At 40.2% G+C, this 271,038-nt stretch overlaps 3 protein-coding genes across 6 annotated transcripts; 2 read left to right on the top strand and 1 right to left on the bottom strand.

The window, feature by feature from the left end:
• Positions 1–79,639: 79,639 nt before the first annotated feature.
• LOC308393254 (rho GTPase-activating protein 6-like) lies at positions 79,640–223,221 on the bottom strand. Of its 3 annotated transcripts, none has more exons than XM_080876891.1 (14): positions 222,381–223,221; positions 100,121–100,280; positions 96,274–96,345; positions 93,635–93,783; positions 93,369–93,497; positions 93,077–93,272; positions 91,982–92,037; positions 90,369–90,519; positions 90,127–90,275; positions 87,296–87,475; positions 85,032–85,123; positions 84,707–84,936; positions 84,476–84,547; positions 79,640–82,972 (listed from the first exon to the last, which is right to left on the bottom strand). In XM_080876891.1, the coding sequence occupies exons 1-14, from the start codon at positions 222,846–222,848 to the stop codon at positions 82,428–82,430; spliced, it is 2,649 nt and encodes an 882-aa protein (XP_080733017.1). In that variant the 5' UTR covers positions 222,849–223,221; the 3' UTR covers positions 79,640–82,427. The 3 variants fall into 3 exon arrangements, with proteins under 3 accessions (XP_080733017.1, XP_080733019.1, XP_080733018.1); XM_080876893.1 differs by lacking the exon at positions 222,381–223,221 and adding an exon at positions 132,923–133,289; XM_080876892.1 differs by lacking the exon at positions 84,476–84,547.
• On the top strand, positions 178,956–183,010 carry LOC308393255 (uncharacterized protein). 2 transcript variants are annotated; one of them, XM_080876894.1, is made up of 5 exons: positions 178,956–181,295; positions 181,870–181,994; positions 182,270–182,369; positions 182,475–182,584; positions 182,817–183,010. In XM_080876894.1, the coding sequence occupies exons 1-5, from the start codon at positions 181,214–181,216 to the stop codon at positions 183,003–183,005; spliced, it is 606 nt and encodes a 201-aa protein (XP_080733020.1). In that variant the 5' UTR covers positions 178,956–181,213; the 3' UTR covers positions 183,006–183,010. The 2 variants fall into 2 exon arrangements, 1 of the variants encoding a protein (XP_080733020.1); XR_013970948.1 differs by lacking the exons at positions 178,956–181,295; positions 182,270–182,369 and having other exon boundaries at positions 181,380–181,994.
• Positions 223,222–228,353: 5,132 nt separating the features above from the next.
• LOC308393503 (MSL complex subunit 3-like) lies at positions 228,354–239,914 on the top strand. Its single transcript, XM_080877310.1, has 14 exons — positions 228,354–228,594; positions 230,382–230,464; positions 230,575–230,670; positions 230,870–230,964; positions 231,049–231,146; positions 231,369–231,497; positions 231,729–231,886; positions 233,569–233,727; positions 233,831–234,066; positions 234,154–234,243; positions 235,670–235,779; positions 235,955–236,054; positions 236,140–236,224; positions 239,009–239,914. Exons 1-14 carry the CDS (start codon positions 228,496–228,498, stop codon positions 239,106–239,108), a joined length of 1,638 nt encoding a protein of 545 aa, XP_080733436.1. The 5' UTR covers positions 228,354–228,495; the 3' UTR covers positions 239,109–239,914.
• Positions 239,915–271,038: the final 31,124 nt, after the last annotated feature.

Here is a 271,038-nt window from a genome sequence, read left to right as displayed (position 1 = left end):
ACACTTCAACTGTGAGAGACAGAATGTGAAAAAAAAAATATCCATGAATCCACATGGTAGGATTTGTAAAGAATTTATTCGTAAATTAGGGTGGAAAATAAGTATTTGGTCAATAACAAAAATACAACTCAATACTTTGTAACATAACCTTTGTTGGCAATAACAGAGGTCAAACGTTTACTATAGGTCTTTACCAGGTTTGCACACACAGTAGCTGGTATTTTGGCCCATTCCTCCATGCAGATCTTCTCAAGAGCAGTGATGTTTTGGGGCTGTCGCCGAGCAACACGGACTTTCAACTCCCGCCACAGATTTTCTATGGGGTTGAGGTCTGGAGGCTGGCTAGGCCACTCCAGGACTTTCAAATGCTTCTTACGGAGCCACTCCTTTGTTGCCCGGGCGGTGTGTTTTGGATCATTGTCATGTTGGAAGACCCAGCCTCGTTTCGTCTTCAAAGTTCTCACTGATGGAAGGAGGTTTTGGCTCAAAATCTCACGATACATGGCCCCATTCATTCTGTCCTTAACACGGATCAGTCGTCCTGTCCCCTTGGCAGAAAAACAGCCCCATAGCATGATGTTTCCACCCCCATGCTTCACAGTAGGTATGGTGTTCTTGGGATGCAACTCAGTATTCTTCTTCCTCCAAACACGACGAGTTGAGTTTATACCAAAAAGTTCTACTTTGGTTTCATCTGACCACATGACATTCTCCCAATCCTCTGCTGTATCATCCATGTGCTCTGTGGCAAACTTCAGACGGGCCTGGACATGCACTGGCTTCAGCAGTGGAACACGTCTGGCACTGCGGGATTTGATTCCCTGCCGTTGTAGTGTGTTACTGATGGTGACCTTTGTTACTTTGGTCCCAGCTCTCTGCAGGTCATTCACCAGGTCCCCCGTGTGGTTCTGGGATCTTTGCTCACCGTTCTCATGATCATTTTGACCCCACGGGATGAGATCTTGCGTGGAGCCCAGATCGAGGGAGATTATCAGTGGTCTTGTATGTCTTCCATTTTCTGATGATTGCTCCCACAGTTGATTTTTTCACACCAAGCTGCTTGCCTATTGTAGATTCACTCTTCCCAGTCTGGTGCAGGTCTACAATACTTTTCCTGGTGTCCTTCGAAAGCTCTTTGGTCTTGGCCATGGCGGAGTTTGGAGTCTGACTGTTTGAGGCTGTGGACAGGTGTCTTTTATACAGATGATGAGTTCAAACAGGTGCCATTCATACAGGTAACGAGTGGGGGACAGAAAAGCTTCTTACAGAAGACGTTACAGGTCTGTGAGAGCCAGAGATTTTCCTTGTTTGAGGTGACCAAATACTTATTTTCCACCCTGATTTACGAATAAATTCTTTACAAATCCTACCATGTGGATTCATGGATTTTTTTTTCACATTCTGTCTCTCACAGTTGAAGTGTACCTCTGGTGCAAATTACTGACCTCTGTCATCATTTTAAGTGGGGGAACTTGCACAATCGGTGGCTGACTAAATACTTTTTTGCCCCACTGTATGTGTTAGAGGATGTTCAGATGGTGAAGGTTTTATTCCAAGAAAATATCCTCCACGCCATGACATCACCACCACCAGCCTGAACCACTGACATAAGGTGGCTCCACACTTTCATGTTATGCATGCCAGACTCTGACCATACCATCTGAGAGTCATCAGACCAGGGTTCTAACCATCTATATTCCAAATTTAGTGAGACAGTGTGACTTGTAGCCTCTTTTTTCTGTTCTTCACTGACATGTGGCTCCTGGTGTGCTCTTCTGCTTAAAGGTATGATATCTTGTGAACCATTTACAGATGCTCTTCTGCATACCTGGGTTGTAACAAGTTACTGTTGCCTTCTTATCACCTCAATGCAGTCTGGCCATTCTCCCCTGACCTTTGGCATCAAGACGGCATTTTCCCCAGAGAAGTGCTGCTCATTGGATAGTGTCTCTTTTTCAGACCATTCTCTGTAAACCCTAGAGATTTTGGTTGTGTGGAAAAAGTCCAGAAGATCAACATTTTCTGAAATACACTTATAAAATGTGTTCAATGTGCAGCCCATTGTGTTGGATTGTCAATGCAACCCTCTTCTCCCATTCTTCACACACTGATAGCAGCACCGCAGGAGAAATGCCAGCACAGGCATCCAGTATCCGTACACAGCAAAATCTCCAGTGTTACATTAACAGTAGAGAGTGTCTATATGGGTCCACACTTCTGAGTGTTAAATACAACACTGTTGAGTGTTAAATTAACACTTTTGACAGTGTTATATGTTTAAAAGTAACCTAGTCAGTTTTGAAGATTAACAATGGCTAACACTGAGCAGTGCTGATTTTCTAACACTGGAATATTCCTAACATTTTGAGTTATTTTCCAGTGTTAGAAAATCAGCACTGGGAACGTGAGCATTAGCCGGCTCTTGGGCGGTCGCTGTCACGCACAACCAAGTTTGTTTCTCTGTTCAGCCATTGTTAATCTTCAAAACTGACTAGGTTACTTTTAAACATATAACACTGTCAAAAGTGTTAATTTAACACTCAACAGTGTTGTATTTAACACTCAGAGGTGTGGACCCATATAGACACTCTCTAGTGTTAATTTAACACTGGAGATTTTGCTGTGTAGTTTCAGGTGCTGCACATCTCGTATCTTCACACCATAGACAATTGTCTTCAGATGACCCCAAAGATAAAAGTCTAAGGGGGTCAGATCGGGAGACCTTGGGGGGCATTCTACTGGCCCACGATGACCAATCCACTTTCCAGGAAACTGTTCATTTAAGAATGCTCGGACCTGGCACCCATAATGTGGTGGTGCACCATCTTGCTGGAAAAACTCAGGGAACGTGCCAGCTTCAGTGCACAAAGAGGGAAACACATCATCATGTAGCAATTTCAAATATCCAGTGGCCTTGAGGTTTCCATTGATGAAGAATGGACCCACTATCGTTGTACCCCATATACCACACCAAACTAGAGATGGCACGATACCACTTTTTTATGTCCGATACCGATATCATAAATTTGGATATCTGCCGATACTGATGTGAATCCGATATAGTGTGTTTTTTAATCAATAAAAATGTTTTTTTAATATCTTGCTGCTTTTTGTATAAGTTCATACTCAAGTTACAAAAAAACAAACACTAAAGCTATTCTGTTATACCTGTATGTAAAAATATTTCATAGTTCAGCAATACTGATCAATCTAATAAACTTAAACCTACTCCATCCTCCCTATTCTGGTATTTTAAAGAGTAAGCAACCTAACTAATAGTGTTCTAAAACTCCCAGCAAAAAAAAATTAAAAATAGGGAACCCCCCACCCTCCACCTCATGATGCTTAATCGACGTAATCAACTTTAATTTGATGCAGTGTGGGGAAAAAAATGCACAGAACTCAATTATTTTTCAAGAATAATTAAATAGATTCAGCATCTTTCTTCAACAGAATTGCAGACTGCACAGATGGAAAAAGTACAATAGCTTACCTAGGGTATATTAGACTTAATAGTTACTATATACAGTAATGGACTTCTATACATTTTTTATCAGATTAAAACTTTGGGTGTAAGATGCGGATAATTATTTATTAAAAGCTACACAATTTAAATGAGAATAAGAAAGAAAAGTATGTCTTTGTGCCCCCTTTTCCCTGTTAATGCCCTATCGGCCCCCCTGGCTAAACTTTGCTAGATCCGCCCCTGCACAGTTAAGATCCTGGTGTAAAAAGTAATATTAAATAAATTCTAACAACAGCTTATCAAGCTTAAACGTGCTGCTGTTGTTCAGCCGCTGGTTTCCTCTTTCTGGTGCGAAGTGGGCCAAAAACAAAGAAGAGAGACGGGAGTCGCGACAGAAAAGCCGATCAGCTGATCATTGATCAGTTTCATGATTGAAGTAGCAGCAGGAGAGGCAGGGAGAGAGAAGAGGCAGTTGCTCCATATATCGGTTGTTAAGCTTAAAGCGGGAATGCTTTACAAACATTCAGAGATGGACTTACACACTTGCTTTATTTTTCTCGGGGATATCTTTGTCGGAGATGAAATTCCGGGTTGGTAGCGAAGCTCCAAATGCTTAACCAGACCACTGACAGGTCTCGCACGCCACAGCCGCTCTATCACGTGACGCATACTGTTCCGACGTGCTAAAGTTATAAGGCGAGTTACAGCGTGTCGCAAGTTTTGTGAGGTGCTTTTTTGATATTTAACGGATCGGATTACATTGTTTATTTCTCTCCAGTAGTTTAGGTCAGTATCGGACCAATACCAATACGTAATATCGGATCGGTCCATCTCTACACCAAACCATGACTTTTGTTGTTCCAACAGTCTTGGAGGGATCCATCCAATGTGGATTAGTGTCAGACCAATAGCGGTGGTTTTGTTTGTTAACTTCACCATTCACATAAAAGTTTGCCTCATCACTGAACAAAATCTTCTGCGTGAACTGAGGGTCCTGTTCAAATTTTTGTTTTGCCCATTCTGCAAATTCCGTGCGCCGATCTGGGTCATCCTCGTTGAGATGCGGCAGTAGCTGCACTTTGTAAGGGTGCCATTTGTGAGTAGCTAATATCCGCAGAAGGGATGTTCGACTAATGCCACTCTCCAGTGACATGTGGCGAGTGCTACGCTTTGGGCGCTTGCTGAATGAAGCTAGGACAGCCACTGATGTTTCTTCATTAGTGACATTTTTCTTGCGTCCACATTTTGGCAAATCCAACACTGAACCAGTTTCACGAAACTTAGCAAGCAGTTTGCTAACTGTAGCATGGGAGATGGGTGGTCTCGTAGGGTGTCTTGCATTGAAATCTGCTGCAATGACCCGGTTACCGCCAGATATCAACACAATTTCGATCCGCTCCTCACGTGTTAACCTCTTCAACATGTCAATGGCTGTGAACAAAGAGAAACTTGTAAATAACTCGTGAAAGAATAAAGTTATGTTGAAACCAAGCACACCATTGTTTTTCTTGTGCCATTACCAATAAGTTTGATGTGTCACATGGCCCTCTTCCTATTGAAAAAACAAAAGTTGTATCCAAGATGGCCGACTTCTAAATGGCCACCATGGTCACCACCCATCTTGAGGAGTTTGCCCCCTCACATATACTAACGTGCCACAAACAGGGCTTTAATATCAGCAACCACTCCCACCAACCATTGTTATTACGGTGTATCCATATAAATGGCCCACCCTGTACTCAGACCAGCCCAACTAGGCCCAAAAATCCTTCCACTTTCAAAGTCCCTTAAACCAGCTTTTCTTTCCCTTTCTGATGGTCAGTTTGAACTTAAACAGTTGCTGATCAAACATTGGTGCTGACGAGCAGTTGAACAGGTCTTCCTAAAAATGTGTGCTCAGTCTACATACTATACTTACATACCCATATGTCACTGCATGTACATGAATGTACCCATTCACTCAAAATAGCAAGAGTACATATGGACATATGTGATTTGAGAAACAAGAAGAATACTGAATGTTGCACATTTACAACATGAATCAGCAGATAGCACAGAATCAGAGGTGAGTCTGCACTCACGTCTATTTGTGTACGTGAACTGGATGAACTCAAGCCTGACATACAACAATATTTTGATTCCCCGCTGTTTGTGTGTTCTGAACAAAAAAAGAATGAGACAACCGAGGTCAGGCTGAGTAACAAACTCTGAACCATGAGCAGTTGTGAACATCTCCTTTCAAGCAGCTAGAGCTCAAGGTCATTCTGTCACCACTGGAACATCATCTGGGCTAATGCAAACATGCCCCTATGCACAGAGAAGCGTGCAAGCATAAATGCCCCAAAAGCCTGCACACGAATGTGCACCCGTATTGCACACGGGCAAACGGGGATAAACATAGACATGTGCACATAAGTGTACTCGCACACATGCATACATATGGGTGTCAGGCAGCATCATCATTAGCTGTCAGCGGACCCAGTGTGGCCTCAAACTGTCACTGAAGGACTCCCGTCCCCAATGCTTGCCTTCAACCCATTGCAGTACCAGCTGGCACGCTATGACATCACATAATTTCACCAAAAAAAGACTAAGACAAGAAATGTCTGTATCTTTAAAACAATAATAATAACAATAATAAAGGTCAAAATTTTTTATTTTGAACAAAAGATTGACAGCGTTTTAGGAGTTTAGCCACAAAACTAAAAAACGAAACCACTGGTTTGGTTCATAGCCTCCAACGGTCTTGTCTTTGTTCAGCATTTCAGTTCAACAGTTTGAATAAATAAGAGCTGCTTATTACCAGCAGGCTACCACAACTTCATTATTTGTTACAGCTGGCTGTGCTGCATGCATTGTGCCTGGGCAAAAAAAGAAAATCTGTCTTGGCATATAAGACAAAATCATTTTAGCTCAAAGTCAAAAAGCTTCGGCTTTACCGGAGCTTTCGCCTGCACCTCGTATCATCAGCAAATGGAAGTCATTTCAATTTATAATGCTAGTCACAGAATAAAGGCCTGTATAAAAAAAAAAAAGAAGTCAGGGAGCTTCATAATATAAGCATCATTTTCACATCAGTAAATTTTAAATGATACCCAGCACCACTGATGCTAAGGCGTATTTCTCTGACCTGCCTAAAGGCTCAATCCAGCATTAATACTCTGTCAAACGTAATAAAGTTGGACAGTTTTTTGACCAGGCTCTCATAAACCGAGACACTGAAAACTGTGTGGAAGACCTCCATAAAACGGGGCTATCTTTAAGCCATTTGTTATTGATTCATGAATCAGCTTAAGGGTCAGTAACATCCTGCTCTTTTTTTAAGTAGCAAAGAGCAAAAAAGATCAGATCATTCTGCCTTTCTTTTTTATATTCCTATTACTAATACCAATCCAGTTTTATTAGATCAAGATGCAACTTGGGAAGGTTTAAAGAGGAAAAAGCATCAGCTGCACATAATAGGTCACTGGATATTCTGCACCACTTGGTGAGCATTAGCCGGCTCTCGGGCGGTCGCTGTCACGCACAACCAAGTTTGTTTCTCTGTTCAGGCATCGCTGCATTATCTATTAAAATTCTCACACGGGGGCAAGAGTACCGCAGAGTGTGTCTGCCATCTTGAATGAGGGTGTGATGAGGGTGTGATGAGGCATAAAAATTCTCTTCACTCCTCCTTCCTTTCAGCCCAGGCTACAAACGAAATCCAGTTTAAGATATTTGCCATTTGTGGCCGAGAGGAAGGTCGGCGTGTTTTCCCTTTATTGTCCTGTCAAGCACAGCTGAATACCACGGAGCTTTTCAAACTAAAATCCTAATTATGTCCCCGTGTAACCCTCTAATTAGTACATTAACACATCCGTCGATAATGCTCTACTTGCATGTCGCACCCATTCAGCTCACCATTCGTCCTTGCCTCATTGTATAACTCATGAACCGCACATTCTACAGTAAATGACGGTCTTTACAAACTTGGATGATAAAGTACAGCAAATGTCAGTGCCTCATAAGCACTGAGAGTACAGCTGGTAAATTGCTAGTGTTGATAACATTTTATACATTTTTTATGCTACCATAGATGACATGAGACAGTAGCAATTACATGTTTATAACCCTGGTACATTTTAATATATGCTATATTTTGTATTTGTTGGTGATTATCAAATGTGATATTTATGAAAAAGATTTCAACAGTCAAATACTGTTGTTCAATAAAAGCCCCTGGCAATTCAGATCAACACTCAGGGTCCAACATAACTGATGAAACAGCCCTAATTGCCTTTTAAGCATAGACTGTATATAAAAGATAGACAGACCACCTACCGGTTTTGGACTCCACATTTATCTCAGTGGCATCCAGATGGGGCCAGAAATTACCACATCTGGAGGTAGTACTAAGAAGTAAATAATAAACCAAGGCTAAGCTTTACCACCATTGCCGTCTAGAAGATGTGCAGCACCTGAAACTACGGATACTGGATGCCTGTGCTGACATTTCTCCTGTGGTGTTGCTATCAGTGTGTGAAGAGTGGGAGAAGAGGGTTGCATTGACAATCCAACACAATGGGCAGCACACCGAACACATTTTATAAGTGGTCAGAAACTTGTAAATAACTCATGAAAGAATAAAGTTACGTTGAAACCAAGCACACCATTGTTTTTCTTGTGACATTACCAATAAGTTTGATGTGTCACATGGCCCTCTTCCTATTGAAAAAACAAAAGTTGTATCCAAGATGGCCGACTTCTAAATGGCCACCATGGTCACCACCTATCTTGAGGAGTTTGCACCCTCACATATACTAATGTGCCACAAACAGGGCTCTAATATCACCAACCACTCCCATTTTATTACGGTGTATCCATATAAATGGCCCACCCTGTAGATCAAGCACTGAGCAATGTAATTAAATAAAACTATCAACAGCTGCAGGAATAACATGCATATGATTCGAAAAAGAGTCATTTCATGAGTATATTTACTTTAGGTACATTTACTAAATATTAAATATATTGGATTATACAACCTGTGAACTATTAGGATAGCCTTTTTCCATCTTGCAAAAGGAATATCCATCACAAGATTATGGAGCTCTACTTTTCACAGAAATCTGTCAAAGAAAGAAGCCGAAACGCGTTGGTCAATTATTAAAGTTGTTCATCTTCCCTTAAGTGTTGCTGGTGTTCCTGCATTGTGAATTTTCCCACTGGGTCCACAGTAAAAATAAATAAATAAATAAAAAAACAATTAACAAAAATGTTCAGTTTAGTAATTACCGGGGCGCTACCAGAACTTTTTTCTGTAATTTTACACATTTATTTATTCATGCTAACAGATTTATTTCATTTTCCACAGCAGCATTTCTTGGATATGTGGAAAAACTCAGAAATGCTGTTAAAGCTGCACTTCTTTTTTCTTATATTAAGATATCTCAGGAATTTAAAAGTGTAGTTAAATATCTTCACAGTGACAGAAAGGGTGGTTTCAGTGGTTTGGCCCACTTACGATGGGTTGCATGTGGCCCCTGATGTAAAATGAGTTTGACATTATCAATCTAACAGATGGTTTTGATTGGTTACTACTTCCATGAGATGTGATCATGTGACTGACTGGTGATTTCAGATGGAACCACTGTGTATATTATTGTCTACTTATAAATTCTTTAAAACAAGTATTGTATTACTTGGATGGAAATTATGAAGTATGCTGTAAAGGGTTATTAAATGCTGCAAACTGCATCTGTTAAGTTTTATAAAAACATTTGTAACTTTACAGAAACTACCCAGACAAAGTTCATAGATGCATTAATTAGGAAACCTCAACTGGAATAAAAACTACTTGGAGTAAAGTTAAAGAAAACTGCAAAAAAAATAATAAAAACATGATGGACAGATTGAAAGTGTAACTGCATATCATGTAAGATGACTCTCTCCAGACTGGCCAATGATTCAATCAGCCAACTATGACATCACACCAGCTGGAGCACTGATACCGACTGTGAGAACAGAAGTGCACACCTTACTTTGGGTTAAAAATAAAGAAATAAAAAATTGCAGCTCCCATCATTTGAAGACCTAACAGAGGTCATAGGAAATTCTATGTGGAGATGATTGAGGAGCAAGTTGTCATTTTAAAGTCAAAGGCTTCTTTAGCTGAGCATTCCCACTGTGAAAAAAATGGACTTTTTCACAGGTGTGCCGAATGACTGCGTGAAGCATGAATAAGTTATAAGTGAAAGTCAGGCTCTCCAACCTCCCTTTGCTCTTGTACCCTGCAGTGCAATGCTGCTCTGTGATTACATGTGTGTGTGTGTTCATGTGTGTGTGGTAGTTAATGTAATGCAATAGTTAATGTACTATAGTCCACCCAACAGTGAGAAAATACTCTGATTTATGGGACTGCCATCGCCTGTGACAGGAAGAGCACACATTTGCGCGCGCACACACATCGGGAACAACTCACTTTGCTCATACCGCATAAAAAAGTACACATCTTCTATGGCAATAAAAAGAATCCAAGATGCTAGCTGGGGATGCAGATGACTATGAAATAGAGTCAGTGAGAGGAATCGAAAGCTGGAACATTAATCAAAGAGCATGCATTTTGTATGAAGGAAGGTGGGGGGGCCTTAAACAATGTGATGGCAGCATGGCAGTATGAGACAGTGATTAATTATGAATGGAATAAATGATGCTCTCAGTTGGATCATTATTAATGAATTATTAATTAAGTCGTCTGGGCTTTAATAAATCCTAAATATATTTTTGACAATGTTTACAGCTTCAAGGCACGATATGTGATCAAAATGTAAACACACAAGTTTGTTCTGCCTTTTAAAATTTAAAGAGAAGTATACAACATTTGTTAATCGTGTTTGCTTGTGAATAAATTTTGAATTGGTATTAAAGTGGAACTGACATGATGGTGGGGGGTTCAAATAATGAGGTGATGCTCGTGAGCCTAAAGCTTAAAGTTCAGCCTTCAGGCTGCTCTAAATACTCCCTGTCTGGTGCAAAGACACCACTTGCTCCCCAAACCTTCTTTTTGAGGCTCAACCAATCAGAAAGTTACCCTAAAGCGAGAGGAGCTAATGTTTGCTTGTTTCAGATGTCCAATGGTTGACAGCGAGGGCCAGAATAAGATAAATAAGAGAGATTTTGAACAGTTAATTCTCCAAAGTTGCTCCAGCAGAGTGCAACAATAACAATATGGAGTTCCAATAAAGAGAGATGGATTTTACTTTATTTGTGTTGCCATTTCATCTCTCGGTCTTTTGATGAATGATGATTGGTGCAATAGCAAGGCATTGTAAACTGCTGCAGGTACTTATTTACTCTATTACTCGTGGAAATTCAGACACATATGTGCACATTATGCCCCACCTTCTACTGCCAAAAGGAAAGTAACCAAACATATTTTGTTGCAAATGAGTAATATATAATCTTCTACTGCTGCTTTAAGGGGGAATCACAGTTGATCATCTGCCTAATGGATAAGGAATTGCAGAATTATCAGAGACTATAGCCTATTCCAGTTCTGTGTTTGAGGGATTCGCTTAGACACATAAGGAATATTTCGATTTTTTTAGATTGTAAAAGTAAATCAATGAACCAAAAACCTGTCCACATAAAATAGGAACGTGACTTTGGTCCCTTTGCTTTTCAGCTGTTTATGGGGAAGCTGGACAGAGACAGACCCACCTATTTAAGTCACTTCGAATGCATTATTCAGACAGGGAGATAAACGGGAGGTTTTTGTTTGCGCATGCAGGTGCATCCCAGGGGACGATGCTTCTTAAAGCGAATGACATTTGCTTCCAACATGGTTGCCTGCCCTCTCTACGTGTCTTGTTTCTCTATCGTGCTGGAGCTGTCCCCTCAGGCTGGGCCAACACCTTGTCTCTATTCTTCTAACATCAGCAGAGATAAATAGTGCCAGCCACAGACACGCAGGGCCAATCTCACGAACTCACACCAGCACATACACACTGACCTCAGAGGTTTAATCAATAAACCACCCGCAGCACTTTTCCAAAGCTTACAGAGAGACACTGTGGGACTACTTATGTGTGTGTGTGTGTGTGTGTGTTTTGTTGCCACTATCCAAAAAACTCACCCAAACATGCCAATCTATAAGCCAATAGCAGCACTGCATCCCTTGGAATGCACAGTTTTGTATATCTCAGTTCATGTTATCTGTTTGCACAAAAGAAATCCATTCTCAGCTGTGACGCTAAAAGAAAGTGTTTTTTTCAAGTGTTTGACTCTTGCTTGGAAGAAGCATCACCTCCCATTAATACAAATCGACTTATAGATTGAGTACCTCACAAAAATTAAATTCAGTTTTGTAGCACCAAATCACAACAAAAGTCATCTCAAGGTGGTTCATATTGCAAAGTAAGGACAATAATACAGAAAACTACGACGGTCAGACGATCCCCGTGAGCAAGCACTTGGTGACAGGGGCAAGAAAAAAAACTTTTAACAGGAAGAAACCTCTTTCAGAACAAGGGTCGGGGAGGGGCTCCATCTGTTGTGATTGGTTGGGTGGTGAGGGGAATGGAGTCATTCAAAGCTGAATTTGTTCATCCCTGTTTATTGTCTTGTTCCTGAGAACCAGGACATGTTTCCATTATTGGTTGGAGATCATTATGTAGGATTGTTGACAAAAGTTGTGGTTTGTGTCTTGCGATCACTGGTAGCCCCTCCCAGTAGCCACTGATGTAAGTGGGCCCATCAAATTTTTCATCCCATGGTGGTGCCAACTTTTTTGTTTGTGGCTCTTGATTGTTGGTAGAAAACACCTAATTGTGACACAGATTTTTTTAAAAGTGAGAACTTTACATATCAATCTGCTTTCTTTAATTGTTGTCCAACTAGGTTTGGGGTCTGTAGCTTATCCCAGCTGAGATTATGTGAAGAGCTGGGTACACTTTGGACAGGAAAAAGGAAACCATTAAAATATTCAATTACACCTTGGACAGGTATATTGGATAAGCAGTCACGAGGCTAACACACAGAACAAGCCTTCACATTCAAAATCACACCTTTGGGCAATTTCGATTAATCACTAACTGCATGTCTCTGGACTGTGGAAGGAAGGTGGAGGACCCAGAGAAAAGGTTGCAGCCAAGACCTTCTTACTGTCAGGCAACACTCAAAGGTCTATTACGAGCTTAAATACGGGCTAGTATTTCCACAAGATCAGTGGCAATTTCTGGGGATATAAAAAGTGTTATTTTGTTCTGTTTATTGTCTTGTCTTTTTTTTTTTTTTTTTTTTTTTGGATATTTGAATCAGGGAGGTCATTTTCTTAAAAAAACAAAAAAAAGTATTTTCTTTATTTTAACATTATATGCTAACAGGTAGGGATGGGTATCGTTTAGGTTTTATCCGATACCGGTGCCAAATCGGTACTTTTGAAACGGTGCCGGTGCTTAAACGGTGCTCAAACCGGTGCTTAAAGAATGGAGAACACAAAATTGGTCCAAAAACCTCTCATGTTCAGCTGGTTTTTTGTAAAAAGATAACAATGTTAGCCTTTTCTTCAGCTGTGGGGCATATATGGTATCACTCTTGGCTGGAAGCAGTGCTTAAACAATGGAAAAAACACAAACTTTGTCCAAAAACCTCTCATGTTTAGCTGTTTCCCTCTTTTTCTTTGGTCATTTTAGCCTTTTTGGCCAGGGTGAAGGGAGTATCTGCCATCAAACAAGAAGACAGCCGCATGTAGCTATGATGATGTTTGCTAGTTCACCTTACATGCATTAATGTAATAACGTGGTTAGCCTACTCAACGTAAATTGCACCCGAACAACATTAAGCTACTCACGCAGAGAAGAACGGCTGCTGCTGCCATCATCATCCGTCATCACTACATCACTACACTGGCAGGGCTAGGGGCCAGGACTCTCCTCTTTGGGTTTTTGGGGGATGTTGCTAACTCCGGGTCCGATAACAGGCAACCCACCCGCAGTAGATGTGCTCGGTGTGAGGTCTCGCAGCAAGCTATCAAATACGGCGCATTTCTCGGCTTTTTAAAAAAACGCTATGCGTCGCCAGGTGTTTCATCGGATTTGAGGTGTTACCTCCTTTGACAGTATCACAGTATCAGCTTAAAGCACTTGTTGCAGGCTGCTGAGTTTGCATATTTTGCTGTGAAGTACAGCCAGACTTTTGACCGCTTTGCCTTGGGCATTTTAATCTGTAGCTCTGCTCTAAAAGAACGTACGTACCTGGACCCGCCTACTATCCTCGGAAACGTAAAATGATTGGCTAGAAGTGTATAGAATAGAATAGAATAGAATTCAACTTTATTGTCATTGCACATGCACAGGTACAGGGCAACGAAATGCAGTTTGCATCCATCCAGAAGTGCTTTAGTGATATAGATATATTACAATATATATTAGCAATAATATAGATATGTGAGTATATTACAGAAATGGGTCTATTATGGTATGTTATAATGTACACGGTATGAAGTATGTTGTGAATATTCTATAACTATAAGTATGTACAGGCTGTAGTGAGTACAAGCTATGTACAGGATATGAATATAAATATGAAAAACTATACAGAATATGAAATAAATAACTTTACAGAATCTGGGATATACAGCTATACAGAAATGGGAACTATGCAAGTTGTAAACAGTTGTAGGATTAAAAATTATCGAATGTACAGAATGATTATTTACACAGAGCTATACAGTAGTGCAGTTAAGATAAGTGAGGGTGTAGATAGTTTCTACAGAGGCTATATAAAGTGCTAGTGGTTGTGAGTGGTGGTTCAGTCCATGTTATTATTGTGTTTGAGGGTACAGTTGTCCATTGTGGGTGTGTGTATGTTCAGTCCATGAGTTTAACGTGGGTCAGATGTCAGGAGGCAGAGTTCAGGAGTCTGACAGCTGTGGGGAAGAAGCTGTTCCGGTACCTGGTGGTCTTAGTCCGGAGGCTCCTGTGGCGCCTCCCAGAGGGCAGGAGGGTGAAGAGTCCATGTGATGGGTGACTGGGGTCTTTGATGATTTTCCCAGCCCTTTTCAGACACCGCTTCCTGTAGATGTCTTTTATGGCAGGAAGTGGTGCTCCGGCGATGCGCTGGGCAGTTTTCACGACCCTCTGCAACGCCTTCCGGTCCGAGGCAGAGCAGTTCCCGTACCAGACTGTTATACAGTTGGTCAGGATGCTCTCGATGGTGCAGCGATAGAAGTTCACCAGGATGTCTGAGGACAGGTGGTTCTTCCTCAGAGTCCTCAAGAAGAAGAGGCGCTGGTGAGCCTTCTTGACCAGCTTGGAGCAGTTGGTCGTCCAGGTGAGATCCTCGGAGATGTGGACTCCCAGGAACTTGAAGCTGCTCACACGCTCCACAGCCGTCCCCTTAATGTGGATGGGTGGATGTGGGTCAGCATTCCTCCTGTAGTCCACGATGAGCTCCTTGGTCTTCTCGGTGTTAAGCAGCAGGTTGTTTCTGTCGCACCACTCAGCCAGACGATCCACCTCAGGTATCACAGCTCAGGAAAAAAAAGCACCGAAATAAAGCACCGAAATGTGCGCTGCTTTTCGGTCTGGTTACTACCGTTTATGTCAGAACCGGTGCCATCATGGCACCGGACACCGGTACCCATCCCTACTAACAGGTCAAAATCACAATATCAGTTAAAAGGGTCGATATCAGCAGATACCAATATTACGCTGATATCTAGGCATCTTTTTAATCACTTGCAAGGCACCAAATCACAACAACGGTACCCTCAAGATGTTTTATATTGTAAGGTGAAGACCCTACATATCGATAGGACCCACTAAAATACAGTTCTAAATATTACTTATAAACCTCACTGAATTTATTTCAGGAAAACATGCACCATAATTCTTTTTGCATTCATGTATGCCATGCTAATGAATGCAAATCATAATAAGGTGAATTAATATCCAAGAAATTCTCAGCACTGTGTGACACGGATGAACCTGTAAAGACGAAATTAGGCTGCATAGGGAGTACTACTTGACACAGCTCCTTTTTGGAGCAAAGAACACTGGTGTCACAAACTGGTCCCACATCAGCATCCAGCAGAGAAAGACACCCCCACATAAAAAAAAGACCATCCTGATAATTTGCGGGCATTGGTAGTTTAAACAGTGTTAAAATGTGTTTGTTTTCAAGGGTGTAAAGATGCACAAATGCATTACAGTGTATTAGCCAATACAATACAATTTGAGAGACCTTTCCAGTGCAGGGAAGGGATGTTGAACTAGAGCAAACTTTTTCTTTCGTTCTGCTGCATTTTTCCAACATAGCTTGGCTCCTACATGACTGTGATACTGTTGACTAGTCACATTCCTATTCTGGTTTTCCCCTAATGCAGACCAAACAAAATGAAATCTGAGTCGCAAGTCTCTGGAATGGGTTTTGTGTTTGGACAGTGTAATCCTTTGTTATTCTTACATTATTGGTTGTCGTATTGACAATGAATTGGCGGGTACACCACAATGTTCAGATTGCACTGTGACAGTAATCTCCATCCACCCACGGGTTATTCTTCATTCATAGTAATGAATTTATAGTAATGAGTAATGAATAATTTAAATAAATATTTAAATATATTTAAATATTTGTTTTCACTGAGAAATATATACACTGGCTCTCTCACTATTTTACTTACAAATCAGAACTCTACAGTTGAATACTGGCTCTCCTAAAAGTTGGGGGACCTTTTAACCAAAATCCACAATGTGATATCAGGATACAGTGATAATACTGCCTGTTTCTGACCATATTTTTCTTTAATGTTCAGCTGCTCTTTTTAGGCTCGGAGAATGGCTACTTCTGCACCCCTCTGCAAGTTTATGAATTCTCCATGAGGACACATCGACCCCCTTCTACTTGTAGTCCAGACACCGACTCCGAGCTTCAGCTGATCAAAGAGCCAATTAATGCTGGCAGCAGTATGCGCACAGTGTTGCAGTGCTAATCAATGGCATACTAAACTGCACAGGCACAAAGACTTGGTAAACTAGACAAGACAAACAGTGTCAGGTACTGCTGGAGTTACCTTCTGTTGGTATTTACATGGTCTCTTTTATTTTATTTTATTCTCATTTTATTTAAAATGAAGGGGGAAAAGGCTACCACAGAGGTTTTTGGACTGCTGGTTCCATACATGCACTTTTCATGTCCTGGTGAACATTGAAATTATAGTTTATTTTGATAATACTTCAGCATAATTGCGAGATGAATAATAATAATAATAATAATAATAAATTTTATTTATGAGCGCCTTTCAAGTCACCCAAGGACACTTTACAATAGGATAAAACACCTAGTAAAACAATGGCAGAATAAGAACAATAAAATAAAAGCACAAGATAAAATGAACAAACAGTGGATTCACAGTGGATATGCAGATTTGAACAGATGAGTTTTGAGTTGGGATTTAAACTGGGGGAGAGAACCAATATTTCTTATTTCAGGGGGCAGAGAGTTCCACAGCCTGGGAGCAGAGCAGCTGAAAGCTCTGCTTCCCATGGTGGTGAGGCGGAAGGAAGGTACAGTAAGCTGGATAGAAGAAGAAGAACGAAGTGAACGGGCAGAACAAGTGGTGGTTAACAGGTCAGAAAGGTAAGAAGGAGCGAGGTTATGAATGGCCTTGAAGGTGAGCAGAAGAAGTTTGAAAATTATCTGGAATTTCACAGGGAGCCACTGAAGTTCCTGAAGAACAGGGGTGATGTGCTGGTAGGAGGGGGTTCTGGTGATAATGCGAGCAGCAGAGTTCTGAACCAGTTGAAGCTTATGGAGGGATTTTTGGGGGTGACCATGCAGAAGAGAATTGCAGTAGTCAATACGGGAGGTAACAAGACTATGTACAAGAATGGACGTAGACTGGGTGGAAAGAGAAGGAAGCAATCTGTTAATGTTACGTAGATGGAAGTAGGCAGAACGGGTGAGATTATTGATGTGAGATTTATAGGAAAGTGAACTGTCTAGGATGACACCAAGGCGCTTAACCTGAGGAGAACTGAAAACTGGAGTTGTGGAATGCACAGTGATGTTTCAGAATCACTGACAAGAAGCCAGAATTGCTTCTAGAAAGAGTTTTTGTTTGTCAGGCTGTCCACTGTGACTGTCTTGTCTGGACGCAGGCAAGTACTACAAACAAAATGGACAAGAAATCATATCAGAATGGGTGCAGGGACAGTGTTACTTGAGGAAAGCTAAGACTATTGTAATTATGTGAAAGCAATACAGAATACCTGAGAGCCTGACTGCAATATATTGCAGTACATGTGTTGAATTCTCACCTGGTGCCTGTTTGTTATGTTTTTATTAGCAGAAAAAGCACAAAGTGATGCACAGAACTATGCAATAAAGCTTACGCCTGAGAGACTGGCCAAGAACACAAGTAAATATACAAATACATGATTAAAAATTCATTTTCTTAGCTAGGAGTGGCTCCTGGTGTGGTCTTCTGCTACTGTAGCACCTGAGATGCTCTTCTGCATACCTTGGTTGCACAAAATAGTTATTTGAGTTACTGTTACCTTCCATGCATTAGCTCAAAGTAGTCTGACCATTCTCCTCTGAACTCTGCCATGAACAAGTCATTTTTACTGAATGTGTCTGTCTTTTTTGGTCTGTTATCTGTAAACCCTAGATGTAGCTGTGCTGGAAAATCCCAGTAGTTTTAGAAATACTCCGACCAGTGTGTTTGGCAGCATGAACCAAAAGTTCAAAGTCATTCAGATCGCCCTTTTTACCGATTCTGGTACTCGGAATGAACTTCAGCAGGTTGGCTTGACCATGTCCACATTCTTAAATGGACTGGGTTTCTGCCGTGTGACTGGCTGATTAGAACGAATATGCTCACTGTGAACTTGATGCCATGTTTTCCACCCTGTTGCATCCATAAACTGTACTGGTGCAACATACAGACAAGCCTGCAAATGATCTCACAGCAAGCCGTATTTTTTGATAATTACATTAAAAATACAACAGCGACAACAACAGCAGAACCACAGTGGTCAGGTCTGGTATAGTGACATGAATGGGATGAAGTGAAACAGAGAAGACAGTGGTTGACTACAGCTAGTACCCCAGTTTTTAAGCATTACCTGTTTTGCAGATGGATCCAACAAATGCTTTGTGAAGATCTCTTTTTTCAACTTTTTTCAGTAAATGTAACCAAGCAGTAAATCTAAACCCAACCAAACAACAAGTTAAACTGAAACTAAATGGTACATAAAAATCAATGCAAATTACAGTGTGAAACATAAAGTTCCCAAACAGGATACGAACCCTGGTTTCCAGGTTAACAATTGTTTAAAGTCGCTTTCTGTGGATGTTCTCAAAGAGATAATGCTATCTATAGAAGGTTCCTAGCTTATTTAACAATAGTAAAACTTTATGATTCATCCTCTCTCAATACATCTTGTATTTGAGCCAGCCATTACATGAGAATAGCAAACACAGCCAAAGCTGCAGGCAAGCAAAAGCTGTTAAACAGTGACGGAACAGAACAGGACACTTGACTGTAATTCGCAGTCCATCTCATTACTAAGTGTCTTTGGCTCGTCTTAGCTTTGTCGTTATGCAGATAAACATTCAAGTGTCATGTTTGGTCACCCGTAGAACAAACCAATCCTTTCATCCTGTCCCGTATCCTCAGGGTGAATAAAGGGGGCCACTACAAATAAAAAGCTTCTACTTGCATTTAACCTCCCTCCTAATTCTCCTCAAACTCAAGCCTCTGTCTTCTCTCTTTATTCAAACTGATCTTCTTGAGCTTTAGTGTAAGACAAGGAGGTGGCTATGAGCCAGTATTCTGCTGTTGGGGAGCTGAAACATGAATGCCAAGATGGATGGGATTTTATAGCTGGAATGTGGGGGGTTTGGCTGGGCATGAAAAGATTGGACACACTGGCAGTCGCTGATGCCAAGGCCTTCTAGCATGAGACCCTGCTGGGTTCCAAATATGGCAAAGAGTGTGTCAAAATTAAACTTCAAAAGGAGAAATATTTTAGAGAGTTTCATGCCACATTAAAGTAATATTCAATTGTTTATTTTATATTTTCATAGTAAAAAAAAATCTGTTTCTGACAGAAAAACCAGAAACTGTAGCGGAATATAGCAATAATGAATAGCTAGCATTAACAGACTGTTACAACCTCCAGAAAACATATATACAAGAGCTAAATATCACCCATTGGTTCATAGATTCAAGCTTTTAAACCTCAACTTTAGCATTATGACTGGTCTCATATTGTTTTGTGTTCTTTTGCATTGATTTTTTGTGTGTGTGTTTTGCAGCCCAAAATGAAACGTGTAGAAAGGTTAGCAACCAGGAAAGTTATCAGGTAACGCTATAAGGTTTTGATTGCAAGCACTGGACAAATCATGGGACACAAATGTATATTCCCTGACAGGCTGTGAGTGGTTGCTGGCTGATGCTGACTGAAATTCGTTGCAAAGAGAGATTGGCTGCTAGCAGTTTACTGTTCTTGCCCACAGTTTGTATATCTGCAAATACAAACTTTACACTCCAAGCACTTGCAAAACTTGAAAGAGTGCAACATAAACTACAGCCAAATTATTTCAATATTTTTAACCAGTGCAATTGCATGGAGGCTTTTGGTGTAGCATTGCATAACTCTTTGACATCAATTCCATGCTAGCGACTGCCAGCAATCTCTAGAAACCAACTACAGAACACATTCTTCCCTATTACCCAGCATTTACCAATGGGTATCTGATAGGCCTCTTCTTCTTCTATCCAGCTTACTGTACCTTCCTTCCACCTCACCACCATGGGAAGCAGAGCTTTCAGCTGCTCTGCTCCCAGGCTGTGGAACTCTCTGCCCCCCGAAATAAGAAATATTGGTTCTCTCCCCCAGTTTAAATCCCAACTCAAAACTCATCTGTTCAAATCTGCATATTCACTGTGAATCCACTGTTTGTTAATTTTATCTTGTGCTTTTATTTTATTGTTCTTATTCTGCTATTATTTTACTAAGTGTTTTATCCTATTGTAAAGCGTCCTTGGGTGACTTGAAAGGCGCTCATAAATAAAATTTATTATTATTATTATTATAAGCACTGTTTGAACAGGCCTTTAGCGCTCAGTTTCACAGCAGCTGCCAGAATCTGTAGTAACCACTCGCAACCAGTCAAAGAATACACTTTATTCTCTCATTATTCTCTCACTGGTTCTTGCTAGATGCTCGCTAGCTGGCCTCTAAGTCTGTGTGACTAAAGTCTTAGAGAAACAGAATTCTAGGGGTTCATTCACCACTCACCACTCACAGCTGTGTTTTACAGAAAGTCATATCCCTTACTGCATAATTTCATAAACAATGTTCTAAAAGGCATTGATACCAAAAGCATGGTTTAGTTCAGTGATTCAAATTAGGGGAGGTGCAACATTAGCTACTAGCTAAATTCACAAGCTTTGGCATTTACTTGTCAGTCAAAACACAAAGACACCAATCAATACTAATTTAAACTTTCAGCCTTAATCGAAATGGGTGACTAATAAAAAAATTTCACTACTAGTCCAGTTGTCATGAAGGTGGAAATTAGCAATATGGAGAGACCTCTTACACTTTCAGAATTACCCGGAAGTGTCCAAATGAAGAACTGCACTTTTTCATCTTTGGTTTCATTTTACCTATGGCAAAAACGCAAATGCCTCTACTTTTTAATTCACTCACTTGCCATCTTGGGTTTTCTCCCAATACTTGTACACTTCACTGTGACAAGCCAGGAAAGTCACACGTTTGCTCCAGGTTTGTGTCACGTATCCAAACTTAACTCATACGGTTTCACCTCATTTTACTTCAGCGCTACTAACTCCAGGTATGCAACTGTCACATCCTGCTGCATTCACCAGCACCTCCCTCTCCCCATGTCAGCACTGATAAGGGAATTGAGTGCATGGCATCTATAATGGGGGAGGGAGATAGTAGGAATGTTATGAAATACAACTACTTCCACAACCAAAGCAGTAATAGCCACAGAACGCTGTTGGCTCAGTTAGAAATGAACAATGACACATTTCATCCTTCTTGAAGTAAAAGGTCAATACACTAGCAGAACTCACAAAAATCTCATCTACAGAAGATGAGCAGCATTGGAGCCTTCTGACTGAATAAAATATGCAATTCTTCAAGAACAGAGAGTATAGCTGCTCTTGTGGGGAATCATCTCAGCAATTCTAATGTTTGTGATTGTCAAAGAATGTCTATAAGAAAGGTTTCAGCCTTTCAGTTTACTACTATAGCTCAGAAGATGTTTAGATTATGTAAAACACCCAAAAGACATAATTCTTGAGAATATAACTGAATTGCTAATGTCGTTTTTGGACCACAGTTAAAACAGATTCCATTTATCTCGCAATGTAGTAAACTGTAGATACACTTTGCTCAATCGCCCACAGAGAAATCCTACTAACTGAATACATTTTACATCATTATTTAATGTTAACATCTCTGTGTGTTTGTATGCCGGTCTTTAAAAAAAGGCAGTCATACCCTCAAACCCTAACCCTAACCCCAGTGCCAACAACTCAGCCCCAATGCCTAAACCAGGCAATAACAAATACAACCAAAAGATTAGCATAGGTAAACACACATTCACTACAGTTTTCTCTGTTTAGCATTCAGCTTAGCAAAGCTGTCTATAATTCATAGCTGTGTATGGGCACTGTTTGTATTATTCATTATCAATTTTCTGTTGCACCTTCCTACAGACACATTGCATTGCGGTGACACATCAGAGGCTGTTTAATGCTGAAGTCTACACAAATTTATGTAGACCTGAGGGAAGCTGAACTACTTATCAGTTTCAAGTTGAACTGTACTTTTTAATCTTTGCAGAAGGGTGACTACGTGTGATGCACATCGGGGTGGGAGAACGCATTACAGAAGAATCTGCTTGAAGAAAGGTTCGCATTCCAAGGAACTAACTGTTCAAGCACAATAGAACACATAACTGCTTTTGCATTGCAATCATGGCTTACATTATTTAGCATTAGCAACATTTAGCGCCTAGAAGACCCATTGGCTTGACTTGTCTATCTAAATAATTCCTTGAAAAGCAAAGACTTTCATTCATTCGGTGCTATATGTACTCTGATGGGCTTTTTTTTTTTTTAACAAAAGCAGAAGCTACATTTTAACTTGTAATACCCAGAGTCCAAGAGAGACTAACGAAGCCTACAAACTAAGCCTATTACAATGACTAGCAGGAGATTTAGCATTATAATACATACAGGGAATCCAGTTCAAATGTGGAACATTGTTTTCCATTATAATTGAGTCCAAACAAGCAATTTGTCCACTGGCTCTTATACATGGAGAAAAGGGACTAAATTGGCTGATATTATGACATAAACAAAGGCCTCTTTGGGTAAATGCAGGGTACAGCTAATAAGCTAATAATAAAATATGGTCTTTATCAACTTTCATCAAATTTTTTTGTTGTATAGGATTACACAAGTTAATAATCCACTTAAATCCCTAATTAGCAGTTATCTTTTATTCAAATAATTCTGTAACAGGTACATTTTTATTAAGTTTGGTTTTTTTGTGTTCTCATACTTGCCTTTTATTCTTGTCTAAATAAGTGCAATACTCGCAGTAAATCAGTGCTACACTAAAGCATGTCAAGTTCACAGGCAATACAAAGCTACTCAAACAGGCACAAACCAAAGTGGAACCAAAAAAATCAAAAATGCCACTTTAAAACAATAACATCAGCATGCACGTGCATTCAACTGCCACGCTTAGACCACATGGAGGAATCAAGCCCCCAACACCACCACCCCACCTCCGCCCCCCACCCCATTTTGACCCACTCCACCCCTCTGATGTATGACATCCTATTGTGAATGTGCTATGAGGTAAAAAAATAAAAAGAAAAAATAAAAAGAAAGAAAGAAAGAAAAAGACCCTAAACCTATTGCCTCTAAAGGATTGGTCCTGGAGAAAGTGAATTAAGCAACAAAAGAGGCACTTACGTTCAAGAGCCTCACATGGTCGTCCGACAGTAAAGAAGAGAAGCGGGCAGTGATTCCAGCCTGAGACAACAATAGTGAGTAACCTTGAAGAGAGAGAGATGGAGAGAAAGTGAGGGTGGTGTTGGTAGTGGTGGGGGGGAGGAGAGACAGTGAGTTAGAGAGATGGGAAAGAAATGTGAGAAAGAGAGGAGACAGATTGATGCGTCCACACACCGTGGCATAGATGCAAATCAAAACACTTTGGATCTTTTCTTGCATCTCCCCTCCTCTCCTCCTCCCGTTCAGTTTTGCCCCCCCACCCCCACCACCAACCCGTGCCTTCGGGTTCCACATGTGTTCAGGCTCAGGCAAGCGTGAAGCGAGCTGAGGAAATCAGCGCTGCAAGTGCTTTGTCCAGCGGTTGGGAAACTCATGCTTCCATTACGTGGAACATTGAGCTTTCTGGCTGCCTTCTGTGGGTCTGATCCGCAGCAGATGGATGGAGAGGCAGGAGATGATATCCAGCATCTTGGCCCTTCTATCACACCTTTCCTGGAAGCTTGCCCTAAACATAAGATTTTATTTATTTATTTTTTAAAACCTGCATGTCCTCTGGAAAATGCAGATAAATCTCTTTCAGTGGCACGTGTCCAGTTTCCCCTACAACTCTGTTTCTGATCATACTGCACTTTTTTTTTCATCCTCTTTAAAGAGATGATGCAAACTGCTTCAATTTTTAGAACTGTCTGCAGTTTTCTACAGCTTTGAGTTGCTTTTAACTTTTAACAGTTTCCACCCGGGGGAACGACAGCAGAGCGCAGCAGGATCAGCAGTTGTTTTGCAACTGAAAAAATACAGATAAACTATGAGCACTGGAGTCTTTAAAAGTAATATCAACAGTTGGTTGATTGCTAGTTTTAAAATTTGATGTGTACCCCTGTCAGAGAAAAAAGTATTTGATGAATTTAACTTTAATAGGAAGGACAGGATCATGACAACAGGATCCAGGTATGGTATTGTTCTAATCCATTAATATGTTTTTAAATCCAGCTTCAGTAGTTTCATTCTAATTGCCTTCAAATAAATGGCTTCCACTTACATTTGCAGGCATATTCTACTTTTATTCTACTTTGTTTATCAGCACTCGGCTCATTTCAAATGAAGTTGGGTTACCATGGAAACACACCTCTTACTGGCAGCACAACTCTCTGTATCATTGATTGTAACATGTCATTTTTTAACTGCAGATCTTCAGTCAAAGCTGTGTTAAATTGTATATGGATATTGAGTATATAATGCATAGTATGGAATTTTGGATGCAAAGTAAGCCATTTTTCATTATATTATCATGTATACACTAAAAAATAAGACGGTTGAAATAAATAGTAAAAAATGCGCTGGGTCTTGGAATCTGTCACAGACTGAATAATGGAAGGGCGTAGCCTCCATAAACTCATTAACAGATTTTGAACTTTGCATTTTTTTAAACTCAACATTGTTATTTTGGCTATTTGCATTATGCCAGAAGTGACCCTACTTTAATGAGCAAGTGCTAAGCTATCAGCTAATGCCAGTAAGCTTGGTTAGCAAGGTGAATTAACAGTGGGTGCAGCACACATGTAGTTATTCATGCTAGGTGACCCATGACAACATTCAAGAGTTTAACTTACTAAAGTGGAAGTACGAAGCATGATATTTATCAGGTGAATCCAAAAGTCACAAACACCATGGAGAGAACAATCTCAGGGTGGAGTCCTGTTGGCTGAGTTGAGGTCTGGTAATATCAAATCACTTACAATGATGAGTAGCCAAAAAAACCCAACTAAAATTAACCCTGTGTACAACTTTGGCTTCATTTTGTAGCCAAGGAGTTTGTACCTTGTATGTATGTTATAGTAATGACCTTTGTTAGTAATACTTTTGTTAAGATTAGCAAACAAAGTTATCCATATTTGTGCAGGGAGTGCAGAATTATTAGGCAAGTTGTATTTTTCAGGAATAATTGTATTATTGAACACCAACCATGTTCTCAATGAACCCAAAAAACTCATTAATATCAAAGCTGAATGTTTTTGGAAGTAGTTTTTAGTTTGTTTTTAGTTTTAGCTATTTTAGGGGGATATCTGTGTGTGCAGGTGACTATTACTGTGCATAATTATTAGGCAACTTAACAAAAAACAAATATATACCCATTTCAATTATTTATTTTTACCCGTGAAACCAATATAACATCTCCACATTCACAAATATACATTTCTGACATTCAAAAACAAAACAAAAACAAATCAGTGACCAATATAGCCACCTTTCTATGCAAGGACACTCAAAAGCCTGCCATCCATGAATTCTGTCAGTGTTTTGATCTGTTCACCATCAACATTGCGTGCAGCAGCAACCACAGCCTCCCAGACACTGTTCAGAGAGGTGTACTGTTTTCCCTCCTTGTAAATCTCACATTTGACGATGGACCACAGGTTCTCAATGGGGTTCAGATCAGGTGAACAAGGTGGCCATGACATCTAACAACAGAAAGCTGTTATTTTACAGTGTTCCTAGACCCAGCAGTCTTAGCTAATTATAGGCCAATCTCCAACCTTCCTTTCATATCAAAAATCCTTGAAAGAGTAGTTGTCAAACAGCTAACAGATCATCTGCAGAGGAATGGTTTATTTGAAGAGTTTCAGTCAGGTTTCAGAGCTCATCACAGCACAAAAACAGCTTTAGTGAAGGTTACAAATGATCTTCTTATGGCCTCTGATAGTGGACTCATCTCTGTGCTTGTCCTGCTAGACCTTAGTGCAGCATTCGATACTGTCGACCATAATCTCCTATTAGAGCGATTAGAACATGCTGTAGGTATTACAGGTACTGCACTGCAGTGGTTTGTATCATATCTATCTAATAGACTCCAGTTTGTGCATGTAAATGGAGAGTCCTCTTCACACACTGAGGTTAATTATGGAGTTCCACAGGGTTCAGTGCTAGGACCAATTCTGTTTACATTATACATGCTTCCCTTAGGCAGTATCATTAGAAGACATAGCATACATTTTCACTGCTATGCAGATGACACCCAGCTCTATCTGTCCATGAAGCCAGATAACACACACCAATTAGTTAAACTGCAGGAATGTCTTAAAGACATAAAGACCTGGATGGCCGCTAACTTTCTGCTTCTTAATTCAGATAAAACTGAGGTTAATGTACTCGACCCTGAAAAGCCTAGAAATATGGTATCTAACCAGATTCTTACTCTGGATGGCATTACCTTGGTCTCCAGTGAGGAACCTTGGAGTCATTTTTGACCAGGACATGTCCTTCAATGCACATATTAAACAAATATGTAAGACTGCGTTCTTCCATTTGCGCAACATCTCTAAAATTAGAAATATCCTGTCTCAGAGTGACGCTGAAAAACTAGTTCATGCATTTATTACTTGCAGGCTGGACTACTGTAATTCATTATTATCAGGATGTCCAAAAAACTCACTGAAAAGCCTTCAGCTAATCCAAAATGCTGCAGCAAGAGTCCTGACAGGGACTAGAAAGAGAGAGCATATTTCTCCTGTTTTGGCTTCCCTTCATTGGCTTCCTGTTAAATCCAGAATTGAATTCAAAATCCTGCTCCTCACATACAAGGTCTTAAATAATCAGGCCCCATCTTATCTTAATGACCTTGTAGTACCATATCACCCTATTAGAGCACTTCGCTCTCGCTCTGCAGGCCTACTTGTTGTTCCTAGAGTATTTAAAAGTAGAATGGGAGGGAGAGCCTTCAGTTTTCAGGCCCCTCTTCTGTGGAACCAGCTTCCAGTTTGGATTCGGGAGACAGACACTATCTCTACTTTTAAGATTAGGCTTAAAACTTTCCTTTTTGCTAAAACATATAGTTAGGGCTGGACCAGGTGACCCTGAATCCTCCCTTAGTTATGCTGCAATAGACATAGGCTGCCGGGGGATTCCCATGATGCATTGAGTTTTTCCTTTCCAGTCACCTTTCTCACTCACTATGTATTAACAGACCTCTCTGCATTGAATCATATCTGTTATTAACCTCTGTCTCTCTTCCACAGCATGTCTTTTATCCTGTCTTCCTTCTCTCACCCCAACCGGTCGCAGCAGATGGCCACCCCTCCCTGAGCCTGGTTCTGCCGGAGGTTTCTTCCTGTTAAAAGGGAGTTTTTCCTTCCCACTGTTTCCAAACTGCTTGCTCATAGGGGGTCATATGATTGTTGGGTTTTTTTCTCTGTATCTATGAAGCGCCTTGAGGCGACTTATGTTGTGATTTGGCGCTATATAAATAAAATTGAATTGAATTGAATTGAATTGAATTCCTACAGAGAACTGTAAAAATATTACAGTACTGTTTAGTATAGATTATAAGCTGTAAAGTATAGCTTTACTTCATCATGATTTCTTAGTTTGTTTGGGTTTTTTTATGTATAATTTTCACAGTTAAATGTTTCAGATCATCAAATTTAGATATTAGACAAAGATAACCTGAGTAAATACAAAATCTCATTTTTAAATTATGATTTAATTTTTTAAGAGAAGCCTTTCTAAAACTACTTTGGTCTATTTGAACAGGTAACTGCCCACCCTGATTAGCCCCACTTTTAGAAAGTTTGATTTTACTAGCTACACCCCAGCCTGCTGAATCAAGAAATTGCCTAAATCACTAAAGAGATGTAAACTGACGAGGAACAAAGCAAAATAAACACAAATACTTATCTTAAATTTGACAAAAACATCTTGCTACACAACACTATTGGGAAAATATTGTGGACTGAAAAGACAAAAAACTTTTTGGATGGTTTGAGTCAAACTAACACAGCATTTCATTTAAAAAATATATACCAACAGTCAAACACGGTGGTGGTAGTGTTATGTTCTGGGACTGCTTTGCTGCTTCAAGACCTAGACAACTTGTCATGATTAATTGACCCATTTCCTGAAGCTCAAGCACATTTAGGTTATGCAGCAGGACAATGATCTGAAACACACCACCTCTAAACAGCTCAAAAAACAAAGAAAATGAAGGATTTGTAGTGGCCAAATTAAAGTCTGGACTTAAATCTAAATAAGATGCATTACCTTAAACAGGCTGTTCAAACGCGAAAAGCCTCCAACGTGGATGAATCAAAACAATTCTGCAAAGAAGAGTGGCCCAAATTTCCTCCACTGCAGTGTGAAAGACTCTTTGCTACTTATTAATAGTCAAATGCTTGATTACAGTTTTTGTGGCCAAATGTGTCAAAACCAATTAGATGTAGCAGGCACACAGGGCGAGTTAGGTTTGGATAACTTTTTACATTAAGAAATTAAATCATCATTTTAAAGCTGTATTTTTTATTTCCTTATATTAACTTTGTCAAATATTTACATTTGTTTGATGATCTGAAACAAGTGTGACAAATAGGCAAAAAAGAAACAAGTAAAAGGGCGTAATATCTAGGTAATATTAAGCTAATACTTAATATTAGCTAGAAAAATAATACAGTATCTTTCTAGTTAACATTCATATCAACATCAACATTTACAGGATTCAAAAGAACGATATACCACGTGCAACATTTCATGCATTTTGCAGCAATTTGTTGTATGTAATTTTGTAGGTTTTTGTCCAAGGCTTTATCCAAAGTAAGACGACAAAATAAATGAAGCCATAATATTTGAAGCATCTTTGAAAATGAATGAAATTTAATGTTTGTTTTGGGGGGGGTTTCCTGAGTCGGATTATAAAATAGCAGTTGTTCTGAAAGGGTTTCTGGCCATGTTTGCATGACTGACAGGTGTCTGAGGCTATCACACTCAGCTGTGTTGTTTATACCACCTCAGCTTCACTTAGTGTCTGGATTATTTTGGTAGCCACAGCAAAGGCAGTGACAACAGATGAACCCAAATCCAAACCCCAACACATCTGAAGCTAAAAACTGTCAAAACTTCAAAACACTCCACTCTTTGGCTTTTCTGGCACACACTCAATAACATGTTTGTGATGACAAGAAATGTAAGGTTTAAACATCGAGCTGAAGGCTCAGTATGGGTGTACACCGGGGCAGTATTATGAAAGAAAACACAGTTTCTTACAGTCATTATACACTCAGAAAAAAAATGTCTCTGGAATGACATATGGCGAAATTATAGAGATTAATTTTACCCATGCATTGAGTAAAGACAGTCATTTGAACTCTCCCATCTGACAGTGGGTAGGATTTAAATGACCTAAGCTCTTCCAGTGGCCCTTAATAACATGATCAGCAGCTAAGTCAAGCTCCACAAGGGAGTGTAAGTCCTGCAGATGATGACAGACTTGCCTAATCATCGTCTGTTTCAGTATTATGAAAAAACAACAACAACAGATTAACATGAACATTAATAATATGCTTTTGAGTGACTATTTCATGCTCCATAAAGATTACAGAGGACGTGAAGCAGATTTTTATGTCTGTATCTTCTCTCTCTTATGTCTCATGGACACGTAGGGAGATAATTTTGCGATGCTCTATCTTGCGAGGCAAGTGGAAGGATAATCTTCCACCCAAGAGATGTTCTTTAATTTTTATGTGTATTACCTTACTCATAATACGAGCAGCAGTGTTTTGTTGTGTGTGTGTGTGTGTGTGTGTGTGTGTGTGTGTGTGTGTGTGTGTGTGTGTGTGTGTGTGTGTGTGTGTGTGTATCTTAATAGAACAACTCTCTTGCTGCACATTTCTTTGCAAAGCTATTTTGGTGCACTTTAAACAACGTTACAGTACTGATCATTGAGGGAATAATAGACACTGTAGGGCTCCCGTGAGATTCAAATACATTTCAAAGCTGTTTAGCTGTTGTGTTTGGATGTGGTGCAGCTGTATTAATGTTTCCCCTGAGCTTAAAGTTCATTGATAATATGTTCCACACTCTGGCACTTTTTTTAGTGCTTTCATCCTTTCTTTTCTGCAGTGGAACAAATTATGAAAGAACTGTTTTGTCTTACTTTTCATCACTTCAACAAAAATGTTAGCCGACCATTCAACAGCCAGATGTTGTACTTTTTAGTAGTGCTGTGTGATACTGCAAATTCTGGTATCAATCCTATATCAGGTAAATACAGGGCCAGTATTGTCGATGCTGATTCTGATATTTTCAGTCTATAAAGGCAGCTTATGTTGGGGAGATCACTGTGAGATGAATCATCATCAATTTGCACATTCTGAACACATTTTAATGCCCACTAAGTCACTGATTTTTAATTGCCATAATAATTAGTTAATAACAACAAAACTGACCTGGAATGTAAATGTGTCTGTCTCTAAAGCACTTTGGGTCAACTTCTAAATAAATAAAAGAAATGTGACAGTCAACACAAAAAGGTTCAGTTATTTTTCATAGCACATGCTTGAGGTATAGCTTTACATTTTCTAAAAATATATAATTCAAAGTGGCCTATAAACCTAACTTAAAACAAAATATCGATCCTATCAAGCTAGTATCATCCCAATAACAATACCAATGATGGTATCCATACTGTCAATATTTGGATTGACCCACCCAGTTCTACTTTAAAGCCTCTGTTAGTTAGATAAGGTTAGAAGTAGTAGGGGGGAAATACATGCAGCCTGTATTTTATAAGACAGTGCAAAGAGCAGACATTAATGTGGGAAAAACACAAAGAAACTGACCTTCAGTACATGGACCGCCTGCTTAACCAGGTTAGCTATAGTAGACAAATCGGGCATTCAATGTCTTCATGGTGAACACGGAAGCCTAACGGTTTAATATTATTAACATCTTGTAACTATGATGTAGTATTTATTTTTTTACAGTCTAATAATAGCGCCATAGTTCTGGCATTTAAGTTTCAAAACTCATACAAGTGGCTTACAGCTTCTTAACACCAAAATTGTTGATGATTAAATAATAGGGGATTTTTAGTCGCCTGTTTTATGTTACAAAAATACCCAAAGCTTGACTTTTTTCACTGATTTAACCAAAAAACATTTTAATATAAAATAAATTTTGATTTTGAGATGGGGGCAAATGCAGAAATGTTACTTCATTTCCAAGGTTTTAACCCTCACTCCTGAGACACTCTATTTGGTCAGCCTGCTGCCCCAAAGGCTTCTCTCTGCATTCAGTGAAAGTGATGAAATACAACTTAAACACACCTCATTAAAATGAAATGCATTAAGCTGGAATAATTCCGTAAAGTAGAAACAGATTTGGCTCTAAAAAGCCATTTAATAGATAATATATCACCAGCTCAGGATCTTCAAGCATCACGTTTAGCTTAATTCAATACTGTTAGAGCCAAAAGATGCCAGCAATCACTAAATCGCATCTTGATCTTTGCCATCGATCTCCATGGATCTATTTTCTTCCGTTGCTCAAAATCAGGGTCATGGGAGGGTTGGAGCCTCTCCTTGGACCAGTTGTCAGTCTGTTGCAGGGCTAAATCTCTCTAAAAAATTAATGAAATAAAAAAAAAGCAGAAAAGGAGTTTCTGGGATGCAGCGCCTACCAAAAACCTGAATGGAGACCAGATTAGTGAGGAGCTGCTTAAAGAGCCTACACATACAGTGTGAAAAGTACTGATCAAATAAATGTATGTGAGCTAGTATTAGTGCTGAAACAGAAAGAACATGATATATAATTCCCTTTGCTGATACCAGTATGATACAACCCCCCCCCCACACACACACACACCAGAAAAATACGAAAGTACCAAAATGGCATTCACTGTATTGCATTGCTGGAAGCATACAGGGGTGTGTCCGGAGGGGGGCACCGGGTGGCACTGGTCCTTCCAAAATGTTTATGCAATATAAAACTATTTTTATATTGTTCTGCAATGCTGCTTTATGTGCATCCTATTAGGACACATGAGCCAGAAACTGTGCCCAATGTTTTATATGCACCTGGAAGAAGAAAAAATATGTGTTGCCAGATTTAGTTGACCTAGTGTGGAAATGAGTTATAAAAACAGTTGGAACAGAAGCATCATCACACTGGGTGCCGCCAGCTACGAGGTGAGGGGAAGCTTGAAAGGACCCTGCAATGTAACTGAAGTTTAATTATAATGTGTTAGGTGCTAATTTCAAGTTACTCAAGTTTTACAGCTCAGTCCTCGGCTGCCTAAAGTTACTAGCCCACCTTCATCCAGCTGTAGCTTGGCTTATAACCTCCACAGCACATCAAAGAGGATAATTAATTGGATCAATATGTTCCAAAGTGAGCTGATGTGAGGAATTTACTTCAGTTTCAGTGACACATGTACATCCAGATGTGTGCCGTATATGGGCTGGATGTGAAACAAACAGGTCAGGGCTGCTTATAAATTGGCGTGAGGAGCTTTCCTTCCGCTCAGTCTATGCAGCCAGGAGGTCAGTTCAATACCAGAAGGGAGTCACTAACACACGTGCACCATCTGTTGACCCACTTAGCCCATCTGTACAGCAGAAATGGCACACACACACACAAAGGTACATTGCTGGCATTAGAAAGCGACAACAGGTAACAGGTCACTGCTCCATCTTTATCTCAGAAGTGAGACAGCCTTTTGTGGTGTCATCAAAAAGTTGCTCACATTTACGGGGGGGGGGGAATCAAGCTGGCCACCATGCACTGAGATGTTTTATTTCCTGTTTGTTCTGTTTTTAAACTGGTTTTGGGATTCAATTCAACTCAGTTTTTCTTTATATTGTAAGATGAAGACCCGGCAACAATAGAGAGAACACCCAAACAATCAATCAAAGGACCCCTTTTGAGCATGCACTTGGCAACAGCGGGAAGGAAAAACTCCCTTTTACCAGGAAAAACCTTCTGTTTTTTCATCTGCTTAATCTTGGAGTAATTTGCCAGTTATTTGGACCTGTGGATGATTAAGTGTAAACTTACAGCATCAAAAAATGTGAATAGATTTTATTTTCTACAATTCTATAATTCCTTACAGCAAAAGCAAACAATTCTGTCAGCATAACAAAGTCAAATAAACAGGACATACATTCCTCTTTTTCCCTTCAGGGCATGATGAAATTATACCAATTATTTACTGTTGCTGCATACATAGATGCAGGGTTCTAAGCCATACTGTACTCTCTGAGTCATTTCATAAATATTCCACATAATGTCTTGACTGAAACAGTGACAACAAGGTTTGTTTTCCTATTTGGGGATTGAGAGCATGGCTGACTGGAGAGCCATCAGAGCATCGTACTCAGGAGGGGGGTTGCTCGTTTCAACAAAGGGAAGTCTAAGTGGAAATTAAATATTTGTTAACACATTTTTCCTGTAGAATTGTCAGAACAAAGACAGGGATGTTTTACATAATATGCTCTACCAGGCAGATGGGTCCATAATCAACAACAACTACCCACTTCCTCGCTCAGTCCCACGAGAACTTTCCTTATATAACGCAGAGGAATCAGAGGAGTCAAAGGGTATGATAGCTGAGGGAAGATAGAAAGTGCAGACAGTGCAATGTCTGGAGGGAGGAATCACTGTAAGCATATTATCATATTAAAGGACAAATGAGTCAAATTTGATGATATTTAAGAGACTGGGTTGCTTCTAGCCCATGTACAAAACATTCATGACCTATTTGCGTGTAAAAGTACAATCTGGCTGCGCTTTCTTTTTTTTTCCATGCTGAAAGCTTTATTTCCTTTTTTATGATATCACAATTTGGAGGCTTTTCTAAGCAGAATCAATTGAATATTTTTGGTAACTTTAGTGTATAAGTACTCACTGCATTACATAAAATCTTAACATTAAAAAATATTTGTATCACAGTACTGTGCAAAAGGCTAGAGCCACCCATTATTTCTGTATATTTTGTTAGAAAAATGGGCAATATAAGCAGCAATTTATTGAAACATGTACAAACATAGATGTAAATATAGCATATAAGGTAAAAACAGGGCTTCTACAACTGCCAAGCCAGGGCTGCTGGTGTTACATTGTGCGTTTCTATATCCAAGCAGTGGTTTTGGGATCATTGTCATGCTGAAAAATGAAGAAATTCCCAATCAGACACTTTCCAGGCATTCGGGATTTGAAACTTTTGCACACTGCTGTATATTACATTTTTATATCTTTTAGAATTATTGACATGGTCATGGCAATAACTAGTTGTGTAGTGATGTGTCTAAAATGAACTGCAGAAAAAAATTAAACCGCAGTAAGAGCTGGAGTCACAGGTTTCATTCTGTCATTATGGCTTCTTCAGTCTGTTAGACAAGCCACTTGTATATAGAAAACTGCACTTGTATGATTGTGTGTGTGATCAAATGAATGAGACTTATTAGTAGTAAGAAGCACTTTTCTACTTCCAACTGTTTACCATTCAGTACTGGGGGAAATAACACCCTCTGAAATCTTGGCAGCTGTCAAAGGTAGCCCATGTTAGTTAGCAGTAAACAAACTTTTAAAATAAGAGTGGTGACGCTAGTTTACCAGTAAAATGGTGTTAGGTTCCAAAAGTAAAAACAACAACAATAGAATTTTCTTAAAAATGCCAAAAAATTAATTGCCGCATATAGTAGGCATTGTTTGGAATACATTGCTCAAGGGTAAGTTAATACTATGGTCTCCTACTGATATAAAGGAAATAATAGAATTTAATAAATGCTTTTGTTAAACACACTTGCTAGCATTAGCTGCTAACTTTGCACTCCACACTTCTATCTAAATTTGATCACTTCCACATAAAAAAACACATTAAAAAAACACATTAAGGTCATGGCCAACATGCAGAAGGTGAAGCTTTAAAAATAGAATTAGCTGTGTACTTCTACTTTCAGTGGATTGAAATGGTGAAGTACAGAGTCATTCAATAGGCTGTTTATTTTCATCCGCTTTCTCTTCTCAGGTTATGAAAGACTGGAACTTATCCCAGTTTACAATGGGCACCAAATCCCTAAATAACTGGCTAAAATAATCAAGCTAACCCTTTGGCTTGGTTGTGTTGTGGTCATGGTATTTTCCCAAATCTGTGAACTAACTTTGGTCGATATGTGTTGGCCATGTCATTCACAGGATTCATGACTGTGTGAGTTTGCACTGACTGTTGCCAATTACGCCAAGCAGATGGACTAGATATGATTGAGGGAATCCTCGGCTGCATGGAAACAGGGGTTATATTGTGTCCCGACCTCTCCATGTCCTGTCTGTTTTTGGCATCGCTCCTCTCTCTCCTCATTTTTCCTTCCCACCAATGTAATGCAACTCCACAACAGAAGCTGGCATTTCCATTCTGCCTCTGCGTGCCCAGTCTTCTGTGGCTTTTTCTACTGGCCATATTACTGGATATGCACATGCCGCTTCCCTAAGCCGTCATGACCTCTGGCAATGCCTGGGGGCATTAGAACATGTGCAGTCGGGGGGAAGGGGTGAGCATGTCTTCGTCGAAACATCTTCCATGCCAGCTTCTTCTTGCTGACTCCCTCGACCCCTTGGCTCGCCTTTAATTATCCTATACATGCTGTGCTAACAGCAGGCCACGAGACTCAGCTGTGAGAAGCAAACAAGCATGCTGACCTGGAAAAAGCATGCCTTTACACTTACGGGCCCGGAGGGTTTAAAGGCCACTATATAGGAGAGCGCGCCGGGCAGAGCTGAAAGCATTGGCAATGTCGCTCCCATCAGCCCTTGCTGTGTTTGTTTGCCATGAGCTGCTGTTTTGAAACTCGTGTGCATGTCTTAGACGCTTGCTTTCACATGAAAATTGGAGCTGTGCTGCGGTTTCGCCAAAGACTTTGCTTTTCTCAACTAAATCCTGATATTACAGCAGTAAGTGAAGGACTCAGAGGACACATAAAGACCTTTGAGCATCCTCTTGGCTCTCATTCTCATTAGATAAGGGACTGAATGCTTGCAACACTCCATTTTACAAGGGGCTATTTCCTATGGCTTCCTCCTCCAAGCGTGCGTAGTAATTTAATTAAGCCAACTGACTTTTCTAAAGGGCAACTGCTAAAACCAACACAATTAATAAAATGGGTGACTCCTCTGCTCTTTGTTGCTCTTTGTTCCCCTCGCCTCATTTGAGTGGCTCAGCACAATCCCCTCGCGGCCCCCCAACTTGATTTGCATTTAGAAAAGTCAAATCTGGCCTTTCTCCTGTAATTATTCATAAACTTTAGGTACACGGTAAATAGCACACAAAGAGCTCAGCGAGCAGAGTTCTGAGAAAACTTCTCTTTCAGAAGTTTGTATAAGTGAAAGCCACATAAGAGTCTTAACATGAGAAGAAAAATAATGGAGCTTCACGGGCACGGAGAAATCATTTCTAGGTGCTCTTTCACGCAAAAGCACGCCGTGCTACACTGTGATCACAATGTTATTTGGGCTTTTTTTTTTTGTTCGTGTGTCATTGGGAGTCTACTTATTCTTTCCAAATGTCAGCATTTAACCGATGATGCCGCTTCCAAAACGTTGGCTCCTCTTTGGGATTTCTCTCTAAAGCTGAGGGTTATTAGCAGGCTGGCTGTGGCTTGTAAGATGGCTCCGGGGTCCCATAGGACAGTTCAAAGTGTAACGAGGTTAATTAGCAGGAATCATGACCTAGACTAAAGAAAATTTTTTATAATGTATATTATAACAATGGTGGGTAATTTAGAACCTTTTAATTGGAGACTTTAGACAAAGAACTCCATAAGTCAGACAGTATACTTTTATCAATCTGTTCCAAGTACAGGCTTGAAAAGAAAGGACATTTCAAGGCCATCGCCAATACCTCTTGGGGGATACACACTACTGAAGGGAATTTATATTTTTGTGAGGTGTCTTTTTAGTTGTACCATAAAGAAAACCTCATATAAAACTTGTATCTATTCAAAATGCAAGGGAAGCAAGCCAATTATACAATTTGAAAAAACAAAATACCAAAAACCACACACATACACACAAATATTTAGCCATGAAAATGAATAGTCTGTTGCTTGGTTTCCAACAGACAAGTTATTAAATCCAGCAGGCCTGGAGGGTATTATCACTGTCTACCACTAAAACTGCCAACTGTGTGACAAAGTTGGAGCAAATACCTTAGATGCAGATTTGCAAGGAGATAGCCCATATGGAAAATATATATATAAATCTTATAACGTTTGTATCTGTCTTGTGTGAAACTTGTATGAAAAGCATACAAGAGTGAAAACAGATATAAGATCCCTTGAAAAATTATATAAATTAAACTTGTATGTTTTGGATACTTACTAAAACAATATATGAGAGTAATGAGAAAGTGGCCACTTTCATGAGTAAATCATATAAGCCTTATATGATTCACTATATGAAGTAGGCCACATCTTATGCGAGTTTTTACTATTTCTTTTCCATATGGGAGAGCAGGGAATCTAATCCTCTTGTCATTAAGATCACATGTGGATCAAATTAAGCGTGATGAAAAAGATGTTCATTCATAACATTTTTATGGTTCATTGTTTTCATATTTAAACATTATTTAACTCAAATTCAGGTTGGCTAATAACATACATATGCTAGCTTAATGACTAGCTTAAAGAAAAGGGGGGAGAAGCAACATAATATAAAGATGAATAACTAAATGCTGCTAGTCTAGACTTAACTGTGGGGAGAAACTGTCACGATCTGGCTGGGGCAGACCGTATGTGTTGCAGAGGAGGACTCAAACGCAGACCAAAACGTAGTGTGGATAAACAAAACAAGCCGTTTATTGAGGCTAGCAACGAGGGTAAAAATAATCGGGCATCGGTGAAAACTAAACAATAACCTAAACTGGGTGAACTAATAACAAAACATGAAAAACCTTAACCATAGTGAACTGACATGGGTACCTGGAGATGAGACATGGATGAGCAGACGACCTGACAACAAATGACTGAAAGCACACGGACTAAATACACACAGGATGATGAGGGAAGTGGGAACACATGGGGAAACAGCTGGCACACATGAACATAATGACTTCACAGTGGGAGAGTAAAATAGGGCAGGGATAGCTCAGTAGGTAGAGTGGTTGCCCCATGATCGGAAGGTCGGGGGTTCGATTCCCCTTAACAGCTACCCTGAGGTACCCCTGAGCAAGGTACCGTCCCTACACACTGCTCCCCGGGCGCCCAATGGCTGCCCACTGCTTCACTGAGTGAATGGGTTAAATGCAGAGAGCAATTTCCCCACGGGGCTCAATAATGTACACACTTTCTTCTTCTTCTAAAACTGAACATGATGAACACCAGACCTCTTCACAATAAAACAGGAAACATAATGAGACAGACATGACAACCCGAACTTGACAACGTAAGACACAGACATGAAACGCATGAAGAGCAGGGGAGACTTAACATGGGTTGGAAACACAAGGGGAAACTAATAAGCAAATGAACATAGGACGCCTAATGAGCTTAACATACTACAAACATCAAGATGAACTAAAACTCAAAACACTGGGTCCTAAGACCCAGGATCGTGACAGAAACACTTGAATGATGTAATTTCTTCTTACTTTTTTGTTTGTTTGCTTGACATTTTCTATTTGCTAACTTAGTAAGAAGAGTAGCCTGGTGTGTTGAGCTTTGCTAGCCATGATTTGACCGACCATGACTGAAAATCAGTGGCTGGGAGTCAGACTTGAAAGGACCTGTTAAGCTCACCATTCTCATCCTTACGAATGGCACTGAATGATAAAAGTGACATCACATCCACTGGAGAAGACTGCAAATCTAGTGCTTAAATGTAGTACTCATTTGCTATCAAGCTAAAAAAATGTAAAAGCTAGCTTTAACAGTATTAACAGTCATAACTTTGTCTTTTGCATTATTAAACATGGTCTTTGCCATTTCTGGGGTAACCCTTTATAAGGCTATTGATTTTGGTGTCAGTTTGTAACCAATAATGAAGAACAATGCTGTTTAGAGTGGCCCTCCTATGAATTTTTGCCTAGGACCACTAACAGACTCTAGGATAGCCCTTGCTATTGGAAGGGTCAGTAAGTATTTGTGTAGGATTCTCAGTCATTCAGGTCAAGGTTGTCTTAAGAACTTGAAAAAAGAAGGCAACTGCACATCTTTAGTCAGTAAGTGCCAGACAGAAATTGTAAAACCTTAACTGGGCTACTAGGTTAATCTTTATGCATCACAAGTCTATGGTTGTTTAATTATTTCCCATTTATGTTGAATAAAAGACAATTGTTTAGCTCAAGGTCTCAAATGTACATCCTATATATCCATGCACATTTCCTTGGAAATCTGCAGTTCTAATCAAAATCCTTAGACAGTCAGATAAATCTTATAAATCCACAAGGGTTAATAAAAATCTGGGCTGCTCATTTATGCAGCATAATTTAACTAAAGGTCTCCACCCACACACATACCGTCCATCCGCGGCTCAAGGATACACTGGTCATGCAGCCAACGTGTGAAGGTCAGTGTCTGGAGGACGTTCCCCACAGCAGCAAAGAGAAAAGGTTTTAAGGTCAAATGCGAAGAGAATATCACTGATGTTTTCATATGTTTGTGTGGGCGGTAGTTCATGTAAATTGTGTTTCATTTGTGTTTGGTCCTAGTTTTTTTCTTTACTATCCCCCTGCTTTTTCTGCTTCATGACTTCCCATGGAACATGTTGAGAGGATCATTGGTCTCCAAACCTCTCAGTATACCGACATCTGTTTTCCGTTTGTCTTGAGTGTCCTCAATTACAAATCTCATTACTTGATTTTAACGTACAGCACACATGTTATGTTGTAGCGCAACATGGGGAGGTTACTCATGTACACTGACTTTTTTTCTTTTCAGTTCCTTTTTTAAAATTTCTTGACGTTTTCTTTAAAAAGCAGAATATTTATGTTATTTTTATTCCGTCTGCTCCCTTTTAGCAACAGAAAATCTTTTCAATATGACATATCAAATAACAGCTCCTTTGCTTTGTGAGCTGCACTAAACAGCCGATCCCTTGTTCCTCTATCCAAGATCCATAAAGGTGTTGTGTTCTCTGATAAAATGAAATAGCATTTCTATTTTTTGATTCACCATCTGCTTCTAAATTCCCAAATGCGATCATGTTGAGAGCTTTTCAAATAAGGCAAAACCACAGTCCTCACTTCTCTTTATATATATTTCATGTTCTCTGATTCTCGTACTGTATTTCTACATATGTAGAAGTCTATATTTCTACTTTTGCCAAAAACGCCCTCTGAACAATGCAGCCTCTGGCTCTTAGAAAGCATTAAGGTATGTCAGATGAATCGGAAAAAAATCAGGCATTGAAAGGGAATGAAAAGCTTTCAAAAGCCACATGAAATCTTAAAGACTTTTCAAACCTTTCCTTTTTTTTCTTTTCATTTGGAGAGCAGCTCAAACACCGAACAATCTTAAAGGTTTCGCTCAGTGGGTATACAGCACTTTGCTGTTTATAGTTTGTTTGACTTGTTTTCCCACCAGGTGAGAACTGCGAGACAGTCAACAGGGCCGAACCCAGAAGTGTCAACACAAGCAATAGCTGAATGAAAGAAGCTTGGTTGTGTTTTTGTCACTGAGAGCGTGAAACCACCAAATGTGCATGCTTTTGTAAATAAATGATAATATGTAGTGCGCTCTGTCACATTGTTGCACTGGAGAAACACCTTTTTTTTTCCTTTTAAAACCACTTCTTAAAGTATATCGAGGACTGAACGAATGTGTAAAACCTGCACAAGTAGAAGCATTTCACTGTGATATCATTACACATTATATATTACAGACAAAGTGGGCGAAAACTAGACGAGATTGTTTGTACCTTTACCCTAACTCCTGCCCAGCACTCCAACATTAGAAGGACATTTCAGAGTGCTAAGCGGACAAAAGTATACATACACCCCATATGTATATGTGGTTAAATGCACCTTATCAAGTAGCAGCTATCTATTGCAGCAATATCAGCAAGCTTCTGGCTAGATATTTGACCTCTCTTTTTGACATAAATGGTAGACTTCATTTAAATTAGGTAAATTGGTCTGTTCCAAGAAACCAACCAAAATTAAAAAGATGGAAGAGGCTTGTGGAAAAAGCCCACATCTGAAACAGAGAAAAACTTTACTGTGTTGACTGTTACAGACAAAGATCAAACAACTGCCACACGGGATGTTGTGATCAAGACCCTCCAGGAACAAAGCAGCCACCCTACTTCAGAGCAACATGTGGAGTCTTCTACCCAAGCCACAGAAGCTTCATACAGACCTGAAGTCTGACAAAGAGGCTAACTTTGAGGTCCAATGCAGTAAACAACAAGAGCAGATCGAGCAGCTCCAGCAGAAGCTCCTTGAAGCTCAGTCACAACTGCAGCAAAACACAGAAAGTCTACTCTGAAATCAATGAGTTTATAGCCCAGTTCTGCTCCAACAAGGTCCGTCATGATTTCAAGGTAGAGGAACTGGATCCAGAGGGGAAAATAGCCAAAGCTTTGTACCTTAAAGTCATGCAGGAGCAGAGCGAATAAAGTACCACCATTGTAAATCTACTACAAAACAGAGGAACTGTGGGGTCTTTGCAGGAGTCTCTGCAAGGAAAGCAAGACATCAAGGAAGTCAAGCAAGACAAATAGGATTTAGAGCTGGAAATTTTGATGGCTCTCAAGGAGTTTCTACAAGAAATCTAAGAGAAAGAAGACATCTTTACATACAAGCTGGATAAACTCAGTACCCAAGCTAAGTCATGTTTGAGAAGAACTCCAAGAAGAAGAAGCGGAACTGCCTGTTTTGACTATTCACCTCACTCTAACATACCGAGTCATTCAAGGATTCAAAGTGTTTATTGTCATGTGTACAAAAAAATTGCATTTCTCTGTGCAATGATATTCTTCCTTTGCTGTCCATACACAAATGCCAAGTTAGGTAGGGTTGAAGGAACAAGATAAATAAGGATAAAAATAAGGATAGTACAAAATAAGTAAATGAAGACAAGTGAAGTATAGTGTTGTCAATGTAAAAGGATGTTCAAAGGAGCTTAATGTGCAAAATGAACTTAGTGTGCAGATTGTCCTGATGTGCAAATTGCAGTTGAGGTAGGTCAGCTGTTCAGGAGTCTGATAGCAGTGGGGAAGAAGGAGTTGTTGAGTCTAGATGTTCTGGATTTCACACTTCTAAACCTTCGTCTCTTGGAAGACAAGATGAGCCTGGTACATGAACGGATCCAGGGCGGATGAACTGGGAAGTCATCTTCACAGTATCAACAAAACATCAAATAATTTTTTTTCTTTTTAAAAAAAACAGGTCAGTCCCTTCATATACAGTATTTCATCTAATTGGTGTATAACTAGCAGTGTTGGCATCAGTTCTCAAAAAACCATTGTATTACACAATACTTGTTCTTTTTTTTTAAGTAATAAATTACATTACTTAGTTACTTTTCAAGGAAAGTAATTCATTACACTCCACATTACATTGCATTTGTTACTCCACAAAATGATCTGAAACACATCATCACATAAATATTTGTTAACAATATAAACCCTGGGCTACAATTCCACATACCAACACAGTTCCCCGAGATAGAAAAGTGACTCCAGACAGGACCCATCCCAAATCTACCAGAGGCTCCGCAACAGATCCATTTACCAGGTTCAGATTAGCATGCACTTGCATGGTGGAATGGATCTGGAACGCATCAGGACCAGATACAATTCACATCTGGTTACTTCCCAGTTCATCCGGTCTGGATCCCTTTTGGATCCGTTCACGTACCAGGCTCATCTTCAAAGAGACTATTTTACCCTGCACTTGGATCGACTCTTTAGAACCTATCCTATCAACTGTCTGTTGGTTATATAAGAACATTGATAATCATCCCACCCACCTCACAAAAAGAATCCAAATCTGTGGGAAACATTGAGAACTTTGTTTGATGCAAACAAACTGCTTCACCTTCTGTTTGCCATCATGATCACTGATCCATCTGTTTGTCTGGTTTTTAGGAAAGTTTACACATGTCCAACAAAAAAAAGGTCTGACACTAGAAAGTCCTCCATCTGAATCTATTTTGTTCAAGTAAAGCAACAGTAAGGTCATCTTCCTGCACAGGGACATTAGCACGTCCTGTATCTGCTGCAGGTTGAAGGCTTTAGGATGTCGTCAGTGACACTTTGGGAAACATGACTCTTACTGTAATCACAAAATGCTAGCCTGACTCCTTCCAGTGATGCATAAATCATATTACTTAATTTGCTTATTTAATAATTTTCTTCAAGTTCTGCTTGAGGACATTATGTTGCTTGGTGGAAAAACTTCAGCCTGATTCCACTTTGTAGTTTTTCAGAACTCCAGCCCGTGAAGCTGACACACTGGTCTCAATCAAAATGATTACCGTTATTACTTTTTTTTTAACGCAGTCAGTTTATATGTCGGTTTGATCACAGCATTACTCTGTGGCTTCATATGGTTTTAAACATTATAACTTACAAATGAGGGATGTTGTGGATTCATCAAGTTGATTTTTTTCCATATTTTTCCCCTTTTGATTTATCTCCCTCCAACATCTTCATAAAGCGTGGTTGAGGATTGCAGCCAGGGAGGAAATCTATAGTAAGAGCAGAGAGAAAGAAAAACTAAATTCCTCTCAATACCATATAACACACACAATAATATGTAAGTAATGTGTCCTCTATATGCACACATATGTGTGTGTGGGTGTGTATTCCTTTTGATGAAGCTGGCGAGTATTTCAATGTGAAAACAAGTAAAAAGTAAACACATACTAGAAAAATGTGGTGAAGTTGTTAATGATTCTGTATCGCTTTGAATTATTCTTTGGTTATTCTTCATTTTCTTCCAATTTGGGATTACTTTGAATATGACTGTGTTTTGGATAAAGCAAGTGTCTTGTAGTGGAAAGAGACAAATTATGAGGGACATTTCTAAAGGGAAAAAAATCCCAACAACCTTAAAGTGCACTTGAAAAGCTCACACAAGAAGGCTAACCTAGCTTACCTTGAGAAGGTAAGGGAGCACACTCAACCCTCATCCCTAGAAAACAGAAGCTAACCCCAGGCAAGGCAGCGTGATGCCAACAGGACGGGGATATCTACATAACTGTGTGAGTCAATTGCCTTCAAAAAGTTTATCAATTCACTTGAACCAAAATTACGAACACCCGGTGCTGCAAGAGTTAATAGTCTCATTGGGGCCAAGATATACATTTTATAGTTGCCTGGTATCAATGGTTGTTCATCTGCCTTTATTTATTTATTTATTTATTTATTTATTTATTTATTTAAAGAACCCATAGGTGGGAATGTGAGTTGTCTGTCTCTGCGTGTTAGCACTGCGACAGACAGGCGACCTGTCCAGGGTGCAGAGTATGGTAGCTGGAATAGCAACATACCCAAGGATAAGCAGAAGAGCATGACTGATATGATGAAACTGGGATTTTGTTACACTTAATTATTGCAAACACAACTAAAACTATAACTGAAACTAATCAAAACTAAACTGAAACTAAGGATTTTCAAAAAAATAAAAACTAAACTAAACTAGCAAACAATTGGTAAAAACTAATTAAAACTGATACAAAATTGAAAATCTGAAGTCAAAACTAAATAAAAATAAAAACTAATGAAAATTGCAAAACTATTAAAACCCTGGTAATTATTTTAATGCTTTGTGGTTCACACTGCTGTGTACAGTCTTTAAATGGCAGAGCTGTTAATCTTTTAGCAGCTGAAATGATCATTTCTGACCTAGTCCAAACATTCAGAGGACATTTGAAAGCAAACAATATCCATTTAACTTAAAATTGTGTTGCTTTCTTTCTTTAGTAACTGTCAAATGGTCCACTCTTGGTACCTGTGAACTTTATCGTTCTGCTCTTTGGTCAGGTTGGTACAGCTGTAAATGAGCCTGGCAAAAGCAGAAATTGTTGCAAAAAAAAGAGAAGCGCCCTGTCCTAAATGAGCTCAAAATGTTCAGTCAGATGTTAAATTTGTGATATGTCACTGTGGATGTCAACTTCCAAATTGCACGCAGCCATCCTGTCCATTGTTGCTATAAAATATTAACATGTGTAGCTTTGTGACAAAACAAATTTCCCACGTGTGGGACTAATAAAGGTTATCTTATCTTATCTTATCTTATCTTAAAGCTCAATTTGGTCTTTATTTCCGCTTGATACAGCTAACACGTGCTCTAATCTTACGAGTGTTTCAAATATGCACACATTTTGGTTGACAATTGGGGTTCTAACACAACACGTTAGTAACTTTTTAATTCAATTTTATTTCAAAATACCTAAAACATCTCTTTAAATATGGATGGCAGGTCAGTCAAGGGGCAAATTTTGCAAGCCTGTCCTAAAAGCGTTGAATTTAATGAGCTTATATTTTGTTGTCCCTGATATGTAAATGTATTTGGCAGATGGTGCTCCGTGAACTCGTTTCTCCAGACATTACTGGTAACACGCAACATTACCACAAGCTGTTTTCATTGCTGATACAGAGGAAACACCGACACAAGGACATGTTTTCATGTGCACGCCACAAAGAAAAGGTGGCCTATTTGACGTGGAACTTGTGTTCAGATGCCCTTGTGAAGAAGCAAAACATGTGTTGAATTACCCAGCACAGTATCGTACCTCTGCTCCTCCTAAGCATGTGGACCCACAACACTAAGCCATTTGGTTAAAAAACAGTCTCTGAAAGACGAATGACAAACAAATTATGAAAAGACTTGAAGGCAAGATCTTTCAGTGAAGCCATCTATCAGTGATCAGACCAGACACTGATGTTCATGAGGATATAATCCTTTTGTGGCTGATCCAAAAATGGCATTGAGATCTGTGGTTCTTTTGGGCAAGAACACACGCACACAGAGATACACACCACCTTAGTCACTTTTTCCACTCTATTTCCAGGAGCCTGTGGCTGTCTTAAGCAGCTTTCTGGCAAGTCTAACGCCAAACGGTCCTCGTGTGCTCCAACTTTCCAAAAGTAATCTTCTGTCTGTACATGTAGAGTCCTAAACATGAGGAAAAATTTCACAAAATTTAACATGTCTGTTCTTTGCAGCAGTATCACTGATATAACTCTTAAACATCATGATTTCAGTGAAGATTTTTAACAGCAAATTTGGTTGCGATACCATAAATACACAGGTCGGCATGACTATCAGTAAGAACAAAAAAGATGTAAAAAGACATGCCTGCTCCTCATGGGACGCAAAGTTTGCTTGTCTGAAAATTAGTTTAGCCACACTAGGATGGACTAGCTGGATGGACTGCTATGAGATGTGGAACAGTCAAAATCAAAAGGATAAAGTAAAATACTTTGGTGCTAAGAACTAGCGGAAGTACCCATTAAAGATAAATAAGTAAATCTAGTCATTGTGAACGTGTTTGCAATCTAAAGTTAGCATTAAATGTTAATCGACTGAAATTGGTTCCTAAAGCTCCCTAGACACCAAGTGGTTCCCTAGTAGGGATGGGTATCGTTTAGGTTTTATCCGATACCAGTGCCAAATCGGTACTCTTGAAACGGTGCCGGTGCTTAAACGGTGCTTTTTAGCAGTCTCTTTTTTTCCTGCAAAATGATAAGCACCGTCCAGCCCCACGCACGGGGCGATCCGCGCTAACTCGCTAATGGAGATTTACCACACCCGCAATAGATGTGCTCGGTGTGAGGTCTTGCAGCAAGCTATCAAATACGGTGCATTTCTCGGTTTTTAAAAACAAGGCTATGCGTCGCCAGGTGTTTCATTAGATTCGAGGTGTTACCTCCTTTGCACAGTATCACCTTAACCCTCTGGGGTTGATGGACGCGCCGGCGCATCAAAATCATATGACCAATTTAAGATAACACAGCTACAAGATGCAGCGATTCAGAGTCTCCATTTCAACTTGGGTCGAAAGTGCGGAGTTTTTGAATTGTGTCGATGGGCCATGTAAAACCAGAGTTATGATAAAATATAATTTGTGTGCCTTCTTATTTGATGCAGCACACTTGATTGTTCTGTAAATAGATTTAAATTACTATATAAAAAACGCCTGAGGCCTTGGCTTCATTTTTAGGTAAATAGTACCACATAACTTTTGTAGAAATGTACAATTTCTACTTGCATTTCAAATTAAGAAAATGCTTCGTTAAATATGTTTGTGGGTTTTATAGTAAAAAATATAAATTTTTTCTACTGGGATTTTGAATTTTTTGTCTGGATTTTGATCACTTGTGCTAATATAGTATGCCAAATTTCAGATATTTGAGGTTGTGCTGAAAATAATGATACCAAACAAGGCAAGATAAACAGTTTTTAAAGGTGAAATATAGAGGTAAAATCAAAGTAGTCAAAAACGGCCAATTATACCCTGGACCCCAGAGGGTTAAAGCACTTGTTGCAGGCTGCTGAGTTTGCATCTTTTGCTGTGAAGTAAAGCCAGACTTTTGACCGCTTTGCCTTGGGCATTTTTAATCTGTAGCTCTGCTCTAACAGAACGTACGTACCTGGGCCCGCCTACTATCCTTGGAAAGGTAAAATGATTGGCTAGAATTCAAAGTGTATGACATCTCAGGAACAAAACAAAGCACCGAAATGTGCGCTGCTTTTCGGTCTGGTTACTACCGTTTATGTCAGAACCGGTGCCATTATCGGTACCCATCCCTATTCCCTAGTAACCTCCAGTTGCTAGGAAAAAGTTGTTCTGCGACTGGTTACTGGCAATTGTTGATGCTAGTCAGAGGGCGTGTCCAAATTCATAGGCTGCATTTGTAGGCCGATTATGTCATAGCAACGCGACAAAGGCTGTCCTAATTCATAGACTCCTTCAAATGCAGCTGACAAATGTGTCCTCCGATTCCCCAGATTTTAAGGATGGGTCGGGTGTGTCCTTCATGACCCACCAAACCCCAGAATTCATAGCGCAGCAAAAATGATGCTGATTTGTCTGCTAGCAAACTACTGACCAAGCATTAGTGGAACTTTGAATAGTGCAACATAAACCAGAAAGAGAGTCTGTTCACAAAGTAAAAGCTACAAGTAATGCTCAAGTTGTGGTAAGGCCCAACTTTTACTTTGAAGGCAAATGTTCATCGTTTCCAGTTTTACTGCAAAGGATTTGAGTCTCTCTTCCCCTCGAGGTTACCAACTATCATGTTTCTTGCTTGTGACAAATGCGTGATTAATCGTTTCATGCTGCCAGATAACAGATGGCATTAATTATTCATAACTATCGTGTATTTGCAACACGAAACAAGATTGGTCAAGACCTAATGGTAAATCATCATTAACATTTCTACAACAAAGTTGGGAGAAGTGTCACACACAGTCCTCCTTTAAGCAACCAAAGACAAAAATATTTTCATCCTTCTCCTTTTTATTTATTTTTTAATTTTTTTACTTTACATTGCTTTTATCAGTATTGTGTGTATGATGGCTGTTCACCTTAAAATTAGCCCTACACTGTTCAGTTATACTGTATGTGTTTGTGTTTCTTAGCAAATACAAACGTAGCCTAGTAACAATGCAAATACAATTAAAATCCTGTTCATACGTGATGATAATTTATCAGACTTGAGCCTTTAAGTCTTTTGAGAATTTTGATTATCATTAATAGAACTAAAATGTTTTTGTGAGCAGAGCAAACAACAGATTTGTTTAGATTCACCAATTAATTAATTTGGGTATTGTTGTAATGTAACTCTGGTAGCAAAGAAAGATTGTGTGACAGGCACATGTTATGTGTTTGAAGCACTGCATTGTGAAATGTTTAAAATAGCAATATAGCTTAAAGCTAAAAATCCTGCAACTGCAACTTTATTGTGACGTGTGCAATGTCCAGATGGGACCAACAGATGACCTTACTTGCTGATTTGTTGAGTGAGTGTGTTCATGATATTAGCTAGAAGCAATGCCAGGTCTTAGTTTAAAAAAAAACAAAAAAAAAACATTTGCTATTATTATGTATAAATTTGCCTGTAAGAGCTGATGAATTCATAACTCATTAATTGAAAGTGTCAGAACGCCATTCCAGATTGTTCCAGCCTACTTCAACTCCCTTACATACTGTCACCTGATTAAGATGTGATATATTATTAAGCATGCAGGAAAATATGCTATCCATGTCCACAATGTGTTTGCCCTGTGCTGGAAAACATTTACAGTAGTTGTGTCCAGGGTGGGTTTCCCAGCATGTGACATTTTGTTAAGTACAAGCTTGAAACAATGCAGAAAAGAAGCTATTTTACAGGAAAATACACATTCTGTGGAGTCCAAAAGACTCTTTCTGAGTCATTGTGCTGACTCTAAACAGAGAATGACACAGCACACTGTCCTGGTTTTAAAAAAAAACGTGTGTTGGACACAAATTGATAACAGATGTAGTTTGAAATTGGTGTTTTTTAGCCTCTAGACCTCAACCAAGTGATATATTTGGATTTCCATCAGCAACTGACAGACTAAATGCTTGACATATTCACAGTAACAGCACTATACTACCATGGTCATGGTGAAAACAATGAAGCAGTTGCTCCCTCTCAGGGAAATGGAAAGAACCGTATGCTGATGCAGTCATTTCTGACGTGGTGAAAGGCCACAGCTGTGGGCGGACACGCCCTGCACAAACCACATGCTGGATATTTCCACTCACTGAGGACATCAGGAATTTAACTGGACTACTGCAGGCAAAACTGAGAAAGTAGGCCAATAATCACAAAACATTAGCACAGATGATTAAAATGGGTAAAATTGACTTTTTTATGGAAAAAGAAAATCATCTAAAGCCTTTTGGGTTCTTTTTAGAAAACTTGGTAATGAAACAGCAGGACAACATGTTCAAATCAACCCTGGTATTGCTGTCAATCGTAATCCAAGTTATAGAATAATGTCCTCGTATATATGGCAAGAAGTATTTTGAAAGTTCATGGAAATAAAACCTATGTGACCCTCCATCAGCTTTAAAGATCCAATTATTTCCCCTTAAACTGTACAGTTCAGGTTAGTTTGCAGGTAATATTTTATCTTTAACCTCTAACCTATCTGAGGTTAGCACTTTATTTTAGATATTAATGGTATTTAGTTCTTTAAACCGAAACCTCTTCCCCTTGTTTTCCCTTGTTAAAAGCCTTTCCAGTTTAACTTACTAACCTAAACCCTAACCCACATGGAAACCTGATGGACGCTTCTCATTTTAAAAGAAAGCACAAGTTGTGTGAGCCTAGATGCTTCTTTAAAAGCTAAAAGGTACGATCAAGCCAGTGGATGTGTTTGATGATGACAACATAACTCCTATACCTGTATACACAGTAGATTGATTTTGCTTCTATACTTGAAATATAGAGAACTCCTTCTGCTCACTCTGTTTTTTTCTTACTGACAAATAGAGCTGTCCACAAAAGTTGTAATTCATTTGGTGCTGTGCATAGTGCTTTACTGTCAAGCCATTAATTCTGAGACTTTTGTAACATTGCTGTCAAAAAAACAATACCCTAACCATTAGTCTTCTACCACTGAAATTTGCTGGTTTCATTTATTCCTTACAAATTCAGTTTTTCTGCAGGCCCATGGATCAAAAACAACCTGATTTGTAACTGCAGAGTTTCATATTCACATTGGCTGACCTTGTCCTTGTGAATCTGCTGCCAAAGGCTTTTGTCATCTACTGTCCTTGCTCTTTCTCTTTAAGCCAAATATAGGAGACATCTATCACAATACCTGTGCTGAAGAAGAATATTTAGGGGAAAAGTGCAACTAAAAATCTTTGTGCAAAGCTTTCTCTGTTTTCCAAATGACTTTGTCTTACATGACTTATTCTGAAGTGCAGGAAGAATTGCATGAACCTCTTGACATCAACCAGGTTAACCACTGAGGCATAGAGTTAACAAAGGTTGCATTTTCACCACATCCTAAACCAATCATAGTTTTAGAAACCAAAAAGTTGATTCTGTTCATCTGGACGTAGCGTTTTCAGCGGGAGCAACGTTTCATCATCATCCAAGTGGCTTCTTCAGTGTCAGGCTACGTCCACACTAGCCCTGATAGATTTGAAAACAGCGTATGCGTCTGAAAACACTCTGCGTCCACACTAGCGTTTTCAGTCGCTTTCACAGAGTTGTGCATCCACATTGAAACGGCCGAAAACGCTTACGTTCCAGTACTGCGCAAGCGTGAAACACAAGACGATTCGACCTGTGTCATTTCTGTCTGTCGTTTATTTACTTTCCAGCTCTTTGAGACGTTGCGGCAAAATGTCGAGGAAAAGCACCAAGTTTTTTAAATGGACTAACAATGAGGTGGAGTTGTTGCTGCGAGTAACACAAAAGTACAAAGTTGCAAAAGAGAGTGAGAGTTAAAGAATTTGAATTAAAGTTATCGCATATGCGGGCGGTTACATATAATTTAAATGTTTCAAATGCAGTAAGTATACACGTTTTTCATATAACTATAGTCTATAACTTAATCATTTTCTGTAGCCCACATAATTAAACACTTTAGTTACATAAAACGTGAATTTTGATGTTATGTGCTGTATAGCCTGTCTAATAAATAAGTATGTAGCCCAATAAGAATAAAATCCAGAAAGCTACACAACATGGGGCTGTTCATTTACAAACACAAGTGTAACTTAAGTTTCACTTTTTTTGTTAGAAAAAAATCAAATTGTTACATGCTTAATTTATACAAAATGTCAGAAATCTGCAATGACATGAACAAAAAGTTTAACCTAATTTTTCATGATTTGTTGGGTTAACCCTCTGAGGTTTTTAGTCTTTTACCCTCTTCCTTTGAGCTTAAGGATATTTCCAGACTGCTTCCCAAAATGTTTGGTCTGAGAGTTGCTCCAAAGGACAGACCTAAATCAAATCTCTTTTTCAAAAAATTGCCATCACTAGAAGAGCAACAACATCAAAATATTCCCTGCATATTCTAGCTTTTAGCGCTCACCCAGTTTCAAAGTCTGTTTGGCTTGACAATAAACTTTTCTGTACACTACTGAGACTATGTATGCTGGAGTCATTGAAGTTCTGCCAGACAGAGGCATCCTGTTTCTACCATGTAAGCCAACATTAACTGCTGAATTGTCACAGGCTGTAAACCTTGTGACACGCTCACCTACACAGTCTTGATTTTGATTTGCTATATAAACCTAATTTGGCTCGGAATATAAGCACTTGTTTCTGTAATTCTTGATCCAGTTTCTAATTAGAAAGTCGGGGACCACAAAAGTGCTTATGGTTCATCCTGCAGGTCTGGAATATCTATACCATGTAAGTATGATGACGATAAAACTAGTAGCTGGAACAGCTGTAGCTGTGCAACAATTTTAAATCAAATCAAATCAATTTATTTATATAGCACTTTTCACAGGATAAAAACCATAAAGTGTTTCACAGTAATATAAAAACAGAAATACATAAAATACATTAATAATCAAACATACAGCAAATTTAACAAAAAAAATCTAAATAAAAGCCAATCTAAATAAATGACTGTTAAGCTGCTTTTAAAAGAATAAATACAATCAAGGCAACATAATGATGGAGGGAGAGCATTCCACAACCTGGGGGCCACCGCTCTAAAAGATCTATCTCCTCTGGTCTTAAAACGAGTTCGTGGGACTACCAACAGCCTTTGATTAGATGATCTCAGGCTGCGAGAGGGAGCGTGGGGTTCTAAAAGATCAGAAATGTAGGCAGGGGCATCACAATTCAAAGTTTTTAAAGTCAGTACCAAGATTTTAAAATGAATTCTGAAATGTACTGGAAGCCAGTGTAATGAACGTAACACTGGTGTAATGTGCTCTCTTTTTCGTCTCTTAGTTAAGAGCCCTGCAGCAGCATTCTGGACTAACTGGAGACGGTCAAGATTCCTTTTGCTCAAACAAAGAAAAACACCGTTACAATAATCTAAGCGAGGTGAAATAAAAGCATGAATAACCATTTCTAACTCAGATTTAGATAGCAAAGTTCACAGTTTGGAGATGTTTCTTAGCTGAAAAAGGCAATTCCTAATTAACTGGCGAGATTGTTGTTCTAGGGACATTTTAACTCAAAATAACACAAAAACGGATCGTATAAGAGATCATATCCCAAAGTTGGAAACCCCATGGTTAGACAGGCCATGACCAAAAAGCTCTGCACTAGATTACGAGCCTTTCTGGCTTCTATGCCTTTACAGCTAAGTAATTCATGAGGAATCCTTTTCTTCTCTTCAGTAAGCAAGTGGTGGTGGGGGGAAGGCATTTGAAGAAAAAGAAAATTAAAAGGATACGTGGAGGACGGAGGAGATGGAGGAGAGAAGATGGAAAAAGCAGGGAACAGACGACAAACAGCTCGGCAATGAAACATTAATATGCCCACTGTGTAATGGCACGGGCAACTCTGCGCTTCTCTGTCATACTCATTTTCTCTCGTAAAAAATTGAACCATGCTTCCCTCTGCGTATTAATCAGTTACATACAGGAGGTTTTTTTTACTGCAGGCATTTACATTTTTGTGCAATTTCCTCATACTTCATAAACACTAGGCCGGCTGGCTGCGGGACAATAAAAATGTCCCCCCCCCACCAAAGTAAAGCAAAAGCAGGCACTCCCCCTGGAAACCAGCAGTGAATTTAGCATTCATGTGCCAGAATGTTTAATGTTTTGTGGCACTTGATATTTCTTGATATGTTCGGCGCAGCGAGTGGGAGGAATTGGCAGTTGTGAATGAGGAAGACACTGGAGGATGGTGTCGAGTAGCAGAAATAGAGGCGCAAAGCTAAGATAAGCACGAGCCATGCAGTTATTTGACAAGTGCGGCTAACTGGGCTTTGTTACCTCTGTCTCTTTATGCTCACTAGCATTATAACATGGTTATTTCTGAACACGGTGCGGCCTGAGAACAACAGAATGTGTCAAAGTAGGAGAACAGTACCAAAAAAAGTGGACAATTTGCAAAAATTTGCAGCTGTAGAAAGCCTGATGAAGACACTGGAAGGCATTTTAAGAGAAGACAAGGGAAGTGAGACGGTGTAGCAGAGAAGCGTAGCACCACATAAAAAAGGAGCACAAGTGACAGCCAGGTTCTTATATCTTGTAATTATAGCCCATGCCATCACTTCTCCTCTCTTCACCTGTCCTCTCATCCCTTGTTTTATCCCCCCCCCCCAACCTCTCACTTCCTCTCAGCAATCACTGCCACACTCCAGACACGCATTTCCTCTCCTCCCGCCCTGTCATCTGTCATTTTCATACCGCTTCTTATTACTCCTTTGTGCCCCGACCTGGACAGACACAGGCGTTTGCATTTGTGCTCACCCGTGGGAAAGGCTGGCCTGTTAGCTCACCCAGCGGGGCAAGTCCATCACAGCATTGCATGAGAACTGCTGTTTTGTCACACACAACTGCTCTAGCAAGGCGAATATTGAAATAAATTCAAGCTAAAAGGGCAGCATGCCAGGACATCTGTAGTTTAAATGAGAGTGGTGCTTTTTTTTTTAAATCAAATACAAAATACAGAAATTGGTAGACAAAAGTGTTTTCATATGGAATTAGGATAAAAAACAAAGGTTTAGCTTTATATATTTTATGGTATTTTAAGTTTATGTATTCCTAAGCAACCCTTGTCCAGTCTTTGTATACCTCTTAATTTTTGGCAAATTCTGCACATACACATACTGTCACGATCCTGGGTCTTTGACCCAGCGTTTTAAGTTTTAGGTAATGTTTGATGTTTATGGTTTATTTTCAAGTTCATTAGATTACCTAAGCTCATTTGTCTATTTTGATTCCTCTTGTATTTTCTTCCCCTGTATTTACGTTTCCCTCACCCTCCCAGGCTGTTTTGACTGCATGTCTTATGTTATCAAGTTTGTATTGTCATGTCTTCTTCACATGTTTCCTGTTTTATTTTGGAAGAGTCTGGTGTTCTTTGTTCATTGTAGTTAGTGTTACTCTCCCCTGTATTGTCATTATGTTTCATTCTAGTCAGCTGTGTTCTCATGTGTCTCCACTTCCCCTGATCACCTCATGTGTGTATTTAAGTCCTCAGTCTTCCTTTGTTCGTCGTCAGGTCGTCTGTTTTTCTCGCCATGGGCAGAGTCACAGCCATTGCCATAGTTAGCTTTCATAGTTTGTTCAGAGTTTAGGTTTCTGTTTAGTTATTACTCTTCTGCTGCCCTCATTCTCGTTTGTTTCTTTCGTGATCATCAGCCATAATAAAAGGCTCGCTTTTGTTTAAGTTCATTCCGTATCCTCACTTGTGTTCGCACCTGGGTCCACCACACACATCTCCGCACGGTCTGTCTCCACAAACCATGACACATACATACACTTAGCTAAAGTTAATGTAAACTGCTTCAACAGTCCTGTAGCCCTACATTCATAAAGACTGACATTTTTAAAAAGTAATAATTTTTTGAACCTGTTTAACTGATTTGATTTGGAGAGGCTGTACTTATGAACATATATGTTAAAGGCTAGGTCACTGACAATGTCTATCATTTTAGTAGTGTCATTTTATCGAAAAAATGTTTCCGTATTTGTTCTCTGCCATTGCTGCTATCTCCGTTTCTCTGAGGATTGGACACTTCAGTGTGAAACACTGTGAGTGGCACAGCACCCCTCTCAATTACCTACGGTGAATATGTGGTTAAACACCACATTGAACTCCCACTGTGGACTAATATCGTGCCCACAGGAGGCAAAGTCAAGCTGGCATTCCCTTGATGGAAAAAGAGATGACTGACTGGCCAGTCAGATGAGGCTGACTGTGATTAGCCATGGGTTTGACTGTGTTTGCAGTCGTTTAGCGTGTAAATGTATTATACGATTATGATGCAATGTTTACCGTCTTTAGTATGTTAGTATAGAGCGCAAGTATAATGGTTATCAAAAAATGTAAAAGTGATGTTGATGTAATGGTGTAAATCTCACCCCCAATCGGTCACGGCAGAAGACTCTCCCTCCCTCAGGATGGTTCTGACCGAGGTTTCTTCCTGTTAGAGTTTTTTTCTTCCCACTGTTGCCAAAGCAACAACAGACAAAGCTGATTTATATCTCCATTCACATCCTAGAAGATGGGCAACATCCAGACAACAACTTCTAAGTGGTAAATCAATATTTCACAAAGTCTCCTTTGCAGCACCCTGGGCTGCATAGGTCCTTCACCAAACAATAGGTTCCTGACCTGCATTATTCATCCCTCAAGCATTCACTCCCCTCTTACTCAAACACAAAGCTCGCAGGGGATTCAACTTTCCCGAACTAAACTTCCGATAAGAACCCCTTTAAAAACATCAGCCTCTCCGCCCTTAAATCTCGGAGGTACTTTGAGTCGCTTCATACCATCCCTAATAATGCTAACCACGTTGAATAATGCATTGCTGACTCATATCTCACAGCTGGGCCAAGATAGAATCCTCTCGGTTTGACAGAATGTCAATGAGTAAAGCAAACAAAACTGATTGGGAATTTTTATAATATGGGGTTGTTTAAATTACCTGCTGCTTTAAATGGAAAAGACCTGGGACCAAATATACCCAGGTTGCTTTACAATAATATAAAAATCACACAAACGTAGTGGTGCATCTATATTTAGAAGTATTCCAATCCCCATTAAATCTAACTTTGAATGTCCAATAAGCATAACACAGTTATTACAAAATGCTCCAAATACTGGCAGCAGATTTTTAATGAACTTGACATTTAATGCTTCATGGCTTTTAGTAAGTTTCCCCTAATGTCTTTTCATAACGTGTAATTAGGCACGGACTTTAAATAATGTGTGTGTGCAAAGGTTTCTAACACAGGAGATGAGGATCGCTCAGTCTCAATCAGTGTATTATCTCTGCCGCAGACCATTACTGAGGCCCGCTACTTAATAGCCCTGAAATTAGATGTGAGGCTGATTGCACATTGATTATAAGTGAATGAGGGCAGCGGGTGTCAATTGCAACATTCAAAAGGACTTTAAAGAGCACGAAGAAAAGTCACCAGGGGAGAGTTTTGTCATTGAACAGATGTATTTCACACTTTGAAATCTGGCAATCGAATGTATCTGATATCACCACTGAAAAATTTAAAGTTTAGAATTACAATATGTTACATTAATCTAGTGAACCAGTTTGCACTGAGATACCCAAAGGTGTATATGCATGGATACATGCAGCATGACATATTTCTACATCATGTATTTTTTTAATGCATTTTCACTTCATGAAGATAAAAGAAGAGCCTACAGTGCTGTGCTAAAGTTTGAAAACTTATTATTTTTGTTTTCAGTTTAAAACTTAAAAAAAAAAAAACATTTTGACCCATTGACCAAAAAACATGCGACACTGATTGGCTTTTTCAATCTTCGCTCACATAGATTTGCGAGACAACCTGAGACACTTTAGAGGTCATCTGAAATTAACACCTTGGTAAATGTAAAATTCAGTGTAAAATACAGCTAGTACAAGGCACGTTGGATTGTAGGTTAAAGACCTCATAATATTACATAGAGATCCCCAATGACCAATCACTCGGCAAAAGTGGGAACGAAACGAAACCGGGAACCTTCTGATTACAAGGCGAACTGCCAACTCTTGAGCCATGATCGCCCTAAATAACAATAATAATAATAATCATTTGATGTAAAAACAGTTTATAAGAATCATTTTATATATTTTTCCATAGCATTACATTTGAATTTAACAGTTCAATCTTTCAAATAACGGACAGATATTTGTGAAATGATGATGCATTTGTGAATGTATTCTAACAATCTAAATATGCATATGTACAAACAAATACATTTAAAAAACAAGAAAATCATGTTTTATTACATTTACAGTGATTTTACGTTAATTTACATTTGAAATGTAAAATCACAGTCTATTTATGTGAATTTAATGATATTCTAGAAGAACAGTACAAAACTGTAAAATACACAGTAAAATACTTTTATATTACTTTTTTTTTCATAGTGATGTCTTTTAACAGGAAGTTAAAATTTGCTCTGGTGATCTCACTCTTGTTGTGCACATGCATTTCGTTTTGCTCCCCAGTTGCTATGAAAATTGTTCAGTTTGAGTCTGTCTTAGAAACCAGTAAATATCGAAGTGAACACTGGCTATTTTATAATTCGATGACATTTGGTTGAGAATCTATTTGGTCATGAAATGGTTTTGATCTGACAGCTTTCAGTGTAATCAGTGTAAGTGTATAGTACATGTAACATGTATTTCCGTCTTGTGTGTTTCGTCCAAATGGGCTTGGACGAGCCTCTGACCTGTCACTGTGTTTATAAATGAATAATATAAGCTGTGGAGTGATCTTAACATGCTGGCTGATTAGCTCAGTGGGATAAGCTGTAGCTTAAGAGTTGACTGTAGTTTATTTTTGACTTCCCTCGTCTCACCACCGGCCAGAATTTTTTTGTTTTTTTTGTTTGTTGGTTCTGGCTGATAAATGATTAATAGGCAGAAATTCTTGTACGAAAACTTCCCTTTGCTAAAAAGTCAAAGAAGAATGCAAAACGGATGTTAAGGATGGATGAAAAAAAAAAGGTGGGGTAATGTCACCTAGGGCTGCTCGATTATGGCAAAAATGACAATCACGATTATTTTCACTGAAATTGAGATCTCGATTATTTGACGATATTTATTTAACCCTTTAAGACCTACCATAGAACCAAGCCCGCCAGAGCTTATATTATTTTTTTTACATGTTGTAGTGCCATTTTTGGGAGCATTTCAAGTTGCTATACATCAATACAACTGTTATAGCCCATATTTTAATAATATGTCTGCATTAAGTCCATAGTAACAACATTAATTGCAAAAAGTGCAATAAACTACAAAACAATTGAAAATCGTTTTTGTTTTTGTTTTTTACATATATTTCTACTTTAGAAATAGAGGTTTATCCCTCAAAACTTTAAATACAAAAAAGTTGCAAAAAATAGTTTACAACAACAAGAAATTTATTTTGAGTGTCTTCATAGTTTTATTTTGGAGATACAGCAATTCTTATATACTGCAGGAAAAACAAAAAAACAATCCTATGATGCAAATTTGCAAAGAAAACAGCATGTGCATCAAAATAAACTATTTCCAGCAGTGCAGTTCGAATTCTAAGCATCCCAGAAACTATTCAGAAAAGTCAAACATGACTTATAAAAACACCAGTATAGGCTTTTAAGGCCTACAAGTAAAAACTACATTTTCCGCGAGTATGGCGTCACTTCCGGTTTCGGGCAGGAAATGGCGGAAATGCGATAGTTCGCGCTGACGTCTGTTTCAATGTGGGAAGTGTTACGAACAGCTGATCGGATCGGCAAAGCGTGTTTCTGGAATATTATGTTTTTGTTCCTGCAAGCGCTTTTTATGCAATTTTTGCAAAGCTTTATGTGGAAGGAAACCGTGACCAAGGACAAGCTGATGGCATAAGATGTAAGTACAACTCCTCCGGTTTCATATGCAAAAAAAAAAATATTGCGCTAGCTTACATGTCTGTGAAGGTTCTCAGTCATCCAGGTCATCGTAGTCAAAGGAGCCTGCAAAGAAAAGCGTCTGGACTTCTTTAAGTTGCTTGAAGACGGAAAGGAAGGCTCTTGGCTCTTTCAAAGGAAGAGTACCCAGCCACTGGTACAGATATGTAGACGACACCTGGGTCAAAATCAAGACACAAGAAGTGGAATCCTTCACTGCGCACATTAACGCTGTGGATAAAAACATCAAGTTCACCAGGGAAGACACAAAGGACGACTGTTTGCGTTTCCTGGACTGCGCTGTGCACATTAAGGAGGATGGCAACCTCAACATTGAAGTTTACCGGAAGCCCACACACACGGACCAGTACCTCCTCTTTGACTCCCATCATCCTCTGGAACACAAACTTGGAGTAATTAGGACCCTACACCACCGGGCAGAACATGTTCCCTCTAAGCCTGAAGGAAAAAAGAAGGAACACACACATGTAAAGGAAGCACTCAAAACGTGCGGCTATCCTAAATGGGCGTTCTTAAAGTCAGCAAAGAGGCACAGAAAAGAAGACCAGACACCAGCGAGGGAGGATAAGAAGGACAGACGCAACAACATTGTCATCCCCTATGTAGCTGGTGTATCAGAGAAACTCAGGAGAGTTTTCTCCAAGCATGACATCCCGGTGCATTTCAGACCCAGCAACACGCTCAGACAAAAACTGGTTCACCCGAAAGACAAAACGCCAAAACACAAACTTAACAATGTGGTGTATGCTGTACAGTGCAGCGAGGAATGCTCAGACCTCTACATTGTAGAGACCAAACAGCCACTTCACAAGCGCATGGCACAACACAGAAGAGCCACCTCCACAGGACAAGACTCAGCAGTCCATCTGCATCTTAAGGATAAAGGACACTCTTTCGAGGATGCCAATGTTCACATTTTGGACAGAGAGGACAGATGGTTTGAAAGAGGAGTGAAAGAAGCCATCTATGGCCACTGTGAGCGACCATCTTTGAACAGAGGCGGTGGTTTACGACACCAACTCTCTGCCATCTATAATCCAGTTTTGAGATCCCTTCCCAGACGCCTTAATGCCCACTCACATCCTGGGCCATCTGACCTCAGGAATTCGCATGATAAGGTGGGGCCAGGTTTCACAATGAACTCACCCAAAACTCTGGCTAATTGGGACCCACACCCAGTTACACACCTTGGCTCAGGCGATTAGAGGATCATCAGGGGGTCCTTTTGTCCCTCTGTGGGGGGTTACTCCCACTAGGTTTATATCTGGGACTCTCCACCATTTGACCTTAGAACTGAAGAAGCTTCTCGGATGAGAGGTGAAACGTCTTCAAACAACTTAAAGAAGTCCAGACGCTTTTCTTGGCAAGCTCCTTTGGCTAGCTTACATGGTTCAGGTTCTACAGGGATTTAAAAATAGTTACACAAAACGGAGCGTGCTGCTCTGACCGGCTTTAAAGGGTTAACAATAACAATGTATTGAATAATGACTTTAAAAAATAATATAAAATAGTGTGCAAATACTGATAACAGTGCAAATGTTTGCAATATAAGAAATAAATGAAAAATGTAAACATCTATGTTTAGTGAACTTTGCAGTGTTGCTCTGTGGTGCAGCTACGACACCGTAGCAAAGTTTACACACTATGTCTACTTGATCCACGTCTGACTCCCCCGAACCCATAATGTTTCCACACCACTGAATTTTTTTTTTTTTTTTACCTCTCCTCTCCAAATAACTTCTGCTTAGCTTTCCGAGCTTCCCTCGGGTCCTCTTAATTGTTGTGATGCGTGTTCGAAATGCAGAGAGGTGCGCTTGATTTACCACACGGAGCAGCGCGAGAATAAAGCATGAGGGAGGGGCTAATAATCGGCTGAGTCATTTTTAATGATCGTTGAAAGCCCAGATCGTAATCGTGATTAAAATTCGATTAATTGAGCAGCCCTAACGTCACCTTAGCTTTTATTTTGAAACTTTTTTTCAACCAAGACTGAATCTCCAGAAAGGACAGTTGGGTTTCTTTTTCCTTTAATTCAATTTGCAGTTCTCTCTCTGGTCTCCTTTGTTTTCATAGGGAGGCAATCTGGGGTTCTGGTGCATAGCCTACTGTATCAAAGAAGGCAAAAAAAACCTCTGAGAACTCTCCACTGGCTTTATTTAGTTTTAAGCAGTTTCCCAGGCTTTTATGTGGCTGTCTTCCTTTTCTGTGGTGGTTTCCATAATATACATAGCATATGATTTTCTGATGACTTGTAATTTTCCCCATTTGGCATAGTGTCTGAAGCAAAAGTTTGTGACAGGCTAACCTGTACCTGACCCACACGGCCTGTTTTATACACAACAGTCAAAATTGAGAGAAGCGTCTTTCCTGAACTGTTAACTTTTGACAATCTGAGCCAGTCAAAAGGCTGTCAAAGTGGACAGCTGGTATCATACTTGTAGTTCTAGTTGCTGAAGATTACTCTCTAGAAGTCTGGCTGTATAATTGGGCTTGTTGTCATGCTGCAGAATCAATTCAATTTAATGCCTCCTGATGGTATTGCATAATAACAATTTAAACCTATGAAGTGCCTATATATAAGAGAGAGAGAGAGAGAGAGAGAGGATCACTCAGGTAAAATAACTACATCTTTCCAATGATGTCATTCTAATTGCAAACCCACTTGTTTTTTCCTCCGTGTGCAGCTGTTAGACACAGAAGGGATTGTTTGCCAACACACAACATTCATTTTTCATGAGTATTTGTGTTGTTTCAGCAGTGATGCAACTGATGAAACTAATTTCATACAAATTTTTCTGTTGATTATTTATTTTTGCTTCTGATCATTTATATTTATTTGCCAGTAATACAGTTTCTTGCAAAGTGTTTTCATTGCTACTTTTACTAAAAGGATGGTTCTAAAATATAATCATCCACCACTCATCATTATAAGCTTTTTGGCCATTGATCTGAGGACTAGCATAGATGCACTAGCAGTGTTGGGAAGGTTATTCTAAAATGTATTCTACTACAGATTACAGAATACATGCTCCAAAATGTATTCTGTAACGTATTCCGTTACGTTACTCAATGACAGTAACGTATTCTAAATACTTTGGATTACTTAATATATTATCATGCTTTTTACAACAACGTGAATGTACTATTGCTGTGTGATTTATTACTATTACTGAAGGTCCGCGACTCAGAACTGTACTAAAGGGACCTCTGATTAATACGGCGGGGTCCCTGTCGGCTTGTAGCCGAAAACTAGCTTTACTTTGTTGTGTGGGTCAACTTTTCTTGCGAGAGACAGAGAGAGGCGTCGAAAGGCTGCTCCAACGGAACTTATTGTTTTCGGAGGAAAACACGAGTCTTAATAGCTTACTTACAACTGGTCTCGTCAGGCACTCTTCTTGGCTGCAGTGGTTATTATTATATTTACATGCTTCCAGCTCCCGTTTTTGCTCGATGACAACTCGTACCTTTCCACTCCCCTTTTTCTCCCTCCTCGCTCACATACACATAACAGCAGTCCATTGGCTTCAAAACAAGCTTTGTGTCCATTCTCCCTGCAACTCGGACTACACTGCCCATAATTCTTTAGAGCTACAGGGAGTGCAGAATTATTAGGCAAATGACTATTTTGTCCACATCATCCTCTTCATGCATGTTGTCTTACTCCAAGCTGTATAGGCTCGAAAGCCTACTACCAATTAAGCATACAACTCTGTAATGAGAAGGGGTGTGGTCTAATGACATCAACACCCTATATCAGGTGTGCATAATTATTAGGCAACTTCCTTTCCTTTGGCAAAATGGGTCAAAAGAAGGACTTGACAGGCTCAGAAAAGTCAAAAATAGTGAGATATCTTGCAGAGGGATGCAGCAGTCTCAAAACTGCAAAGCTTCTGAAGCGTGATCATCGAACAATCAAGCGTTTCATTCAAAATAGTCAACAGGGTCGCAAGAAGCGTGTGGAAAAACCAAGGCGCAAAATAACTGCCCATGAACTGAGAAAAGTCAAGCGTGCAGCTGCCAAGATGCCACTTGCCACCAGTTTGGCCATATTTCAGAGCTGCAACATCACTGGAGTGCCCAAAAGCACAAGGTGTGCAATACTCAGAGACATGGCCAAGGTAAGAAAGGCTGAAAGACGACCACCACTGAACAAGACACACAAGCTGAAACGTCAAGACTGGGCCAAGAAATATCTCAAGACTGGTTTCCTAAGGTTTTATGGACTGATGAAATGAGAGTGAGTCTTGATGGGCCAGATGGATGGGCCCGTGGCTGGATTGGTAAAGGGCAGAGAGCTCCAGTCCGACTCAGACGCCAGCAAGGTGGAGGTGGAGTACTGGTTTGGGCTGGTATCATCAAAGATGAGCTTGTGGGGCCTTTTCGGGTTGAGGATGGAGTCAAGCTCAACTCCCAGTCCTACTGCCAGTTTCTGGAAGACACCTTCTTCAAGCAGTGGTACAGGAAGAAGTCTGCATCCTTCAAGAAAAACGTGATTTTCATGCAGGACAATGCTCCATCACACGCGTCCAAGTACTCCACAGCGTGGCTGGCAAGAAAGGGTATAAAAGAAGAAAAACTAATGACATGGCCACCTTGTTCACCTGATCTGGACCCCATTGAGAACCTGTGGTCCATCATCAAATGTGAGATTTACAAGGAGGGAAAACAGTACACCTCTCTGAACAGTGTCTGGGAGGCTGTGGTTGCTGCTGCACGCAATGTTGATGGTGAACAGATCAAAACACTGACAGAATCCATGGATGGCAGGCTTTTGAGTGTCCTTGCAAAGAAAGGTGGCTATATTGGTCGCTGATTTGTTTTTGTTTTGTTTTTGAATGTCAGAAATGTATATTTGTGAATGTGGAGATGTTATATTGGTTTCACTGGTAAAAATAAATAATTGAAATGAGTATATATTTGTTTTTTGTTAAGTTGCCTAATAATTATGCACAGTAATAGTCACCTGCACACACAGATATCCCCCTAAAATAGCTAAAACTAAAAACAAACTAAAAACTACTTCCAAAAACATTCAGCTTTGATATTAATGAGTTTTTTGGGTTCATTGAGAACATGGTTGTTGTTCAATAATAAAATTATTCCTCAAAAATACAACTTGCCTAATTATTCTGCACTCCCTGTATGCTTGTAGCATTCTGCCTGTTAGCTTAGCACACAACAACAACAACGAAAAGGCGCTCTCTCACCCAGGAAACACACAGTCGCAGAGAGAGAGAGAGCGTCGCCCTGTAACCATGGCAACCGTAACGCTGCCGCCTGGAACAAGCTGTCAAACAAGACCCAAACAGTCCTGACCCGCGACAATATGAAACAGGAAAGTACCGCAGTGTAATCCATTTATTTCAACAAAGTAACTGTATTCTGAATACCACCTTGTTAAACGGTAACTGTAACGGAATACAGGTACTCATATTTTGTATTTTAAATACATAACGGCGGTACATGTATTCCTTTACTCCCCAACACTGTGCACTAGGATAGATGCTGTACTTGCTATACAAAGTATGACATTACTTTTTCTCAGTGTAGAAATAATACTTGAATTTTAGTTTTAGGATCACTTTCTGCAGCCAGGATTAAATAAAGCATTCACGCATCTTCACAGGATGTACTGTCAGCCCAATTCTGAGGCTGTTCTGCACTTTTGACTACAGCTCAACTTTGATTTTTGGCCTTTGACTGACTTTCACATGGCTGATGACACAGGTAAACATAACATAGACAGATGCTAGAGAAAGATTTTAATACTACCAAGATAAACAGCTGCAAGGCCATTTTTCGTGTTACAAAGAGACCAGGAGTTTTACCCTTTAGTACCTTTCTGGTGATAATGGAGAGACCTTACATAAAAATTCCAATTAGTTAGAACAACACTCAGACATTTCCCAGGTTTAAATCTTTACTACGTCTGTGTGGGTTCCCTGCGTGTACTCGAGCTTCCTCCCACACTCCAAAAGCATGTGTGATAGCTGGTGATTCTAAATTGACTGTAGGTGTGTATGTGAGCATGGATGTAAGTCTGGTGGCCTGTCCATGGTCTACCCTACCTCTTGCCCTATTACTGCTACCATAGGCTTCAGCCCCAACAGCCCTGAATTGGATAAATGGAAGAAAATCAATGGATGAAATGGAATCAATTACTGACACACTATAGTGACTTATTCGCCTTACAATGCAAAGGTCAGAACACAATGGTAACTTACAGGAATATGTGAGCTTAACAGCTTTCCCAAATGAACTCACAACTGAACTGAGTCACGTGTCCTCAAGCCCATCATACAGTAAAGCATTTAAGCCAGAACGCTGGGCCATGTAATTCACTATATCAAGTCTGCAACAAAATTAAAGCTGAGGCAACACACCACTGCAACAGCAACACTTCTGAAATAATTCATTTTCTGGTTCCTCTATCTGTTGCCTGGAGCTACGGATAGCTACTCATGAGAAATAAAGCCCCTCTGCTGCCAAATAACCAAAGCAAAACCAAGAGAGAGCAGTTATACTGCTACTCCCACCAATCTAGTTCCTCTCAGTGGCCTATGACTGCATCCTGCTTTAAAAGCCATCAGGTGAAGGAGAGGTGAAGTAACTTCAGAAGAGGCCACATCAGAGGATGGGGCCCGAATCAAAGTCAAACAGTCACCTAAGATGATGAGTCAGAAAGTAACTACAGACAGTATCTTTTCACTATCACTGCTCTGCAGACAGCACAGTGCAAAGGAGGAATCAGCAAAAACCAGCTGACAGCCATGCTTAGAGGGCTCATCTGTGAAAAGTGCAAATGGATGTTAGCTCATTGAGATTCTGGAGATTGGCAGATGTTTTTTAAGGACACCAACATTTTCAGAGCTGCCTGAAAGAGGAGAAGTAAAATGCAAGAGTGGATTTACATTTATTTGGTCTCGCTATAAATACCATTACTCCAAGGAAGGTCTGCTTGCTAACATCAGCATTCAACATCATACTGCTGCACCTTGTTGCCTTCAAGTGGGAAATTCACTGTGACGTTAATGAGTTGCTTAAATTAAATAAAGAAATAAAGAAATTTAAGCTTATTTTGGGACATGTACAGTTGAATTTTTGCTGACTTCAAACATCTTACAAACATCCACTCATTAGCCAGAACCAGGAATCCTTTCAGAGTTCAAATTTAATCTTACAGCTGTTAACTACCACACATTTACACTGAGCTAACTTTGCAGCATCTACAGTAAATCCTCAATATGTAATTTATAATTGAAATGATCTCAGAGGTCAGAGGAGAATGGCCAGACTGCTTCCCGCTGATGATAATATTAACTCAAATTACCACTCGTTGCAACCAAGGCATGCAGAAGAGCACCTCTGAATGCACAACAACCTCGCAGCAGATGGGCCACAGTAGCAATAGACCACACTAGGTGTAGCTAAGAACAGGAAAAGGGGGTGACAATTCACACAGGCTACACAAAAATAGACAACAGAAGATTAGAACTGATCTGATCAGTCTTAGATTTCTGCTGTGACATTCAGTTCGTTGAGTTTTTCAATACTTATTAAAGATGACATGAAACACTATATGTACCAGGAACCGAGAACCATTAGATAACTGCACAGAAATGCCAACAATCTGCTCCTTCCTCTGACCACTTGATTGGGGATCTAACCATGACTCTGACCTACCAGATGTTTTGCTGTATGCTGGATTAGAAGTGGCATTGCTCTCCCTCCACAAACTCTATCCCAAGACTCTGGAATGATCCATCAACAGCAAGAACTCTAACTTTGGCTAATGGTAGTTTATTAGTGTCTAAAATTGGACAGACAATTTTGAAAAGTTGAATGAAAATGCCTATTTTTTAAAAGTCACTAATTTTAAGTTGACATTCAAATCCATAGTTGATGTTTGGCTAATAAAAGTATTTGAACCTAAACATGTGCTAGTTAGCTAGCAAACTAATGACTAGTTTGCTAGCTAGCGGTAGTTGGCAGATAATACTGAGGTCATGTACCGGAGTTTCTCATCTCCTTCTCATCAACAGGGCTTTGAATATTTTTAAAAAGACATTTAATGAATTAATGCAGAACCTAACATGGATGACAAATAAAACTTAAGCTTGACTAAAAGTGAGAAATGCCCATGTCCTTTAATGCCATGGAGATACAGGTATCACTGTCAGCAGTCTTACTAGTGTTTGAGGAGATTAGTGTAATTGTCAGGTGAGTACAAGTGGTTTCAGAGTCTAAGTGGGTAAATTTAATGAGTCTAAGATAAGCTACAGAAACACAGAGTAGAGACATTAGAATATATATATGTAGTGCTAGTTTATAACACACCTTGGAACAATGCAACAGACTTCATGTAAAAGATAATTCATTTATATATAAATTATGTATTTTGATTGCATGATTGCATTTTACCTGCTGTATAAAAACATGGGATTATCTAACAATGTGTGTGTGATTTTGTGTCCTCTGTTGATTTGTTGTTGGGTTTTTTCCCCTCAGCGATATTCGTGAGACACTGAAGGTGCAAATCTGCTCAGATGTCTTGCCACAGAGAGAGCCTTGTCAGGTTTTCCAACACCTTTATGCTGAGCCAAGGTGACTGCTGTCCCAGGCTTTGGCTCTTGCAATGTTGGACGGATGGAGAAAGATTTGCACCTGCGGACTGCTCCAGACACAATGTCCTTTCTAAAGGTGCAGTTCATGTCCACTTTTCGTGATGTGTTGACCTTTCAGTATTGGTGTTTGTAGTCTTCTTGACCGTACTGTTTTTTTGTTTTGTTTTTTACATTCTATCGATATAATCATAATAATAATTAGTTAATATAAAAATAAGACCTGAAATGTCACCATCCCTGTCTCTAAAGGACTTTGGATCACCTTCTATTGTTTAAATGTGCTAAAGGCTAAAGACAACAGTCAACACAAAAATGTTCTGACTTTTTCATAGTGCATGTTTAATGTTATTAATTCCATTTCCAAGTTTTTTTTTAACACAATTCAGTGTGCTGCACACTAAACTTAGAGGATAGAAACAAAGTATCGATCCTATTAAGCTAGTGTCATTCCGATATGAATACGAGCATTGGTATCAATATTGTATTGATTTGAATTGATCCACCCACCTCTGCACGGAGGATGCTCAGCTGTTTTTCCATCACAGGTGCTCACAGAACAGCAGAGATGGTTTGTTATGACCTGGATTCATTCATTGACATCTTCATTGTCGCTCTTTATCAGTCTCTTTTTTTACTTTTACAATGTGCCACAGGTCATACTCTTGCTGGATATGTGTGTGTGTGACTTTTTGTCCAGAGGTGTGTTATTACGCGGATACAAGCGGCAGAAATGAGCTTCCTCCGAAGGGTGGCTGGCCTCTCCCTTAGAGATAGGGTGAGAAGTTCGGCCATCCGGGAGGGGCTCAGAGTAGAGCAGCTGCTGCTCCACATCGAAAGGAGCCAGCTGAGGTGGTTCGGGCATCTGACAAGGATGCCCCCTGGGCGCCTCCTGGGTGAGGTGTTCCAGGCATGTCCCACCGGGAGGAGGCCCCGGGGCAGACCCAGGACACGCTGGAGAGATTATATCTCTCGGCTGGCCTGGGAACGCCTTGGTATTCCCCCGGATAAGCTGGAGGAGGTGGCTGGGGAGAGGGAGGTCTGGGCCTCTTTGCTTAGGCTGCTGCCCCCGCGACCCGGCCCCGGACAAAGCGGATGAAAATGGATGGATGAAGGTGTGTTATTAAGTAGCAATTACAGATACTGAGACAGCATAACCTTCAATCTTCTGCAGACATCTCCCCATGCCCCCTACTTCCAGCCAGTAACTCTTTTTTTTTTTTTACTTCTGTAACCATGACAATCTCCCACACCACCACCAAATCTGAGTTAGTGTGCAAAAGTCAGTAAGTCCCATATGTGGCATTGTGGCCAGGGCTGTCACACAGGCAGTCTCCACAAACAACCAGTGATTCATTATTCAGTGCTGGCAGTACTGCTTCACTGTGTGCTGTCCATAGTTCATTTGTTTCAGGGATGGCATGCTGTATGCTTTTTGAATGACAGGATAAGATGCAGGGATGGTTGTGCTACATGGTTCTCCCTAAACAAACCCTGATAGCTCCAGGTAAAGTCATCATGGCCATCTTGGCATCAGTGTAACCTTTTCTTTATGATTAGTGGCCGGACTAGACATTTGCCACAACCTTCTCCGTGGCACACATTAACAGCTTGTGATTTGACACAGTGCTGATTTGGACCTGTGTGTGCCACGTCACTCACACTTTTACTCTAATCAGTGCTTTTTAAGTCACTCATCTCAAACTCTTCATCACGCTCAACATCTGAGCCCTCCTCCATTAAGCATCAACACTCAGACTCTCCATCCAGACAGAGGCTGTGGTGATGAAGAAATGACATCTTCAGCTAGCTTGCCATAACAGTGATCGTGACAAAGATCATTAATGAACTGTGTGTGGTCGGTCATAGTGCCTTGGCTGATGTATTATTTAACAGTTCCTGCCTCTTCCTGCTGATGTTCTTCTGACTGTGTACTCATGCTGATCCTTTCTGTAGTTCCCTGCTGCTCCTCCAGACTCATGTCTGTCTCTGTCATGCTGCTACCATCCAGGTGCATACATGCGAGCCTGACCTATGAAAATATACAAAATATGTAAGGCAAAATCTATCCCAGCCTTTCTTTTTCCCTATTATCTTCTTCACTGTCGCTCTGTTCAAGTTACACGTCTACAATCAAGTTAGCATTGTGATTTTCAACATGAAAAATTTCCCATGTAACTTTCATGTAATGAAATTTGGTATACATTTTGTTTATACCAAGCAGATGTACTGCATTTTACATTCATCCATCCATTCTCTTCTGCTTATCCTTGTCAGGGTCGCAGGGGGGTGGAGCCTATCCCAGCTGTCTTAGGGCGAGAGGCAGGGTACACTCTGTCAGGCCGCCAGTATGTCGTAGGGCTAACACATAGAGACAGACAACCATTCACACTCACATTCGAGCTCTATCGGTAATTTAGAGTTACCAATGAACCTAACCTCATTGACTGCATGTCTTTGGATGGTGGAGTCTTTGGACTATTACTGTGTTTCCATACAGATGCTACATGAACCAAACTGCTTTTCAGTAGCAATTTTGGGCTGACAAAACTTCTCACACTGTTGAATAAGATGTCGTTCTTGAAGCTTGTCACTGAGAAGCGGCACTTTTCTTTCACCTAAAATGTGGTTGGTAATAAGAAATACAAATACAGCGAAGTCTTAGGACTTTAACTCAACATCCATTTGCTAGATCTCTTCTGAGCTTTTAATCAAAAAAAGAAAAAACTGTCAGGTGAGCAAATTTCATCCAAAGTTCAGTGATTTAAAAAAAAAAAAACTGCACCATTAAGATTGATTTTTACATAATTTTGTCAAACTGTTTTCAAGGTCTAAATTTAGAATTCATGCTCCGGAGCTATAAAACCAGTAAAGTTGGAAATAGTAAGATGACATAAGCTTTGTCACCGTATATCAACAATGACCCGATTTAATCTGGAATCAAGTAATGCATATTTCATGACAAGGTTTCTCTTTTTAATCATGTTATATCCCCGTACCGTATGAGGTGCGCACATAGTTTAGAATTGGCTGTGCAGTAATGTCAAATATTTGAATTGCTGTGCGACAGACATTCCTAGTTTATATTAACGCTGCGGCGTAGGCATCATAGCGTGACTCAGAACTGGCATTGTGCAGTCTGTGACCAAGACCTTGCTGTGTGTGATATGCAATTAACCTGAAGGATTGCTGTGAGCGTGCAGTGTGAGACAGACAGCTGCCTAAGCTGTCTTACATTATTTACTTTTCCATTACTAACCATCACTTTTGAGTAATTGGTGAAAATTCAAATTTATAACATGTATATTTAACAGTCAGCGTGGATAAGCATCACCACTTTATATTCTAATCTGTTTTAAAGTTCTCCCATCGGCTTGTTTATTTCACCCGCTTTCCTTTGGCTTTTTGGCCCGCTGCTTTTCTGTTACCGCACATCCGTAGTGTCTTTTCTTTCTACTTAATTGAACCGACGGCTCATTGATTGCAGCTGTGCCTCTGAGTGACCTGTAAACACGCATTTGTTCGCTGCCGGTGTGTTTGCCATTGATTTTGAAGTTTTTGCAGTATATGTTCCAAGGCTGTTCTCAGAGTCTCTTTTTGTACTTTTATTCTGAGGGCAGGTAACATTCAGTTTCTAGCCTTCCACTCAGACAGTATTTTCGAAAACAAACAAGTCAAGTGCTTTCCAGCTGAGAAAACAAAGATTTATTTTTCTCTGTGTGTGAGTGTGTGCGTGCACAAATGATGCTTTGAAAGTCATGCTGTCTAACAAAAAATCTAAAAAATATATTATATTTATTTTGAAGGATCCAGCACACCTCTTGTTTTGCAATCAGATAAGCTTGGGCCCATCAACCCAGTAACCTTGCTATGATCTTTGTTAGCTGATATAATTCTTAGTTTTTTTAGTATCCGATTGTTAAGTCTGGCATTTCCAGGTCCAAAGTTTTCCTGGGGGTCTGAAATACAAACAAACACCAAGGCACCACTGAGAGGTAAAAATAGTCCAAATTTTTCCAGCTCCAATAAAATGATCAGTGCGGCCATTCTCATAGGGGTAGCAATAAAGTTTAACATCCAGGAATCCATGAAGAAGAGGATTTATGAGCTTTAGCGGAGTCAGAAAATACTCACAAATTTCTATCTAAAGATGATGTACCATGTTCTGACTGAAGGGTTTCCAAAAAATACAGCCTTGTTATTTCTTTGGACATAAGACATTTGGAGGGTTTGTGAAGTTGGGCTAGCTGACATATAGCAATGTGCTAACTACAACGCTATGGTTAGGCTAATATAAACGAATTAGTACAGGGAAGATGGAGGATAAGGATTCAGTTTTTTCCTCAATAAAAGTTATTGTTGAGGGTTCCCAATCGACAGACATCAATGGACATCCTATGGCACAAAGGACATGCCCAAAATAGACCAAACTCCAACCAAGGGAACATCTGAAATGAGCCCATCCACACACACGTCCAACACAGGGTTAGTTATTATTATGTCAATGCTTGGTTTGGATTACTCACTGTGAAAAAGTCCAAATCCTAAGCGTAATATCAACATGAAATCTTTGACGTCCTGGGAGTGATTCTTTTCTGAAATCTTCAAATATTCATCTCCAGGTTAATGTGAGGCCATTGGTTGTAGTGCAGACAGTGAGTTTTTAAAAACTTAGCTTAAAGACATCTTGCACGAGAATAGCACTAGTAAAAAGCCAGAGAGGCCTTGAGTGACCACTGGTTACTTTTAGAGGAATGTGTTTCCTCTGCATATTCCTGTAGCAGGATTTTAGTTTGTCTCCCTTTCAACAGGTGCTGGCAACTGGATTTCAAAGCCACAAACCCAAATCCTGTCCCTGTAATTTACTTGCGAACAATATATTTTTGGAAAACCCACAATCTTTATGTCTGCATTTACTTAGACTACCTTAATGTGTTGGTTTAATGTAGACAATTAAACTGACAAATAATAGACAAAAACCTCAAATCGATAAAATTTCATACATACTCTATTTTAGTGTGAACATATTTTCAGCACTGCTGTGCCTTCCACATTCCTGATTCAGATTAGTGTATGTATGATGGTTGGTTGCACAGCAGCCTCCCATGACATGGCTACAGTAGTCAAGTCACACTCATGAATGCACATTGCTACAAATAAACCATGTCTAGCGCATGAGCCCAGAATCACACTGGAAAACCTTGTGCAAAGCGTATTTATGGCGGACAAAAAATTACACAAATGATGTTGTGCTTTATTCTTCAAGCAGCTGTGACATTTTCTGTGTTTTGTTGTTTTCACGGTTCTTTTGACTCATCTGCGCTCTCGGTACAGAGCAAACAGCCATTTGAATGTTGCCATCCATAGATCATATCTCGTGGCTCTAGGAGCTGCTCTCCATCTGTGGCAGCAACTTTTCACTGTTTTTTGCACACAGAGTTCACCCAGGGACTCTTCACTTTTCAGAAAATTAATTATAATGTTCTAACTTGGTTTTGCTGCAACCAAACAAACTGATACTCATGTCAACCAGTGAGGGTATGTGTCTGGTTCCAGCACGACAACAAGATTAGGTTACAAAGTTTTGTAACATTTGGTTGAAAATCAGTCTGCAGGCAAAAAACAAATTCATGGGTTTGTGTAAAGATGCAGGAATTTAAATCGCTACATTAGGTTTGCACAATTATGTATTTAACTGTTTTGAGAAAATCCTTTGAAATCATTAAAGCTAGTAATGAATTTAACACAGTAAGTGTTGTCTTTGAAGTCAAGACCTCTGTGCCACACCTTCATTACCTTTATTATCACCAGCACAGGCACCATATTTTACATTAAGTTTTTTTTCTGGTACCCTGACCACTGTGCCACTCAAAATAACACGTTAAATTACGTCTTTGTTAGGGAAAGATATCAGGTGATGGACCAGCTGATAGCCTTCTACACATCCAATTGGCAAATCTAATACAAGACATGCTATTTAAGCCGCTTTAGCCTTTCTGCAGTTGTTGTGGACTGCAAGCCACTTTGCAACCCACTTTTCATGCTGTGTCTTTGTCACAGACTGTAAGCAAGGAGTCCTGCTGCTGTTTTCTCTGCCTCTGGTTCTCTGTTATATGTATATAATATATTTGATTTGAGATATTTCACTTGCATTTTAATCAAAATTATTACTTCATGTTTATAAGGTAAGGAATTTTTTTGTGTACTTATGACCATTTTTTAAGTATCATGTCTTCACCAAAAAAACAAGATTGCATCCTTGGTTCAACAGAACTGACAGGATAATGATTCTAAGATGGTCTTTGAAGTTTCTAGTTCTTAGAGCATTTCAGCATGTTAGTGTTTTGGCTTTTAACATTTCATTGCGCGATCTTGAACGCATTTGTAACTTTCTCTTGAACCACAGTGTGTGAAGGAAAGACAGATTTTGACTTGACAAGACAGTGAAGTTTCTATGTAAGTATCTAATGCCCTAAAAACCTAAACTTGTATTTCATTAGGCTTATTTCAGTATTTGGAACTTTGTGCATCTGAGAGAATGAAGATGAGCATGGTGTTAGTTCACATAGGCCACAAAGTGGATCAGCCAGTCTTCATTCAAGCCTATATAGACCGAAGGTTGTTTAGCTATTTCCCTTGTAGACATCCAACTAGTAAATCTCATATGAGGCTATTCAAGTCACCATTTATCCTCCTTGCATTTGCTGTTTATCTGTAAGCCACTTTACAATCCACCTCCACCTCTATCTTACCCTTTTATGTCTCTGTAGACAGGAGTTTGGTCAAATAACAGTGGGTTAAATAAGGTCAGGCATCCTGTTTTGTACATTTTCTAACATTTCTATCTGCAGGCCATTTTTTTTGGACCTTGTGAAGCGGCACATGAGAATGGACCGACTGTGCCTGCTAATTAGGACCTTGTGGGTACAAATTCCTTTCAGGATTTCCATGTGTCTATGCGTGTGTTGCTTACTTTACATCATGTATTTCTGCAAACATAGGCAAAAGAAATGTAGTTCTTAAACTGTTGCGTTCCAAAAAAAAGTGACCTCCCTTGCACGGCCTTTGGAAACATGACAAAACAAAGCGAAATGCACATTTTTGTTTGGGGCACGCATGAATCCCCTGCAAGAGTGGGGCTGAACCCTTGTACTGGCGATTACAAGTGTCTCTGTGTGGATGAGTTCATGCATACCTATTTGTGCATGTGTACTTTTCTGGCAAATTGTTTTTTAGCTTGGCCAACTGGAGAACGTTACTCGGGGCCAAGTCATTAGCTGCTGAAATAAAGCAGCTTTGTTTTGTTGTCATGCTCCACAAAATTCTATTTAAAATCCGGCTCCCTTCCAGAAACTGACAATAAGGGGACAAAAGGGAAACAGAAAGAAGCACACTAGGAGTACAGTATCTGAGACAAACTGCTTCTGGGCTCCTTAAGTGATTGCAATTAATCACAGGCTCCTTGAGCAGAACATGACTTTCTCATTCAAAGCATCACAAGGACGCAGTCCACAACAAAAGCTCTCAGTTGTGTTGTGAACAACTGGGGTGCTGGAATGAGGGTGCAGTTTCTCTGATAAATAGCAGGAGAGCTAAGCAGAAAAAATGTAGCTGACAAAATGAAGAATGCAACAAAGAAAAAGGTTCTCAGATTGCTGCTGTTGTTGGGGACTTAAAAGTGAATATCTGAATGTGAACTGAGATCCAATTACTTTCCAAAGTTTCCAGACTCTGTCAGAGTTGATCAGAACTTCTGATAATCTGCGAGAAAGTAAAATAGAGTCAAGGATCAATGAAAAGTGGGCACTGCAGATCTTTGGATGAATCACTAATGAGACGGTGACTTATTTTCATTATTTCTTGAGTCTGTCTCCATTTCAAATGCTGGCTCGTGGCCACCTGTCGGTTACAGGCATTCTCCAAGTCTGTGTCCCCTTGCACACTTAGTTAAACACCTAGATGCTCATCCATTACTTCTTTCAATGAGTCTAATGTTCTTCTATCAGTTAATCTGACTTCTCTGTGGGTGTGTTAGGTGATTTAATATTCTATCAGGCAGGGGAGAGGAAAACTCTCCCTTCTCTACTTTCTCTTTCCATCACACATCTATTCTCACATTTTTTTTGCCTTTTACTTTGCAATTTGTGACAAGGTATAAATGGTCACCACCTGCGACTAGCTTGAATCCTGTTATTCTTACTTGAGGTTTTCATGATATGCAATGAAGGAAAAGCAGACCACATAACCCGAAAAAAAGATGTTTTATCTATTTGAGGCTCTTGACTGATCTCTAGTGGCAATATTGGGAAACTACATCAACCACTTGCACACACTTGCTCATTTTTTGACTAAGAAAATAAAAGCAGAAAAAAAATCTGTTAATGGTATTTTGGGCAGTGATGGAATACAAAAAAACAACAAAAAGCCTCAGTTTGAAGTTTCAGAAGTTCCCATGCGGGGCAGTGAAATCATTTTCCCATGCTTGATGTTTTTGGTGATTCGTGGGACAAAGCTACCGAAAGCCACAGAATTTCAAATGAATGCTGAGCCAAAAACACTTGAATCTGATCGCTTATTGTCATATTTACACCAGGATTTCAACAGAGCGCCCGGGTGTCTTGCCACAGACTTCGACTGGCTCCATTATACTCTGTGCGTTTTGAGAGATGACTCACTTCATTGCTCTGCAGACCACCACCTCTCTTGACGCAGCACTTCACTCACAGGCATGTATTTTTTTTCTAAGTGTAATAAGTTTTTGAAGGTGAGACTGTGAAAGTGCCCGCGTGCGCCTCAGTCTGACATTTACAGTCGAGTGACTCAGAGTTTTTTCTTCTTTTTTTTTTCTTTTGTTTGTTCTTGCATCTAAAACAAGAAGCACAGATGTCAAATGAGAGCTGTGTGTGACAGCTTTCTCTCAGACTTCCTGGCTCATGTTCATTTTGTTAATGTTCTGCTGGCTGGTTGAGGAGTTTACATGGCTCCCTCTCCACCTTTTATCTTTCAGCACCTAACAATCTACACCGCCTGCTGCTTTGACCTCCTCCATAATCATGTTCTTTGTGCATGTATTTTTTTTTTTAAACTCAGATTCCCAACATTAAAATTTTCTTCTCACTTTTACAAAGTAAATTAAATTTCACTTCATAAAGTTTTAAATTTCTCCAAATTAAGAAGACACGCAATAAAAAATTTTTAACGTAAGCTTCCATTTATCTTTCATGAAAGCAAACCTGATTACTAAGTGCACTTTGCGTTAATAGAGTCATAATGGAGTTCAGCTAATCTTTGAATGGACCACTGTAAATTACACTGTAATCCACACATTACCAAGAAGTACTTAACTATGCCTTAAAAATGGTGTTAGGTACCCTTTCTATAGAAAATATAACCATATGGCTGCAATTATGCAGTATCTGCTGGATAATGAGGAAAAGAAAATAAGAGATTCAAATCAAAGACTCAAAACACTCAGTGAACTTCTCTTAATTGCAACCTAGAAAGCTAAAAAATAATGATTTCTATTTGTTCTGCCAACTGAAGATAATTGGCAGCTGTTTCAATGACTGAAAATCACCAACACTCACTTTAATGGGGAAAAATGAAGAACAGCATCATTAACACAGACTGCTAACTTTCTCTCAATAGCCAGGTCCACATTTGCATGTGAGTCCACAGATGAAATGAAACAGTGAAATAATGCTCTAAGTAAGTCAATAAGACTTTGAACACTGTGAACATTCAAGAAAGATATGATCGTATTATCTGGCACACACCAAACTTAAAAACACTGAGCAGAAAAGAGCATTAATCTAATAAATCATGAAACTATTGTAGATTTGGATACTTTTATTCAGTGCCACATTGTACACCGTGTACCAAAGAATAGTGATAGACTATTGCTGTCTCCAGTCAACCAAAGTAAGTTACCCTATAGGCCTACTTGCGATTTACTAAAGACATTGAAACATTTAACAGTGACTACTGCCTGTTCTGACCATAGATAACACTGCATTATTTTACAGTAGGGAAACCAAATTTATCATGGCTACTGGAGATCTTTTGTCCAGACTGCTAAACACAATTTTGCAGAATGAAAGGATGCCTGAGGAATGGAGAAGTGTGCTGGTGCCTATTTCCAAGAACAAGGGTGAAAAGGAAAGCTGTAGTAACCACAGAGGGACAAAGCTGATAATTCAATGAACAGTGGGGTGAAGAAGAAGAGAGTGCAGAGAACATATGAGTGGGTGAACACAAGCGTCAGGGTGATTTGTGAGAAAAGGCTGGCAGCAAGAGTGAAAGGGAAGGTTAACAAAATGGTGCCTTCTAGTGGTCAACCTCTGCAGCATCAACACTCATAACATGGTTGAAGCATGTCTCTGCTGCCTTTTATTTTTTCTTTGATTTAAATTTTTTCATTTACTGGCCATTTTAAATGCTTATACAGCTATAGAAAATAGTATGTTGGGCATTATTAATATATCTGTAAAGCTCGCATTTTTGTGTGCAATTGGTTGTTAGAATAGAATAGAATAATCCTTTAATTGTCCCACAAGGGGGAATTTGGTTGTATCAGCAGCAAAAAAAACACACATATACAAACAGAATGTTATAGTTTCTACAAAAAATTAAGTAAAATAAAAACAATATAACATAAAACAACACTTATTATGATTAGCTTTGTATTGACTCAAGAGTCGGCAGTTCGTCTTGTAATCGGAAGGTTGCTGGTTCGAGCCCCGGCTCGGACAGTCTCGGTCGTTGTGTCCTTGGGCAAGACACTTCACCCACTGCCTACTGGTGGTGGTCAGAGGGCCCGGTGGGGCCAGTGTCCAGCAGCCTCGCCTCTGTCAGTGCGCCTCTGTCAGGGTGGCTGTGACTGCAATGTATCTTGCCATCACCAGTGTGTGAATGTGTGTGTGAATGGGTGGATGACTGAATGTGTAAAGCGCTTTGGGGTCCTTTGGGACTAGTAAAGCGCTATACAAATACAGGCCATTTACCACCTTTTCCATAAAATATTACACTGTGTGCGTATATCTGTGTAAAAGACTAGATTGTAAAATACTATTAAAAAAATACTGTTCCATGATAGAAGCAAGCAACTGAACAACACTATCGTGGATAACAACATGCTACACCACAGCATGCTATATAATAGAAATGCACAGCAGTTGTAAACTTTGTCATATTTAATTCCATTGTAGCATACTGATGAGGACTCGCAGTACAAAAAGCAAATACCAGACATTCCATTACAACTTGGACCCAGTAAACCCCACCAAAATATAAAAACAGAACACAACAGCACAACGTTTCTTGGAGTTACAACGTGACATCGACAAGACAAACATCTCGATCTGGGGAAAGCCAAGACCATGGTGGTTACTGAAGAACTGCCTCTTTTCTGAATAAAACTTGTTATATTGTATTTTGATATTACAACACTCAAGAGAAAATAAAATAATACAGAAGATTCACAATGAACCTTAAGCACTGCATGGAGAAACAGCTTTAAAAAGCAAGACCTATGGCACATTTATTTCCTGACATAGATTTGCATGTTTTCACAAAAGTATAATCACAAGCTTTGATTTTAAACTGAGTACAGATGGACAGATGGATTCCCATGGATATTGTGAAGTGTAAGAGCAGCAACAGGCTAACGTACAGAGTCTATCAACAGATGGCGCCATAGGCCTTTCCACAATCCGTGCATTTCTTGCACGTGTGAGAGGCTTGTTCCCATTGACTTGTCAATGTTTAAGAAAATAAAATGTGATGATGATTCATAGTCCATCTTCCTATTTAATGCTGAAGTGGCTCCATATAAGCAAATATTACACCTTAAGATGAGAAAATGTGAAATATTTGCCAGCAAATACCCACTTGACTACGACATTTGAGAAGAGTTGGGCAGGTTGGCTGTGGGTGTAGATTATTATAAAAACAGATATTCACAAAGTTGCCTTCAACCTTAATTAGCAACAGCAGTGCCACACAGAAGTGAGAAAACATCACATGAAAGCTTTTTTTCCCCAGCATAACACTTGGATCACAAAAGCATCATAATTTCTTTTTAGGATTCCTGGAAAAACACATCATTGCTAGTAGACGGGAAATTAGTTTATACCTAGCTGGGATATCCAGCTTGCACCAATGACTTTTTGATCATGTTATGATCTAAGCAACACTTTCAGCAGAAATTCAAATCAAATAATACAATAAATTTTAAGTTTTAAGAAAATTTTGGAGAATAAAAAGACAACATCTGCTCTGTAAAACATTTGTAATGATGGCAAATTTCAACACTTCCAGATTCAACCTTCTGATTCTACATGACTAAGAAATTCTCAGAAAGCTCTGACTGACGTGCACAGTTTTTGTATCAGTGAGAAATGTAATAAATATCCACAAAAAGGTTTAAATGTTCATTAATACATAATTCTAATTTAGCAGTTTTAGGAATGGAAATATGACAACGAATTCCTGTTTCAGTACCGTAGACTTTTATGAAAGCTTCTGAAATATATGCACAAGTTTCATTTTAATGGCCAACAGGGGGCGATAGTGCTGGATTCAAAATAATTTAAAACTGTATGGAAGTCAGTGGGGAAAACACCCTTCGGCTCATTTGATCTGTGGGCTCGGTAAACACTTTTCTAGTTTATGGGCTCATTTGCTAGTTTCAAGTCATTCTTAATGAAACACGATGCCCAGTTTATTAATTATGGTACTTACTAGAGTCAGCCAGTGAGAATGCCCTGTCCCTTTTCTGATGACCTGTCAGTAACGATAACACCTCAGTGAGCGTGTGGTTTCCCTCAGTTTCAGTCAGATCCAATCTTTATTCATAATGTCCAGTTTTGGCAAAAATGCTAACCTGGAGGATTTCAGAGCTAGTGGTTACTTCCATCTATTATTTACAGTTTATGCTTTGTGCTAAAATATGAAATTCTTGATAAAAATGCCAGTAACTTAACTCTTGAGTCTTACAAAAATTAACCAAATGGATGGAATCAACACAACTGAAAAACAATGATCCTTTAGTTTAAAAAGAGAGAGAGATACTTTGGCACATTGTTTCTGCAGTGCAGCAGGTGGCGAGAGCACAAGCAAACTTACAGCAGATTGCTTCATAATTAGGTTTAAGCGTCTTACTGCAAGTGAAGCATTTTACATTCAATATCAAAGACAGAAACAGCAGTCTGACAAACACCAACATCTGGACTGTCGATTAAGGGGCTGGCTTACATTTAGGTAGATACTTTTAGGCAAATTATACACTTTACATATAATATTTAAGCACGTATGTCAACAATTTGTGTATTCATGTACATATATATACAGTCAAAGGTAATCTGACATCAAAAAGCAACTCAACATTTGATCTTTTCAGAAAGATGCCGCTGAATTACATCATTAGTATACACACAACAAGTCTGTAATTAGCAGCAGTTACTAACGCGTACATCTTAGTGTGTGGTGACCAATGTAAAAATGATGAAATTAAAATGTAAAAAACTTAAAAAATGTTTTCCTAATATTCTCCATTGAGATATGAAGACTGATGTCGCTCAAAAATAGAAAATCTGAAAATATTCTGAACGGATTTTTTGAGGTATTTCGGGTAGGCATTTTTAAAAAATGCTCCTAACTAAATGTTGACATAATATATGGGCCAGGAAATTGAGCAACTTTTTTAACATCCGAACAGATCAACAAATACTAGTGGCTCCTGGATGTAAAAGTCTGTTGGAGGCAGCAGCTGCACACGTAAACAACAACGCCACGGCGCTAAGTTGCAGGACAGCACATGATGTTCATAGAAAGCAGGAAATCAGTGAGTGAATGGATGAGAGGGCAGCAGAAATAAAAAGGGAAAGGATAGGGATAAGGAGTGATTGTCATTGGAGGGGTTTGATCTTGTCTTTGATTGGCCAGAAGAGGCTGAGACAGAGTACATTGTCTGAAATCACACCAGAGTTTCTGGCAGTGTGTCAGCATTGTCCGAGGATAGCAGTTGCCATATCTGCCACCGGTCCCTCTGCCACTCCTGCCACTCTGGACTCTGTGCGACCACTGGGACTTCTGTTGTTGAAGCCGAGTTGCTCTGTCCTGCGCTCGACCTCCCGTGTGGCTGCTGAGCCGTCGCAAGCTGAGGGGTACTTTGTGAGCTAGCCAGTCGATGGTGCGCATTATAAGGGGGAGGAGAGCGTCCATCAAGGGGGCCGCCTTCTCCGGTGTTTACTCCGGCTTGAGGTCTGAGGGTCGAGTTAACTCCATGTCCCCTTTGCGAAGTCACAGAAGGGTTGATGTTTAGCTGCAGGCGTGGTCGCCCCTTGTCCGCATGAGGGTTGGTGCACACTCTGGTGACCGGTGGGTGGAGTCTGCACTCGGAGATGTCAGGCGTTGTCTGAGTCCGTTGTACTGCTGTCTGATGCCTGCTATCACTATGGAGTCCATCTAGACCTTCCTGTGAGCTGCGGGAGCTTCCTTCTGACATGTTGCTATGGGAACCTAAGAAGACAGCATCACTTCATCAGTAAGATTGTCAACGAATATTGAGGGAGACACACATCTCCATTTAGTGACTGATATAAAATTGTACAAAGAAATGTAAGAAAGGCTTTTATTAATAATTAATTTTTATGTTATTGATAATAAACCAAATACTAATTTACTACATAAATCACTAGAATTCTCAGTCATCTTATTATAATCATCATCTGTATATGTATGAATATACATATACATACACATTTATGTACATATGTCTGCATGTGTCCTATCTCCTCCTTAATCTTAACAAAACCACATATACACACATACAGTAAGTAATAACATCTATAAGGTTCTAAAAGCCTTTATTATTTAGTATTATTCTCATATGCGGCATCCCCCTGCAAATGCAATGTTATGTTCACGATTTGCAGTTTTTTCATGTGCCACATTCAGTGTACGTTACCCATTCGTAACTTAACGTGTATCCATGATGAGTCATCAGTAAATACAGAACAAAGCCTTAAAAGCACTGGTTTTGGGGGTTTTGTGATGAAACATGGTTGTGAAAGTACAGCCTTATGCAAAAACGTTTCTGGTTTCTGTAGCTTATTTTAAGTTTATCACAACTGAATCGGGGGATGGGGAGTATAATGTGTCATACTTTGAAAACCATGCCCACTGAAAGAGAAAAAGCCACTCAGCCCTATAACTAGGGGCTGACATGCTAAAAAAATGCCTTTACTTTACTGAATTTTAGGTGTTAAAAAAGTTGCTGCCTTTACCTAAGGTACTTGCCAACACGGTCAAAAGCTAAACGTCAGCTAAACCTATAAAAACATAGTAACTTGAAAATGACAACTGAATATTTGACCTATTATTATTAAATATCAAAAAGTATATAAAGTGTAGAATTCAAAAATTAGAGTCCCCAGTTTTGCCGTTCTTCCTGCTTCCGGCATCTTATGACTTTTAGGTATTGTTTTTGTTTTTGGCTAGCACATGAGGTATCTTTAACCTAAACAAGTCAATAGAAAGCTATGACTACTCTTCCTCTTCCAGTCTGGGTAAAACTTAATGCCACCACCTTTCTTTCTCTATTAAAGCTAAAAATGTATCAAGGTACATGTAGTTTGTGGATGTAGGTTGCTACGCAAGCATCCAAGGATTAGCTAACTCCAAATTTGGCTAGTTTGGGTACAGTACAGTGATAAACCCAGTGTTTCAAAATGCCAGCCCACAAACGAATAGGTATCATCACAGAGACTCTAGCAATCCTTTTATACAGTCAATGGTTAATTAGCTTTTAACCAGGATCGTATATGCTGCCTGGCTACACAGATAAAACAAACGGTCTGCAAAAAGTGGCCAATTTAATAATATAGAATGTGCTACGTGCTTCAGATCTGTTCCTGTCATGGTTAATAACTAACACCATGTCTCAAGCGCATAGCGCTCTGGCTCATTAGCCACTTGAAACAAAATTTGCAGCGGGCATGGACTGACTTGAAAATTGTTTACCTGTATATGTTTGATTCTTGAGTGCCGATTTCAGAGTACTGTGCCATGTGCCCCAAATGTTAGCATGTTCTTCTGAAAAAGGCACAAGAGAGGTCAAATTCCTGCCACTTCTGAGTTATACAGAACATTTATTATGAGACATGTTGCTGATACCCAAGAAGAAAGGCCAAAGTGTGATAACACGTGCTAATCACCTATCTCTGTAAATACCAGACATTGTGCATCTCTCACCTTTATAACCCCAAGTGACAGCTCCGCTCTGCCCCACTAGAGAGTACTGTTCTGGGACGCGGTAGAGCTGCTCACTGGCCGGGCTCCCTGGTTCCCCTCTGCGCTCACTCAGGACCGGGGAGTTGTTATCATAAGGGGACACTTCACCACTCGACGCCTTGTTGGAGTCGCTGGACGAATGCCGCTCGCTCAGGACGAAGGGCTCCTCTGGCTGTAACAGGTCCGGACTCCTGCGGGAGGAAAAAAATAATTAAAATGGGTTCAAATAGTCGGAGATTGAAGGAAAGGGAAACACAAGACTAAGCGCTCTATAGGTGTAACTCACTGAGATGCTTTTCTCCTCAGAAGGTAGTCGACCACATCTGGATCGGTCTCCAAAAGGCTCATTAAAACTTCGTTTTGCAGATCAGGAGGAACCTACATAAAACAACGTAAGCAAAATAACTGAATACTTAACATCCACCCACCGATGCTGCATTTATCTTCTAAAGAATGGTCAGATCCTTGTAGTCCTTTCTACTGCAAGGATATCAAAATGTACTGGATTTCTAGTAATGAAAACTTTATTTTTCCCTTTTCCTTGCCTCAGTATGATGGGAAGAAACAATAATAAGTTAATGATGTGCCTTGTTACCTTCATTTCCAGTGGACTTCTTAATCTGATCTTCTAATTAGCTGATTTTTATGCTTATCAGACATGCGGATTAAGATGAAGAGCACCGTCCAAAAACCTAATGTCTGCAAATGACTCCCATCCTGAAATGCTTTGAAAGTAAATGTCGCTCACTAACAAATTCAGACATAAGCAGGTTACAAAACAACTTGCAGATGTCATTCATAGAACTTGAGCTGCCTACAAATCTGTTTTTACTCTCTAAGACGCGCAAGTCAGTCCCAATTCACTTTATGCGATTAATGGCTCTTCATTGGCTTACTGCAGGAATGTAAGCCTCCGTGGCAGATTACGAAACATTAGAGTTTCAAAGTTGCGGACCTGAAATGACCCAAACTGTTTTCCCGTTTGAGGGACAGAAAAGAACAAAAGCAACTGATGAGGCAGTAATCTGTGTAATACTGTGACCTCTTCTGACAGCAAATAAAAGATTTAATGCATGAATGTTCGGCTTTTATTTTGGAAAAACAGGTTCAAGTATCTGGATGAAAACTTTAAGATGTTTTTGATTCGTCTACATATTTGTTTTTTTGCTTTTTTGTTTTTCTAAATTTTTACTTTATCTCATCTTTTCCTTCTCGTCTGTCTCATTACCAAAGGCCAAATTCCATTTTCATCAGCACACAAGACACAACAGAGAAGATTTTCATCCTATCCTGTGCTAGGGCCTTGAGCCACCCCCTCTCTTCTAATGGCCACCACCTTTTTTTTTTTCAACCAGCATGAACTCCCTAGTCGTCAGTAGTCTTCAGGAAGAGTTCTCCAGGCTTTTTGAAGGACATTCAAAGCTCTTCTTTAGATGTTGACTGCCTTTTATGTGATCTCCCCCAAAAGAAATTAGGCACTTGGTGGATCTGTGGTGCCTGATTGGGCATTTAAGAGGGGTTGTGGTCCAGGGTGGCTTGGGCCTCTTCATCATGTGGTGGGGGCTCTGCCAGGGTTTGGGTGGTTCTCCAGGGTCTGTGGCCCCATCTTCGGCTTGTGCTGAGGGAGCCAGCCTCCGGCGGGGTTGGCTGCTTGCTGCCTCTGGTCCCCTGACACCTCCATCCCACCCCAGAGCTTCGTCTGGGGCCTCCCTCTTCTCTAGGCTGGGGTGGATGCATTGTTGTTGTCGGGACGTGTGGCCCTGGATCTTCAGTTCACTTGTGTGCCGTGGACAGCTGGGGCCTCCTGGGTCTTTCCCTATATGCCTCTGCCTCTAAGTCGGGTAGCATTATTGCAGTCTCTCACCCTCATTTTTCAAGCATGGTCTGTGACAAACACTCACACACAGACACTCACAGCCTCTTTCTCTATCTCACGCACATACACACACACAGCAAAATTGTATATTTGTTTGTGTACCCCCCTCTGTTTTGCCTTTTTGGTGCTGTGTATCATATGATTGTGCCTTTAAACAGAAGCAGCAGTTGGACACCCTGTTTACTTCACCCTCAACTTTTTCTCGCCCTTTTCTTTTTCTATTTCTCTGCTTTTTTCTCTTATCTTTCACTAGTCTGGCTTTTATCCTCTGTCTGCTCTAGAATAACATCCACAGGACCTACAGAGCAGGCAACCATACACCGTATGGTTGGTGAGCAGTAGAGCTGGGTTTGAGTCTGACCCGTGGCCCTTTGCTGCATGTCTTCCCCTCTCTCTCTCCCCGCTTTTCCTGTCTATCTACATTATCTGTAGCCAATAAAGGCTAAAAGACCAAAAAAATAAATTTTTTGAGAAAATTGTCAAGTACAAGGGCTGAACTGAAAATGCGTGGAAAAAGCAGCCGAAGTCCAAATGAAACTCAGGGAACTATTGCTCAAGACCACTTAAAAAAATGACAACAAAGATTGGCGGCTTGGAAGCAAAATAAAAAGAAATGGAGGGTTGCTCAAGACTTTTGCACAGTATTTTATTTTTAGAAATCTTCAGCGACTGACCATGAAGAGTGCTTGGTAGCTGGCGATCATCTTTTCCAGCACGGCGATGACGGCCGTGCTCTCCTCAGCCCTGGCTGAGCTCTGGACAGTGAACTCCTTGTCTGTGCTCTTCTGCTTGTGGAGGAGGTTGGGACCAAAGATGGTGGCAAGGTTTAAAGCTGTCATCTTGTTCCCTGTGATCTGGGACACAAATGTACCAACCTATTAATAATGGCTCACTCAGTAATTCCTCAGGCTCAGTCTTTTACTATTAATTTAAATGAACTGCAACTGTATGGTAGGCCAAACTAATGAAAAAAAAACATTTTTTTCAATACAATTCAGTTATATTATATTTATATAGTGCCAAATCACAGTAACAGTTGCCTATGCGCTGTATACTGTAAGGTAAAGACCCGACAACAACAGAGAGAAACTCCAACTATCAAACAAGCCCCTTTGAACAAACACTTGGCGACAGTGGGAATGAAAAACTCCCTTTTACCAGGAAGAAACTTCCAGCAGAACCCGTCTTTTTTTTAATAATAAATTTTAAATACGATTTCATGAACTAGAGACATTTTTGTTTTTCAAAGGGTGAGAAATAACAGAAAAATTCGGAATGCCTATTTATTAGAGTAACAACTTAATGGACAGCATCAAAGTTTACATAGAAGATTAATGATTAGTTGTACTCAATACAACACGGAAGACTCGGAATGGTGTTGAGGTGAGGTCGAGGGGTTGAGTTATGTGCTACTTTAACAACAGTCGCCATGCGTGCATGCCATGTGTTTCCTTTGTGTTCCCCCTTGTGTTCTTGTCTCCTGCCCGTTTTTCCGGTCTATTGGGTTTTTCTCTGGGTCCCCACCACTACTGTGCTGGCGTTTGGCTATGTATCTACTTCAAGTAGACGTAAAAGCTGCGCGCCATTCAAATGCTAAACAAACCAGTTTATATCATCAAACACTCACATATCAAAAGTGCTGACAAACCCAAGTTTTAGCTAGAATATTTCAGTAGATGGGTCTGTGTGTTTGCATATGTGTGTGTTTTACCTGGTGTATTAATGCAGGTATGATTACAATATTTGTGATATTTAATTTCCATCCATTTTCCATTTGTTTTGAAATTCAAAGAGAAAAACAATTTTTAACAGATAAAGGGCAAAGGCCGCATCACAGACACCAGGGACAATTTTCTCATTTCTCTTCCATATTAGGAGATTTTTTTTTTTTAATAATTCCAAAAGAACTGCAGAAATTATCTTCTGTAATAACACAGACTTGGGAGTTCTTCCTCCCACTTTCTCCTCCCTCTCACATTACCATCTCTCATCCATTCCTTTGGAAAATCTCCCTTCCAACTTCTGTGCTGTGTTTCTTATCAACCCCCACCCCTCTGCTTTTTGTCACTTTAAGCTGAAGATAGATGAAAAGTAGCATCATGGGGGTTTCTGAACACGAAGCGCAGGCGAGCACGACAGCTGTCTCTGGCTTTCTCTGGGTTGTGTAATAGTGCATGTACTTTTGGACAATCGACATCTAAAATTAAAAGTCATTTAAAGCTTTGACAGCTTTTTAAAAAACAAATTTTCCTTTTTTTCCTTTTTTTTAAAATATTTCTTGTTGAGTTTCCTCCCTTTTCCACTCCCAGTCCCAGCACAGAGACGAGAACCACAAAGCAGCCAAGGAGTGCTGATATTTTCCTAGATGAGCTTGAAGCAATCCGACTTCCTGTCAGAGTTGCGGACAGAGATACTAGAGCCACGAAGGAGGAATCATACGCATCGATGTTTGGGTTCATTCTCTTGTGTATATAGACACACAGAGACAACAAAACAAAAATCCATCTGTGCGAACGTGTGTGCCAAAAAAGCACTTTTTCACACGTAAACACAGCAACAAACATTCTCCTGCAAAAGATAATGAAAGTATGCATCACCAGAGACAATAAACTTTCTTTCTCAGTGCACATACACAGATGTCTTCAGAAGTTTCCATACAATCATTATGGACATGAATGTCATGGTAATTTGGGGCTTTTAATGATTTCTTTGAACTGTTCTTTTTCCAGGAGGGATTGTTATACATATATCTTGGATTTTCTCTAATCCACACAGGGTCAAAGGTATACATACAGGATCAAATTCACCCCCCCACTAATATTTTGTAAAATGTCTTTTAGCAAGTTGCACTTCAACCAGGTGCTTTTGGTGACCATCAACACGTTTCTAGCACAATTCTCCCAAGGCCTCATCCCAGTATGAAATGTCCAAAACACCTGGCATAGGAGGTGTCCAGGAGGCATCCCAGTCAGATGCTTAACCACTTCAACTCCTTTTGACACGGTGGCGCATCGGTTCTACTTTTTTGCTTTTTCTGTGAAATTTTGTACCGAAACTATTTTGTACCGAAAGTTCACAAAAAGTGTAATAGGGTAAAATTATTTGATGACCTTTTTTCTCCCAACAATCAAGTCTGAACAGACGTACGTACACTGCAACTTTACTGGCCAAGTGTGCTGGAGAAAGATGCTGAAATTTTTACTTTTGCAGACTTCCTCAACTTGGAGTAGTTGGCCCAGTCCAGTCCCCAGCCTAAATTGCAAAATTTGAGCAAATGCAACGGTTGACACTATCCCCGGATGTTATAATCACTACTAAGCTATTTAGTAATCTTACATCAGTGTTTTTGTAGTGCTTGTGCTGTTTCTGGAACATATGTACAGAATCCACCCACGCAAACTGCTTCCTATGACTTCTTTGGTAATTTCTTCCCAATAAGGTGGAACCAAAATGCCATTAAACCGTCCACAGGCTCTACATTTGGATGTTTCAGCCTGTTGCTCACCTCCTGCCCGTCTTTATCTTGCTGGTCATGGGCATGATCAGCCACAGTGGACAGGAACTCCAGCAGGCGGTGAAGTGTGTCACTATTGCATGCTGGGAGAAGGTAGATCAGCAGCTGAACGACACTCTGCTGCTCATATGAGTCCAACACTGCAGTGCGCAAGGAAAAAAAGGTGTCAACGGGAGGTTAGGAATGAGGAGACAACAGAAGGGAAAGTGGGAGGGGTGCGAAAAGACACTTACATGTGGTGTTAATAAAGGCCGTGTAGAGCTCCTTGGTTAGGAGAGGGTCCGGCAAATCCCTTAGGAACTCCTTCAGCAGAGCAGATACATCGTGAACACTGTACTCCTCGTCTAGCTGCACATCAATGCCACGATCAAACTCTTCTCGCAGCTGAAGGACAACCAAAAACAACAGGCCGAGGGGAAAGAAAGGAAAAGGGGCACTCAGAGACATCCTCTGCACACAACAATGGACATTATTTCTAGGTAGTGCACACACCCACAGAAACTCACTTCCTTCTGGTCCTCCAAGGGACCTGCTCAACTCTCAGCTCAAACTCGTTTTACCAGTACAGATTAAAATCTCTTCCATCTGACCTTTGGATGACTTCTTCAAAATTACAAAGCCTATTTTGTTGCCATGACAATGGGTTGTCTGCACGTTCACTAATGTGGTCGTTTTTACACGAAATATACAGCAAATTAAATTAATAAATCCTTTTGTCTTTTACAGTCTGCTAAAATGTGATTGGTCAATAGCACTCAAACTATAGACAGACTACAAATAGAAATTGAAACACTTCCTACACTAAAAAACCTGTGCATTGCTTAAAGACCCTATAGGTAATGGCAACATACTTTATTTTTTAAAAAGCATATATTTTTTTTCTTTTTTTGTTAGCTGGTCTCCATAACAATGATACCGTCAATTTGAAAAACTCTGATAAAAAAAAAAATTATTGTATCACGCGATGAGCCATCATTAGCCATCACGTGACTTGCAGAACAGGTTGCAAAGTGCAACTTAGCTGATGTACAAACTAGCTAATTGTGCTCTAGAGCGTCGAACATCTGCTCATTGTACCTTAAGCTTAACATTTAGCAAAAATTCTTACGACAAAGCTAGCATTTGTTTCATCTCAGTCACCACACCTCTGCTATGATGGAGACCTGAAAGTCACAGATGTTTTCTCAGAGGCTGTCAGTGAATGAGTAACCTCCCCTCCCTAAGTGCCTTTAGTTTTCTGTAACCGCTACAAGTGCAACTACATGCCAACAAAACACGCAACAGATTATATAAAAAATTATACCACCCACACTGATTGCTCCATTTCGTTTAACCCCGATTTATTCATTCTTTCACTGTGTGTTCATTCGAGTCAAAGGTAACGGATAATGAGCGGTGTAGGAGTTTGTAGAATAACTTCATATTTGCTTGAATAATGAGAATAAACTCTGCTGGATCACTGTATTTGTATACTGTGAGGCTGGAAAATTCAGTAGATCAAGCTTTGCTAGCTTAAATAGCACATTTTAGTGCAATGTGCTGGTTTTAACACGTTCTATTCTTGGCAACAACATTTTGTTTGTTGGTGTTGACTCTTGTGAAAGGAAAGAGAAGTGTGAAGAACATTTCACACCAGAAACTTTCACTTTCTACAAAACAGGCCTCTGATTTATTGTTGGGCTTTTTAGCATGGCGCTTTGCATCTTGTTTGTGGATGTCATAAAATGATACTTTCAAATAAAGGACAATGGGTTACTGATGAGTATAAAACAACCCAATTAAGGCCCTGTGAGAGATGTTATACCACATGAAGGAATATATTTTACTACATGGACAGAATACTGACCTGTCGGACTCTCTTCTTGGAGCTTCCAACTCTAAAGATCCCCACAGTGTGCAAACCTGAAGAATTAAAAGTGCAGATATAAGAGAAATCAGACACGGCTTGGTAAATGTAGAGTCCCAATTCTGAAGAGGCAGGGACACAGAAAACGTATCAAATGTTTAAACTGAGACATTTTACTGTTTTATGAAAAATATCAGCCCATTTTGAATTTGATGCAGCAACACGTCTCAAAAAAGTTGGAATAGTTGCAAGAAAAGGCTGGAAAAGTAACGCTTTTTCAGCTAATTAGGTTAATTGGCAACAGGCCAGTAACATCATTGGGTGTAAAAAGAGAGAGTTTCTTAGTCTGCATCTATAAATTCTGGAAAGATTAATGTTGCTCAATGTGAAATTGTTAAGACTTAGAATTTGTACAAAACTCTGCATGTAAAAGAACAAGGAAAATTTACTGGATGCTGGATGCCCCTGAACCTTGTGCCCTCAGGTGATACTGCATTAAAAAAACTGTATTATTCTGTGTTGGAGTGCATGAGCTCAGGAACACTTGCAGAAATGCTTATACAGGTTTTAAATCAACACATGCTCCCATTCAGATAACATCTTTTTCAAGGAAGCCCTATTCATAATAAATTCATAATTCAGGAAGAGGATCCATATGCTGTATTTATTACAACAGCATGGCGTCAAAGTAGAAGTGTCTGGATGCTGAACTTGCCTGCCTGAAGTCCAGCTGAAAACATTTAGGGTATCGTAAAACAAAACATACGACAAAGAAGAACCAAGTTTGAACCAGCAACTGGTCTCCTCAGTTCCCAGACATTTACAGACTGTTGTTAAAAGAACAGGTAATGCTACACAGTGGAAAACATGGTCCGGTCCCTACTTTTTTAAGGCATGTTTCTGCCATCCAAGTCAAATTGATGTTGCTTGTTTTCCCCTAAATAGTACATTTTCTCAGTTTAAACATTAAATATGTATGTTCTATCGTGGTTAAAATATGGGTTTATGAGATTTCCTGCGTTCTTTTTTTATTTACATTTCAAACAGGATCCTGATTTTTGGGGGGTTTGTTTAAGCGATTAAGCAGCTGCTCACCATATTTTTCGATGTGCTGACAGCAACTATCGACGACACGTGGCACCTGACGGTAAATGGGATTCAGGCTCAGCCTTTTGTCCCTGTGCTTCTCTTTTTTACTCGGCGTTTCAGCTGGCAGAGAGAGCTGCAGCGCCTCAAGCAAGCGGGACTGGTTGTCGTCTAGGTCTGTGATGGAGTCCACTGACATGCCTCCCTAGAGGATAATCAACAAACCCGGCTGAATAGAAAAAAAAAACCTCCACTTGATCTGTGCGGGCGGCTCAGGCTATGATGAATTTCAATGCCTCACCCTCCTCCGCGCTCGTGGGGCAGCTTCAGGGGTGTTGGGCGATGTTGACTCATTAGCCGTTTCTGATGTGGAACTTAGCGACGAGTTACTGCTGGATAACTCCTTGTTGGACGGCCGCTTGGTGGCAAACTGCAGGACACATGATTTAGGAATTCAGTCTATTCTCTGGAGTGCAAATACATTTGTCCCAAATGTTCCCAAGATTGAAGATGGGAATTACAAGACTGAACACACAGAAGGAGAGCCATACAGACGAGCTGACGGACCTGTAAAATGGACGATACGAGGTCTGAGGAGTCTTTGTGCTCCTCCCGCTGTGGAGGGTCCTGACGAAAAGAATCCTGTCGCTGCCTTTGAGCTCTGTCGTTGGCGATGACCTGGGACAGGGGTATACTAAAGGCCTGGGGTATGAATTCTGTGAAAAAGAGCCAAAAGATGTTGGAGGACGAGAGAGGGAAAAACAGGAAAGAAAACAAAAAAAAAGGTTAGGGTAACTGAACTAATATTAGCTCCATGAAGAAATGGGAAAAAGAAGCTCCTTACCAACATCCAAAAATAGCTCTTCAGCATAAACAGTTAACAGCTTTATCACTTCTGCTGCAGCCTGCCTTTTACACACATGCAATGGAGGCATCTCAAACCACATTAACTATATCAGTAAAACTTTTACGGCACTACTAAAGAACTACATCTGTTTTCCAAAATAAGACATCACAGAAAGTCAACCGACGTAAATCCGGCTACAACAGCCCACTAATTCTAGGGGCCTTTGACAGAAATAACACAACTTTGATGACGCTCACCCACGACGAGGTTAACTTCAGTTGGTGCGCAGCTTTGACACATACTCGATATGAATAATGGTTACTTGTTATTCCTTTGCTCCATTTACCCTAGTCTTACATAAGCCCAGAATTCAGTGATGGTACAACTGCAAAATAGCAACCCTGCATTCACGTGCTCCTCTGATGGTCCAGTTGTAACGCTGCCTCTCGGAATATGTCGTTTGCTGTGACGGATTGTGCCGTTTCTGCAAGCAGAGCTGGCACAGAGAAATGCTTGGTGGTCATGCCGACAGTCAGCATCCGATGAGTCAGGCTAGATTTTCGCTTTAACGTTTTTAAAGTTTAAAACAGTCATCAGCTTCTCATGTACTTCTGATGGATGCACACATGCGAGGGCCCAATTACGTGCAGTGCTGCCTTCAGAGAGGAATTATGTCATACTGGGCTATTGCAGGCTATATATTCCATTTACACACAATCCTAAGGGCTGAGCCAACAGCTGAGGGGGGGAGGAAGAAAAAAAACTTGTCCAGCTGTGCGGTGTGTGTGTGTGAGAGAGAGCCGGAGTGAAGAAAAGAGGCAAAGGAAGACAGAGGAGAGGGAAAGCAAAATGTAGTCCACAACCACAAGTGAAAGGCTGTGGTTTATGAACAACACTGTGGCACAAAGAGTTTGCTCTACAGTCGCTTAAATATCCAACACATACACAAGCACACGTGCTTATATCCAGTCTCTAAACCCCATAACATAGACATGATGAGCAGCTAAACCATGTTCATCAAGCCATGTCAGATCTTTATAAATCTTCCATTTTCAGACCTTTGGCGTCTCAGGAACACACACTTGATTTTCAGCACTTGGTTTTTCACGTCACCAGTGACAACTGGTCTAAGTTCATGCAGGAGTCATCTCACAGCTTCAGGAAGTAGTAAATGCTCAACTCATCACAATACAGCAAGACATAGTTGAGACCAATTAGTGTGTCTTTTCCTTAGAATGACAAGTTGCTGGATGTTGTCTGAGGTAAAACATCCGCTTTTAACAAAAGAGACTGTAGCAGCTATTAATCCATTTGCAAATGCAGTTTTGGCTGGTGTTTGACCATCACATGTCTACAGATCAGATTACTGCAGCAGCATCACCAGAGACACAATTTTCTTTTTCCCCCTCTGTTTCTCTCTTGCAGAGAGGACTTAGAATCCTTTTGTGCTTGAAACCATGCATAAATCAAGCCTTCTGGGCTCAGTTCAAAGCTAAGCCCACCATGCACCACCACCATGATAACAACCGGACTTATAACGCTATATTACTTATAACATCTGACAGACGTTATAAGCAATAAGCGTTGATCGAAGCATGTGCATTATTTACATGCCAACCTAACACTCACTCTCGAAAACCTGGAAAAAATGTACATTTTTGTGTTTTGGCTGCTGTTTTGCATCTTTTAACTATGCACTGCCATGCTGGCTTTAGCAGTTACGAGTAAATTTATTGTGTTTTTTGTTTCTGATTTAAAAAGCTTTATAAACTCAGGTGTGTTTTTCATTCAGGAGGTTGACTCCAAATGCCACCCCATAGACTCCTAGGTTAAAATGTCCAAATTTACAGTGGAAATAAACATGTTTTCTTGCTGCTAGTCACCCTAGTCATTACTAATTAGCTAGTAATTAGCTTTGTTCATATATCACCTTAACAGTAGCACTTTTCCTTATCATTAAGTGTTCTCACACCTTCTGTAACAAGATCCCATTTTCATTTTACAGTTCACTTCGCTCTCCACTTTATTGTCTTAGACTATGTTTTTTGCTCTTCCTGCCAAATATGCAGGGTTTGCTTAGCGCAGCACAGTGGCTGATCCTCAGAGCCAGTCCCCTTACAAGGAGTCGCTCCACTAAAGCTAAATATAAACTGTAGAAGTCCAGTAAACAGAAACTGTTTTTGTAACCTCCCTGTTCACCTGCCCGAGGGGTGGAGACCACAGACTGGACCCCTATGTCTCACTAGTTGGGTGGAGGGAGGGAGGGGGGATGGAGACAGTCGTGACAACACCTGAAGGCAAAGAGACGCAGAGGGAAATGGCAAAATATCAGAGTGGGTGTTAAAAGAAGTTGGCGTACCTTTGTCTTTGTTTTTCTCTTTTGCGAGCGAGTCCAACTTCCTTCTCAGCGACTTTTTCCTCTTCTGTCCATCTGCACATGGGGGGAAAAAGGGCCAAAATAAATCACCTGAAACAAACGATTCCCATATCTGCTCTTTCTTATCTGGATTATTATATTTAATAAGCTTATGTCAGGAATGCAGACATGAATTAACTTCTGTGGTGGGGGAGGGAGGTGAGGTATCCATGCACTCAAATCCATTTAATGGAGCTGTCAGACAGGGTCAGCAACAGTAGTAGTCAGCACAGGAAAAAATGACTGTGAAAACACATTAAATCACTTATAGTTTTTATCTAAATTACCAAGTATATGTAAGGCTTTTCTTACCTCAGACAGCAGTACATGTCACAGCACCATATATGGGCGCATATACACATTCTTAGCCTGGTTTATCTTAATAAAAAACCTTTTCTGCATTAAGAGCACAGCATTGCCCCCATTCACTGCATTTACTTTCATAGTGATCTTTAGAGAAGCAGCTGATGGGCTTTAACTTAACAAAAACAAAAAAAATCTCCATCCTAAAAAGGACATCAATGTCCACATGTGAGCTTTCCATCGAGGTATTTCACCGCAATTCTTTGAAAAGAGGAAGCCGTTTTGTCGGCCGTCAACATGATGAATGGCTCCTGAATTTGTTGACTGATGATCAGGAAACTGTGGAAGCTGCGCCACGTGAGACTTGAAAGTCTTGGGATCTTCATCTTGTGGCGAGGAATGTCAGTTTTGTGGAAACCTCAGCAACTTTTAATGTTATCGTTCTGTCACTCTGCTATAAAAACGCAGTCCTTTTAACACGTGAGATCTTTCTGGGCTAATTCGCGGAGCCTCGATCTGCTGGTGTAGCAACCTCGGTTTGAACCGCAGATGTTCCCTTACAGCTGTGTCAAATGAGTCACTTGGAGGGGGGATGAGGGAACTGCATCCAGTGCACATAATGTGCTTGATGGTGGTGCTGGCAGCTTATGTCAGGTTTCTGATCCATTTAACCTGGCCTGAAACTTTAAGCGCAGCAGAAGCACAAAGTCTGGGAGAAAAGTAGGTGAAAACAGTGAGGGGCGTGAGACACCGCGAGAAAGAAAGCAGATGTTGTGATTGAAAGCGGGGGCAGCAAGAGTGAGAAGGGAGAGGAAGACAGAGGAAATGGTTTGGATTTTTGACAGATGATTTCCAAAAGCCTTGCGGAAATCCCCCCGAAAACGGCACACTCCTCTCCTCAGCTCGCAACCAGTTGTGAAGTCGTACGATGAACCTTTGCTGCCTTTTTCTCATCCCATCCCTCCTTGTCTTCCCAGCTTCTGTCCTCCTTTAATCCTCTCCTTGTTCTCGAAGAAACCCTAGAAACACGAGCCCTGCCTCTCGGATAAATATCAGACACAAAACGCACGTTATAGCGGAGCCGAAACAGCGATCGGGCGCGCACACAAAATCTCACACAGTTGAAATATTTCTCTTGCTTCCACATGGCGGCCGTCAGGGGCTCTGGAATTCATAAGCAACGCAGACAAGTACGTATTAAATCATGCTGGGGAGAGGTTTAACCTTCAGCTGGAATGCAAGCCCCGGATAATCCACTCACTGCACTATAGTGCTGCTATGGCACCCACTCAACTGATATAGTGCACAATGCTACCCTCACTGTGCCCCTTTGTGCACCTTAGCTTGTAGCAGAAACAGAATCAAAATTCAGATGTCATATGATATTGTGAGTTTTAGCTGTTATTTTTATTGATTATTACCTTGCAAGACTAAAGTAACTGTAAAGAACAGCAGAATGCAAAAAAAAAAAGTGCTAGCTGCCCCAAAAAGAGTCAACTAAGAAATGTGGGGATTGGTCAATTTTAACATGTGTCTTTTGCATGAGTTAATATGCAAGCTGATGAAACTGAAAGACGAATGACTTCTTAATTGGGTAATCGTGGTGCCCGTGATACTAAAAAAAGTTGATAAAGCAGGGTTGAATTTAGGGACTCGCTACTTTGTGGTTTGTAAGACCTTCCGTATACGTGAGTAACACGACTACTTTAAAAACATTAACAGACCAACTGTTAAAAGACATTGCCCAATCTTTCAAGGCGAGCCTTGACGAATTAGTGGGTGAGGTCATGAAAGCTGCGTTCATGTTATGCAGCCATGTGAAAAATAACATTCAGTGTTGTGAAAAACTAAGCCCAACCCATGATCCAGTAGCTTGTAGAACCAACTTCAGCAGCAATAACTTGAATTAATCATTTTTTGTACATTATCAGCATCCCACATTGCTGTGGAAGAATCTTGGATCACTCCTGGCAAAAGACTCTGCTGTAGATTTGGGATCATTGACCTGTTGAATGATTCAATTTCAGTCGAGCTTTAGCCTTCGGACACATGGCCTTTAGAATATGCAGAGAAGTTCATGGTGAGCATAATGACTGCAAGGTGCTCAGAACCTGTGGCTGCAATAGGCAACATAAGATGAATTTGCTTTGATATTCACTCCTGGGAAGATCGTGGCATTATATTAACACATGCTTGAATGCTAAAACTGCTTAAACGTCTGCTTTTATAGAGGGCTTGATGATGATCAGTTAAGCCAGGGGTGTCCAACTCCAGGCCTCGAGGGCCAGTGGGTTTTAGATGTGTCCTTGATCCAACACAGCTGATTTAAAGGCTAAATTACCTCCTCAACATGTCTTGAAGTTCACCAGAAACCTGGTAATGAACTAATCATTTGAATCAGGTGTGTTGACCCAGGGTGATATCTAAAACCTGCAGGACACCAGCCCTTGAGGCCTGGAGTTGGACACCCTTGAGTTAAGAAAATGCATCTAATTAGCAGCACCTGGATGCCACTTCTCCACTTAATTTCTATGGAAACAGTAAAGGTGTACCTAGTTTTAACAGGACTGCATATCTGCGTATTTCTGAACTCCAGACTGATCAACTTCAGGACTACAGAGCTAAAATTACATCACTGACAAGTCCACTTTTAAAAATTCAGTAAGGGTTTACATTTATTAAAATTTGCAAACTTATCTTCCTAAATTGGGTGGGATTATATTTGTTTTCTCTGATATCTAAAAAATGATGCATGTGGACATTTTTAGGCTGGGCGAGGCCAGTGGAAAACCACCAACTCCAGCAGTCTCACTGCAGTCTCACTGCAGTGCTCTGTCTGTGTTCGGAAAATGAGAAAATTTGACAAATTAATCCAAGTTTAGCAAAAGCTTAATTATCTGGTTTACAAGAGCAAAACACGGAACAATAAGGTCAACTATATCACTCTTGTGCACACCCTAAGACTTTTTAAATAGCATTTACAGTGGCTGCACTTGGCCTCTGCCACAGCGGAAAGGGAGTTTCATGTCGTTATGAGGACGGGAGGTCAACAGATACCAAGGCGAACAGGAAGCAACCAATCCCTATGTGAAATAAGGCTTATATCTTTCGTGTGTTGTCACAACTTCTCCAAACATAGACCATACACGACTTCCCTTCAATACACTTGAGGGATGTGGTCAGGGACTTGAGCATTGGCTGTACTTTATGGAACAATTAAAGATATCTGGACAAGCTTGCACTAGAAAACCCAGGTCAAGCATATCAGTTTGTACCGCATGTAACACAGAAGAGTCCTGGAGGCAATAATACATGCATTTGGTTTGGTAACAGTCATATAACTGTCAGGTTCTCAAAACCCTGATGTTATCCAAAGGACTTTGTGAGCTCTGAATGGATTGGATATACTGATTTAAACATAAAAATGATGTGACGCTGTTTAACTCAAGTCTACAGTATGCATTAAAAAGAACAAAACAATCCCCACCTTTTGGCATGGTTATCTGACATCCCAAGTCATAGTCCTGGTGTAAACGGGAGAAGGCCACTTCCTGTAGCCGGGCCCTCTCCAGCTCTGACAGGCTTTGGATGGCAACTGGCATCAGACGCACGCTCCGCCCCGACAGGCTGCTCCAGGTGAAATCCCCCTGGGAAGAACAAGTGAGACAAAACTTATACCAAAAGGAATATTAACAGTATGGGAACATGGAACCATTTCATGTCATTTTACATTGCATTGCTGATTTTTATCGGTTTTCATATAAAGATGCACCAATTTTCAATTTTTATGTTGCAAGTCCAGGTCAGAGAAGTTACGACATAAGTTATCATATGGTTAGGATTAGGGCTGCGGTTGGGGGTTAAATGCCATCCTGTCAGTATCTATGTGTATCGAATATGGTTCCTCGTCAGGTAACTCGATTGTTGATTGAACCCTCCAGTGACAATCCTGTTCTTAACTTTATTCACTTTCCATATAGTATGTTTTCATATGATAGGAGATACAAGTGAATCAAGCAGTCAGCTCAGTGGCTGCATGCCTTTTCTCCTGTCTTCCTCTCCTCTTTCCTATTAAAAGGGAGTTTTTCCTTCCACCTGTCTTCGAGCGCTTGCTCAAAAGAGGTTGCCCGATTGTTGAAGTTTTCTCTGTATTACTATAGGCTCTTTACCCTACAATATAAAGCACAGATTGTTTTGGTGATTTGGTGCTATATAAATAAAATTGCATCATTAAAATATCTTCTATAATTTTGGTGCGCTCCATGTCTGCTTCCACCTCACTAATCTTGCCAACTAACGCTCACTTCACCGGGTTTTCCTCTCCTGCTTTACAAAGCACACTTTAGCAATGCAAAACAGAGCTGTTCTTCTTTGATGTGGTCAGCCAACTTGTGATGAAGTCGGGCTCACAGACGCAAAGAGCCAGGCAGCAGCAAGCTGCAGAAAAGAAGCAGAGGTGTGAGGTGTGGACTAATTTGTAGATTTACAGAAGGTTTTAATCTATTCGAGGAGAAGGACCTCTAAAACCTTTTTACTTGGGTAAAATGTCTTGATCCCTGATTGCGTATGGAAATAATTAAGTCTTATGGGACTTAGTTTATTTAGCACCAAATGTTTAAAAACTAATGAATGTGAAGCTGATTAAACCTACTGTACTGCTGATGTAGCCTACAAAGACGAATAAAGACACCACGTGCTTTGGAAGACACTCCTCTATTCTAGTTCTAAGGAGCAATTGGGGACATCTTAAGCTGGCCCTATACTGATGGATCTACAATATGTGCCCTGGATTCAAAATGAGCATATTTACCTTCCAGGTTGGGCTTTATCTGCGATCAGGATGAAACTGAACTGATGTAAAACGTAATTAAATACTGGAGATTCTGAGACAGCATTGGTTTTGAACGTTTCAGCCACCTGAATATCAATTCATGCATTCCTCTGTGTCAATTTACCTAATGTCTTAACCAGACTGAGGGCTTAACAGTGTGCAATGTGTCTGCATTTATGCAAGAATGAGCATTTTCTTTTTCTTATTAGATCCCTGTTTAAATTTTCATCTGATTGATGTTTACCCATGGTATGTAGAAGAAAAATGAGACACCATGAAGACTTAACTTTTCATATTTGGGCCTCTATCAACAATATTTTCCTGAAGCCATTCAACCCTCCCTGCTGTCAGCTCGCTTGTTATTTGACCCCAGTCAGTGCAGTGAGGCAACAGAGCCATCATTCAGCCATGGAAGGAAAACATGATGTGGATACAGGCAACCTGGAGAGCCAAATGACTTTGTGTGCGAGTGAGCGAGTGAAGCGAGTTGCATGTTGCCCCCCTTTCAGAAAGCATTTTATCCAGCACAGCTGTTCTGCATATTTTTTGTCAGTGCACGCCTGTGTACCGCCATTCCTTATCGCTGACTGAGGAAACCCTTTTTCAGCCCGCTTCACTTCAGAGGGCACACACATACAACAAAAGAAAAGACAAGCTGTTGGAACGATGTTATAAAAAAAAGTAAAGAAAAAAAAAAGAGGTCTGTCCTCGGTCGAGCTGGTTCTGCTCAGCGGGATCTCTGAACAAGACGGATGAGCTTCGGCTCTTAAGTGTCGAAAACTGTGGAATGCTGACAGAAGAGCCGAGGGAGGGAGACCAAGTCCTGCTATCACTGCTGGACTCTGGTTTATACCTTTGAATGAATGACACACAGGCAGTCAGCTCACTGTTACCAAAGTGCCTTGTACAATTCAACTCTTAAATAAGATAATATGTTGTGTATGTGCATTTATAGTAGTAAAAGTACATTATAGGGCTGTATTATCTGCCAATATTAGCGCTATTAGCCAATTCATCGGTATCACGTTTATAATAGGCGATTAGTAAAAAAGAGACAAAAGAAACACCCTTCAGCTTTGTTTTGAGAAAGTCTCTCTAAATTTGTATTTAATATTCGTTGTAGAAAATTAAAATTTTAACTTTAAAACACACACTGGGTTTAGGGAGTTTTGGTCTTCAAACCATGACAGTAGATGTAGTGATCCTAATCAAGAGAATATGTCAGTGAAAGAGGTTTTATTCTTTGCAGAATATGAATTCCACACTGACCACATTTGACCATATTATTTCCTATTAAGCTGAACATGCCAGCACGCCAAAATACGCTCAGAAAATAGCAAAGTTACACAATAGTGTTGTTCAATAGTGTTGCACACAGGACAGGACAATCTGTCTAACACTTTGCTCAAAGAATTCAAGATTGCAGAAGACATGCTTACTTCAGCATAATACGCTAATACTTGTAAGAGTGTAAACGAGTAAGTAAATAACTATAAATAACAAATATAAATCTGTTTGTTTAATGTGTCCAAAAGAAAAAAAAACATAGTAAATGTGCGTTGAATTTTCTTACCATCTACATCATTAAAAAAACTTTCTTTTTAACCATAATTCCAACTTGATGCTCTTGCTCATGGTTGGCCACTCTTCTGGCCAACAATGATTGAATATGTCCCAACCAAAACTGGTGCACCAGCATCAATTCTATCTATTTACACTGCATGTTTCTTTAAATTAATAGTAACTTTAAATTATTTTAGTATTTTCCATGCTTAAATAACATTGAGGTAAAGGAATACCAATTCCTTGGTGATGATATTCATCCATCTGATATCCATCTGTAGAATAGTAAGTCCATTCAGGGCACAAAAATCCAAGAAAAAAAAGCTCAATGTTTACGTCAGTTATTACCCCTCCCCGTTGTGCACCAAAGTCTGCTAATTATGGGAAAAAAAATCAGCGGCTGGACACGTGTTGGCAATTTGCCTGAGTTACAGCAGTCAGTCTGAGTCAGACCACAATTGTTTGGAGACAGGTGCCAATCACCCTTTAGTCTAGCATGAGCAGCTTTAGCCTGTGCACAGCTGATGCAAGCCACTTTGCAAGCCACCTCTTACCCCAGCTCCTTCTGTCATGCTGGCTTGTATTGTAAAGCCTCCAATTGGCTGTTTGCTGGAATGGCTGGGCAGATATAATCAGATAATTTAAAGTTTAACGGGTGCTATTTACTACTTTTTTGTTGTTGTTGTTTCAGCAGAAATGACTGAATATATTATGTGAAGGAAGAAGAAAGACAAGGATTAGTATGAGACCAAGCATCAAGAGATTTTTAAGTGTGCAGGCCTTAGTTTAACGCTTCTGTTAAGGACTGGATTCAGCAAATGCTATGCTATCAGTGTTACTGCTGCTTTGTGCTCCCATCTGACAGATTTTACCCTGGAAAGATTAATGACTCTGCTGACTGGGCCAGCACTATGCAGTTAGATGACTAATACCATTTGGACATACACTGAACTGCAGCATGTGGTTTCTGTTCTATTTTAGACAATGGGACAAATGGCGCAAAACCTCAGGCAATAGACTATGTCAGTTTCCTTGGCAACACATACATACAGAACTCAAAAGAGCCAGGAAGTGAGAGAAATATTACTATGGTAACGCACCTGGAAGATACACACACGCATGCACACACTCAGGCACTGGAACACTTGTTGCTATGATGCACTGCATAAATCATTAGATGCCATGACCATGGTGAAACAGTTATGATAACCCTGCAAATGTGCACTCACAATGTGATGTTAATTAAATGCATCATGAAAGTTATGCAGAATGTGTAAAGGTAGGTTTAGTGGCACATAACATAAAGACTGGGGTTATAATAATTGATGCTCTACTGGATTGTTTTTGCATTACTGGATCATTTTGGTCATTATATATTCCTATAATTTACTAAATAATACACAACATGACTTGCTCTTTGCTCTGTCTAGTACCACAACCAAACATCACTTGGACCAGACCACAGGTACTTTTGGTGACTCATTCTAGTTTTTTTGGGGGGGTTTTTTGGGAGGGGGGGGGGGTTCAAAGAAAATATGTCTCACAGAATTCTGTCATCTGTGATCGATTTACTACAGGACAGGTAATAAGAATTGTGTGTGTCCCTGGATACATGCATGAGTGCATGCAGAATCTGAGCACTGCAACTCCACCTACAATACCACAGAGGCATCAGTGTGACCATTCTTGGCCTCAAGCAAGTGGCATTACAAAAACTGCTGTAGCTTTCTTTTTTTTTCATTGGTTTCCCATTGACTTGTGACCGTGTGTCATCAATGAAATGTATGCATACACATGTCCACAAGGGTTACTGACAGTGTCCTTAGTATAAGAGGCTGAATGTTAAGGACTGAGTGTCTCTCTACATACCCTTGTTCATATTTCAGTTGTGTGGTTTTATTTATTTTATCATGCTAAGTCTTTTTGGATTCAACACACAACTGACAGACAAATAAAGCACGATATTTAAAAACTCACTCATTTCTAAGGATGGGGGGGGGGGGGGGGGGGGGGGGAGTGTTTAATAAATTAAAACACTCTGGGAATGAGAGGGCTCATCTCATGAATCACCATGCTGAGAGCAAAGATTTAGCCTAGCAAACTTACATTAACCTCCTAGGACCTGGCGTCCACATATGTGGACATCACATTTTGGGTTGCCTAGACCAAAATACTAAATTTTGCTCTACAAGGGCCTGATATCCACTTATGAGAACATTATACTACCACTGTCCTATCAAAATTTAAAGCGAATGTCCTCATATGTGGATCTCATTTTTCTCAGAAACAAAATCAGGTAAAAATAAAAAATCGAGTATTTCTTTGTTTCTACATTCATCAGGTCCCAATCAGCCCAAATAGCAAAGAGACATTAAAAATGCATCCCAAGAAAGAGTTCGGATCTTAGGAGGTTAAATTGGTTCAACTGAAAAACCATCCAGCACTGGACATACTTAGCTTGCGCTGAATTAGGAAGTAACTTTGGATAACATCTCAGTCACACAAGTAAAAATAGGACATTAACTTCCTTGCGTCAAAATAAATAAAAGTCGATGGTTGCCTGGTGATTGTATTTTTTTCCCACATTCTGCGACTGGCTACAGCTTGTGGTGACTGAATGGTTGCCCAGAGTTTAAGGATGTTGCTCACCCACTTTTGATCCGAAGGTGATTGCACAGGTCACCTGAAAGAAGCCAACTTTTCTGCAAATAGTTGGAGTCTGACTTGGAATGACTGCAATCACTATCAAAAATGTCAAAGCTTTGTAGATAATTGCTGCCTAATTGCCAACAGATTGCCAACATGTTGCCATCAGTCTGAATGAGTCCTTGTCAACTAGCACAAGTGAAGAGACTCAACTCGGCTGGTTGCCGGCTGGTTGTATTCCGGTTATATTCATGTAGAACATGAAGGTTGCTGAGTGCAAATGTAATAGTTAATTTTGAATTTCTGTTAAATGTGATTTTGGTCAATGTAAACAGCAAGAGACATGTGATTTTTGAAAATGTATTACATTTCATTGCTGTACTATCAAAAGCAGATTGCATGTAGTTACTATCTTGGTCCCATCCAATCGCAGACTGATATCAGACTGACTTATTGCAATATTTATGGCAAAATAAATGAATTTAAAAAAACTAAAGTGAGATAACTGTATATTATTAGACAAAACATATACTGATACACTTTGAAGACATAATTTGCAGCTAAAAAAAGGTGATGATTTGCAGTATATGCTATATAATAATATTACATTGTGGGGTGCCTAGTGATTCTCACCTTTGCTCATTTAAACATAATTCTAATAACAACACAGTAGTCTAGAGTATAAAAGGTGGATGTAGCTCCACGGGTTGCAAAATACCAATAGAAATCTATAGAAAGGTTTTCTGATTTGACCTCTAGAAACACTGCAGAGTTTATGGTGTTAGTCACTTATTTTCGGTCATACTGAACAAAGATTAAATCAGCTTTCTAAATCTTGGTCATGCTATGTGTCAGAAAGGAGGGTTATCAGGGGTTTGCTGATTGCAGATGTCGCATCTACTTTTTGAAACATCATCAAGTTGGCAAGGCCGAAAATGCTCATCTCAAGGCTTCAAAACAGCACTTCAGAAACCAGTTAGTGACGTCACGGTAGCCATGTCCATTTGAGTGCGAAGGTCTTTGTGAACATCCGTGGACCAACTGTTCAACAATCACTCTCTCTAATACACAACACCAACACACACACATCTCAAATGTACAAACTATCCTGGACATTTGTGCAGGTTTGTATAAACTGCTATGGTGGAATAAGTGCAGTAATATCCCTTGAAGGCACCAAAGGCCTGTGAGATCACTTAGAGCGAATATAAACACGATAAAGGAACATTCCACAAATGTTCACATCGTGGGCTACTTCAATTTGTTTTCTTTTGCCTCGGTGTTAGTGGCTGGCTTTAAATGACCCTTAAGCAGAGTTTCTGTGCCACAACACCGAACTAGAGGAATGCATGAGTATTTTTCAACAGTCTGATGGTTTATAAGCCTACAGATTGGCTTCAAGCATTGTATTACATTACTTTTGCTGACCTGAATCCCGAAGTTCACATCTGCAGACAATTACCAGACAGCCCAGCTTGTGGATGCCGTTAGTGTGTTTGCGGACATTTTTGCATGTGTACTCATCACACACGGATAATTAAGGGGTTTTTCCACCTGTTTTGGATTGCTTGTGATTTCACCTGAGGGAAAATACCTACTGAATTATTATCACTACACAGTTTACATAGTGCATGGCAAAGGAATTTAGTAGTAGCAGGCTAATCAGCAGTTTTAAAACATTAGATTATAAGCCTCCAGTATGGGGGCTCATGCCGATGGAGTATTATAGTGATAAAAACAGCAAGTTATGGCAGTAAATGCAATTATCATACCATGTAGTCTAGTCCAACGACAGGGTCAGCTGCTGCGATTAGGACATAACTGTCTATATGTAGTTGGAAAAGAACGCAGAAGGTTTGAAAAACAGGTTTTTAAACATGTCAATGAAATTCGGGCTGGGCAATAAGACAATAAAAAGTCTTTTTTTTTTTCATTTCATATGTATTATGAAATAAGCTCGCCTGATTTTTTTGTATATTTCTTGTAAACAATTTCAATTTATTTATCTTATTAGTTTGGCATTAACCAGACTGAAGTTTTCCATTCTGTTTGGGTTCTTCTGTAAAACTTGAAGCTTTTGACTTCTTAAAATTAAGATTTTTATTATGTTGTTTATTTAAAATTCGTTTGTATAATGCATTTATCATGTTGAACTGCTGACTAAAAAAACAAAACACTTTGAATCGAAATTTACCTTAAAGCTTCACTTAGAGGTAAAAAGTAACCTTTAAACTTGAGAGAACTAGTAATTTGACTAACAGTGTGATCTGTATTGAGACTGACTTATATGAGTGATGGGTTTATATTAGCTATTGGGTAATGTGTTGGTATTGGTATTTATAATGGCCATGAGTAGGGATGGGTACCGGTGTCCGGTGCCATGATGGCACCGGTTCTGACATAAACGGTAGTAACCAGACCGAAAAGCAGCGCACATTTCGGTGCTTTATTTCGGTGCTTTTTCCTCCTGAGCTGTGATACACTTTAGATTCTAGCCAATCATTTTACGTTTCCGAGGATAGTAGGCGGGGCCAGGTACGTACGTTCTGTTAGAGCAGAGCTACAGATTAAAAATGTCCAAGGCGAAGCGGTCAAAAGTCTGGCTGTACTTCATAGCAAAATATGCAAACTCAGCAGCCTGCAACAAGTGCTTTAAGCTGATACTGTGATACTGTAAAAGGAGGTAACACCTCAAATCCGATGAAACACCTGGCGACGCATAGCGTTTTTTTTAAAAGCCCAGAAATGCGCCGTATTTGATAGCTTGCTGCGAGACCTCACACCGAACACATCTACTGCGGGTGGGTTGCCTGTTATGCAACATCCCCCAAAAACACGAAGAGGAGAGTCCTGGCCCCTAGCCCTGCCAGTGTAGCAGAAATGATGAGGATGATGATGCAGCAGCAGCAGCCGTTCTTCTCTGCGTGAGTAGCTTAATGTTGTTCGTGTAATTTACGTTGAGTAGGCTAACCACGTTATTACATTAATGCATGTAAGGTGAACTAGCAAACATCATCATAGCTACATGCGGCTGTCTTCTTGTTTGATGGCAGATACTCCCTTCACCCTGGCTAAAAAGGCTAAAATGACCAAAGAAAAAGTGGAAAACAGTTAAACATGAGAGGTTTAGGACAAAGTTTGTGTGTTTTCCATTGTTTAAGCACTGCTTCCAGCCAAGAGTGATACCATATATGCCCCATAGCTGCAGAAAAGGCTAACATTGTTATCTTTTTACAAAAAACAGCTGAACATGAGAGGTTTTTGGACCAATTTTGTGTTCTCCATTCTTTAAGCACCGGTTTGAGCACCGTTTGAGCACCGGCACCGTTTCAAAAGTACCGATTTGGCACCGGTATCGGATAAAACCTAAACGATACCCATCCCTAGCCATGAGTAACAAACACATGTAATGACATTTACATTTTTGGAGTAAATGGGTACATAAATACACATAACAAATGTTAGAGAAATCTCTTCCATATTTTATGTGTCTGGAAGAAAAAGTAAATATTGGCAAACAGATCAGCATATTGGATTTTTAAACTTTTAAATGACCAGATATTGGTATCTAAAAAAAAATCCCACATCATTACATCGACTGATGATTAAACATCATCTAAAATTAAAAGTTCAACAGAGTAAATTGTTCAAAACTGATCTGTCTGTGAAGGTTCTCAGTCATCCAGGTCATCGTAGTCAAAGGAGCTTGCAAAGAAAAGCGTCTGGACTTCTTTAAGTTGCTTGAAGACGTTTCACCTCTCATCCGAGAAGCTTCTTCAGTTCTAAGGTCAAATGGTGGAGAGTCCCAGATATAAACCTAGTGGGAGTGACCCCCCACAGAGGGACAAAAGGACTCCTTGATGATCCTCTAATCGCCTGAGCCAAGGTGGGAAACTGGGCGTTTTGAGATCCCTTCCCAGACGCCTTAACGCCCACTCACATCCTGGGCCATCTGACCTCAGGAATTCGCATGATAAGGTGGGGCCAGGTTTCACAATGAACACACCCGAAACTCTGGCTGATTGGGACCCACGCCCAGTTTCCCACCTTGGCTCAGGCGATTAGAGGATCATCAAGGGGTCCTTTTGTCCCTCTGTGGGGGGTCACTCCCACTAGGTTTATATCTGGGACTCTCCACCATTTGACCTTAGAACTGAAGAAGCTTCTCGGATGAGAGGTGAAACGTCTTCAAGCAACTTAAAGAAGTCCAGACGCTTTTCTTTGCAAGCTCCTTTGACTTCAAAACTGATTATTAACATTTGTTGCAGAAAAGTTCAGATTTTATCATCATTGGGTTTATTGGGTTCTGGCGATAGTTGCAAAGTGTTCCTAATAAAGACAATATGTAAGGGAAAGATTTATCATCCACGTTGCATGTATTTGACCATATTGTTTCTTATTAAGTTGAACTTAATAAGACATGTAATAGATTCTAGTAAAATGCAAGTCCATCAAACCAAAAGAGAACAAAATACACATACTAGCAAAGTTACACAACAGTGTTGTTCTTTTAAAGCACTCACATGACAATCTGTCCAACACTTCCCCCTCAGAGATTTCTTTCTAAAAGGATCCAAAATGGAAAACTTGGCTCAGTTTACCTTTCAAAACAGTTTTTGTGTTGACTTTCAACGTTTAATGCACTTGGTATCATGGAAGAACTACACAACACACTCTAGTCCAAAAACGCACAGCTTGAGTTAGTTTACGAACCCTTTTTTCAGTTTAATATGCACTTTAAGGAATTATTCTGGTATTTATGTTTCATATGATATAGGAATCACAGTGTTTTTAAAATAATAACATCCACTGCCAAAAAACAAGCAAGAGCCATAAACTATAGTTTTAATGGTTATCGACATTTTTCTAGCTGTGAGTTGCCACCACACATTAGCAAAAAAATAACAGATTTTGAAAGTGGTTCAAAAGCACTTACATGGGTATCAGCTTTCACTTCATATTGTTTTTTCTGGTCTGCCTTTGCATTTAATGAGGCCTTGCTGGCTCAGCCACAAGAATGAGCAACTTGGAGTGCATGCTCCAAATATTGCCACCAATCACTGGCAAGCACATCTAAAGCCTCGAATGAACTTCAAACATTTTAAAGACAGATTAATATGAAAGGCCTGCAGTAGTAATGAGGCCTGACCTTCAAGACTTAGGTTCTTGCATAATGGTTACATAATCTGCAAAGGAAATCAGGTATTGTATCAACACCACGGTTGATAGTAGAACGAGAAGTTGAGGTAATGTGTGTGTTTATATGAGTGTCTATGCGGTACTCGCTTGTAGAAATGTAGGAAATGTCATTTATGTTTTTGTCCAAATGGACATCCAGCACTACTTTCAAACTAATGTTTTTTATGGAACGTGTTTTTATGCCTGCCCCTTGCTTTCCCCCCCAATACCTTAGATTTTCTCTGACAAATACGGAGGAAAAACTGGTAGATGAGTGGTTTAAGAAAAAAGAAAATGAAAAAAGTGATAGAGGGCCTTCTGTCAAGTTGCATTTTTGGTCAAGAGGCCACTAAAATAGGGAAATGCTGTTCTGTCAACCTGACTTTTAACTTCATCCTTATGCTAATTCTAACATGATTTGCTAGCTAGCTAGCCACCATGTAGCCTTTCGTGGCATTATCCATTTCTTGTAGACTGCATTTTGAAATCTCACCCTTAGCATTTCAGCCACCGCCACGTTGCTGTTTTGTAGAGAAAAAAAATAATATGGCCCTTAGCTAAGGGTGGAGTTTTTATTCATGATTAATGGTAGTAAGCAAGCTACATTCATTATAACTGTTAATCCATAGTAAGCTATACTACAAATCAAAAAAAGTAAAGCCATACTTTTGGAAGGGCTGTATCGCACAACAAGAAATATTCGTCCGGTGCCTCAAAAACTGGGCAGGTCCAGTTCAGAGACTATAATTAGCAGAACCCACACTAAAAATGATGATTGAAATCTCAATCAAGGTTTTATGAAGAGGGAAACTGTCCATAGAAGTCAAAAAACTTTTCTGTAAACGTGAGCATTTTAGCACAGCTTTAAGAACCAATTTCATGTGTTTTTCCCACTTTCACATCGCACTCATTTTATAGTCTCACAGTTTATTGCTTGTGTTAAACTATTCATTGTTTTTCATCTAAAGTTGTCTTTTAACAATCGGAGCTTAAACTTCTTGCCAACACAAATGCCTTAAAAATGGCGTTCTGCAATTCCAAATTCATGGTTCATGTTGAGTTATTGCACTGAGACAAAACCCTGGGTCAAAATAGCAATGATGTACTATGTATGTGTCCATGTACACCCAAAGAATCAAAACTTTATCTCCCTGTACATTAATCAGTACACTACATTATTTAATGAAGTGCAATGTTTTGGGTGTTCAGGTGCACCACAGCTATCACTGGCAGACTAGATTATATAAGCAATATTATACTCCCATAGTATTAAATTCTGTTTTTGTACTTGCAGAAATTAAAGTACTTTAGCGAATTCACCCTTTCCCTGAATTCATGTTAAAATTACAATTGCCAGTTATATGACATACGCTTCATGCTTATTTTGTCATTATGGTAAAACTCTTTTTTGCTGTAATGTCGCCTTTTCTATCTCTATAGATGAGACCTGTGCAAAGTGAAATAGCGTTTTTAATAGAATAATTAATATGTTTTATTTATTAAGCCTTTGTTCTGCATGCAATGTCTTAAATCATAGCATACACCATGATCGTTTTTGATAGCAGATTGGTAGCAGCTGTTCTTCAAATGCTAAGAGTAGGTCTTCAACTCTGCTTTGCCTTGCAAACAATTAATTTGTTTGCAGTGTGTGTTGGGAAATCTTCAAATTGCTTGGGACGGTCAAGGAGCCAGACGATAAACAATGGAAAATTTGACTCTTTCCCTTTCTCCATCCTACTTTATCTCCTTTCTTCACTTTCTCTTCCATATCCAAGGTCATATTTTGAGTAAGCAAGTTCAACATCATTATTTTTGCCCCTCTTTTGCTGTAACGTTTCCACTGTGATGCTCTGACTAAAGTCTAAAAATCCTCTTAGTAGGTCTGCAATAAAAATTAAGCAATTTGAGTAAATGAAAAGCTGTTCTTTATTCTTTTTACCCAGGAGATTGCCTGCCAGGTAACTTTTCTGTGTCAGTGTCACCCTGTCTTCACTGTCAGCATTTTGTCTTCTTAGCTGCACACACAGACACACACGCACAGATGCAAATGGAACCTTAGCCGAGGAATGTGTGTAATCCCAACTGTATATGAGTCGGTAAATTCTCCTTCACTCTCTTTAACCAATCTAGCCGGCTGAGCTAATAAAGCTGGTTAATCATTACTAATCCAGTGTGGAGAGTTGAGCATTACAGTGATTGCTCTCTGTGTGTGTGTGTGTGTGTGTGTGTGTGTGTGTGTGTGTGTGTGCGTGCGTGCACTGAGGGGTAAGGATCATGTGTCTTTTAGCATAAATAAGCGGAAGAAATGCATCGCCCGCTGCATTTCAGATGAGACAAAGTGATTAGAGCCTAATGGCAGCAGAGATGGTCAGAGCAATCAGTACTCGGTCCTTTGCGTGCATGCAGGCGCGTTTGCGAGTTCCACCAGGACTTTATGCGTTCTACTGAGTGATGTGAAACTCAAATTAAGGTCACAACTCAGCGGTAACCTCATCACTGCCAAACAGACCAGTCCAGGCTTTCAGCGACTAAAAGATGATGATTGCGGTCACCAGACACTTACAGTGTGAATTAGGGAGTAGGACAATTTGCAAAAATAAAGCTTTTCATGTTCATTTGAATGATACTGGTATATTATAATTTCCCATCAATCAGTGTTTATTCAGATTAGGGCTGGGCCATATTATACCGTTCATGGTAATACCGGTATAATGTTAGGCAACGATAGGAAAATGAAATATCGCGATAGAATGGGAGTAAAACGCGCATGCGCAGTGCCTTTGTTTTCATACGCACGTGGCCGATTGTTGAGTGAAACAGATGAACCAGAATTGGTTTGTAAAAATGGTGCAACTTCAGTGATGTGGAACTGGTTTGGTGTTTGTCTGTCAGATACACGACAAAGCACATTTTTATTGCAGAACATGCAAGCGGCCGTTGTTATCCGGTTGTTCAGTCTGACGTCACTAGCCGTGTCTGGGTCTAAACTCCGCTGCAGGTCCATATATCAAACGATCACTATGGCATTACTGAGAGTTGAAAAACTGTCTAAAGTCTTTCATCTTTAATAAAATGATCAGCGTTCTGCTCTACCAGGTGTAACAATTGAGTTTAACATCCAGGCATCCATGAAAACGGAATTTATGACATTTAACGGAGTTAGAAGTTAGCAGGGAGTTAGCTCGCTAGCTTCTATCTAAATACAATATAGCATTTCCTGACTGTGGGGTTTTGGAAACAAATTAAAACGTACAGCTCTGCTATCACTTCCAGCATAAATGAAGACAGAAAACTAAACAGCAGTGACGTTTGTAGGGTTACTGAAGTTGGGCTAGCTGGTATATAATGATGTGCTACGTGACCGCTAGCGACACAGCTATGTTAGCATAATATAAACAAGCTAACTTTTTTTCCACTCGATAAAAGTTAATGTGAGTGTTCTCGGTGGTCAGGAACAAATGTAATCGCATGGCAGGATGCTGTAAAAGGACCAAACTTCAGCCAGGAGAACAACTGAGATAATCCATCCACAATACGAGGTTAGTCATTCATATACTGCTGCATGGGCTGGGCTGTAGTTACATCGTAAGGTTTTAAAAACTGAGCTTAAATAAATGATTAGCGGTAATAAAAGCCGAGGGAGGTCAACAGTGATCACTGACTGTTTTAGGAGCTTTTTGAGATCAAATAGAAGAAAATACATAACATTAAACATGTTAACAACACAAAAGCCATATTAAACGCAGACTACTTTAGACCCGGAAGTAGGATTCGTCGCGTCATCACTGAACAACCGGATTGTCGTATTTGTCGGACTAAGATGCTCTTAAATCTGGGAGTAATCTGGGTCCTAAACTCTGTATCCTTCAGGTCAAACAGCACTGCAGCATTAATGAGAGTTAAAAACTGTCTAAATTCTTTCATCTTTAATAAAACGATCAGCATTGCTGCTTTACTAGGTGTAACTATGAAGTTTAACTTCCAGGCATCCATGAAAACAAAAGTTATTACATTTAGTTAGAAGTTAGCAGGAAGCTAGCGGAAGTTAGCTCGCTAGTTTCGCTAGTTACCTAAGCATGATATTGCATCTTCTGACTGAGAAATTTCTGAAAAAATTCAAACGTCCAGCTCTGTTATCACTTCCAACATAAATGAAGACAGGAAACTAAACAGCAGTGACGTTTGTAAGGTTACTGAAGTTGGGCTAGCTGGTATATAATGATGTGCTACGTGATCGCTAGCGATACAGCTATGTTAGCATAACATAAACAGTGAAGCTGGAGGACGAACACTAACACTTTTCCACTTATAAAAGTTAACGTGAAGGTTCCTCATGGTTAGAGACAAATGCAATCGCATGGCAGGATGCTGTAAACGGACCAAACTTCAGTCAGGAGAACAACTGAGATAATCCATCCACAATACGAGGTTAGTTATTAACTCATTCACTGCCATTGACGTCTATAGCCGTCAATGGCAGTGAATGAGTCAATGGGTTTAACTCATTCACTGCCAATGGCTGGCAGTGAATGAGTTAATATACTGCAACAACATGGGAATAGAGCAGCTGCCAGAGAATTCAACATTAATGAATCAATGGTACAGAAGTGGAGGAAGCAAGAAGATTGAGTTTAATAAAGTTTGATTTATCTGACTGCTTTGTTTCGCTTAATGTGCCTTATAATCCCTTGCACCTTATGGTCCGAAAAATGCGTACTGCACACTGCAGTTTAATGTTGCAAAGCACCTCTTTTTAACTTCAGTGGATATTATACATGGTTATGCTCAGGATATGTCAGCCCATTTCTACTGGAAATGCCTTTTGGTTAAACTTTCAGCAAGGAATTTGCATTTGCACTGTTACATTTTTATAAAGCTTTAATGTACATAAAAACCAGCTTCCTGTTTAAGTGAAAATAAATGGAAGGTTGTCTTTTTGTGCTAGTAATGTTGTGGAGTTGTATTTTGTCTCGCATAAATTATATCGTCAGTTATATCGTTATCGCAAATTTTCAAATATATATCGTGATAAATATTTTTGGCCATATCGCCCTGCTCTAATTCAGATTAATAATTTACAGTTTGTACCATCCTCTAAAGACACCTTCACCAAACACAGTCACAAGTCTATTAACAAGACCATGATCGCTCACTGGCTTCCTAGATCTGCTCATATCATATCATTCATGCATCTAGCATTTTCACAATGTTTTTTTAATAACTCAAACACACAGGATGGAGACTTAAACGATGGAGATCAAAAATGGGCCATCAACCCAGGCAGGTTCTGCTGTTTTAATGGGGTTTACACCTTGGACAAGAAGTTACAGATTGTGCCCGTATGTGCCTCTATAATTAGCTACTAAATAGAATGATTTTATCCTGATTGATAACTTGGTAAACATATAAAATCCTGAAAGTTTCCAGAAAGTTAGAAAAGACCTATACAATTAGCTTTTGGTTTTATTGGACCAACGTTCCAAAATCTCAAAGATATTCACAAAACTGTCATAAAACACAAGTAAATGAGATTTACACTGGATATAAACTTTTTGAAGCACTTTAATACAAAGGTTAATACATTTTCATAATATTTTTTTAATTAGAATCAAATGAAATAACCAATTAAATAAAATCCCATTAGTGGCATCCCGAGTGTTTTCCTGTTATAGTTTCATGTGTTTCTCAGTATCTTGTTTTTTAACTTTCTAATTCAAGGTTATCAAAAAAATCATGAACTTTAGCAGTGTGGGCTGCACGGTGGCCCTGAGAGGTCAAACACACTGCAACTTGTGAAAATAATCTGCAAGCTCATAAATATGTATATCACAATAATTAACGGGGGTTAGAACAGCTGCGAAAGTGACAAGCTGACGGTAAACAGCTAATAGGGAACACATGCACATACAATATGGGTAATGACCTCATGACCTGTTTCCTCCTGTGTAAGGACATAAAGTTTTATGTTTTGAACTTTAACCCTGCCCAGTGTTTGGATCCTGTCTCCTTACAAATCAAAGAATACTGTTCCAACTATGTTTTTTTTAATATTTTGCTAGTAGGTTTACATCTCAGTTTTGTGGTTACCCACATTATTATAAGCCTGGTCTCACAGGAAAATGTTTAATCACACAGTCACAAATTGTCCTCTGTTTTCATGAGAATTACTTGTCATCACCCTTAAAATTTTAATAAATACCTTTACAATGTGTCCATGGATGGTACGATGGATTCTTGCCCAGGAATAGAAGTTAAAAGAGCTTTCATGAGACTGAGCTGGTATTTCTGAAACTGTGTTCGGTTGTCCAAAAGTCAGACCCTCTTTGCATATCTCATTTCTATTTATGTCAGCTAATTGCAGTTAAGATAATAACATATGAAGTTATTAAAGAGTTTCTGAATGTGAGTTTGTGCCATTTATCTGTCAATCAAAGCGGTTGCGTAAGTGGCCCCATGGGCATTAGGTTCCCATCGAACTCTGCAATCTAAGCGTTCTACGATGCCAGCACCGTGAGAATTGGCTCCCTCACACACACACACAAACCACTCCCAGAGAAACACTGTGTCATTCCATCAATCCTGGAATGTACTATAAAAAAGAAATCTGAGATTAGAACTGGCATCTGTGCCAAAACGACATAATGTGCCAGGGCCTCAGATGTGAAGTAGGACTCTAGTATTCCCACTATAATTTTTTTGCTACTTCCACTAATGGTTACTCAGGTTTCATCCTCACCTTCTAGGCTGCCAAGGCTTCAATAAAATATCTCGGGAACAAACAAAAATGAATGTGTAGCACCCACAACCAGACAACGATGTCCCCTTTCTTCCCGCAGACGACGACGACTGCGCTCAAAAAATGAGAAGCTTCTCCTTCATGCAGAAAGCCTTATGAGTTTCCCAGAAGCTTTAAGGCATGTGCCAAAGCACAGAATAAATTGTACAAAGAATTTCTGGCAATTAATTTCTAATTCCAAGCTGTTTTTGTCATTAATCTGTCATTTCTGGAACAGATGTTGTCTTTAGGACCATTTCTAATTTTTTTTCCCAAGAGCCCGCCATTTTTTTCTCTGCTCGTCTAATTTCACAACAAGCTTGATTTCACCGACCGCACTTCTCGAAGTTTTCATTTGAAGAGTGGTTTTGCAACCATGGCCCTCACCCCCTCCTTGCCCAAGAAGATTTCCTAATTGAATTCTTCCAGGCAAATAAACATTTGCACGTTGGATCCGTTGGTCTTTTGGGTTTTTTTTTTTTAAGGAAGCTGGGGTTACGGCTGCCATTTAAGATGACTGTCTTCTCCCGGAACCATTTCAAAAGCACAGTGTTCAGCTTCCATCTGAATGCCCTTTGCTCTCGTATTTCAGCGTTTTTCCGTGCATGTAAGCAATATTATTATATGTTGATCCTATTACAAAAACGGCTTGTTTATTTTTCACACCAGTGGCGAGAACGTGACCCAACCACACACACAAAAAAGAAAGTACAGAACATTCTCTTGGGTTTTCCCTCTTGATGTTTCTTCCACCGTAACCATTTAACACAGTGGGATCAGAATAAAGTCTCCACTAAGGCTCTTTATTTTCCACATGGGTGCCACGTTAATCCCGCGAGGTAGTTAAAGAGCAGGGATTATACATGCTGCTCAGCTCCTCAGAATCCGGATGATGCTGGCGAAGAAGATGGCAGACTTAAAACAGACCTGCGGTCACTTTATGAGGCACATGCAAGCATTTAGACACAGTGTAATTGTGCACGCAGCCTCTACGAGGAGGAAAAAGACCCTAAAAAAGTGTGTTCTGCTTGGGGTTATTTTAAACAATACGTACTTGACGCGTAACAACTGCAGTGAAACATGCAACGGTAAAAATAGTCTTGCGATTTCCTGTGACTCATTCATTACGCCTGACCAAAACTGTGCTTTTTTCCCCAGTTTGTTTCCTTTCTATTTTTACCACGTGTGACAGTGTGAACAAATTGTTTATCTTTATCTTTGATTTAAATGTCTTAAGTGCTTCTTTTTTTAAACGCTTTAGGGCTCTTTCCAAGAAAGAGTCGGTTCAGTCTGGACTGCCTTTGCAGTCACACCGATGGAGATTGAAAGCATTCAACAACTGGAGTTAAATGTACAACCGGGCTGAGACAAAGCAGGTTTCAGCACCGAAGGCTACTAATGGCTCAACCGCTAGTGAGCGTTTACATTCTTGTAACTGCATACCATGGCTTTAAATACAGCCAAGATATATGTATATGTTGCATTTTGCTTTCATGTATTTTCTTTTCTTTCAGTCTCAAGTGTGCGTGCACTTCAACACATACATGGAGAAGCAGACAAGGCACAGTGGAATCACTTTAGTCAAGTTACCAAGGAAGACAAGGAAAGCATGATTGATGGATCTTTTTACTTATTTTCAATCTAAGCCCCTGCTGAGACTGCTGACAACTACTGATCATGGGCAAAAAATGAATATTCCCCAGGCGGCTGCAAATGTTTCCTAGAGAATACTGGCAGTCACTGTGAAATTAATTGCTAAAGCATTTAAGAAAGTCTGTGATAGCATATCATACAATCACACACTAGGGAAAAATGTGTTCCCCAACCTGTTGACATGTGGTTACTGGAGGTTACTTATAGTTACAAGGTGCAACTGTTTTCAAAGAAGAAGACAGTGCTACTCTGCAAACCTCTTTGCTGTTTCTCCAAAAGTTGATTCTGTTCATCTGGACGTAGCGTCTTTGCTGTTTCTTTGGATTACCATGGTCACCTACAACTTCTATACTAAACAAACATTTTTCTGCCATTTACTAAGGAAATACACTTTATCTACAGCAGCTGGAGGTTTCCTTGGGGCTGCCTTTAGGCCTATGTGACCGAGGTCTTGTTTGACTGCCGTTTGCAGGTAATTCAAAGCTGCAAACAGCAAATTTATCAACTTAAAATGTAAAATACATCCAAAATTCTGCTAATCTTTGCTGTTTGCCTCCTTCATGCTATGTTAGCCCTCCTTCTAGTAACCAGCACTACTGCTGATGAGCAGCATAACAAATGCAACTGTTTGAGGCAGCACTGGATCTATTTCCAATCCAATTATTAGAACAGCCCTGCAGATAATCAGTTATCCAGAAACCAGTCATTCAGTATAGCTATCCCACTAGGGGCCTTGTTATATAATATGATAGGATGATGCTTTCTAAATGGTGTCATTTCATCCTAAATAAAATTGGGAGCCAGTTTCTTTTCATATGCAGGGAAGAATCAGGGGAACTAATCTAACAATCATTAATACAAAAGTTTACATTTTTAGATTACATATAAGTTACCTGAAATGACAATACAGTCTTGATTGACGCATGTGTTGCCTCGTGTTATTACTTCCTCTTTTGCTATACCCTCAGCTCCCAGGGGATGTGTGTTAGGGATGAATAATAGTGGCTGAGAAAAAGCTTCAGTCAGATACATTATATAATGATATGCTATCCAGATGGAGCTGTTAATGCCTGGTGAAAACAGTGATGTTTAATGATGGTTCACCTACAGAGTGACTTCAGAAATACATCAGAGTAATGGAGTTTATTTTCAGTTCATCATCAAGCCGTGGACTAAATCATTATCATGCCTCTGGTAAAACGAGTACTAACTGACGTTGGATATCCTCGCTTACTTTCTTTGAAGTCTTCAATAGCCATCATCTATCCCTGATGTTTGAGATGTCTGTGATCTTATGTTCCCTTTATGTACTCGTTTATTGTTTAGCTTCTTTGAGCTTTTATATCTTTTACCTTCTGGCCTGCATTTGTCTTTTATATTTGGTGTTACTGTACAGCACTTTGGTCAGCCGTGTTGTTTTTAAAAGTACTTTCTAAATAAAGTGCTATGGCATGGTATGGTAACAGCACCAGAAAGCCAAATTCAATGTGAAAACAGATGGCTGGAAAGAAAAAAAAAAATTCCACTTACAGTGCAAAAGACGTGAAAGTTACCTCCAAGTCTGCTTGAGCATTTATTAGCTATGACTGACTAATATCTGATCTCATTTTGATCGACAAGTAAGCCAAAGAGGACAGAGGACAGAACTCCTTAAAACTAACAAAATCAACACTTAAAGCCCATCAGCCTTGTTTCACTCCAGGAAGTTTTAACCAAGTGTAACTTCCTGGAGACCCAGCGCCACTCCCGTCAATGCCCGGCGATGCTTTGTTCTCTCGGCACAGTGGATGTGACAGTGCATGTGTTTACGTGTGCACGTGTAACACGGGTCATCTCTGGGTCAGCTGGTCTATTATTGATTTCCCAGCGGAAAGAGAATGAACAGCAGTGTTTCGGCGCTGCTGTCCTGCTCTCCAAAGCAGCCGACCTTCAGCTCTCTATAAAATGTGTACAAGCATGTGCCAGTGAACAACGCTATGAAGTGTTAATAATGACGAGGTGCTGAACAATTTAAACAGAGACTGATAAGTGGTAATGGGGTGTTTAACGAACACACTAAACTACTTATCGCCTTCCCGCCTTGACAGCACGCAGTGCTTTGTGAGCACTTTGACGTGTGCAACAGATAAGGGGCTGTGTGAAAATTATTTTTAGGGAATTTAGAGCTGCTTTTTGACTTGCACCTTGACTAAATTATAGGTCTCAATGTTACAACATGAGAACAAAGAAAAAAGTGCCTTTATATAGTTCAGCTCTCTCGCATTTTAAAGTTACGTGGCCCAGAAGTGGTGATTACCAGAATCAACAAGATAAGCAGTGGTACTTTATGTTTACCGGGCAGTTCAGCTGTTTTCTATATTTGAACCAAGAGTTCTTGGGTTGTGCAGCTATACATGGTGGCTGGGGAAACGGAGGTCTGGGTATCTCTGCTTAGACTGCTGCCCCTGTGATACAGACTTGGATGGATGGATGGATTGATAGGAATTCTGTCTGGGCCACATTAGTCAAAACAGGATTGTAAGAGAGAGCAGCAATCTCTCAGACCAGAGCTGTTATGGTTACTGTAACTGAGTAATGTGGTCTTCAAGGCATATGTGTTTAACTTTTTGTAAACTAACTAATTTAGGTGAATGGACTGACGGATTTTTTGTTGGTAAAACCATCATTTTTACACACTCCTGAATTTACCCCCATGAAACATTTCATGGTTAGGGCTGGTGCCAAGGATCTAGTCATTATTCAATGTGGACCCAGGTGTGGCAACACCTTTTTTTTTAATCTCCCACCGTTTTCATAAAAGCTGCCATTTAAAAGAAAAATAAATATAACTGGCAAGAAACAGACAGTTTGAAGTTAGTTTGAAGAATGCCACATGCAAGAGCCAACTCTCTGTCAGCGCAGTGTTTCTTTTCTTTTCCCGGCCGCGAAATGGCAATTTTATTTGTCTAAAGCGCCGCTGCATCGCCTTCAGGGACAACACGGGGTAAATAAACAAAGGCTGTGCTTTCAATAAAACCGTCTTGAAGAGAAGTTTTCTCCAGCTTTCAGATGGTTTCAAAATGTGTGGAAATTAATTATTTGCACAAGGATTTTCAGATCCAACAAGTGATGCCACGCTGAGTGAATGATTGAAGATGCAGTCATGCGTAAGTCACCGTGTAAACACTCCAAAAGAGCTACTTCTGCGCTAATCCATCAATCAGCACGTGTAAGTCTCCGCTCACCTGCTTGGATGGCGTCATTTCATTTTTGTGGCAAAGGAAGCTTTTGAATGAAACTAAAGAATTTACGCTGTACACATGACATGTTCTACAGTTGGGAAGCAAAATGTCCATTAATCCTCATTTATATCCACAAGTTGATAAATGAGATAAAAAAAAATCAGCCACGCATTTGCTCATGTCACCAGAGCTTGTTTGCTGAAATCAAATTCCAATTATGTTCCCGGTGTGAAAAGCAAGAGGAAGGAAAGAAAAGCAGGCATATTAATAGAGAGTAATGGGCTGAAAGATAAATAGTGAATGTGCCACGACGGAACGGACGTGTGCGTGTGTTCGACCGTGCACTGCCACAACAGACTTGTTGATCCACGCATTCCAGTGGCAGCCTTGAGAGCAGCTAATCCTGTCTCACTAAAAAAGCCCCTTGAGCTCCTGGGTCGCACTTCTAACCAGTCTGCACACAAGCTGAAAGCATGGACACGCACATGGCAAGGGTTCGTCCTGTGCATGCATACCAAGCGACACATGGATGCCCACACCCCACGCAAGCATGCGCCAAATGTGCGTTATTAACGTCACAAAAATCTGTGTGTTATTCTTGGCACCATCTTGGCAGATGAAGATGATTTCCTTTAGGGAGAATCTCTGAGATGTCACCAGATTTCCACCTCTCGATTTGATGCTATCAGTCCATCTGACTCAGCATCTGACTGATGACAAAGCTGGTGATGATCAATTGAATGTGCACATGATGGCAGGTCACGTAGACTCACACACTGGTAATATGACAGGCAGCTTTCACCACACGACAGACTGAGAATGAGGCAGCTTACTGTACGTAAAGCTAGGCTGCTTTTCACCTTGAAGCTACTTGTTCACACTCGTTTATAGTAAGATCTTGATGAGCTGTCTTTAAAACAGCCCTTTGCAGCTGCTGCGTATTCTGTACTGTGTTACTATGCAACTGATTGTAATGTACAGATATAGCAAGACATTATCTTGTTTATCCTATCTTGCTTTGACGCTTTAGCAATAGCACATACTATTGAGTTTTTTCATTCTGATGGAAGGTGAATGACTGACTAGTTCCCTCTCATCTAGATTGCCATTATTATCATAAATACATACAATTTTTCCAACCTTGCATTGAACAGAAAAGCAAAAGAATCACCACCTAGTTATAGGTCCCAGTTTTACCTTTTTACATCACCAAGAATGAGGCATTTTGGGTACCACAGTTCTAAATCAGACCTACCTTTGGATTGTGGAGCACCCACAATTTCGTGTTCATGTACAATGACAATAAAGGGCTATTCTATTCTTAGTCTCAAAAACTTAAGGCATTGTTAGCAGTGCAAAGAAAAAGGTTTGCTTGTTTTGTGCACAGCACCTGCCGCTTTTTTTTATAAAGATATAGTCAACACTCTGTTTTTACTACCTTGTACTTGGTAAATTAACACAATTTCCAAAATGTCCAAGATTGTTGCTGGTTACATTTTATAGGCTCTTAATGCCTCTAATAGAGTTGGTCAATGTACTTCAGCTGTTTTTATCTGAACTGTGGCTGACTGTGAATATTGCTGGCTGCAGAGTTCATAGCCGTGGGGGACCTGGCACTATATGGTCGATGTTAAGCATCATCTGGAAGCCATCACCTTCGGTTCCTACAAAATTTGTAAGCCAACTATCTATCCTGGAGCCCATGCTAGGCAAGGTTCAGTCATACAGGCCTAGAGATTGGGTGGTGACACCCTTGGCCACCTCCAGTCACTAGGGAAAAATGTGTATTCCCCAACTGGTTGATGAATGGTTGCTGAAGGATGATGGCTGTTGCTTGATAAAAAAGGTCAAAAAGAGAATGCTGCACTAAACACCTCCCAGCAGTTACTTTGGCCTTCAGCAGATCGGTGCAGTTCCTGGTAGTTTGCATGGAAGATTCCAACTTGTGCAAGCAATGGCAAATTATTGGTCGAGTGGTGGTGAAACTTGAAAAAGCTGTGGCACTAAACAGAAAAGTGCTCTGCAAATAGTTGGCAAGTGTTTGCAGACAAGTTGTTATCTTCAATATAAATTACAGCACCGCGCATAAACTAGGGAAAATATATTTTTTCTGTAGCCACTGACTGGTCTACAGGTCTCAAAGACTGAAATCTTTGAAATTGATTGCTAAAGCTCCAAAGCAAATACCAGCAACCACTTGCCAACCCTAGTGACCTGTGGTTACCAAGGGGTCGCCAATTGATCTCTAGATTTCAGTGATTGGGGCGTAAGCTTCACATACATCCGCAGATATATCAGCAATCTTTGGTTGCTGGACCACTTGGAAATTATTTTTCACAATGCCACAAATAACATGGTACACTTAGTAATGCTGGAAAAATGTAAAGAAAGGAAATAGTTGCTGTTGTAGGGACTTATTTGTGTCCTGAAAGAGAACGTGGAGCACAAAAACCTCAGTGAACAACTGTACTGAGGTAGTTAAGACTCAGCTAGACTAAATGTGACATCAGGACTTTGGCTCTCATCAGTAAATGTGATGCTGAGTCGGATGCCCATCATGTGAATGATAATTTGATCTTTTTAATTAATGAACTATGTGACTCATGGAATTTTCTTTTATCTAATCTAAGACTTCCCCTGTGAGGTCATGTTGTATACAGCATGGAACCGATTGGTACATGAGCATTTTTGTAGGAGAAAAGCAGATGTACCTTGTTAAAGGAAAAACACCCACAGACACACTTTCCCCCCATGCCCTTTAACCTTCAGCAACACACTGAAGCAGCAAAACAAGACTTCATGCTCGATAGAATGACTCAACAGTAGCCTTAGTTTTACCTTTATTACTTATTGACTTTAAATTGTATTTTTAACCCCATGTAAGCAGTAAGGGTCACTTTTTTCCATGTAACCTCAAGTCTGCAAGCATTTACTTTTCTCATCAGATTGCTATGCGACACAAATTCACTATTATTGATGCTAGAAAGTGCAAAGCAAGGAGACTTAACAGCTTTTTGGCAGAGCCAACTCCTTTAGGTTATCCAGAGAGCAACAGCTGTCTGAGGTGTTGAAAACATAAGTAGGGATTTCTCAGTGGGGCAGCACAATCTGTTAATATTTAGAATTCAGCTCTGCTTTGTGTGTATGAAAACATCTCAAAACTTGAAACCCAGGATAAGTTCTCCCTTGATTCCAGCTCATTACGCCATCTCGTAGCAACATACTGCTGGGATTCTTTAAAATTCCCAAACTATGATGTAATGCTTCTTCACTTTCACACAGCAACACGATGACGGACAACATACACTGGCGGATTTGTGCGCAAACAACCAGGAAACGTGCCTAACCTTTACTGGAGCCTACTGGCCAAGTCCCTTAGGTCGGGCTGAACAAAGACACACCTCTGGATCAGCTAATGAAAAAGGCAAGCAGGAGTGGTAAATCAAACTCCTTAAAACATCTAGAGCACATATTTTATCCAGCTTCAGAGACAGACTCCTGCCTCTCCGAGCACATCTGCCTCCAAACATTGGATCAGATCTCGCCAGAACTTTCTCCTCTGTGTTTCCTCCACTCTGCTTTCCTCCGCTCAGCCTTCGACGTCTCCATAAAAAGACAAGACTTTTAGTGGAGGGCGGACTTCTCTTTCGCTGTTGATAATAAAACAAGTGCCTTTCCCTGATGGGTCTAGGAAGAAAAACGAGGGACTGACAGTGTTGTCATGACGAGCCAAAAGTGACAGCAATGGAACGCACAGAGGCCATTTTTTTCTTTTTTCTTTTTTGCCTTTGTGGGTTTTCTTTTTCCTGCCACGCTGCAACTGTTCTACACTTGCCATATCCGTGCAAAAGTCCCACAAGGTGCCATGCTATTGAGCATGTGCAGTGTCAACTCATGACTTACTTTACAAGAGGTCAACAAGACCTTCACATAGCTTTGATTGGCAAACTATTGCTTCAAAAGTGCAAATTTAGCCAACGACTCAGTGCATTCTTACCAAGTGCACTCCCGTGAACAAAACCTCCACTCCCGCTAAGTTTTCCGTCTGGATTGGGGTGTGCTTTGGAAAACTTGTGATCAAAGTAAATAGACACACTCTGCTGATGAGTAAGGAGCTGCACGGATAGTTGATGCCATTCGTCCAAACACCCAATCTGCAAAAAAGCCTCTTTATTTTGCAATTGACCTTTTGCAATTGGCATTGTTAAAAGCTTGTGCCTCCCAAGGCTATTTGTACTGGGAGTGGCAGTGGCAGCGGACTAAAGCAAACAAACTTTCCAAGATAGAACAAGGTCACACATCGGCAGGTAAGAAGAGTGCTATAAAAATGTTTGCTCCCAGCATTTCTAAATTAGAGGAGGAGAGGTGGAGGGAGGAGGTGAAAGAAGAATTTCAAGTTCCTGAAAACAATGGCACGCAGGAAAATGAGGAGAGGAGCTGAATACAAAAGAAGAGGGAGGATGTCTAAGCAGTCTGAGGCTGACAAGTATTTCTGGGTGGTTTGAGGAAGATGTAGCGTTTTGTTTTTTTTTATTTGATCAGTGACACAAAGAGTTTAAGACTAAAAAGCTAATGCAGGAGTCTCATCAATCATTTAATCAATGCTTCCTTTGAGTTGTGCTCTGTCTGCCCTTGTACTTCTCAGTGTAACTCAAGAGCTGCTACCTTAAAGTATAGTTAATTAAAATAAAACAAGACTTCCTGGATCTTTCTTCACTATATCAAGACTTCTGACTCTAAAAATACCCCCTCATCTGAATTGTGGCCTTCTTAAAGAGGAAAACTTGTAATCGCTTGCTAACACTTGCAAATACAAAAAAAGATTCAAGACAAAGACAATCATTATTGGACTACTGGCAAACTATTGGCGCTACAACTGGCTGTTGTCCAAGATTAGCTCACTCAAACTCGTGTTCTGACACTTCCTTGTTCCTTCACTTCTCCGTTGCTACGATATGACATCCAGACAACGTAGTGCTTCATGGTGCACATGACCCACAGCTAAACTCACAAGTCATTAACAAAGTTTAATCAGTTAAACCCACCAGTCCTGTAGCTTGTCATGGAATATTGAACTGATAGGGCCAAACCCAACAGAAGTAGGTTAAATAAACCAAAACAGACACTAATCTTCTGATGTGGCACACACGACTTGATTGTCCTGTTTGAGCCTATGTGTTCAATCACTGTGGTTGCTAAATAAATGACTGAACTAGTCTAGTGGACTGAACAAACATTTTGGCTCCAAAAGCTGATTCAGTGACCACTGATTCTTTTATTCAACTTGTTCAACGACATTTAAGAGTGTGAGACAAGAAATAACCAGTTAATTATATTAACTGTTGGATAGAATAGCATTAGACTGTTAGATCTCACTTACTTTAATCTACTAAAATGTCCTCGAGTTAGGGGACCACCATAATATGCACTGTAAAAACAATTGTAACATACAAGTATTTTACTGTGTATTTTACAGTTTTGTACTGTTTTTCTAGAATATCATTAAATTCACATAAATAGACTGATTTTACATTTCAAATGTAAATTAACGTAAAATCACTGTAAATGTAATAAAACATAATTTTCTTGTTTTTTACATGTATTTGTCTGTACATATGCATATTTATATTGTTAAAATACATTCACAAATGTATCATAATTTCACAAATATTTGTCCGTTATTTGAAAGATTGAACTGTTAAACTCAAATGTAATGCTATGGAAAAATACATAAAATGATTCTTATAAACTTTTTTTACATCAAATAATTATTGTTGTTGTTGTTGTTTAGGGCAATCGTGGCTCAGGAGTTGGCAGTTTTGCCTTGTAATCAGAAAGTTGCCGGTTCCAGCCCTGGCTCGGACACTCTCGGTAGTTGTGTCCTTAAGCAAGACACTTCACCTACCACCTACTGGTGATGGCCAGAGGGGAATTATAAAGTGGAATTGTTAAGCGCTTTGAGGGTCTCAAAAAGCGCGATATGAATGCAATCCATTATTATTTAAACCAACCGTTAACTGTATATTTCTGTACATTTAAGTATTATTATTCATATTGCTGCATTCATTGACCTTGTTTATAGGTAATTTCATTGTTTAATCACATTAAAATGTTCCTAATTTAATGTTTAAAAGCACTTGAGAAAAGCAAAATCCCATGTAAAATTAGGGCAACAAACTGTATTGTCATTACTGAAAATAACCGTATTTTCATGAGAAAGTTATTTTCTGTTATTTCTGTTCTGGTATTATTTTGGCGCCCCAGCTGCCGGAATATTACTGTTTTTTTAGGATTTTGTTTTTACGGTGTGGCTGTTGAGTTTAAGGTCAAGATGGTAATTTGTCCAGTGTTTCTTTTAATGAACTAGGTTAAAAAAATATCAACAACCTCTACCAATTTCAGTTTTACATAATTTTAATGTTATATAATGACTAGTCTAACTCACTTAGACAAAATAGCATAACTAACTCACAAAATAGCATAACTAACTCACAAAATAGCATAATCATAGACTGTTAGCATTGTTGACATGTATCTTAATGTTCCTGCTTCTGTTAATATAATTCCAAATAGTACACTTTGTAAAATATAAATGTAATGTAAATCTAAAATGTATACCTCCTAGTAGGGATGCCACTTGAAATAATATCAACAATACTTTTAACTGCTGAAACACATCCCTACAACTGTTCTAGGTGATTATTAATGCCAAAGAAGGACACTGGAAAAACGACATGGGGAAGATGGCAAAAGTGACAGCTGATATTGTTTTTATGAAATCAACTATGTTTTGTAGGTTAAAATATTTGCAACATTACATGCATGCTTAAACTAGCGTAAAATAACTAATGCTATAACTTCTAACTTTCTGATATCGTGACATGCCTATTAGTGTAGTATGTGAATTCCTATACTTCACACTAGTTAGAAATAAAGATGCATTTTAAACCTGAAACGTTATGCTAGCTGCCGCATTGTGCTACCATTTATAACTTGTTGACCGTCTGACCAAACATCAATCTTCGACAGTTAAGAAGACAATTTAAAATGCATTCCTGACCAAAAAAAATGGTGCTCTTAGCTCATTAGCTAGCATCAGTAGCGTCATGTGGGGTTTATGTTTCTCTTCCTACTGGCTGAAAATTGGTTGGAAGCCCCTTCCTTTACAAACCACAGCGAAACTGGCGACCTCTGCAGGTGTGAAGTATAACACTTCACAAATAAAAAGTCAAGTAATTGTAACACAATACAAATAGCTTAGCAAGCACTGACTGAGAACTTAAGAAAGCCTGGTTATTTTTTTTTAACAATTACAACATCAATATTTAATATACATTCATGTTTATCCTGTTATCCGGACTAAAAAATGTTAAGCGATAAGATGGGATCTAGCAGTTTAGTAGTAACACCTAAAAGACAACTAGCAGGGCCGGAAGGAAAGTTAGACGCAGTGCTGTCTTAAAGATAGAAAGCTTTTATGCAGCTCAGCTGTGTATTTAAGCAGCTCAGCTGTGTATTTTTCCTTTTTCAGTGCTGATAAACCATTACATCAAGAGTGATTTGTTCCTCTTAACATTTTTAGAGTCTTTGTGGGTGATGAATCTTGCCTATGTTGACTAAAAGGGTTGCCTGTGTATCATTGTTATAATCCTCATAATACCACGTAAAACCTGTAATCTACATCTACAAAACAATTTCCTCCCATCTATCTAGTCTGGCATGAACAAAAAAAATAACAGATTTGTTTATCAGCAGCATGTAAGAAGCAGCTTGAAGAGGCATAATGCCCCCATTAATACAAGTTCAATTTCATCTGGAATTACTTCTTTGTCATATCATATCATACCAAGCGTTTACGATTTATGAGCCGACAGTGCACATCCTGGCTGAACACTCACTTGTATTTGGTTGTGATACACTGTCAGGATGTAATTCTTATGCCTTTACCGGCTGCTTTTTGTAATACAGCAATGTCCAAGTTTCCGAATGAAAGACTTAAAATGTTAACAATCAATACATCCTGTCTGAATGAATTTCACTTCAACTTCTTGTGCCCAACTCCGAAACTTGCTTATTTTTGCTTTTATTAAGTGTAGAACATCTAGAGAAACTATGCCAGATGTGTCCATACAGCCTCAGTGAACCCACATACTCATGCACAAGCTGAAGTGAAAAATAAAAATAAAAGAACTGCAACAATGTCGAGGCAAAAGACGAAGCTATGTTTACAAGAAACTCTGACATTCCAGTGCCACTTAGCATATGTAGTCTTTACCGGACAAACATTTCCTTCAGTGGTGGCTTTTAATTAATGAGAAACTATCATCTACTCTTCTGAGTCAAGGCTTACTGATTACATAGTGCCCCTAACGGTCAAAACCGACAAGAAAACAGGTTAATATGTAGGATTTACATGATTAAGCGCCATTTATTTAAAAAAAAATGACACGAAACTTAACTGCTTAAGAATTATCTTTGGGTTTGGGACAACCAACGGGTTGTAACTACCTTTGGAAAATGGTAATGTGCAAGGTTACCATACTAAGTCTAAACACTGAATAAATTTGTATTTCTAAACATAAGCCACAATCTTTAAGTTGCCTTATGGATTTAATAACCTTACTAGCTAGCATTATTAACTTTTCTTACTTGATACCACTTTAGCTTAATGTGATAACTGTCTTAAGTTTACTGTTTGAGTCTAAGTAAAGAAGACTCAGGAGAAACACTCTGCTATATTATGAGTGTTATGTTGTGACGAGCTTCCCTGTGCTCAACATCAAAAATCAAAAAGACATCAAATCTATAGGATAAACATTTCTTCACTTCCTCTTGCTCTGCCTTTGATCTCCTCCCAGTTGTACTCAACTGGAAAACGTCCACAGGGTGGCATTCAGTCGGAATGCAACTTCAATAGGAATGCCACTTACTGAGCTCTTCACCCTGACCCTAAGGGTGGTAGGAAAGTCATGTTAGATGCTTGTACTGTGGATCACATTCTTTTGGGCACTACTATTGTTTTTTTGTTTTTATCCAAACAAGAACTTAAGCCATCAATATGACTTTAAAGATGCTGTCCCCTTATTGTGGCTTTACAATTATTAAAAGCTGTTTGTGTTGCTCCAATCAGAGCAGTCATTCTGAGGGCTTTCGGTATGATTTTCAGCCATTTATTATTGGGCTCACAGATGCAGACCACAATTTCAATAAACAAATACAAATCCAGTTACATCAGATTTCATTTCTCTAGACAGACGGCAGCCACTTTAACTATCTGGTCACTGCACCAAAGCCTCATTGGCCTCTGCTGGGTGAATTTTAGGCACGTAACTGTGGGCCATGTGTTGATGGCATTCACACCACACGGGCCTGCTACAAAGCACCGATCCAGACCACAGCGCGATGGCCAGCCGAGCCAAAGAAAATTGTATTGTTTTCCAATCAGCGCTCTGAGCGTTATGAGGGCTTCTAGCCACAGAAACACTGCTCATAAACGAGCAGGCGGACCGCTGGAGCAGTCAGCGGAGGATTCCTCACCACTTGAGATGAGACAGGGCAGCAGATGGCAGGAGAAAGGGTGGCTGAGGAATCGGTGTCTACAGCAAAAACCGATCCAGTTAAAATGAACCTGTTCTGCAAAGCAACCCAAGTGGCTGCTTCACCAGACCTTCTGGCGATCTTCAGAATTCAGAAATCTGTCAAACACACGTCAAACACAAACTGAGGAACAAAAAAAACAACAAAAAAACCGCTGATGGAAACATTTTTGAAGGTGCAGTTCTCACAGCAGCCCACACCGCTCCACACGGCCTTGACCCATATCTGTGTGTTTTGCCTTCATTTGGGCCACGGCTCTTCGAGGTGTAGAATGTCAAACACAACACCTGTGGCTCTCCACAGCGAGCTGGCAACAGGTTTCTGTCTTTCTGACTTGCTTTTCAAAAACCAGGAAGCATGTGTGGTCTTGTGTGCGTGTGTGCATATGTACGCGCTCTGCGCACCACATGCCACTTAAAAAAGTTCCATCACAGGAAGTTTTTTCTCTCTCTTTTTCTTTTTTTTCTTTGGCATGTTGAGGCCCCTTTGCTCTGCTTAGGTTCAGATTTCTGATTCACACCGACTGAGTGACGTTTATGAGGTGAAAGCTCTAAAAGCTGGTGCAGAATTGGGCTTTAATTTGGCTTTGAGTGGCTGCTGATAAAATAACGGTAATTCTCCGTGGCACTCTTTTTTAATGCATGATCTCAGATATGAGGAAAGAGAGAGAGGCTTCATATCGATACACAACTGCATCGTGCAGGAAATGAACATCTTTATCAGGCATGCGCGCAGAAACTACAAGATGTAAGCCCTCGAGTCTCAGTGCACGCTCCAGTCGCTGTCATTAATCCACGGCTAATAAACCTGAGGGGGGGTACTTACAAGATAGGAATTCTGCCTGTCGAAGAACACGGAGTCTCCCATCGTCCCGAATAATTATCCACATATAGTAAATAATGCAGCTTCAGTAAATGATATCCCAAGTCTCCCCCTCCAAAAAAGAAAAGTGTCTGTGCGCGTCAGGAAATGTGTCCGCAGGTCACTTGTGCGCTCTGCTTCTTCTCACATTAAAAGACAGCGAAAGATGTTGGAAGTTTGGAGACTGCGAGTCACAACAGAACCCCTTTTAAGAATTTCCACAGCAGTGAAAAGCGCGTGTCAGGAAACGCTCTGTGCCAGAAGGGACACCATAGCGCGTAACGCGTAACGGATCCATACTGCGCGCCCCGCAAACTGTTGTGAAGACAGATGCTGAACCAGAGCGAAGAGAAGCGAGACAGCGAGCAGAGACCTACATCAAGCTGGCAACGCTACTAACTGATACTTCCGGCGTAGTTTTTCAAACTAAGACTTAACCCTGGCCTACGGATACTGTATTACCAGAAACAAACTAAACAAACTGCAGTTCATTTGTTGACTGGAGAAACGTGTTTCTATGTTAATCCCTGTCTTAAAGCGAAGTAAACCTACACAGCTTTTTTATGTTTTTATCTTTTGTGTTAAGCACATTGAGTTTGCCCATAATGTTATGTGCTATATAAATAAATCATAACTCCAAATCAAAGGGGGAAAAAAACACAATAACTACACAGGCAAGCTTATACTATACCAGTACATTGACTTTTAACTCATGAGAACCATATATGTGCTTTTATTTTGATCACAAAGTCGCCTCTTTCCGGTCTATTCAGCGTTTTTCTGGGTACTCGATGCTTAAAGCCGGAGAGAGAAAAGCAAAGGATGGGCGGGGCTCTGAAGAAGGAGGACCAGCAGTGCAAAAGCTTTTGATTATCAACAGCAGGGTAGAACAAATGTTTTCATGTCAGTGACCCACAAATGGAGCTCCACAGTTTATAAGATTTGACTGAAGAAACCCCATACTGGGAGGGTTTTCTTTGTGGATAGCTCATAATATGGAGCTATACGTGCTGTTGCAATCAGGCTGGCAGAATACTCCCCAGCAAAACTTCACTGTTTTTTGATAAAAGTTGAATCATAACAAATAATAATAATAATTAAAAAAAAAAAATCTCCTGACAGCAGATTCATTTCTGCCATCCTCACTGGAAAATTAAAACAAACAAAACAAATCAACTTGTTGGTCAAGCTAAAAACAAACTCCTTTAAGGAAAGTTGGCATGTCAAAGATGCAACATTTCTTCCAGCATTGACAAATAGCTCGCTGTAAGCCTAATTACTAAAAGAAATAAATCACAGAGGCGAGAGTGTAACAGATGAACCGCAGAGCTGAAACTGTGATCGAGTGCTTCCATTGTAACACTTGGTAGTAATTTTTGTTTATGAGCTTTCCCCTTTGCAAATATGCTTTCAAGAGAGACCATGAAAGGCAAGTGCCCCTACGCCCTGCCACCAAACCCCCTCTCCACCCTCCCCGCTGGTGTATTTCAAATAAGTTTGTGAAATACTTAATGTGGAACCAGCGTTGAGCAATCTGTGTCAAAACTACTCCACTTGCATCCTGTAGTATCTGCTGTTATTGTTCCATCAATTCACTTGGTAGACATGTTTAACCAACTCAGTCTACTTTATTAACATTTGTCAGGCCTCTTTGAATCCTCCTGTTTACATGCGTCAGTGTGTAACCCGTTGCTTCCTGTCAGCTTACTTGTAAAATGATGTTACAGGAATACTGCCTCAGACTCTGCATGAACGATAGATGTAGCCACCATGACGTCATCCATTGTTTATAAAGTCCTGTTGTGAAGCACTGGTGTGAGCATTTTGTCCATTGCCAGACTTAGTTTTTGGAAGCCAGATGTGTTTAGGGGAAAATTCTCACTGTTAAATTACAGGAAAGTTATGTCAAGAGTACTGTTTTATTCGGAAAACACAATTTGCAGTATAATAGTGGCAGCTGTTTGATTGCCCTGGTTCTGTTGTAGTATTTCTGCAGCAATATCCACAAATAGCTTACTACTGTAAAATGTAACAGCATATCCTCACCAAGGGTCAACCTCAGATGTGGAAGAGTTACATTATTACGCTCAAGTGGCAACAGTTGCAGTTCCTCTAATGGCCACTTGGGGCTGGTTCCAAAAAGGAGTCAGTCCCCAAAGACTCCCACGTCAAAACGTCCAACTTTACAGCAGTAAAGAGCACAAAACGTATTTTGACATTAAACTGGATTTCTGCACTTTGTGTGTGCACTGTTTGTGCATTTGGAGTATTTTTAGCTGATCATTATAACTAATATGATGGCTTTCTTTGTGCTACAGATCATCCCAGAAGACTGTGCTTCAGTTTTGGTAAATTAAATTCTAGGATTTTATTATACTAAAATTGAACCCATAAGTATTTTGAGTGCAGATCGCTAACCCTGCTAGACAGCGTTAGCTGCTAACTTGGAACTCCAACCGTTCATCTGTCACGGTTTGCCGGGGCAAGCCGTGTGGAATTATTTAGGACCAGGACGCGGCAGCTCTGGTGCAGGTGAGTATTTATTAACGAAGGAAATACAAACAACAAAGGCACTGGGAACATGAAACTTGAACCTAAACTGGGTAAAACTAACAAAACAAACCAGAAACGAAGATGCAGGGAGGTCCAGAGAAATACACATGGAGAGATGCAGGGAGACCGAGGGGAAACAACACAGGCGAACCAGCAACCACTATGACTGAAGACACAACTTAAATACACTCAGAGAACACAGGGAGATTACACACAGGTGGGGAACACAGCTGGGAGTGATTAATGTGACGAGACTAGGGAGGCAAACTGAAAACACTCACATAAGACGCAGACCTTCACAATAAAACAGGAACTTACACATGAAAGGACACAAACTAAGAAACGCGGACTAGATACAGGAACACACGGGCAGAACAGAGTAAACACTAAACAGAGGAAGAACAGAACCAAAATCGCAAGAAGAGAAAACACAAAACGCTGGGTCAAAAGGACCCAGGATCATGACATCATCAGTATAAGGTAACTGCTAGCTTCCAAAAACCAAAATGACAGCATCCAAAACATTAGCATTGCAGCTTCAAAATAGTCCAAAAACAACTTTATGGCTGCCTTTACCATATCTAAGTCCAATTTACTGTATATGGCTGTCATCCATTCACTGTGAATTTAGGCTGGTGTGTTTTTTTTAAACCACAGCAGTCTATCAGCTTTGATGCAGTTTCAGATTAAACCATTAAAAAATGGAATCTAGCCACTAGAAATGATGCTGGCTGGATGTTAACACTGTTCTCGTCACACATACACTGGAAAGTCCCTCATACATCCTTATCAGAGTCCAAATGAGAAAAATATTAAACCATCAAAAGGTTTAAATCAGTGATTTGTAATAAACGTTCATATTCCCATGAGTCTTTGCACTCACTAATGAAAAAGTATTGTAATCTACCATAGCTATATCCAATAGTGTGCTATTTATATTCATTTTTCCCTCAGTGGCATCAGCACTTACAGCATTAAATTGTCTTAAAACCCTGAAAATTAGTGTATGGAATGTCTGTATTTTTATAGTATTTTTACAATGTAGCTGAAAACTAAAAAGAAAAACAAAGTAACGCAAAATGAAAAAGTCCTTGAAACAATAAATGAAAAAAGTTAACATGCTTGGAAAGGTAATAAAAACACAGTCTTGGAAGCCACAGACGTCTAAGACTCCCTCTCTGCTGGCCATGTAAAGAATGCACAATAAAAGCACTTCTGCACTGGCTTTGCTTTTTAAACCCAACAGCTAACTCCATCTTTTATATACAGTCTATCAAGGCTAGTAATAGATATCAAAGTAAGTAAAGCGAAACAAAAAGAGCACAGTGTGGTTTTATCAAAGCGCTCATAAACAAACCCTTAGCAAGAGTTAATAAAACATATTTGCGCTGCTCTGTAGGTGTTATTGAGAAATATCTGTTTTCTAATCTTATATACAGAACGTGTGAACGGGTTGGTAGGAAAAATGAGAAACTGGATTCCTCTCTTATCAGATAGTACCTTTTAAAGAATGCCGAGGAGTTCATAGGAGCACTCACTTTAAAATCAGCAGATAACAGATTCCTTAACTCCCGAAGACTGACTCAGCCTTAAAGCAGGTGCTGTGGTGTACAATATACTTTGTATCTCACACAAGAATCATCAAGACACTGCACTGATATAAAGTTACCAGCTAAAAAAACACATGCTCTTGCAGACAATAGACTCCTGCTTATCAGATCTTCTCCACAAGGTTTTGAATGAGATGTGTTTATTGTTTACGACAAGTTAATCATCTTTGGATTAAATGAAATCAGCAGTGTGGTTTTTCATTCACATATTTGCACTTTTTTTTAATGAACTTTATTTGTGCGTGTAGCTGATGAAATTTCACCTTATGATTTGTGCTGTGTGTCTTTTTTTGTGACGTGTCCTGAGTCAGAGTTGCAGAGTCGCTGAAGCCTATCCTGGCATGCATAACGCAGGTAGATGCACATTTCTATCTGTAAAATCTCTTGTGTTTGGAATGTTGACGAGCACCAAGAACACAAAAGGAGCGCCATAAGTGAATGACTTTTTGATAGGCAAATGTTCTAATTCAAACGTTTGGTCAGGTTTTAGTCATTTAAACTGCAGCTGTAAGTACTCCTGGCAGGAGACTTGCTTACCAAAAATGATTAAACAAGTGACTCAGTGTTTAAAAAAAAAAAAAGGTGTTTTGTTTTGCAAATAAAAGCTCCGACTGCCCCTTTAAGGTTGCTAAAATTAACACTGGATGCTCTCCCTCACTGATAAATCTGTAATACAAATATTTCAAAAGTTGCTATAAACCAAAGGAGAAGTCCCATAACATTAGCACCACAGTTCCTTTAACGGCTACTTGAGGGCAGCTGCAAAAGTGAGTCAATCAGGAGCTTATGTCTTCTTCTATAATAACGTTACAGGGGAGATTTTTTTTTTCTTTTAAATGGCCAGTTTGACAGTGCAGATAGTTTGTGTGGTCAGCAAACTGGACTTTTCAGCCATAGCATTTCATGCAACTGTGGGACAAATAATATGGCCTATTATTGTTCTTGGTGTTAGTATTTCATTAGTCTGTTATTTAGTGTCTTCATAGCTTAGCAGTTTAAAGATTTGCCAACGCATGAAAGGTTGTGGTTTTGTCACGAACGGCATCTGATGCAACAATCTGACAAATCAACTATGTGGCATTATCAGGTGTAGCTGAGAGAATCTGCTAGTAGTTAGCACTATTTAGCTTGACATATAGCAGCTATTGAAGCGGCTTGCTAACAAAGATAGATAGCAATAGTTGCTAAATCCACACTCCACCTTCTCGATGAAAATACTGCAATTTCTTGCTCAAATAAATGAATAAATCATGTTACAGCTTAAAAGTGTAGCAGTTGTTATGGCCGTGTTTACATTGTTTAGATACAGTCTATGGTCAAACTCTGCCCACGTATTTTTATGTTCATAAATCATCATATCCCCTTTTTTGTTAGTTTAATCTTTATGTAACTTAAGTACACCTAACCTAAACTAGTTAAATTGCTAGTTTATATATATATATATATATATATATATTTAGCATTACTACTAAGAATTAGTAACATTGTTGCCTTCTGTCTCTTTTATTTTATTTGTCCATTTTCTTTTGCTTATCCATTTCAGGGTTACTTAAGGTCACAGGGCAAGAGGCGGGGTACACCCTGAACAGGTTACCAGTCTGTCACGCATACACAAAGACAACAATTTACGCACACATTCACACCTTTCGTGAATTTAGAGTCATTTAGAATGATTACTTAGGCCAATAGTGTGGGAGGAACTCCAAACAGAAAGGCCTTTGATTTGCAAGAAGGCCCTGGTGTATATGTGTGGGTGTGTGTTTAATGTCTTCATCCAGAATGTGTCAGAAAACCCACGCAGGAAGAAAATAAAATTGAATATTTATAAAATATCAGACTAGATTCTTGATAATAATGTACACGATTAAAGGAGGGGCAAAGATTTACAGGTGAACTATACGATCTAACACATTTTAACGAAGGGAAGTTCAGTCTTTAGCACCACAGTTGTGTTTAATGGCCCTGAAGGAGGAGCCTATTATCTCGTAAAATGTTATTTCAGTGGTCCTGTGGCTCACACACAAAAATGCACTGAGCCTGTGATAGATGCTAAAGGAGAGGCAGTGCAAAGGGGAAGAAGAAAAGCGAGGAGAGCAGAAATAGACGGACATTAATGTATGTATGCACAGTGTGAGTTGGTGGGGCTCAGTTTACTGCTGCATGTTAGAACAAGATTAAATTGTTCACGAAGGACACTGTAGAGCAAAGCCTGACTCTACACGTCCCCCCTGAGCCGACCATCGCTCCTCGTATCATCATTAAACTGTTAAAAGGATGCTGAAAATGAGGCTGCAGGTGATTATATATCACCTTCAAAGCACGCTCCAGATTTTCCACTGTTGAATTTGGCTCGGTGTGTTTTTGTTGATGTGTAATGTCTCAGCGATTAAAAGTCGATCTCGAGAAGAAACGGCTTGAAATTTTGGGGTGAGAGAACAGACGGCGAGGATTATTTTCAGTGATTTATACTTATGTTGTGATTTTGTATGCCTATTCTCAAGCAAATTAAACACCAAAACAGTAAAAAAAAAAAAAAAAAACAACCCAAAAAACATTGAATGCAATATGCAATTGAATATTTTACAGAGAGAACATGAGGCCGGACTATAATTCCAGTTCTATATGGTTTATGGCTTTGCAAACTGCAAAAGTTCATGTTTACATTGTTTATTTCAGGAGGAGCAGAGCCCTCCCTCCAAAAGCCTGAATGCCTGAGTTGTGAAATCACTCCATTAAGTGGAAAGTGTTCTGTTAAAGTGCTTTAAGACGATCCAGTATAAGAGAGAGAAAATCCTGTGAGGCCTCGATCTGTTTAATAAACACTCACAAAATAGATGTCACACGATAGAGGCATTTGCATCGCCTCATTCTGTGGATGCTGGGTAAAAACAGGTTTAAAAGCAGAGGATATTTCATGCACGTTATGTATATAAACTGAAGCAAATGAGGAAGGACCTTCAGCCTGCATTCTTTGATTGATCTGCATAAACTGAATGGACTTCAGCTATAAATACAATATCAACTGATTAAAATTTAGTCACAAATAAATATGCCTCTGTGAAGTCTAATAATTTAAATGAATCAAGCCAAAATAATAAAAAAAACATGGTTTTTAACAGATCAGGTGTGTGTTAACATGATGTCACAATCTTCCCAAGAGTGGACATCCCGCCAAATTCAGCCAAAGGTCAGACTGTGTAATGCAAAATTTTAAAAACCCCAACAGCTCAGATATCTCAGACTTCTCAGGCCTCAGTTAGCATGTTAGGTGTGGAAGTTCATGATAATGTCGTAATGTACTAGACCAAAGTTAATGTTTGGCACTTATTAAATTCACAACTGGCAAATACCAGACACAACTCTCAAGCACGGTGGTGGAAGTATGATGATTTGGGCTTGTTTTGTAGCCACAGGACTTGAGCAACTTGCAGTCACTGAGTCTTCCATGACCTCCTCTGTATACCAAAGTATTCTACAGTCAAAATGTGAGGCCTTCTGCCCAACAGCTATAACTTGGCTGATATTGGGTCATGCAACAGGCCAATGAATGAAGGTGCTGGAATGCTAAGATTGGCCCTCAAGAGAGCTACACATAAACCAGGGATTTCCAACTCCAGGCCAGCGCCCTGCAGGTTTTAGATGTGTCCTTGATCCAACACAGCTGATTTAAATGGTTAAATTACCTCCTCAACATGTCTTGAAGTTCTCCAGAAGCCTAAGGCTGTTAGGGAATTAATCATTTGATTCAGGTGTGTTGACCCAGGGTGATATCGAAAACCTGCAGGACAGCGATATATATATATATATATATATATATATATATATATATATATATATATATATATATATATATATATATATATATATACTTAGAATTGTACAAGATCAACAGGACCCTAAGAGCCTTCATCAGGAACTCAATGGGGATGTGGCGTACAACACTGGAGGCCAACTCCAAGCCCATAGCACAAGTCACCATCAAGTGCGGGATCTACCAAGGAGATACTCTGTCCCCACTGCTGTTCTGCATAGGCCTGAACCCCCTCAGAGAGATCAGTAACAAGACTGGCTACGGATACCGACTACGGAATGGAGCAGTTGTCAGCCACCTCCTGTACATGGATGACATCAAGCTGTATGCCAAGAGTGAACGAGACATCGATTCACTGATCCACACTACCAGGCTATACAGCAATGACATTGGAATGTCGTTCGGACTGGAGAAGTGTAGTCGAATGGTAACAAAGAGAGGGAAGGTAGTCAGAACTGAGGGGATTGAACTACCAGAAGGCAACATTGCAGACATAGAGGACAGTTACAAGTACCTGGGGATCCCGCAGGTGAATGGGAACCATGAAGAGGCCGCTAGAAAAACTGCAACCACCAAGTACCTGCAGAGGGTCAGGCAAGTCCTGAGGAGTCAGCTGAATGGTAAGAACAAGATCCGGGCCATCAACACGTACGCCCTGCCCGTGATCAGGTACCCTGCTGGGGTAATAGGCTGGCCAAAGGAGGAGATAGAAGCCACTGACATAAAGACAAGAAAGCTCCTTACCATGCATGGAGGGTTTCACCCCAAGTTCAGCACCCTGAGGCTGTACGCTAAGCGGAAGGAAGGGGGCCAGGGACTGGTGAGTGTCAGCACCACAGTCCAGGATGAGACAATGAACATCCAAGAATACATTGGGAAGATGGCCCCAACTGACCGAGTGCTCAGTGAATACCTCAGGCAGCAGAAACCCAAGAAAGAGGAGGGAGACGAGGAACCATCATGGAAGGACAGGCCCCTGCAGGGTATGTACCACCGGCAGATAGAGGAGGTGGCTGATATCCAGAAATCCTACCAGTGGCTGGACAAAGCTGGACTGAAAGACAGCACAAAGGCACTAATCATGGCAGCACAAGAACAATCTCTGAGTACAAGATCCATAGAGGCTGGGGTCTATCACACCAGGCTGTGTAATAGTGATGGGTCGTTCGCGAACGAAATGGCTCTTAGAGCCGGCTCCTTATCGCGAGCCGTCACGTGGGTTATTTTTTTTTTTCTTTCTCTCAGCCTCTCTCTCTCTCGCACTTTTTTTCCGTTTCACTCTGCACGCGAGCCTTGTGCTTTACGCTGGGCAGAGGGGGGAGGGGCGGTAGTTACACTCAGTAGCACAGGAACAGAGCCAGAGAGAGAGAAAGAGAGGCAGGGACAACAACATTAGAAAGGTATAGTAATCATCCACAACTATTTTCGGTTGCAGATGATAAAGGATTGAGAAAGTTTATTCATGCAGGTCCATATGACAGAGAATATGCATGTTCTTTTAGTTTTCATATTATAATTTATATTTAATTGTGTTGTGGTTTGCAGTGTTTTGTGTTCTTTTCACTTTAAATTTGTGAAAGGAAAAAGCTGAAAATTTAAATAGTTAAAAGTTGAAATGTGAATAGTTGATTTTTGTATTATATGATTTATTTATTACATTTTATGTGGAGTGAATAAATAAAAGTATATTTACGGTGGCCCCTAGAGACAAAGCACATACAAACTTCAAATCACGTACGAACTCTGAAGCATGTACAAACTCCAAAACACGTAAAAACACGTACAAACTCAGAAGCACATAAAAACTCAAAACACGTACAAAAGACAACAGAAGTGCTCCAGGATGCTGGGCGCAGTGTTGAGCCTTTGTTATCTTGTGGCTACACAAGCCAGCAAGTACCAACGACCGGATTTGGTGTGTGGTAATCAGAATCAGAATCAGAAAGGGGTTTATTGCCAAATGTTGAGCAGGTTTACAACATTAGGAAATTGCTGCGGTGCTTCAGTGCAAACATAGTGTCATAAATAGCACTTAAATAGACATGAAAAAATAAAAGTAGGGATAAGAATTAAAAGTGCTACGTAGAAAATAACAGGTAATAACAGGTAAATGAACTTTTTTTTAAATTATTTGAATATATATATATGAGTGCTTGTGTATAAATACACAAACAAATACACACATGCTTTCAATTGTGTAATTTAAGTGATCTAGTAGCTCTGCTTTGGAAGTTCAGTTAATGCTAGAAATGTGTTTTGGAGTTTGTACGTGTTTTGTCTCTAGGGGCCACCGCATATATTTATATATAAACATATATAAATAAAACCACTTGTTTTTACGTTAGTAATTCCTTTTGTGCATAATTTTATATTATTGTTAATAATAAATTATTAAAGCAACAAAACAACCTGAAGAGCCGGTTCGGAGCCGAAAGAGCTGGCTCTTTTTAGTGAGCCGAACCGAAAGAGCCAGATCTCTAAAAAGAGCCGGAAATCCCATCACTACTGTGTAAAGATGCCCCAGAGACAATCCAGCACATAACAGCAGGGTGCAAGATGCTAGCAGGCAAGGCATACATGGAACGCCATAACCAAGTGGCCGGCATAGTGTACAGGAACATCTGTGCCGAGTATAACCTGGAAGTCCCAAGGTCAAAATGGGAGATGCTAGGGCTGGGCGATATGACCCAAAATTCATATCTCGATATTTTTTAGCTGGATGGCGATATAAGATATATATCTCGATTTTTTTTTTTTTAAAGCCATAAGTTAAGAACAAAAAGAGAGTTCTTAGTCACACTGTGTCCCAGATGTCACACGGGCACTTTTATTTACATACAGCGTAGATGTACATGAAGAAATTACTCAAAAATAAATTATCAGCATTTATTAAATAATCATGGTCCATAAATAAAAGAAAACAATGTTGTTTTTGTGCATAACAAAAAGCTCACAATTGTGCAGTCAAAATGTAAACTAATAGACGCTGAGCATAATAACAAAGAGACAGATTTCACAGCTGCACCACGTCTCTGAACAGGTGCCATTTGTGGTCCTTATACACACACAGTACGTATCACTCCGCGAGGCTCCTCCTCGGTAGCCGTAATCCTCCGACAATCCATCAAGCGGTGCAGCTCCGTAGCTTAGCAAAGTCATATTAAAACATTTTTTGACAGATTGCTGAGCGCTGTGTACCACATAAAATCGGTTCGCGGTCAGTAAGCACAACCAGAATTAATACATAAGGCGCACTGTCGATTTTTGAGAAAATGATAGGATTTTAGGCCGTGCAGCCCCTCCGGGCTGCATGTCGTTAGCGCGGTTAGCTCGCTAACATGTTGACGCCGTCCAGCCCCACGCACGGTAACTCGCTAACGGAGATTTTCCGCTTTCATCTTGTCATTGCCTGCAGGTGAAGCTATGGGGGAGGCGGAGTTGTGTTCAGTGAAGGAGAGGCGAGGCCGAGTAACGTTGCGTAGAGACAAAAGTGGACGAAAGAGAGGCAAACCTGCGGCTCCACAAGTATAATTATAACATAACATAGACTATATCAATATAAACGATATTGTCACATCTTATATCTCGTATGAAAATATATCGATATTTTTAAAAAACTCGATATATCGCCCAGCCCTAGGAGATGCCCCCAAGGGTGGTGGAGAATGACCGAGCTAAGATCCTGTGGGACTTCCAGATACAGACGGACAAAATGGTGGTGGCTAACCAACCGGACATAGTGGTGGTAGACAAACAGAAGAAGACGGCCATAGTGATCGATGTAGCGGTTCCAAATGACAGCAATATCAGGAAGAAGGAACACGAGAAGCTGGAGAAATACCAAGGGCTCAGAGAAGAGCTCGAGAGGATGTGGAGGGTGAAGGTAACGGTGGTCCCCGTGGTAATCGGAGCACTAGGTGCGGTGACTCCCAAGCTAGGCGAGTGGCTCCAGCAGATCCCGGGAATAACATCGAAGATCTCTGTCCAGAAGAGCGCAGTCCTGGGAACAGCTAAGATACTGCGCAGGACCCTCAAGCTCCCAGGCCTCTGGTAGAGGACCCGAGCTTGAAGGCTAAACCGCCCGCAGGGGCGTGCTGGGTGTTTTTTTTTTATTTTTTATATATATGTTAACAAACTCTATTTATTTCCATATTTCTTAAATTTATCTTTAGTTTTCTTCTCTTTTCATTTTTTACATGTATTATGTTATTAGTTTGCAAATATATGTGTCAGTTACACATCATGCAACACCAGCTGTGTCATTTAAGGTGATTTACTTTACTAAAAGCTCAATTAAGTTCACTTTTATTTATATAACATCAAATCACAACAACAGTTTCCTCAAGGGGCTTTACATTGTAGGGTAAAGACCCTGCAATGATACAAAAAGACAAAAGAAAACACCAACAATCAAATGATTCTCTTTGAGCAAGCACTTTGGCGACAGTGGAAAGGAAAAACTCCCCTTTACCAGGAAGAAACCTCCAGCAAAACCAGGCTAAGGGACCGGCAGCCATTTTCCACGGCTGTTAGAGTGAGTACAAAAGAAAGTTTGAGAAAAACATTTAGCTGAAAATAAAATACAAACATGACTTTAGGAAAAGAAATCAACTAAAATAATACTGCATACTTACAAATCTAGCTAAAATATATACAGGAAATGAAAAAAGTTATCGACTACAACAGCACAAGAAAAAAAAACGTGAAAAACTCAGTCCACAATCACCACTTTGATTGTTAATTACATGTTGTTCTTAAGGTTTTTTCTCTCTTTCTTTCAGATGCTGATCTTTCACCTTTAGTTTCAGCTGCAAGGATGAAGGTGTGAGAGAGAAAGGGGAGCGGGTGGGGGTAAAAACCTGGGCACACATAAACGAATTTACAGCAGGAGTTGCACAAAGAGGCTCCAGGGGATGACTTCAGAACTGGGGAATGTGTGTGTGTGTGAGACAGAAAGAGAAAAAGACAGCACCGTGGATCCCTTCACTCAGGAGGTAAATAGAGAAATCACTTACAAACAAAAACGACTTACAAATTATATCTTGTCAAGGGTTTTCAGACCACATTTAAACTCTAGAGACGATCTTCATCCGGCAGTGAAAAAAAACACACCAAAAAGTTGTTTTTAAGGGGAATTGATCACTCAACATAGACCAAAACCACACACACACACACACACACACTTGCACACACAAAGTGACGACAGCATGGGTCTGGATTCAATCTAGAGGCCTCTATCAACAGACCAACCCACTTGTCCTAAATCACCATACTCTGTCCTGAGGGCCAATGAGGGGGAGAAAGGAGGGATGTAAAGTATTCTGAGTACTAGCTGTGCATTGCTTTAGCTTTCATCTCCATACCACCTCCATCAGAGCATGCTCAAAGCTACTGGGAGGACAGGACTGTTGTTCCGTGGAAATGTTTGTCCTGACAGGATACATTCAAAATTAGATAATACACACTCCCAGAATATTTCTAGCCAGTGCGGAAGATGTAATTCCTGGGGGGTTTATGGCAATTGCGCAATTTATGCGCAATTTATTTAAAATGAGTTGCAATAATGAATCCAGGCTGCCTTTTTAAGAGAATATTCTACCATTATCTCTCATGAGGAATATATCAATCAACATAGTGCCAGAGCTGCTTGTGCAATCATCACAAAATTTAATCCACTGGTTTGTGTTTGTGACGCTTGTTTGTCTGCATAAGCACAAGAAAACAGCTGGAACACATTAAAAAATGAAAATAAACTTAAACAAGAAAATGCAAACACATAAATAGATTTGTTTAACCTAAAGTTAACAGATTTTATGGAGACAGACTTTCACCTGTGGTGTCCTAGCAATGGAAATCTCCAAACTTGGACAAGTTGTAGTGACCTGAAAATGGTGTCAATGAGAAAAAAGACATAACACAAAGTTTTTTTTGATGGCAGGATATTCACATGAAACCACAGTTTGAGCTTCACTAGTTTTATGGTTCCGTATTATTTTTGCAATTTACTTTCGTTTGCGCTGATTCATTATGTTTCAGCACCAAACTACTTGGTAAGTTTCAAGAAAAGATCAGGATTTGGTTTTAAATGCAACACAAACACCCTGTTTGAATGCTCATTTTCTAGTGGGCATTAATATTATGCCACTTGCACTATCCCTTAGCCTTCTAGTAGATTAATTTATGGTGTTGTGGAGGTATGTAAGAGATCTCAATTTTCCCCTCCAACTTTAATCACTGCTTTACACAACTGAACATAGAAAACGCCTAAACCTTCACCCCCTCACTTCCCTTCACCCTGGGAGACAGTGGAGCCACCTGGTGGTCTGCCACAGTGTCAATTTTAAAAACCTAGGTCACAATTATTGCACAAGATTTCTGGAAAACTTGACTGATAGTCAAAGTCATCGATGAACTTATGGTGTATCTATTGAAATGACCTGCGACATGATTTCCTCCATTGGCTTGTTCTCGAGCTATCATATTCATAAAGTTGGGTGTCCAGCAGTGTCCCAACAATACCCCATTAGCATTTCAGCACTGAGAGGTTAAAAGGACGAAGGGCTGAAGAGACAAATTTTCCACGTTTTTAACAATTTGCCATTAGACTGGACTGAGTGGAATAGTGGTGATCCTTTAAATTCAGTCCACTTATTTAATTCAGTTATTTCTTATATAGTTCCGGTTCACAATAGTGAACCCAACAGCCTCAGAGATATAACACTACCTCAGTTGCTCCATATCTGCAAGTACTTGGCAACAGTGGGGGAGGAAAAACTCTCCTTTAACATGAAGAAACCTCTGGCAGAACAAGCGCATTTGAAGATTGAAAGGCATGTGGACATTTGAAGGGCCTTAATTGAGGTGTATGTTCGTCTACTTTGGACTAGAGATGGACTGATCCGATATTACGTATCGGTATCGGTCCGATACTGACCTAAATTACTGGATCGGATATCGGAGAAAAATAAAAAATGTAATCCGACCCGTTAAATATCACGAAAGCACCTCACAAAACTTGCAACACGCCGTAACTCGCCTCAGAACGTTAGCACGTCGGAGCAGTATGCATCACGTGATAGAGCGGCTGTGGCATGCGGGACCTGTCGATGGTCTGGATAGCATTTGGAGCTTCGCTAGCAACCCGGCATTTCATCTCCGACAAAGTTATCCCGAGAGAAGTAAAGCAAGTGTGTAAGTCCATCTCTGAATGTTTGTAAAGCATTCCTGCGTTAAGCTTAACAAACGATATATGGAGCGACTGCCTCTTCTTGCTGCTACTTCAATCATGAAACTGCTTAATGATCAGCTGATCGGCTTTTCTGTCGCGACTCCGTCTCTCTTGTTTATTTTTGGCCCACTTTGCACCAGAAAGAGGAAACCAGTGGATAAACAACAGCAGCACGTTTAAGCTTGATAAGCTGTTGTTAGAATTTATTTATTATTACTTTCTACTCGAGGATCTTTTTTCTATGCAGCTGACGGCTGGTAACTGTGCAGGGGCAGATCTAACAAAGTTTAGCCAGGGGGGGCCGATAGGGCATGAACAGGGAAAAGGGGGCACAAAGACATATTTTTCTTTTTTTTTTCTCATTTAAAATGCCTAGCTTTTAATAAATAATTATCTGACACCCAAAGTTTTAATTTGATGTAAAATATATAGAAGTCCATTACTGTATATAGTGACTATTAAGTCTAATATACCCTAGTAAGTTATAGTACTTTTTCCTTTGGGAAGGTACCATCTGTGCAGTCTGCAATTTTGTTGAAGAAAGATGTTGAATCTATTTAATATTTCTTGAAAAATAATTGATTTCTGTGCATTTTTTTTCACACTGCATCAAATTAAGGTTGATTACGTCGATTAAGCATCATGAGGTGGCGCGTGAGGGGTGGTTCCCCATTTTTTATTTATTTATTTTTGTTGTTGCTGGGAGTTGGAACCCTATTAGTTAGGTTGCTTAATATTTACGCTAAGTACTCTTTAAAATACCAGAATAGGGAGGATGGTGTAGGTCTAAGTTTATTAGATTGATCAGTATTGCTGAACTATGAAATTTTTTTTTTTTGCATACAGGTATAACAGAATAGCTTTAGTGTAGTTGTTGTTTTAAACTTGAGTATGAACTTTATATAAAATGCAGCAAGATATTTAAAAAAAAAAAGTTTTGTTGATTAAAAACACTATATCGGATTCATATCGGTATCGGCAGATATCCAAATTTATGATATCGGTATCAGTATCGGACATAAAAAAGTGGTATTGTGCCATCTCTACTTTGGACTAGCTTGACTGGCAGGCAGCAAAACAGAGATGTAAGGCAGAGGGATACAACTGGCACTGTTTCTTCAAAGGCACATACCTGAACTATTTTGGTGTTAATATCCCTGAGCCTGGTTCTACTGTAGGTTTCTTCCTGTTAAAGGAGAGTTTTTCCTTCCCACTGTCGCCAAAGTGCTTGCTCAAAAGGGGTCATATGATGGTTGGGGTTTTCTGTGTTTCCTTTGTATTATTGTAGGGTCTTTACATCATAAAGCACCTTCAGGCAACTGTTGTTGTGAGTTGGTGCTATATAAATAAAACTGAATTGAATTAAAAGTATGCTATACTTAGTGTAATACAGGGACAATACAAAGGTTAGATAGTGATTTCACTTACAGGTTTTTTTGCCCATTAAACACTCTTCAAATTGAAAAAAAACCCCCACCATAATATAATGAAAACTTCTTTGTAAATTATTATTAGACTGTCAACGAAACAATATCATCTGGGTGGAAACATAAGACAAGCAATCTACTGTGTACATAAATTAGGTCTGAGTAATCTCACATCATTTGTTTTGGTAGCTACTGATGACTGATTGATTTAAATTAAGTGGTGGGTTCAGATTTAGCTTTTGCACACATTCCAAGCCTCTGTATTCTTTCTTAATGCTGTTTGACTCATAGTTCCTCTTATTACACCAAGCTCTCCAAACACAGGCTCTCACTATCACATGTCAGCATTCCCTCCTTGAAACAGATGCTTTTGGGTTGTTGTTGTTTTTTACTGGGACATTTCCAGTTGTTGGTTTGATGCACACCACATGAATAATTATCCAAACATGCCGGGGATTGCACATGTGTCGACATCTACATGTTAATCTTCTTTATTAGAAAACAGATTAAAAATATCCAAACAATTACAGATGGCCAGTGTGTTTTTGGTCTTGCTCCAGTTAAAATGTTCTCTTTTGCAAACCAGCCATTGTTGATTCTGTCAGCAAGTAAATGGCCTGAGTGGGTTACTACATGCGTATCAGCCTCAGAAATTTTGATTTAAGGCCAGCGCTTGACCTCTAATAGTGCCATTCACAAAAGATTTAAGTAGGAGAAGCAAACATATGTTCATTTGTGATTATCATACACTTTAAGTTTGGCTTTAAGCAAATAAAACTCCTGCAAAACCTTTTTACATCTTGATATCAAAGCATGCTTACATATCAGAGTGCGCACACACTGATTTCAGCACAGGTTTCTATTTTTTGAATGTGTGCATGGCATGTGCTGTTCAAGTCATATGCATTCCTCTAAGCCTGGGTGTTGTAATTGCCCAGCTTTCAGTGGCGTCACCACACTGACAAAATAAATCCGTTTTTCTTCTTGGTGAAGTATGTTCTCTGTCTCAGTCTGTCAGCACATCTCTATACATGTTTATCTGTGTCTGTCTCTCTCTTGATGTGACCTTCCAACCTTCCATCCATCTGTCCAGCTTTCTACCTGCTGCTCTGTCAGCGTGTTTGTGTCACTTGGTTGACAGCTTGCTCTCTGTGCATCTATAAGTAATACTGGTTAGGTTGTCTATATGCGAGTCAGGTGCTTTAAAGGCATACATACATTATTTTTTGTTATCTTTGAATCTTCAAATTCATTCATCAGGGATCAATGCCAAAAATAGCTGAAATCACCTTAGAAAAATGATCAAGCTAGAACTATGACAGAAGTCCAGTAGATATAAAACAGTGTCAGGGACAGAGCCCAGTTTCATAGCAAATCATGAAGCAGTCACAAAAAAGCAATATATATTTGTTTGCAGTCACATTTTTATTAGTCTGTTTCTTGTAAGCAGTACCTATTTTGTCCAGATAAAGTGGGTATATTTCAGCATGGCAACCAAGAAAAGAGCTACAAAATGTATTTTTGTAAAACTAACACTTCAGTTTTAATGTCTCATCCTAATCAACCTTGATTTAGGTGAACTGGCTGACTGATGATCTGCAGTGAAAGTAGGGAGAAGTTTGAAGAAAGACTGGAGAAGTTGAGGTATGCATGGGAGAGAAGAGGAATCAGGCATGATTTGTGACAGAATGATAGGCTAAAGGGAGCAACCAAAAGTAGAAGACCCTAATCAAGTCATGCCCCCCTGCCCCCAACAAGGTAGCTTTTATAACCTTGCCTAACCAGGTAGTTAGGTGGACGAGGTGGTACCGAACCAAGAAACATGTTTTTCATTAGTAAATATTAAAAAATGGCTTAAACGAAGTGTGAAAATCTAGGATATGTATGAGCGGCGAAATGATTTGCTCCACCACCACCTACTCAAACATCAAAACAATGCTTTGTTCATCCTTTAAAAGTCACGTACATGGACACTAATCAGTACATATGAAAGGGAACAGATGAAAAATAGTGTTAAGAGGCACAAATAATGGTGGGAAATTGATGTTGGGAAAATACCATAAATATTGTGTCCAGAGACAAATAATTTGATTAGGGCCTTGGTACTGAAGATAATAATATTAATCATAAATCATAGGAGTGTATTTAAAATAGATAGTCAGTGTGCATTTAATTTTCAGACACTTAAAGAAAAGGTGGATGGTTTTGAGTACACATATATACAATTTTTTCTTGTGTATCTAACTGTGCAGTTTATGAGTTCTCTGTAATAGCAGGGTACATTGCAGAGATGCTGCATGCAGTTCCAGTACTTTGAACTTCATTTTCCCCAGATTAAATTAAACTGGCCCACATTTATAGCTGACAGGCTAACTTTTCCCTTTAAACATCTTAGACTTAAATTCAGAAAATAACTCATATGGCCTCCAATCATCGTCGCTTCTTGAACGAAATTAACCGCTGCAGGCAGAAGTAAAGAAAAACAAAAAACTGCATGTGTTCTTAGTACTTTACCACCACACTCAAAATGTGTCATAAAGCAGTGCAACTATTAAAAAAACCCAGATCAGTTAACAAATGTAAAACAGCCCCACAGGAACGTTTGTGGTGGTTTACTCGGCGTAATGAGCTTTTGTAATGATTTGTTGTTCATCGTGAATCATGAATCACTCACAGATTAAGTACAGAGAATTTCAGATGCTGCAACTCAATGTGAGGTTTCAGATTTATTGGCTGGTCAACGTATAAAAACTATTTTCATGTCCTGGTGATCACTGAAATTAAATTTCAATAATACTTCAAAATAAATGACCAAGAGTGCTGCTAAGTGGTGGTGAAATTTCTTACGGATTATGGAAGGCTTATGGATTTCATTTCTGTCAGAATCTCATCTGAGGGTTGTCTTAGTACTACCGGCATCTGCATTGTCTGAACCAGCAGTGGCCATGTCGACATGATTTAATGTTGTTTTTGGCTCTGCTCTCACTCCTCTGAGTGTCACATTCTTTAGATGAAAACACTCTTCCATTCAGTTCACCTTTCAGTGTTACGCGGGTTCATGGAACTCAATCAGGATTTCAGTCGACCTTGTAAGATTGTGTAGCAATGTAAGATTTGAGGACATATTCCTAATTTTCATCCATAGTCCCTGTGCAAGGAGTAAAAAACAGAGTCATACTACATATGTACACTGTCAAAAAAAATAAAAGGAACACTTTGAAAACAAATCCAGTGTTGGAGAGTAACGGAGTACATGTACCGCCGTTACGTATTTAAAATACAAAATATGAGTATCTGTACTCCATTACAGTTACCGTTTAAAAAGATGTTATTTAGAATACAGTTACTTTGTTGAAATAAATGGATTACACTGCGGTTTTTTCCTGTTTCATATGTTAGGCTATGCTCGCTCTATTTTTGGTAATTCCACGCCGGTGGAAACCCAAACAAAACACACATTAAGAGGCTCAAATGCCCGTGTCTCAATCTCGCGTCTCATAATGACGTGAAAAAGTTTTTTTTACAATGATTTAATATGAAGGCAATAGCAGAGTGTTACAGGCATCGCCCTAAAGCAGGGGTGTCAAACTCAAATACAGAGTGGGCCAAAATTCAAAACTGGAACAAAGTCGCGGGCTAACGTTAATATTTATTGAAATATATTTATTCCTCCAGATATAAGAATGAATCTTTTCTTATGGATTCAAACACGTTTTGCTGAAAAACTATATGAAAAACTGTAAAAATATGGAACAAGCAAAGCTTAATACTAAACAATATATATATTAGCTAGTGATGGGATTTCCGGCTCTTTTTAGAGATCCGGCTCTTTCGGTTCGGCTCACTAAAAAGAGCCGGCTCTTTCGGCTCCGAACCGGCTCTTCAGGTTGTTTTGTTGCTTTAATTAATTTATTATTAACAATAATATAAAATTATGCACAAAAGGAATTACTAACATAAAAACAAGTGGTTTTATTTATATATGTTTATATATAAATATATGCGGTGGCCCCTAGAGACAAAACACGTACAAACTCCAAAACACATTTCTAGCATTAACTGAACTTCCAAAGCAGAGCTACTAGATCACTTAAATTACACAATTGAAAGCATGTGTGTATTTGTTTGTGTATTTATACACAGGCACTCATATATATATTCAAATAATTTAAAAAAAAAGTTCATTTACCTGTTATTACCTGTTATTTTCTACGTAGCACTTTTAATTCTTATCCCTACTTTTATTTTTTCATGTCTATTTAAGTGCTATTTATGACACTATATTTGCACTGAAGCACCGCAGCAATTTCCTAATGTTGTAAACCTGCTCAACATTTGGCAATAAACCCCTTTCTGATTCTGATTCTGATTACCACACACCAAATCCGGTCGTTGGTACTTGCTGGCTTGTGTAGCCACAAGATAACAAAGGCTCAACACTGCGCCCAGCATCCTGGAGCACTTCTGTTGTCTTTTGTACGTGTTTTGAGTTTTTATGTGCTTCTGAATTTTTATATGCTTCTGAGTTTTTACGTGCTTCGGAGTTTGTACGTGTTTTGGAGTTTTTACGTGTTTTGGAGTTTGTACGTGTTTTTACGTGTTTTGGAGTTTGTACATGCTTCAGAGTTCGTACGTGATTTGAAGTTTGTATGTGCTTTGTCTCTAGGGGCCATCGTAAATATACTTTTATTTATTCACTCCACATAAAATGTAATAAATAAATCATCTAATACAAAAATCAACTATTCACATTTCAACTTTTAACTATTTACATTTTCAGCTTTTTCCTTTCACAAATTTAAAGTGAAAAGAACACAAAACACTGCAAACCACAACACAATTAAATATAAATTATAATATGAAAACTAAAAGAACATGCATATTCTCTGTCATATGGACCTGCATGAATAAACTTTCTCAATCCTTTATCCTCTGCAACCGAAAATAGTTGTGGATGATTACTATACCTTTCTAATGTTGTTGTCCCTGCCTCTCTTTCTCTCTCTCTGGCTCTGTTCCTGTGCTACTGAGTGTAACTACCGCCCCTCCCCCCTCTGCCCAGCGTAAAGCACAAGGCTCGCGTGCAGAGTGAAACGGAAAAAAAGTGCGAGAGAGAGAGAGAGGCTGAGAGAAAGAAAAAAAAAAACCCCCACGTGATGGCTCGCGATAAGGAGCCGGCTCGCGTCGTTCACGTCAAAGAGCCGGCTCTAAGAGCCATTTCGTTCGCGAACGACCCATCACTAATATTAGCTGTATAATACCAGTAGGCCAGCTCTAATAGTAATTTGGTATGGCTTCGTGGGCCAAATGTAATTAGGCTGCGGGCCAAATTTGGCCCACGGGCCAGAGTTTGACACCTATGCCCTAAAGAATGTAGCCTCATGGGTAGGGATGGGTACCGGTGTCCGGTGCCATTGTGGAACCGGTTCTGACATAAACGGTAGTAACCAGACCGAAAAGCAGCGCACAATTCGGTGCTTTTTTTCCCTGAGAAATCTAGCCAATCACTTCCTTTCCCAGGATAGTAGGCGGGCCCAGGTATGTACGGTTTTTTCTTTAGAGCGGAGCTAAAATGCCGAAGGCGAAGCGCTCGAGAGTGTGGCTGTATTTCACAGCAAAAGATATAAACTCAGCAGCCTGCAACAAGTACTTAAAGGTAATAATGTGCAAAGGAGGTAACACCTCAAATCTAATGAAACACATGGTGTCGCATAGCGTTTTTTTAAAAGCCGAGAAATGCACCGCATTTGATAACTTGCAGCAAGACAGCACACCTAGCACATCTGCTGCGGTGCCTGTTCTCGGAGTTAGCAACATCCAAGAACCCGAAGAGGAGAGTCCGGCCCCTAGCCCTGCCGCCAGTGTAGCGGAAATGATAACTGATGATGATGATGGCAGCAGCACCCATTCTTCTCTGGGTGAGTATCTTAATGTTGTTCGTGTGTAATTTAAGTTGAGTAGGCTAACCACGTTATTACATTAATGCATGTAAGGTGAACTAGCAAACACCGTCGTAGTTACATGCGGCTGTCTTCTTGTTTGATGGCAGATACTCCCTTCATCCTGGCCAAAAAGGCTAAAATGACGAAAGAAAAAGTGGACGAAATTCACAGGGCAGTGACAAAATTTATAGTCAAAGATCTCCATCCATTTTCAACGGTGGAGTCACCATCATTCAGGTGAAAAATGTTGTATTACTCTGACATAAAAAATAGACTGCATAATACTGTAAAGGTTAATATGTTCATAGCTGCTTAGCTTTGTAAGTCTTCTCTAAATATTATAAGTAAACTATATTTGAATAAAAGGTGAGCTATATGTTTCTTTTTTGTTTTGTTATTTTTCTTCAATTCAGGGAGATGTCCTCTGCCCTTAATCCGAGGTATCAGCCCCCATCCAGGGATGATCTATCCAACACACTTATACCTGCTTGGTATTGTGTGGAGAAAAGCAACCTTGTAGGAGCCATAATTGAATGTATTGAATTCTGATGATCACTGGGTTTTTATTTGCTTGGTTGTTATGGGAGTCACGTGGGTGCTAGCGGTGACATAAATGGGTGTTGTCAGTCTGTCATTCACTGGTTTTGATTTTGACAGAGAGGAGGTCTGGGTAGCCGTAGTTTTTGTTGACCGCTGCACAACATGTTTCGCTTCGTTATATTAGAGCCTGTGACGTTGTAAGAGTCTGAATCAGGAGCCGATGATACTACTCTGTAAAAATCGCAAAGCACTTTAATAAACAAGCAAACAATTCCACCTCTCGCATTATTGCGTAAAGTTGACAGCGCGTCAGGCAAATAGGCAGGCTTCATCCCCGGCCTCTAGCGACTGTGGAAGTCGCTACATCTTTAGTCAACAAAAAACGGCATTCTGGAGAAGCAAGCCGCAAGCAGGATCAAAAGAAATCAGATCAAGGAACCTGAAAGACGCCAAGTAAGTGCAGCGCATCTGAATGAGTGAGCCCAGCAGCACCGACACACCTGACGCAATTCTGAGGAGCGCAGGTAAGAATACCTGTGCATGTCTGGTTGTGGAAAAGGAAGCCACATTGCATTAGCGCTGAGATGTTCAAGAGGAGACACTGAATGGAATGAATGTTGGTTAAATGTGCAACGTTTTTGGCTGCGCCCTTGGAATGATGTCTGCGCTGCGTCTTATTAATTATGCTGCTTGGATGACGTTCAAATGGACAATTAAAGTGCCGTTACGTTGAAAGGATTTTATGGTCAAAGTCTATTGTGGCTTCCAGTGGATATATTTTAATGGATGATCACTGAAGATTAAAATAAATAAATAAAAAAAAATCATGAGTCAAGCAGGTGGTGATGATTGTTCCTCTAATCATTTGGGAGAAAAGAGAGAAAGAAAAATGACTGGAAAGGCATTGTTGAATAAAATCGAAAAATTACAAAATGAATGCAAAATTTATGTCAATAAAATGAAAGGACTAATACAAAAAATGAAAGCGCTCATGCAACACAATGAAAATCTTTCTCAAATTAAGCAGTATTTGGTGGATTTAAAGGCACTGTGTGAAAAGGCTTCAAGTTCACATGTTGAGGTGTCGTCTTTGGTGCCAGAGGAGGAAGTAATAAAACAAGAGGAATGGTTTTCAAGTATCATGAAATACACCAATGTGTTTTTAAATGAAATTCAGAACTGGATAAATCAAAGAGAACAAAATCCTGCTGTTCGTCCAAAGCAAATCAATTTAATGGAAAACAATGTTGCATCAAATACTGAGACAGAAGTGGAGGATGATATCAAGCCAAGTGATAGTGTTTCAAATGTTGAAAGCGACAAAACTTCTTCATCAGGATCTTCAACTTCATCTGTTCGTATGAAAGCTGAGGCAGAGTTGGCAGCTTTAATGATAAAGCAGAAATTATTGGATGAGAAACATGTACTGGAAGAAGAGGAGGAACGTCTTCGTAAAAGAAAGGAAAGGCTAAAATTGGACACTGAAATTGCTGAAAAAATGGCTACAATAAATGTCCTTAAAGCTCAAAGTATAACAAGCAAAAAAGGATCTTTAAAAGTTTCAGATGGAATGAATTCATACATTTTCCATGAAAGATCTAAACAAACCCTTAATGTTGATGCATTGGAATTTATACCTCACATTTCTGCAAAACAAAATTCATTGACTAATGCTGAAACTCAAAACAGGAGAAAAGATAAAACCCAGGAATGTGTCATGCAACAAGCCGTGCTGACTGAATCTTCTCAAAATAAGCATCCTCGACAATATTCAGTTATTCCTTCAAACCCATCTGATGCAAATGGACAAAATGACTGTTATACAAATGGTATGGTGGAACCGGAACCACAAAATGATGTTATTGGAATAATGACTAAACAAAATGAAATAACAACACTCTTAATCCAACAACAAAGCCTCTTCTCTTTACCAAAGAGAGAAATACCTCATTTTGATGGAGATCCACTTCAATATTATTCATTTATTAAAGCATTTGAGAATGCAGTTGAGTGCAATACGAAAAATAACAGCGATCGTTTATATTTTTTGGAACAGTACACAAGAGGCCATGCAAAGGAATTGGTGAGAAGCGGTCAACAAATGAACTCAGATCATGGTTATCGCAAGGCAAAATCACTGTTAAAGGAGCACTATGGTGATGAACAGAAGGTCGCAGCTGCATATCTGGACAAGGCACTTTCATGGCCATTAATTAAAACAGAGGAAGTAAAAGCTCTTCAGAACTACAGTTTGTTCCTCAGGGGATGCTGTAATGCAATGGAGGAGGTGCAGCATCTGAGTGATTTGGACATGCCTTCTAATATGGTGAACATTATTAAAAAATTGCCGTATAAATTTAGGGACAAATGGAGAAGCCATGTTTGTGACCTGCAAGAAAGGCATAAAAGAAGAGCCAAATTTATGGATATTGCAGACTTTTTGGAGAAGCAAATAAGAATATTAACTGATCCTGTATTCGGTAATATACAAGATTCTCCGCTTTCTTTACCAACAAAAGGAATGAGTAAAGCCAAGTATCAAGGCAGACCTGGAAATAAAGGAACAAGCTTTGCCACCACTATGCAAGTTGTGGAGAGTACACCTAAGCCTGCGGAAATGGAAATGAAAAATAATCAGGTTGGAAGGAACGTCTGTATTTGTTGTGGAGGAAGACACATGTTGGACGTCTGTGCACAGTTGGGAAAAATGGCTCATGAGAAGAAGATAACCTTCTTAAAGGAAAATGGCATCTGTTTTGGCTGCTTGTGTATAGGACACATCAGTAAAGACTGCCGTAAGAGGATTTCCTGTTCAAAATGCAGCCGGAAACATCCCACCATCCTGCACAAAGAAAGTTCACCTTCTGAAAAGACTGACAGGAACATGCAACCGCATGTGAACACACTGGTGTCGAGTGGTCTTACAGGGGCTGGAGACCAGGACTGTAAACTGCCCATTGTGCCTGTCCAAGTAAAGTCAAAGAAAGGAAGCAACATTATTACAACATATGCTTTTTTGGACCAAGGGAGCACAGCAGTTTTCTGCACTGAGAGTCTGATGCGCAGACTTCACCTTGAGGGAAGGAAAGGAAACATCCTCCTCAGAACCATGGGCCAGGAAAGAATTGTGAGCAGCAACACTTTATCAGGACTGGAGGTTGCCGCTCTTTGTGGTGACGAATTTCTGGAACTGCCAAAAGTGTACACACAGGAGTCCATGCCTGTACATAAAGGAAATATTACAACACCAGGAGATATTGAAGGATGGGCACATTTAAAACACATAACCTTGCCTCAAATAAATGCAGGAATCGAACTTCTGATTGGAACGAACATTCCCAAAGCCTTGGAACCTCTGGAAGTGGTGTGTAGTGTTGATGGAGGACCGTATGCCGTAAGGACAAGGCTTGGCTGGACCATCAATGGACCACTTTCAGGAAACTGTGAAGCTACAGGTGATCAGAAGCATCCACAAGTTACAGTCAACAGAATTTCTGTTGTCACGCTGGAGGAGCTTTGGCAGCAACAGTTCAAGAATGACTTTCCTGAGAGCAAAGTTGATGAGCAGGTTGGATTGTCAAGAGAGGATCAGAGATTTCTGGAAATAGTGACTAACTCTGCCAAATATGTGGGTGGTCATATCCAGATAGCATTACCTTTTCGGAATGCCAGTATCAGTATGCCAAACAATAAGAAAGTTGTTCAACAACGTCTGCGCTTTCTACAAAAGAGATTTGAGAGAGACACAGTGTTTCATACTGAGTACAAAGTCTTCATGAATGAGCTTCTGGCTAAAGGTTATGCTGAAAAGGTCCCGGAAGAGGAGATGAATCGCAATGATGGCAAGCTGTGGTATATACCACACCATGGTGTTTACCATCCGACCAAGAAGAAACTCAGAGTTGTGTTTGACTGTGGAATGAGTTATCAGGGAACATCTTTAAACTCCCAACTCTTACAAGGACCTGATCTTACAAGCTCTTTAATAGGAGTGATCACAAGATTCAGGAAGGAGCCAGTTGTAGTTATGGGAGATATTGAATCCATGTTCCATCAAGTCATGATTCCAGCTGAAGATAAAGATCTATTGAGATTTCTCTGGTGGCCTAAAGGTGATCTGGAACAACCAACATCTGAATACAGGATGAATGTACATCTCTTCGGGGCAACTTCGTCACCAAGTTGTGCCAACTTTGCACTCAGAAAGTGTGCGGATGACTTCGGACATCTCTACAGTGAGGAAGCTGTGAAGAAGTTGTTGCACTGTTTTTATGTGGACGATTGTCTTGTGTCCGTTGAAACTGATGAGGAAGCAGTGTTAATGTACCACGAGTTGGTTTCTTTGTGTGCCAAAGGAGGATTTCTGCTCAAAAAGTGGATCACCAACAAGCCTGCAGTGCTGGAATCAATTCCTGAAAGTCATAGAGCCACAGGAATGAAAGAGTTGAACATGGAATTGGATTCCTCAATGATCAAGCGAGTTTTGGGCGTGGAGTGGTGTATAAAATCAGACTCTTTTAAGTTCAAGATTGTGCTCAAGGACAGACCGCTCACCAGAAGAGGAATCCTTTCAATTGTCAGTTCTATCTATGATCCTCTTGGAATGCTAAGTCCTGTGGTCTTAACTGCTAAGAAAATCCTAAGAGATCTATGCCAGGAAGGAATCGGCTGGGACGATAACGTACCAGAGCTGTTTTCCAAAAGATGGTTAACATGGCTCCAGCAGCTCCAGCTATTGAGCAAGTTTGAAGTGAGTCGTTGTCTGAAACCTGATGGATTTGGAGAAATCACGAGTGCTCAGTTGCACCATTTCTGTGATGCCAGTGAGGATGGGTATGGAACAGTGACCTACCTGCTGATTGAAAACATCTGTTCAGAACGACACTGTGCGTTTGTTATGGGAAAGGCTCGTGTTGCTCCTCTTAAATCCTTTACCATCCCGAGGATGGAGCTCATTGCAGCAACCATGGCCAGTCGATTGGATGTACTCTGGAGGAAAGAGCTGCAGATGGAACTTCTGGATTCTGTGTTTTGGACAGATAGTGCTTCTGTTCTTAAATACATCAGGAGTGAAACTTCAAGATTCAAGGTTTTTGTGGCCAACCGAGTTTCACAAATCTTAAGAGTTTCATCTTCCTCGCAATGGAGATATGTGGACACTGCCAGTAATCCAGCAGATATGGCCTCAAGAGGAGTGAAAGTCGATGTTTTTATGAAGAATACAAAATGGTTGTCTGGGCCTCAGTATCTTCTACAATCTAGGAGTGAATGGCCTGTCTACCCAGATGACATCAGTCTGCTTGCATCTGATGATCCTGAGGTAAAAACAGTTGCCACAGTGAGTGTTGAACAAGCTGGAGAAAATTCTGTTACTCGCTTGTTTAAACATTTTTCTACCTGGAGGTTCACATCACGGAGGAACCTGGGAGCGACTGATAAGACTGGTTCGCAAAGTACTTAATTCCATAATGAAAGTACAAAACCTGGATGAAGAAGGTCTTCATACTGTACTTTGTGAGGTTGAAGCCATCATTAACAGCCGCCCAATTACCAAAGCCTCAATGGATCCTAACGACCTGGAAGCTTTGACCCCTAATCATCTTCTTCTGTTAAAGACCTCACCGATATTACCACCAGGAGTATTCCATTCCACTGATATGTACACACACAGAAGATGGAAACAAGTCCAATACATGTCTGACTTGTTTTGGAAAAGATGGGTGAAGGAATACCTACTACAGCAACAGGAACGTCAGCGATGGATTGGAGTAAAAAGGAACCTCATCGTGGGAGATCTGGTTCTTATCATGGACAGTTCGGCACCTCGAAACTCTTGGCCAATGGGACGTGTGATAAAGACTTTTCCTGACCGAAGAGGATTCGTTCGTCAAGTTCGGATTAAAACTCAGACTAGTTGCCTGGATCGACCTATTACCAAACTGTGTCTACTGCTGGAGGCAGATCACAGTCAAAGACTTCTGGGTCCAATTATCAGACTTGGATTGTATTTGGACATAAAATGTCTCTCATTTTTTTTCTTTAAAGATAGACTTTAAGATTACCTATAGGATTCCTGCGGGTAATATTGAAATACAGTAAATGCTTGACTTTTCTCTGCATGTTTTATGTCTCCTACTTGGTTAATTATGGGTAATTATTAGAAGGGATCCTAATAATTAGGGGCTGGTGTGTAGGAGCCATAATTGAATGTATTGAATTCTGATGATCACTGGGTTTTTATTTGCTTGGTTGTTATGGGAGTCACGTGGGTGCTAGCGGTGACATAAATGGGTGTTGTCAGTCTGTCATTCACTGGTTTTGATTTTGACAGAGAGGAGGGCTGGGTAGCCGTAGTTTTTGTTGACCGCTGCACAACATGTTTCGCTTCGTTATATTAGAGCCTGTGACGTTGTAAGAGTCTGAATCAGGAGCCGATGATACTACTCTGTAAAAATCGCAAAGCACTTTAATAAACAAGCAAACAATTCCACCTCTCGCATTATTGCGTAAAGTTGACAGCGCGTCAGGCAAATAGGCAGGCTTCATCCCCGGCCTCTAGCAACTGTGGAAGTCGCTACAAACCTCATCCAGAATTTGGCACAGGTTAACAAGGTCGCTATCACCTGTGATGGATGGACCAGTATTGCTCAGGACCATTTCCTCACAGTGACTGTTCACTACATCTACAAAGGCAAAATGAAGCAGAATGTGCTCAGCACTGAAGCAGTTTATGAGTCACAAACAGGTCCAGTTGTCGCTAAAGAAATATCAAGCGTTGTGGAGCAATTTCACTTGGGAGGGAAAATAATTGCTGCCACTGTAGATAATGCCTGCAACATGGATGTTGCTTTGAAAAAATTGGACTTTTTAAAAGTGGGATGCTTTGCTCATACCCTCAACCTGGCCGCACAAAAGGTGTATGACATTCCTGCAGTTTCCAGCTGGTGTGCCAAAATCCGTTCAGTTGTGGTGTGGCTCAAACGTTCATCCTTGAGCAAAACTGTGCTCAGAGAAAAGCAGCGAATCCTGAGTAAGTAGCACATGCAGTTACATATCAAGAAGTATTGTTATTCATATTACCTTTTTTATAGTAATTTAAAATATGTTTGTGTCTATCTGTGCTTTAGATTTGCCAGAGCATAATGTAATTCTTGACGTTAAGACGCGCTGGAATTCTCTCTTCCTAATGGTGGAGAGATTTATGGAGCAGTTTGATGCAATCCAGGTAGCTGCTCTGGATCAACGGCTGAGGAAGCCTATGGAGAAGGACAAGTAAGTGAATGACATGAGCATCACTTGCAAGAGCTAAATAACGTCATTTACCTTTAACATTGTGAAAATTTTTCAACAGACTAGAAAGGTTCACGCACACTGATTTAATCAAGGCAGAGGAGTTTATTAAGTGCATGCAAGTCCTGTACACGTCAACCATGTGTGTCTCAAGTGACAAGTCACCCACATGCAGCCAAATCATCCCCATCCTGGCCAAGCTGGAGGCACATTTCAGCCGATGTGATGAAGACAGTGTTTTCACCTCTTCAATAAAAGAGAAAGTCTGGGGTAGTCTGCAGAAAAGATATCAGGTATTTGCAGACAATGTCAATGCGCATGGAAAATAGGGTTACCTTTTTTCAGTATCAGCTCCTATGTTATATCTTGTTTTACTTAAAGGATGAAAGCCTTCAGAAATTTCTGAAGGAGGCCACGATGATGGACCCACGTTTTAAAGGCAGGCTAGATGGTGAGGCAGCTACTGACATCTGGGACAGGTTGGAGAAGGCAGCAGTTGCAAATGCCACAGTAGCAGTTGCGCAGGTATTTTCATTGTGTGTGTACAATCTTGTCCTTTTGCATCATGATGTAGTTTCTATGTTGAAGGAATGCTCTTTTACTATCTGTGTGTCCATAGCCTCCCACTGAGGACCCCAAAGCACACAGCGAGGTGGATGATGCTGACATGGACAAGCCAGAAAAATATGTAATTTCAGATTTTTTCTAACACAACCACTACATTCTAAAAGTGATCTTTATTTATTTTGCAAACCTCACACATCTTTTTTTGTTGTTTTTCAGCTAAGTAAGGTCCAAAAGTCACCCTTAGAAAAGCTGTTTGAGGATGAAGACAGAGAGCTTCAACAGGCTGCTTCTCAAGCGGGTAGAGTCCCCTCAATCACAGAGCAGGTACATAAGGAGCTTCAAATATACAAAAGACTGCCAGGAATTACCTCTGGACAAGACCCTGTGGCCTGGTGGTGGAGTAAGAGGGATACACTCCCCAATTTATCTGCCCTATCAGAAAAATACTTGTGTGTCCCAGCCTCATCAACGCCTTCTGAAAGAGTTTTCTCTTGTGCTGGGCATGCCATCAGCCAAGAGCGATGCCGTATAGCTCCAGAAAAGGCTAATATGATTATCTTCTTGCAAAAAAACTGCTAAACATCACAGGTTTCATGACAAAGTTTGTTTTCAATTGTTTAAGCACTGGTTCCAAAGACGTTATGTTTTATTGACAGAAAGGGCTAACTTTGTTATAATTTTGCTTAAAAAAATTACTGGGGAAAATAAAAACACAAGAGGTTTTTGGACGAAGTTTGTGTTCTTTATTCTTTAAGCACCGGTTCGAGCACCGTTTAAGCACCGGCACCGTTTCAAAAGTACCGTTTTGGCACCGGTATCGGATAAAACCTAAACGATACCCATCCCTACTCATGGGCAGTGCAGTAGTGATGGGATTTCCGGCTCTTTTTAGAGATCCGGCTCTTTCGGCTCGGCTCACTAAAAAGAGCCGGCTCTTTCGGCTCCGAACCGGCTCTTCAGGTTGTTTTGTTGCTTTAATTAATTTATTATTCACAATAATATAAAATTATGCACAAAAGGAATTACTAACGTAAAAAAGTGGTTTTATTTATATATGTTTATATATAAATATATGCGGTGGCCCCTAGAGACATAACACATACAAACTCCAAAACACATTTCTAGCATGAACTGAACTTCCAAAGCAGAGCTACTAGATCACTTAACCCTTTAAGACCTACCATAGAACCAAGTCCGCCAGAGCTTATATTATATTTTTACATGCTGTGGAGCCATTTTTGGGAGCATTTCAAGTTGCTATACATCAATACAACCATTATAGCCCAGATTTTAATAATATGTATTCATTAAGTGCATAGTAATTACATAAATTGCAAAAAAGTGCAATAAACTACAAAAAAATTGAAAATCGTTTTTGATTTTTTAACATATATTTGTAGTTAGAGAAATTTAAGAGGCTTATCCCTCAAAACTGTAAATACAAAAAAGTTGCACAAAATAGTTTCCCACCACAGGAAATTTATTTTGAGTGTCTTCATAGTTTTATTTTTGAAATACACCAATTTTTATACACTGCAGGAAAAACGAAAATAAATATTATACTGCAAATTTGCAAAAAAGCAGCATATGCATCAAAATAAACTATTTCCAGCAGTGCAATGTGAGTCCTAAGCATCCCAGAAACGACACAGAAAGTCATAAAGTCAAAGATAACTTTTAAAAAGAGCAGTATAGGCCCTGAGGCCCTGATGGCAAAAAAGACTACATTTCCGCGAAAATGACGTCACTTCCGGTTTCGGGCAGGTAATGGCGGAAATGCAAAAGTTCGCGCTGACGTCTATTCCAACGTAGGAAGTGTTATGAACAGCTGATCGGACCGGCAAAGCGTGTTTCTGGAATATTATGTTTTTGTTCCTGCAAGCGCTTTTTATGCAGTTTTTGCAAAGCTTTATGTGGAAGGAAACCGTGACCTAGGACAAGCTGATGGCATATGATGTAAGTACAACTCCTCCGGTTTCATATGCAAAAAAAATTTTTGCGCTAGCTTACGTGGTTGCAGTGCTACTGGGATTTAAAAATAGTTACGCAAAACAGAGCGTTCCCGCTCCGATCGGCTGTAAAGGGTTAAATTACACAATTGAAAGCATGTGTGTATTGTTTGTGTATTTATACACAGGCACTCAAATATATTCAAATAATTTAAAAAAAAGTTCATCTACCTGTTACTATCACACACCAAATCCGGTCGTTGGTACTTGCTGGCTTGTGTAGCCACAAGATAACAAAAGCTCAACACTGCGCCCAGCATCCTGAAGCACTTCTGTTGTCTTTTGTAAGTGTTTTGAGTTTTTATGTGCTTCTGAGTTTTTACGTGCTTCGGAGTTTGTACGTGTTTTTACGTGTTTTGGAGTTTTTACGTGTTTTGGAGTTTGTACGTGTTTTGGAGTTTGTATGTGCTTTGTCTCTAGGGACCACTGTAAATATACTTTTATTTATTCACGCCACATAAAATGTAATAAATAAATCATATAATACAAAAATCAACTATTCACATTTCAACTTTTACTAGTTAAATTTTCAGCTGTTTCCTTTTACAAATTTAAAGTGAAAACAACACAAAACACTGCAAAACACAATTAAATATAAATTATAATATGAAAACAAAAAGAACATGCACATTCTCTGTCATATGGGCCCGCATGAATCCGCACTTTCTGAATCCTTTATCATCTGCAACCGAAAATAGTTGTGGATGATTACTATACCTTTCTAATGTGAAGTTGTTGTCCCTGGCTCTCTTTCTCTCTCTCTCCCTCTTGCTCTGTTCCTGTGCTACTGAGTGTAACTATCGCCCCTGCCCCCTCTGCCCAGCGTAAAGCACAAGGCTCGCGTGCAGAGTGAAGCGGAAAAAAAGTGCGAGACAGAGGCTGAGAGAAAGGAAAAAAAAAAAAAAAACCCACGAGCCGTCACGGCTCGCGATAAGGAGCCGGCTCTCGTCGTTCACGTCAAAGAGCCGGCTCTAAGAGCCATTTCGTTCGCGAACGACCCATCACTACAGTGCAGTCCGTGCTGCAGGGAGAATGGACTGCCATACCTGTTATGTGTCTGTGAGCGAGGGAGGGAGAAAAAAGAGAGTGGAAAAGTACGAGTTGTCACTAGAGCTGGGCGATATAAGATTTTTTCATATCACGATATGTTTTTTTCATTTCAGGCGATAACGATATCTATCACGATATAAGCCAAATAACTATATTTGTAAGATTTAAATGTGCCGTTGCTCACAAGTAAAATGTGAAATAATCAGCAGCTTGTTTTTATTTAAATATTTATTTCCCATAATAAGTTCAACAGGGTAGATGTACTTAAGGAACATGAGACTTTTTCAGATAAATAAAGGCAAATATTGCAAAATACACAAAAGGCAGCCGCTAAAGCGTTTAAGTTTCAAAATAGAACAAACGAAACAGACGACTAAATTGTCAATTCCACTTAGAAACAAAATATTAATTCTAAAAAAAAATCTTAGTTTGTTTTACAGAAGAACAGACAAAATTGACTAACTTTTGTCAATATCAAATAAACTGAGAACTAAAAGGAAATTCTCAATCTCTCCTTGTTGTATAGCTTAGCTTTTCAAACAGTTTTAACAGTTACTTTAGTCTGACAAAAGCCGAATGACGAATTAGCGCTTCCAGTCAGAGACTGAGGCTACGTCCACACGTACACGGGTATTTTTGAAAACGGAGATTTTCCGTTTTCGTTTTAAAAAATAATCCCGTCCACACGTAAAGGCAGAAATGAAGGAAAACGCTGCTATGAACATGCCAAAGCAGCAGGTGGCGCTAGATTCCTAACCGTGCAGAAATGTTGGCCAATCAGAAGTCTAGAAGCCTCGGTGGGAAAAAGTAAACAAAGCTGGGGCATAGAAGCAGAACCGAGTGGTATGTGTGGAGGGACAGTAACTGTGTGTATATGTAAGCATTTAAACACTGCAGAGAGTAGAATTAACAGTAACAGTATTGTAGAAATTCATTTCACCGAAACAATAACGTGGCGCACAGTGTGACGTCAAAAAATGCGCACACCTTTGACGCTGCGTTTTCTCCGTTTTTCTAGTCCACACGTAAATGCAAAAACGGAGTTTTCAAAAATATCCACCCTGGCCGGAGTTTTTAAAAATCTTCGTTTTCAGTGACCAAAAACGCCGTTTACGTGTGGACGAAAGGTGCAAACGCATAGAAAAATCTGCGTTTTCAAAAATACCCGGGTACGTGTGGACGTAGCGCATGCACCAGTTTATTGTATTTCCAGACTTGCTTTCGGCACAATTTACAGTGCACGCTACTCTGTTTTTTGTCAGACTTGAAATAGCCAAAATACCTTCACACTACGGAACTTCTATGGCTCTTCCGTTTGACAATCTCTCCGGCATTGGAACCATCATCTGTTTTCTCTTCGGTAACCTTCGGTCACGCTCGGTTGATTTTTCTAGTCGGCACACTAATTTCCTCCATTACCCGGGCGGTACGGTGGCTGGCTGCTTCCCAAACAAATACACATGTGCGGCTTGGCACTTGTGCTGTACGTAACAAGTCACGTGACGTGACGCTGCGGCTGTGATTGGTTCGGCTCTGCGCTACTTAATTTGGAATGGCTGTTTTTTTTGGGGTTTTTTTTGTTTTTTTAAGAGGACAAGAGCGGCGAGGTCTATCGCGATAGGTTAATTTTTCTATCGAGAAAAAGTTATATCGCGATACATATCATTATCGTTCTATCGCCCAGCTCTAGTTGTCACCGAGCAGAAACGGGAGCTGGAAGCATTTGATAACCACTGCAGCCAAAAAGAGTGCCTGACGAGCCCAGTTGTAGGTAAGCTATTAAGACTCGACTGTACACTGTGTTCGTGTTTTCCTCTGAAACAATAAGTTCCGTTGGAGCAGCCTTTCAACGCCTCTCTCTGTCTCTCGCTAGTAAAGTTGACCCAGACAACAAAGTAAAGCTAGTTTTCAGCTACAAGCCCGACACGAACCCGACGTATTAGCCAGAGGTCCCTTTACTACAGTTCGGAGCCGCGGACCTGTTTTATATATACTGAATAGTTTTCTATACGAGATCACTGCAAAAAGTGCAGCCTTACCTAATGTCCACCCTACTGTTACTCATTTTATATTAAGATTTAAAAATCTAGTTGCTACTGGTATGGCGAGTAGCTTTCAGCAATAGTAATAAATCACACAGCAATAGGACATTCATTAGTTGTAAAAAACCATCATAATATATTAGGTAATCCAAAGTATTCAGAATACATTACTCTCATTGAGTAACATATTCTGTAATACGTTACAGAATACATTTTGGGGCATGTATTCTGTAATCTGTAGTGGAATACATTTTAAAAGTAACCTTCCCAACACTGAACAAATCAAATGTGAATGGGAAGAAATCATGCTGGATATCTGCACCAATATGTACTGGGAAAAGATTTCACACTGATGGAAATGATTCAACCTACAGAGGGTGAAAAACGATGTGGTACGCTAGTCCAGTTTGCTAAAATTTCATTGCAGCAACACGAAATGGTGCTTGTTTGCATGTCTGACAACGTCTGCTGCCACCAGTGACACTGACCCCAGCTGAATGTAAAACTAGTGAAAAAACAGTCAGAAAAGATGAGGAGGGCCTTTACCTGTAAAACCATTCCTGTTTTGGAGTTGTGTCAGTGTTGCCTCTCTAGTGGAATTGTTGTTAATTTCATTAACACCAAAGCAGCTGAAACTGATTAACAACCTCTTCTGTTATTTAACTGTCAGATCAGTGTCCCTGATGTTTAACTGACTTATTTTATTTCATTTACCCTAAACCACTGTTCCTTAATAAAGATGTACAGTAGAGTTACTCTTACTGCAGTGAGTCATTTCAATATTAACTTCCCATTGCACAGGAAAGAGAAGCAAAGTAGGTCATAGGATATGATGGATATTTTTACTTATAAAAAATAAACATTATTACTGATCAATTCTGATGTGCATTATGTAGTTGAGGTTTGCAGGGAAGAAGGGAAAACATAATGAAACAGAGTGAGATGTCCACACAAGTTACCTACACAATCTGTTTAGAAGTATGACTCAAATGATTAGCCAGTGCGCTGCACTTTCTACGCTGTTGTTTTACATTGGAGTTATTATTATTTCAGTTTTTCTGATTTTATGTTAACCGGCAGCGGTCACGCAGTGCTCAAATCCGTGACAAAAACACAACCTGTTTGTTCAAGTGCAGAGTATAATCCTTCTCTGTATCATAAAGGCTGCTATCTCACAAACAGATACTTTGTCTTTCAGCTCCTCCACCTTAATTCGCACGTGCACACACGCACGCACGCGGACGCCAGCAGACACGCTGTCCTCCACCTCCCACGCCTCCTTAATGTTTTTTGCCACAACAGTTGCCATGGTGTCTCGGCTCGCCCGCTGCGCTGGACAATAACAGGGACGTGTGTGTTTCTGTGATATCGTCTATACGCATGTGTCAGCATATAATAGGACGCGCTAATGTTGTCTAATAGTGCAGCTTATACCCAATAATGTGCTGTGATTCTTCACAAGGTAATTGTATTTGAATACATTTCTGTAAATTTGTGCTGTGTGATGTATTTGGTGGCTGCAGGAAAGTCAGAAATAGCCTGCACTTGTTGCCATAGCGCCACAGTAGAAGCGTCTGGGTCATTATGGGACGCTGGGAGAGTGACATGACATCAGCATGCTCACATGGGCTGAGATTGGAGATACAAAGTCACAGGGTTGGCGGTGGTTCTTAACCACACATGTGAGCGATGAACACTACGATATCACATATTTTCTCTTTTTTGGGTGTTCGAAAGACTTTCCCACAAATTCAAACATTCTTCTTTTATAGAAGCTGACAGTACGTGAAGAAAACAGCAGCCCCACGCGTGCTATAATACGTCAAGAGAGCCACCATAGCAAAACCTTACTTTGTCTTCTTGCCGCTTGTCGCTGACACAGTTCTGTCTGACGTGGGAGGTTCGGACCGGCTCTTGACTAACAACCGTTAAGGAGATTTTCTCCGGCAAGCGAATATCCAGAGACGCTCGAGAGGAGGGTTTGGAATAGCTTGAATAGTAGAATAAAATGTTCACTGACTGATGTGACGCAAGTGTGTTTGTTCAAGCCTCTTCCAGCAGAAGGATAGCTTCACTCTCTGCACATTTATCCAAACACATCGGATGGGCCCTTGTGTGTATTTGTGCACCAGCTTTTGTGTGTATGACTCTGCCATCATGGATATCTGAGATCTGTTAGAGCTGAAACACTGGATGTTTGGACAGCGTTTGAACTCGTTTTATATGAATTCACACAAACAAACCTGTCCTGATGCTTTAAAGTATTCTCAAGTCTTCTTGAGTCTCCTCAAATCCCCTGTCATTCCAAAGATCTAAACATTCTTGTAATTGTGTGGTCTTGAGCAACAGTCCTTAGGTTTTATGAAGGTCTTTCAAAGTTTTTCTTTGGACTTCGGCAGCTTTTATACTCATTTTCAGTCCAGTCCTTATACCTGACAATTTTCAGAGGAATGTTCCTTTGTCTGTTACGCCACCGGACACTAATCCATGTGTCATTCAAGGATAAAAAATGTACTTACTTAAGGGATAAAAGTTTTGAATCTATACAATGGGCAGGTTCCTACTTAGTACTTTTCTACTTGTGCACTCAACTGACTTTATACAACTTGTCTCATTTACATGGTTGCATCAAACAGCAACTTGGAGTTCAGCATTTTCACCAAGGATACTTTGGCATGCAGACTGGAAGAACCAAGGATCGTACCTCCAACCTCATAATTAGTAGCTGCCATGCTCTACCTCTTGAGCCAAGGCCACTTATACATTGCAGATAACTAGGCAAAGTCTAAGTGACTAAGCAATCTCTTGCAAAAGCATGTTGAATTTACAAAAAATAAGCCATAAAAGAGTATTTCTGCACCAACAAGGTGTTCCAAAACAGCTATTAACTGAAAATTAACAAAATTTCTCTAAACAGTTTCTTTGTCTGACACCTTGCACTCCAAATCTGCAAGTAGAGAGCCATTTCAGCCATCAAAACACAATGAAATCAAATTAAACAGTTTTGTATTTCTTATAATGACTTAGCAGTATACCCTGGGTGTTGGTGGGGTTAACATCCAATCTGATCCTTGCCTGCAAATGTATTTGCTTAATGTTTCCATTTGGTTTTTGAATTACTAATCATACAAGCACCAGGTGCAGAAGCACGGACACAGACAAAAAAGGAGCTGAATGGCTGTTACTAACATACTGTACCTGGCTCCCGTTGCCTGTATTGTTCTGCTTATTTTCACCACTATGATAATCAGCTCAGTCTGGTCACTGCCGCACTTTCCCATGCAAATCAATTTGTCTCATAAATTTGAAGGTATCAGGTGTTTGTTTATGCCAGAATAGGCCAAAGCCTTCTGTGAAGGAGCTAAAACAAGGAGGTATCTTAGAGACTGTTGAGATGAGAAATACTTCCCTCCCTCCTCCCTGGAGTCATATCTCTTTCTCTGTCACGCCTACCATCTTCTTTCTTTGTGTTTAAAGTCATCCATCTCTCTTCTGTGTGCTGTGTTTGCAGTACACCCTGGCCCACATCTTCCGACAGCAGCTTCTTTCATTTGAAGAATGGAAAACAACAGGTAGCATGAAGCAGAGCAATGCCACAAATGCAATTAAAGCCACAAGAAGACAAATTTCTCCAGCTTAATCGAGTCTGCTGCGATGATAAAAGTAGAAGCTGCAGATTTCTCCCTTTGGTTAGGCCTCCTGTGGACTTTGAACTCAGTTTTACTCTTATGTTAATAACAAATTAGCACAAGTGACACTGCTTTAGCATACCCGTCAATTGTGTTTATGAGAGTGTGTGCATTTGCATGTATTTGGATTCTTTGCATTTTTCCAATATTCCCTTTTTACAACTATGTGTGCATTCCTACACTTGCAGGATTGCAGGATCAAAGAACATGCTGATATGACCTGTACAGTATATATTTGCATAGCTGGATACACAGAACATAGACGTGTGTGATCAGAGCAGCATGGAAGTCACCTGGCCTGAAGCATATCAAACGGTTACCAAAGTCAGAGCGAGCGGCCTCAATTCTTCTCAGTTCATGGTATAAATATTTAGCCTGCTGTATAAACACAGCAGCGTTTGAGAAATGTGCTGTTCACAAATGAAAGCAATGCTTTTATCCTTTTACTGATAATATGGGTGAAAGACAAAACTGTTGATTCAACATGTGCAGCTATCTTTACAATATAGTAATAATAATGGATTGCATTTATATAGCGCTTTTCGAGACGCTCAAAGCGCTTTACAATTTCACTATTCATTCACTCTCACATTCACACACTGAATGGAAGCAAGCTGCCCAGGGGCAGACTGATAGAAGCGAGGCTGCCATATCGCACCAACGGCCCCTCTGGCCATCACCAGTAGGCGGTAGGTGAAGTGTCTTGCCCAAGGACACAACAGATAGTGCTGGGGATCAGACGGGTTTCCCAACCCCCTGAACCACGGTTTCCCCACAAACCACGGTTGCCCCACAAATAATGCACAATAAATGCATCTTTTTAATATGGGAATGGCTGGTATCAAGGTAGGTTGCAAAGTGGCGTGCAGATGTTGCAACATTTGCAGGCAGGCTGCAGCAGTGTATATAATATGTCTAAGGTGTTTATATAAGACAGATCTCAATCAAATGCATAGAAGAGTGTTAACTGAACCATTTAGCAAATGTAACTCAAACATGGATATTTTTCAGGCAATATTTTCAGTTAAAGATCAACATACAGTATGCCTCTAAAGTGTATTTACAGCAGTAGGAATCAAATCTCTAAAGCACATCGGGATAAACATATCAGGCTATCACTGGGTTTGGTCTTTCATGGGATTCATTAACAATAATAAAAATGCAGATTATCACCAGTCTCATCCATCAGCAAGTTGACCTTCCAGTCATCCTCCCAATAACAGGCAATTTAAAGTCTCAGCATTTTCTTCACATTATTCTGGCAGCACATTGGTATGCTCCACTTGTAAATTGTTCAGCTGCTTTAACAATTTGTCCAGTAAGAATGCTTCCAATAGAACTTGTCTACAATGACTTTAAACATTTACTTTGTCTGATTTGGATTTCACCACTGAAACATCTAAATATGGAAGAGCAGAATAAACTTGGGATTTTTTAGGCACATACACCCAAAGACACATGGAGGTTTTATGTTCTGAGAAGGTTAATTTCCTAGACAGTTACTGATATGCGGTTTACCCTGAGCTTCAGCAGGCAGTGACTGTGTGTATGTGTGTTTAGGTGGAGGACGAAGAAAAGTATAAGGAAGACAGGAGGTGGGGTTTGACAGATCCATCTCCCATGTCTTTTTCTCTCTCTGGAATGCAGCTGGAATCTAAGCTAGACTCCCTGGTTGGCTCCACCCACACTCCCACCACCTTGTATCATTGTACACACAGAAACATGCTGGGTTTGCGCTAGCTATAACTTCTGTTGTGTCACTTTAGCCGTAAAATAAGAAATTGAATGTTCCAATCTTTCCAGTTGATGTGGAGCTTAAAGCACGCTCCTTTCCTCCTCCTTTGTGTGTGTGCAAACTGGAAACAGAGCACTTGCCTGACACTGACTGGAAAGTATGTTTGCCAGGTTGTTAGCCAAACTTTAGCTTTTGGTGGACAGATTTCAGTAATTTAGGTAAAACATCAGTGATGACACATGATATTTTGACTATATTACTTAGATGAAAAAAACAGAAACAATTTTCATGGTATTGGTGCTTATTTCATTTACACACAACCAATTTATCATGTACGTATGAAATATTGCTAATAAGCCTTCATACCTGAGGCATATACTCTCTAGCAGAGATGGAGATAGCCATGACTTAACCTGTTGGTCTGTTGGCTATGTGGCTGTTTATATATTGGTGTTTTGCAATCTTGAGCCAAAAATTACCTTAGTTGTCTAAGACATTTAACACATCAAAATCAACATTAATACTAATTGTTGGTAAAGTTGCTTATGTTGTACTAACCCAATATGTCCATGGCATGCCACAAAGACTAACACTGAGCAGTGCTGATTTTCTAACACTGGAAAATAACTCAAAATGTTAGAAATATTCCAGTGTTAGAAAATCAGCACTGCTCAGTGTTAGTCTTTGTTAATCTTCAAAACTGACTAGGTTACTTTTAAACATATAACACTGTCAAAAGTGTTAATTTAACACTCAACAGTGTTGTATTTAACACTCAGAGGTGTGGACCCATATAGACACTCTCTAGTGTTAATTTAACACTGGAGATTTTGCTGTGAATCATTATCATATGATTTAGGGGGTTTTTTTCCAAGTAAAGAGAGCACGGGTACAGTTATATGTTAACAACTGGAATAGAAATCATAACCTTGTGCTTGTGCTGTAGTTTGCCGGAAATATAAATATGCGCTTCCTTATGCCTATGCATAGCATTACATTAGATATGAAGGACATTAAAGGTAAATTGCATTTTTCACTTCACATCTCTATTCCTACTTTGATTGTATTTGTTAGTTCGTTCATCTTCCTCTTGTCTGATTTTTCCATTGCTGAGAAGCTGCACTGACTGCGTCAGAGCCTTTGAACATATAAACTATCGCTTAATGCTTACGTTAAAAAATGACGCTTTCTTTGTTCTCACTCCTACAGCCAGGGTCAGCGGCGGTGTTTACATCACTGAGTTGTTGCTGTGGCAACAGACAGAACAGTCAGAAAGGAGAGAGTCTGCAGAGTTGGAGTTTGAAGTCCTTGAAAAGTAAAATGGAAACAAGCAAAAGAGGAACAGAATCTGCACGGTAATTAGTTCTGTGTGCATATTTCTTCTAAGATGCTTTCATATCCTCTTTGAAAGTCCGCTGGCAAATGCTGATGCTCAGATGTTATAGCAAATGATTTAAAGACAGCATAATGTGGTAGAAATGTGAAATATGTGTCACATTTTGTAAGTAAAAAGCATGAGCTGTAGTTCTAAAACAGTGACTGTAAATAAAAGATGGAAATCACCAACTGGTTTGTGGTTTGTACTGTTTTGCCTTAAGCTTCACCTTTTTCCTATATCTTGTTTTTTTTTTTTTAGAAACACAAGTCACCTTATAGGTCAAGTTATTTTGGTTAACAAGGAATTTATGGATGCTTCGCACAGCAAATTAACACTAGCATAAGCAAGTAAAATTAGTCACATGTCAAGTCATGCTATCTGTCACATGATTGCTTTGCAATTTTTTTCCAAAAGGCACGAGCTCCAATAACATGTCTGAGAGGTCCGGTAGGGTGAAATTACTCGTCTAACAGACAGCTAGCAACTATGGCAATTTAGTTTAGCATCGACCTAGCTTTCAGGCAAAGCAGGTAGGCTTTTTAATATTGGGCATTTTAACATAATACTCTGTGGGAGTGCCTCACTTGGGGAGACAGTCAAAGTTAAAAGTCCAGTTCAGCTTTGGCTTCATTTTGGATCCCTACCAAAACAAACCAGATGAGAGGCAAACATTCTAAACAAATCTGCCACTTAACTGTATATAAACACTTTGGTTTGACCAATAGTTCTACATGGTAATACATCTAAAAAAAACACCTAAACGATTGGATTAGAGTTGTTTTTCTTAATAAATTGCAGTAAACAATGTCTTATTGTCCTTTTCATTGGGAATGCATCTGTGAATTAAGTAAATAAAATGTAAAGAAGCTAACATAGAGACAGACATCAACCTATAAAAAGCTGAAAATATAGAAAGTATAGAGAAGATGGACATGTGGACATGACTTAAACTTGCATTCTAACTAGTAGCCAGCAGAGGCAACACATGTGGTTGCAAAAAGATATCCGGTTATATAAAAAAAAGTCAATAGGAAACAGCTCACGGGTCCCTAGCTCTATGACCTCACATCATCTGCTTTAATGTCTTATTAAAAACAACATGATATTATAAGTTGCTAATGAATGATTATGCAGTATCCCTAATTTTCAGTCAGATCTGCTGCTTAATCTTGATGTCCAGCTTTAAAATGCTGAGATAGAGAAAAAAAGTTCAACTTGAGGTTTCAAATTAAGAGTTTTGTAACCAGCTGGTGACATCATGTTGGCTATGTCCATCTTTTTTATACAGCCTGTGGTTTAGTCTCCTGTGGCTCAATATAAAATCTAAATTCTGTAAATACAGGCTATCAACCAAATCTAAACATTCAGCTATCTTAGAGCCAGCATACCCCACATTTTCTTTACAATAGCTGAGTGTCTACATGTTTAACAGAAATCAAAATGGAAAGATTTACTAACTTCATGAAGCCAAAAAGCATACAGAGAACCTTTAAAGAACACGCAGTGAAGCACACACTGCACGTCTGAACACACACTGTATGACTGCAGTAAGTCATTTTAGAGCCTATTAAATCTCCATTAACACACAGCCTCCCTGCTAGCCAGAGCTAATCCGACACAGGTGTGTGTGTGTTTGTGGTAGGTTTTTTTTTTGGTTTTGTTTTGTTTTTTTGTTTTTACCTCATGTCTTCTTTCCCCCTATTTTCTCTTGGCATGTCTATTATTTTCCTACTTAGTTTCTCTCCATCTCTCACTCTCTAGACATTTCTCAATTTCATATCGGTAATTTAGCAAAAGTCCTCTTTTTCAGCATTCTCGCTTAAAGCTGGCAGCTTGACAACAGCAAACCCTCCTCCAATTAGGTCAAATTAAGGCAAATTGCAGCTCTCAGTGGGAAACCAAGCTGACACACCTCACACTCTTATTAAGCACAGTCATCTCTTCATGCTCAGCTCTAGAGTTTAGCTCTTTGAAATAATTTGTCTGCCTTTGTTTTGAGGCCTCCAAAAGTAAACCCTGCATGCTAATTGACATCTGACCTGCTACTTGAGGTCCCTCCATTAGCTTTTTCTTCTTCAGCCTTTAAGTTTCACTTTAATTATTTTGCAGTGAGAGACAAAAATAGATGCAAGGTTTGCTATTGCTATTGCTTTCGATTGTGTTCTTTACACTTTTGCTAAGTTTTCATCACTTGTCAGTCTTCTGTCTCGTCTTCTGCTTTTTAAAAAAAAATAAAAATTTCTGCTACGGGGAAAGTAAAAATGCAAGAAAGACCAAACAGCAGCCTGCAGGACTGAAAAATGCCAAGCCAAAGAGGTAGTGCCAAAAACTGCAGTTTTTGGAGTGGCCACTTGTGGCATTACAAAAGGCAATATTAAATTCTATTGACAGTTTTCAACTTGCTGTACAATACATAATTTAAAAAATAAATAAAACAAAATTCATCCACTTGGATACTGTTAAAATGTAAAGTAGATTAACAAATGTGCAACATGGACAGCCGTAGCCCATAACTGTCTGCTAGGCCTGAAGTCGCTGAACTGGACGTGGCCACCAGGTAAAAGTTTGTGAAATATGTCCGATACAAGTTGAGTGAACCTCATCAAATGAAGCTGTCCGATAACAACGCTATGGAGGTGTGTTGTTGAGGATTGTGTCAGTAATTGCCACTGGTTAGCCTCTGTTAGCTGCTGTTAGCCACCGCTAACAGAAACGAAAGCATTCTTTTAAGTGACTCTGACGTTGTCACACTCGGACACTTAGCGAATAAATTTTCATTCAATTTGTGAATGTAATCAAACTGTCTCTGAGAGGAAAAGTGTGTGGGTTTTTTGTTTTTTTTTTAGGAAACTTGAGTCTTACCTGGCATAATGTTAGCTTATAACTAACTATCATTGTTTAGCCAGCTAAAGCCAGTTAGTTGTTGGAAGGGTTGCATGTCTTATCTGCTGAAAATCAGTAATAACAATATCAGAAAATAAATAATCTATAAGCTAAGCTATTAAATAAGTTATTATATTACTAAAACTAATATAATCAACATTTTAGCTATATTTAGAGATTTTGAATGTTTACACTGCAAAAAACGATTTTCAAGAAAGTAAAAAAAACCTTGTTTATGGACATTTTTTCTTATTTTTTGCCTAAAAAGAAAATATATTCTTAACAAGCAAGTTTTGGACAAGAAAATAAAGCTTATTCTAGGAAAATATGTCTAACTTTTCCTTAAAAGGATATTTCAGCTCATCTTGAGCTTTATTTACCAGTTACAAGGCATGACAATGGTTTGGTTGAATTTCCAGAATAAAAATAAGATTATTTTTCTCATTTCAAGAGTAAGGGCATTTAAACAGCTGCTCAGTTTAAGAAATGTATTTATTGACACTAAAGTTTAATATAATTGCTGTCAAGTTTGACACAATATGCAGTATATGAACAAAGGCAGGAACTAAAAGCACATGGTAAACATGAAATACAGGCCCATTTGAAAAACAGAAACAGCACAACTCATTCACTTTAGGCCATGTCAAACAGAATAATAGATCAGCATCAGTATATCTATACTATGGCAATGCTAAAATCGCATTCAACTGTCAGAATTTATAGGAAAACAACAACTTAATTTTAAAAATTGTCACAAAACTGTCCAAAACAATAACCTGAAAATACAGTTCATGCATGTAAAGCAGTGTACCTTTTATAAAACATATGTTGAGCTCACGTGTAGTCCAATTACATCACCCAGGTAATATTTCATGACCGCACATGTCATATCTTTGTGTGTGAAACTGTAATATGGAATGGAATCTCATATCATATCATTGTTGGCTGGCTTTCCACCACTGAATCAGTCCTGTATGCCCACATGTTACTCAGATTTCTGTTCACTGCTGATGAGGGTTCCCTCCTAGAACTGCAATTGAGATTGGTTGATTAATTGACTAGTTGCGGATAAGGAAATTAAATACAAGGTACACTGATAATTTCTAAAAAATTTTAATGTCAGAAATATACTGCATTTTATAATTTACTCTAAAATATGCATGTTTTCAAGCTGAGTTTAATAAATGGATATTCATTTAATGCTCATTGCTATTTGGCAGCTTAACTGTAGTTTAAAAGCCTTGAAAAATCCTCAAAAACCTAAAATGGGAAAGCTAAACTAAAGAACACAGGAAACATGGAAAATGTTGCAAAAACCTTACAACCTTGAACAAGGAACATAAGACATGAAAACATCAGGGAGGGAACACAGATGATAACACAGGAGAGAATACAGACGATCCGACAAAGAACACACTAAATATACACACACAAAAGGAAACGAGGAATTGGCAGACAGGCACGAAACACAGCTGACACTAATCAGATGAGAAGAGACCAGGAGGAAGCAAAACAGAATACACCGATGCAGGGCAGGGACTATCAAAGTAAAACAGGAATAAACACGAATATCGAACCAGGGACAATACACTGAAGACAAGGGAGGTACAGAGAACACCTAAACACTGGAAATAATTAACAAATAACTAGGAAACTAACTGACACAATGAATATTAATAAACACAAACAACCAAGGAGACTGCGGACCATGACAATCGGTTTATTTAAAACAAAAGTTTAAAAAAATACAAAATGTTGTTTTCTCTAGTAGAAGAAATTAAACACTATCAGAATATTCTTTATAAATAGATAGCATTGTTGTGGATTATAAGGAATAAGCATTAACATATCTACTGTTAAGCTGTAAAAACAAGTAGACATCTAACATGAATATTTTATATGATTATTTTCAAAGATATTAAAGTATATAGTCAGTCTCACCTTACAGATTTTTGTGTCCTAATCGATCCGCTGCATCGTCCATTGGCAAGGTGGTCGGAGTGTGTTCGAAGAATGTGATACCAAAATTAGCTGTAAACACGATATTCTTTGACACATCCATCTATGCCACAATCTTCACGGAAATCTGGACTATGGCTATGTGCAGAATTAATATGACTCAGTAGGGATTTGAGGGTCAGACCCACAAAAACGATGTAGATAACACAGCGCCAAATCATTTTGTTTTACTGGTCTGTGAACTACTTTTCCCATAAAGTCAAGATAACCAGGATTATTCCATTATGGGGTAGGAATGGCTATCCTAATTCAGTGCCTTATAACAGCTGTAGTAAGTAACAGCACCCACACGTCAGTATTTACAGAACATAATCTAACTAAATAGTCAAATATTTAAATATATATCATTTTATAGGTATAAAAGAGCGAACTAAACCATTTCCGTACACAACCCCATACTCCTGAGTTGGTACAGCCCACCTTCCCGCCTCTAGCTCCGTGCCTAAGCGGTTGGATTGCAGGATTTTGGGGTCTGGGTGTAGATGCGATACAGTTGGTACAGTGTGAAGAAATTAAGGCACGCTATGGAAAAACTGGACGAAATAACAATTGCCAACCTGAAAGGTATGTGACTGTTTTGTTTTTTCTATGTTTTGTGTTCTGGTATGTTGAATGTTAAGTCGCTAGCATGGCAGGCTATACCCGGTTGTTAGCTTAGCTTAGCTGTGCGGTTAGCTTAGTTGCATTAGCATTTTTAAATATGCTAGTGCAGAAAGTTATGAAAGAATTCATGTCCAGTTATTAGTTTCAGTGTCTGTGAATTTATTCAACAAGTGTGCAAAGTGCCATAAGTTAATGCCAGTTTTACAGAAATTGTGGGAGTTTCAAATTTCTATTAGTGAAGTTATTTCATTATATACTTTAGCCCAGGAAGCAAAAAAAAAAAATACATTTATATGTATACATGCATTTAATTGATGTATCACAAATATATTACTTTTACCAGTCAATAGGAGGAAGGTAATTTAGAACCTGTGGAGCAGTGAGGAGGGAGAATAATGGAATAGAGTCATGGTTTTAAATGGTAAATATTAAATTATGTTTCCTATGTATCCTGTCTGTTACCCAAGCAAAGCTGTCAGCTGGCTTGCACATGAGGATAATGCAATGTAGTGATAATTGGAAACTCGTATTGCAGAAGCAAATGTTGGAGAAGACCTGCTCTCATCACTTTCACGAGATGACATCAAAGATCTGTTTCCTGGTCCTGAACATTGCCTCAGGCGTCGGGCTCTATGGCTTGCAGTGCACAAATGTGAAGAAGTAAGTTCTGTCCTATCGCTGTGTGACAAAACTGAGAACACACCAGCTTGTTTTATGCAGTTTCAAATAATTCCACCAATACTCACTTAACAGATAGACAGTAGAATCTTCTTTAGTTTTGATTTAAATCAAGTGGCCTACACATTTATTAAATATACATATTTTTTATTGTTCAACACTTTACTGATATTTTGTTGTACTATCTTTCATATTTAGAGACCTAAAGTTCTTGTGCAATTTTATGTGAAATTAGCCCTATGTACACTGTATTTTAGAACAAGACTGCTGCTGAAAAAACGCTAACAACTACTGGAGATGGTGACTTCTTCAGAGAGGAACCCAGCACTTACCTCCATCCAAAAACTTTGGATGGAGGTAATGCTACAGTATCTTGATTTGTCTACATTTATGCTTTGCAGATTACATTATTTGCAATGTTTAATGGTGTTGCCCTGTCTTATTTTTCTTTTTTCAAACCAGTGGAACATGCAGCAGCTGTGTTCAGAGCCCTTCCCATGCTTTTCCCTTCCAGCACAGTACCACCTAAGAAGCTGGGCATCTGTAGTGAGGCTTTTTTCCATGTCCTAAAGGTAAGGCTGCAATATTCTATGTGTATATATTGTTGAATTTTGCAGTTACTCATGTTTTCATTTTATATATTTTACTGTGGAGTCAGTCAAATATTCTTAAAGTTCAGATCCCCATAACATGTTGATGTTAATAAAACCTACAAAAAAAGTTGATCTATTTTAAACTGTAATGCAACTCAAAAATTGTGTTTCTTACAGTCTTGTTCTAATACTCTTTTTTTCTGTCATGTAGACTTCAGAAGACCCTGAAGGCTACCTGCGTCAGCGACCCCTGGCTTGTCCAGTTCTGCTTGTCTCTGAAGGCAACTGCATGATAGCTGTTGGAACCACACCGGTGAGCACTTTTGACCGGAAGGATCTTAATGAGGGACTGCTCTATCTGATGGCATATTACTATGCCCTCCACCTCACATATCCATAGTGCATTTCCACACTGCTGTCTGTCTTGCAAACTGAAATACTCAAAGACTCCATCCATGACCGAGATTCAACCCCCTCTTACAAGAAGGCGCTTGGTGAGTGGAAGTCATTCATTGAGTGAGTCTCCCAGATGACAGACTCCATCTGCCTTGTTTATCAGACTCAGTGTTAGTCAGTGAGGTTGTTTTTTTTTCTATAGAAAAGTTGTTCAAATGTAAAACACTTGTTTGTTTGTGTGGTCGTTAAACTTGTTCTTCTAAAATGTTATGTAATATAGGATTTGAAATAGTGATTGTTTTAAGCTTCAGCAAAATTTATTTTTGATACCAGCCATGAGTGTGTTATACTGTTATTATTCGTTTTAAGAGTATCTGGAATATGCACTTCTTATATTGGCCATGTTACACAGTACCCTGCTGAAATGTATAATTTTAGGCATGATTCTCCTGGAACAGACCTCAGTGAGTTACTGACCCATTGCTGTGTCAATAAAAGCGCAAAATCTAAGAGTGCTTTTGCTGTCTTAATTTAAGATGAATTCCCTTATTTTTAGTAGCTTTTTGAAGAGATGGTGTCTTATTCTCAGGAATTTTTGCTGATTATTGTTCTCAGAGTCGAAACATAATTCTTATAGTTAGCTCAATCAAGAAAGAAACAATTCAGTTTTAAGAAAATTTGTCCTATAGTAAGGTGTTTTTTTTAATGTGAAAAATCTAAATTAAGGTGTAGAATCTTAAAGTAAGCAAATAATTCTTGAAAACAGCTTGTTCAAGAAAGCATAATACTCATTTTAGGTGCAGATTTTCTAAATATCAAAGTGTCTTTTACTTATAATAAGTCACATTTTCTTCAAATAAGCATACATTTTAGACAATTTTGTCTAGTTAAAAGGCATATGGCAGTTAGATTAATTTGCTAGTTTTAAGAATTCTAGTCAAGCAACTTTTGCTTACCCCATTGGCAGATTTTTTTGCTCAAAACAAGAAAAATTTGTCAGATTTAAGAATATTTGGCTTGTTTCAAGTATAGCTGTTTTTGCAGTGTAGCAGATTTCCTCGTTCTTTTAGAATTCTCATAAATCTGGAAATCTTTTTAATAGAATCCTGTTGGGCTACAGAGGGTTAATTATTTTAGCATGCTAGCTATGTTAGCTAGCATTAGCTTATAACTGAGCATTCCAGCTTCTTTCAAAAGAAGGTAGAGTACACTGGTCACACTGGCCAAAAATAATAAAAATGATTTGAAAATGAGTCAAGAATTTAGAGGGTGATGCCTTGTGGCTACATACAACTTTTTATATTGGCGATTGCTAGTAGGGCTTTTCTAAAGACTGTTCAGAGTAGATAAAGGACTATTTAAATAGGAAAAGTCAGCAAAGTGCAGGGTTAAGCTTCATTTTACAAAAATGAAGTTTTCCTATGATTTTTTCTTCTTCTTTTTTTTGTAAAAGCAAACGTGTTTTTATCATTCCAATCCAAAAGGTAGGTCAACAATTTTTGAATCTTCTGGGACTACTGGACCTCAAAAACTAATATCCCATATATGAGCATGCACACGCACACTCAGATACACACACCAAAATGTTCTGGGAAGGTGCGCTGCAGGAGAGAATAGGATCTCTGCTTGGAAGTGACGCTGTTCCCTACTAAAGCAGTACAAACACACATTGTTATGTTTGTGTGTGTGTGGATGTGTGTGGATAATGTGTGTGCTGGTGACAGTACAAACAACTCCATTCGGCTGCAGTTACCTTATGAGCATACTAAGCTAGTGTGTAATAAGAACAACACATACCCACATTTACCAGAAGATTTTATTGCTCAGATAGCTTTAACAGCAGGGGACGTGATTGTATCAGTGCTCTGCAGCCCACAACCAATCAAGAAAACATCATCTATATAAATAAGGCTTAAATGTTTGAGGGCTGTAAAACATTCTTATGGAGTTAACATGTTTCGGGAACTCAGATCAAATCGCTGGATTTTTCCTCCTTGTCCAGTGCATTTATTAAAGGTTTTATTTGGCCCCAGTGCTGTGAAATACACTCTGCCTGCAGCCGTTATCAGCTATTGTCATGTATTTATAAGATACTTATGACACAGAAATGCTGAAGAGACAGATGTGTGCAGCTGTGACTGGCCACAACACAGCCCACCCACATTTTTACAGTGATTCATCTTGTGTGTGTGTGTGTGTCCATGTTTGCATGTGAGACAGTCAGGAGACAGCTCAGTGTTCCCCAAGTTTGTCCACAAACCAAAAGGGTTATTAGAAGCTTGCTGGTGCCCTCTGCTGGCTAAAAAAATTTCTACATTTAATTTAAACATGGCCGCATTTTACTGAATTACATTAGATGATAATGGCATTTCTATATCCTCAGAAAGGCAGGTTCAGGGCTTAAAAATATTGCCCTAATGATATTGGTTAAACCCCCAGTCTTCAGCTGATGCTGTTTTTTCTGATGTCATGAATTTTTAATTGAGTTTACATGTTGTGTGTTATCCATCACTCCCATGTGTGTCTGTTTCTTTCTTCGTTCCTGTTTTTTGAATCGCCATTGTTTCCTATCATGCATAGATTGAAACACTCAACTCTACTTAGTTCCTTGCTTTTACACCCCCTGCCTGTTGCTTGTGTTTACATATCGGGCCCTCTTTCCTAACAAACCATGACAGGAAATTTCTTGTTTTAAAGCTCAAGCTCTAGCTAAGTCTTTTTTTAACTGACTAAATTTATTAATATTTGTTTTAGTAATGAGTAATAAGGAACTCAGGGGTCTCTCATTAACTGGAGGTGGAGACGTGTTGATAGAAAATCTACGGCACAGAACAAGTTTAAATGCACTGGTTCAGTGTTGGTATCATGCAGCTGCTACTCATAGATCCTCCAGAATTACTCCAACTGTGTGCAATGAACTTGCGGTCTTGTTGCCTTTGAAATGGTGGCTTAAAAGATGGGAACCACTTGAAGTCTGTCTTCAAAGCAACTTTGGTGCGTCAAGATGGTGCTAAAATAGCCAGAAGATGGCGCAGTGGCTGACAGTCGCATGGCAAGCAAAATGTTGCTGGTTTGATTCCAGCCAGTTGTGTCAGGAAGGGAATCTGGCATAAAACCGTCGAATCAAAACCAGTGGTTCTACCTGTTGTAGCGACCCCTTGTCCCAAGGGAGTAGCTGAATTACAGAATTACATAGGTGCTTGGCAATCTTGCTTTCATATAATCAGATTACAACCAGATGGCTTCTACTCATCAGCACAGACTGACTAAGACTGACTGAAACATAAATTAATAAATGATTATTTGCAAACCTTCACAAGTCTATCTGAGAGCAATTACAGTCACTTCAGGTCGGACTGCAATTGTGTAGATACAGGTTGCAGAGAAATTTCAGTGGCTGCAACTACTTGCAATTGGTTGCTGACTGCGAAAAACTTCCATGCAATCACCAATCACTCGTTACAAGGAGGCTGCTGCCCTGGTTTAACTGTAGCGTGACTGAGCCATCACAACATGATTTTTATCTCCGCACGTTTTTCTCTTTCTTGGCTTTTTGTGGAAACCTGCACTAAGAGAAAGTTTGACTTTCAGTAGGTAACAAAAATAGAGATGATTCAGGTTTGTGGGATTGTACATTTCTACCTGTACTTGCACCCCAACAAGCCATATGTATGGTGGCCTGGAGAGGTCAAACGCACTGCAACTCAAGAAAACACCAGCAAATAGAAAATTGCTGTAAAAACACACAAAACACAACAGAAGTTGAATAAAACACAATGGAAAGAGAAAAAACTAAAGTGTTTTTGCTGAGAAGACAATGCGATGGAACTGCTCCGGAAACAATGAGCTGACAGTAACAATAGCAACTCATGACTAGCTAATAGCAAACACGTATCTACATTATGTATCTACAGTATTATATGTCTCATGCGATTAAAACACACATTAGAATTCTTTTTTTTTCTATTCTTTTTCATCTCCGTGCAGTTCTTCACATGTTTTGGTTTCCGTCACTTCCTCAGCTGGTCCGTCACATTATTGTTTCTCCAGAAACACTTCTGCTGAATTTTCTGTGATTTTATTTTTATTTTCTACTTCTATGGTTTTTATTTAACTTTCATTGTTTTTTGTGTGCTGATTCTGTGTTTTTCTATTTGTTGGTGTTTTATTAAGTTGGAGTCTATTTGACTTTGCTGTTGTTTTTTTGTTTTGTTTTTTAATAAAAAGGAATATGAAATATATTACAACTCCAATAGTGTGTACGTGTGTGAGAACACAATATCCACAAACAGAAGTTTGTGCTATAGACCAGCAGTGTCAAACATATGGCTCTGGAGGCCAGAAAACAGCCTGAAGGATCCAGCCAAATTTTCACTGTGGTTTGTCCTTAAGTGTGGACCACATGGAGTGAGTCTATAATATAAATAGTGTTTCAATTGCTTTAATCTGTCACAGCTCAGACACTTTTAACTTTTAGTGAGCATTTTTTAGGAGTTCAATGTCTTTTCAGTGTTTATATGAGTAGACTTTAACATAAGCAAGCACTGAAAAAATTTGTCTGGGTACCATGTGTGTGGGTTAGGGGTGAACGGCTTGTGTTTTAATAACAAAAGTGCCCACTAGATGGCATTTTGATGCAGATTCTCAGTCAGCATTGCCATTACATTACCTTTCTGATAAACTAACTTACAATATTAGTTTCCTCGCCAGAAACTCTGCATTATAAAGTCTGAGTTTAAGAATATCCACACCGTTGTTTAACTGGAGATATATGCTGCGCCTCGACCCATTCCTCTGCTGAGCTGTTTTTCTATTTATAGCCGCAGAGCTCCGGCTGCCTCGTTCTGTTTTGCTTCCCTACTGTTTGACAGATTTGTGGCTTGATGGGGTGAAGGGGGTCATCTGGTTTAAATCACTTTGCTTTTCAGGCACTGCAACCATTGATTTGCACCCTTGGATGATAAGGAGTTGCGTAGAGGTTGATCAGCTGGGCAGGAAAAAAAGGGTTCAGCCTATAATAGATCTGTTAGTAAGATGATCTGTGGGTGTCACTTGAGTATTTGCCTCAATGTGACTTCATTTCTAGTGCTTACACCCTACTGACCTATTGGCCCCAAAAAGAAACTTGCAGCAGATGTATGCAGCAAACTCAGTGCTCAGTTCATCAGCAGCATGGATATTTCTCATCTGTATTTTATGCATGAAAAAAAAAAGAATGAGTAAATGTTTATGCTATGCTTAGTGACACAAGTGAGGGACAAATCAACATTGCTTGAGAGAAAGTCCCTAAGACGTTCCCAATTGAATTAAGTGTTCAGCCAATTGTTGAGTGTACTCCCAGCAGATAACCGAGGTGGCCAAGAGATGTGCGGAAAGCAGGGAGACGATAAGCTGCTGGAAAGAAGATGGCTGACTGTGTAGTGAGCAGTGTTTTGTGACGATAGCCAACACTGTGGGAAAATCACAAAAGGAAAACACCCAGAGATTAGTTTTAGGGGTTTTTTTTTCCCATCATTGACTTGTAAAACATAAGTAAACAATACAATGTGCATGTCACAGTTTTAGGTTCAGACCAAAAGCCAAACAGTTCTTAAATGAATCACAAAAACAATTAGAAATATGCCCTTACTATCAGGGGTTTACTGGTTATGGCTGAAAGGAGGGTGATATTTTTTTCTTCTTTTGTTATTTGGGAACTGGAAAGTGCACATCAGATTTTATAAGCAAAGGCAGATGTCACAATAGAGGCTTTTTTTTTTTATTAGCTCATGATATCATCGAAGTCCTTCTAGAGGCAACTCATCAGCAATGAAGGAACGTGTAAATGAGTGGGAAGCGAGCCACAATTTTCAGTTTCAGTAGGAGATAAAAGCTGGCACAGTCTCATTTCTCCATGTTGGTTTTGTTCCTACATTGTCATAACGGTGTTGGTCCAGGATCAGTATTGCAGGTGACCAATCGTCTGAGCATTTACTTAGCATTAGGCAAGAAGGTAGCAAATGCTATAAAAAATATCACTTGCAAACCAACATGATTTGAATCAGAATATAGTTTTGTATGAACAAAGCTATGACATCATTGCAAAATGACTGGTCAGTTTCAGTGTTTATACACGGCCAACATTAATTATAATGATGCAGGAACAACACCAACACGGGGATATCAGATACAATAAAAAGCTGCAAATGTGCAATCTGATATCTGATAGCCCGGTGTTGGTGTCAGGGTGGGGTCAGGGTTAGGACAGGGTTCTGGTTAAGCCTGAATTATACTCAGCAGCAGACATGGACATGGTCAACTAGAGACCCAATGGCCAAGTAGTCATTCCTGTTATACTTCTTTGAAGTCTGCTTGAAATCTGGTATCTGGGTGCAAATTCTCTGCTGACTAGTCATAGCTACAAAAACAGGCAGTTATGTGGACATCTATGCGAACCCTCACACTTCCAAATTTACATCACAAGAGGACTCGCAGATGCATAAAATCTACTTTAGGGTTAGGGTGTGCTGTATGATGGAATGTGTGGGTCCACATTGAAAATCCATAGCAATGAAGAAATGACGTGCTAACTCACCTAATGGATATAATAAGACACAAAAGAGTTTTTTAAAAAAGCATCCTAATACATGTTTTTTCTAAGACAGCAAATTAAATGCCAGCGACCACACACAGTGGAAACAGTGTACACGTGTCAGTTCAAAAAACATGATTTGCTAATTGTTTCCCTTTTTGACTTGGAGGCAATGCCAGGAGGTCTGCCTCTGTTAGCATTTTAGAATTATCCCATACATTTCTATCCAGGTTTCTTTGAGTGCTTTGTCTACTCATGTCAATGTCATTACCAGCTTTGATGCTGTAACCAAGCAACATCACCCACACATCTTTAGACTCAACACTGCACTTTCTCTGGTTCCTCTGGTAGACTGAATGTATCATAGTGACGATACAGTAGGCAAAGAACAGAGTGAGACATACAGAGATTCCTCAATTTGTTGGTAAGATATATCCTTTCAGATTAATAGAGCGAAATGGTCCAAAAGACAAATGTAGGTGCTTATTTTGCACATCTATGCGAATGAGTGCATGCAAGATTTAATATGCAGTTAGTACAGTGGGGCAAAAAAGTATTTAGTCAGCCACCGATTGTGCAAGTTCCCCCACTTAAAATGATGACAGAGGTCAGTAATTTGCACCAGAGGTACACTTCAACTGTGAGAGACAGAATGTGAAAAAAAAATCCATGAATTCACATGGTAGGATTTGTAAAGAATTTATTCATAAATTAGGGTGGAAAATAAGTATTTGGTCACCTCAAACAAGGAAAATCTCTGGCTCTCACAGACCTGTAACGTCTTCTGTAAGAAGCTTTTCTGTCCCCCACTCGTTACCTGTATGAATGGCACCTTTTTGAACTCATCATCTGTATAAAAGACACCTGTCCACAGCCTCAAACAGTCAGATTCCAAACTCCGCCATGGCCAAGACCAAAGAGCTTTCGAAGGACACCAGGAAAAGTATTGTAGACCTGCACCAGACTGGGAAGAGTGAATCTACAATAGGCAAGCAGCTTGGTGTGAAAAAATCAACTGTGGGAGCAATCATCAGAAAATGGAAGACATACAAGACCACTGATAATCTCCCTCGATCTGGGGCTCCACGCAAGATCTCATCCCGTGGGGTCAAAATGATCATGAGAACGGTGAGCAAAGATCCCAGAACCACACGGGGGGACCTGGTGAATGACCTGCAGAGAGCTGGGACCAAAGTAACAAAGGTCACCATCAGTAACACACTACAACGGCAGGGAATCAAATCCCGCAGTGCCAGACGTGTTCCGCTGCTGAAGCCAGTGCATGTCCAGGCCCGTCTGAAGTTTGCCAGAGAGCACATGGATGATACAGCAGAGGATTGGGAGAATGTCATGTGGTCAGATGAAACCAAAGTAGAACTTTTTGGTATAAACTCAGCTCGTCGTGTTTGGAGGAAGAAGAATACTGAGTTGCATCCCAAGAAGGCCATACCTACTGTGAAGCATGGGGGTGGAAACATCATGCTATGGGGCTGTTTTTCTGCCAAGGGGACAGGACGACTGATCCGTGTTAAGGACAGAATGAATGGGGCCATGTATCGTGAGATTTTGAGCCAAAACTTCCTTCCATCAGTGAGAACTTTGAAGACGAAACGAGGCTGGGTCTTCCAACATGACAATGATCCAAAACACACCGCCCGGGCAACAAAGGAGTGGCTCCGTAAGAAGCATTTGAAAGTCCTGGAGTGGCCTAGCCAGTCTCCAGACCTCAACCCCATAGAAAATCTGTGGCGGGAGTTGAAAGTCCGTGTTGCTCGGCGACAGCCCCAAAACATCACTGCTCTCGAGAAGATCTGCATGGAGGAATGGGCCAAAATACCAGCTACTGTGTGTGCAAACCTGGTAAAGACCTATAGTAAACGTTTGACCTCTGTTATTGCCAACAAAGGTTATGTTACAAAGTATTGAGTTGTATTTTTGTTATTGACCAAATACTTATTTTCCACCCTGATTTACGAATAAATTCTTTACAAATCCTACCATGTGGATTCATGGATTTTTTTTTCACATTCTGTCTCTCACAGTTGAAGTGTACCTCTGGTGCAAATTACTGACCTCTGTCATCATTTTAGGTGGGGGAACTTGCACAATCGGTGGCTGACTAAATACTTTTTTGCCCCACTGTATATGTAAAAACAAAGTTTCACAGAAACTTTAAATGTAAACATTTGAATGTAATGTCTCCCAGAAAAGATGTTGAGCAACTACTGAATTAAGTGAACTTTCATTTGTTTTGACCCTGGTGGTACAGCTAGATTCAAAGTTACAAGGGGATCAGGAAGAGTGAGTCATCCTCTGGGAACCATAAAAGTCAGCACAGTCATTTATGGCAGCTAGCTTTTGACACAGATGAGTCAGCAAAGGTAGACACAAACTTGACAGAGAACTGCAAACGAAATGTGCAGATATCTGAAAAATGACACTGAATCTTTATGTCAGAGAACAAATTGCTGCATGGCGTCACTCTAGTACTTGGAAAGGTGAAACTGGACCTATCCAACAAACTCAGGCTGCCATCCCAGATTGGTTCTCAAAACTAAACTCAAACTGGTGTGATCTCATCTTTGTTTCCTTCAGTGGCTCCATGTAGCTTAGGTTGCAGATTGGAAAGCAGAGGGGTTTGTAGGCATGTCCATAAAAGTGAGTCAATAAAACAAAGAATGGATGGGAGTGAGCTTCTCTGAAGAAAAATAAAACCAGGGAAAAAGAGAGAGAGAGAAAGTGAAGAGCAGTAGAGAGGAAGTCGGGGGTCACTCAGTCAGCCGCCAGCCCTATTTCAGTAGGAGCCCCGGGGCCTCGGCATGAAGCTCTGACCTGGAATTCCAAATAAATAATTCCCTAAACCTCCCCACTGAGAGAGACTCACGCACACAAGCACACACACACACACACGTACGAGAACGGGGTACACCCAGCAAAATTCACATTTTCTCTAAATCCACGGCTTATTTAAACTACTTTAACAAGTATTTGATTTATTTGATATGGGGAAACTGGATAAGGCTACAAGGTAAAATATGTACACGAACACACATGCGCACACACGCGAATACATAAAAATGCACACAATCACAAGTACTAATTCTCAAAGCTTAGCCCTCGGAGCAGCCTGAATCCTCCATGAGTGTGAGTGAGAACAGAAGTTAATCTGGACTAAACACGGCACCAAAACGATTTTATTCTGTAATAAATAGACATGAAAAATGATGCACGCAGCTGCTGTACAAACATAAGAGTTGTAACAAAGACAAATTCTACTGAAAATACTTGTGAGGCTATAAGCAAGATGCCCTCCGTACAACTCAAGCTTCAAATCAAGTCTCGTTCCTGTTTTTTTTTTTTAAAGCAAAACAAAGCAGCAGAGCTTGATCAAATTTAAAATTTTAAAAATGGATTTTATTCCTTTGGGCTCATTTTTCAGCAGTAGGACAGGAAATGAACTTGGAGTGTCCTTTTGATATGCTTTATGAGGATGATGCACACATAGAAGACAGATATTTAGGCTATATGCAGACAGATGACATGACAGAAAAACACAGTCTGCTAAGCTTTACTAAACTCAATCTGTAACTGGAAATGTTTTATATCAAAGACAACTCTAGAAAAAATGTGTACCCTTGTGAAATATATGGGGTTTATGCTTTCTTAGCCTCCTCTATATTGTACCACAGGTACTGGACTTTGATTATTGTCTCATATTGCATACTCTTAAACTTGCTATTTTGAAGTGGATTACGCTAATGAATATCATAGTTTCATACAGTATCATGTGTCCAGATGCTGTACTGGACACAACAGTGGAGAAAAATGAGCGTGGAACTCTGTAAACTCGTCTTCCAGAATGATCACCACTTTGTTTGGTGGTTGCTAGCTTTCCTCTGTGTAATCAGTCTCCAGCCAGTAGAAGAAGTGCACTGTCACTACCCGATCCGTACCGGAAACCCGATCGGTACCCCGCATGCGCGAAAGGTTTCTACTTCCGGTCGTAGCGTTTTACGATAGTTATGGGTCAGAGTATCTGTTAAGATGTTAAGAATAACAAGTATATCTTAAAATGTTTGCAATAATGAAGCATTTCAGTACAATGTAGACAAAAACGAAAAATAAAAAGAAAGTTACGGATCAGGACTCTCCGATCCTTACTGCGCATGTGTAAAGTCTGACCGTACAAATCGGGTCTACCCGATCCGTACCGCGCATGTGCAGATGTTTTCTTCTTCTTCTGTTCGTTTAATGGCAGTTTACTCCCCAGTGTACGAGGATACCGCCACCTGCTGACCGAGCAAATAAACCCTATTATAAACTGAATTAGCGTCATTACAAACGTGTGTTAAATTTGATTTAGCAATAGTCGAGTGTGTTTATGCTTGTCTGTGAGGAGAGGATTGTTGGAATAGTGATGATGATGTGCGCTATCACTGTCAATTGTCAGTAAACACTTAAACACTCCTGACCCAGTATGAACCTTCCAGATCCCTCAGGTCATCTGGATCCGGTCTTTTATCAGTTCCCAGAGTCAGAACCAGACACGGAGAAGCTGCATTCAGCTTTTATGCTCCTTATATCTGGAACAAACTCCCAGAAAGCCTCAGATCAGCTGAAACACTCAGTTCATTTAAATCCAGGTTGAAGACTCACCTGTTCTCAGCTGCATTTGAATAAAGCACCAAATCCACACTTTTAAGCTTAAATTTCAAAACTTACATTTAACTACTGATTTTATCTACTGTTCTGATTTTATCTGTTTTGATTTTATATACTGTTTTGTTTGTTTGTTTGTTTGTTAATTAGTTAGTTAGTTTATTTGCTTGTTTTAATCAATTTTAAATCATGCTTTTTATTTGTTCTTGTTTCTAATGTCTCTGTAAAGCACTTTGAATCACCTTGTTGTTGAATTGTGCTATACAAATAAACTTGCCTTGCCTTGCCTTGCCTTAATCTGGCTGATGAATCTACACGTGAGATATTACAAAGTCTGCATTATTAACTCTGTAATTAGGCGCCATTCTTCTTATTTTACGGCGCTGTTGCTCAATCGGGGGACACTCTCTGTTGAGGAGAAAAGCATGAATTTCTTTGTATACGGATTATCCATTGTTTAAATGTCCCGGGCAGTCGAAAAGGAGGCAGAGCTGTTGAGAAATGCTAGGAGCTAACTGGGCGCTAACCGTATCATTCAAATATATTGAATGTCGCACTGTTGGCAAAGAGAGGAAGTGACGTAGGATTTGCGCATGCGGGGTACCGATCGGGTTTCCGGTACGGATCGGGTAGTGACATGCACCTTATCAGGACATAGCTAATGCTAAGCTAATACTAGCTAGCTAACAGCAATCCGGTCGTTAAGTGATGACGTGACGAATACTTCCGGGCCTAAAGTAGTCTGCATTTAATATGGCTTTTGTGTTGTTAACATGTTTAATGTTTTGTATTTTCTTCTATTAAATCTCAAAAAGCTCCTAAAATAGTCAGTGATCACTGTTGACCTCCCTCGGCTTTTATTACCGCTAATCATTTATTTAAGCTCAGTTTTTAAAACTTTAGGATTAGGGATGGGTACCGGTGTCCTGACATAAACGGTAGTAACCAGACCGAAAAGCAGCGCACATTTCGGTGCTTTATTTCGGTGCTTTTTTTTCCTGAGCTGTGATACACTTCTAGCCAATCATTTTACGTTTCCGAGGATAGTAGGCGGGGCCAGGTACGTACGTTCTTTTAGAGCAGAGCTACAGATTAAAATGTCCAAGGCGAAGCGGTCAAAAGTCTGGCTGTACTTCACAGCAAAATATGCAAACTCAGCAGCAACAAGTGCTTTAAGCTGATACTGTGATACTGTCAAAGGAGGTAACTCCTCAAATCCGATGAAACACCTGGCGACGCATAGCGGTTTTTTTTAAAGCCCAGAAATGCGCCGTATTTGATAGCTTGCTGCGAGACCTCACACCGAGCACATCTACTGCGGGTGGGTTGCCTGTTATGCAACATCCCCCAAAAACACGAAGAGTAGAGTCCTGGCCCAAAGCCCTGCCAGTGTAGCAGAAATGATGAGGATGATGATGCAGCATCAGCCGTTCTTCTCTGCGTGAGTAGCTTAATGTTGTTCGTGTGTAATTTACGTTGAGTAGGCTAACCACGTTATTACATTAATGCATGTAAGGTGAACTAGCAAACATCATCATATCTACATGCGGCTGTCTTCTTGTTTGATGGCAGATACTCCCTTCACCCTGGCCAAAAAGGCTAAAATGACCAAAGAAAAAGTGGGAAACAGTTAAACATGAGAGGTTTTTGGACAAAGTTTGTGTTTTTTCCATTGTTTAAGCACTGCTTCCAGCCAAGAGTGATACCATATATGCCCCATAGCTGCAGAAAAGGCTAACATTGTTATCTTTTTACAAAAAACAGCTGAACATGAGAGGTTTTTGGACCAATTTTGTGTTCTCCATTCTTTAAGCACCAGTTTGAGCACCGTTTGAGCACCGGCACCGTTTCAAAAGTACCGATTTGGCACCGGTATCGGATAAAACCTAAACGATACCCATCCCTACTTAGGATGTAACTACAGCCCAGCCCATGCAGCAGTGTATGAATGACTAACCCCATATTGTGGATGGATTATCTCAGTTGTTCTCCTGGCTGAAGTTGGTCCTTTAACAGCATCCTGCCATGCGATTACATTTGTTCCTGACCACCGAGAACACTCACGTTAACTTTTATCGAGTGGAAAAAGAGTTAGCTTGTTTATATTATGCTAACATAGCTGTGTCGCTAGCGGTCACGTAGCACATCATTATATACTAGCTAGCCAAACTTCAGTAACCCTACAAACGTCACTGCTGTTTAGTTTTCTGTCTTCATTTATGTTGGAAGTGATAACAGAGCTGTACGTTTTAATTTGTTTCCAAAACCCCGCAGTCAGGACATGCTATATTGTATTTAGATAGAAGCTAGCGAGCTAACTTCCTGCTAACTTCTAACTCCGTTAAATGTCATAAATTCCGTTTTCACGGATGCCTGGATGTTAAACTCAATTGTTACACCTGGTAGAGCAGAACGCTAATCATTTTATTAAAGATGAAAGACTTTAGACAGTTTTTCAACTCTCAGTAATACCATGATCGTTTGATATATGGACCTGCAGCGGAGTTTAGGCCCAGTGACGTCAGACTTAATGACCAGATAGATTCTTTTATTGGTTCAGTGTTTATGTTAAACTGACACTTTATTATAGCAGACCTTAATGCCAATGAGTGCATGCATGAGGCCAGAGGGGCCGATGGCGCGATATGGCAGCCTCGCTTCTGTCAGTCTGCCCCAGGGCAGCTGTGGCTACAACTGTAGCTTGCCTCCACCAGTGTGTGAATGTGAGAGTGAATGAATAGTGGCATTGTAAAGTATGAGGTGCCGTAAGGGACATTATTACTGAAATGCTCTCACACACACTACTGAAATTTTAGCTCTCACACACACTACTGAAACGCTCTCACACACATTTCTGAAACGCTCTCACACACACTACTGAAATTTTAGCTCTCACACACACTACTGAAACGCTCTCACACACACAACTAAAACGCTCTCACACACACTAATGAAATTTTAGCTCTCACACACACAAGTGAAACGCTCTCACACACACTACTGAAATTTTAGCTCTCACACACACTACTGAAACGCTCTCACACACACTACTGAAACGCTCTCACACACACTACTGAAACGCTCTCACACACACCACTGAAACCAGAGGCATTTCCGCTGAACAGGAAGTTGTTTCCTGACAAGGAAACTGATGGAAAAAGTGGTATATTTCAAAACACTACAAGGATGTCTACTCAGCAACCTGCTAGTACAGCAGTCCCCAACCTTTTTTGCGCCACGTAAACGATATAAAAATAAAAAAACGATAAATACCATGAAAACCATAAATAGAAATGTGTTCGAATTTTTGTGGAGGAATAAAACCCATTACATAGAAAGATCTCAGCTTGTGAAGGGATACAATAAAGGTGGTATCAAAACTCCAGAATTAGAATTTATGGTTGGCACCCTTAGAATTAAATGGTTAAAATCTTGTCTGTCACAGCCAGACTCTACTTAGCTCCACATCCCATGATTCTTGTTTAATAAAATAGTATACAGGATTAGACTTTATTTTGAAATGTGATTTTGCGGCAAATAAAATCCCCATAAAGATATCAAACTTTCCAAAACAGACGTTGCATTTTTGGGAAAATGAGATTTACCCACAACTTCTCCCCATAATTCAACCTTATGGAATAATAGGGTAATAACACTTAATCAAAAATCAATTTTCAAGAGTGACTGGTTTGAACAAAAATATTATATTCACAACAGATTTGTTGGATGATAACGGTGTCATTCTAAGTTACACAGACTTTTCAGAAAAATATTGTCTAAACTGTTCTCAAAGAGAATATAACAAATTTTGTGAACTGGTCCCACTGCCTCTGCTTCATTTGATTAAAATTTTTATGATATACAATAATTTCTCATCAGTGCTCCCAAATTTATTGCTAGGGCAATGTCAGCTGTTTGATAAAAATGCAATAAGAAATTTGTTAGTAGTTTCTTCAAAGACAAAATATTTCATAGTTACAACAGAATGGTTACATGGCATGGTTCTAATTTAGTTATTTCATATACACTGGATAAAGCATACTAAAAATTTATGAAATAGCCTATTCTACCTAAAGTTAAAGAAACACACTTTAAACAAAACTAATACTGTGGAGGAATTTCTAAAAAAAGAGATTTGGCTTTGAGGTGGATCAGTGTTCTTTTTGTACTGATGAAAATGAAACCCTAGAACATCTTTTTTTTTCTATGCCCTATCACACAATGTATTTGGTGCAACTTAAAAAATTGGATTTCCCTAAATATTAATGATGTGCCACTGTTTGAATTACATCATAATTTTTTTTTATATGGATCATCTAGCATTGGATGTCTCAGACATTATTAACATTATTTTGAGTAAATATCATATCCATTGTGCTAAATGGAGGAACGCTAAGCCTTCTCTCCCTGGTTTTATTGATGATTTTAAGATATTTTTTTCTTTACTAAAAAAGACAAAAAGCACATATGCCAAAAAAATAGCCAGGATAATGCACGTCTCGCGCTATTCTAAATTTTGACTTATGCTGAGGCTAATATATTGTTAAGTAATGCAGCTGTCTCACTAAGGTCCAGAATCAATTTGTTCCACGATTCGATTCAATTCAATTCGATTTGATTATGGGGAATTTTGACAGTCAGAAGTATTATAATTCAGATCAGTACATTTACATATTTTTGTATTTAAAAAAAAAAAAAAGGAAGCTGACACACGCAAGACTTTGTCAAAGGTGTGAGCATCACAGCATGTCACGGCGGGGTGCGCCGGTGTGTTTTTGAAACAGGACCCAAAAGCAGATGTGGACGAGGTGTTGCAGGTTTAAACAGAAAGCGATCCTTTATTTGGATGATTGCAGGAGTAAACCAGGAAACCAAAGTAAACTGACAAGACACTAAGAAACAAAATACTAAACGGTACTGAGACCAAAACTATAACTATGACTGAGGTGGAAATAAACAGGCTAAGACTATGACTAATGTGGAAATAACAGACGAAAACTAGACCTATGACTGAGGTGAGGTAAACAGACGAACCGACAATGGCATGCAGAAAACAAAGGGCTTAAATACATACAAGAGGTGATCAGGGGAAGTAGAGACACATGAGGGGAACAGCTGACTAACATAAACCTAATGACAGGACCAGGAGAGGAAAGCTAAATACAATAAACAAAGAACACATGACACTGTCAGAATAAAACAGGAAACACTAAAACTAGACATGACAGCACAAACTAACAGACCTAATACATAATGAATAAATACAAGAACCCAAAACATAGAAAACCAGAGGAACAATAAACAAAAGCTGCCCAAACTAAAGACAGAGAGGAAATGACACAAAACTAATCACATAACAAAATGAGACAAATACAAACATGAACTCAGAGCGCTGGGTCAGAGACCCAGCCTGTGACAGAGCCTCCCCCTCAAGGGCGGATTCCAGACGCCCGAAAACAACCAGAAAACAAACACAAAAACAACCCCACCAAGGGCGGGCGGCGGGGGTCCAGGACGGAGGGCCCGAAACAAAACCACAAAAACAAAATGTCCACCAAAAGCACAGGAGCGCAGGGAACAGTTCATAACTCCTCAGGGGCCGACCCGGAGGGTGACGGTCCAGAAATTCATAGTTCATGTGATCAGGGGGCCGGCCCGGAGGCCGACGGCACAGGAGGTCATGGTCAAACAGTTCAGGTGGCCGACCTGGACGACAGCAGCACAAGAGTTCACAAGGTTCAGGTGGTCGACCAGGAGGCCAACGATCCAGTAGTCCATAGTTCACGAGCTCAGGGGGCCGACCCGGAGGTCGACAGCATAGCAGGTCAGAGTGCAACAGTTCAGGCGGCCGACCCCGACGGCAACGACGGCCAGCTGACGGCCCAGAAAGCGGCCGGCGATTCCGAGGGGCAAAACGTGGCTTGGGCGGCGGCAACACAGCCGCAGGACCAGGCGAGGCCGACACAGAAGCAGAGGCTGAAGCCGGACCAGGTGAAGCACAGGCTGAAGCCGGACGAGGCGAAGCAGGAGCTGAGGCTGAAGCCGGACCAGGTGAAGCACAGGCTGAGGCCGGACGAGGCGAAGCAGGAGCTGAGGCTGAAGCCGGACGAGGCGAAGCACAGGCTGAAGCCGGACGAGGCGAGGCTGAAGACGCTGAGGCCGGACCAGGCGAGGCTGAAGACGCTGAGGCCGGACCAGGCGAGGCTGAAGACGCTGAGGCCGGACCAGGTGAAGCAGAAGCCGAAGCCGGACCAGGCGAAGCAGGAACAGAGGCCGAAGCTGGACCAGGCGGAGGCAAAGCAGGAACAGAAGCCGATGCTGGGGCTGGACCAGGCGAAGCCGAAGCAGAGGCAGAAGCTGAGGCTGAAGCTGGTCCAGGCGAAGCAAAAACTGGAGCTGGTCCAGGCGAAGCACAAACTGGAGCTGGTCCAGGCGAAGCACAAACTGGAGCTGGTCCAGGCGAAGCAGAAGCAGAGGCCGGACCAGGCGAAGCAGAAGCCGGACCAGGCGAAGATGAAGACTCTGACACAGCCGGACCAGGCGAAGACGAAGACACGGAGGCTGCAGCAGACGAAGCACAGGCTGGGGCTGCAGCAGACGAAGCACAGGCTGGAGCTGCAGCAGACGAAGCACAGGCTGAAGCAGGACCAGGCGAAGCAGAAGCCGAGGCTGAGACTGGTCCAGGCGAAGCAGAAGCAGAGGCTGAAGCTGGACCGGGCGAAGCACAGACCGGAGCTGGTCCTGGCGTAGCAGAGGCAGAACCAGGTGACAGTGAGGCAGCCACAGGTGGTGGCCGGACGGGCTCCTCAGGCCCCCCAGCCGACATGGCAGGAGGCTGCGGAAGTTGCAGCAACACACAGTCTATATTGGGTGAAATGAGTTTATATGTGTTCTCAGACTGAGGTGTGGCAGAACCAGGCGAGGCGTCATCCTCAGGCTGAGGCGTAGAAGCAGCAAGCAGTAGTGCAGCAGGTGGTGGTCCTGCAGGTGGCGGCACGGGAGCCGCAGGAGGTGGCGCTGCAGCCACAGGTGGTGAAGCAGAAGGTGGCTGAACGGGCTCCTCAGGCCCTCCAGCTGACGTGGGGTGAGGCTGAACGGGCTCCTCGGGCCCTCCAGCTGACGCGGCGTGAGGCTGGTGCGGTTCTCCTGAACCCCCAGCTGACGTGGCACGAGGCTGGACGGGCTCCTCGGGCCCCCCAGCTGACGAGGCATGAGGCTGGTGTGGTTCTCCTGAACCCCCAGCTGACGAGGATGGTGGCCGGATGGGCTCCTCGGGCCCTCCAGCTGACGAGGTGTGAAACTGGACGGGCTCCTCGGGCCCTCCAGCTGACGAGGCATGAGGCTGAACGGGCTCCCCGGGCCCTCCAGCAGACGAGACATGAAGCTGGCTGGGTTCTCCCGAACCTCCAGCAGACGAAACATGAAGCTGGCTGGGTTCTTCCGAACCTCCAGCAGATGACACATGAAGCTGGCTGGGTTCTCCCGAACCTCCAGCAGACGAGACATGAAGCTGGCTGGGTTCTCCCGAACCTCCAGCAGACGAAGCATGAAGCTGGCTGGGTTCTCCTGAACCTCCAGCAGACGAGACGCGAGGCCGGACGGGCTCCCCGGGCCCTCCAGCTGACACTGAAATAGGCTGCACAAGCTGCACCTCCGTCTCCGGCTCCAAACCGGCCTGGATAGCAGTCCCACAGCAGCGTAGCTGAGCCTGATGGCTAGCATTTCCAGTGAAAACAGTCTCATCATAGCCGGGCTCATGACCCGGAAAGGCAGTGTCCGTTCCAATAATCCCCGGAGAAAAAACATGAGCCAAGATATAGTCACTCACTTGTGTTCTTGGTGTGGAGCGTCGGTGGCGCGCACGCCGCTTTTTCTTGGAAGTGGAAGACGGCGGTGCACTAGGTGGAAGTCCCTGGTAACTCCGAGGTCCCCCGAGAGCCAGTCGAGTTCCACGGAAAGAGTGCTCGTGCTCTGGAATGAGCCATGGCTTCCATCGGAGCTCCTCCTCCAATAGAGCGCTGAATATTGACTGACGTTCGTCGTAGTCCAAATCTATGGCGTCCAGCGCTTCCTCGCACTGGACCGTGGCAAGAGTGTGGCAAGACTGTGACGAGGGTGTGGAAACTGATGAGCTGAGAGGTGGTGACGCTGTGGCGAGTGTCAGCGAACCGACACGAACCGTCTCAGGCTCGCAAGGCAGCGGCAGTGATTCCTGTTCGCGGTTTTGATGCTGCTGCGGTGGAAAAACTGTGCGAACAAAATCCTGCACATCCTCCGACAATCCCGCCGCGTAAGCAGGATATGCAGACAAAATCTGTTTTAGCTGAACTCTGGTTGACTCCTTCTCATTCTCCTGTCTGCACGCGGAGTAGCAAATCCACTGTCCGCGGAGAATGGTCACCTGAGTGTTGAACTCCCAAAAATCCTCACAGATGTCCGCTGGGTCCATACTGGTCGGTTCGTACTGTCACGGCGGGGTGCGCCGGTGTGTTTTTGAAACAGGACCCAAAAGCAGATGTGGACGAGGTGTTGCAGGTTTAAACAGAAAGTGATCCTTTATTTGGATGATTGCAGGAGTAAACCAGGAAACCAAAGTAAACTGACAAGACACTAAGAAACAAAATACTAAACGGTACTGAGACCAAAACCTAAACTATAACTATGACTGAGGTGGAAATAAACAGGCTAAGACTATGACTAATGTGGAAATAACAGACGAAAACTAGACCTATGACTGAGGTGAGGTAAACAGACGAACCGACAATGGCATGCAGAAAACAAAGGGCTTAAATACATACAAGAGGTGATCAGGGGAAGTAGAGACACATGAGGGGAACAGCTGACTAACATAAACCTAATGACAGGACCAGGAGAGGAAAGCTAAATACAATAAACAAAGAACACATGACACTGTCAGAATAAAACAGGAAACACTAAAACTAGACATGACAGCACAAACTAACAGACCTAATACATAATGAATAAATACAAGAACCCAAAACATAGAAAACCAGAGGAACAATAAACAAAAGCTGCCCAAACTAAAGACAGAGAGGAAATGACACAAAACTAATCACATAACAAAATGAGACAAATACAAACATGAACTCAGAGCGCTGGGTCAGAGACCCAGCCTGTGACACAGCAGATGCCTTTGTGTCAAAGTAGCTGAAGATAAAACACATAAAAACATGAAGGTGGTTTTCCTGGCCTGGGATTTTATAAAAAATATTCTGCAGTACATCAAAAACGAAAGAAAACCATTAATCAACATATGAACGTTACCTCTGACGTTACAGTGGTTTTATTAGAGACACGGCTAACGTTTTGCATTTTGCATAATTTTAAAAAGTTTAAATTTGTTCAGTATTGAACGGCAGAAATTAGGTTTTCTTTTCGGAAGTATGTAAAATGAAAAAAAAAAAAAAACAGCGGCCGACTGCGCTGTAAACAACAGTAGACTTGTGCCTAACAAGCAAGCGAATAATGCAGAAAACAAATTTTTAGACGGGAAACTGTTCTTGAAGTACAGAGAGAGAGAAAGAGAGAGAGAGGGCTGTGCATTGCGTGCGATTTTATCGTGGTGGAAGCAAAACAGTGAGGGAATTCATGACGTTGATGATGTTTATGTGAAGCGCAGTTTGGATCTTCTTTTGCTGCTGGTTCAGTCAATATTGTTTGGAGAGAGATAAAACTAACAGCTTTAGAATCGGCGCAAAAACGGCGTGAAAACAAAGCGCGGACCTGCCGACAGATCAGAGTCAGCGAGCTGTCGGCTTTCAGCCTCGACCGTGTCCGTGTTGTCGGGTGAGAAAGGCGACATCTCACTGATTCTGATCCGCGGGTCCGCGCTGTGTGTTTACGTGTACCTGCTCTCATTTACTGTCTTAGCTGTTTGGTGGTTGTTGAAATTTTGTGAGGTTTCACCAGAGATTCTGGCATTTCGGGCAAAATAAATTTATATTAAAAAATCGATTCAGGATTTTAATGAATCGATTTCACGTTATCCAAGCCAGAATCAATTTTAATCAATAAATCGATTATAAAAACCCACCCCTAACTAACACGTTGCTGAGTAGACGTCTGTGTAGTGGTTTGTTTGAAATCTAACACTTTTTCCTTCAGTTTCCTTGTCAAGAATTAACTTCCTGTTTAACTGAAATGCCTTCGTGTTCAACTGAAACGCCTTCCTGTTCAACTGAAATGCCTTCCTGTTTAACTGAAACGCCTTCCTGTTCAACTGAAATGCCTTCCTGTTTAACTGAAATGCCTTCCTGTTTAACTGAAATGCCTTCCTGTTTAACTGAAATGCCTTCCTGTTCAACTGAAATGCCTTCCTGTTTAACTGAAACACCTTCCTGTTCAACTGAAATGCCTTCCTGTTTAACTGAAATGCCTTCCTGTTCAACTGAAATGCCTTCCTGTTTAACTGAAACGCCTTCCTGTTCAACTGAAATGCCTTCCTGTTTAACTGAAATGCCTTCCTGTTTAACTGAAACGCCTTCCTGTTTAACTGAAACACCTTCCTGTTCAACTGAAATGCCTTCCTGTTTAACTGAAATGCCTTCCTGTTTAACTGAAATGCCTTCCTGTTCAACTGAAATGCCTTCCTGTTTAACTGAAACGCCTTCCTGTTCAACTGAAATGCCTTCCTGTTTAACTGAAATGCCTTCCTGTTTAACTGAAATGCCTTCCTGTTCAACTGAAATGCCTTCCTGTTTAACTGAAACGCCTTCCTGTTTAACTGAAATGTCTTGGTTTTTCAGTTGTGTGTGTGAGAGCGTTTCAGTAGTGTGTGTGAGAGCGTTTCAGTTGTGTGTGTGAGAGCTAAAATTTCAGTAGTGTGTGTGAGAGCGTTTCAGTTGTGTGTGTGAGAGCTAAAATTTCAGTAGTGTGTGTGAGAGCGTTTCAGTTTTGTGTGTGAGAGCGTTTCAGTAGTGTGTATGAGAGCGTTTCAGTAGTGTGCGTGAGAGCGTTTCAGTAGTGTGCGTGAGAGCGTTTCAGTAGTGTGCGTGAGAGCGTTTCAGTAGTGTGCGTGAGAGCGTTTCAGTAGTGTGTATGAGAGCGTTTCAGTTGTGTGTGTGAGAGCGTTTCAGTATGTCCCTTACGGCACCTCATAGCAAAGCGCTTTGGGTGCCTTGAAAAGTGCTATATAAATCCAATCCATTATTATTATTATTATTAATATTCTCAACATCCAGCAGATAGCGGAACTAGCGATTTAAAACAACGCTATCCTTTAAATATTCATGTGAAATAATCATTCAATTTCATAACGCTATATATATTTTTTAAGTAATGGACATAGAAGCTTGCTGTAAATTTTAAAATACATGGCTTAATATAAACTTTTACGTACAAAAATTACAATGTTCAGTGCTCAATGTGCCCCTCTCCGTTTGCACACCATATGTCCATATGATAATCAGACTCGTCCCATACTTTTGCCAGCACGCTATGGAGTCACTGCAGCCACACCCATTGTTATGTTACTTACTACCAGCCTGGAATTCACATTTGCGTTTTGATCACTACTGGTGGATAGCTGCAGAAATACGCACTTTCACATCAGATGTTTCTTTTTGATATGCCCTTGATTTGATACTCCGAACCAAGCACATTGGTTTTTAACCATTTTTTTGTTGAATGTTCCTTAGCACTGCTTAGTAACTGTCGCTCTAGCCAATCCTCCAAATATTTACATGATAACAATGACCAGTTAACAATGATCTTTTGTACACAGTCTCTGGAGTCACAGACTGTCCTTGAACATGGTACAGGTTTAGTTAGGTGGGTTTTTAGTGGTTGGTAATTCGATTCACTACAATTTAGTGCTGTCAGCGTTAATCTCGTTAAAATGACGTTAACGCCATAACTGCATTAACGGGGCAAATCTCCGTTAGCTAGTTGGGGCTGCACAGAGTCAAAGCTTTAGCTCTGTTAGGTCATTAACGAGTTAGCGCCGTGCAGCCCCACGCATGGGGTAATCCGCGGTTATGGCGTTAACGTCATTTTAACGAGATTAATGCTGACAGCACTAAATTGTAGTGAATCGAATTACCAACCACTAAAAACCCACCTAACTAAACCTGTACCATGTTCAAGGACAGTCTGTGACTCCAGAGACTGTATACAAAAGATCATTGTTAACTAGTCTTTGTTATCATGTAAATAATTGGAGGATTGGCTAGAGCGACAGTTACTAAGCAGTGCTAAGGAACATTCAAAAAAAAAAAAAAGGTTAAAAACCAATGTGCTTGGTTCGGAGTATCAAATCAAGGGCATATCAAAAAGAAACATCTGATATGAAAGTGCGTATATCTGCAGCTATCCACCAGTAGTGATCAAAACGCAAATGTGAATTCCAGGCTGGTAGTAAGTAGCATAACAGTGAGATTAACGCTTTCCTCATAGCAAATTTTCTGCAAGAACCTAAACTAACTATAAATAACTCTGAGATCATAAAAAAACTACAGTTAAAAATTCTTTCAGCCTCTATCTCCCTGTAACTGTTCCAAGATTAGGCAGAGGCCAGCTGTGTTTTGAGATGTTGTGAAATGTTTTCATCCACTGTGAGGGTCATATCACCAGAGTATACAGTGATTGAAATGAATACATAAATGGGAAGTTGTAAACTTAACACACCGTGGCCTATGTGAGACTTATCCGTGCTTCCTCTCTGGCCTGTGACAAACCACATTAGAAAGAAAGTTAGCGGACATGGGGGTCACCGTAATACACACACAGAGTAAAAGAGGGGACAGACATTACTGCCGTCAGACTTGAAAGTCCGCAATTAGATCATCGACCCTACTTTTGGATTCTCTCCCACACACATGCACAAAATCCTCTGTACAAAAAAAGTAACTCAACACTGCTGGTTTCTCACTAAAGGAGAGTTTTAATCTGCAACAGACAGGGAGATTCTGGCTACGGAAATTAATGTTTTCTTTTCAGTCGTCTCTATTTCAAGCCGCCTTCGTCTCCCTCTCTATTGAGAAACGTCCCAAAGGAGATGTGAGAATGCTAAACCAAAATACTACCAAACAAACCCCATAGCCTTGTGTGTTTCTTTTCAACTGAATATCGTGGAAACTTGTCAAAAAAGATTGCTCGGTGCGGTTTCGTGTTTCTGTTCACATTTTCTTAAACACGTTGTATTTTATACCATCTCCTCTTGGCTTCTAAGTTGTATTTCTTATGTTGTGATCTGCTGGTTAGGTTTGTCTGATTACTTTATGGTGCAAAAGGAAGATATTACGTTACAGCAGAATGAAGAAAAACGGGCTACTGAGCGAAAAAGGATTTGTCAACTGTACTCATGCTTTATAGTGGGAAAATTTGGCTTGTTTGAAAATATATTGTCCTGATTACACAGAGAACAATGTACCTCCTTGACAGATCTTGTCTTAAACCAGTAGTTCAAACCTCCAAATTGTTTCAATTATCAAATAAAGAAAAGCCTCAGATTTAAAAAGCTGACCTGTGTTTTAAAACTCTAACTTAGTTTCTAATCAATTTCTTACAGTCCTGACATGTTCGTGTACACTTGCTTGGGTATGTACAGTTGAATCTAACCCTTCATATTCTATAAATGTTAACATTTGATAAACTGACATAAAAATATGATATGATACAGCAAAACTTGCATTATTCCTCCTAACATGTAGTGGCGTATAAGAAATAAATGTAAATATACTAAGTTTGATGATGCCACTACCTGTGCTGTATGTCTTGCAGAACTAATGAAGCTAGAAAATATAAATCCAGCACTACACTGAAGTGAATTAGACTAACTTACTTCAGCATAAAAGTTTTACTTTTAACTTGTACAGTATTGTGCAAAAGTCTTGAGCTACCCCTTATTTCTTCATATTTTGCCAGTAAAATGGGGAATAGGTGCAGCAATTTACTGAATGAAGTGCAAACTAACAATTCAAAAACAGAGTTTGCACAATTGTAATGAGCTTTAAAGTAAATATTTAGTACGATGACCAGCCTGAACTCTCTTAGGCAGCTTTCTTGTCAATTCTTTAAGTAGTCTTCAGGAATAGTTCTTCATATTTCTCAAAGGACAATCAAAGCTCTTCTTTGGATATTGGCTGCCTTTTTTCTGTTTTCTGTAAATACGATCCAGCATTGCTTCAACAATGTGAAGATCTTGGCTCTGGGGAGGCTAATCCATGATCGATAGTGCTCCAATGTGTTTTTTTCTATCCACTTTTTTCTGCTTTTTCTGTATTGGCAGTCTATTTGGGATCATTGTCATGCTAAAAAAAATGAAGCTGTTGCCGCTTTTGCTTTCTACGTGCTATTGTATGCTGGATCTAAATCTGATGGTACTTTTTTGTACTCATAATACCATCAACCAAGATCTCCAACACCACTGGCTGAAATGCAACCCAAGACCATGACAGACCCTCCTCCATGTTTGCTAGATCAGCGGTCCTCAACGCAGTCCGTGAGTCGTTTGGTACCGGGCCAAGAGAGTTGAGGCTCGGGTGTGAAATTTAGGGTTTTCAGGGTTTTTATAGTTTTTTTTTATCGTTATTTTCTTACTGTTTTAATCATTAACTCGGTTTCCCTGGATCTTTTCCCGTGTGTTATGAATAAATCTTCTTTTTATTTTGTTGTATTTACCTGCGCCACCTTAAAGGCCAGTCCGTGAAAATATTGTCAGACATAAACCGGTCTGTGGCGCAAAAAAGGTTGTGGACCGCTGTTCCAGATGGCTGTAGAGACTTACTGTTGTTGTACTTGTCGCCTGATCATTTTTGGACCTATTAATGACAGTTTTAATCAAATGTTTCATCACTCAATCGGACCTGTTGCCACTGATTTTCAGTCCAGTTTTTGTGTAATTTGGGATACTTTATCCTTTTCTGTTTCCCTACATTAAGAATGGCTTTTTGACAGCGACCCTTCCCACTGAGACCATTTCTGATGAGGTTTCAGTGAACAGCAGATGTAAAAGAAAGACCTTCAGAAAGCCTGGAGAACCACTGATCAAGGCCACTTTCAAATTACAAGAAACTCTGGGTGCTTGGAGGCAAAATATCAAGAAATGAAGGGTCACTTAAAACAGTTCCACAGCAATGTAAGTCTGTGTAATTCAAAGTGCAATAAAAGCAATCCATTTTTAGGGAGACTAATCCTGCCATACTGCCCAGAAAGTAGAATTTCATTATGGAAGAATGATGCGATGGTATGATGCAAGTATTGCAGCTGCAAAAGCTGACATGTTTAACATTACTTACAGGGTTTCTATTACTCCCCTGTGTACAAAAATCTTGGCCCATCAGTTTAATGCTGACAACCAGGCCTATTAAATTGAATAAGAATCATAATCAGACTAATACCCCTTGCAGGCCCACATGCATACATGCAGACCTCCTCTCAAGAGGGGAGACTGTAGGAGAGAATGCTGCAGAGGTCATTATAACCAGGAATGTATGTATGTAATACGAAACAGGTCTTTTATTTTGAAGGGCATCTTAATTTATTCTGTTATAAGCACAGATTGTAGTCTTCGAAGTGAAAACATGATTTCAGTTGGTTAAAGTAAAACAAAAATCCACCGTAAAATCATCATTTCATTTCTGTCACTGTGTTTATTTTGTAGTGTCTCTACCAATTAGAATTGACTGAATAAAAACTTTATCACTTTCTTAAACACTGCGCTATACAAACTACCTTTGCATTTTATACAGACAATGACTAGGACGCCCTTTTATCGCAGTTCAGGGTGATGGGAGGTCCGACTACAACTTTAACACAGCTGTGACTCGCTCCAGGACCTTCTGTTTCGAGCCAAGAAAAATCCACATGCATTTCATCACACTTTCAATGTTTTCATCAAGGCTCTTGCAAGACTGTGACAACATCGTCTGTTTCACTCCTTCACTCTGTTTCACATTATGAACCGATACCACTGTTCTCTTAAAACACTGATACAGCAAAAATTTGTTTAGTTTTTTTCTGTGCGGGCGTTTGTGCATGCGCAATTTTCGTATGAGCATTCCAAAGATGTCCAAACATCAAAGTCTTTTTCCTCCAATGCAGCTTCATCAGTCGGAGGGAACTTAGGGAGGAAATCAGGGAGTAAGAAGGGAAAAATGGATGGCAGGAAGGTTCACAAGTTCAAACCTCTCTGTTTGCTGGAGCATGTAAAAGAATCAACTGCGAACAAATAGATGGCTGAACCGCCACTATTATAAACTATGTTTGTTATTATTTTAAATTGTTATTGGGGTTGGTGTGTAACAAACTGATGTAAAAATACTGTAAATTTTATAAGATATTACTCTTTGTCAATACAGTTGAAGGCTGTACATGTTGACAGCTTTCAGAAAAGAAATGAAAGTTAATTCAGGGCACAAGAAGCTGCAGACTGGGATCCCATTTAACCTGAAAAAATATGCAGTTTGTAAATATACATCATATTGTGTATGTCTGTTACCTAACTCCTCTTAATCAGTTGGGATTAAACCTATTATATAAACTGCCTAGGGTCCCACGATTATCATCAATACAGCTTTAGGGAATTATTTATATAACACTCAGATCTTTACAAATTATATTTATTAAAAAGGCGACATCATGAGTACTTTCCTGTGCATCTATTAACAGTCCTTTTACAGATAGAAATCTATACATTAGATAGAAATGTGTACCACTACTGTATTGCCCCATAACACCACAACAAATTCATCATTTGTGTACAAATTTGGAAATAAAAGTGATTGTGGTTCTGATTGTGAACACTGTTTCGATCATCACAGCACCGATGTGTTAACTTTGTTACTAACGTGACTTAACTGTCTGTGGCTCTGGCTGCTCTCTTGCACTTTTCCCAATTAAAAAAATGTATCGTACAATCTGTCTTACTATTTTGGCTGTAAATGTTGTTAATATTACATCTGCATTACATGTGCCTTGATGTTCGTAAGCACATTTTGGTAAACTATTTTTTATTCAGTTGCATGTTGGGGGTCACTGAAATGTGTTAAATGAATATCTATAATTAACTATTCGTCAAACAGTGACATGCTTATACTGCCAGTTACTTATTACTTTGCCTCATACAATCAATATGTAGCTGTCAAAGAAGAATATGAATATATATATATATATATATATATATATATATATATATATATATATATATATTATTAATATTTCTTTGTGTGTGTTTATGAACAGCGATTTTGCCATCTTACTACATAGTGATTTCATAAAGATAAAAAGAATAACATGACAAAACAACTTATATGTGTGTGTTTTCATACAGATTATGGTAGCAGCACCACACCAACAGTATAATGGCAGCTAAACAGCTGACAGTATTATACTTTAGAGCTTACATTTCATACACCACAACTGTCATATTTTATATAATGAATGCTGTTTAGCATGTACACAGTAAAATAATGGGTACTTGCATATAAGTGTGAAGTTCTTTGTGTCTAATCCTGACCTTATGATTGATCATGCAGTTGTTAATCATAATGTAGCAAATGTATTTTATTCTGAATCATGATATTCAGCTAAAATGGGCTCCATGTGGGTCGAATACCCCAAGCACTGGTGAAGTAATCATTTTAGGAACATGGATAGCCTGTTCTCTTAGTCTTGGAGTGCTGACGGCAAAGGTATGATTGCCTTCAGTTCTCAGTCTAGAGTGTCCTGCACAAGAATTTCAGGGATGCAACCCAAAAGTAATTTGAACAGTTTGCATCATTAAGGTAAAAGAAAAAACACTTGTCTTGTCCTTTACTTAAAGCTTTGGAGCAAAAGCCCCGAAGAGTTATTGTTGTTATAAACACTACAGCGTGGAACCCATTTGGTAGAAAAGAACAAGAACTGCTGCCTCCTGGCTCGGAGCCATGACCCGTGTCAACTCCCCACCTTGTATGGTTCACAGCGTAAGCAATGGCAAACATGTGCAGCAGTTTAAATGCTTCAGAAAACATGCAACACAAAGGCTTTTTAATTAGATATTTCACATACCTTGTGGGCGATTCTATCACAGTACATCACAGAAATGTAAAAAGGGAAATTTTACCAAGTAGCCAGCAAAATGTTGGGATCCTAATAACAGTTGTATTTCATCTTTAACATTATTAACATTACATATTGTGTCCTTTAAAGGAAACATTTTCACTCTTCCTCTACCTTTTGCTTCACAATACTTTAATAGGTGACTATTAATTGAAGTATAGCTCTCATTGTTGTCGAGTTGATATTTCTGTATCTGCCTAAACACCTTTTCATATTGTATTTTACAGCTGTGAAAAGTCAATTTTCACAGCACTCTATGCAGTCCTGCAATAAACTAACTGCACCCAATAACAGAATGATGCAGAAATCCATTTATGTATGACTTTATCAGTCTCTCACACCATTGTGGAGGAATTTTGGCCCACCCTTCTTTACAATGCCCAAGTTCATTAAGGTTTGTGGGTATTTGCTCTCTTAAAGTCCTGCCACAGCATTTCGATTTTGTTAAGGCCTGGACTGGGCCATCGCAACACCTTGATTCTTTTCTTTCCCAGCCATTCTGTTGTAGATTTTTAAGTAAAGGTTAAGCTGTTGTACTGATGGCCTCACATTTGACTCTAGAATACTTTGGTATACAGAGGACTACATGGACAACTGAATGATTGCAAGTTTTGTGGTTGTGTTGCTACAAAACAAACTCATAGTACCCTTCTACCACTGTGCTTGGCGTAAGGTGTTTGCACTGATATGCTGTATTTTGTTATCACTTTTGTCTCACCTGTCCAAAGGACATAAATTCAGAAGCCTGGTGGTTTGTTCAGATGCCACTTTGCAAACTAAATCATACTGCAGCGCTCTTCTTACAGAATAAAAGGCTTTCTCCTGGTACCTGTCCATGCTAAGTAGGCTCGTAGGGTCTGAGACTGACCTCTTTTTAAACTTTTCTCTTTTGTATTTTGCTGATCATTGCTCAGTCTGACCTTGGGGTGAATTTCCTGGGGCACTCCTAGGAAAATCGTGGCCTTGTGTTAACATACACTTGAATGTCCCAGACCAGAAAAATGCCAAAACTTGTGCTTCCATAGAGGTGCGCAGACTCGTTGATGATCAGTAAATCAAGTGCATTTGATTAGCAGCAGCTGGCTACTACTTACCCTCTTAATTTCAACTGAAGCATTAAGGTTGTACTCAGTTTTCAACGGGACTGAACAGTTTCCTATTAAATCTTCTTTTTCACAAGACTGTATATCAGGAATGGCTTAAGAGATACAAAACAATTCCCACAGACATATATATATATATATATATATATATATATATATATATATATATATATATATATATATATATATTAGGGGTGCAACGATATTCGTATCGATATTGAACCGTTCGATACAGTGCTTTCGGTTCGGTACGCATATGTATCGAACAATACAACATTTGTAATTTATTTTATCAACTTTCCTTCTGACGATGCTGTCTGTGTGGAGCGCTCAGTGAATCTGCGTTCGACTACTCCGCCTAGGCTGCACTGTCGAGCGCAGATCCACTGAGCGCTCCACACAGACAGCATAGTCAGAAGGAAGAGCGCAGGGCAAGCTAGCAAGACAGAAGTTAAGCTCTCCTTGCAACATGGACCTCCCCCACCCTCATTCAGATCTGGCGTTTGGAATTATTTTGGTTTTCATGTGACGTATGACCCTGAAGGTAAGCGAGTCATGGACTAAAGTAAAACAGTATGTTGGATGTGCCACGCAATGCTCAATTACATGGGTGGGAGCTAGTGTGTTAGCGCAGTTAGCTCGTTAACGTGTTGGCCGTCTAGCCCCATGCACGGGGCGATCAGGGGTAGCTCGTTAACGGAGATTTGCCGTGTTGTGGCGTTAAGGTCATTTTAACGAGGTTAACCTGAAAGCACTAGTGGGAACACAACGAATATGACTGCACATTTACACCGACATCATCCTAGTGCAAAGACAAAAACAACAAGCATGCTACTAACTTTACCCGAGTCATTTAGACAGCCGTTAGCACATAATTCTCCTTATGGGGACCTGATATGTTTAATATGCTGCTGAGAATATAGCCCAGAAGAAGCGGATAGTATAGCTTTTATTTTGGAAAGAGCCATTTCTCTGTAATAAACTCTCTTTTCCAAAGATGAGTGATTCCTCAATCAGATACAGGGCTCGCAAAATCGGTAGCCCGACGTCCCGGGGCTAGCGATTTTTCCAGTTGGGCTACCAAAATCTATCTCTGCCCTGCCCGTCCGGCTATTGTAGGAAGGAAAAATATATGTCAATGCTTTTGCATTCTTTCGGAAATGTAGCTGGGTAATTATGTCATTGGCATCGGTGAGCCACTGTCAATATGTGACATATTGAAATCGCGTTTGAATTTGCGCTTGTTTTTTTGCTTTCACTTTGCAATCGCGTGAACTGTGTATAGAGAGCGACAGTACTGATTGGTGAGTGATGATAATTTGTGCACCAATTCCTCTGACATTGTCTTATTAATCGTTAGCTTACTATGCAAACATGACAAGTGAAATCTCCCGCAGCAAGCTTAAACATGTGAGAGGTTGATCGCGCAGAGAATCGCTGAGCTTATGTGAGTCCGTGTGTAAAAGCATTTCAGTTCTGCTGAGCCAAATAAGACAGGTCAGGGTGAAGAAGTGACAGCCAAAGAAAAGCTTACCACAAAACGGAAAAGTTATGACAAATCAGACTATAAGGCAAAAAGAAAGTGCAGCTTTATGGTTTCATGGACAAAAGAATTTCTGTGGCTGCGATATGATGAGCTAAATAACCAGGGCTGCACATAAGTGGTCCGCAGGTGCGCATTCGCTGTCAAAATAAAAAACACGCACAAGGGTTAGGGTTAAATTTAAAAACTGTACTTTTGAGTTAAAATATATATTTATAATTTTAATAAATGACAAATTAAAAAGGCATGAACATTTTATTTTATATATAGATATAGATATATATATATATCTTAGGGGTGCAACGATACACAAAATTCATGGTTCGGTTTGGTTTGATATTTTGGTGTCACGGTTCAATATTTTTTCGATACAAAAAAAAATGTTCATGCCTTTTTAATTTGTCATTTATTAAAATTATAAATATATATTTTAACTCAAAAGTACAGTTTTTAAATTTAATGTTGCTGAAACAACAAAGTAATAAAAAAATAAATCTATCTGATGGAGAAATCACTCATCTTTGGAAAACAGAGTTTATTACAGAGAAATGGCTCTTTCCAAAATAAAAGCTATACTATACGCTTCTTCTGGGCTATATTCTCAGCAGCATATTAAACATATCAGGTCCCCATAATGAGAATCATGTGCTAACGGCTGTCTAAATGACTCGGGTAAAGTTTGTAGCATGTGTGCTTGTTGTTTTTGTCTGCTTCCACTTGTCTTTGCACTAGGATGATGTCAGAGTAAATGTGCAGTCATATTCGTTGTGTTCCCACTAGTGCTGTCAGCATTAATCTAGTTAAAATGACGTTAACGCCGCAACACCTCAAATCTCTGTTAATGAGCTACCGCGGATTGCCCAGTGTGTGGGGCTGGACGACGTCAACACGTTAACGAGCTAACTGCGCTAACACACTAGCTCCCACCCATGTAATTGAGCATTGCGTGGCACATCCAACATACTGTTTTACTTTTGTCCATGACTCGCTTACGTTCAGGGTCATACGTCACATGAAAACCAAAATAGTTCCAAACGCCAGATCTGAATGAGGGTGGGGGAGGTTCAATTTGCCATGTTGCAAGGAGAGCTTAACTTCTGTCTCGCTAGCTTGCCCTGCGCTCAGTGAATCTGCGTTCGACTACTCCGCCTAGGCTGCACTGTCGAGCGCAGATCCACTGAGTGCTCAACAAAGACAGCATCATCAGAAGAAAAGTTGATAAAATAAATTAAAAATGTTGTATTGTGATTATCATTATCATTTTGCTTCTAGTTTAGAACTACCAGTTCTCGCTATCTGTATCTTCTACCTTACCAAGCATGCTAGCTAGAGTTAATTGATCATTTAGCACTCTAAATGAAAAGAAATGTCCAAAAAGCAAGGGGTCAAATTTTAGTGATTAGTGACACGATTACCGGTTATCTGTGTCAGTGTTTAAAATGCAGCTTACCAAGGATGCATACTGAGCATGCCTTAGCTGATAACTCCAGCTGCTTGTCTAAATGTAGTCTTCTGGTTCCAAAAAGACAAGATGGTGACAGCCAAAAAGCTACAGTGCATATGTCAGATTTAAGTCCATAAAGTACTGAGAGAGTTCACTGGGGCTATGTACATCTTTTATATACAATCTGTGATATAAACTTAATGTATGAATTTGTTAGGGTCACTTTCAGAGGATGGGGACAAATGACCTATATGTTTATCCAGGTTACATAGGCAACTTGGATATGAGCCCACGTAAATTAAAACCTACAGTTCCAAGGTCTCATCTTCCAGGGCCTTTAAATGTCATGGGTACGGTATTTAATGGCAACATCCTGCTGAGACACTTTATTCCACACCAATGTGTGCCACCCTAAATGACCAGCAAAGAAAACGAGACAAATTGACTTATTCTAAGAAGACAAACAAATGACTGGTTCTCGTTGTGTTATTCTACTTATTCGGTGAGCGCTCAGCACCCTGACATAGTTTGATGATGTTGCATAAACACATGGGCCTTTCGAGAATTTTAAGAATGGTAACAACTAGATGCAAGCAGCAGTAATTTTTCCAGAAGATAATCAAGAGATAAAATACAATGATAGACTAATAAACACTAATACAGAGCCATTTCCTAACTTCGCATTCCTTTGGGGGAGATCATAAGGCATGCCAACTTTGTTTTTTACCTTGCATATCTGAGAGCTTATATAAAACTTTCATGCCTCAGATTTTGTTAAAATTCATAAGCACAAGCGGAAGTAGAATATTCAAATGGGAATTCTCCTTATCTGAAGTTCTCATGCCAAGGGATTCAGTAATGCTGTAAGGAAACAAAAACACAAAAACTGTGGTTACTTTTGTGCAAATGTAAGCAACCACAATTGTGTATCGTCACTTTTGGAAGCTAATAACACGTGAGACATTACAGCAAAAATCACCTTTTATTGTCTCTTTATTTAGATTAGTCTGCCCCTCCCCACCCCACGTTCCTTCACTTTGCCTCTAACACTGCTATTACTTAGGAGCTCAGTGTGTAATTGTGCATGTAACATTTTGATTACAGTTACGAATGTTAATCACCAAAAAGGCAAAGCTTTTACCTCAAAGACCCAGCGCTAACTTTCTCAAAGTCATCTGTTATCAATCATTTAGTAACATTTCTTTTCATACTAAGTCTCCTCTGTAAAGCATTTGAGTAAGTGGTTCTAAAAATAGGATCTACAATGTCAACAATCTGGAGCCCCATAAACAAGCAAGATTAAATTAGCCGACTGCTGTTTCCTCTCCGAGCCTTTGCGCGTGTGCGTCTCTGTGCGCGTACCTGGAAATACAGCGGCGCACGTGTAGGTTCAGCGTATGCTTCAAATGCTAAACTTTCAAATACCAATGTCTGAATGTGCCTATAAAAACCTACATTGTTTTTATACTCGTGCTATTTTGCAAGAACATGTGTTGATACGGTGTCCAATTTTGGAGCCCGTAACTCCACGAGAAGGACCACATCCAGTCACTGACACCCCCCACCTCCCCCCGCTCCCCCACCCCCCTCTCCTACTGTAATAACACAGAGGGTACTGCCTGATGAATTTTTCTTTTTCTTTTTGCATCTCTTTTTGCTCTTTCAGCATCAACAACCTGGCCGTGGAAAAATTTAGCTGTTAAGCAATCGTGGCCAATATAACTGTCAGGCTTTGCTTCACTCCGTCTATGTTTCACCCTTTCATTCTTCCTCTCTGTCCATATCTCCCTCCTTAAAAAGGCATAGCATGAGACCATTCTGCACAGGTTGCCCTGTTCACATGCATACACACTCAGTAGTACACGTGCAAATGATCTCTATCTGGGCAAATGTCTGAACTTTGACTAGATAGCGATGCATGAACTGGCACCTGCATTTACATCACTGATATTGCAGTGCTGGTCTACCTTTATCTTTAAACATTTATTATGTTATTAATACATACAATAAAACAACACAAATATGCCCTCGTTAGATACAGGAGCTATTACTTCGTTATAAATAGTTGAGCTAAACCATCAGAGGTAATGCGATAATATTAATGCAGTGCATTTGCATCAGCAGCAACCTCGCAGTTCTTCTCGTAGACTGTACACGAAAGATCAATGTAACCATCTGGATGTCACCAGTTGTTCTGTAAAGTCTCATTATGAAGGCTTAATTTGACTATTCTGGCCATCTCTATCTTCTTTTTTAAAACAGACATCACAACAGAGGGGTACATCGACAACATAGGTCCACCCTAAAAAGAACACCCCTCTTTATTGTGTATTTAACTCTAAATACAATAATATTTTACAAAATTAACAAGAGAGCTTTCTCCTGATGATGTCATAGTGATGTCATTTCAAGGTTATCTGATTTATCAGTTAAATATTAAAAAGAAAATTGAGCGTCTAAATTGCGTCATTCAAAATCAGGATTCAGTGTGTTATGAACTTATCTGAGGCATACGAAAGACGAAAGGTCAGGGTTATCTCAGCCTACTATTTCTTATTTTTATTACTGAAGGTATATTTTCATTTTGAACTTACGTGTGACAAAGAAGATTTTCATGGGAATCTATGCAGTCCTGAGAATAACCAAATAAACCTTTTACCATATGCCCTTTTAGTATCATTCACATCGTTATGGAGGAATTTTGATCCACTCTTTTTTTACAGTATTGCTTCATTTTATTGAGGTGTGCAGATGTTTGTTTATGCACAGCACTCTTAATGTCCTGCCACACCATTTGAATAAGGTTGAAGCTGACTGGTGCACACTTCAACCTTAAAAGGTGATTCTTTTCTCTTTAAGCCATACTATTGTAGATTTACTGCTGTGCTTGGAATCATTTTTCTGCTGCATGACCCAATTCCATCCAAGTTTTAGCAACCAGACAGATGGCCTGACATTAAACTCTACAATACTTTGGTATACAGACGGGTTCAAGGTTGACTCAATGACTGTAAGATGGCCAGGTCCCATGGCTGGAAACAAAGCCCAAATCATCACGCCTCCACCACTGTGCTTGACAATTGTTATGATGAGTTTTGTAAAAACCAAACACAGTATGTCAGTGCAAACATGGTGCTGTGTGTTATGGCCAAACATCTCCACTGTGGTCTTGTATGTCCATGGACATTGATCCAGAAGACTTTGAAAAATTAATCTGTGCTGCCATGTTCTTTTAAGAGAGTAGAGGCTTTCTCCTGGCAACCCGTCAAGACAAGCCATGTTCAGTCTTTTTAAATGTTTATCTTTTTAAAACTGCAATTTTTTAAGTGAAACAAGTTGTAAGTGCTTTTTAAAAAACATCCAGAGGAATTGAGATTGACAGGTTGATGACTCATTCTTTTGCTATTTCTCTGAATTGGAAGTTCCTCTGGTGATTGGGTATTTAAAAACCATGTGTTATTGATTTCATTAAGCTGTGATGATTACACTTGTCATGATTTGAAATGAAATCATGCGAATTTCATAGTTTGGCTCTCCTCAGTATTAATCCTAAGTATACAGGTTTCTCACATGACATCATGCGCACATTGTTCAAACGCTGTCTGATGACCCCTTGGCAACCACCGGTCACTAAGCCGAAATATTGGTGAGTGGTTATTGGCTGTTGCTAGGCTGCAAAGAGGGTGCTGCACCAAAATCCTTCTTGCAATCCTTGCCTGTAGTTTGCACTGAAGTTGCTCGGTGCTGCAGCCAACATTCTTCAAAAGCCACAACTTTTATTTTGAAGGCAAGCAGTCTCCGTGTCCGGTTTGTGTCACACTTCTCACAGCCTGACTAGCACTCGGAGAGTAGTTGTCAAGTGTTCGCAGACCAGTTGGCATCTTCTGTGCAAACTACAGGCCACTGTGGCAATCTGCTACCAACCAAGGCAATCTGAAGTTGTTTTCCACATTTTTCCCTTGTGGTTGCCAGATGGTTGCCCAATGGCTTCTAACTCTTTGTGACTAGGCCCTTATCCACGTGCCCCATAAGTTAACATGTTCAACACCCCCGGTCATGTCAACCTTGGAAAGAAATTAACTAATTGCATCTTAACTAATGTTAAAAGCAAAATTCTTTCGATTCCCACTATTAAATACATGCTTACACTTCATTTCAGAGTTTTACTTCACACCCATAGGTGTTTGACACATCCCAGTAGACCAGTAACACTTTCTTGGCTCCGTAATTTTACAAACACTCCGAGGTGCAATAACTTCGGTCCAGATTGCACTAATGACTCCATACCGATGGCCTCATGTTGGCCCCAATCGGGGGGTGGAAACTGCAACTTAAACAGGCTTACAGTGATGGGAAACGCCACTCTCTGAGAACCTCAAGACATCTCGCAGAAGAAGAGAGGGAGGAAAATGCGAGTATGGGCGCCTGCATGTGTGCGTGCGAGTGTGAGAAAGAAAGAAGAGGCGTGCAGCAAGAAAGTAAAACAGAGAGCGGCGCTGGAGCCGTTCCTTTTAATGGGAAATGATGGGGGAGCTGTTTGATGGCTGCGTGCTTTTGACCCTGTGACTGCTTGCAGTCGTGAGAACCAAGTCCCCGGCCATGTGTCCTTAAGCCCCTCATATCAACACACACACACACATACCGCCACATATACACACACACTTCCAATCAAATACAAGAAAAATATGCAGAAAAGGAGACTAAGTGTTTAAAGAAGCAGGAAAATTATACCTTTCCAGACAGAGTACAGGTGGACTCGTGTCAACTATGCACCCCCCCCCCCCCCCCCCCCCCCCCCACACACACACACACACACTTAAAAGAAGTCCCCCAAGGATGTTTTGGTAAGGATTTCATCTACTGCCTGCCCCATATTCACACTCAGTTTGACATCTATATGAAGACAAAAGCCAAAGCAGCCCAATGATGACAACAGTAGGAGGGAAAAATCTATCGACACTTCATTGCACCTTTTGTTGGAGTGATTTAATCCTCAAAGTGCTGTAAGATTTTCTTTTGCTTTCCCAGGATAAGGTGTGACTCCCACAAAGACTGAAAACACAGTAATGACCATGCAGACAAGGGAGAAACAAAAATCCAGGTGGGGGAGGTGGACCAGAGCTATCCCTTCCCCCTGAGTTAATTACCCATGTGCCCTTGGGCCAGACTAGGAAAAAAAAGCACTTTCCAGGCTGAAATGGGCTGACTGCTTTGGTACTGTAGGGCTTTCAGTTGCAGATGTCAAACATTCCCTGTCTTTTAAAACCCATAAATCTTTTAGGTAAAGCTCCAACATCTCGCTACCTCAGGTCATGGTCGAATTTCAGATAGCATTGTGCAATTTTGGTATCGATCTGATATCAAGCAAATGCAGGGCCAGGACTGCTGATACCAATACTTTAACCTTATAAAAGCACATTCTGAATGAGTAATCAGTCGCTGTGATATTTACTTTTCACAATAATTACATAATGAAATTAGAAAACACACATCTTTTAGCTTTTCATCTTTTTTAAACTGGGTTTTTGGAAACCTTGAATTTACATTGTCTGTCTCTAAAGCACTTTGGGTCAATTTCTGTTGTTTAAATGTGCTACAGGCTACAAATAAAATATACAGTCAACACAAGAGGTTCAGATATTTTTGATAGAGCGTGTTTGAGGTATATTTTTTCATTTACGAAGTTAATATGAATATTTTCTTTTTAAATTATGCATTTAACACAAGTCAGCAGGCTACACACTAAACTTAAGAGGCTAGAAACAAAGTATCGATCCTATCACCCCCCCCCCCCCCCCGAAGCACACAGACGCTCAAGAATGCACTTCAAGGAAAGCGATGGGGTTGGAGGGCACATAACTCTCACAAATATGTATCATATGCATTCATGTAAGAAAACTAATTAGCGAGCTGAACGATAAGAGTGGGATTTCGTTTTAATCTGTTCCTTTTGGCCACCAAAAGAAAAAAAAACCTGTCACCCTGGGAAGGGAGTTTACCTCTGACTTCCACACGACGTAAGAGTGAGAGCTGGAAGGCTGCACTTTCTTCTGTAGCCACCTCCGCGGGGAAAACAGCGTGCCGGTGCTCCCTGAGGGAGCGGCACCAGCTCCCCTCACCATAAACGGTAAATCCCCGGCGGTATTCCTTTTGGCACGCTTAACCACATCATAGTCAAAGTGGAAGTTGGAGGACGGGGAAACATCCAGAGGTATGGAAGGAGAGGAGATGGAAGGGGTTATAGGTTCCTTCAGGGTCGGGATCTTGGTGCGTAAAGCCGGCTTCACAGCCAAGCGCTCGGCGGACGCACCTGTGTCTGCGGCCGCTCCATCGCTCCCGGTGCCGCAGTGTCTGATGATGGCGGGGTCCAGGCTCCGGGTCTGGCGTAGCCTGCGTTTGGTTATGGCTTTGGAGGCAGGGGACGAGCAGGAAAAGACGCTGTTTAGAAGTCCTTGAGCGGCTGACATTGTGTTCAGAACTCACATTAGCGCACTTCGGAGAAGCTTCCCCGCGAACTTAAAAGTTCAGCGCTGCCCCATTAAAAGAGCCGGGCGGTGATGCATCTGAGTGGAGACACCGTGGACAAAGTCTTCTTTTCCTCCTCCGTGCTCCTCTGCTTATTCCTGTGCTGGAGCTGGAGCGAGAATCCTAGAAAGGTGGGGTGGGGGAGAGTGCGCTTAGGGGTGGGGTTCAGAAAATGTAAGACGAATGCCTCCTCGCTTGTTTTTATTTTTTGCTTAATAGTCAATTGAATGTTTGGTGATGGTTTAATAAATACATTGGGCTTGGCTGGTTTTCTCCACAAGATAACCAGCTGGTTAGCACTGTTCCTCCTCTACCAAAGTCCACCCTGTTACGCCCCTAGTCCAGGCGTGTAGAGACGCACATAAGGTTGGAGGAGAGAGAGACAAATACCCGCCCTGGTTCCCAAGCCAAACATCCAAAACCAGTTGTGAGTAAAAAAGGTGATTTTATTGAAGATAATGAAGCATAGCTCCAGGGTGAACTCAGGCCAAAATAATAAACAAAACCAACTAAGTCCCACCAGAAAACTAACTCAACCCTAAGAAAGAAACAGAACAAACAAATGACAATACTAACCCTAAAACTAAAACAGGAGAAAACTGTTCCAAAGAAAAAGGCGGCTCACCCCTTCCACTTCAGCCTAAGAGTGCCTATAAGCGGCTCTCACAGATCACGCTCACACAAATACACACAGCCGTAACACACCCAGAAAAATATCATTTTAAGGTCAGTCTTAGTTAAGTTACATCACTCTTTTTTTTTTTAATAAAATAAAATAAGGGTAAGATGACTTTCTGTAATTATAAAGCCCATTTCCATAAGAGGTAATTAAGACAAGGACAGACAATCAGCAGCCAGGAAGGAGGTCATGCATAGAGGTAGATGTGATTTAGCTGGGGATGAGTATTAATCCCAGCTTCCTATTAATCCACCTTGCTGTCTGGGAATAATAGACCTATCAGCAAAAGGCTGCTGCGCGCTATTATTAGCCAAACAATAAGTAAGCCAGGATTAATAGACCCATTCCTTTCTTTATACACCTGTGCATGAGACATTTGTTTACACAGATGCCCAAAAAGGGGGGAGTTAAGCTGGCTGTGTGTGCACAAGGAGTGCGTGTGTGTGTGTGTGTGTGTGTGTGTGTGTGTGTGTGTGTGTGTATGTGTGTGTGTGTGTGTGTGTGTGTGTGTGTGTGTGTGTGTAATAGAGAGAGAGAGAAAGCAGAAGCATGTGTGGCCCCGTGTGTGTGAAAGTATGGGAAAAATGAAAAGAGACAGCGGGAGTCTGGGGAGGAGGGTGTCTCCCGGCTGATAAAGGAGCTTATGAAGCTGCACAGCATGACACACAGATACACATATGCGCACACACAGATACCCACAGAACAGCGTGACATGACACTGATAACAGCTGAGATAGATTTGACCCTTCTAAAAACAGTCTGAGGGGGGAAAGAATGGGACGCGGGCTGAACAAAAACACCCCAGTCCCAATTAGAAGAAGACAGTTCATGAATCTGTTTCATGATTAGAGATTTTTTCTTCACCTTTCTCGACAATCTTTCATTCAGTCCACTACAAAGTTGGTGGGTACACTCCCAGGGATGCTGGTAAGCACACTGAATAGTCTGATGTCATTCAGATTACAGTCATTCTCACATATTGGTTAAAAGCGTTCTCTGTCACTACCGTTCCAGTACACCGACTGCTGCCTGCTCCACTCTGTGTGTAGGGGGAGGGGCACATGGCACCTTTGTGAGGACAGATAGCCATAATACTGCATTCCCGAGTCTCTCATCCCTAGGTTTAACCACTAACCCCAATCACTAAGCACAATCATAAACATTTAATTCAATCTATTTATACAGCACCAAATCACAACAGCAGTCATCTCAAGTGGATCACCTATGAGTAAGGAAGGATAATCTCCCTTTTAAGAGGAAGAAACCTCCACTGCGACCAGCTGGGGATGGAGGAAGACAGGACAAAAGACACATTGTGGAAGAGAAGACGAGTTATTATTAATAACCATATGCTCTGTCAAAAAGAAAAGTTTAAGCTGAATCTTAAAAGTAGAGAGGGTGTCCGTCTTTTAACTCCAAATTGGGAGCTGGACCCACCTGGAAGCTGAAGGCTCTGCCTCCCATTCTACTTTTAAATATCCTAGGAACCACAAGTAAGCCTGTAGTCTGAGCAAGAAGCAGTCTGTTGGAGTGATATGGTACTGTAGGGTCTTTAAGATAAGATGGACCCTGATTATTCATGTGAGGAGAAGGATTTTAAATGTGATTCTGGATTTACAAGGGAGCCAATGAAGAGAAGCTAGTATTAGGGAAATATGCTCTCTCTTTATAGTCCCTGTCTGTACTCTTGGTGCAGCATTTTGGATCAACTGAAAGCTTCTCAGGGAGTTTTCAGGAACACTTAATAATAAAGAATTACAGTAGTCATTAGTTTGTAAGATTTTTAGAGCTGAGTACAGTGAATTTATCCTTATAACTTCTTATGACATCAACTTCTGAAATGCCTTGGGGGCAACTGTCAACTGTAGCTGCAAAAACAGCAAAAATAAAAAAATCAATTTCGGGAGCTCCAAAGACTGCAATTGCTCTAGTAGCCACTTGAGGCTGTTTTCAAAAGTGAGTCAAACCCAAAGACTCCCATGCTAAAATGCATAACTTCAAAAAGCATCACCCCAGGATGTTTACAGCCTGGTACAAAAACTGTTTTGGCCTCCATGTAAATAAATATTTCGAGTTTTCTCCTATGATACTGTGGTTTATAATAACTAGAGGTGGGCGGAACAATCCAAAAATCGATAGTAAGCATACCAACATCGGTATTGGTACTGATCGACACAATCATGTTGTAAAAGTGAAACTACAAATCACATTGATTTTGTGGTCATCAGTTTTGTTAGTTGATTTATTCAGAATTAGCAAAATGACAGTGACTCATCAAATAAGTCACAACACACTTATCCTCCCTATATAAGCTGCCTACACAAAGTTAAAAGTGTCAGTATCTGGTACTGGTATCAGGTCGATACCAAAACTTTTCAATAACTACTGCAATCACACGGGTAAGGCCTAAAGTTTAGGGCCTTGGTGGCTTTGATTGGCAGGTGGGCCAACACAGGATGCTGCAGCCTGTAGGCGCTCGCTAGGCCTCAATTCCACTATTTCCAGTCAGTGACCTGGATCTCCCCACTGTGTTTTTCTTGAATTTTCTGTGTGGTATAGCCCACCCAAGAAGTTTTCTGTTGTATAGAGTGAAATTCTAGTATTTTATTTGTCTGTTGCTTAGCACTAATAATCAGATATGGGTGTCTGTGGGCTGGCTGTGTCCACTTTTATACAGAAATAAGAAGCACCTGCTCTGAACACACCCCTCATCTGCCAAATGTAACAGGAATTTATGCATCACTGAAACATTTACACCAATCTTTGACTTTTTAATGTTTTGCTGTCTTCCAGCTCTTCATCTGTGAATTAGTGAGCTCGTGTTACAAACATGTAATCCTAGAAAGCATTTCATTTGAAACTGATTTGACACATCTGTTAAAATATATCACGTGCAGTCAGGGCAAAAGGCAATGAGCGGAAATTAGCAACGCTGCACATTGGTCGGTAATGTTCAGCGTTATATGCACGCTGTCCATATTTGGTCCACAGTAGTAGACCAGCATTGCCTGAAACCATTTTAAGCAAAATGAGTGCAGATTTAGCAGCAGAGACATGGTTTCCTGTGCCAGGGATCAGTTCACATTTCATTGTTCAAGGCTCTTAGAGAGAGATAAGCCTCAGTGAAAAGGTTACAAGGTCAGGAAAAAAAACCCTGCTGAAATATGTACCACGAGTAAATATCTGTCTAGACCTACAAATAAATCACGTTTTTAAATGATGTCTGCAGATTGATACACTAGTTAGTGTACGTAAGCGATAACACATTGGTTCAGTTAAGGGAAATTTAGCATTATTGAGACATGCAAAGTTTTCATTTAGTCTACTCTAAGTGATCTTCCAAAACTGCAAATATGAAAAACTACATGTGCTGCACCCCTGGAAGGCTGTACCATCCTCAGCTTGCTTAATTTGTACTTAAAAGTACATTTAACCTTAGCAAATTGTCCATAATATAGCTGTGCTTTTTATATGCTACGTGGTTTTAGTCTGTTCAGAACTTAATTAATACATGGATGGCTTTCATCTTTGAGATCTCATCCGTGGGATTTTTTTCATAATGAAAAATCCTACTTTCTCTCCGTGCCCTCGAGCATGGGTGCGGGACTTAGCCTCAACTCAATTAGTTCAAACCAATGACATTTTTTGTATTGGACCAATACCAAGTAACTATAGGGCCAATGTTGCATACCAATACCAAAGCAATATTAATACTTTTAACATGTAAAGGTAGGTTATGTAGGGGAAAGCAGTGCATCATTATTTATGAGATGATCGAAATTAATTTGTAAATTCTGAACACTAAATCACTGTATGTTTTTACTTTTCACAATAATAGGTTAATATAATAAAACACACCTTTTACCTTTTCAAGTAGTTGGACGCTGTTTTTTTTTTACAACAAAAAACCCCAACATTTATTTCATATAATTCAGTGGGCCACATACTGAACTTAGCAGATAGAAACAAAGTATTGAGTTGCGCTAGCATCGATCTGATATCAGTACCAGCCTCGAGATCCGATGCTATTTGGATCCGCCCACACCTGCTTGTCCACACCTGGATTAATGGGAGACAGCTCAGGTCGAGTTCAGGTGTTTTCGTTTGGATTTCTACAGCATGTGTATCTTATGTGTAGCATTTTTAGTTCCTGAAGTCGATTGTACATTGGAGGAATTATTCAAGTGAGTGATATTTGTTTCAGGTATTGCCTTTGTTTTTCATTTGCTTTAAAGCCTCCCAATCATGTGTATCAGTCAGCTGAGTGGGCACCCTATAAAAAGGCATTTAAGTTAATACATTGTACCCTATTTCCTTAAACTGCTGTGCTAATCCTGAAGCTTTCTGAGGGATGCAGCTACAACAACGCCATTCTTTTACACTAACAAAGTCCGTTTCGTTGGGATTTTTTTTTAAAGTTCAAATACTGACATCTTCTGGTGAATCTTTGAAACTACACCATCTGTACGGTGTCCCCGAAAGCTCATTTCAAAAGCTCATTGCGCTTTTAAATGCTGCCTTCACTGTGATTGTAGTTACAAGGCTGCGGCAATTCACGTGCAAGAGCCATAGTTTCCAGCTTCAGTTTGTAATGAAAGTACGTGGAGGGGGGTTTATAAATGCATTTGACTCGCCGCCTCTGCACTTGTTATCCACAAGTAACCACAAGTAAGCGCGTGACCCACAGTGGTCCCGCGCTGTGTCGACTAGAGAAATTACGAGCGGTCCTTGAAAGCAGCCAGAGCATCAGCAGCAGTAAGACTAGCAGCATCTCATCCCACAACAGCGCCATCCTTCCACAGTGTGTTTTGGTGGAAGAGCCTTCACAGGGAAGAGTCTGGCAACGAAAGGGTTAAGGGGTTTACAGGGTTCAGATCGATGCCTCCTCTCCCACACGTCGCCATGAACAAATGAATTCGCGGGGAATTAAATATCAATTTCACAAAGGAGAGCGAGTCCTGTGCTTTGAACCCGACCCCACCAAGGCTAAAGTGTTGTATGACGCTAAGGTAAATGTTTTGCGCAGAAAGATGCAGACTGGTCGGATTTTCGACTTTGTATAAACGTGTAATTCATTCTAAGGGGGAAGCAGCGTTGATTCTTTAAGGTGTGGGGCTCTAAATGTAGCTTGGGATGGCTGCTTAGGCCACAGGAAAATACGCTTGCACAAATAACGCCCAGGCTAGGTTCTCTTGATGTTTTTCGAGTGGTTTCCGGGTGTGTTTGATTAGCTGTGTGTCGCTCGCGGGTCACAATTTAGAAAAAAAAAAAGTCAACACAACCTTGACGTTTTGTAATGTTACCGGTTTGTTTGTGTGGAGGAGGCTGCTGAAAGGGGAATTTCACATGAAAATTCTGTTGCAGTCAGTTAGCATTAGAAGCATCTTTAAACAGCAGTAAGGGAGTTATTACCCGGGCGGCTTGCCGTGCAAAGCAGATTAATGTCAACACACCAACCAACAAGCGCACCACGACAGCAGGGCTGCTAACTTTGCACACACAGTTGTCTGCCTATTTCAGTTTAGTTGTTTGCTGGCTTTTTTTTAAGCGGGCTAAAATTGTCCAGCAGACTGGTGGCTATTCTGCTGCCTGACTAGCTGGTAAGCTAACGCTCCAAGAAAGCTACAGTCTTTACTCCACTCTAGCATGGCTGTTGCTAACCTGCGCTAGCTAGTGGTTAGCATAAACACTTATTTGCAGTTGTCTTAGTATATTATATTAAATGATCATTCTTAGTGTCAGAATGTAGCTGATTTACGTGGATATTTTTTTTGTCCTGATAAACCTTTAAGTATTTAGCTTTAGTTATAAGTTGGGTAATTACTGTTTTATTATGAGAGGTTCAAGGGTAAAGGGTTTATCTACACTTGTTTGTACTTTCTATGGTCTAATCCTTTCATAGCTTTATGATTGATACTGATTGCATTAACATCAAGATTTTGCTGAGTCTAGATGTTGCAAGTGTCAAATTCTGATTTGCAAAGTAATAACAGTCAGAGTAACAAGTGCAAGAGATTTTTTAAAATTATAATAGACTGAGTATTACACATAACTTAGCTTCATATGCAGGTAATAACTAAGCAAATGGAGTTTTTGCATCATGTCTTGGGGTGTGATAGTATTCTCATATATTGCGTGGCGGTATCTGGTGTGCCTGTATCGCTACAATATCAATATTTTGTTAAATAAATTAAAATACCCTGGGAAAAGAACAAGAGTACACCACCATCCGGTTATGTTGTTAGCCATGATATTGGGTGAGCCAATTTAATGTAAGTTAACAAACAAAACGACCAACACTGGACACACTTTGCTTGCTCTGAATTAGGAGGTAGCTTTGTCAAGCTAACGGCTCAGACACACAAGTAAAACTAAGACAGAAATCTCTTTACAGCTATAATAATAGTGGTTTCTGATGATTGTATTGTATTTTTTTACATTCTGCAAGCGCAACTTATGGTGACTAAATGGTTGCTCAGAGCTTGAGGATGTTGTGCTCGGGGCCACTTTTGATCTGAAGGTCGCCTGAATGCCAATGCCGTGCCACCTGCAGACCACAACAATGTACACTGTGCTTGCCACAAATAAGTGATACAAAATCTCTTTGTTGGTCTGCTAGTTATGCTAATATGCAAATTCCTTATTTTTCTTCTTGTACTTGAACCCTTTATTGATTATTGACCCTTTATTAAAACTGGAAATGAATGATTACCCCAGAAAATGGTGGTGTTGGGTACTTGCTAAGATATGAATAGATGTTTAGCAGGACTGCGCTAACTGTGTGTTCATGTTGCAGGTCCTTGATGTCTTGATAGGTACAGATGAACATGGAAGACGAATCCCGAAGTACCTGATTCATTTCAATGGTTGGAACAGAAGGTAAAATTCTCCTTTCATCAGCTTTTGTATGAAGCAGTAATGTAGCACTGCTGTCAAGGCCACACACTTTTAATTATTGATATATTTTGCATATATGGCTGTTTTTGTAGCTGGGATCGTTGGGCCGCAGAGGATCATGTCCTAAGGGACACCGAGGAAAACCGAAAATTACAACGTAAACTGGCTCGCAAAGCTCTAGGTCGCATGTAAGTTCACGTTCTAATCGTCTACTGATGATGATCAGCAATTACATGATGATGAAGTTCTGAAAATTTTTGATTTAAAAAGTCCAGTGTGGTGTATTTCATTTCATTGCCTGCAAGTTTTGGATTTGACCTTTTGGAATGTCTGTCTGTAGAAAAGTCTGAGACAGTTTTTTTTTTTCTTTTTGTTTCTCGGTGATAGGAAGAGAAAGGGATGGGTAAAGAGGCGCCGTCGTCAGTCTGGTACTAAATCTTCTCTGAAGACTCTCCCAAAGGAGGACGACAGCGATGACGCGTGTGAGAAATCTCTCTGCATCTCTTTGTCTTTTGCTCCCCGTCTCCCTCAGCAATCAAGTTAAGCCCCACGTGTTCTTTCTCCAGGCTTAATTTCAACTTCGGAAAGCAGCGACGGGGACGATTCTGACCCCGAGTCTTCAAATAGCGGGGACAGCACCTTCTCTGAGGACATCAACAAAATGGTAAAAGTTGATCGGCACAGGTTCAAGGGCATGTAGATCACTAGTTGCATTGCAGGCCTTTAGATAACATCACTGTCAGGCTTAACTTGAAGTAAATGACCTTGATATGTGTAATATGTGGCTGATAAATTCAACTGTGGTTGTGGGAGGGATTTCTGGCCACGGAAAATCTACGCGATTGTTTTTATTGATCCTCCATTTGTACATTTGTTTTTGTATCAGAGGGTTGAGGCAGACGTGAATGTCAAGAGGGAATATGAGGAGAAGGTCATTCATGTTGACATCAACATCCCCGATGTTCTGAAGAAGAAACTGGAAGATGACTGCTTCTACATCAACAAGAGGAAGAAGGTGCGGGCAGCAGATCCTGGGCACACACCGCTTTCTAAAGCCTATATACAAAATGTCAACAGCTCATTGGTTGTTTTTGTTCTACAAATCCATCATAATTTAGCTTGGCAGCTAAAGGACGGGTGGGCACGACTCAAAGATTTCTGACACTGGTTTGTGTTTGGAAAGAATTGTAGGATATGGAACTGAAGCGTGTCAGTATTTAACCTCGTGTTGTTTTACCTCTCTCAGCTCGTGATGGTTCCCTGTCAGACAAACGTTGTGCACATCCTGGAGTCCTACGTCAAGCACTTTGCGATCAACAAAGCGTTCATGGCCAACGAGCGGTACAGGCGTCAGCAGAGCACCACGCAGAGCGGCAGTCCACAGCCAATCCCTCCAGAGAAAAGGTTAGTATTGATGTTCTTTAAACAGGAGGGGAAAAAAGGCGATCCAAGCACGCAAACCACTTAGTCTTCATTTCCAAGTGTCCAATAGAAAATGGTTAATGGGAATTAAAACTGAAACATGCTCTAATACATACAAATTTGTCCACTCAGTGGCCACTTTATTAGGTACATATTTGATCCCCTTTTGCCTTCAGCGCTGCCTTAATTCGTCATGTAAAGATGGCATTTGGTTCTTGTTGATATGATGGCGTCACAGAGATGCTGCAGATTTGACCTTCTGAAAGTCATGGCAGAAATGGAGACTTGGATCAGACAGTAATCAATTCAATTTTATTTATATAGCGCCAACTCACAATAACAGTCGCTTCAAGACGCTTTATATTGTACAGTAGATCGTACAATCATAGATACAGAGAAAAACCCAACAATCATATGACCCCCTATGAGCAAGCACTTTGGAAACAGTGGGAAGGAAAAACTCCCTTTTAACAGGAAGAAACCTCCGGCAGAACCAGGCTCAGGGAGGGGCGGGGCCATCTGCTGCAACCGGTTGGGGTGAGAGAAGGAAGACAGGATAAAGACATGCTGTGGAAGAGAGACAGAGGTTAATAACAGATATGATTTAATGCAGAGAGGTCTATTAACACACAGTGAGTGAGAAAGGTGACTGAAAAAGAAAAACTCAATGCATCATGGGAATCCCCCGGCAGCCTATGTCTATTGCAGCATAACTAAGGGAGGATTCAGGGTCACCTGGTCCAGCCCTAACTATATGCTTTGGCAAAAAGGAAAGTTTTAAGCCTAATCTTGAAAGTAGAGATAGTGTCTGTCTCCTGAATCCAAACTGGAAGCTGGTTCCACAGAAGAGGGGCCTGAAAACTGAAGGCTCTCCCTCCCATTCTACTTTTAAATACTCTAGGAACAACAAGTAGGCCTGCAGAGCGAGAGCCAAGTGCTCTAATAGGGTGATATGGTACTACAAGGTCATTAAGATAAGATGGGGCCTGATTATTTAAGACCTTGTATGTGAGGAGCAGGATTTTGAATTCAATTCTGAATTTAACAGGAAGCCAATGAAGGGAAGCCAAAACAGCAGAAATATGCTCTCTCTTTCTAGTCCCTGTCAGGACTCTTGCTGCAGCATTTTGGATTAGCTGAAGGCTTTTCAGCGAGTTTTTAGGACTTCCTGATAATAATGAATTGCAGTAGTCCAGCCTGGAAGTAATAAATGCATGAACTAGTTTTTCAGCGTCACTCTGAGACAGGATATTTGTAACTTTAGAGATGTTGTGCAAGTGGAAGAAAGCAGTCTTACATATTTGTTTAATATGTGCATTGAAGGACATCCCCCTCCCCCAACCAGATTTGGTGAGCCCTTCCAAACGTTAGCCTCAATTTTTTTCTTAGCTGACAGGAGTGGCACCAGGTGTGGTCCTCTGGACATGCAACATGTTAAAAATTGAAGTGGATGAGCTACAGAAGCAGAGATGCTCTTCTTTGCGCCTTGGTTGCAATGAGTGGTTATTTGTCTTTTCTTCTGACCGTTCTCTGTAAACCACAGTAACATTTATCTTGTTGAAATTATACTGAAACAGGGCACTCGAATAGCTTCCCTTCACTGGGGCCTGTATAATCAACGCACACTTGTTACATCTCTTATTCCTTCCTGTTTTTTAATAAAGTGAGGAGCTGTGTAAGGAAATGGTCGACGGCCTGAGGATTACGTTTGACTTCACCTTACCCATGATCCTTCTCTACCCCTGTGAGCAAGCCCAGTTTAAGAAGGTCAGCTCCTCGAGGCTCTTCCTGGCCATGAATGAAAGCTCCCCCTGCTCAAGCAAGTAAGTGTGCTGCGATGAATCCCTTGTGCCGCATCAGAAAGCACTGCGTTCAACTGCTGTGCTGTTTATTTTATTTTTTATGCATTTGCCTTTGCTTCCAAAGCACCCAAAGAGAACGCAGTCCAAGCCCACTGGGGCACAACCCGCCTACCCCTCAGTCCACAGACAGCCAGCCAGCCCTAAGTGACATCTCTACTACCACCCCCACCACTCCAGCCCCAACCCCAAAGCGCCGGCGCCACCCCGATATGGACTGCATTTCCTACCAGTCGCAATCACTGAGGCGCTCTACCAGGAACACGTCCGGAGGTGACCGTCCAGCTGAGGGAAGCAGCGGCGGTAATGAGTTTAAGTTCCTCCTGGATTTGATGTAGCTTTGTGTTTACACAAACTCAACTTAGAAATGCAACATATGTCATGATATAGGTGGAGGCAGTGCCACGGCGTCACCGCAGCTCAAACGGCGAGTGGTCGACACCTCATCGCAGCCCAAGTTCTTCCTTAACCTTGACAAAAGTAAGCTCCGCGTCTCTGAAAGTACTCTGTGTGATTGTAAGTTTGTGAAAATCACTATCATGTCGTAGCTGCAAACCTCTTTGAAACCCTACAGCGTAACCTGACGTGCACCTCCCCAAAATTCCCTGCAAGTCTAAATCAAATTTGACTCATGATTTAACTCATTAGAATCCTTAATTTGTCCACATAAGTAGACAAATCAGAACGGAATCAACTTTTGGAGATTTACTTTCCTGGATGATTGAGAATGCTTCAAGACAGAAGTAGATAAGTATTCACCTGGTTCTTCGTTCTGCTTTTAAACTTTCTGAAGCAGGTTTTATGTGTAAAATGGCAATAGTAGCAACTCTCTGCTAAACGATTGCTCTACTAGGCTTGTATTGTCACAGGTCACGGCATGCTCAAGTACCAAGGAATGAGACCAAGCATTTATCTGTAACCGTATTCTTTGATCTAGTCGCCTGTGCAGATAAAACCTCCCCAAAATTGACAAACACAGCTGCCGTCAAGAAATTTAAAAGCTATGTAATTCTAAACAAAATGAAAACCAACAAGAAGAGTTTGCAAGAGTAGAATGAGAGGTTTCGGCTCTCGGGCTCCTGTGGAAGCAGCTCCCAGTTGGGTTCAACAGCTCGCTCATAAGGGATCGTTGGTGTTCTCTATCAAATTTGGTGTAGTTTGGAAACTTTGTCTTTCCCTCAGAGATGCAGATTCATTTATTTTTATGTTCTTAGGGGAATGTTTGCATAATTACACTCACTTCCAGAAGGGGGAGACATGAGCTCCTCACTGCAGGCTTTATTGTAGCCATGTTTCCTGATTGGGTGAAGATCAGAATAACGCACTTCCTGTAAACGCACAGTGATTGTGTTTGAGTGCTAACTTTGATTTTGTAGTAAGCAGTTTAGCCCAGTAGGTGGTGTTATCTCACTTCTGTCCTCCCACATTCTTCCCCTCTTCAAAGTCAGCGAGCTGCTCTCTGCCAATAAAGTTATTACAGTGAACTCAAGTTAAATGTAAAGAAACATTTTAGTTAACAAAATGAAAATAAAAAACAACTATTTTGTGAACTTTACATTTTATTTTAGTTCGTTTTTAATGATTTTATTATTATTCCTAAATCGTACCTCTGACACACACCGTAATAATTAAAGACTAAAACTAGCAGTGAAATTAATTAAAAACTAAACATTTTCAAACTAAGCTGTAATAAGAAAATCCACACTGGAAACTAACTGAAACTAAACTGAATTTAACAGGTCCAAATGAAATGAAAACAATAACTAAGCTCTAACAGTTTGAATCGTTTCCTTTGAATGTTTTTGTTGATCATCGATAGCGTGCTGTGAAAATGTGAATAATTAACAGAATCAGCTGATCTGTCTTTCTGGCAGTGATCTTTCCTTTTATTTTCCCCGTCCCGCAGAGACTCCAGTGCACAGCGGCTCCTCTTCCCCGTTGCCTTTGACCCCGAGCAAAGAGCGCAGCGGCCCTTTCTACGGCCTGGAGAGCCGCAGAAACAACGAGCTCAATGAGGTGATGAAACTGTGTGATTATCTGGAATGTGGGAATTGCTCAAAGGCACTAGGATCATTTTATGTATTGTAATGTGCTGCTGTAGATTTGTATACACCACCCAGTTGACAGGAGGTTGAAACATTGCACTCACAACTCCACTAAACTGTGCTGTTCTGTTTGCTCTGCCCAGCAGGTTTTGAGTTGGAAGCTGACTCCTGATAACTACCCTCTGAATGACCAGCCTCCTCCGCCATCCTACCTGTATGGGTCACAGCACCTTTTGCGACTCTTCGGTCAGTTTCAGTCCAGACACGGTTTTTGCTACTAGCCTTTTCCCCACACTGAAACACTCCCATAATCCCTGTTTTTGGCTTTTAGTGAAGCTTCCTGAAATCCTGGGAAAAATGCAGCTGCCTGAGAGGAGTCTCCGAGCCCTGATTAAACATCTGGAACAGTTCCTCAGGTAATCGGTTGTTAGTTAGGAGACTTAGATCAGCAAACCTGATTCACGCTCATTTCTGCTTGGTTCACAAAAGCAAGAGTTTAAAAGGATGGACAAATCACTAGTACGCCCAAAATAACTGAGAATCACGAGAACAAAAAGGAAAAGGAGGAGCAAGTAAATGAGAACATGGAGGGGAAAGCTGGAGTGAGAGGGAGCACGTGCTGGAGGGAGGGAGATGAGTGGGCGTTACACAAGCGCGGGAGTCTAATCTTTAAATCCTCCCGAGTGATCTTCAATTCAGCTGCTCCCAAACCTGAGGGGATTTAGGTCCTCTGGTTCTGTAATCAAACGCATGCAGTGCCGCCTTCTGCCATCAAGCAGCGCTGTGGAGCCAGTGAGCAGAGCTCGGCATGGAGCGGGAACAGATCTCTGCTCTGAGAGCCGGCGTTGCCTCTTTCATCACCTAAGTGGTAAGTGTTTATAAATGGATGTCATTAAAGGGTCGTCAGGGAGACGGTCAGTTTGTCAGGACAAGGTGAGGAGAGGGGGGCGTGCAGCAGGAAAGGATGGGATGCATCACTTTTTTTGTTGGTTTTTGTTTTTGTTTGTGCCCCTTTTCTTGTCTCAAACATCATTGTCATAGTGTGACTATTACACTATTACCTCAAACATTAGCAGTGCCTCTTGGCAAGGCTATCCCATCAGCAGTGGGGTAAACATGTGCAGAAGGTTCTCTTAATTCACTCAACTGCTGATCGCTTCTTTCTTTTTCTGAAGGATCATCGTTGTGTTAAAGGGCACGGAGCTGTTCCAGGATCAGTGTTGCTCTCTGATGTTTCCTTCATGTCTAATTAATATGTTCACCATGTTGCAGTTAGTTTGTGTTCAGGGTCTCACTAACATAGTGGAATATTTTTTTTCATCTTCTGTTTTTATCTGTAATCAGCCTTGTGGCAGATTGTGCCGAGCGGGCAAAAACTGATTGATGTCGCAGGGACTGATGTGCATTGCATTCTGGGATTTGGCCACAGTTGATCTCTCACTCTCTCTTTCTCCGCTAGTGCGAATACGATTAAGTGTGGGGCGCACGTGTGGGGCACGTCATGGCATATGTACCTGTGTCGTTTCTGATCCAGCGCCAACGATGACAACGAGGCCTAAATTTCTGGCACAAAAGAGGCCCCACACTTTTCAGAGCAACAAATAGCTGCTTTTTAATACTGATTTTATTCTTTTTATTTAAAGTTTTTAAGACAAAAGAGTCTTTGATTGCTTGTCACGCTTTCCCATCAATGTCCCATTAGTTTGTTTGTTGTTTCTTAAGTTCTGCTCTGATGAGGATAATTTGTTTGCATTGAGATTAGGAAGGCCGGTGGAGCTAAGATGAGATGGCAAGATTTAGAGGATTTGGCCGAGTGGCGGATACTAAGAAGATTCCAGATTAGTTTTCCCCGCTACTGATTAGATGGGAGGGTGGGGTGGGGGTGGGGGGATTTTTCACTCTTTCCCTCTCTGGCTGTCCGTCAGTCGTCTTCTTGGTCTTTCTGTCACATTGATTGGTTATAGGGATTGATTGGTGGGGTGTGGGCTTTGTCTCCAAAATGTCCACTCCAAGCTGAGGGCAGAAGGCGACAGAGTGTAGGATTTATGTGCAACACAGCCAGGGATATCTAGGAAAACACAGGCTGATGTCAGCTAAGACTAGGGGTGGGTTTAAAAAATCGATTTTCTGATTCAAATCTATTTTAGCTTGAATAAAGCGATATCAATTCATTAAATCCTGAATGGATTTTTAAATGTATTTTGCTAGAAAAATGCCAGAATCTCAGGTTAAAGCTCACAAAACTATTTCACCAACAACCAAACAGCTAAAACTGCAAATGAGAGCAGGTAAATTGATTTCTCACAAAGACGTAAACACAAAGTGTGGATCGTTCACCCGACGACACGTACATGCCATCGGGGCTGAAAGCCGACATCTCACAGATTCTGATGCTGCAGGTTTTGTCACTCTGATTAAAATTCACTGAACTAGCAACAAAAGAAGATCCAAACTACGCTTCACGTTTGATAAACATTGTCATTAATTCCCTCTTACTTTCGCTGTTTTGCTTCCACCACGATAAAATCACACTTCCTGCGCAGCTCTCACTCTCTGTGTACTTCAAGAACAGTTTCCCATCTAAAATCTCTGTTTTCTGCATTATATGCTTGCTTATTGTACACCAGTCTACCTTTGTGTACAGCGCTGTTGGCCGCGGTTTTGTTTTGTTTTTTCAAAAATGACTTCCGACAAAGTCTCATTTCTGCTGTTCAATATTGAGGAAATGTAGACTTTTTAAATATCAAAATGGTTAGCTGTGTATATATTAAAACCTGTGCTCTGCTTCACTTCAGCAGCATCAGGTGATGTTGATTCATGGTTTTCTTCAGTTTGTGATCTACTGCAGAATATTTCTAAGGTTATCTGCTATAAAAATATTTTATCCTCAGTTACTTTGACACAAAGGCACATGCTATGATGCTTACACCTCTGAACTCTCACAAGTGTCAGCTTTGTTTTTATACATATAAAAATATGGATATGTATTGATAAATGATCAGAATTATAATATTTCTGACTGAGTCAAAATTTGGACCTTGTAAATCAGAATTGAATCGATTATAGAAATCAGTGACTATACTAAGCCCTAGCCAACACCATCCTTGCACTGTTGTCGTGTAAGCCTGTCATGTCATCTTCATCTGAAAAAAATGGCTCATTCTGAGTATTTATTTGTTCTCCTTTTTGCTCTTTTTCAGGTTTCTGGCCGAGTTCCATGAGGATTTTTTTCCAGAGTCTGCATACGTGTCGGCATCTGAGGCTCACTACAGCATGAAACAACCGAGGCCGGTTTACTGAAGGAGACATGGGTCGCCCACTTCTTCCTTTGCTCGTCTCTTCCCTGACCTCTAACCACCCCCCTCAGCTTGTCTAGCGCTGACCTGTCTGAGCTCGTGTTTACTGGACTAAATGTCAGCTTTCTCTGGATTTCCGATTTCTTCGCCTCTGGCCCAACATTAGCTTTCTGGGTGTTGTACTGTGGAACATTTGCTTCTACTGTCCCCACTAACCCTCGCCTATGCTCTGTGTGTGGCAATGTCACGCGCGCGAGGCCACGCCTGTGCCGCTTTGCTGTGGTTCATGTCGAGGGCAGCTTTCTGTAACCCTTGGTAAGACTGAAATCTTAGAAAACTGCTAACCATCAAAGCCTCGCTTTCTTCACTCTAGTTCAGAGCTGCGACCACATTGCGGTGCTCTGCTTGTCTGCCTTCCCGATGAACCCATTTGGGATACTCGCAAGGGCTTTGTATGCAGATTTGCTTGTTTTTTTTGTTTGTTTGTTTTTTGTCTTTAAGCTTAGCCCCGTCCTATTTGTGGCAACGCTGCCACCAACCTTCTGTATACAGTTTCCCTGAGGCTGCATTAGGACTCTCTCTCCCTGTCCTCAATGTTTTCCTGCTTTCACTGAGCTGATCAAATTCACAGACTGTTCAAGAACTTTGATTCAGGACTGATTTCTTTAGGTTCTTGACAGTTTTATGGTCTGTTCAGTGTCCTGAGGTCTGCTTTCCTGCTTTGTTTTGCATGTCTGATAACTGTCAGTCATCTGATTTTTATCGTTTCTTCCCTCCTGTCAGTAAGAATCGGGTGCAATTTGTCCTAAAGCTCATCTTCAGTTAACGGGTAGTCTTAATGCACAGTTCTTCTAGACCCTGAAGCTTTTTTTGGACCAGTTCAGTTTTGAATTTTATGTACAAATGTACAATTTTTAATGCAGCAAAAGAAACGACGTGCTTTACTCGTGAAATTGTGAACATGTAAATAAATGCTAAACGCCTGTTCATCAGCATGTTATATTTCTTTGTACACCACTGGCTCACTCCAATAATACCTCAGTTTGTTTTGGCCGCACACGCTATGTACAGGATGTCTGAATTTTTCTGTTTCATTTGAGCGCTTTTGTTTCCTTCCAGCTCTGTTCATAGTTCAAATAAAGACGTTTTCTGAAGGCTTGCAGCTTATTTACATAAGCGCGAGGCAGCGAGACGACTTGGTGCCCCTGCCAGTTTTGTGTATGCGCTTCTTGCACCTTGGTGCCTTTTTCACTATAAGATGAATTAGCAGGAAGCATGCGAGTGGATTGTGATGGAGCACTTTAAATTTGGACACAGACAGGAGAATTTTATCAGCTGCCTCGACCTTGCTTGTCAGCACGCAGCAGATGATTTAAAATTGAGGCGGTGGAAGTTGCTGCCACAGCTTGACATTTTGATTCCGCCGTCTTTGTCAACAGGACTCTTCTGTCTCGCAGCAACTTAAAAGCGACCCTTATTGAAACTCCTGGTGCTCGTTTATACTGTTTAAGTGTGGCACCACCGGCAGTCACCCAAGGTGATAAAATGACTGAGAGAATAAAATGACTACAGTAGCGGGAAGATATGTTTAACTGATGGTGTACGATACTGCCACAGCCAGCTGGACTGTTGGTCCGATCGATGTCTGCTGAATGTGGATGAGGCTCTGAGTGCTCGTCTCAAGAGGTGGCCATGTTTTTGGCACTTATTTAGATCGGGTTCTGAAACAGCACTTGATTTAATGTGTAGGGAAAAGTTGGAAATACTTGTCATAGTGAAGTCAGGAATGTCACCACATCATTCAGTGGATTTTAGGAATGAGGTCAGAAGACTGTAGTCCACAAGGCTTTTTGTCTTGGGATTGGAGTGAGCTTACAGGGGCCACTGTGTCTGTAAGAGCAGAAAAATTCCCATCAAGCCATTTTTTTTCTGCTTGTCAAATTCAGGATCACATCTGGGCTCTCACAGGGAGGAGATACAGGCGGGATGCACCCTGGAGGTAGCTGAAGGGTCTACTTCAACGGGGATGCGTGGGTTAGTAAGCCATGCCAAACCGAAAGTTTTTTTTTTTTTTTTTGTGTTACAAAACCAAACGAAGTCGCCGTGGTAACTTATCCTGAACACGTAACTTGCTCCTAGTTAGGAGCAAGTGAAAGATTGTAAATATAATGAAAACCTTGTGCTTCTACCTAGTCTGTTTTAAGTCCTGTGAATCTACACATTACACCCCTGTTGTGCTAATGTGCTTTTTTTATGTGCCTTATCAACATCACAAATGTCAGATTGTTGCTGGAATTTACATTCAGCTTGGGATAATTGTTTTTTTTGTTTTTTTTTTTATCTGCCCTTCCACTGCTGATATTGAACATGGATTAGAAAACTGGTCGGGCTATTTATCACCAACAGCTGCTCAATCAATTAAAACAACAGACATATAATTTAAACATTTCAGTTTGCTTTAGTTTATCAGTGGATCAATGTCAACATTTCCTTTAGTCACCATTAATGTTTCAGAGCTGTAATCTGCAGCACAGGGAGTGCATTCACTGTTACAAAAACTAATCAAAATGTGTTTTTGTAACACTAATGTTTGAAGAAGCAGCAGCATGTTAGCACTTTACTGGTATGTATATTCTTTATAAACTTGGCACAAAAAGGAACACAAGCTTTAAGTTGCACTGTGGCACGAGCCAAAGCAGATCAGTCAAACACGGCATGCTTGTAGACACCAACTGACCGCTAAAAGAGTCAATAGCAGAATACGCTGTTTGACAGAAGAGTGCTCAACTCTGCTGCTCAACCCACAAATCCATTTTTTTTTCTCACAAATGTGGAATTCCTATTAAAGTAATTATTACATGAATAAGTGAAGTCAAAGTTGTATCGCTCTGGACCAACCAACACAACTCCAGTTTCTCTCTGATAATCAGTTTGATTACATTCTTGCAACATTATGGGGATAAAACTTTGAGGTGGATCTAATGCCAGCTAACAAAGGCTAACAGAGGCAAAAAACACACCGCATACTGAGAGAATAGCAAGACATCCTGAACAAGTCACCTCAGTATCGCTGTCATCAAACAGAAGTGTGACTCATAACAGACTTCCTTCGCAAAGGAAAGGACATCTAGCGGCTTCTCCACCGGCATTTTGACAGCTGAGGTAAACACCGGACTGACAGCCTACACTTTTCAAAGATGGCTAAAAGAGACTAAAACATGTTTGTCCTACACTGGCCACCATAGCTAAGATTATGCACTCAAACTAGGAGGAGTAAGAAAACAGAATTAAGTTGACTGTCATACATCAGAAAAATGAGGTCTGGCAACTCTTGTTCTCTGGAAATTGTTAGCAAGTGTTGATGTCTTTGCTGAACCCACACAATCAATGGATGTAGCTAGATTAGCTGATAATTTGCCTTTCTTTATAGGAATAAGAGTGGTATTGATCCTTTCTTCTTTATCTCATACAAAGAAAATTGTTTCCTCTGTAATTGTTTTTGCTGTTATAAAGCAGAATATTAACATATTATTATTTAGACAAGTGAAAACACAAGCCTTATTTATTCTAATCTAAAGCTTTAGATGTCTTTCTGATGAAAAAGTTTTATACATACATCATTTTTAGACTATTATTGTTATATAGATCTTTAGAAAACTGACAGTGTATATGCTTACTCAGTACTTATCCTAGAAATGCTAAATATTGGGTGATTTAGGGTTTGGCTGATACAAATGTTTTTACCAGCCAAGTTTCTTCTTCTTGTGTAATCTACAGTTGCAAAACAACACGAGAGTTAAATAAAAATGAGAATTTGTTCGTCTCTTTGATACATTACACATCTTTACTGCCTGCAGAGTTATGCTCTTTACTTCTAGTGCACCTATGGGAAACTGGCTATGCTGGCTTCCCCGTATCAGAGTTCTAATGGGTTTCAGTGGCGAACCTTAATTGTATTTGGACTTCTTGTAATGAACCGCTTATCAGTGCAACCTGATACGGCACTCTCTGCCTGCTGCTATCACGTAGCCACAGAAACCACCAGTTCAAGCATCTCAATTCGATTTCCCATCCATCGTTGTCTCTATCAGCTTACCACATGATTCAATTGTTAGCGGAGGAAATGGGGCATAATGAGATGTGAGCTATCACCTTGTAAGTGCTGCTGCCGGCACCTTTCACCTGAATGTGCTTCTTTTTTTCTTTTTCCTTTTTCCATTTGGAAAAGCCAGCCTCTGCTTTTCCATCCCACTCTCCTATCTCTCTATCTCACTCCTTCTTATGTCCCCAAGTTTCTTTTCTTCACTTCACATCTGTATCCTCGTCTCGTTTGTCTAATGTTCGCTTTGACAAGTCTTTTGACTTTCTGCTCATCTCTTCATTGACTTCAGTACTTAACTGCAGCCAGAGAGAAGACAGTGAGACGCTTTTGGCCAATAGGAGTTCGCGGAAGTATCTCTTTCTATTCTCTTATCTAATTTAGGAGAGCTTTCCACCACATTTCCACTTTTCACCCATTCCAAACCTTTGTCTTATTGACACATCATACATGATGCATACGTCTTCTCGCCAGCCGTTATCAAAGTCTTCCAGTTTTCCTCTTCATTCTCTTCTTTCTTGCTTCTCTCCATCCACCGCTTTCCATCTTCATTCTAGCGTCATGGATCTAAGGCACGCATTGAGAGGGGAGACGGTGGACATCAGCCCCTCTTTGTCCACCGTATCCTCTTGGACATCATTTGACATTAGCAGTGACATCACATCACTGAGCTCTGACCAAATCTTGACTCCAGTAACAGCTGAGAGCGGCTTCAAACCCTTCGAGGACTCGCTTCCAAAGAAGTCTTCTTCAGTCACGGCCTTGTGTAAAGTGCGAACTGTGGCGTGGAGAGAGACATCTTTTCTTGGAAACGACGAGTAAGTACTTGACTGCAGTTAATGGATCAGGCAGTTTAGTCAGGCAACAGTTAAAAATGACTGAGAGGCAATTTCATGTTAAAGCTAGAAGAGCCAATTTGAACTATTTCACTGTATTTGTCTTTGTTTAAGGAGAGTAGTGCTAATATAAGGAGATGTATATATTGTACCATAACTAGTGGAGTGATTTGTCACGTTTTTAAATATGGGACATGATGTAGGGCTGAAAAATGTTAGCAACTTTGCTTTATGACAATATCAGTACGCTAATATGTGATTTTAGCATGTTTCATCTGCATTTATATAGCTGTAGACTGTAATGGAAAGTCACGATGATGACCAAGGTTAGAACCCACGGCTTTGTTTTAGAAATGTCACACCAGACCAAAGTCGTCAACCTTGACTCGTAAACCGTTGTACCATTTCAGGCCATCACTCTGAGATACGTCATCACATTTTATTCCATCCAGTGATTTTGCAATGTCTATTTATTAGACTGAAATTAATTATACTCTTACATATGACAACTTTGATTAAAAACACAAGGTCTAATCAATGTTTTTTCCTCGAGGCCAGCAATATCAATACGTGGTTGTGTATTTTTTTCAGCTTGGGATGGGATTTCATTGACATTTTCATAAAACCATTGCACGAGTTGATTGAATGTTTAAAAAAAAAAAGAGGTTTTCTTTGGTAAGGCAAGGGCCAAATAACAGTAACGACGCAGGAGAGAAGAGGCTCAGACCAATAGCACACGGTCACAAGTGTGTGTGTGTGTGTGTGTGTGTGTGTGTGTGTGTGTGTGTGTGTGTGTGTGTGTGTGTGTGTGAGAGAGTCTTTGCTTTCAGCCTACAGTGGCAATCATGAGCTGTTTCATCTGGCTTTAATCACGAACGGTTCTATAATGGGAGTCTGATTCCCAGTAGCAGGACTGCGAGAGCAGATAAAATAAACCCTGCATTACTTCGGATAGAAACCATAAATCACCTTTTCTCCTTGAATTCTACTGAGAGTCTCTGGCAAGTAAGAAAAAACCAGGGTGTTGTGCATCAAGTGTTACTTTTCTTATTCCTTTCTTGTTTCACTTCCTTCTTTCCACTCTCCATCACTCCGCCATGCCCTGGTATATATAATTAGCCTTCCACATGCAGACAAATGTCTGAACTTACTCACTGGCTGACACTCTTGCCGTGTCTTTAAATCACCCCAAACTCCCCGCAGAGTGTTCAGTATCTTTGCATGAAGACTGATTAAACTTTGGCTGAGGAGTGTTTCTGAGCCAGCTGACAAATGTAAATGCATTCATGCTTTTGCTGTCTTTGTCAGCAGCTTGTTTTTCATCTTTCAAATCGGGTAGCTGAGCAGGAATGGCAAATGTCTATTTGACTTTATATTTTTCACAGTCAGGTGGGAAGAAATCCAAATTGGACTGTAAATCTTGTTGACAACAGTAGCTCTTTGAAATGCCCCGCTGTTCTTGAGCATATAATAAGGCAGCCGTCTGGAATTACCAGGATTTATTCGTTGATTACTTGCAATTATAGAAAAAAATGTCATCTGATTAAACTAATAGTAAACACACATTCCAGAAAAGGAGTTTATGAATGCCTGTGCCTGACAAACAATGACCATCCCAGAATCTATGTCGAGACAAAGGTTGGAATTAATAGAAGTTTGGGTTGTAAAGAAGCATTGCACAAAGAATCGCACAAAGCTGCAAACCGTTTCTAAAGAAATAGGTGCTTATCAGTGCATACATACACAGTAAGTGGGTGCTCTGCTAATATCAAAGCAACAGGACACAGTCCAGTTCGGAAAGTGGTAGGCACGGGAAGGGCGTCATAAAGGTTGACTACAAATGTTAACATTTGGTATCACCTCTGGGATAATGATGGATGGATGAGACAAAGGCTGAACCTCTTTGGCCAAAATACACAACACTATGAGAGAATAAAGGCATTTCACACCAATTATCATGGTAGGGAGAGAATCATGATTTGGGTCTGTTTTGCAACCTCTTGTAATTGTTAAGGCAAAAGTTAATTGTGTTGAGATATTTTATAAGGCATTGTCAGCCCACCTCACTCCACTGCTATGGAAATGCTGTGGTATGACCTGAAGGCGTTTTCAATCAAGACATTGACTGAACAAAAAATATTTATGAACTCAAATCATTCAGGCAGCATGGTTCTGAATTCCTGCTAATCAGCGTGTGAGTCTCCTAACAAGCTACGACGGCTGCTAGAAAAGAGCCCACTTATAATTTTCCAGCCTTCACTGAGATGGCGTTCAGTATAGATATCAAAGATGCAACATTATGTGAATCCACAGCAATTAAGAGGTAAGTAGCAGCCAGCTGCTGATGATTGTGTTATTAAACCTGAATGCTCTAGACCAACACACTCCCAAAACCTCTATTTTTACCAAAGTCTTCCATCCAAGCTGATTCACCCCAAGGTCAGACTGTGCACAAAAAAAAATGGCAAAAAACCCAAGAGTTATATCTCAGATTCTACAAGCATGATGTTAAAGTTAATGAAAAAAACTGAGCAAGTACTGCTTGTTTGATGAAAGCCTTTTCCGTCTAAAAGAACATGGTAGCATGGATTATGTTTGTAAAGTTGTATCTGAACAATTCACAAGACTTATGCAACTATGTCCTCTGGATGGACCAAAGTGGAGATGCTTACCCATAATGCACAGCACCACATTTGGTGAAAACCAAGCACAGCATATCAGCACTAACGCCTCACGCCCACTGTTAAGCACAGTGGTGGAAGGGTGAGGATTTGGGCTTTTGTTTTGTAGCCACAAGACCTGGGCACCTTGCAGTGAGTTGACTATGAACTCCTCTCTATACCAAAGTGTAACAAATGTGAGGCCATATGTATGACAGCAAAGGCCGGGACCAAATTGTGTCTTGAAACAGGACAATGAGCCCAAGAATAACATCAAACAGAAAACAACTGAAATGACTGAAAAAGAAAAAACCTTATTTTTTCAACCTTATTTAAATGCTGTGGTGGGACCTTAAAAGAGTTCTGCATGAACAAATGCCTGCAAACCTCAGGCATGATGTGAGGGATTGATAAATTCATACCAAAAACTCTTATCCTTACTTTAAGTTATCGTTGCCAAAGGTGGCTCTACAACAGGGGTGGGGAACTCCAGGCCTCAATGGAGCCGTGTCCTAGGGTTTCAGATCTCACCCTGGGCCAACACACCTGAATCAAATGATTAGTTCATTACCAGGTCTCTGGAGTGTTCAAGACATGTTGAGGGGGTCATTTAGCCATTTAAATCAGCTGTGTTTGATCAAGGACACATCTAAAACCTGCAGGACACTGGCCCCTGAGGCCTGGAGTTCCCCCACCCCTGCTCTTTTTCGTACGGTTGTACACATATTTTGTATAATAACAAATTTGACAACAAATGTAAACACTGGCCAAAAGTTTGTTTTCACCACAATACTGTCAATCACATTGGCCCATTGCTAGCTGAACATATTGATTCAGTTTAGTTCAGTTTAATTTTATTTATATAGTAGTATGGAAAGTGGGAATTAAAAATCCCTTTGAAAAGAAGGAAACTTCTGGCAGACCCAGCTTGTCATCTGATTTATGGATTGATAAAGCTGGGTATATGGCATAGCAGGGAAATGAATTTACATGAACAAATTGAAGTCTATAGACATGCATGATTCAAACTAGTGCAGTACAGTATGTTTAATACTAACGGCATGCTCTAATCTCTGTAATAAAATATTATGGTCAGCAGTATTGAGGTTTAGCAGGATAATCACAAAGAGGAGTCCACTGTCGGACAATTTAAATTTCATTGACTAATAATAATAACTTCATCATATTTTTCTTCATTTACTCTTCTTCATTTTTTTTCTGACAAAAACAAGATGATAACTACATATAAACTAATGCACAAGGACAAAAGCGATGATGGAGACTTTTGTCAGCGAATAAAATTGAGAGGGAAATATTCTGGAGAGACAAGATCCAATCAGAATTGATTAAGTTGTGCAGAAAGGGTGGAGGAAATTGGAAGTTATCCAGTCAGAAGTAATCTCCACGTGCAGTAAGGTTAGATATACACATTTGATCTGGTCCTGGAAAACGGTCCAACGAGCTCCCATGATCCCTGTTTCTCATGAAAATGTGATAAAAATGTCGACTCTTAGGAGGAAGAGAAGAGTAGACATATTGACACATTTCACAGCTGGTGTCAAGGAAAAGAAGACCCAGTAATAACACTGCTAATTCTCCTATTTATATATGAACATTAAATTCCCATGAGTCTTTGCGTTGTAGTGTTGCAAAACCTTTAAGAAATTGCTAAGATATGTTACTGAGTCCTTGTTAAGGTGTCGCTGTAGCTTTAAGCCTTTGCAGTGTTGGTCCAATTTCTGCAGTTCTGCTCCTGGTCTTTTCCTCTTGCCATAGTTTTACCTCTTCTTTTAAATTTTTTGTTTCATATTGCTGAAGAAAGATCAATCTTTTTGCTAAGCCAAGCCATTTGCCTTACTCAGCTGCTCCACAGCAATCATTCGTTTAGGTAAAGCTACTTATTCACATTGAATCAGTGGTATTTTAGCATTTAAAAAGTTACCCCAAAAATGTCATTGGCATTTTTTTAATGTAAGGTGAAGATCCTATAATAATACAGAGAAAAACCCCAAAATTAGATGATCCGAAGAGCTTTGGTGACAGTGGGAAGGAAAAACTCCCTTTTAACAGGAAGAAACCTCCAGCAGAAGCAGGCTCAGGGAGGGGCGGGGCCATCTGCCGTGACCGGTTGGGGTTGAGGGGAGGAAGTGGCTGGAAGTGACAGTAATGACAATTGCTGAAAACAATTAAGGTGAGACTTTCTAATGCACATTATTACCCTCACAATAGTATTAACATAACATAAATACAAGAATATGGTTACCTTTTCTAAACATAAGCAACTGTTTCTGTGTTAATGTCTTTGCCCTCGTTCGGATTTTTTCCCGAGCAAAAGTAATAATCACATCCCCAGATGTTTAGCGAGAGCAAGAGAGAGAGGGAGGGTGAGGGGGAAAAAGGAGAGGCAGCCTGATGATAATCATAGCAGAGACGGAGAGAGCTTCAGAGATGTAAGGAAAGAAAGCAGATAAAGAGATTTTCCACTTGCCGTTGAATCACCTGACCCCATCAGCACTCTTCTGGACCCTCTGCCCTCGACTCCCAGCTTCCTCCAATCCTAATCACGTCTGTTTCTTCTCAGCTCACTTTTCTCCTTCACTTCCTTGCATCCCATCTGCTCCTCAACTTTGAACATCTTGTTTTTCTTTTCCACACCACCCCCACTGACCCTGAACATAAAGTAATTTTGCTGCAGTTCAGGTTATTGTTTTTGCTGGGACCTGCTGGGTGGCAGCCTGAGGATTAGGAGACAGTCGGGCAGAGAGCTGCAAAAAGATGGCACATTAAGCCATGAGGTAAGATATGATATAGTGTTTAGTGCCATTTCATCCTTTTATGTCTCCCGTATATATTTTTAAGAGGTGGAATGCGGTGAACCTGCGGTGCTTGTGATGGGTAAAGTATTTCTATTTTAGCCACGTATGGCACAGCACAGATATTCAAATATCGCAGTGTGTTTCCGTGTCCCCATGCACTTTGCACCTCATTTCATCTGAGCAGAAGCTGGAGAATTTTGAAGAAAGTTGTTTCTATCTCTCCAGGCAAGCGCAGTGTGTGGCAAACAGACATTTTCACAGTTGGGTGGAGACACTCTGATTGGAGCCCTCCTCCTTATCTTACTGTAGCAACTGCATTTTCTACTCCTTTCAAGCTCTGTGATTTTTTTGACATAAAATGCGAGTCTGACTTTAGTGTGAGGCTGTGCTTTGCTTTGTAGGATGGTGGCAGGCTTACCTATATGTGTTAAAAATAGGGAAATATGAACATATGCAATTTATGTTTCATGTAAATTATCCAAGTAAATGGATAATTAAGCATTTAATGTGGCAGTAAGCAGACCTGCTAGCAGGTCAACACTATAATAATGTCTGTCCCAATGCAATTCAAAACCAAACTTACAAACAACAATAATAATAATAATACTAATAATGGATTGCATTTATATAGCGCTTTTCTAAACACTCAAAGCGCTTTACAATTCCACGATTTATTTTCTCTCACATTCACACACTGGTGGAGGCAAGCTACAAACCACTCATAATCCTCTAGCTGCCCATAACCCTAACCCAATGTTTTTATAGAACCAGTCACCTTCCACCTCCATTATGAACACAGTACTGGTACTGGATTGTGAATTGTGTTTTGCCTTCTGAGCCATCCTGATTCAGCAAAATGCTGGAAACATTCCTTTGGGCTATACCGATATGATAGTGTTGCACAGTTTCTGCAGATTTGTTGGCTGCATAATCTCCTGTTCCACCACATCCCAAAGGTGCTCTCTCTGTTGGACTGAGATCTGATGACAGGGTAGGCCAGCTGAGTTGTTCTATAAACCATATAACTTAGTGTGTTATCCTGCTGAAAGCAACCATCAGACAATGGGTACAGTTTGGTCATAATGGGATGGACATGACTAACAACAAGGCTGTGGTGCTTCAACAATGCTCAGTTGGTACTAAGGAGCCTAAATCTCCAAAAGGTGATTCTGTTCATCTGGACGTAACGTTTTGTGGGAGAAACGTTTCGTCACTTATCCAAGTGACTTCTTCAGTCTCAGCTGACTGCAGGTTTCCCCAATCTTATAAACAGAATCAACGTTTGGAGATTTACTTACCTGGACGATTGAGCATGAATTAAGGAGCCTAAAGTGTGCTAAGAAAATATCCCCCATACCATGAACTACCATCCACCTGTTAATACAAGGATTCATGTTGTTTACACCAAATTCTAACCCTACCATTCAAATTTCACAGCAGAAATCAAGACGCATCAGACCAAATATGAATTTTTTAATCCTCTGTTGTTCAATATTGGCGAGCCTGTGCAAATTCTGCCTTCAGCTCCCTGTTCTTAGCTGGCAGGAGTGGCACCTGTTGCGGTGATCTGCTTCGGTGTTCAACGTGTTGTGCATTCATAGATGCTTTTCTGCATAACTTGGTTGTAATGAGGGGTTATTCAAGTTGTAGTTGTCTTCCTGTCAGCTCGAAGCAGTCTGGCCATTCTCCCCTGACACCAACAAGGCATTTCTGCCCAGGCATCTGCAGCTCGCTGGATATTTTCTCTTTTTTTAGCCCAATCTCTGTAAACTCCATAGACGACTGTGTAAATCAGCAGTTTCCGAAAAACTCGGAGCAGCCAGTCTGGTACCAGCAACCATGCCATGTTCTAATCTAACTTAACTTTCTTTCCCATTCTGATGCTCAGCTTGAACTTCAGACAGTTGACCATGTTTACAAGACAAGTTGCACTGAGTTGCTGCCATGTGATTGGCTAGTTGAATATTTGTGTTAATAAGCAGTTGAACTGGTGTACCTCATAAAGTGGCTGTTGACTGTGACTTGGTTATTTCTAACATGAAAGGTATCACTCAAAGTAACAAGCCCACACAATATTGTGATCATACTCTTTAAACACCATTTTATCAGCTTTCAGCTCATTGTTTTGGTATTACAGCTCACAACTCTGCTGTCCTTGTTGCCAAATAAACTCCATGTTAGGCACATGCTGTCTAAATGAATAAGACATTTCCATTAGAAGATCAGGGTTATGAGGAGAGTTAATTGCATTCATGGCTCAAGAGTTGGCAGTTCGTCTTGTAATCGGAAGGTTGCCGGTTTGAGCCCTGGCTCAGACAGTCTCGGTCGTTGTGTCCTTGGGCAAGACACTTCACCCGTTGCCTACTGGTGGTGGTCAGAGGGCCCAGTGGCGCCAGTGTCTGGCAGCCTTGCCTCTGTCAGTGCGCCCCAGGGTGGCTGTGGCTACAATGTAACTTGCCATCACCAGTGTGTGAATGGGTGAATGACTGAATGTAGTGTAAAGTGCTTTGGGGTCCTTAGGGACTAAGTAAAGCGCTATACAAATACAGGCCATTTACCATTCATGTACAAATGTTCAACAGCATTTTCTATCTGAATTTGTTTGTAATTGGGGCTGAAAGGAACTTGGCTGAAGGTTTAGTTTAATATACCTACCCATCTAAAACAACATATTTTAACGGTTACAAAATCTAAGCAAGAACAAAAGAAAATATGTCCCAAACAGTTCATACAGTCATTCCTGGCACGGATGTTTGTCAAATCATCGTGGTGAGTCTCTCATTTTTAATACTGGATGTAGTGAGCAGAGAGAAAATAGTTCCTATGTGAAACTGCCCTCAGCGAGATTTGCGGCTTTGTGGAGATTTTCAAATGTCATTTTCTTTTTTTCTTTTTGTTGCTTTGAGCATCACAACCTAAGTGCCATCTGGTTCCGTTGCATTTACGACAATGCTGACATTTCTCTGGGCGATATATATTTAAAACTGAGGAACTGACACCAAAACAATCTGGATGGATAAATATCATTATATACCAGAGGAATTGTGTGTGAACCTGATTTTTTGTGGACTCTTGCTTTAAAGGCTTCGCTTTCCCCATAAAAAGTTGTCTATGGTTGCCGTGGCACCATGAGTCAACCCAAAATGTAAACAAGTAGGGGACCAGACTGCGGTCCAGCCTTAATACAAAGGAAATGTGAAGAGAGAAAATGGGGATTCAGGGTAATGTGATACAGAGATTCATTATAAATTTATTCTTTTTACAAGTTTCAATTTCCTCCTTTAATCGGGCTGTGGCAAGGACTGATGGATTTAAATCTAAGCGGGTTTTCAAATACAGAATTGATCAGACTGAGTCCTGCCATAATACAAAGGAGACATCTAATGAAACTGACTAAAAAATACAGCAGAAAGATGCGAGGCCGATTTAAAATTCAACTGCGTCCTGCCTCCATCTGGTTGGTTTGGTACTTTTTTGAACACAAGATCACAGCGCTGAGATGTCCAAATCACTCCAACAGTGCATAACATTCGAGTTTAAAATTCTGACCTTTGATTTAGTGCCCTCACTGCAGCAGCAGATGAATTTGTAAGCACGACTGGATGTGAGTTGCATACAAATTTTTTTCTTTGGTATAAAACACAAGATAAATGCCAATCGTGTACTTTTTAAAAGGTGTTTTTTTTTTTTGTCCCAGATTGATGTGTTGGTTAGTTAGTGGTGTTTTATGACTGACTGGAGAGGGCGTGATTAAATTCTTTTTAAAATGAAAAAGTAATATGGCACCCAGGACTGAGCTCTGTGTCACGTCAACTCTTCTACGACACCATGAATGAGATGTGAATGAAGAGAACTGATGACAGCTTATTACTTTTGATTCTGAATTGGGATTGTCATTATTGTATTTTTTCCAATTATTACTCCCCTAAAGACGAAATGAGATCACTCATCCTGTAATTTGCTTCATGAGTCATCTCTGAATTGCTACTCCTTCCGCATATCTCCCTTCTTCCTTCCGTCTTCCCCTAATTTTGTCCTCTTTGCGTCTCCCGCTGCACTACCTTCCCCCGTCATCTGCTCTCCCATGACAATCCACATAATATTGCATAAAACAGAGCTCATGACAGTGAGTGGATAAAAAAGTAAAGTGCCTTTACTCAGGGGACGCTTTTCTCAGTAAACAGGCAGGGTTACATAAAGTCTACAAAGCCTCCAGATGGACAAGGCTGAGGTCTTTCGACCAGGAGATGCTTCCAGTATAATTTGTACATACATACACACCTGTATGTGTGTTTAGGGTTACTTTCATTTACTAATTAAAGGATCCTGCCATATCTGTAGTGAAAAATGCTAGCTGGCTGATATTTCATATTTCATATCAATGCAATACACTGCATAAGCAGATATTTATGTTAGGTGTAAAATTAGACCAACAGGGTCATGGCTGCATACAAATCAGTAGTCACATCCCTGTAGTGTTGGCTATAGATATCCTTGGCCAAGAGTCAGGAGCAGGTGGCATCTCAAGAGGCAGCAAACGGAGCTGGTCTTCACTGGACTGGAATGTGCAGAGATGGCATCATATCTTGGAATAATGTGCAGAACAGTCATCACAGTGCCAAAACTGTCCTGCCACATCCTTAAAAGGCAGCTTAAGCTGACTTCATTGTCCTTTGATAATGACATATCGATGATTTTCTGTCACTGCCAACTTGTTTAACAGTTATTTGCATATTGCGATACACAGAAACTGATGTTGCAGTGTACCGAAGCCAAATTCAGCTGTTAAACGAATGATTTACTCGGCCACAAAGTGTGACCGCAGAGGACATCACGACATGCGATTATAAATCTACAGGATTATCAGACTGGTAACACTTCAAAGAGGCTGTTAGATGTCACAAAGTAGAAGACTGTAGTTCCTATTTATCACTTAGGTTATCAAGGTAGTGCGTGTTATAACAGGTTTTGACATATAAAGCCACCAGTTGTTTCTCCTAGAGCCTGTGTCTTGGGCGCTATACACTTTTTGAAAAGCCAGTACTGTTTACCAGTGTGTCAGGATGTCCACAGGTAGCGCCGTGGCAAAGTCCTGGAACAACTTGTGCCTTGATTATCCTCTTTAAATACAAAAACAGTTGGAGACATGATGACCAGGTAGTCATTCCTGTATACTTTTTTGAAGTCTGCCACCTGGGGCTCATGTGAAGTCACTGCATTGTAATATAGTCAATGTCCAATGACAATGATGTTTTCGACTCCAGTTTCCCATTAAATGTGATTTTATCCTGACCACTACATCATTCTACATCAATCTGGTGAGAGAGGACTTATGCACTTCTTATTTGATAGTATTCGGCAATAATGCTGTATAATGAATACTTTATGTTTAAATAAACTGAAAGCTAAAATTGCATCTACAACATCCAGCTCACTAAGTAACACAAAGTATCTCAGTATCTCAAACATCTCAGAAGTTTGAATGGACTGGTACTTATATAATGCTTTTCAGCTCACAGGACACCTAGTATTTGGTGGCTGTCAACATCATAGACAGCCTAAAACATGGATGTAGTGAACAAAAAAAAGTGCATTAGTTCCTTGAACCTGCATTCCATCTGAAGACCACCAGATGGCGATAGCTCTGGTTGCAAAATGACTTCCTGTCCTATAAAAGTCTATGGGAAAACGTATTTTGGTTGTTAGCGCTGAGTTTAAGGGCTCAATTGCTTATTTCTGATCTTACTGAATAAAAAATTAAGTCTATTCTGAAACACTGATTGACCAAGATTTACAAAATAGAGGATTATCTGTCGGATCTGCAGCAGGGGTGTCAAACTCCCTCAGCTGTGGCCAAATACACTTTTAATTTAAGTGGGCCTCCAGTGACACTCCCTTTTCTATTAGTATAAAGAAGTTTAGCAGCACACTTAATCCCTGAGATATGTTAGTATTAGAAATATAAAGTGTAAAATGATGGACTGGCCTGTAATTATAAAACAGAAAGTTTGCCCTGTTAAAAAAACATCAGAGACTCACACTCATGCTGAAGATCAGCCCGTGTTAACTTTACAGGAGATTTTATACACATCTGCCTCAAAGAGAAAAAGAAGAAACAGCACTTGATGGTGCCCCCGAAATAATCTTGTCTCTCACTTTACACGATCAGGTTTTATTATCATCAGGCCCTGCTTCTCCTCTGTAGCGAGTCAGCAAGGACGAGCTTGCTATTATGTTTTGTCCTTATTGTATACATCATTGTTGTGTTAATCGCACACTGTCTGCTGCATGCCCACAGGCACAGCTGACCTCCGTCTGCTCTGACCACAGAGGATTGTATCATGGCCACTGATTCTCACACAAACACATAAATGTAGTGAGGTGCCTACTATATGTCCCACGCATCTTTTCCCAGGAGCAGCAAGGTTTAAGAGATACGCACACATGCACATGTGTAAGTACAGCTGCTGATGTCTGCGCTTAGTGGCAGCTCTGAAGTTGGCACACATCTGTTCATGCATTGATCCAGCGGCTCTGTGCGGATGCTCTGCGAGTGCAAAAGTAGTGTGTGGGTCTGTGTGTGTGTGTCTTTACTGTAAAGCTCACATCTTGTGATCTTACTGTTGAGGTTTTGTGAGGGGGGGTCTCAACATTGTCCGCTGCTATTTCGCATGACACTCATGTGCATGCCATGTGTGTGTGGGTGTCCGTGCATTTGTGTGTGTGTGTGAGAATGGAGTTTATCCCTGGCCCAGATGCCCCGGCTAAATCCATCACCAGCGGTGCTGCACAGCAGCACTAAGCTGGAACATTTGGCACCAAGCTAGGAATGAGGAAAAAAACACAGGAACACACAAAGATATACACATATGCAAACACACATACACACACACACAGAAAATTGAGTTTGGGGATTTTTTTCTAAAGAGATTCAGAGGAAGTAGATTTTTTTAGAGGAGGACTTGGACTCAGGGAGCGAGATAGGAGCTCTTTTTTTTCTAAGCCTGTTGGTGGTGGAGGTGGTGGTGGTGGTGGGGCTGGGAGAACCATTCCGCTCACTCCACCCGATCTTTCCTTCATCTGTCCAGCTGACAGGATGGAGCCGTGTGATGATGACGACGAACTGGGAATGTTAGCAGCTTTCCAGTAAGTTCTGGTGCCCCTAGACGCCGCTTGTACCGTACATGCTTTTGTTGTTCTTTGATTTGAAGTAATCCCTTTTCAGCCTCTGGCGTGTTAAAGCTCTTCAGTGAAGGCTTTGTTGATGAAGCTCCGGGGGAGGTTTTCATAGAGATTGTGGCTGGTAGTGAAGCCAGTTATGGGCCTCTGGCTCAGGGCCACTGACTTTTAATGTATACTCCTGCAATTTTTCAAGACCCATTTTCAATCTTTGAGCTTTTGATGGCATCTCATCGCTATGTGCTTTTATCTGAAGCATATGAGCATTAAGTGCACTGCGAATAAAGTTTATATTTGTTTTGCATGCCAAAGTCACCTCTGTGTTGATCCTGCTTATGCAGAGGTGACTATTATCTGTACATCTAATCCAGTGAAATGTTTTAAAGAAGAAACGTCGATCAAAGCAGGGATCAAATTCAGGCTATAGCTGTTATAATTATGAGGCATCAAAAATCTGCATACACGACTTTAGCTTAAATACAGTATGTGCTTGACATAGATGCATATTGTTTTAAAGTTTGCTTGTGCCATTTTGCATCCCTAGCCAAACAATCTCAAAGTTTATTTTGATTTCTCTTATGAATGAGAGTTTATACATGTTTTTAGCTTTCTTCATCATCTGCTGACTAGCAAGGAGCTGGATGCAATACTGGACCGTCCCACAGCAGGCTTTAGAACAACCATATTGTAATCTCGCTCACTGAATTAACGGCACGTGAATCTTAAGTTACATAAGGCTGAGGTGGCTCCAAGCACCCGAGACCTTGTAATTACTGAACACACTTAGAGATTACATCATGGATTGAAGGGTTTAGCTATATGGTTGCTGGGAAGTGTGCGTGCGTGTGTGCATGTATTTGTGGGTTGTGGTCACTTAAAATGTGGTTTTGCACATAAATTTTGAACACAAGTTGCTTGCCTTGAATATGCATTTATGGTATGGTCATGCAGACTGTATGAATACTGTATACTAGTTCAGGAGTTTTATGTAGTTACTGTAGAGAGTAAAAAAAGCTCAGGAGGAGGTTGTTTTAATGTTGTCTATTCAATAGCCTGGTGAAGTTTTTACTTGGACTGATAACAAATTTGCTTCTGATCCTTCCATGAATATGTAATACGATGTGACATTCACCTGCTAGATTTGTACACCTCAAGGTACTTTTGTTGTCAAGGTTCACATTAAAATATTATCTGGTAGGTCAGCTAGTATGAAAAAATTGCTAATTTTGTCAGTTGTAACGCTGAATACTAGGTGCATGGGAATTAATTAGCAATCGAGCAGAGTCAAAATGGTGAAAATAAATAGTATGAACAAGCTTAAGTAACGACTGGTCAAACAAATCTTAATCTATTGGCTAAAGGGTTAAATTAGTTAAAAGTAAGGCTCTGTGGTTAAAAGAAGTCAAATGTACTGGGTAAATCGTTTAACTTATTAGCTAAGGCTAGCAATCAAATGGTTAAAACTGTTAGGCTACAAGGGTAAATTATCTAAAAGCTAAAAAAAAAGAAGAAGGTCAAAATGTAACTAAAAGCTGTAACTTTCTGTAACTAAATAAATTTAGGTCAAAGTAATGCTAAATGGTTACAATTTTTTAGCAGCTATTAAGAAATGGACAACAATAATGGGTAAATGTTTGAAACTGTTAGTTAAAGTTAAATAGCTAAATAGCTAAACGTGGGGCTAGCATGGTTAAAATCGACCACACTGATAGATTGGCTGAAAATGTAAACATTAAAAGATTAATATTAATAAAAGCTTAACTGAAGTAGATGAAAATTAGGGTTTAATGGCTGATTTAAAAAAACTTAATTATGTTAATAATTTAGAAGTATTATTTTATGAAAAGTAAAGGGTATATAGCCAAAATAGTTCAAATTAGTGTATAAATAGTTGAAATTTTTACTAGCAATGGCTAGTGAAGTTAGTATGAAGCTAGTAAGAAACCGGTGACCTATGGTAGACACAGTTATTGCTATATTAAACCTAATATATGGCAAGTTGTGTTAAATAATATCCAGGTAATTAAAATGAACACATTTGAATATGAGCCAAATCAATTTGAGTGATAGTTTTTTGATTTCATAACACTGTTATTTATTTATTTATCTTTAAGCTACAACAGCTGTGAGAAAAGCTAAAAGAAGAGAAGATGTGAGTTTGCAGGGTCTGTGTAATTTTTTTTTTCCTACATAAAGATAAACCCATGCAGCTGTTGGTCAGCAGTGGACTGTAGGATTGAGGAAGCACCAGATCGCAGCATCATTGTTGAAGGATTACAGCAACAAGGTGATAGGTCATTGGCTTGGAAACATGTGGCCCAGAAAGCAGACAAATGAAATTTGATTCAGACTTGGCTCTGCTGTGTCAGGCAGACAGACATGCATGAACTGATTTTCTTTCAATCTCTCCACCTGCTGTTCGTGGTTTTCTGACCACCGATATTGCAAATATTTGAATGTTGACTCAGCAGCTGCAGAAAGAGTGAGACAAGTAAAGCCAAGGGAATCTGCTGTGCTTTTTCTCCACTACCCCCTTACTGCAGTATAAAGGGTTTTCCTCGGATGTAGGGCTAGGTTCTACAGGCCCAGTTCCAAACCTAAAATCAGTTAAGGTGCGTGTGAAATTATTGTGGTGCAAAGGGCAGACACCTAAAAGTGATCGCGGCCTGCCAAAAACAGATTATCACCTAGTTTATAGCCATCTACAGCTGCTTTTATCTAGATTAAAAACGCAAATACAGAAACTTTATGTTCATCCATGTGGCAAGCTCTAAAATATAATGCCTTTTTTAAAAATTATTTTTTGAATATAAATTTGGAGGTTAAAAATGTGGTTTCATATGTGCGCTTTCTTAGCATCCCTTTTTGTTTCTCTGCTTTCCAGAACATTCCAGAGGCTCTCTCTTTTCTTGTCTCTTCATCTTCCATGTAATATTTATACTGTTGATTTTTCTGCCCACCCTTTTCTACTCAATACTCTCTTTCTCCCTCTGTATTCACTACCGATCCCTTTCTCTGAAAGTCGCACTTTTTCTTTTCTGCCAAAGTAATAAAAATACATCTCGATGAAAAACGTTGTATTGCAACCACAAAGCAGAGCTATTGCCATAATAAACAGCCACCATGACATCAACGATTTTAAAGCGTCAGGTTGGCACTTTGAGTGCCGCCATATTGTTTTTTTTTTCCTTTTGTTTGTTTTGTAGCTCGAAATTAGCTTATATGAAATGCAGAGTGGAGTGCTAATTCATTAGCCAGTGTTATCAAGCTTGCCTAGCAAGATACATTCAAACTGTACGGCGCAATGCTAAGTTGCCTAGTAGTAGCAGTAAATGGCCTAATCATTTAATAAAATATCAGAATTATACTGATCAAAAATTAAGCACAAAGGTCTAGGATGTGCTGTATAGAAAAGCAAGCCATAATATTACGCAGATAAGCCCCTTGAAATGCTCCAAATGGAACAGGCAGAGAGTGAACTGACCCAAATTATTGTGTTGGGACAGCTACCAACCAACAGTGGATGAACGTTGATAAGTTATAAAGAACTAAGAGTTATTGTCACAGATTAGTAGGCAGAGGACTCACTCGCAGGACTCTGAAGTTTAGAGAGAAGGTGAGGGTTTATTTGCAATGTGACACCAAGTGAGAATATATACATATATACAGTGGAACAGATAACACGGGGCTCCAGGGAGTAGGGCGGGGTCCGAAGGGAAGGTCCAAGACGGGGGTACACACACGCTCTTCTTCCACTTGATCCGTAACTCAAAAATGTCCACACTAAGAAGCTCACGCTCACTCACACACATCCACAGAAATCCAGACGGCAGGGAAGACGGGCAGGGAGTCTAGAAGGCCTGTACACAGAGGAAAAAACAAAGTCAGGAGGAAACTCTAGGGGATCAAAGGAACACTTTCATAGGCAATGCTACACTGACACTTGGTAATGTGACGATCCAGCGAGGAAGCAGCCTCTCTTGCCATCTTAAGTAGTCTGCCAGGATCAGTGTGAATGAGCCACAGGTGTGTGTTCAGGGTGGGTTCAGAGGCGGGGAACCAAGGTCCAGTTCCGCCCTGGTGGGAGAGGTTAAGACAAAAAATACACACACCACGACCTCTCCAGATCTTGAGAACCATGACAGTTATTGTGAAGGGTGAAACTTTATATAGAGGCCAAAACGGTATTTTATACCAGGAAATAAATATGCTTTTAAATGGTGTAAAGCTGGGACTCTATGGAGATTGATTCCCTTTTGTCACCTTGTGGTCATTAGTGGAACTGCAGTTTTTTTTGCCTCTTCTGCATTGGCCTAATTTTTCATCACCAGAGGTTGACCATTGCTTATTAGGGTGCAATTATTTTATGTTATACTTCACAAAAGACCACGTCCTTGGTATAATTAATGGCATGTCTTTGCGGCACATTTGCTATTAATATTTCAGCAGAGGTTCTAATATATTAAACCAAGGCTGTAATCGGTGCCTTTGCACCCTGATAGAACTGGGCCTGACACTGTGCATTTGGAAGGGAAATCTTAAACCCGATATAACAGGTAATTAGATAACAGTTTCCCTTTCCTTTGCTGCTGTTAGTTCATATGCAAAAGCAAGAGAGTGCATATTTAGTGGAATACTCCCAAACAAATTACATTTAAGACTGCAGCTTTAACCTGTAATTCTATAAAGGCGCATAACTAGGATATAAGCATTGGAAATGAGAGGCATTGTTCATTTCTTGACTGTGATTATTCATCTGAGGTTGAAAGTGCACCTACGTTTCCTGAAAATCCCTTGGGTGATCTCTTTTTTCCATTTGTTCTGCAATTTCAATCTCATTGGACTTGTACATAACAAGGAAATTAGATCCTGAGGTATTACAAACTTTCTATAATAAGATTTGAATGTGATGAAATTCAGTGGTTTCCTGTCGACACCATAGTTTTTCCATCTGAGTGAAACAAGACGCTTCAGCTGTTTTGCTGAAAGCCAAATCAAATTCTCCCATTCTCAAACACAGGAAGAAAAGTTGCGAGCTGTTCTTCCCCTGGTTTTAAAACATGGCCGCTCGGCCTGCGTCTCCCGCCGCACTGCAGGGTGTTTGTGCTCGAATAGGTTGGGTCAGGCAGGACGGGCCTCGAGGCCAAATCGGTCATAGGCCGATTAGTTTGCTGGCAGGTGCTCAATGTCTAGTCCTCTTCCAACTCTTCTTCCGCCTGTCAGATGGAAAATTCATGTAAATTTCTGTTGGCTGGAAAAAGGAAACGGAGCTATGGTTTTGGAAGGCATCGTGAAACACACAGTCGAAGCCCGGCTTGGCTGAACTTGTGATGGATATTCTAATGTAAGTATGTATTAAGAAGATCATTTAATGTTTAACCATAGTTAATATGCAAATTCTGAGGTTATTTATTGGTCTTGGTTTTGCTCCAGAGAAGCAAAGAAATGCGATATTACTGAGAACAGCATTTGTAATATAAACCTGGATGTGTGGTGTCGGACCAGCCGTGCGCTAACTGGGGATTTGTGCCTGGGATAGTTTGTAAATCCGTCATCTGTTTCCAAACAGTGAGATATCATTCCCAAATATCAAATGAGTTAATGTATAAAGCCACAAATCCCTTAATGACTTAATGCAGACATGGCAGCGACTCAACCAGTTAAGGAACATTTATATTCGTCACAGGATTTCTGTCTCTACATGTGGAGGAACAGTTAGAACCCATATGCCACCCACAGTTGCATATGCTTTGAGCTGCGCCTGTTAAACAAAGTTTTATCAGATGGATGAGATTTGGATCATCAGGTTTTTTAAATTCCCCTTAATAGCTGTTTATTAGATTACACTCTCTGATGCTTGATGCCCAAATAGTTGGGGGGGAAAAAAAACCCAACTTGTTTTTCTGAAGTGAAGTTGCACTTTAAATTGGATTGCAGGCTGAAGTTTCAATTAGTTTTTATTAGCCTGTCCCTGAACCAGCAGCAACCAGCAGCAATAGCTTTTAAAGCTGATGTAGGCAACATGCGTTTTGCTGCCACTGGACAAAAGATGAATAATAACCTTTTATGATGCTGTAATTCAAGCGGTCTGAAAGGGAACCCAACTCCCACACATGTGTACACACTTAAAAAAACAAAAAAAACCAACTAATTACTTAAATGATTAAGTAAAGGGCTTTCAACTGGGAAAACTGTGTTATAACCCTGCATGAAAGCAAAAGTCAGCATCTACTCATTTTTAGCGCACATAAACTTCCTGGGTAAGTCTATCGGCTCTCTATTTTCTTTTGCTTTTGCATTGTCTGCCTAATAAACATTTAAGGTGTCTGACAGCCATGTCAAAAAGAAAGACCTACACAGAGTCATGTTATCGCCTGCTATGTCTTCACTTAACAGTCACTGCAGTGTGCAGTATTAAAACTAATCACAGCCTGTGATTAAGTAGCCTGTAGAACCACCTTTAGCAGCAACAGCTTAAAGTAACTGTTTTCTGACAGACTCTCACATAGTTGTGGCCGAATCCAGTTCTTCTTTAAAACTGTGCTTCAGTTTCAGTTCTGCTTCAGAGGTCTGTCCTTTGGATCTGGATTTTTTTTTCTTTCTCACCCGTTCTATTGTGGATTTGTTGCTCTGTTTGGGATCATTGCCCTGCTGCATGACCTAATTTTGGCCAAGTTTGGCCACACTACAGCCACTGCATTGGTTGTAGCTTGTGCTGCTGTAATGTCATTGCCACTTCTATTTATGCTCATCATTAAGACGCAAGTAGCCGCTGCAGTATTCTCCCGAACTCTAGGTGTCGCCACTCAGAAAATACCACCACATCAGGACTGTGGAAAATTTCACACTCATGTCTTCACCTAGTTAGGCGGCAACAGCAGAATGCTTAGAGTTACAAAAATTGAGAAATTACACCAGTGTCATTGCACGGCACCATGCGACGTGGTAAATATAAAAGCACCATTAACTGTCAGGCAGAAGGCCTCACATATCTTTCAACATAGCACTCTTAATTCTTATTCTCATGTATATATCTCATGTATATCTCATGCACATATCTTCCCACGTAGCACTTTTAATTCTTATCCCTACTTTTATTTTTTTCCATGTCTATTTAAGTGCTATTTATGACACTATGTTTGCACTGAAGCACCGCAGCAATTTCCTAATGTTGTAAACCTGCTCAACATTTGGCAATAAACCCCATTCTGATTCTGATTCTGATTCTGATTCTGATTTGACTCTAGAATACAAAGCATGGTATACAGAGGAGTTCATAGTTGACCGAACGAGTGCACGGCACCCTGGTGTGTGGCTGCAAAACAAGCCCAAATCATTACCCCTCCACCACCGTGCTTCACAGTTAGCAAGAGGTGTTTGGTTTTTCTCAAAAAAGGTGGTTTGCATTATAGCCAGACATCTGAACTTTGGTCTCTTCTGTGCAAAAGCGATTGTTCCAGAAGTCCTGTAGTTTGTTCAGATGCAACTTTGCAAACCTGAGATGTTTTTCTGCCAAAACTGCATATTTCTGTGGGTTAGAGACTGCTATTTATTTTTAAACAGCATGAAGACTAGTGAGCGAGTAGTCTCTGAAAGAGAATTTTTAATTTCTTGGCTATGATGATGTTTAATTAATCTTTATTTTTAGTTCCGTCATGTGTGCTGTCACAACGTAGCTCTCCACGTTAACACTCCTAATTTGTTTGAACATGCAAAATTGCTTTAAAAATTGCTGTATTTTTCTTTTTGCAATGTGCCCTCTCGACTTCTGTTCCAGGAAAAGCTGTTATTTATTATGTCCTCTTCTGCCCAAAACTTTACAGTGACACTTTTTTTTTTCCATCTCTTCACTGGGAGCATTGCCCAGTTATGTTTAGCAATACTGGGATTATTGCCCATGTCAAAAAAAGAAAGAAAACACACATAAAAAACCCCTTGAGTCCTTTTCTCATCATCAATTATTGGTCCTTGGCCTGGAAAGCACACTTTTAATCCCTACATTCACCAAGCAGTAGTTCTTAACTAATAAATGAGTCGTCCCCAGTTGAAAATGACTGAAATCAATGATTTAGTTTCCTTTTAACTGAACTGCTTTGCTTTGTTTTGTGTTGTCATGGGCTTTTATTTCCTGTCACAATTTTCTATGGTGTTACTATATATAGTTGATTAAAAAATATAGTGTTCTAACGATCTCCCTAAAAATACAAGCCTGTATACAGTGTGTGTGTGTGTGTGTGTGTGTGTGTGTGTGTGTGTGTGTGTGTGTGTGTGTGTGTGTGTGTGAGACTGTGTTTGGCTTTCAGACAATTAGCTTTGTTGGCTGCCTCAAAACCCAGTACATCGCTCGTCAGCATTCATACTCAGTCAGTGTGTGTGTAATTAAATGTCAGGGTAGGCTTGGAGAATAGCTAATAGCATTTAATCAATTTTTTCAGTCTACTTAACTATGGGTGTCCATTTATGTGCGTGCACACCAGGCATTATGGGAATATGTGCATGGTATCGATGTACCCTCCAGAGGAAGATGGTTTTTTTTTCTATGGGCTTTGCAGCCGATGCAGGCCTATGTGGAAGCGACCCCTTCTAAAAGCTCAGGCGCAGTCGGCAGCTTGCTAATATGCTGAGAGGTGACAAATGGCTTCTGCTGTTCCCAGTTTTCCTTATCTCCTAAATGTCTATGACAAGCCCAATTATCGAAGAGGGATGTTTAGTAAGCTGACAGCAGGAGTTGTGGGGAAAGAGGGGGAAGATGGAGAGGTAGAAGGAAGAAAGCATACTTGAGCCAAATGTTTTATTTGTCTAAGCCCACATGGAGCAATCAGTGCTCCCTATGTAATGCGCCAGAAAGGTTCTATTGGCTTCCAGGTACGTAAGATGTGCCAGGTGGATGAAAAACTCTGCCTCTTTGGGAAAATGTTGGGCTCAAACTTTAATATACAGCACAGAGTCCTCACATGCCTAAGAAATAAATCTACAGCAGGTGTTAATGGTAGGTATGTTTCTTTCTGTAGATGTTCTATTTTTAATGTCATTAATAGTTTGTCAGTTTATCTTTAGTTTAAATTGTCCATCTTTGTTGGGAAGTACTGGCACTTAAGGCTGACAAGCTCATTAATCATGTCGTCTGGTTTAAACACTTCATCCAGTTTAGAAAACCTCGTCAGCTAATCTGCTGATTTAGCCTTTGGATCAACAGTCAGTAATGCACATAGTGAAAGCGCCCAATGAGATTTCATCCAATGTCATCCTTATTTTGCAATCAATTTCTTGTTCTTTGATTACTTTGCATGTTTATATTAATATATTTTCGGATATAAATTAATTGGCAAGTCATTGCAAACAAGGTGTGAGGAAAGGCTTAATTCTCATCGCAGGTCCCAGATAAGTAAAGATACAATTGCAGTACTAGAGCATGACCAATATATCAGCTGATAGCTGAAATTTGCTGATGTATTGTTGCACGCACTTATAATGACTGATACTTGAAAAATTAAAAGAGGAAACAGGAGAAACACCCTTTTTTCTGTTGATGTTGCATAGTTTGTCCACCAGAGGGTGCTCTACAAACTTCACTGTCGGTAATTCACGTGTTTGGAACGTTATGAGCGCAACAACCAGATAATCCGAGCAGAGTCAGGTAGAGCGTACACCGGTAAATTAGATCTACATCATAAATTACGCCCTAACCAGAAACCCTGATCCTTACGCTGTAACCTTCCAAGTCATTCAGTCATATCAGGCTGCATCGACCTTTATGTAATGCCATTTCATGTCAGGTTACGTGGAAGGTTACTGCATAAGGTTAACAGGGGTTCCTGGTTTGGTTGTAATTTACGATATGGATTTCTCACTGAAGTAGAAATGGAGCATCAGCCATGACTTGTTATGGCAAAAAGCAAGATTATTTTTAAACAGTATATAGTATCATATAATACTGCAACATCAGCTGATGCTGATCAGGTGATCTCATTGGTACTGAGATCCCCCGATCGACCAGGCATGTGCCTAAAATAATGCTATGCTTGATTATTTTATCATTTATCATTCATTCTACACCATAATAAATGTGTCATTTTTTTTAAACTGGATAAAACCAGATGTTTCTGGTACCAGATGTAATTTGTGACTTTAATGATTTACAAACCAAACTGTTTATTGATTATCCAAGAAAATAATTGACAGATTAATCTGTAAAGAACCAATAGCAGCAACCGGCACTTACTTCATATAAATGTAGATCAAACTGCTGACTCGAACCCGTTGGTGCTCTCCTGCTGGAAACTAAAGCTGGCCTATCTAGCAAGATCTAATGAAACTTCCAACTCCACAAGGACTGAATCCACATACTGTGGCTGAAACAAATTTATTTTTGATGTTCTTTGCATAAAATACCGGCTTTGCTTGTTGACCCTCTTTCATGCCTTGTCACTAAATCTCTAAATAAACGTCCCCACTGGATCTTGACCTGCATTACATTATGTATATTAAAAGTATAAGCCTTTTTTTCTCTCCTCATCTTTTCTTCTCTCTCATCACCTTCACTTATAATCCCTTCTCCCGTTTGCCCCCACTTGACCCTTTCCTTTCCTGTTTGCTCGTCTCCTTCTCATTCAATCCATCTTCAACTCTAGCATCACACCTTTGTCTTACAACCTTTCTCCCAGTATCCATCATTTATCCTCCTGACCTTTCTCTCTCGCTGCCTGTCACACACTCCCTGGTTCCCACTTTGTTTTATAATGTTAGTCCATTTCTCCTCCCTCGAACTGTCCCTTCCCTCTCTTTCGGGTTGTCTGCGCTATCAGATTAGGCCTGTGTCATAAGAAAAAGAGAGAAACAGTGAGATTGCCGGCTGGATTAAAGGGGTACGGGAATGAAATTCTATGATCTCATTGTTTAGACGAGTCCCATAAAGTTGGTGTATGTGTGTGCATGCAAAGCGTGGAGTCTGCTTTATCCCTTGTAATGACAGGGAGCTGGCCAGGAACGCCTGGCTCTGCAGTGTTGAATGCTGGGAAATCTTGCCTGTGTTTAGTAGGTCAAAAGAAAAACAGTTTAACAAATGATGATTTGACTTTTTTGTAGTATTATTGTATTCATCTATCACTATGATGTCGTGTAGCTGTCACAGCATGTTAAGGCACTGTGTGTTCCTGTGTATTACGCTATACATTCAAACAAAATAGTTAAAGTGAAGAACGTTACAATGTTAGGACTGAATGGCTCACGCCGCGCTGTGACCTTATAAACCACCGCATGACATGACAATCTATTTGAAAGAAAACAATGCTTATAAAAGTGAAACACACACATGGATTACAGTTCTCTGCCGCTGCAACAGATTTCGATCTATTGGATTGCAGAGAGACCACATATGAAATCAGTTTAGATCCCAAAGAGCGAAAAAGTGATGAAAAAGGTTTTATTTTTTTTAAGGCTCATACTATCAGGTTATTCAGATTAGTTAGCACTGGTGCACTTTTACTGAAAAAAGAATTCAATGCATCAGATACAGAGAGGTAACACTGAAATATAAAAAAGTATTTATATATATTTAAAAAACACAGAATTAATGAAAGAACTACAGTTAAATGTAGCAAGCAGCAGTCATAACCTGTATCTAAATTATGGACGGAACCTCTGTGACCCATTGGTTTGAAACTTTTTTGCTTTGAAAATGTATTTTGGCCATTGCTTATGCAGTAGACATACAATATAAGTCATCATCGTGATACATACAGAGAAAAACCCAACCATCATGTGACCCCTATGAGCAAACACTTTGGCAACATTGGGAAGGAAAAATTCACTTTTAACAGGGAGAAACCTCCGGCAGAACCAGGCTCAGGGAGGGGCAGCTATCTCCATAAAAGACCACTCCTATCCACCAGGAGTGGTGAAGTAATTTTCTGAAGAGGAGAACGGAAACAATGCAGTGCAACCAGAAAGTATTACCATCAAAATGCAACTGAAGAAGCAAAACAGGTAGTAGATAATCATCTTTTCAGCAGATATGATAGGCTCTGTGTGGATTTGTCAGTGTTCTGCAGAACAAAACAGTAAGGTGACAGTGATTAATGGACGAACACCGCCGCTCAGACTCAAGGAAGCGTCAAAGTCGTCAAGGTCCAGAGTGTGCTTGAAGATGCGACATAACTTTCATTATCTATCATCACTGGATTTACAGCATGATGGATATGCTTCGGCACAAAGCATTTCGTCTCTGTGACTTTTTTGTTCCTGAAGCAACTTCTAGTGAAAATCTCATCACGCTGTACTGTTATAAAGCTTATTTTGTTTGATGTGATGTGCTCTGCTATTTTACAGGAGACAAAAGATATATCTAGATATAAATGCGCACAAACAGACACGGGTTAATGATTAACTGAAGGTGTGCTGAATGCCGGCGTGGCGTTAATAATGCAGCACACACATTTTGCCTTTTCCAGTTTTCGCTCACACACTCACTCACAGTGGAATGGTGACCTTGGGCTATATTGTTATTCATTGGTTGACAGAGGTGGGCAGACTGTCTTTCCTTCTCTTATCTCTATGGGACACAAACCAGCAGTGGGATGCCAGTGGCTTTGCTATCTGTCCTCACTGTAGTAAGCATCGCTGTTTTAAATCAGCCGAGATTACACGTTTGCCTTGAGCGAAAAGTCCCGCCATCCTGTCTGTCAGGTGTCACATTAAAATACATTTTTGAACTCTTTTTAATTAATTTTCTTTTCTGTTCAGACTGCGAGGGAAACACAAAATATTTGACATACATACAAAAACTCCATGGATTATTGTCTGCTGCTTTTCAAAACTATTGTTTGCAGAGTTACAAACGGATATCAGAGCCGATAATCATGTTGGGACCAGAGGTGGGACAAAGTCAGGGCCCATTCAAAAAGCATCTGTTCAGTAGTTTGATAGTCTTGTTAAATGCTAAGAAGTCTATGTCACTAAAAGACTTTACACTGCAAAACTTTAAGTTCATGTAAGGAAATTTGTGACCAAAATGACAACTTTTGCAATGTCATATATTTGTCTTTGTGAAGAAAAGAGGACCATGAGTGACATTATCTCCATGTAGTATTTTCATGCCGTCACTGGAAGCAACACAAGGCTTCAGTGCATGAACGATTAACTTATTCAACAGTAATAATCCTGTAATAGACAGTAATAACTAGTTATATTTGATTGCTCATTATCCAAATGTTTCGAAGCATCACTGAGGATTTTTTTTGGCTCACTTTAAGCCCCGGTCATACCAAATATTGACTTTGGAGTTTGTTAGAATTGTATCGAGTCTGTTTCTGCTCTATATACTAAATCCATATGTTTCAAAGACTTGCACACAGTATGTTTCTCAAAAAAAAAAAAAAACATTACATGTACACATATTTTACCCTCCATTGTTTTCGTGATCCTAAGAGCTTTTCTGTCTGCAATATTAAATACACCCTTGTTCATGTGAACATGATTTGCTGTTATCAAAACAGGTCGAGAGAAGTGTTGCATCGGTATACTGAAGATGTGTTAGAAGCCTTTTTGATTATTATTTTTTTTTAATATTATTTTTTGTCACTTTGCCTTTATTGGATAGTGAAGATAGGAAAGCAGAGAGAGAGAGTGGGGAAGACGTGCAGCAAAGGGCTGCGGGTCGGACTCGAATCCAGGCCGCTGATTTCTGGCCATGCGGCATGTGGTTGCCTGCTCGCCCACTGAGCTAAACTGGCACCCTTGAGTTACTTTTTTTTAATGCTTAATAATCAGACTTATAACACTGATTACTGTACAAGATGTCAAGATACAATAACTGGTTTACAAGACAGGCAGAAAGAAAACACTGAGTTTTCTTTTGTTTTGTTTCTTGAGGTAAGAAAGCTTACTTTTCATATAGCACTTATCAAAGTTTGCACTCAGAGTCCCTCTGAGATGGAACAGCTTTGAAAGTTGTATGGCTCTGCAAGCCACTGGAGGTGGAATCAGTGAAGTGCGGAAGCAAATTACAAGTTTGGATGTAAAACGTCTTGCATGACCCTCAAAGAACCCCACTCAAAAAGTTAAGAATGCAGACTTATTTAATAAACCATCTTTTTCATCCTTTTGCATATTTATAACCTGTTTCTGCCCCAGAGTGTGAGCTTTGGTGAACTAAATTGTTCGTTTTTTCCTTTTAGGATGATGCACAAAATCAGAATCATTTCGGCTCTAAATTAAGTTTGCTGAATATTTGTGTCGTTCCTGGCCCAAGATGGGTTTGTGCCTAAACCAGTATGAAATTATGAAAGGGTAACGAAAACCGTTTGTATCTTGCCACCCATAAAAGTATGTTTGATGTGTATGCATG

The sequence above is a fragment of the Rhamphochromis sp. 'chilingali' genome (genome assembly GCF_963969265.1).
Source record: "Rhamphochromis sp. 'chilingali' genome assembly, chromosome: 3".
NCBI classification, from domain to species: domain Eukaryota; kingdom Metazoa; phylum Chordata; class Actinopteri; order Cichliformes; family Cichlidae; genus Rhamphochromis; species Rhamphochromis sp. 'chilingali'.
Note: the sequence above shows the minus strand (reverse complement) of the source record. Positions and strands in the feature narration are given on the sequence as shown.

What these genes read in the sequence shown, in the direction of transcription:
- LOC308393254 (XM_080876891.1), bottom strand. Translation starts at nt 222,848, where the DNA reads ATGTCAGCCGCTCAAGGACTTCTAAACAGCGTCTTTTCCTGCTCGTCC. An exon ending in TCAGATAACCATGCCAAAAG is followed by an intron (nt 96,346 to 100,120) that starts GTGGGGATTGTT and finishes CCCCATGTGCAG; the next exon opens with ATGGACAGAAGAGGAAAAAG. An exon ending in TCAGCACATCGAAAAATATG is followed by an intron (nt 92,038 to 93,076) that starts GTGAGCAGCTGC and finishes TTAATTCTTCAG; the next exon opens with GTTTGCACACTGTGGGGATC.
- LOC308393255 (XM_080876894.1), top strand. Translation starts at nt 181,214, where the DNA reads ATGCGATACAGTTGGTACAGTGTGAAGAAATTAAGGCACGCTATGGAA. An exon ending in CAGTGCACAAATGTGAAGAA is followed by an intron (nt 181,995 to 182,269) that starts GTAAGTTCTGTC and finishes ACTGTATTTTAG; the next exon opens with AACAAGACTGCTGCTGAAAA. An exon ending in TCCAAAAACTTTGGATGGAG is followed by an intron (nt 182,370 to 182,474) that starts GTAATGCTACAG and finishes TTTTCAAACCAG; the next exon opens with TGGAACATGCAGCAGCTGTG.
- LOC308393503 (XM_080877310.1), top strand. Translation starts at nt 228,496, where the DNA reads ATGAATTCGCGGGGAATTAAATATCAATTTCACAAAGGAGAGCGAGTC. An exon ending in CCAATCCCTCCAGAGAAAAG is followed by an intron (nt 231,887 to 233,568) that starts GTTAGTATTGAT and finishes TTTTTAATAAAG; the next exon opens with TGAGGAGCTGTGTAAGGAAA. An exon ending in AGCTCCCCCTGCTCAAGCAA is followed by an intron (nt 233,728 to 233,830) that starts GTAAGTGTGCTG and finishes TTGCTTCCAAAG; the next exon opens with CACCCAAAGAGAACGCAGTC.